The following is a 288,358-nucleotide window of genomic DNA, read 5'->3' as shown; positions in this document are numbered from 1 at the left end:
CCTTGAAAGCAAAGCTATTAGAAAAAAATAAAATTAAAAAGCATGATAAATCATGTTAAAAAAACCCCTAAAACAAGAGACACAGATTACATTTTGGATGCATTTGGAGAGATATTAAATGGAGTCAAGAATCCAAAACAGGAAAAATGGTGTGTGAGAAAGGTTTGGTAAGCAGAAATGATTGTACATGGAGGAATAGGATCAAATACCATCTAATTTAGGAGAATGAATAGAATGAAAAATTCACCATTTCTTCTTTGTTTCACCTTTGAAAGGACTGAAATTTGATTAGATGATTGGTTGAATTAGTAACTGGGAGATGAGTGTGAACAAGGTTAAATTCTCCGTATTTGAGTCAATGAAGTATTTGTGGTTTGCTGAAAAAAAACCAAAAACCAACCCTGATGATGTGCTTGACAAAGAAAAAATGTTGTGCCTGAGGACTGAAATTCGGAAATTCAAATATATTCTTAGTATTTGAAAATCTTTGTCCTACCTGGGGACATGAGACAGAGCGCGGGAGAGGATTTAGGGCAAGCAATGTTGGGTCCTTCAGATTTTACTGAGAGAAATGGCTCTGCAAGGAAACTGAGGCAGATACAAAGAAACCAAAACATGCTAAATGCCTCTACCAGCAAATAGGGAAATCAACAGTAACTCGTGCGCATACATGTATAATATTGGGTTGCTAAAGATCTGAATTCGCTTGGTTGAAGTACTCCAGACTAGAATAATCGTATCAAGGATCGTACAATTGCCAATATCAAAACCACACGTAGGGAAAACCTCTGACTCTGCAGTCACTATTAAGCTATATACATCGTATCAAAACAAAGACTAAAGTGCTAAGTACAATTTTATATATGCATATCCCAATTTTAATATTAATTTTATATCTGTATTTGGATATTACACTATATCAGCTTATGATTTAGAGAAAGGAAAGGGTGAGTGTTTTCTTCAAAATAATTTGTTTATATCCCTCATCATAAGGAGCTACAAAAGAGGATATTTGAAGTATTAATGTTTCAACAAGTTCTTTTTCTTATGAATAAAGTATAACTTCAACACATTCAAGTTTATGATGTAAATCTGGTATAATTGTGTGAGGAAACTACATTATATTTGTAAAAAGACTGTATATTATCACTTGCCTTCATAATATGGCTTTTCAACTGTATGAACAACAATGCTGAAAAATACTTTTTCTCTCCTGATTATTATGCATTTATGTCTGAATTAGCTTACTCTTTGTGTTTATCCCTTCAAAACTGATAGTCTGCCACTTTTTTCCACTTGCAGTAATTAGTTCCAAGCAGAGGAATTTATGGTATAGTAGGGGCTTTGACCTCTTTATTGTACTGAGATATATTATCAAACTTCAAAGTCAGTATGCTGCTACTATATTGATTTTGTTTCCTGTGAACAAAATCAATGAGCAAAATTAAAATAAAAAAATCAATTCTTTCATTTTTGAATTGATTCGGGTTTTCTACATGTAGGTTGTTTATTTAACCTTGATTGCTAATCTGGAACTCATTGAAAGGAGAACACATTGAAAACTTTAGTAATTCTGCATAAAAGAAAACTATAGAAATTAATAAAAATACAGAGAGAAAGAAAATTAAAGACAAGACATACAGGAATGAGAACGAAAAAACGCAAAAGAGATCAAGAAAACACTGTTCTCTATTGGAATGCATTATTTAGGAGTATCAGAGAACATACAAATATTGATACCAACAGCTTTGTCAAAAAACTCAGCATACAGATTATTTCTTTTGCATTTTCTAGCCCTTTTCTATAAATCAATAGGTGCTTAGAAAGAGCATATGAAATACTTGCAGTCCATTGACTGTCTTTCAGAGCAGTTGCAAAGCTTTCCTAAAGATGAGAAGAAAAAAAAAAAAACCAAAATATTTAACATTTAACATTTTGCAGAAATAAACGTGTTAGGTATATAAATATATTAGTGAAATTGTCAACCTTTTTCTGAATATAGATGTAATCTTAGTTAGAGCAAAGTTTAACCTGGAACATGTAAAGGAAATTTTAAGGACCTCTGGTCAGGTTCTTATCTCAAATACAGCAACTCTGTATTTCAATAAAATTATTCTTCAACCGGGAATGAAATCAAAAATGTGTCTTCTGTATTCATTGCAAATTCATTCTTCTGTATTTAATTTTTTGGTCAGAAGCAATTACGAAGAGAGGATCCTTAACAAAATTTTGTGCAACTACTGTAATTTTCAGATTTCAGAGAGTTTAGCAGTCAAGCAATTTGTATGGAATAAAAGCACTTTTATATTGCCTCCTGCTACAACACCAGTGGGGAAAGGGCAGCAAAACAGTGGGAGACCAAATGAAGAGTTTTTTTCTTCTGTGACATCAACTTGCAAGACACTGGGAGCTTCAGAATTACAAGTGGTAATATAGCTTTTTTGAACTGTTTCCTCTTTGCCTCCTACGGCTGCTTCATTGTTGGGTACTATCTTTTTTAAGTTAGAACAAGGCAGTGAAAGGTATTTGTGACAAATGACATTCTACTTTCCGTTTGCCGTTGTCCCGCGTGGATGAGTTAAAAAAAGTGCATCCATATGCCTCTCATTTTCCTACCATCTACAAGCATAAGTTTGAGCTTTTAAAGCCAAATCTGACTTGCTTACTAATATGAACGGGCCACATAAACCGAGAGATTTCTTGTATGAGTAAAGACCACTCTTCTTTTAGTATAATTTTGTTTAGTATATTTAGTATAATTTGTTTTTTACATGACCACTAAAGAACAAAATACATCAGTAGAAAACTATCAGGCAAATTGTGATACACAATTTTTTTAAGTTAGTTAGACACAAGTTAGGTAAGTTATTAGTAGGAATATTATGTCAACTGGAAACCAGTGGAAAATGGAGCTGTGTGGCACAAGATCTCTTTTCTCTTCTTAATGGTTCTACTTCTGGGGACTGTGTACTGTTGCAGTTGGAGAAGTAAATATGGTCTTCTCAGTAGTACTCAACTGCCTAACCTATCTGTCAAACCTAGGCTAAAGGATTAAATTAAGCAAACTTCCACTGCTCAGACTACATTTTAGTCTCAGGGTGAACAATAAAATTTAATTTAAATAAACAGTTTTTGCGAAGGTTCATAAACCATTTAGAATCTTCACTTGATGTTTCTCAGGCTTTTAAAAAACCTCTGTCCCTGCTCTTCCTGTGAGATTTATTTAGACCCATAAGCACAGAGGATTGGATTTGCCCATTCGTCATTTAAAAAGTCTGGTATGACAATCCATGCTTTAACCCATTACATATTTTACTGTTTGAGAGTCATTCAATTGACTGAATTTTGCTGAGCTAGTAAAGGATGGCTTTGTACTCTCAAATGCACTGGTGACATTTAAATTTCCAATATATACTTAATTATGCATTCTTAGAAATTCAGTATTATCTCCCTCTTCATTGAGGAAAAAATTAAACTATTGTGCTCGCAGACACTATATTTGACTTTTGACATTACATTTAGGGAAAACTACAATTATGTGAAATATTGTTCTATTTTCTATACTGTTCTCAATATTTTACAAGAATCTACATTAATAGTGCAATATGTGAAGAATGCCTTAAATAATCCTTTCTAACACCATAAACAGTTTCCTTGTTTAAAATAAAACCATTTGTTTTCATTAGAATGTGTTCCTGAAATATCAAGAAACCACAATCAAATTACTATTCTTCACTATTTCAGCAATGAGTTTTCCTTTGATCTTTAGTTCCTAGAAAGGGCATCATAGCTATCTATCACAGGAAAAAGTTTGTTGCCCTTTCTAATGAGAAAAAAAAAAAAAGGTTTGTTATGTTCCCTAGTGTTACCACAGAGTCCTCAGTAGTCTTTAGTTGTGGAATTCAAGAAAGGCATTTCCAAAGTTAGGTTCAAATTAATTTTCTTCCAAATCAGTTTATTTATCACATTTAAACAGTCTCGGTTTAGCCCAATAACATGATTTTGAATAGTAAGTGCCAACCAGGCCAATTTAAAAAAATATTATATCCTTTATTATTTATGCATATTAATAGTATATTTATTTATATATTATCTTTGAGAAATATAACAGAGAAAAATGTTCTGAAGGACTTCAGTAAACCTGATTATGCTCTGTGGTCTATCTTATCAAGCTTAATTATTTGCTTGATATATTTTGCTTGATATATTTGCAGAGTTCCTATTCAGGAAAGTAGCAAGATTTTCAATTGGCTTTTACAAAAAAATAGCCTTTCTCTAAACTGTGAAACTGCACACAGACAATTGTTCTTTCTAGATAAAAAGTATCATTTCTTGAATATTGTCCAGAGCAATTTTTTTTTAGAAAATATGAGCAAAAGAGTGGCTTATAGACTAAGTAAGTTGTGTGGGCATATTTCTACATCATAAATGTCCACCTGCTTTTCCTTTTTACTGCTAGAAGAATGATGATTTACTTGTGTTATTCACCCCTGTATTCAGAGAATGGTAGAAGTATAGAGGGAGTAAAGATAGCTCTACCTTAAGTTGCCCCAGTCTCAGCTTTCACCTTTAAGAAGGAAGTTAGCATGTAACCATTTAAACATGCATGATTTTAACAGGTGAATTATGATTATTGCAAAGTTTGGCACCTCACCTAAGCTAGCTGCACAGTGTCAGAATGGAGAGACTTTATGAGAAGTGGGCAGCCTTTCATTCAGCCTAAGTTGGTTTTCCAATGTTTAGGATGAAACCTTTTTGGTGTCTCTCTTCCCGAATCTACAGAGAGACTTGATCTCAGAAGAATTTTAAATGTGTTCAAGTTCCAAACATGTCTGAATTTAACTTTAATGTCAGTTTATATGAAACACATTTTGGTAGAAATATCTCACTTGATTTGCTTTAGCATACATCTAATGGTAGAAAACCGTTCGTGTATTTTTTTACTAACCTCACAATACGATTCTGTCAAGGGGCAGAAAGCCAGGTTTGTATTAGCTATTGAAGGGCTAGAAACCAGGAGATTCAGTCTTCATTTCTAGGTCTGCCACTGGCACCCACTTTTTGGGGGCTACACCTGTGAAAAGAGATAATCATTTTCATTATCTCAATCAGAGAAAATTGTTTGATCCATTATGTTTTGTGAACTGTTTTCAAGGTATGGTGATGAGATCCATAGAAAGGTCTGTAAAGAGTTGTATGATATAGTACAAGTATTTCAATGTCTTCTGTTTTACTGAAGTTGGGAGAACTGTTTTTCAGAGCAAATCCTTTTTTGCTTAACGTCTATAAACTGCCTCCTGGCCAAATTTTTTGAAACAAATTTTAATTTTCATCATTATGTATATGGGACAGTTCTATATATATACTTCAGTGCACTTTTGTTAAAGAATGCTTTAGATTTAATCATGCTGCATTTAAGAAAAAAAATATTTTATAGGTTACCCTTTATTTCCCTAAAATAACATGCTAGGCAAGTAAATGGAACTTAATATTTTATGTTGATTTTGAATACAGCCTATCTGTTTTTTTGCAAGCATTTCATGACTGTGAAGTGTGAATATATTGACATTTTTAGTGGGTAAAGACTCTCAACAAATTGGAGAAAAGACAGTATGGAAGCAACTAATTCAATAGTATTGTGAAACCATTGATTATGTACTCAGGGTTGGCAGTGACACAGTGATACATGAGCTTTGGCCTGAGAAGCCTACATTATAAAGAGAAAACTAGACAAGCTGTGGGAGACTCAGTGTTTTTCTTGTTTGCCTTCATCCTGCTTCCATCCCTCATTTTGAAATACTCCCTGTGGAGGGCATTAGAAAGTTGTGAATTAAAGCTCCAGGGAGCCTGAATGAAGCAGCTATAGGCAGTGTTGTGGAATAAAAAGGGTAGACTTCCTGGTGCAATTAGTCAGGTGTTTCCTATGTGTGATGGAGTTTATAGTGCAAAGAGGATGGTGACAAGAGGATGCAAATAGTACAGTTACATGTATATTTAAAATTCATGTCATGTCATGACATTATGCCATGCTCACCTTGTGTTTCAGGTTCCTAAAAGTATGTGAAGTTGGTCTGAGCATCTTGCAGTGATAAGGAGTTGATTACCTGGTTACCTGTTACATTGGTTACCTGTTGAGTTCAGTTTTTAGCTTTCATGGATGATCTGTTTGAATATTTTGGTGAATCCGACCATAGCTCTTGAACAAAGCTTGTGTCTGTATCAGGTGCAGGCATCAGAACATTCCCAAAGAACTTGAAGTGTATGCAGGGAGTTAAAACTAATAAAAACTCTTTGAGCAGTCTCTACTTTTCCTTTATTTTTCTAATTATGATGGTGTAAATTTCTGGCATTAATATTAAAGAATAAAAGGGCAAAGATGTAGGTGCAAAACTAATATAATGTATTTTAATTTTTAACTTCTCATTTGAAAAGTAACTTTAATTTCCAAATATAGCATTAAATTTTAAATATAACGCAGTTTCATTTTGTGTTGTGGAGCACTTCCATGCAGCCTTCTGCACTTTGCTTTGTATCATTCTCACTGAAATTAGAACTGTCAGTGAGCAGATTTTGATTTTACTCAAAAAGTTATTTTGAATAGGATAATTTTTGACAAATACATACTGGTTTCATACATGTTGTTAGGGTGATTTTATACTAATTTGTTTGTAGTGCCTTTGATTGAATTCGTGACTTATTGCAATACATTCCAAAGTAAAAAAGTGTTTCAAAAATAGAGTTTACAACTATGGGATGTCAGACAGTAATGTCAAGACCTCTGCATTACAGAAGTCATTACTGTAAGTGTTGATAGAAGATGATCCATAGCAAGTCTTGGAACATTTTTGAACTGCCACTTAGTCCATTAACTTTCTAGAACCCCCTTGATATTTTTTTTTTAGATTTCTACTTATATATAAAACATGCATACAATAGGGCGTCTTTCTATCTTATTGCCTACTTGAGTAAAGGCATTTATGCCATGAGGTACATTAATTTCAAATGAATAATCTGTTTGCTACATAGAACTGGAAGTGGGAATTGGGAATCTTGCATTGCCTTCTTGCTGATGACACTGTCCTGCTATTCTGGGGTGAAAGAAATCACCTTAGATTTCTGTGCCTTGACTGTCTGGTGTATTAAATATGTATTAGACAGCTTACATTACAGGACATAAGGATCGCTTAAGTAAATAATATTCATGATTTGTGAGTGTCACTGGGAATTTGCTGATTGATGTCCTAATACAAAGTTTAGGGCCACTCTTCATCTGCACAGCTTTTATATGTTGAAGTTAAAAAGTTAGAATCTTGAGGTCTGGCATAATCATTTCAGCTTTGCCATTTTCAGAATACTGATTTTTTCCCCCCTATTAATATGATGAAAAAAAAAAAAAGGCAGAGAGTTGTTCTTTAAAATGTAACAATTTCAGTTTTTTTGTATAATTTATTGTAACTATACTAAAATTTGTCTGTTACAGTGCACTGACTGTGCTGAATTTCTTTTATTCTGTCCATGTTGAACTGCACCTGGAGCGACTTATAATAACTATTAGAGTGTATGTAGGAAATAGGGTTGAATTTTCAAAAATGCTCACTATTACTTACTCCAGTGATTAACTCTTTAAGAAAATGTGACCCTTAAGTGTCACTACCAAGATATACAGATTATCACATCTTGCAATAACCAGTGTGAATTCAGTCAGGCATCAGGTGGGAAGATCTGGACATCATCTCTATGGCTTTTGCATCTGTCTCTCAGATCCTGTACAGCTACATCATCTGCTTTCCTACATGCTATAACCAGGAAAGAAAAGGTAATTGGAATTCTTGTCTCCAGACATGTATATCAATGGCTGGAACCTGATACAGAGTTTGTAACTCACTGTGTACACTTCGTGGTTTTTGCACATCAACAGACTTTATGTTGCACATATCTAATACCTCAGTGTACATATTCAAATTTTTATAATACTTCTGGCAAATCTTTCCTTTTTTTTTTTTAAGGTAAAAATATAGTGACTAATGTTACCTGAAGAAGTACTACTGTATCAAAAAATAGAAGATCAAATTATCACTAGATCTTTTGATACTCAGTTCTGCAATCTATTGAAATTCTGCTGAAGGGATTTGTACTTTGTGTAGCTGGAATGGCTGCCAATCATTCTTCCCTCATTTGTTATCTTATTCAAATTAATACCAGTAAGTTTGAAAAATCATAAGTAGCTTTAGCCCTTCTGTAATCTACTTTTAATAGGAGGAATGGAATACAGTCCATATGGTAACCTGGATGATCTATCTTGAATTATTTCTGGGATAATATCAAATACATACCTGAGTTTTGGTTACATACCCAATCCCAAATTATTTTCATTAAAAATTAAAATCTCCTTTAAATACACTTACCCTGAGGCCATCTGTTGATTTCATAAATCCTAGAGCCTCAGTTCTTATATGGGATAAACCTCTCCTACACTGCCTTGGAGGTCATAACGTCGGAGGAGGCAGTTGTGAGATGAGCTTGGAGTGTTGCATGCTGGAGTGAGAGAGTGAACAGCATTTGACTTTTAAAAGCCTTCTGACTCGAGAAAGTAAAAGGGAAATGTGTGTCAGTGACTTCAGTCGGATTTGAATCAGGTCTCAGTGTGGTAAATTGTCAAATTGTCTGATGTTAAGCATGCCTAGATGAGGATAAACAGTGTGCTACTTCTTATTAAAGAGTTTTCTAAGTAATGGTATCAATCTGTAATGGAATAATAAAGTACTTTGTATTTTTACTAAGTGATGTGTTTCTACTAATTGAAAGAGTAGGTTTCACAGAGACAGAAAAATGGTGATTTTTTTAATGTAATATTAATTTAGACCTCTAGGGATTTCAGACTTGTGTTTGAAACAATAGTCCTATGTTCCTTTTTCTGAACTAGTCATTAAGAAGAATATGCAGTAGAGAAATCATAATGTTGACTTCCCTTTATAATTACGGATCCATATCTGTATTACACTGTCAAGAGACTGCTATAGCTGCTTAAAAAGAAGCCTTGATTCAGCAATGAAAAAGCAGCATGTCATTCATTAAAGCTAACAGCAAGCATGCAATCCTAAAATGATTTATCACCAGGGTGGTGGTGGGGCACTTCTAAAACACAGGGTTCCAATCAAGCTGTATGCAGTCTACAGTGATACAAGGGAGCACTTTTCTGATTGTCAGAGGGCGTCAGAGAGTAGTTTGCTTCTGCATTTCAATGGCAATATGAAGTGTTGTGAAAATACTGTCTTAATATACATAAAAGTTCCTCATATTTATTTTTTTCCACGTAGACTCCAGGCAGCTTACAATAAAAGAAGAAATTACATTTCCTTAAACTGTTTTATTAAAGTTGATGGATTTCCCAAAGATATTGTAACCTGTTACTATAAGCTGTTGCTGTGACTGTTGTTTGTTGTGATGTAACAATAGCATCACATTCCTTAGAGTAATATGTGAGATTTGGAGAGCATAATGGACTTCCAGGGCCTTTGAGAAACACTATTATTTTTTTGCTGATTTTGTATTAAATAAGTACCAGCCTGTGTTTGTGTGTTAATATATGCATACCATTTGGAACTCAGTTAGTGACATTATGTAATTCACAGATGTTTTATTATTCGTAGTACTGTGCATTCATAGCTCTCTGTAGTCACTGTTGTGCAAAATATAACGAGGGGGAGTCTGTGTTCTTTTGCTGGTCCTTTAGTCTTGTCAAACTCTCATTCACCCAGTTCACAAACAGAGGGATGTGGTGCCCTTTACTGGTTTTTGACTGATGGAGTGGAAAGGAGTAAAAATATTGATTTCTCATAATTTCTCCATGTTTATTTCCTGTTGTAAAAATACAGACTAGGACATAAGAAAAAATGGGATCTTATCATTCCACTGTATTTGGACTGTGCTGTAATTTATCCCTTTGAGAGAGGATGGTTAGTCCAAGGATTAGATAAGGATTTTATGCACACTTTTAATAGGCGTAAATGAAATCACACTGTTGCATATAGAAATGAACTAAAGAAAAATGAAAAAGCTCCTCTGTTTCTGTTGTTGTTTTAAATCATACTAGAAATGCTTTCTCCAGCTGGTTTCACAGTACACTCTCCTTGATTTCATCATCTGATCAGCACCAGACCACTAGCTGATGAAAGAGAAAGTCTGTATTACTGATTGCGGTGGCATTTATCATTTACTATTAATATAAAAACCACAGTGTCTCAGTGCTGTAGTTCTATTGAGGAAGTAATAAATCATAGGAATTAAATAATGTACAAAAATCCTCATTGGAATCAGAATTTTTATTCAGAATTCTGATACCCTTTTTAAAAAAAATTCTGTTCTTTTTTTCTTTGTTTTCTTCTGAGTTATCTTTCTGTGACTGCTGCATTCTTCATCACATATTTTTGAACCTGCTTTTATCTTCATCCCTACTTGGTTCGACTTTTTGGACTATATAACTATAAACTTTTTAATCTTTTTTTCCCCCTCTCACCGTGTTTATAATTATTTTATTATGTTATTTTAATTATTGCCATGAAATGTAATAATTCACTTGGCAAAAAGTTTCTTCTCACTTAAAATTCAGTTCTTTAGATTTAACCTGTGGGTTTTTTACATACCTTGCTTCTTGGGATAGCAGTTTTTCCTTTGTTTTCCTCTGTCTCCATGAAGAAGTATTTTTCCTGGAAAAGTTTGAATGTGTCTGAGTTTAAGTTCCCTATTTCTCTGTCATTTCTGACTACCTGACTGTGGAAAAGAAAGACATAGTCCTGTGTAGCTTAACCTATCCCTGACTAATGTCTTGCAGGAAAAACAAAGCAGTTTGCAATGTTCTACCTTTCTTTCTTGGCCTAGTGCCTTTGCAGAGTTTGGGATCAGGATTAGGAAAGTAAAAACATTGAATAACGAATTTGACAGTTTTATAAATGCAGTACTTTTCCACTTTAAGTGTTTTGAAACTGTGCTTTTGATTTATTTAATATTCAGTCATTTACTTTGAAGTTCTGTTCATATATATATCGTTGCAGTAAATATACATGTAAAGTCCGTTAGAGGAAATCATAAATTCCAGTCAAAATGCTGAGAAGAGAGTGCTGACAAACCCAAGGAACACAAAGACTAATCTAAAATCTGAGGCAGATATGGAAAAGTTGAGCTTTCTGTCACACTTAAGGGGAGTTAGTGTAAGAAGCCATTAGGAAAGTGTTTTGGGGTTTGTTTGTTTTTTTTTTTTGTTTGGTTGGTTGATTTTTTTTTTCCTTGCCTATATCCAGTGAATTTTATTAATGTGAAATATACTCCTGAGAACAACCTCTGTGCTATCATTCGGACTTCCCATGCATGTGTCAGTGACTGACAAGCTGCAATGCTGGATGAGGCTGTAATATTCCAACTTGCTTTTCAGAGCTGTGTCATCTTCGTAATATTTTCTAGTATGACTTTGATTGTTGGGTGGTCCAACAACTTGCTTTGAAGTCTAGCAGTGTCCATGCTTAAAATTTTTAGGAAGAACCTGCTTTCTTGCTGAACAGAAGGGCAGAAAACATAAACTATGCACCATTTGTTTCACTTCAACTTGAAAAATTTATGGAATGTTGAACAAATGATATTTTGGAAAAATAGCTTACATAAAGTCCCTAAAATGGTGAAAAAGACTTCCTTTGGAGCCCCAGTGGATGTCTCAGAACTTTTCCTGCAAGCAGACAATGCAATTCATTCTAATTATGTGCTCTGCTTCAGTTGGTTTATTCTGTGATGATTAATGGATAAAGGTTTTTAATGGTTTGATATATAAATTTGAGGAGCAGCAGCAAATATTTGGTTAACTCCTATTGTACACCAGGAAGTATTTCAAAAGAGGTATCTGTTCTTTGAGGACAGTGGTATTTTCTAGCCTTTTAGTTCATTCTCTCTCATGTCTGAGTAGGAAACTGAATGGATGTTGCTAATCTCACTCAGGCAGATTGATACCGTCTTCACACTGTACAAGGGCATCAAGAAGATTTCCAGCCATGGAGATCACATTATCATACACAGCAGCAACACAGGAGTTAGATTCTGTCTCTGGTTGTCTGCATGATAGCAGTTTCCAGATTTAGGTCTGATGAATATAAATGGACAAGAATATGTATTCTACACAATGTCTAAAGAAAAATGCCCAGGGCAAACTAGCTTCTATTTGGTTTTATGTGAAAGAAAATGTAAAAAGCAGTAGTTAGTTTCTCCCTGTGTTGTCCCCCTAGAGTTTATTCTTCATTCACTAAGCTCGCCTATTAGAGACAGTTTGGGATTTTTCTATTTCAGATTTTTGCCTTTATGTATGTAGAGAACACTACAATGAAGGAATACAAAGAAGATGGATGAGGCAGCTGATATCTTGAAACAGGGCTGCTCACTGTAATGTCAGAGGAAGATAGGTGGAGAAAAATACAAATAATGAACAAAGCCCAACACATAGTTCTCTAAAAGAGATAATTTTTTTCTTCTTGTAAATAGCTTCCAATTACAGAATCACAGAATCACAGAATAGTTAAGGTTGGAAGGGACCTCTAGGGCCACCTAGAGCAGCTAACACAGGAATGTGTACAGGTGTATTTTGAATGTCTCTACTGAGGGAGACTCCACAACCACCCTGGGTAGCCTGTTCTAATGCTCAGCCACCTTCAATGGCAATTGCTTCTCATCCTGTCACTGGGCACCACTGAATAAAGTCTATCACCATCCTCTTGACACTTGCCTTTGAGATACATTTATATATTGATGAGGTCCCCTCTCAGTCTTCTCTCTTGTAGACTAAACAGGCCCAGCTTCTGGACTCCCTCCTCATAAGAAAGATGCTCCAGATGATATGACCTCACTAGAGCTGAGTAGAAGGGGAAGATCACTTCCCTTGACCTGCTGGCAATGCTCTTCCTAATGCACCCTACGATACCATCGGCCCTCCTGGCCACAAGGTCACACTGCTGGCTCATGGTCAACTTGTCATCCACCGAGACTCCTAGGTCCTTCTCTACAAAGCTGCTCTCTAGTAGGTCAGCCACCAACCTGTACTGGTATGTGGGGTTATTCCTCCCCAGGTGCAGTACTCTATACTTGCCTTTGTTGAATTGCATTAGGTTTCTCTCTGCCCGATTGCTCAGCCTATCCAGGTCCTGCTGAACAGCAGCACAGTCTTTAAGTGTATCAACCACTCCCTGCCAAACTTGCTTAGGGTGCACTCTGTCCTTTTGTCCAGGTCCTTGGTAAACAAGTTGAATAAGACTGGAGCCAATATTGATCCTTGGAGAACACCGCTTATTATGGACCTCCAACTGGATTCTACTACACTGATCATGACCCTCTGAGCTCTGCCGTTCAGCCAATTGTCAGGCTTGAATTCAGCACAAAATAATAATAATAATAATAAATCTTAAGTGGAGGATGCTGAAAGAAATTTAGCTGATTTGAAATAAAAAATTAAATCCTTTACATAAGTATACCATTTACCTCCATGCTTGAGAGAAGAACCTGGAAAGACCCTCTTCTCTGGCAAAAAAACCCCAATCAGAACAAAATGAAGACTTAAAACTAAACATGAAAAACAAGGTTAGAAAAAGCGACTGTTTTATGTCACCCCAGAAACTTGGTGCAGTTTCATATAACACCATTTTTAATATATGTTAAATCAAAAATCTAAGACAATAAATGTCCTAAAGTGAGCGCAAAGCTGGAATTCATTGACTGCTGCTGATTGCTGTTGATGCTGCACTTTGCAGAACAGTTTTGTTGTACTTTTAATTAAGGTGCTAGGAAGAAACAACAAGACTTAAGTAAAATGATTATGAGATTGTTACATTTTGGTATAATTCATTTATCCTGACATAGAAACTTTAAGCAATTTCTTTATTTAGAGAGATGCTTGGGGAGATAAAAATCGGTGTGAACTTAGATGTGGGTATAGGGAAAGAGCAGAAAGGAACTAAGGAGGACTTGGTTTACATAAACTAGGTGCAGAAAATTAAAACTCATGGATGCATAATCTGCAAATGTTTCAGACTTAATTCTGTCAATGTTATGTTTTTCTGTGATTTCCACCCAGAAGACAAAGTAGCTGTTCTAATTGTTATGTATAACTTACCTTTTTGTTTTGAAAGCACTGATATTTGTACTTTAGGGGGGGAAAAAGTTCTTTAAAAGAAATAGTAAGCAGAATACTTTCTTAGCCCTTACAATGAAACATTCCCTGTTCATTGCCTATATGACAGCTCTGGTAACATTATAAATCTTTCTAACCTTCTTATTTCAATTTTGCTATACTTGTGAGGATATATGTTGAGGGTGTCTTAAACATAAAGAAAACAAAGATTCTAAGCTATAAAACAAATATAACAACTAGCATTTTTAATCTGTATGGATTTGGAAAGGATTTATACTTTAAATCAAAGGGTAATTCTTTTGTACCTCTCTGTTGTTTAAGAAATTCACCTATGTTTTTTTCTCAGTGCCAGGATTGTTCTATTCTGTTTCTTAACTTTAATATTCTAGAAAGTTGCATGGTTTAGTTGGAAGTTTAAGAAATTCAGGGTATTGTCTGTGTTGGCGTATATAGACTCTCAAAGTATTTGACAATTAGATTTATGTGCTCATGAAGAGCAGAAGGATTTCAGTCTCATCACTTTCATTATGGACCAGCAGGGAAAACTATGGAAATAGCATATAAGCTCTTGGCAGCCAGGAGTAGACAGTTCTGCCACCCTTTCTTTGTATTTAACTGCAGACATACTAGTTAGCTTGTAAGGATGCTTAAGTCATCCTTATGCTCATCCTTAATCACTTGTTTCTGGACTTGAAGAAATAAGAAGTTTTTTGGGATGTTGGAGGCAAAGAAGTCTTAAAATAGGTACAGCAGGAACGAAGTGAAACAGAAGTTGAAGGGAAGAAGGAAATTCTTCTCCACTCCCCATCATGAGGCAAAGAAATAAATGGATAAATAAATAAGTTAATAAATGTGTATAATGTCACAAAAAAATAAGAGGTATTTTCCTTGTATGGCATTTAAATGACTTTGCAAAAGAAAAAAAGTCTCATTAACATCTAAACTGGTGATGAAATGGGGCAAGTGCAGTCCTGCTGTCACAGCAAAATATCCTCCCCTCTCAGTTTTTAGTTTATTGATTGCTGTTCAGGATTTGTTTACTCTGAATTTTAAAATTAAATTAATGACTGACAGTAAGAAATTAGGTATTATTTTTGGTCAGAAGGATGAAAGTAAAGTTTGAAACAGCTCCCATATGGTGATGCAAGCATAAACAAAGGAGCAGAAAAAGGCTTCAAAGACTGTAACTCATGGAGCAAAGGAAGTAGTTGACGCTTCTCTGTAGCCCACAGAAACTCTTCTGTATATATACCTCATAATTAGGGCTTCCTTTGCCTGCGGGGAGGGTACACAGCCGGGGAGCAGCCTTTATGCACAGCATGCTACCCTAGCAACCTGATAGATTTCCAGCAGAAATGTGTGTGGGAGTTAATGCTGATCTTTGCAGAGTTAACCCGTTTTCAGAGAGAGAAGTATGCACAGCTGTTGTGGACTTGTCAGCAGAGTATGGTTTCTGAAATCCACAGGAAATCATATTCAGTATATGTACCTCAAATTTCTTCCCTCATCCACCAAATCCCTTTGTGGAGAGTAATATGGCATCAGCCACATGAGATGATGCTCACTAACTGTGCTTTTGACCTCTTGTAGGTTTGCCTTTGATTTGTCACCTAAGCACGATACGAGCTTTGAGTGTGTATTTTGCTCAGTTATAACAGAATAATGTTTTTGAAAGAGAAATTGCCATCTGCAGCTGATGTTTGCCAGTCCTAGCCAGACCCCCAGGACTAATTTGAGTATGAGAAAAGGTAAATGAATACAGAAGTTATTGAGAAAAATTATTCATACCTCCTTTCATTTCACACTTTCCTCAGGTCAGAGCAAGAAAAACATTACTACTACAGAGTGAATAGCATATATGTGTCTCGTGGCTGTGTTAATCTCATTCAGTATTTCAAGAGCATAGAGTAGAATATCCCTCATGGGTGTGCGGAGAGTGGGAAATTACTTAATGGTCAAGTGTGAAAGAGCAAGACTGTGGAGGAGACAGTTTTCTGATTCTCTGACAGGCTGTAGGGACTATTTGCAGCTTGTATAATTAAATTTTGAACCATCAGAGGAAGAATTTATGTGCACAATTTCTGCTGTTTTCCATCCCCAAAGGAAAACATCACTGCATCACAGAACTACCCAATCATCTGATATCCTCATTAATCAGAAGAATAAAAGATCTGTGTGATAGGAAGCCTATGTTTGCATGAAGTCTCAATAACATAAAGCTGTAAAAATTCTGATTTTAGCTGTCAATTTTTTGGTAGAGTAGTGAAAAGATTTTCACCAAGATACTGGAGTGCAAAACCATGAGATTCATATACAGCAGGGAATTAAGATTCTAGCTTTACTAAACTTCAGTGGGTTTATCAGAAAGAAAGGTTGAAAGCATGTCTCTGAATGTTTCATCTTTCCTTCTATTAGCACATAAAACCTTGAAATTCTGTCAGAGCATTCCTGTTAGGCCCCCCGAATGGTTTCCTTGGATTTACTAATCTAATCTAAGTGATTATTTTTGAAGGAAGCTATATGGCCTATATCCTCTGCTATTTTCACTGGGAAAATTTTAAATTGGTTTATATGTTAAGTTTGTTTGGAGTTATAAACCCTTTTTGTCTGCTAATTGACTTCCTACTATTAGTTAAAATAGTAGGGCAGAATATTAAAACCTGAATGGGTTGAAAGGAAGTTGACTAGTCTGTGAGAAGTTTTTTGTACATCTTCCTCATGTTTCTGGGATGTCCAACTCTTCTTCTCATATAAGAATTACACAAGTGACCATATAACTGATGTGTAAAGTACTGCTCATTTGGCCAAAACCAAAATGAAACAGAGGATGAAGAGTCCTTGTGATGTACCAGTCTGCCACAATACATCTCTGTTATGCTTAGAGAAGTCTAAAGTATCTCTGTTGCTGCACTGGAAAAGAGATAGTTCTGTATCACTTTAAGCCAAGAATGCTGTAAGCAGCACAGTATAATTTCAGTTGTTTTATAGTATATTAACCACAATTTTATTTTACCCATATGGAGGTGTGAGATTGGTTTGAACTATTATAATCAACTTTATAGATAAATACATCTTTCTCCGTTACCTGGTTCCCTATTAGTCTTTCTACCTACTTTGAAATTTTATATTGATACCCTTCAACACTACCATGTATTTTATCATCTTCCATGACAAAATCAATAGCTTTACTGAAACTCCTGCTAGAATTGGAGGACCATTCACCTGGAATAGCAAGAAGAAAGACTTTGCAAGATTTTCTGAAGATGTCTTTCTGGATTTTCTGGATCTACAGTGGAATATTATTGGTAGAATTAATAAAAAAATCCTATCACTTTGACAGCACTACAGTAGAACTATAATATTAATTTTTTATTTTGCATGTTAAATACCTAAAATTAACATTCAAAGTTACATTTTTGTCTTCTAAGTTTGAAAGTTCCATTAGTAGGTTCTAAATAAATTTTATACTAGTGAAGGGAGGCCTTTCGTGTGGTATTCATCAGTTGCTATTCTTGTTCAAAACACTACTGAATAAGAACATTGCTATTTAGACTAGTTCTGTCCCCTCGAAGACAACACATTAAAATAAGAAACTATTCATCTCACACCTGGGTAAGTTCAGGCAATTAAAGTCGGAAGATACAATTAATCTTTTTCCTCTTCATCATGATTACATAACAGTGGAAATTAATTTCCTTGTTTTCAAAATTAGGAAAGCTATCTTAATAATAAAAAGTTAATTCTATGTGTGTCTGAACTGGATACTTGTATGTTTATTCACATTAAGCTTAAAGACTTCCATTCCTGCAGTAATGAATATACACAAAAAAAAGTTGTTTATATTTGGCAAGAGGGTCTTAACAGTCCTACATCCCTTCTGATTCAACATTTGTGCTGATTTGATACCAGAGTATCAGTGTTTATATTGACCCTGAGCTGAATTATTCCTCATATATTCTGTCATTGTAGTCAAATTTTCACCAGAGCTGTTGTTCCATTTCTCATATATACCCTTAGGACTGAGATTTCTTTGCCTCTTTTTCAGTCCATACTGTCTTAAAAAACTGATATATGAGTCTAGACTTTGTCAAAAGCTTTCTATATTTCACAAACACGAGTAATTACCACTAAAATTCATTAATTACCACTATGGCAATGGCAGCCTGACGGTAGTGCTTTTCCACTGACTCCCATTCAAATTCCAAATATTTTAAAAGCTTTTCAAACATTCATCTGTCTTCATTTGCTTTGCTTCTCATCCAGTTCCTCTAACACCTGCCCCATCCTTCCTACAGAGCCATGCCTGCTGGTGTGAAAATATGTTCTTTTGCATAGTTCTGTGAAACAGCCTACTTGCATTTTTCCTTCTGATCAAGCCTAATTGCCTTTCTAAACTTAAAAAACCCACTTTTTAAAAAAATTGGTTTTTATTTATTTCATTGGCCTTTTCTTTATACACATTTGTTTTCTCTAACACTGTTATGGGAGTACGTTACAATGCACATATTTCTGTCTGTTTTGCTATTCTAATACATGTATTTTTAATGGTGCTGGAAATGCATGCGGTACAAATTGGGTTGCCATTGGTTTGGCTCTGTCTGGGTATTCTAGGATCGCTGAATTTATTAAAGTCTATACTTACAATGGTTCTATTCTGCACAAATACAGAAAGAGTTTGCATGACACAACAAGTACCATCTTTTGGCATGAGTGTGTCCTCTGTGGCAGCAGTGCTACAGTACTTTTTCCTTTGTTCATGTCTTTTCAAACTTACGTTTCATAAGTCAATATTGCAACAGAAGAGATAAAGGCATAGAATTTGAGAGCAATTTAGGACTAAATAAATCACTGAAGCACTTCAGCCAAGACTGCTGATACAGTCTAACAAAAATAATGATTTTAACCTCCTACTCTGCTCTGGTGAGACCCCACCTGGAGTGCTGCATCCAGCTCTGGGGTCCTCAGCACATCTACCTGTTGGAGGAAGTATAGAGGAGGACCACGAAGTTGATCAGAGGGCTGGAGCACCTCTTCTATGAAGACAGGCTGAGAGATTTGGGGTTGTTAAGCCTGCAAAAGAGTAGGCTCTGAGGAGACCTTACAGCACATTCCATTACCTAAAGGGGGACTACGAGAAATCCGGAGAGGGACTTTTTACAAGGGCATATAATGACAGGACAAGGAGAAATGGCTTTAAACTGAAAAAGGATAGATTTAGACTAGAGATAAGGAAGAAGTGGAGAAACACTGGAACAAGTTGCCCTGAGAAGTTGTGGATGCCCCATCCCTGAAATTGTTCAAGGACAGGGTAGGTGGGGCTTCAAACAACCTGGTCTTGTGGAAGTGGTACCTGCCCATGGCAGGGGTGTTGGAACAAGATGATCTTTAAAGGTCCCTTACAACCCAAACCATTTAATGATTATATGAATATGGGATTACCAAATTACAGTGAATGTGCTCACAGTACTTTTACTAAAGCAAACAAGTAGGAAAGGGTTTGAGGGTCTATTTCAAACAGAGTTTGAATTGAAACACAAACTGTGTATCCTCTAAGTATTAGGAAGATCTTACTGGGCCTTTTACTTATGTTTGACATTTCTAAAGGGTCAAAAGCAAAAATAAGATATCACATGCAGATTTAGAATAAAGTAACTTTACCTAGTGCATGATTCTGTGGACAGAAAAAGACGCAAAAGCATTTAAGATGGATCCAATTTACATTCTCAGTTGAATTCAGCTAGTAGAATTTTGGTCATGCATATTCAGCAACTGTGAAATAATCACAAATACCTTTTTGGTACTTTCTTGACAGGCATTTGCAGCAAACTTGTCAGGTTTCCTGTAGGATCTGTTTTCTCCAAAATCGGTGTGTTGCTTCACTGTATTGCAGAGACTTTTTCTGAGTGACAACATCCTTCTCCTTGCCCATACTTCAGTTCAAATGATGTACTAAACATGTCTCCTTTTACATAGAATAGAGATCAGGGTATCCTTGTCATAAGACATTTGGAATTTTTCATGCAATCTGCACTACGAAGCAACATGCTGTGAACTGGAGAGATCACCCTGTTGTGCATCTTTCAGCTGGTGACATAATTCCCTGTTGTTAGGAAGGCTGACAGTTCTTGCCTCATATCAAGATTTGTTCTGCTGCTGAATAACGACAATGTGCAGTACTTTGGATGTGTGGCTCCCTTAGAACTGAGGTAATCCTTTCTGTGACAGGTTATGTAAATGCAGTTGGCTTATGTTGCTTTTTCAGAAGGTACAGAAACCACAGTGTTATTTTGAAAGTTAAAATAGTTTGCAATTAATTCTTATTTTCTGTTTTTCCCCCTCAATTGTGTTCCAAGGTTACTGTCTGAGCTTTTCTTAAAAATGTAGATCTTATTGTGAGGTGTAGTTTGAATCCTCCACACCATCAATACCAAAATCACTGGTTTTCAGTGTGTTGTGGGATTTTCAGGATAGAAGTAGAAATGTAAAGTGGTATTAGTTTCATATCAAAGTACTCTTATGATGTCCTTAATTATTATAAAATGTTTTCATAAAATATTTATTCATATTTAATTTTATATTATTGAATGCATAATTAATATGTTCTTTAAAAATAATTTCTGGGTGATGTTTTCTATAATGTTTTAAAGTATTATAAGTCTCTCATATTTATTTTAAGGCTTTCGTATATGTTTGAGACTTTTAAGTATTGTATGGCTGAGAATATATGTGCATCCAGTTGCTTATTCATAGTTCTGCTGGCACCAAAATGAAATGCAGAATATTTTCTTTAAGAGTCTGTAAAGAGAGTGCGCAGGCAGCTGTTGCTGGATAATGTGGTCTTCATTGAGTGTAAGCAGACATTTAGGTCCACCTAGAGAGGAACAGGCCTGTAAGATGAGTTGTGTTCAGGAAAACGAAATTGTCATTTATGTTTCTTCTACCTTTTTATAATTTCCACTATGCTTACTCTGAGGCAATCACTGCCCTTCTCACTTATGAGTAACTGAAAGAAAAATTTATTTTTTCCCTATCTTTTTGAAAGCTGAAAGAAGTAGTTATGATACTTAATTGGGGGTTGAGATAATCCAAGAAATAAAAAGATTAAATAGCTACATTAACAAAAAAAAGGAAAATAAGCCTTTTTTTTTTTTCTCTTTCAATCAGAGCAATAAAGTATAGCCGTGTCAGCCAACAGTTCCTGCTTCGCCTGTTGGATTTATGTGTTTGCCATTGACTTGACTTCCACAGTATGAGACCCATTTGCTTCCTTAAGGAAAATGGTGTTAAAGCCAATTTTCTACTTTCTCAGACTCTTATCTTTATGGGTATTGCATTACATGTTTAAATCAATGTATAACTCAGTTGGCTTCCATGTGGTTGTTTACTTGCTAAGAATTTAGTACACACATAATGTTGGGTCCCTGTTACTTGCTTTCATAAACTCTCCAGGGATTTGGAACATGACTTACCTGATTTCTCGAATTTAATAAACATTCCCATACTAAATTATCTGAAGTGCTATAAATTTAATCATACATTTGTTAGAAAAAGATGCTAATAAATAATAAATCAATAATGCAATGTTCATAAAAGCTAGGAAAATAGTGAAAACTAATTGCAGTGTTGTGAAAACAAAAAACGTGCTTTGTGTTGATTAGTACATCCTACAATGTGAATAATTTTGCATTTTAAGCATTAAGTAGATGTTGGATGAGGAATTTTTTTTCCATTGGAATGACATTAAAATGTGAGCTCATTTAAAATACTGCTTAGTCTAAAATGCAATTGGTTTTTTTCATCAAATGACAGATGGAAATCTTGCCATATCTGTCTGAAGAATAAAACCTGCAGACTGATCTGGAAGACTAACAGTGTACATGTCAATACTAGTTTGAGGTGTATAGTCCTATAGTAATAGATATGCAGATTTTATATAAAGGTATAAACTGTGATGCTTAATGAGGTACTAAGGCACATCTTGTTTTCAAGGAAATCGTGAGTCATTGAAATGTCACTCAGGATTCAACAAAGGCAAAATCGATTCTTTATTTTATGTATACGGAGAACATGTTTTGTTGAATCTACATTAATCTTATTGCAGCTTTCCCTTTCTCTGTAACCCGAAGAAAGAAAAATCTTCTTATAGTACCAGTTCCTGCTTCCTGCTCATTAAATGTCTTTTAATTTATTTTATACTTCACTGAACTTTTTACGTTTGAAATGCAGTTGAAGTTTCATCTAGTCTGTTCCTTCTTCTCTGATAATAATAATGATACTTCATTTTTAGTTCTTCTACATTATCTTTTGCTCAGCTAAGATTTTCTCTTTTCCATTATTGGGCTTTGATTTGAAATCAAGCACCTTGCAGTTGATTATGTTTATCATAGTAGAAATGTTGTTTGTTTATTTGGTTTTTCTTTTAATGTGACGGTGAAGCATGTTTTCAATATATTAAAGTTGTTTTCAAAATGCATGTTTTTACTAAAAATGTTGCAATTTTCCTTATTTGAATGTATACTCTTTATGAAGAGCCTCTGTAAAATATATAATTTCAGTAAGTTTAAAAGTTTTTTAGTCATGGACTCCTATTTTCTTAGTAATTTTGTTTTTATATTCTTTCCAGATGATTTAAAAAATTCAAAAAAGAATGCTTTTAAAGTATAAGAAATGAAACTAAAAAAAGTTACAGTCTAAATTAATTAAAATAATTATTTCTGATTACATTTTTATATATTTTTACATATAAATATGCATATTTATTTATAGAACTAAACACCTGTGCAATAATTGGAGTTAAAAATCACAAGAATAAATAAAAATTATGAACATATTCAAGAGCTGCTTTCTAGTTATTCACATCTTCTTTCCCCACTATATTTTTAATTATTTTTTAATCTTTCTTTCTTTATCTTGTATTTTACATTTTTGATTTCTTCATGGCATGTAATATTTATTTGACATTCAAGGAAAAGTTTCAACAAGCTCTTTTGACATCTTTTAATAGAATTTTAGCAAAATTGATTCACTTGTGAAGATAGAGGGTGTTTTGGGGTGTGAAAGGTATTTTTAATAAATAATTACATAGATTTAATTTTCATCTTCTTAAGTGGGTGAGATGACATTAATATGCAGTTTTCTAGCTGTCAGGATTCTTCTAAGAAAACAGACAAGCAAACATGAATTTTGAGTAACATTATTCCACTCATTTGTGCAAATAGAACTATGATAAAGCTATGTAGATTTATATAAGAAAACATAAGATTTAATAGAAGTTGATATAAGATGTATATAGATTTAAATAATAAAATTATTAGCCTGTTTTCAATGTTAATAAATCACATATGCAGTGTAGTACTCTTTCTGCATGGGAGCAGACGTAGCCAAAATAGTTGAAACAATAAAGATCTTTTATTTACCGATGAATGAGGAACACCTGTAAACAGCTGAAGAGAGTGTTTTATAAAGGATGCTATTCCAAGGGCACATTAGTTTATTTTTTACAGACACATACAGGATAGGAATTTTAACAGGACAACTTGTCAGTTTACATACTCATATACACCTTTAGAACACATTTTAAAACCTGTGTTTTAATCCCTGTTACTTTCCTCTGCTGGCTAATTCTTGCATTCAGTGTAAAATTCAATGAGCTCACTTCTATTGTTTTTCTTGATTCAGAAATATTCAGTTGTAGACCAGTGCCTATTATTCTAAGCACATTAAAACCAAGTGTCTTGTGGGTAACGAAGGCATTTAAGACTGAGAAATGAGGATCATAAGCTAATAATTCTACTAATAAAGTTGTCATTAAAACTTGACATGGATTAGAAAATCAAAAGATCCAAAACATTAAACAAACATTTTAAGACAAACTGTACTACTTTACTAATAGTTGGGGTTCTTTTTCCCAATCTTTCTGGAAACTTTAAACCAGATATTCTTTATCCTCCATAAATGTCTATAGAGGCTATTCCTGAAGAAGTTATTGAACTAAAATAGTTATTATTATTATTATTATTATTATTATTATTATTATTACTATGCTGTATGTGTAGACTTCTATTCAGTTTTAAAAGTCTAAATTGCTTTTGGGTCATTACAAAAAGGTATTAGAGAGTATGGTTTGGTTTACCATATATATAAATCACAGTTGTGTATGAACAAGAATGAATAAATTCTAACAACACTTAAAGTCCAGAACTGAATTAAGTTAATTCAATAGCTTAAGAAGTCTACTGAAAATTATTCATTCCCCCACCACAGCCAAGGGATATCCTATGATAGAGAGAATAATACAGATTTTTATATTAATGGTAAATAAATTGGCCTCTGTTTTGCAATATAATATAGAAGTATACACATTTTGGCTGGAAGACTTGTAATAAACCTTTAAATATAAAAACTCATCAATATCGATTGCAAATTAGTTTGAATTGGAAAGATGACACTTAGCAGGGAAAATACCTTCTATTACTATTTTATTGGAGGTTGGAAAGCTGACTGAATTGCCTTCTTGTAAAAATAATTAGGAATACAGAGGAATAATTCATGATAGCAATTAAACTAACTTTTAGTCTTTCATATTTTAATATTTTTTCTCTGTATTTATGATTTATTTTTTTAAATGGTGATACATTTTACCCTCACAACTAACTTTTCTAAAAGAGAAGTATTTTTATTTCCCATGCTTTTGGAGTGGCTTATCCCTAAGAATTCCGTAAGGGAGTCAAGTATAACATCAGGGAGAGCCTTTAATTGTAGAATTAAAGCCTTCACCATAAGCATTATTTCAAACTCTGTACAGCCAAATCCTACAACTTAGCTTAGCAGATCTGAGCCTGACCTTAACATTTTTATCTGTAAAGAATCCTTCATGGTTAAGTGCAATTTCCTTCAGCAATATATACCCATTAGTGTAGCATTTTGCCATGTGTTACTGATTTCCATGGAGTGATACATCAAGTTCTTTTGTCAGGATATTGATTCAGTGGTATAGATTTGGAATTGTCTTGACCTGATGATGATGTGGGAATGGAGTACATGAGGAATTAAATGCGTATGTTTGATGCTAATATGAGAGTTTCCCGTAGTTAAGGTGTAATTTAAGTATACATAAATAGAATCCTATTCCTTTTTTAACAAGGACAAATGAAATGATTCATCTGCAAACTGTATGTCCCCAGAGTAAGTGAAGGAAGAAGTTATGTTGTATGAATAAACAGGTTCAATGGGGGTTACAAAGTCTTTCTTTTCAAAGGCAAATTGTTAAAATTTGAGAAATTTTTCACTGATAAATTACATGATAATCAAATACAGAATTGTATTTTGTGAAATACTGCATATTTTTTTTTGTAAAGTTATTTATATAAACTCTGATAATTTTCATTTCAGCTTCACTTGTCACTATCACTATGTCAGAGTTTTCCTGGCTAGCTTTGGTCACTGGATGATTTTTCAGGTGCACATTCCCTGTGAGATACTGTCACCTGCAGTGGTTTGTGCAGCTCAAATTTCACTTGATATACCCTAGGTAGTGCTGTAGAGCAATGTGCAGGAGTTGTCCACACTGGTGTAGTGTTCCACTATACAGTTTTAAAGATTACGTGCTGGTCAGCAATCCTGTGATATTAGTTACCTCCTCCTTCATTCATCACTGTTATAGGAAAAATGAAGTATTCATAGGCAACACAGTGACAAGGACATACGAAGACATATTTACACGGAAGTACGACACTAAGCGTGCCTGTGTATGCCTTGTGTTTTTATTATTTCCCAAGGTCACTTGGCTGAAGATTGAGTTCTTGTGCCTTCTTATGCCTTCAATGTCAAATCTTCATTTCACTTTCACAGATTGCAAACTCACACTTCCTTTTGTACCTCAGCTCCATCTTTGATGATTAATCAGTTATCCCTATCATTCTCTCTTTTCCATACCTCTCTTGAAAACACGACAATAATAGGACCAGATTTGCATGAATACTCAGGTTTAATTTTGGAGAATATTATGCCTATATCAATAAAGGCAATCAAGGGGTTTAAGCCATTTTTTATCAGTTAACTTTGAATTAATCATCATGTAAACAGTGAGTAGGAAAAGCAGGAATATAATCAAAATGTGTTTATCTAAACTATTTAGTATTTTTTCTGCTACCAGTTCCAAGAATAGGAAAGATAAATATTCTGATAGATTAGTGAGTTTATTGTTATTTTTACTGTATATAATGAGAGAAGGATGGCAACTATTTTTAACTAATTCAGTTAAGACCTATTTACTACTTCATAATGGTGAGAGAGAGTATTTCCCTCATGACATTTATTCTCGTAGCCCTTGCTCTGAAGTGCTTTTGTTCTTTCGTGTACATACTGAGGTAAGCAGCTGTTTGCAACTCTTTAGCAACAGTGATTGAAACATTATTTTACAGGAAAGCAGGAGAGATACTCTTCCCATGGAATGAAAAATGAAGTTTCTGCATTTTAACTGTCTTGAGGGACTATTTCCAGTTCTCTCTCATCTGTCTCATTGTAGTAACGATTTAATGTTATAATACCACAATACAATACGACAACCGTAAAGTCTTAACAACAGTCTTAGCCTTCTCTATGGCTGCAAAGTTGGAAAATGAAGATAACATTGTGATGACTTCCAGTCTTCGTGGAGGCTGGATATTTACTGATTTTTATACAGATTTTATGTCAGTTAATTTTTTTTTTATATAGGAACAATTATTGCTTTGGTGATTCACATCAAACGATACTGTCCCTTTTCTTACAGCTGTAAGGAAACCTGAACTAGATCTGGTTTTTAGTACTAGTATATCTGCATCTACACTTCAGTTAAGTATACAGATATTATTAAAGGGTTTGAGCTTTGTGCATAAAAAAATCCAGAGACTTTTTTCAGGAAGGAGAACTTTAGCCCATAACTGTTCCACACCACCTTGCTGCCAGAAGAGCTCACTCCATGAAGGTGCACTTCAGAAACAGCCAATACATCCTCAGAAAGAGAGAAGTTATGCTCTCTGCAGTACATAGACATCTTTTTGATTTCTGATAATGTTATATACTTTTTCACACTCCTCTGACCTGATCTAAAGGCTCAGCCAAAATGGAGCCCTGAACATAGTTTTTCAGCGACTAGTATAAAATGATGATAAAGTACTTCATCCTGATTCAATTCATTCAGAGATTAATAATATGCTAGCTCTTATTTTAATTAAAACCACTTCCTCCCCTCCCCCAAAATTAAGAAAAAAAAGAAAGACAGAATTTCTGTTGTGAACTGCATGCATTAATATATTTAAGAAAATCTCTTTTAAACTTTTCTCATTGCTCCTAAGCAACCTAGATAGCTTTACAGCCTATCTCCTAAATAATCCTCTGACCTGGACAGAACAGCACAAGTGTATTAGTAAAAGAGTGCATGAGATCTTTTCACATTTGCCTGTCTTTAGATAAAGCATATATTTGTAGAAGGCAGTATCATACTGAAGTGCCAGTTAAATCTCAGTGAAGGACTTTGGCTTTTTACAGTGGGTGAGGCTTGTTCCCTGTACACAACTGTTGGTATTGCAGAAGTGGCAGTAAATTGTCAGAGCTGTTTTTATAGTCTGACAATATTTTCCAGAGGAGGCAAAATCTCCTCCACAGTCTTGCTATGTAACCTACATGCAGAGAATGACAAAAAGAAGCAGATGGCAACTTCTCCTGCATTCTTCCAGGAGCCACAAGCTGGAGTACCACAGGCGTGCTGTCTTTATGCTACACCTTTTGGCAGATGGCAGCAACAATGTTTAGCCTGTATATGTGACAGAGTTACAATGGAAATCTATCCAGTTAAGAGAATATTTTATGTGGTAGTGATGGGGAGTGCAGTATCTTTCTAATGTTCTCTGGCATATGTATTTTCTGTTTAGCTGATACAAACTGGGTAAAAAAAACCCCAACAACCAAATCTGAACTATTCAATAAACCTTCTTTTTCTCTGAGCACTGCTGAGTCAGAAACTTGCTGAAAAAGTGAGCAGATCAGTCTGTGTAGATGTGAGAATTATTGCGACAACAATATTGGTTAACAAAACCTTAGTGAAGCTTTATTTCAATGAACAATCCAACAGGAAACTTCAAAGAAAGAAGTATACCTGTACAGTGTCTGTTAATTACTGTGGTATTACAATCATGTCTGGAATGAAAAGCACCTACTGTTCTAATATTACTTAACAGATTTAGGGATAAAGTTTGAGTGAGAGTGTAGCATACCATAGTGTTTTTAATGGGAAATAATGTGAATAATGAAAAAAGGGCATAATATTTCACATAGTACTCCTCATGCACTCTTCCTTGCTTATCCATACAAATGAAAGAACATAGAAAAGAGTGCATTCTCAGCATCAGTGGTTTTTGACATGAGTCTCTGTTCACATGAGTAGCCCCATTGACTTAATGGGTCTATTCATGTCAAAAAAGATTTCTCATGTGACCATGGTTTGCAGGGTTCCTCCCAGATTCTAAAAGAGACCTTTATAGCAATGCAAATCACGAAGTAAGTGAATTATAGGTTGTTTTTTTACTACACAAGCCTTTGATTTCAATGATTTGGTAATCTGAGCCAGGTTGAAACTAATTACTTGAGGCTTACTTAGTACAAAAATGACTAAGTGGTAAAGAATGCCCATGAATACGAGTGACCGAGCTCTTTAAAATGTACTTGCCCTCATCTTCCTTGTAAATGAGATTCAGATGTAATTATTGTTTCCTAACACAATAAATCTTTATGATGAATGACACACATTAATGTACGGAGAATAATATGTAATTAACTTATTTCTCATAGTGGTTGTGTTTTTGACAGGTTGAAGAGGGGCAGGAAGTGCAAAAAGTTACAGTATTCAGGGATATTCCACAGAAATACTTGATGAATAAGTGTGAAAAGAAAAGAAAGAATGGGGATTATAAACTGCATGTTCCAGAGGACTATTTATGAGGTTTCTGAGCTGTCTTCTGATGTTCAGCTTGTCTTAAGTAGCAAATTAAGAGAACAGTATAATGGCAAATTATACAAAAATTTACTTTGAAATATTCCTTCACTTAATGATAAAGCTGTCATCTTTTTGGTAAGTTTGAAGGACATAAAACTTCAGAAACACACTGCAACTCTTAATTTCTGTGGCTTGTTCTTATAGATCTAATTTATCAAATTAACACTGTTGATCTGAAAATCAGCATCAATAGAAGCCAATGGAAAGACTCCATAGATTTAGTAAGCTTTTTATTAGACACTTATTTCACTAACAATCCCAGCTAATGAAACCCTTTGGTAGTAAAACAAAGATCCCATTAGCAGCATTGCAATTTCAAAGAGTGCAAAGTTAGATAGTTACTCTTGTGTCTGGCATTTGTTAGCTTGCTTTTTTATTAAGTAGTGACAAAGCTGAGAGTCAAACTCATATTCACAAACTGAAATGAGATAGAAAGACCACAAATAAAAAATGTGGTTTTTTTCCTTGAAACCGATAAATACGCAAGTAATATTCTCTCTGATATTTTAGGACATACTTTATGTTTTTGTGGAAAATTAAGAGCAACACTTTGTTTGAAAAATAATGTTAGAAAAATGTCCATTAGGATTTATTTCCCAGAAATTAGGAAAATTTTATTTTCCTGATTTCCGGGAAATTTTCTGTTTCCTTTTCACTATAAAATCCAGGATTTTATAATCCGGTAGATTGTGTTGTGTGTCTGAATACCTATACATACATCATTGGTTATATTCAGTATTTTCCTCCTGTCTGGAATTAGTGGTAAAATTTTAGTGAGCATGATTTTAGACTGCAAATGCTATGTCAGATGGAGACATATTTTTGTGCATAATGTGACTGGCTAGAGTGCTTCTTGCTGTAACACAAGCATGCTATGAAGATTTCATAATCTTAGTGTTTCTGGAAATTTCATAGTCTTAGTGGTTCGGGACAGACTCCCAGTTTTAAAAGGAGAGAAGATGACCAGCACTGTGCCAGTGGTGGTAACAAAAGCCTTTAATCAGAGTCTGGAAAATTAATTCTCTGTAAAAGCATATGGATGCTTTCATGCCTTGTAGTCATCTTCTTTTGCAATGCTTTATGTTTTACTTGTGGACTCTATCATAAACTGAAGTTAAAAAAAGAAAAGCAAAAGCAAACCTGCTGCCATCAGCAGAAGAAAACAAATACCTTGGTGGGAAATGAGTTTCAAACTGAAAATTAATACAATGAATGGTACAGCTACAACATGTGGAATATAGAGTGAATTAAAAAGGGGGAAATTGCTCTTTCTACTGAGCAAGCTTTTTGGCATATTTTTATTCATGCATTTGATAACACTGTTATCCTAACATTGTTCTGCCTGTAAAGCTTTTCCAACAATATACAAGAGCTTTGTTTTTAACTTCACTGTGATGACTCTGTCCTTTGGTATTTTTCATAGCTTGACATGAGGCAGTAATGGTTCTATTAGCTGCACTGTATCTGCTGAGCTTGCTGTTTTCAGGGAGCATGTCATCACCAGTGCCTTTCTGCCGTTTCCTTATTAGCATGTGCCCTTTACTGACTCTGCAGGAGCTATCACCTAGAATTAAATATTTTCTGCTAGACCTGTCCTTACTCTGTGCAAAATGATTACAATCCATTACGCCATCCTTTTGCTGACAGGCAGATACCACTGAGATTGCAATAAAATTGCTCCACATTTAAATACGCTACTAGCTTGCTGCATTGAGCATTTTGATAAAAGGAAATGCTGGAAAAAATACTTTCAGTTCACTAACTGGTGATGAACTTTTAGGAAGAAAAATGTGAATACTTATTAAAATTATCATATCAGCTATTTTGTATACTTGCGGTAAACATAATAATGGAAAATGTAAATCTTTTTATTTCATTAAGATTGCTAATAAGTTGGAGAATAACATAGACATTTAGAAGGGTACAAAAAATTCTAATGGAAAACAAAAGCTTTGAAATTATTCATATTTAATTTTACCTTTATTACAACAGACATCATCACGGCTAGGCTTCTCAAACGAAGATTTGGGAAGGGCTCTACCCACATTTGTTGCAATACAAAAGACAAATGAAGCATTATTCAGCATTTCCTAGAGCAAATTCTTTGCATGTCAAAAAAGTCCTATGTGCAGACTATTCTTAAGCTTTTTCATTGGAGAAAAGTGAAACACGGTAGTTGTCATTGCTGATTTGAATGTAAAAATCTTTGGGGTTTTTTTGACATATTTGTCTTTCTTTCAAACCCTTATTCCAACAGAATCTCCAAGGTGCCATTGTACAGTTACCTTTATTTTTACCCAGACCCCACCTCCAGCATTGTAAAAGATGTTGATGTGAGTTGCTCCCAGTGGGTGTAACACACTTGCTGCAGCTTCTTTGGAGCTGGTAGGAATTGTTGCTGTGAACATAAGAGAAGGTGGCTAAGCTCCCACCAAGTGGATATTTTCTGTTTGGCTCTATTATTTCTAAAAATGTTGTTCTGTAACTAAAAAACTACTTGAAATTAAAGCCTCCTGCATCACTATGGGGCCTTATAGGCAGGGCTGTGCTTACATGACACAGTAAAGTCCATTTTGTATGTGAAAGCCTAAGGACCCATTTTGTAATTCTAATACTTTTTGCTTTTATGAGCATATTGCTTTGCCTTATCTCCATCTCCCACTAGCCTTAACAATCTTAACTCTTATCAGACTCAGTTCTACTGTTTCTGAAGAATGGCACTTTATTGGTACAACTCCCTGCCATGAAGAATTTACCATGTAAATATATCAGTATATTCCAACCTATATTTTGTAAAATATTTTACATTTTTAGCCTTGAGGGCTGCCTTTGTTTAGCATTCAGCTATATTTTTCATGTTTTACACATGAACCTGTATGTACCACAAAGAAGCATAGATCACTGTCACATTGAAATTTGTATGCCTGTCTCATAAAAGTCATATGCTTCAGTTACATGGAATGATCAGCTAGAAAGTTAATATATTGTATAATACATAACTTCAAAATTAATATCCATTTTGGAGAACATGTGCCTTACTATGACATTGCAGCTTATGTCTGAAGTGCCTTAAGCCAAGAAGGGTACCATTTTGAATAGGTCTTCATAGGATATGGCAATATTTAAAGACATTTTCACCACTGCATTTTTATATCTAAAAATAAACAAAGTGTTAGTTCAGAGATTTGCTGAATTATGAAAGATAATTAAATGCATGTGTTTTCTGCCAGCTCCCTTTGCACGTGAAGATTGTCTGATGAATCACTGTATATTTCTTTAGACTGTGCTTTTGATTTCAGGGGCTTAACGAATTTTTCTTGAAAGTTGATTAGTTTCTTGTTGGAACCAAAGAACTAGAACTATTAGCTTGTTTACATTACCCTTACAATTAAAATAAAAACCTCAAACCTCAACCTTCCCATTATTGTGTCTATCCTTCTGGATACACAGTATTTTTCAAAGTTAGACCCTGAATCCTATATTCACATTTAAATCATGTTGAAATTAGGTGAGAACAAGCTAGACATACGTAACATGATTGGGTTGTAAAATTAAGCAAGACTACATGAACTGCATGTAGTGCAGTGGCATATCCAGCTTAAACTAGTTCAAATATGGCTTCCTCATAGGACTCATGTCAGTGGTAGGAGACGTGTACTGGATTAGGGTGGTCTGAATCAGTCAAAGAGAGCTTTAATGACAAACAGCCTGTCATTAAATCAAAATTAACAACTTTTCTTGGACCACCCTGATTCTCAGAAAGCTCCATTCTGCGCAGGAGCCCAAGGCACTGTTGTTACCACCAGCCTGTTAAATAGAAGCCTCCTTCTTGACCGCTGAATACGTCTCATGGGTCTCTTGGTCATATGAGCACACTGGTATGCAGTCTGCAAGGTCCTGCATCCATGGCATAGCATGAGATCTTGAATCTGTTAGTGCTGAATTTCATGAAAAAAGGCCATTAAACTAATAAATTGTATATGCAAACACTGTGTGTAATATATTTGGAAACCTTTTTTGTGTAAGCTAGGATTTCATACCCTTTATACCAAAAAATCCTGTAAGTCTAGGGTCTGTATGAGCAAGTCTCTTTGTACGTGTATTGATGTGAAGGCACACTGCACTGGAGCTGACTGCCTGCAGGGAGGCACCAACAGAAGTTGGGAGCTACTCTCCCGTTATACTTTCTGGCAGCTACCAACTCATGTCTTCCAAGTATGTGGCAAGATATTGGTCTGTATTTATTTATTTATTTTTAACTGTGATTGTTTTCTAGATTGTTTGTTGCTATCTGAACTAGCAGCTATCTGTAGACCAGAGATGAAGTAAGATTGCATTACTGGACCCTGGTGTAAGCACAGAAAGTGGGCATGTATCATATGTTAGGTCTCAAATTATTTCTTTTGTTGGATAAAGCAGTGAAATATGCTCACCATATTGAACTACTAGAGAGAAATACTTTATTGAGGTATTCTAGGAACGAACACGGGTCCTAAGGGTGCAAATTCAGTGGGGCTTCAAGTTCTACCTTCACTGAAGTGAAAGCAGGGACAAAATCTATAGTAACGACAACAAAAAAGCTGTCTGAGACTAGGACAAGGAATAGTATTTGTAGCCAGCTTACACATAGGGAATATATAAGCATATGGGTCCATCATTTTGTAATTCAAGCACAGATGACTGTCCAAGTCAGGGAACTCCAACAGAGTGCCCCCAGTTATTTCTATAAGGCTCACAGTACCCAGTATATTTCCTTGCAAAAGAATAGATTTACCTGAATCAGAAAAGGTTGTCAAGTCTTGTCTTAAATACGAATTAAATTTTTAGCCCCAAATTTATATTACTGTTCACAGATCCATTTTCTTACATATAGTCTTTTAAGGTTCCTAAAGCACAGCCTTCCTTGAGAAGGAAGGATGCATAGGATATTCTCAAACATAATTACTAAGTGGCAATAGCTTCATTCACTCATTTGCTAAATTTCTCTAGCCCTGATAAAAACCTCAAAAGTTTGCCCACAGTAAAACACTTCCTAAAGTGTTATCACTGCTGCTTAAATGTGCACATTCAAAGATAAAACCTTGTTTATTATTTATATTTTCTCCTTCTTTTTTTTAATTCAAAACACAATAAAACCTGAAAAATACAATTGATTTTCTGTACTTCATTGTGGTCTATATGTCACATACTTTGTGTTGCTCCACCACTGATGATAAGTAATTTACAAGGGCTTTTTTTATGTGTGTGTGTGTGTATATATATATATGTATACACATACAGATATATACACACACAGGCTAATAGATAGTTTTTGTATGTCTACCCAGTCTGATGACATGATAATGGATGGAAGGTTCTGCCTTTTTTTGTTTAAATTGTATACATAATATTATAGGGAAACAAAGACCAGGATATGGAAGGTAGAATTTAGGAACAAGGAATGACAAATCCAGTACAATTTCAGATGTTTAAGTAATTTTATTAAAACTAAGAATTAAAGAACCTGTTGTTGACTTAAATATGAGTTTTATCTCAAACTCCTGTTATGTATGAAAAAATAGAATGAGAATTGTATCAAATTTTTCTACGCAAGATAAACTACTTTGCTTTCTAGTATACTCAGTTGTTTTAGTATTCTTATAGTAATATCAGTAGTAGTGACATTCAACTACACAGAATTTTCCCATACAGATGCATCCCTAACCAAAGGTGTACAAAAACCCATCAGTTACAAGCAAAATTTTCAGATGATAGGCTTCTACTGCCATGTTTAGAATTGGTAATATCATTTTCCATTTAAATTTTCTGAATGCTAGGGAGGTTCAGCTCATCAATCCACTACTTCCTGTTTGTATTCAGCCACATTGATCTTACAGCGCAGAAAATGTACCATTCTGCCCAAGAAGTGGGGAGCAGAAATTGTGATTGTCTTCATATTTTAAGGAAACTTATAACAATAAGGTCTAATCAGAAGGTATTTTTGTACATTACCCTAAATATTGCAGCATTTACATAATAGATTAACAGTCCATTTCACACCTTGCATTTCTCTGCATAATTTCCATTTGTATCTTTGGAATTTTAAGTAGCTCATGACTTGAAATTAGATATTACTGCATTCCAGACGTCTAAACAGTGTGTAAATTGTCTATAGTTTCCAAAGAGAAGGCCTGCTTTTGGAAGTATTTCCTTTAATTTTCTACATTGTGTGTGGATAGTTTCTAGTAAGAATTTTTCACCTTTTACAGGTTCTTTTCTGCTGAGCTATATCTTTCATTAAGAGTAAATAAATTGAACGGCACTTAAATAGGAATAGAAATGAGGTATGTTCTGATGACTGACATCTAACCCAGAAAATGATTTTTTTTAAGAGATATTGTTTGTAAATAGTTGTAATCCTAAATATTTGGGTTGTTATTGCACATGAGTTCCAAACCGTATAACAAGAAGCATCTTTATTGTTTCAATGATGAAGATGTTATTATTTTGAAACCATTAATTATTTCTAGCCCTAAAAATAAGGAATTTCTCTCTTTAGAGAACGCATTTTTAAAAATGAAAAAAAAGCACTATGTATGTGTGCATAATCTGCATACTCACATGAATTTGAATTTAAAGTATGCCATTTGCTTTATGTTACTTAAACAAACAGCTTATACATTTCAATTTGCAGTTTTATTTAATTAGTAAGCTCCAAGGAACAAACATAGGACTTTTTAGCAATCTAGATATTTTTAATACTCTTTTTCTGTACAAAACCAATTCCTCATCTTTTACCACTTTTCAACATCAAGTTTTATGAAAGAAAACACAAAGGAAAGGGAGTGCTAGTAATGTTGAGTTATTCACAGAAGAGAGAGGGAGAGAGGGAGAGCAGAGTAAAACTACTTTGCCTCTTGCAAGATGTTCAGCAGCAAGGAATATGTTTGTGGCTACCGTGACTGCCAGTATTGGCCCTAGTTGAAAGCACTCTAACATAGGAGTAAGCAAAGCAAAAAAGACAGTTTATTAATGTGTTTTTCACATTAATAAAGTCAAGTCGTTCAACATGTGAGGGAGTCAATAGCTCTTATTTCTTTTGCTTAAAACAAGTCAAAGGGAAACATTAAAACCAAGCACTATAAAATACGGGGTGTCATGCAAAAGATGATTTGTCATTGCTGCAATCAGCTTTGCATTTTCTGTTTTGCTTATATGTCTCTCTCCTCAATAAAACCTGCTCTGTAAATTCTTTTAATTTATAAATGTAGGTCTTGTTTCAGCTATTCTCTGTACTATTATCTTTGGGTTTGTTTAATTTGGTGTGAGGATCAGGGTTATTTTAATACATTTATATAGATGTATAGTTTTTCAGCTGATCCATGAGCTAATGAAAAAAACATATCATTCCAAAACAGTGATTTTAAAAGACTGACCTTGAACTTGATGCCAGACCACATTTTCTTATCTCAGTGTTACCTCAGCTGGAATATACTATTATTGTGTATGTGCAGCTCTTGCTTGTGCACTGATAGCGTGAATGATGGACAGATGGAACTGCAGTGGAAGTGTGGGCATTTTTGTAGTGAAGCCTGGCTTAATTCATAGATAGACAACAGATACAGCTGTCTTTCCACTGTATGAATTAGAACTAAAATTCTCAATGTCCTGTGAGAATTGTACCTTGTTTCTGCAGGTGACAAGTGTGGGGGGTAAATTGTGGTATTCGTGTGTTGTCATGGGATTATATTACCTGTCTACTTACACCACTGATAATAATGCCAACCTGATTAATGTGTCTGGTTTTATGACTGTTTTTGAATAAGCTTCAAAAGGTCTTGATGTTTTACTTCAGTGCTTCTTGAAGCTGATTGTATCTGACGTACTTTAGGCACAGTGGGTTCATCTGCCTCAGCACACTGGAATGTTCTTGGCTACTTGACATAAATATAAAATGTTTAAGGTGTAGAAACTAGAATTCAGTGCAACCTATGTAGCAGAGGCAGGGAATCAAAGAGGAAAGCCTTCTGTAGCTTTCAAATCTGTAAATTTTCAGGAGTATATAACATTCATTGAGTAGAATGGACAATTTTGTGGTAAAGAAAGATGAGCAGAAAAAAAAGGTATAAAAGGAGAAAACAAAAATCCTAGAGGAGACTCTACATTCATCTTGATTAGGTGGATTTAGACATAATTGAAGTGCTGTTGTTACTGGTGGCTGCCTGCAATGAAAGGTTATGCTCTTACAGCTTCCTACAAGGGCACAAGAGTCATTGTGGGGCTGTCTGGTTTGACATTAGACAGTACCAAGAAGAGACAGGAATGTGGAGAAAGAGAGGGTACTTGTAGTGAGCTTGTTCTTTGTCAAGAAAATTTTTTGAAGACTGATGGTCAATTTATTTAATAGAATGAACAACTGGATAACTTGAAAAAAAAAATGCTAATTTGTGTTTTCGTTTGTTCCACCCCTACATGCTTTGTTGGGTTTTTCTATAAGTTTTGAAAGAATATGCATTTAATATTTAGAAGGCCAGAATGCTTAAACATGCTGAGACAGGCCAGCAGCAAATATAGATGCAGAAAATTTCAAGGGAATTAAAAAAGTAATAAAAATATTTATTTTATTAAGAAATTTTAGAATTTCCTCTGAGATAATATTTTACTGTGAAACTTTCAGCTATTTCTATTTTCTTTAGAATCTATTTCCAAATTTTTTTTTTGTTTATTTGTTTATGTGACTGTTAGATGTGACCTGATATACTAAGATATTATTGATATATCACTGTTATCTGAAATTAGTAATTTGCAGTGTTCTTTGCAGTGAATAGCTGAATAAGGCAAGTCTAAATAAAACTAAAATTAAACATCTATCTAAAAATTTCTCTTGGCTTGATCCATCAAATAATGTTTCCTTAAACTTGACCCATTTTCTTCTTATTTCTAGTTTAACTCATTAAAATAAAAAAAATTTTTTTAAACAAAATTTCAGTCAATTACATCAAATAAGTAGAAGAAATTATGGGCACTTAAGAGTTGACAAACCCAAATTTTATTTAATTCCTCATTAAAAAAAAAAAATTGCAGAACTGAGAAATTTATCAAAAGATGGAAAAAAAGAGAAAAAGTAATAAACTCACATACTTTCTTTCATATCTTGTGGAACTTTTAATACTTTTAACAAATCACAGTATTGATGACAAGCAAATCTTCTACCTTCTCATGAACTCTGTAGTGAAAAACTTACATAGTCTCTCAAATAGCTATGAATAAAGGGTCAATTCTTATAAGTACAAGTTTATTCTTATAAAGATGCAGTAAGAAACCAATATTTTTTAAATATTGGTTACCTGCAACTTTTTTCACTACTGAGTGAAATTGAGCTGAATTGAGCTTGAATGTAGGACTTTGGCTAATGTTCAAAACAAATGCTAGAGTAGAATATCTCTATATAGGCTGCTTAAAATAAAGATCAGTGGTTAAAATGGCAAGTATTTTGGATTTTATTCTTAGTGTTTAATACAGAAAAACGTGAATGTTGTTAAAATTGAAATCAACAGGGTTTTTTTGTATTTTCCTTGCTATAGAGGGGCTACTGTTATCAAAATATCCTTATAGATATTTTAATTTAATTAATCCATGAGATTTGTTTATTTCTTTGCTTATTTATTTGTGCTTTTATCCACTTCCATTACTTGTGGGTTTTTTTTCCCCTTGGCAACAAACCAGTGCTACCATTGTAATACATTTTGATTAACATGGGCGCTTTAACAAAAAAAGTTGCTGTAAAACATCATGCTCTAACTTGTCAAAATCATTTGGGTTGATTCTTGCATTCTTGCTCACTTTGCATAGTATCTTAGTCTTTAAAAAGTCATACTAGTTTCATTGTGGAAGGATTTTGAAAAATAGCAGTCTGCTGCTCAGATTTTAATTTATGAAAAGTCTCTGACAATCTGGAAAACAAAATGAATCATTAACACTAGGAATAAAATTATCATTCATTTAGATTTTAATCCAAAATAAGCACTCCAGAGGACACCTAAGACTTTAAGCAACCTTGGCATGTATTTTAAAACATAATGTAGAGACTGCAATAAATAAAACTTCCAAAAAAAGCAGCACTCTTCTGTCCTCCCACTCTCTAACACCCCATTTAATTCCTAGTCATAAGACCTGTGCACCTCCATCACACCTTCCCACAAGATATCCCACCCGTTACTGCAGCAGTCAGCTCACACAGATGGACTTTCTAGCATACCCAGAATGTCAACAGTTTATGGCTATTTTAGACCTTGGCAAGGAAGAGCATTCCAGAGTCTCTTTGCAAAAGTCTCTTTGCAAAAGAATGCTTTACCAGCAGCTCTGCAGTCTTCTACAGAGAGGAATCAAGTTTGAGGGTATCTGCAGGTGTCAACAATGGCAATGTAAATTGTACAGACAAGTGCTGACCACAACTCAGATCAGCATTTTTGCAAAAAATCTGTCTACTGTATCATTAAGTCAAGATTTCAGTTTGTTATATATTGAGAAAAATGGTCTCATTTTTTATAATGACCTTTCTGTACCTATGCTTTGATTACTACCAGCTGCTTTTGATTACATTTAATGGATCATTCAGTTTTCCCTAATATTATTTAATAATATTTTCACATCTGATGATGTTAAGCACAAATTTATAATTGATTAAAATAATAAACTATTCTAGTCATTTGCATTTTCCTCTACATTGCAATTAGGCCCATTGATTAGTTTCCTATTGTTTTTCCCCCTCAAATTACAATTTGTGTTTGTCATAAAATTCTCCTAAATCATACTGTGAAATTTACTAATATTTGTTAATTTGTAATTAAGTCCAAAATGATATGATAGAATGAGGCTGTGTTCCTTCAGATATATATATAAGATTTGCTATTAATCCCTTAGAATGCAGTGCTTAAACAGGGAATTTTTTCTTCGTGTTCACAAGTCTTTGTAGGATTTTATGTCAGTCTCATGCATGTTAAGATTAATCATTCTGGTAGTGAAGTGCTGTGGAAGATATCATAGACCAATATATGTGTATTGTGTTGGTCTGTGTGCATTTTATGTTTGATCATAAGACAGAGACACTCAAGGTTCTAATTGGTGGTTAAGCTGGAATTTTCTCAAAGGGGAGCAGTAGCAAGAAAAGCGACGAGCCTCACAAGCTGCAAGAAGAGGAATTCTAATTAGCTATTGGGAACCAAAAATTTCCTCACAAATTTTGTCGAACAGTACAACAGGTTGCCCAGAGAAGTTGTGGAACCTCCATTCTGGGAAACAACGGGGCAAGGCCTCCTGCTTTTAAGATGCTCCAGTCTGAGGAAAAAGGATGAACTAAGGGGCCTTCCTATCCAAACCATGCTGTGATTTACTGTGCAATACACTTCATATCCCACCTAAGGCAGTGATTGGAAATTAGCGTTCACTATAACAGATACACAAGATTCCTGGAAAAGTAGAGTTTATGGATAAGATTTTCATTTGATGCAAATTGGCATTCAAAATCATTGAAACATAACTAATTTAGTGTAGGTGAGGCTCTGGTCTCATATTCTTTAAAATATAAATTGTGGGTCATATTTAGTTTGATCTCTTTTTTTTTGGAAGTGTTTAATCGGAGGGTTTAGGACATACTGTGCTCCCATGTTCCACATCTGCCTTTTAACTATAAAAGGTGGGATTTACCCATGAACGGGTGTGCTAACTTATGCTTTGTCCCTAAGAAGTCTGGAATTTTTGAAAGATCTAGGTATTCAGATCTCATTGACATTCTGCTTTGACATTTCCAGGCTAAATTCTCTCCTGACCTATAACCTATTAATTTAATTGGAAGAGTTTGGCCTGAGTTTCTCAGCATCAGATGATTAAATTAATGATCCCCCTTGCTTTTCTTTTTGTTTTCTTTTCACCTCTGCCTTGATCTCAAAAAAAGTTTTGTTTATTGTCCTTAATCCAGTAGCACACTCAGATAAATGGTGAATCACATTCTGAATCTTTTATTGTTTAACAGAGGAATCATTTCTCTGTTCCTCTCTTATCAGGAAACTGTCCATTTAGGAAGCAAGAACAATAACATAATTATTTGAAATATAATGTTTCTGCATTAGGTGTTTTTTTTTTTTTTTTTTTTTTTTTTTTTTTTTTTTTTTTTTTTTTTTTTTTTTTTTTTTTTTTTTTTTTTTTTTTTTTTTTTTTTTTTTTTTGGATTGTCAGTGACATGCAATGAGATATGTATGCAATCTGCATTGTCTGGGCAAAGGAATACCTAAAGAGTTAAAATATTATAGCTCAGAATTTATTGTGGACCCTGGAAATAATTTAAGCACCCAAACAATTGACAGTTAAATTATTTTAATTCACTCACTCAGATTTTTATTACATGATATCAGAGATCCATGTACAATTTGGGATCCTATTTTTGTGCAGACCATTACCACTCTGTTGTCAGACATTTGTGCACATAACTGGATATATTGTACTAATTAGTTCAGACAGTTTTACAAATGTATGGCTTGCCATTGAGCATAGAAAAGTGCTTGTGGAGTTCAACTCTTACAGTATGAAAAGTTGATCATTAAATTATCAAGCATTAGGATTCCCCCAACATAAAAGCAGAAGTACAATTCTCATTATTTTTATACTAATAGTTCCAGTCTGTCTACATAAAAAGTCATATCATAAGAAATTCAGCATAAGAAATATCTCTATTCTCAAAACCTAATTAAAAATTAATAATAAACTGTGCAGAAAGTGATGATAACAGAAAAAATGCTGGTTCCATTTCACTCCAGTCCCTGATCTGGAATGACAAGAATCTCTGGGGTGATGGTATCTTTTAGCTTCCTTCCTGACACAGAAGAATATCCTTGAGGATGTCTGTAGAGGGTCCAAAGTATAAAAGGAAACCAAAGCTTTCAAACAGAGTTTTTCTGCTTACTTAAGAGTAGGGGGATTTGTTATGACAATTCCTAGTTGTAAAAGGCAATTCAGTTCACATACATAAGAAATGGAACTGGAAAAAATGTATTGTGTCATCAAATCCAGTTCCCTTTTTTGAAGCCCAGCATACAATCCTATTTATCAAAGTCACCTAAGAACATCTTAAAACTATTGTTTTCCCTGACTGTTCTTGGTTGAAATAAGCTAATTTATCTGAAGATTTGGAAATCTTTCTGATTTCTAAATGTTCTTCATGGTTAGGTTGCAACCATTTGGGATTATTTTTTTTGCAAATAGATGGGTTTTTAAAAATCTTTTCTTATTTGCTATTTCCCCTGATATTTACAGAACAGTCAGTAGCAGTTTATGTCTGATCAGGTGATATATGGAGCAAGTTTTCCTGTCTGAGACACATTTACAATGAAAGGATTTTTTTTAATGATCCAGCAGGGTACTTTTTATGCCTAATTTTGAATTAGTGTAACTTTTGCCTGCTCTGGAAGTGGAACATGATTATTGGATTTCATACCGTTTAAGGAAATACGACTATATGAATTCAGGAGATAACCATGGTTAATCCAAGGATTTTGCTTTGTTTTAGTTGATTCAGAGTTTTGCACATTGTCCATGTAGTTTCACTTTAAGAAAAATGTCAGTCTTCTCAGTACCTGCAGAAATACTGAAAGAACAATTAACATTAACAAAGGCTATAGCATTCAACCATGGGAATGCTAAGGAAAATGATAAAAAAATCAGTATAATATAGCCTATGAATATTAAAGTCCAAAGCTACTCTTTGTCAGTTCGTGCATTTTTATCCGTTGTAGAGAAGTGTGTGAGTACAAAAAAATATACGTAACAGCTTTCTTCTTAGTACTGAGAATAGGAGGTGTCTCTACATTTAAAAATAATTATCAGTTTTCTGGTTTAAACACATTAGATACTCCAGATTCTTTCAATTATGGTCACTTTAAGAGCAACCTATTAGTTTAAAAATCATCTTTTTTGATGTGATTCCTGCTTTTCAGAAGTCAATATATGTCCCCTTGAGGTCAGAGTAAAACCTTTCAAAAGTAAGAATCAGAACAAGTGGCTCTTTCTTCTTGCAGAGCTCTGACAAAGAGAAATGTATTTCCATAATTAAGAGTAAGATAAGTCAGGAAATCATAAAACATATCTAGAAGATTACTACAAGAGAAACTGTCAACCAATACTTATGTTAACTGATTTATGGAAATTTTACCTGAGGAGTAACTAAAATTTCCGTGTTTTACAGAAAAACACGGAAAGTATTCGGATTTACTTTTGTGTTCCTCTTGAGGAAGGAAATGATGTATTTTTCCATATCCTGAAGCCTTTCCATAGGTAGATAGCATGGTGAAATAATTCTTAAGCACCTAAACCGCTCATTTAGTTTATGAGACCAAAGATACCACTTTAGGGAACAGGTCCCCGTTGTTTCAAATTCCTTCTTCAGTAACCTTTAGAGACAATACTGGACCTTTCCTACTGAGATACCACACAGGTTTAAGATGTGGTTAATGCTGGTTAACAACTGTAGGCATCAGGGAAACAAGACACAAGAAAAAAATACCAAAACTAAAAATCAAACCAGAAAGCTACCCAGCTATCTGATCTCTTCTTATTACTCAATTTAGCCATTAGCCTGAGGAAATAGTTTGCAATCTATGCAAGGCTTAATTTTTCAGTTGGTTACAGCAGTTTCATATGCTGTATCTCCACTGAAAACCAAAACAGCACAATTAGTCCACAAAAGTAATATAAAGAGTTGTATAAATCTAGGATTAAATGGATATGCTAATCAAGAAGCACTGATAAATTTTATCAAGTCATTACGATGTTCATTAATTGTTATACCGTCCAGGAGAGTAATTCAGTTGTTACCAGGAGTGTTTATGGATCACCTGAAAATAGTGGGTAATTTGTCCGACTGACTTCTGTAGTTGTTAGGATAACTTCTCATATAATTGCTTATATTAATGGCACCTTTAATTCTGTTGTATATTTATATACAACACTTCAGAACTTACATTTCCAACCTCTAATTAATATGATCAAGAGTTCAGTTGAACCTTAAGGGAAAATTGATTAAAAACCCCCTACATTTAGAGCAAACCTGTATTCAATGATCTAAATTTTCAATATTTTTTCTAGTAGTTCAATTTTTAAATTATATTATTTATATATTCTATACAGTCTCTTTTTGTCATTATTAATTAAAAGTATTGTTTATTCATGTTCATAGGCTTCTTACTGACATATTAGATTCTGTGTCACTGATTTTACTATTTTGCTTATCTTTTGCTATTTAGTTTCTTTCAGTGGGAAGTTTCTAAATGTCAGACTCTGCATGATTCTTCTCTTAATTCAGCTGTATAGTAACATTTAGTACATTTTTATATATATATATATATATGCACACACATAAAAAAATATAAGAAATGTCTCCTAGCAAATTCAGTGGAGATTTTACAGATAATTTTATAAAGATTTATTCTCCAATTTTTTTTCCCAAGAAAAATTCAGAAATGTAGACTTAGAAAGTTCTTCCAGTGGTTAATCCTCCCTTGCTACATGGTCATGCACACACAGGGCTTTTTTCTCTTTGTCATTTTACTGTAGAAAGAAAGAAAAACATACAGAAAATTATTGAAAATAAAAGGCAATCTTTTTGAATGTGCCTGGAATACAAATTATCTTTTTGTATTTCAGCTCTTCCTAGAAGAGTTGAAATAGGAATTTTAGGTTTTTTTTCAGAGCTGTGTTAAAGCATAACCAAGAGACATTCAAGACACTAGAGATAAGGTCTGTCAGCAGTTCCATTTATAACCCCTCTCTGTCTCTCCACACGGTTTTAAAAGCTTTTTTGAATTGATTTTTAGATGCTTTGGCAGCACCAAGCTTATCACTAGTTACGTACAACATATAAAAATAAAATTAAAACTTAATGAGGTAGGTGATAAGTGAACAAGTCCATTGAACTTCACAGAACAGTGTCTATCCTTACAGGGTATTAATAGTAGCTTCTCTTTAAGCAGCTATGCATTAAAGCCATCAACAAAAAGTTTATCTGAGGTCAAAACTGATTCAAATATTTTAGTTTTTATTTCAGAGATACATATATATGTTTATATTTACCGTAGATATCCCAGTCCTTTCTCATAAAAGTAAGGCTAAATTTTGTATAAGGAATGTTTTGCTCTCAAATAGCTTAGTGTAGTCCCTGGTAAATATAGATGTTTATGGATCATACCTTACTGTATTATGGTAGGGTCTCACATGACTAACTTTTCAAATCTGTCTAGGAAGACAGACAGGTTTTATGCATTTTTCTGCTTAGCTCAGAGGCACAACAAAAGGCATGTTCCTGGATATGCCTGTGTCTTCAGATTCCTGTGGAGTTTTGGGATAAAATCATAATGCATCCAGCATGGTACTTCCAATTAAGGCATTCAATGCTTTGTATTGATTTTGGACACTGCCAGAAAGTAGGCAACGCTACCGAGTAAGCGGACTGGATCTGTATATGAGATACAGTGATCTGAAGTCTATCCAAGGTTCCAGTTTTTTTGCAGAAAAGCTAAAATGTGATCATTCTCATTCTGGTATCCCTACGAATAAAGGGATACCAGAATACAAAGGCAGAATTAATTTGACATAAAAAACCCATGCGATGATTTTAGCTGGTTTTACATGGATTGTAAATGCATTAGTCGTTTGTGCCTGATCCAAAAGAATTTTTTTCCCTCAGTTTTTGTTTTCAAGGCACTAACAGTGAATCACTTCCATATCAAAATGCTTTAATGCATTTAATGCAGTAAGTCAGAACTGAACATAAACCAGTAAATTTCTTGTTTAAAGAACTAATTAGAAAAAACCTCCAAGTCAGATATTCATTTTACATTTCTCCTATCTTTGTAATTGAGACTGCTTTATTTTTTTGCAACAATGATGATTAATATATTGTGTCTACAGAGAATAAGTAGATTGCCTTTTTCCTTTGACTTTTCTAAAATTTGGGGTTTTTTTCAGATGATACTGCCAGTAGTAACTCATACTTTATCCCAAGTATTAGTTCATTGCATTTTTCAGCAAAGCTGAGTGCAAGATTTTTCAACAGTTCTTGAGAAGGTAAATGTTTAGATGGAAATAATTTGCATAAAACGTGAGAAAGTAGTTACTCCAGATGTGGGGAGAGATTCCAAAAGATTAGTCAGCCGCAGAACTGTGTTAGAGGAAAATATGTTTTCCTGTGTCACTGTTTTCTCTAATCAGCTCCAATTCTGACACATCTCTGAGTGTACTTGAAACGCAGCAAACTTTTTGTGAGTACCCCAGATGCAGAATACACTGAAATAGTATCCCATCAAAAGAACAACAGATGATGAGCCAGATAAAAATGAGAACCCTAAGGAAAGTCAAAAGAACCGATAAATTTTTATGACAAAATAAATTAGATATTTTCTGTCTAATATTATAATAAGAATATTTTTGTTATATAATTAGGAAAATTCTGGTTTGCATTAGCTGGAACCATTTCTAAGTCTGCTTCAAAAAGCTTTTTTTAACATACATTTGAGAATATTGAAATGTCTACCTTTTCAGCTTAGAAAATGAGAGTTAAATGCTTGATTTCAATGACTTTTCATTCTGGAAATGTGTTAATCAGAGTGGTGCAGCATAGATTACAATTGACACACTTTGAATATGTAAGCAAGAAGTGTTGATTAATTTATTTCTATTTCCCCCTCTAATTATTATTTTGTAGGAAACATCTAAACTATCGGTTTTTCAGTCCAACTTATAATGGGAAAATTATATTAAAAAACTTTTAAAAAGAATAACTAATGGCCTACATGTCTCTGGAGAAGTATATCAGTTTTACCACCTTAAATTATATATTCAAAATACATACACTAAACAATATTTTTACTATATTGTCACAGAGAAAATCCTAATAAAGATAAGGTAAGTATAAATTAAAATAGTCCATGAATTTTTAACTTAATATTTCATGATAAAATATATAATAGATTTAAGTAACAATTCCATAAAAATTTTCATGTTACATTTTAATTTAGAATTCTTTTACATAATATACTTTTATTAAAGTGTACTAACATTCTCAAGGCCCCTTTGTACAAAAAATGCATTTTACACCTCTCAGTGGTTTATGATAAAACTTGTAATGTGATCAGCCATTTTTTCCTTTCAATAAATGCTGATAAGATAAAATGCATTTGGACACCCTCTGTACTTATGCAGCAGTGCTGTAGGATAATGTAAACTTTGACTGAGTCAGGCTATCATAACAAAAATACAACACAAATCAAAATATATTTTAACTGATAGTGCTTCATAAAGGCTTTTGAATTATCTTGGTCCTTCAAATGCTTTGTTTCCCTATGTAAACCATTGTTTGCACTGATTCCTTTTACAATTTCTCTTATTTCTTGTGTGAGTGCAAAGAGAAATTTGATTAAAGTTCTCTCACCTTAATCTGTAGGATGCTTCTGATTGCAGAGGTAGCACCTGACAAAATGAAAACTTTAATTCTGCAATGGCTTTAGTTACCTGTGGAATAAACCCTCCCAGGAAGTTGGTTCAATTGTGACTTGCAGTTAATGCACCTTTATAAAGAAACCAAATGGGACTATATATTAATACACTTTTAATTGCTTTTAATCCTCTAAATAAGACAAGGTTTAACTTCACAGTCATTGGATTATATTGGTAAACTTGTTTATGTGTCAAAATGAACTGCAAATATGGCTCCTTTAGAGCCCAATCTCACTCCTTTTCTTCTTAAAGCAATGGAAAAGTAATTCGTTATTTGCTCTTAATAGCTCAGAAGCAAGAAAGTTCTGAATCTTTGATTTAAAAGTATGAAGATATGAGATTAAATCTACATTGACTTGGGGTCTATTAGATAGACATTGTCATCAGTAAAATATGTCGACATTATTAATGTTAGAGACATGAATCAGGTAATCAGCATCTGAAAGCAATTACTTGTAATTTTACCTCAGTGTAAACATAAAACTTAATATGTGTATTTGGGGTGTTTTAAAAATATTTTTATTCTCCTCCTTTACTTCCTGTTTGGCAAAACTGATTCTGTTATTTGTCAAATATGTATTGCTGATTGTTGGAATTTATGGAACCATCAGGGTACAGGTAGATTCCCGAGAGATATAATACTGGTCATCTTGAAATATCACTTAGGTCCCTCATCATAAATCCTTTTTTATTCTTTTTTATTCTTTTTCTTTTTGCGATTTTGAACTGCTTTTACTGACTGTTCTGTTGGGAGCTATTAGAAGTTAAGCAGCCTTTAAGTGCAGACAGACAATATGAAATAGTCTGAGATCAGCAAGACTATACAGTGGAGTGAGAGCACAGAGTACAGTTGAACAACTTCATCTCAGAATGGTTGCCATCAAACATTCATTTTAGTAACGATTTCTCTTTAAAAAAAAAGAGTATTTCTGAAGTTCCAGCAATTATCTATGTCTATAAATCAGGCAAATTAATGTCAAGTATACCTGACGAGGCTTCTATAATTTATGTTTCCATTAAAGTAAGTAGAAAAACTGTTCTAACTGACCTGGTAAAGTCAGCATTGTACCCACAAATTATTTTTTAAATTATTTTTTAAAAAGCACCTTTAAAAAAAGAAATATTTTTTAGTTCTGACATCAGCCTTTGATCTCATCTTGATATTCTTTATGTTCCGCAATTGTAGTGGAGAATTACTGTGTGTGTAATTGTTACGATCTTGTTATTAAAATTATTAGAAATACCTCTACCCGAATGAAGGTGTAAATGAGACCAGATGCCAAAGTCAATAGTATGGGTTTTATTTAATGGTAAAGTGACACAGAGAAAGAGAGATAGAAAGAAATATGAAAAAGGAGATGGGGGGCAGAAGAAAGAGAGAGATTAAAATAGAAAATGCATCACAACTCCGTGTAACCCAGTGGCATCCCGTTGGTCCAACTCTTCTGGTCTTATTGATGGTGAGAGTTTCCCAAAATACATGGAGTCCAATGGATTAATATACATTCAGGAGATGCCTGGCATCTCCCATTGTGGGGGGAAACTTTTCAGTCTCTTGTAACAGATTTGTTGTCTCACTTGGATCATGTGCAATCTTCTGGTGGTGGAAGGCCTTAGGAATGAATTGGGGCGGTGCTTTGGTGGTTTATGACCCCTTCTCAGCTGCCTCTCACATGAATGTCCCGTATGCACGTGATCTTCTCGGGGGTGCAGGGGGTTACTCCTTTGGTGTGGAGAGATTTCACCATCACACCCAAAACCCTTCTCCCCCACCACCCCCTGAGCCCAGCTAGGACTGATTCTTAACACAGATTCATTCTTCTTTTCTGAGCCTTGTTTACTTCTCCTCAGACTTGAGATGGTTAGACAGTAGTCTTGTCTCAAGTTCCCAGCCACAGTCCAAACTCCACCTGGGAGGCGTTGGGAGGAGAGGGGTGCTTCAGTGGCCTCAGGCAGACTGTTGCTTCCTTGCAGTTTGACAAAAGTCCTTCTATGATTTTGACAATATTTAAGACATTAATGACATTCAATCCATCACAGTAATTTAGAAATTTATGTGGAATGTATGCCTTTTTAAGCACTAAATTTTACCTTTTTTTCCCTCCAATATTAACTTTAATCATAGAGACCTTTTCAGGAAAAAAAATAGGTCATTTGCTATTCAAACTTACAAATGTGAATATCAACATATAGGCAATATTGCTGAATTATCTGTAGAAACTGTTAAGATCTGTCCATGAGAACCTAGAATGGCAAGGAAAGGCAAGACTGCATGAAAGAACAAAATGGGCTGGTACTTAGAGTAACTAAATCTCAGGTGTGTTGGTTAATTCTGACTTAGATGTGAGATACAAAACAAGAAACGTTGAACATAATGGTTCAGTTGCTTCCTTGAAAATTATAACACGCAGCAGGGTGTGTGATTCTTGATTAATAAACAGGCACGTAAAGTGCACGATGAGTCACAGGCTAAAGCCAAATGTTTTCAGACACCCTGCTAAGCGGTTGCACATACGGGTGCCAGGATACTGAGGAGAGTGTAATCGAAATTGTTCCACAAGTAGTTAAGAAATACAAAGCACTCACAAACCTTTAAGTATGTCTGTGCAGAACATATTAGGTGAACCTTCAACTTGTGGTAGATGATGCTTTTTTTTAAGTAGTGATGTTTGCTGACAATATTCATAATGTTTGTGAGTCTTCATGCTGCTTTTTGAGGGCACTCATGACATTCCCCTTTCTCTGTTACCCTTTGCTGCCCCATGCCAGTCAGAGTAAACTAAAGGGTGTACAGTCTGCTACGTTTCATTGTACTTTGAGATAGCAGAAGACCTCTTGTGCTCTGCCTGTGCACCGAGTCTTTTCTTGCTGGCTATTTCAGGTGAAATATTGTGGCAGACATAGTAGTGGTGTGTTTGGGTTTTTTCCATTGAAAGAATTTGCCTTGGTAGCTAGAGCCTTTATATTTGGAAAAGATACATCTCCTAATATATAGTTTGGAAGTTTTTTTTTCTGAGGTCACGAAAGTTTAAAGGACATCTGTTTCAGAATTTGCACAGGGGATTGTTGTTTCACACCCAGTCTGTGAAAAAACCATAGGTTTTATCCAATGAGAGATGGGGCAAGGTAATCAGTAGCACTAAATCCTGAGCATTACAACAGCAATTGATCTGAAACTAGTGGGCCCAGGAGCTCTGCTTCAGCTCAGACCTGACTGTTCCTGGATTTTTGGGGTTTTCTGGGTCAATCTTGAACCTAGCTTGTTAGCTGGCGTTAGCCCGATGCTCACTATGCTGTTGATAGAACCTGTCGGTGTCATCACCCATCTCCCCTTGCCTGGCTAGTGTTCAGTGTGGCTGCTCCCTCTCGGTGCAGTCATTGCCTGGCCTGTGTCATAGTCACCCTGTGTTCTTGGCTCACTTTCCTGCACAGATCAGCCCAGATCTTGCTCCTCCCGGATATTAAACATCTCTTCTGGCGTTGAACTGCGAGGCTTCCTTTCTAGTTGACTTCAGAGACACTCTGAAGTACCTTCTGGGCAGAGTTGGATAGCGTGGTGTTATTTAACCTTAATTACTATACATTTCCTAATGGGATTTGGCAAGCTCTGGAGGAGTGGGAGGGATGGCAGTATTTCACTCTGAAGTACTTAGTCAGCATAGGAGTAAATCGCAATAGCTGACTAGCCAGAATTATGGTGGTATGCATGTCACTTTATCCGTATTGATCCCACAGAGGACACTTACTCTATTTATCTTCTTCGTATTTTTATTCTCTCTGTTAAGCAGAAGAAGACCAGACTTCTTCATTAGTAATTATATCATTGACATAGAACTTGAGGCACATAACCAATGGTAACGATAGTAATGTCAACTAAAAAAATACTATTATTGTGTGCTAGTGCAGCCCAGTGAAAATTTGTTTTCCGCACTGAAATGCAACCTACAGTTTCTAATTCTGCATTTTCTGGAGTAAGATAATACTGATGGTCTTATCTATGTCACTCTAGAAATCAATAGTACTCTAGAAATTTCTGTAAGCAGCGTATCCAACCACAAATGCTCATCTCAGTTGTGGAAATTGAAGAGTTTGGGGTTGGTTTGTTTGTTCAGGAGTAACTCCAGATTTCAAATCCTTCATTCTAGGGAGGCATGAAGTCAGTCTGGATGTTTTATCTCCACAGGAGGATAAGATCCTATACTATTTTCTTGTTTCTTCTGGTTTTGATATAATGATAATGGTTTAAAGAAAGAAAAGCATTGTCTTTAATGGCATAATGACCAATGAAATTTGTCTCAAAGACCAATTTCTGATATTTGATCATAAAATGATCCTGCTTGTAGTCATTAAGATTTTTGATAGTAACTGATTACATGAGTACTGAAACACTCAGAACAGAAAATGTAATTCCTCGGACTCGCTTATGAACCAGGAAGAGCTCTACCAGAATGAAAATATTTCAAGTGGAATAGGTTATTGATTTCTCCTGAAATCTGGGCAGTTTGCATAGGCCTTGGTACTTAAGTATGTTTTTTCATATTACATTTCTGATTGATCAATATCTCATTAGTTCAGAAGTTTATCACAAAGCAGCTCCAGTTCGTCACCTATTGGTGCAATGTTATATTGTTTATTCTTGTTGTGATACTAATGATAATTCTTAAATACATAATTTTTTATACATGCTAGTCAGACCACCTACTTTTGATAAAGTTTTACCACAATGTATAAAAAGCTACTTGATCTTTCTCAAAACTTTAACATTCTTCATTTGAAAACTTCTTCAACCAAAAAAATAAGGGAGCTTGAGGCATTTAAGACTAAATTCTACTTATATGATATTTTGCAAGGACAACATGTTGCTGAAACAAGATTTTATCCATACAATGGTTTTATACTTCCATTTGAAACAATCAATTTACCTTTCCTTACCATAACAAAAAAAAGAATTAATCACTAAAGTTCAGGTCTGTGTTTATATTATGCAGAGAACTTAGCCATTATGATTTTGCACCAATTTTTTTCCTTTCTAAATCTTGATGTACAAAATTTTTTAATAATTTAATATCAAAGAATGACAACAGGGATCATGTAATGCACATTTGTGGGTTATCAGCTACCTAGTATGTCTCCTGCATAACTGGCTTTCTTCACCAGAGTTCAGATGACAACTGCCTATGTCAGAAATCTGCCAGTATAATTCAGTAGCCCTTAACAAAGGCTTAGACTAATTTTCTGGATTCAATACTATGTGCAGAAGAACATATTAGAGCTTCTGTTTACCTGAAGAATCCTGTATTCATCACTGCCATCCCAAACGTGTTCACATTTCTGTTCACCTACAGTGTTCAACTCAGAAAAATACTCAGTCTGACATGCATTTAAAATACAGAATAATTTGTTTTAATGTTAAAACTGCTTTCTTTCATAGCACATGCTATTAATAGAAATCACATTATTAATACTGTGGTCTTAGAATGAACAAGTAATGGAGATTTTTAGATAGAGATTGCTACGGACGGTGTTCCTGTTTTCACCTGTCAACTATTTGCATTTTGTTGCAAGACTGTGTGGAAGTGCAAGTGTATGGTGGATCTGATGGGTAATTTTGTAATAATAAATAAAATAAAATGACTTTCAGTGCCCAGGTAGCGTACCTTTAGCATGACAAAGAATTACATCAAGTGGAGCATTTTCCAGAATTTTCCATGTGGAAAACTTTACTGTTAGAGACATAACTTGTCAAGTTTAAAATAGTTTGCGGAAGTCTGTTGATATTTGTATTTTTCAGGGAAGTAAAAGGCTTATTGTTATAGCTACTATTGAAATAGATTTTTTACTTTTAAGATTATAAAGAAGTATTATGTATTATAATATTATCAATATTATATTAATATTGTAAATAAACATTATATATAAATATTATTATAGCTAAATAAGAAGCATCTAAGCCAGTTGATTTATTTAAACAGCATGCTTTAATTGATCTGAAACAAAAGATGTCAGAATTTTCCATGGAAAATTTATTCTGAAAGGAAAACATGGTATCCAAATCAATGCAAATCTCTGCTATAGTTAGGATTGGGTCAATATACATTTAGCAGAGATCTTGCATTATTACATTGAAAGAAGACAGTGAGACTGGAAGCAATACTTTTGTGCCAAATACTTGTAAAAATTTGCAAAATATTTATTGTAACTTCTAGATTTGTAATTTTCCCTTTTAATGTTTCTAATGAAGACCATAAAAATCACTTATTTCCATAATTCAACTTTATAAAATATTTTTGGGTCTTTTGTTGGCCTTGTGTGATGGTTCAAGGCCAATAACTCTAATGATGCCAGGACTTCCTCATGCTCTCTTTGCATCCTCTGTGCAGCCCTGCTTGCTACTCTTTCAGTTATATTTTTGATACTGCTTTACCCACAAATGTTTTACTGCAGCTCTGAGAAAGAATGTGCATGCTAATTTCTACAAAGAATAGTACAAGAAATCAATGTTACCATAAAATGTGCATGAAGAGGAAAATAGAACTGAGTATGGAAAAACCTACAGGAACAAGACCCTGTAAAATTGCAGCAGTTTGAAACAAATAACTTGGTGCTGTTCTTACTCATTCTTTTCAAAAATAACAGCAAAAAAGATAATTTCTGGAGAAAAATTATTAACTACTCTTTCCACTGCACATTTTTAAATGCCTCTCCTTTACTACTACTTATCTTTGAAGGTAAAGTAGTTTTTCTTCGGACTAGCACTCACTACCTCATCAACTGTGTGTATTTCTCAGCACTGTTTGTCTTCCTCTCCCCTTGAGAGCCTACTCAGACACCCACCCACACAGAGATATTTTCTGACCTTGTGAATTTTGAAACATGCATTCTAAATAGCAGAGAATTGCAGTAGCTGAGGTTAATAATTAACCATGCCCCTCAAGCCCCTAGGAGGCACTTACTTGCTCGCTTACTGGAGACCCATTATCCCCAAGAGACACCTGTTACTGTGCTTGCTTGCTTCAAATGTAAGTGTTCCTATTTCTGTCTCAAACGTTGGAGAATAGGTTAGTGCAGACTTGAGGCATATTGCTGCCAAGGGTTTACTTCCAATTTACAATGGCTTGAAGAGAGAGTGATTTGGAAAGAACGAGTAATATACCAGCTTGCTACTGCAAATGCATTTCAGGAATTTAAAATTCAGTTGCTTATTTGGTTTTTTTTCTCTCCTTTTTTAAAAAATATTATTTATAGTAATATTAATAGGCAGAGTTAATGGTATCTATGTCAAACCCCAATAAATCCCTCTACTTGAAAAATAGCTAGAGAGGCTTAAGCACATGTAGGCTGGTAGACAGATCAAAATTTCTTTTGATCCCAACCTGTTTCTGTGTAAACAAGAAGGTAAAGATTGTATTATTAATTGTTAGTTATTAAAATGAGTATGACCTCTACAAAGACACCTCAATTCTAATAACCCTCTGTGGTTGTATCTCTTAGAAATATTCTCATATCTCTGGTGAGGCGTGAGTCTAATTCACTGTTGGTTTTAACCAATGTGCTTGTCATTTATAGCCTACAGAGGAAACCTGCCTCCTTTAGCTGTTGTTCCTTTCCTGAGAATATATATGGATGTTGATCCATCTCTTTTGCACTCTAGATTGTTCTCTCGTGCCTTTGGGATGAACTGGTTGTACAGCTCCTAGCTCTATCCTGGCACTCCACAGAGTTGGTTAAAGAGAACCCTTGTAAATACCCTTTGCCATGTTTACACTGAACAGAACATATTAGGAAGCCCATTATTGTAGATAAGGGAGATCAAAAAAAGTAGAGATTCTTTGCAATTTGAAAGGCTGATTTTGACCTCACTTGTGCCCTTGTAACATGATTGTAACTTCTGTGAAGTCACCCTCTGATTTAAATTGTACTGAATACCAGAATCCCTTTCTGAAACTGTCTCTATGACCCATTTCTGTCAAAGATCCTTATCTAGGATCACAAAGGGATAATTTTGGTATTTACCTTAAGTAGTGATGCCTAGTAACAGGAAAAGAGATGTTATTGACCCTCTGTGAAAGGCCACGATCAGGGCTAAAGCTTGACTATTGATCAGCTGACCTGGAGAGAGGAATGCACTGTGATACCCTTTTTATGACATGTAAAATAAAGTTAATTAAAACATCCTCTACTGCTCTTCTGAAGGTTCAGACATCTTGTGTTTTGCTTACTTGGTATGATTACTTACAAACAACAAGCAGAACTTAGTGCTACTCATTCATATTCTGAATTACTTGTAAATTACATCATAACCTAGTCTAAAATTATGACTTGTTCAGAAACCTGTTGTTCAGAAAAGTGAAGCATTGACAAATATCTTAATATCTTTGAAGTACAAGTATTTATTTACTGCAAAAGAGCTATGTCCAAGAGTTATCTTTTTGCTGGAACATTGAACTATAAAAATGTTACATAAATTTTAAGAGGAAACTATCCATGATTCTGCTATTGCTGAGTAGACAGGTAACAACTTCAGACAGTTGACAAAATGTCTGGAAGTATACAAGTGACTTACGAGTGTATATTTCAGGACTATGAAAAGCATCAGAATGATAATTTTTTCTGAGCTTGGTTCCTACAAATATTTCTGCTCTGATTGCATGTCATTGTAGCATTTTTCGGTATTTTGATGGCAAACATGGCCATCTGTGTTGTTAACTTATGTGTCTGTAATACCATTTTTCTGTCACCACAGTACTTTCTAACCATTTTTTCAAGTCATAAAGTGATTGAATCTGCTACTTCCTTGTCAAGTATGGTTCCTCTTAAGTAGAAAGAAGTCTAATTTTGTGTTTGATTGTGAAATATCAGTTTAGGAGCATCCAAAATGGAGATTAATATAAATGAATAGAGGTCATTGTCTTAGCTAACAATTCAAATTTAGAATAATATTCTGAGCTGCATATTTCTCCTGTTCTGATAAGGTGACTTGGAAATAGGTCCATATGAAAGAAATCTTAAGTACTAGAAAATGCTTTGCATAACCTGTTTTAACTGATGACTGCCTTAGGATCTTGCTGCATTTCTTTCTCTTTAAAATCGGCAGAAAAAAATAGTGGCAAAAAACTCCTACTCCCTCAGATTAGAACCCTTCAGAACTTGTTTTTCATTTGTTCATTACATCTTATCTAAACTGTTGAAATAAATGGTACTGCGCTAGCCATGAGAGATCACCTTTGGGAGTGAGCTGGTGTAGAAGGTAATTCCTTGTGTTTAGTTGTAGAATGTGGTTTCTCGTCTTTGTGTTTTGGATTAGATATGTTCTCTCTAGTTTGCAGGGAATACAGGCTGATTTCCAGTTTTTCATTGTGAATTGTGAAGTCTAAGCATTATATTAGAAATAATTTTCTTGAAATACTGTCATGAACTTTGGAATCAGCAATGCCAGTTCAGTTATTATTTTCCAGATTCATATATGCCATGTTCTTAGCAATCAGTTTAGAAGTTCTGGAGTATGTTCTTGACAGCGTGAGTTGAACCTGATCTTTTGGTACACTTCTGGTATTGTAATTCCCTTACCAACAGATATCATGACCGATTACTCCTCTGAATCTGTTTTTTGGTTAAATATACAGGGTAAGGAAGATAAACTTGGAGAAGTATAATTTTAAAATAGTTCAGTATAATTTTCATTATGTGAATTATAGTCAGATATTATGTGACCTTATAAACACAGTAATCACTGCAAGGTTTTTAATATTCCTGAAAGTTCTCTCCACTGTTATTGACTTTTTGTTTGCTCTAAAGAGTGAAATGAGCAGGTGAAAAGAGTAATTTGTCCATTTGATCAGCAATGGCTTTAACCTACTTACTTAGTATCTTGACTTAGTGGATAGATCAACATTAAACATATCACATGTATAGCGAATTGAATTTTTCTGTATTTGTATGAATTATTACATGATAGGTCATTCTTCACACATGGAAAGGTTCCATATGTCCATTAATTGTGATACTTATCATACCTCAATGACCTATGCACACCACTCAAATGCAATAAGTCAAATGTACCTGGATTTTTCAGAGAGAAAAATGTGAACCTTTTAGTTGGGGAAATCGCTTTACTTTTCTCAGCCTGTGTTTATTCCTTGACGAAGTAATCTGTAACGATTAATTTATAAATATTGTTGTATACTTAAAATAATGTGTACTTTTGAAGTACTCCAACCTTCTCAAGTCAAAACATAACCATAAAATCACATTATTCCTAGCAAATATATGAACTTGTTCACATTAAGCACTTTTTATGTCAGTATAGTTGTGTGTTTAATATTGTTTAGGATTTTGTGATAAATCCCATAAGAGTTTTACTTCAGTCCAAAATACACATAGCCCATGAGTTGTTTTATCAACAAAACACTGTTTGGCAAGAAATAAGTATGTGGGTAGTCAGATATCTGATTTGCTCTTTTACTGCTCTTTTTTTCTTCGTATTTTTGTCTTTTATGTTACTCCAGAATGGGACCCGGCACTTCAGGTGAGGCCTCACCGGTGCTGAGTAGAGGGGAAGGATCACAAACTGAAACATAAGAGATTCTCTGTAAACATCAGGAAGCACTCTTACTGTGAGGTTGACTGAGCACTGGCACAGGTTACCCAGAGAGACTGTGCAGTCTCTATTCTTGGAGGTATTTAAAAGCTGTCTGGACATGGTCCTGGAAAATTGTCTCTTAGATGACCTTACTTGAGCAAGAGGATTGGACAAGGTGGCCCCCAGAGGTCTTTTCCAACCTCAAACATTCTGTGGTTCTGTGATTACTTACACAGACCCAAGGTAGTAAAAGCAGATAAAGCTAAAGGAACTCAGCCTTCTCGTATTTCTAACTTGATATTAAGATACAAACTAATCTTAGATTGTGTCTGACAGATACATCCATCTGTCAATAGGGAATGGGGTGCTGGATTACGGCTTTTGTAACCGCTATGACTGTCCTATCAGTTTACCCAAAGACCAGCCTGTCAGACACACACAGAAGGTTTCATATAAAAGAAAGGAGATGAGAAGCATGAGAACAATGAATGTGGAAAAAGAGATCGCACAAATGATTCTTTGTGTAAATACACTCGTGCCCAGGGTGAGTGTGCAAATTTATGACACTTCATAAAGGTCATATGTGTATATTTTAAATAAAGTTGTGTGAATGATTGTCTCAGTAAGATTAAGTAGAGAGAGATTTTCTATCCAAAAAATCTCAGTCCATTAGATCTGTTGCATGTGGGTTGTGTGCAGGGATCACTGAACTGTAGTGGTTCTAACACCTTATAAAACCAATAGAGTCTTTCCACTTGAGATGAGTAGGGAGAAGAAAAATACAAAAATATAGATAATGGGAAAAACATTGGATTTATCTGAAAACATCTTTCTTATCAAAATTAAAATTTGTGGCTGGAAGAATGGAATTAAGAAAACAGTTTTCAAAAACATTTATCTTTTATAAAAATGTATTCAAAAATGTGTTACTCAATTCTGCTTAAAATCCAGTTATATTCTGAAAGAAGAAATAAAAATTCTTTCAAAATCCTTTTATTAATTTTTTTCACAAAAACCTGAATTAAGTTTGCCCTGAAATGACACTTTTGGTGTCAAAACCACTTGCAGAGGAAACCACTTGCAGCTCAGCTGTAATTTAATTAAACATTTGAGTGTTATAAAAAACTATGTTCTTAAAAAGAGACATATTTTAAAATGTTTCAGGGAAATACAGATTTAGGGAAAAACTGTAAGTATTTTTATATTTGCATACCAAAAAAGAGAATTTCTTCTTGTATACATTAAAATGGGATAGAAAATAAGTGAAAATAAATAAAATCTCTTACCATTTTCTTAGGCTTTTAGAATTTTTTTAAAGGATAATCTTTCAACACTTTAAATCTAATTTTCTTTCCTTGTGACTTACAAGGTATTTTTGCATATGTGTCAAAAAATGTCTACTCATGCATGTTGTTAGATGCTTGTTAAGGACAGTGATTCAAGCTTGATCTTAAAATTGGAATTTGAAATATTAACATAATTGGGCATCTACAAAACTGCATTTTTAACCTGTTTTGTAGTTCAGTGAAGTTGAACTTTTTTGGAAACACATATATCTATTACAAATTCCATCAAGGCAGAGTAGCCTCAGAATACATTCTTGAAGTTTGAACAGTCAGTTTTTGTAATGTCCTATGGTGTGCCCCTTGCTCTAAGTTATTTTTGCTGTATTTATTTGCAGAGGCTTACAATTTGGAAACAATTGAAGAACATCTGCATAATAATATGTAGTATTGGAAAGAGTATGTCAGGGATATGTTTGCATATTTATAGTAGTGTTATTGGCCAGAAATTCACATTTTGTTGCAATTTCCAAGAAGATACATAGCAAATAAAAAAATTCAGTAGTATCCTCTGTGTTCTGGATTCTTAGGGTTGTGTTTGCTCCCCACAATGTCTTTAGTTGTTTGAAATACTGTTACATTAGTTTGTGCAGTTTTTCCCATCTGTGCTCCCAACAGTCTCTACTATAGTCTTACAAAGTCTACTTACAAAGTCAGGGTAACCATTATATGAAGGTAAAGGGTAATCCTTTTTTTGAATCTACAAATGGGTGAAAGACATTGCCAAAGAAAAACATTACACTCGTGCTAAGCCAGGAATTAAATCCAGACTTTTCAACATCCTTTTCCTTTCCTTTCTACTTCCTTCCTTCTAGCTGAAGAGTCCTGTGATAAATGTAGTTACATGAGCATCGCTTAATTATTTTACAATTAGAAAGTTGTGTATTTTCTGATACTTTTTACATAATGCTTTAAAAAGGTACAATTTCATCTTTGAGGGCATGAAATAATTAAAAAAAGTTAATTGATCTTCGTTTTGTTCACAGTTCTGAATAAGAGCTGTATATTCTATTCTACACAAACTGCAGCTTTACACCTGTTTTGGTCCAATAACCTATAATCATATGGAACAATTTGAAAAAACAATGCCATTTTAAGATGAAGACATCAGCATAAAATCAATTGTGATCAATTTATTCAAATCCGCCTAGAAGTAGCACAAGTATTGAATTTCTTTTTCTCTGTAAAGTTTTTGAATTAAATTTCTTTCCCTTACATCTGCCCAGACTTTCTGCTTTGTTTGTCCCGAACTGGAAAGAGAGACAGCTTTTTCTACCGCTTATCTAAGAGACTTTTTGGACAAAACTCAAATATAAATATTTGTGCTTTAAAAGTTACAGACATAAAGCTGATAGAGTGCTAAACAATTTTTGACCAGATGGCATAGTGGCAGCGATGAAGCAGCCAAATGGGAGAGCTACATTCAATTCTGGACTTTGCAATAGGGGTCTGCTCTTGATGAGGTTGATACTTTTTTATTTTTAGAGGGCATTGACCAGAAAGTGTTCTTGCTAATGCCAGCTGGCTTTATGCAGTGCATGCTGCCTCATCCAGTCAAGATCCATGACTGTCTTCAGCCATGACAATATTGTTGCCCGTTATGTTGCTTTGTTTGGAAAAAGCAAAACATCTTGTTATAACTAGGGAAAGAACAGATGTCTGGAGTCAGACAACAAGAATACATTGATTTATATCAGCCAAGGATTTGACCTTTCTAATCTTATTCATTTACATGAATTAAATGAAGAATAAATAGTGAAATTAATCCTGAAAGTTGCAACATTCAAAGTGGAAATTGCACACATTCAGCTATATGGTAATGTATGAATAGAGATGCAGATCGCTCAAGAAGCTCACAAACAGCCTTGCAGTGAGATTCATTTAGAGCTGGCTCAACTAACTTCACATGGCAACTCAATTTGAGATGTAGATATAAAGTTCAGACTTCAGCCCAGATTCCTGTGCCAGAAAGTCTCTTTCTGTTATATTCAGACAGAAAACTGAAGAATTGTTGATTCCCTAGTAAATCATAAGGATGACCATATCCTGTGAGGATCCCAGTACTTGCTAACCATGCAGCTCATCAGAACCTACAGGCCAAACTTGACTCTTTGGAGTATGTGATTCTTTTCTACATTACATAATCTTTTTAAGATATGATCTTAATTTCTTTCTGAATGACAATGTTGCAAAAACTAGGTTTTAAAATGAAAAATTCTGATATTTTATTTGAATTATATTTTTGCTTTAGTCAAATGTTACTCTTCTTCTGAGACACCAAATAATCCCAAACCCTTCATTTCATGTTCTTCATGACACTGTACCAGGAAATAATAGAATTACCTTGAGTGTCCGAAGAAGTTTTTTGCTTTTAGTTCTTCTCATACTTTGCTACTGGAGAGAAAGAAAGGTGGTTAGGCAAAAACATTGCTTCTCTATGTGACACTTCTTAACGGTAGAACAGGCAAGGATTTATTTAGCCTTGTCACTTTTTTTAATAACATCTTAATATTTAAAACTTCTTTGGAGCTGATAACAAGTATCAGACTGTCTTGAAGCACAGTCACAGTATTAAACACATTTCTAGACGAATATTTGAGAGAGTGCATAATAAGAACGAATTTAGCTGTCTGAAAAGGCAATGCAGTCTATTTTAATCTTCTTGCAATCGCAGTACGCTTCTCTGAGCCTGTAGTTTCTTCCAGGAAATCCACCAGGCTTTCTTCCTCGTGACAATGAAAGTTACCCATCTGGTCTCTAGCTGTAGAATGAAAGAACTCCAGTTTGTGAACTCTGTAGAACTTCCTTGAGTCTCAAACAATGTATTTATGAGCAATCTTGATAATGCAGTGACTACTGAAATATAGGGTTTAGTGAACCATAATTTGAACTCATCCTTCATCTGCCACATAAAAAGATGTGAGACACGCAATTAAAAATAGTCATTTATTAAGCCTAGAGTATTTTTATTGTCTCGTTTTCAGAGTACCTTAAAGAGACAAAGGGAACGAGCTCTAGCAAATACATTTTCCTGTTAATAAAAATCAGTACATCTTTCTCACAAACAAATGAAAAATCACTCTGAAGAAATATCCATGAATATTTGCCACGCTTGGGCTGTGCAGAAAAGGTCTTGGAAGGGACTAGAGCAAATGACCTGAATCTTTTAAAAGGGAATCTTCACACCAATGTGTGGTTCACATTACTGAAGTACATGCTGCATTCTTCAACATAAGAAAACATTTTTCTCTAACATATTGTTGTATAATGATGTGACAGCACACTTAAAGTTTTACACTTGAACTTTGTTAAATTGGTGATGAAATATGTAGCCACGTTTTTAGTTGAGGAGGTGTTCTTTTTTTTATGCTAACCAGTTCAAGAATATTTAAAAAAGATCTATAAAATCTTACCTATGAATAATTTCAGCTTAAATATTTTTAATATAAGTCAAGCTTTTCTGTTTCTATTTTACAATATTTTATATATGTATAATAATTTGATTTTCCTTCAGATGCATAATTTCTTTCATGATTTTTTAGAGTGTATGATGAAAATCTTTTGAGAGATTAGCAGATATCTTTTAGTTTTGGGTCCAAACCTGAAGTGAAAGATTGGAAAAATAAAAATCAAGTCCTAGGATAATAAAAGTATTTATATTGAAGGAGTTAGTCCATGCCGTTGTTTTTCAGACAGTCATCTCATTACTTCCTTCAAAAGTCATGGTTTTAATATTAATTGGCTGAAGCATGTTTCGACAAACACATGCCAGGAAAATTCTTATTAGAGAACACAAGTTAGTTAACATTTGTTTTCACAGAATTTCATGACTAGACTTTTGAAGAAAGAAAAATAAAATCAAACCACAAACAAACATTTTTTTCTATGACATTACACTGTTTTCTCACAGTAATAATTGTGTAATAAGTTGATAGTTGTAATCCATTCCACAGGTAAATATTTCAGTACTTCTCATAAGGCTGTACATTTAAAGCACCTTTAATGTGTTAAAACTACATTCTCAAATAGTTACTAACATTTTGAGTCAAGTGTAAATAGCTTCACATTTCAATGGCTTTAAGCAATTTGCTTCAAATAACATCACTGACAATTACAAAGTAACTTTTAACCTACAGCAACAGGCATGGTGTTACAGGTGGCCATAACAGGAAATAGGCAGCGATTGCTACGTATCAATAGTTTTCTAACTTACATAACTATTTCTTTGAAAATACATAATTTCCTTTTTTGTATTTTGAATATTTTTCCAACAATTTGTTTATTATTACCTAAATGTCCTCTTTTAATTAGTTTTTTAAAATACTCATTGTACTTCAAACATTTTCCTACAATGGAAGAAAATGTATATTCTATTTTTATAGTAATACAATATTTTTGAAGTGTTTTTTCTGTGTGATATATGGAAAAAAAAGTAAATTAGCAAATACCCCCACATCTTTTGCAGGTATTTTAATTATAGAAGGTGGCTGTATAGATAAATAGACTTGGAGCATAGTTCTGGACATGGACCTCATCTGTTATTTTGTCTGAGCTACCTTTTTATCAGTTTCCTCTTCAATTACCTCATTCAAATATATTTTTTCTAACGGTTTATTTGTCACAATAAAAGTGTATGTAACCCTGATTAAAATGAAATAATGGAACAAATTGTATTTTTATATTCATTCAAGTCTCCCTTTTTTCCCCATCAAATCTACAGTGCTTTTTCAAATATGCAATTTATGAATAAAATTAATCATTTCAAGACCTTGTATTTTGAGCCTGTGGCATGTTTATTATTAAAACTTCCATAGCTACAGTGTTTCATCTGACTTGAGTGATCTAAAATTATGTAGCTAATTTAAGTTTCTCAATATTTAGTGAAAAATATTTCCATTCTATTAAATATCTTCCTAGATGAGATACACATCTATAGTTCTGTCCTTTCACTTCCTGTAGAAGAATGCAGTTGACTATCTGAGATTTTGTGCCTGAGTTTATATTGTCCAATTTATAGAAAATGTTTTGACCCTTTAAAAATCACTATGCTTTTAAATTTAAGACATTTAAGTTTAAAGAATAATTCGGACAACTTAGATGAATAAACAGTAAACAAACAATAAGGACTACATTATACATAAGAAAAATATAAAATATTGAGTCAATTACCTAATTTTGGAAAACATTTCAACTGCAGGTTTTGGAAAATATGTCATCAACAACACCTTTTGATGACCAGTGCAAAAATCCTTATTCCTATTCACTCACAAAAAGTTAATTTGTATATCTGTATTTACTGTATTTGTATATCTGCCCTATTAAAGTGACTTGTTTATGTATTCATATACATTTAGAATTTGATCTTATTCTTCCAGGAGTTATTGCTGAATTTTCCTAAAATTTGAAGCTGTGACTCTCCTTGTTCATATTGGGCTTTTCTTGTGAACAATAGCTAAAAAGAAAATATTCTCAATACTATTAATAATTAACCTTTTTAACAATGACAGAAGGTAGGTAAGACTTAGGACCCAAAGAGTTCCACTCTGATGCAACATATATATTAATAATTAAAAATCTTCTTGAGAGTTATTTTTTCCCTTTTTATCTAGTAAGTTCTATACAGAACACTGTGGTCTATTTTCAATTTGTTCAAAATGTTTCATCTAATATTAGCACCACGAATATTTTACATTTCTTGGAAGAAAACATTACTTTTGCATCAGTGCTTTGTTAATACTAAAGCTTCATATTTTGAAAGGTTCATATACGCTTTAGCTACCTGGGTCTGTGATTTCAATGGCATTCTGACAAAGATCCCTTTGCAGACACAAGCCTGTCTTTGTGCAGGGAAAAAAAAATGTAGAGAGAGCAATTTTTATAAATTGTCTCTGTCTACATTAGCAAATAGAATGGCCCAAGAGATATTGATCTGTATGGTGAAACAGTGGGTTCTGACACCGATTTTCATACTATATGCATTCTGTGAAGATTTACTGTGGACTAGTTCTAGTCTGATCCTGTGAACTGAGCTGCTTTTTGTTCAAGCTGTCTAGGGAGGCTTTTGGATCACATCCTGTGTTGGAATTGAATTCAAAAGGGTCCAATATGTTTGCTTCAAGTTCTTCCAAAGATAACAAAGTACAAAAATTGAGGATAATAAGGAAATTAATTTATGTAGTCTATATCTTATGTGAACTAAAATATTATTGTAGATTCATACAGAATGCTGTGTAGAACATGACAATTTGTATCTTTTGTGTACAATTCTGTAGTTCTGAAATATTTTTCTTTTCATGTCTATCTGCATATTCATTTATATATATATATAAATTTTATGTATATATATATGTGTGTGTGTGAAATAGAATGTGTGCTAGAACCTCAAGTGATATATGTAAATATATGAGTATTGCTTAATTGGATGAATTGTTTCTATCACATCACTTTTTGACCCATTTGAACTTGAGACAACTGAAGGATCATCATTTTATAGCCTATAAAAAAAAAATATATGTAGACAGACTTTCTGGTTTCATCATTTCTCAATGGGCAGTTTTGTTTAAATGACTTTTGAAATGGGTTTATAAATGTATATCTCCCTCGTTAGGGTGTTTTAGTGCCTGATAACTAGGGTAAAAGGTTATATTCTTTTTTCCTTCAACACAGATTCAAGAGAAGTTGCAGATGATCTCAACCCAAATATTTGGTGGATTGAGCTGGTGGAATGGAAATGAGGATTTTGCTTGTTTGTTTTCAGAGAAGCATATTTGAGCCAAAGAAAAACTTTAATGAAACAGCATAGAAAACAGACAAAGATGAAAATTTCTCATGTTGAAAGACAGGAGCTGACAGACATAACAACCTCAGTAAACTAATATCCCTGGACTAGTTTTGGGCAGCATATTCTCTGGTGAAAAACAAAGAAATCAAAAGAAACTCCTCCAGGAAAGATAGACTCTCCAAATACTTCAGCAAAAGATATGATCACAGAAAAGTCTGAGAGAATGTTAGCCATTTTGAAGGTAAAAGTAGTGAGTAATATAAGATACTGGACACTTAGCTAAATGAATTCTGTTACAGTGCCTTAATAATAGATTTTTGTCAAAGAAGTGTTCAGAGGATTTCAATGAAAATTATTAGAAAGAATTAGAGTAGAAGACTGGAATCTAATGCAATGAGTTCAGAAAAAGAAATACTAGATGCGCTGAAGTTGTGTTTAATCTTCATGAAAGATATAGGACAAGCTTTTGTTTTAAGAAAATAAAACTATGATAAAAATCTTAATTCATGTTGTAATTGTTCTTGGTAAGACAAAGTGCTACTTATCCATTTCATTCTTGCACTAGAATAATAAGAGCATTTCAGGGTCATAGATGATTTGTTTTTACAATTGTCAAACAATAGGATACTGAAGTGATAACAAAAACATATTTTTATGAGCAGGCAAACAAGTATGCTAAAATTCTTTTGACCATGTCTGATAGAGATTCCCATTTATTCTTTGTTGCTTTATGCTCACCTTTCAATAGCTAGCAAGAAGAGCTCTTGTGAAATGCTAAGAACATTGGCTTCACTTTAAAGCCTTGTAAGATCTGGTTTAATTTTTGTAAACAATCTTGTGTGTTATATTTTGATATGAGTGTTCTATCACAAAAGAGTATTGTGTCTTTGAGAAAGGAAGGTTCTTCATATTATTGGTTCTTCTCTGATGATATTCACAGAAATAAAAGGCATGCCTTTTATTTGTTTACTTGTAACAGAGACAAGAATTATTAGAAATCTACTTAATGTAGCCAGGTCAATAAAAAAAAATTTTGGCTCCTCAAAAGTCCTTGTTGTGAATCAGAAAGGCAAGTTTGAAAAACAGGAAAGAGAGGATATTTGAGAAAAGCACTAAACTTAAAAGGAAAAAAGTATGTTTGAATGTTATACACTAAGATGCCCATAATGCAAAATACATTATGGAATATTATCCCTGAATAGCAAATCTTAACATGTAGCCCTGGGCTTAAACAAATAGATATTAATGGATGTGTATTTCATATTTATACAGAACAAACAAAATATGCTTCTGATTTATGACCAGATTACTACTGCAACTAAAATTAATAAAAATAGAATTAAAAAAATTGAAAATAATGATGAAGAGTCTTTCTCTTGTGTTTAGAATTCTTACCTGATAGCTGAGCCAATCACAGTTCATCACAGATGATGATTGCTGCAGAGCTGCAATATCAGAATATTTTTTTTTATTTTATTCAAGTCCTGTTTAAAATTACAGTTGTCACTACATTTTGCTAAATTTAAAAGAAAAAGAAATCATTATTTTTATCAGTGTGTTTCTCCTCCTTTACCCTGCTGCTGTAATACTAATCTCAGATATTTCAATTTTTCATTGAAAAAATAATGCCTGCTTAATTTAATTTCCTGACAATTTTATATTAACCACAATGACAGAAGTTTAGAACAATAGAAATATGTGATTTGAATGGGGAAACGAGTTGTGTGGGTTGAAACTATTCATGTAGAAGAGGAATCATTCATTAATATTTTGTTTGTCTTCCAACAAGTTTCCAGCAATTAAGAATGAATGGAAAAAAAAGGATAATGACATGTTTTATCAAAATTCAAATGCTAAAGAAGCATTTTGAATTTATGTGATCAATTGCTGTCTCTCATCTGTCTATTTTCAGATCTACCCTATATACATCTAAAAGTCACTGTATTAGTCTTACAAGCAGTTTGACGCTGATTGACTTTCTGAAGCTAACAGGAATTATTCAGGTTTGACTCATCAGCAGTACTTTTTATGCTTTGGTGTAAACTGAAATGCAGAAATTCCATTCAAACATAAAAGAAACCTATAAGAGTAGCAAAACTGTGGAACTTGCTTGCTCAGAGAGGCTGTGGAGTCTCCATTCTTGAAGATACTAAACCCCTGATTGATTACATCCCTGGGGAAAGTGCTCTGCTTTAACCAGGGGAATTGGACTAGGTAATATCTAGAGCTGGCTCTTAGGCCAACTTAAATCCTAGCAAATAGCCCAGGATATCATACCTTTTTAAAGTGGGAAGTCATCTGATATGAGAGTTAGGGAAAAATAAAAACCTTAGTTTCTAATGTTCCAGGGGTTGGATAATGTCCAAGCTAATGTTGAACAAACTATTTTTGTCTCACTAGTTTTGTCCAAGTTCTAAGTAATTAAGAGAGAAATTTGCTAACTCTTCCTTGTTACACTTCGGTGCATCCACTTTATCCAGAATCAGTTGTGAGGTAACTGGCTGAGAAAGGGTTGATGGTTGCAAGCTTAGCTCTGAAAATGATTACACGGAAAAGATTCACTCTTCCACACAACTATTATAGTCCAAATGCACCAGGATTTGAACAGACAATATTAACAATGCTGATAGCAGTTGATATACAGAAATCATGAGAGAATGTAATCCATGAGCACTGTGAAGTAACAAGAAATATAATACCAAACTAGAAACGTTAAGATATGAAAGAAAAATGTCTCTCATAATGGTGAAAAAGTGTCACAATTAAGTCTTGTGGAGCTATATGGATATATTGTATTTCCCCAAGTCTATCCAAACTCTATCCCTCATGTCAAGCTCCAAAATTAGGGTTCTTCATGAACTAAAAATATAATTTTAGTTTCTAGCTTTGATAGGGATGAATTATTTAATACAGGCTAAGATAAACACTCTACCATAGAATAAGTTAATAGGGATCAATTATTACAGATAGCAGGAAGCATATGTCTTTGGCATTGCAGTGATTTTTGTTCTGCGGATGAGGGGAGAAGAAGATACCTTGTTTATGAAATAGAGATGAAACAAGGAAGAAATGGTGATTTACCATTGGGGCATAATGCAAGGGTGTATCTTTTCTCTGTGATCTACTCATCTCCAGGATCAGATAAAATAATTCTATATGCTGTTCTCAGAAAATATGTTGTCAGTTTTCAGAGGGGAAAATTATTAAACCTATTGTCTTCTTACTAAACATGAGTACAATAAGGACTATCCCTACTAAGGGACCAGTAAAGGCTTAGGGTTGCTGTTTTGCTGGGAAGGACAAATTAAACAGCTAATGGACTTATTTGGGTAAAAGCAGCTGTACGATGTTGACTCACAGTGCTGGCAGATGGACCTGTGTTAATGTTGTACACTGAAAATCAATAAAGCTAAACATAACCCTCTTCTCTCATGGGTAGGTGTCTTAATTTGTGAGCACTTGGAAATTTCTCATGTCCATTTTCCTGTGAGAAATTACTGATGTAATATTATAAATGGAAACACAAAATTAAGGATGTAGTCTAGTTTTGCTTGTTAAAGTGCAGCTTATATCCCTCTTTTTGATATTTAAATGAATGCATGAGATAACCGGCATTTTACTAATAACTTGTTAGAAATATTAATGCTAATATCATCCTCTTAATTGTCTCCTTAATATGCAGTTTTATTTGAAATCTCAACTGTTTTACAGATTAGAATATAAACAAAGAGTATGTGAATAAAGTTCTTGTTTGTGGAGGGGGTTTATTGCATTCATAGTAACTGATGCATTAGTAGCATTTATTATGTATCAATATCCTAGTGTTTGTAACTCTCTTCATAGGGATTTAAACTCATTTAACTTAAATGTTAGTGACAATTAACAGACTTCTATGAGTTGCATGAACAAACTTACATGCATATACATATACATAGGGTTTTTTCAGAGGCGTTTTATAGCAATCCCATACTTCTGTGTTTTCATCAACTTTATCTCTAAGATATCCTAGTTTATTTGGTGTAAAAATCAGGTGCCATAATTAGTTTAGCCTCAATATTCAAAGGAAATATTAAAACTCCGTATCTTTTATAACTGATAGTTCTGTTATGACAATTGGTAAATTTATCCAGATTATATTGTCTTAAGTATATGGTGATTTGCATATCAGAAACAATGACATGTTGGAAAGGAGACAGTAAACCATAGTATGGATATTCAGGTTTTTTTGTTTTTAAAATTCATTATAGTAATCAGACAGAGTGTTCACTAACTATGCAGGTAACAAACATATATTGTGATCAAAGTCTATTTCTTTTTATCAGAAAAGCACAGGCCATGATGTTATTCTAGGAGACATGATACATTCAAAATTTGCTATACATTTGCCTGAGAGGATCTGGTTCTCAGAAGTATTGCAATAGAGGTCAGAATTCTGACATTTGTACTGAAAGTAGAAGTGTAATAAATGCTACAGAATAACAATTAATATATTTACATGCACATCATTCTTTCCAAAAGGATTTTATCATCATCATGCCATCCTCATTGATATTCTGTGGAACGGGCTGAATTGGGTCTACTGAACTGTATTTTAGTTTTATAATCAGATAATTCCTACTCAGTACAGCACTTAAGAAAAAAGCAAGATGAACACCCAGATCTGTTTAAAAACTATTATTAACTTAGCAAAGGTACATCAAATTTCTTTTAGTTTAGAGGATATATAGTGATCTTAGGAATTTTTAGCCTAAGCTATAAAACAGCTCAACTTTGCATCTACCACATGTATTCTTCCATAAATGTAGTCTAGATAAGGCATTTATCTTTAAAAGAATATGTGAAGATGACCAGAATGGTCCTAAAGCCTTTATAGCTCTTTCCAAAACTTAATTTAAATAACATTGCTACGATTCTTGTGGTAAACAGGTGTTCTGTACTTGTGATCTAGTTAGGACTGATTTCCAAAAAATCAGTGGAAAATGGAAAAGGGAACATAAAATTCCAAATACTTTTTTTTTTTTAATTCATTTTCATTTTAGGGAACATCACTCTGTTCTTGCAATAACTGTAGACAATGAGAAGTGTTTATGGTGTTGATTAATACATTCAGTGCCGGTAGCTCGGTGAGCAGCTGCAGCGCCAGCTGCAGGCTGAGCTCTGGGCGGCTGAAGCCCTAGGAAAGAAGCCTGGGTTGCCGACCCTTTGCATAACAAAGGGCACGGGGACCTGTGGCCCAGCCAGGTGAATGGACACTCAGAGACACAGCTGGAGCTGAGGACACCCAGACTTTAGGGCACTTAGACTGTGAGTGTATAAAAGCCCAGGGTTTCCTTTGTTAGGGTTCTGTCCTCGGAGGCACCCAGCTGGAGATGCTTTTTTGTTAGTTATTGCACCAAGATTAAAGTATTTTAAGGATCGGGACGTCTGAGACTCTGCTATGGGGAATCTGGGGTCGAGCCGGTAAGGAAATCTGATCTGACTGTGTGAGTGTGGGACGTGTAGCTGCAAAGGGGCCACGGTCCCAGCTCAGCTGGTGTAAAAGTGACTGCCAGAGTGGCTCCTAGATGGTCAGATAGGAAAGTTTCTTTAGCAGTGGTGCACCATATCTTTGCCACAAAGTGACCTCAGGCAGCAGTTGATTATATCTAGAAAAGTAGATGGAATTGAGTCATCGTAATCATTGAATAAAATTTCAAAAACCTTTAGGGAAGGGGTGGTAGTATTTGTCTCTTCAGGTTAAATCTCTAACAAGAATTTTCAAAGATATTATGCCACAATGGTCTTTAGTAGATTTGTAAGTAGGACCAATGTGTAGGTGTGTGGTAACTGTGAATGATAAGCTTTGCTTTCCACACTTGAATTCTGTGGGTTCTCCGTCTCCAAGTGCCATATTCTCCAGTTATCCACTGTCAGAACTGTTCTTTTTCCAAGGAGAAAATGGAATATGGTTCACAGTTGTAATATTTTAAGGGTAGAGTCCATAGAGCTTAGCTCTGGTTTACAGGGCATTAGTTTTACTACTTCACAGGCATCCAAATGTCACAGAATCACAGAATATTCTGAGTTGGAAGGGACCCACAAGAATCATCAAGTCCAACTCTTAACCCTGCACAGGACATCCCCAAAAATCATGCCATGTGCCTGCGAGTGTTGTCCAAACGCTTCTTGAACTCTGTCAGGCTTTGTGCTTTGACCAGTTCCCTGGGGAGCCTGTTTCAATGCCCAGCCACCCTCTGGGTGAAGAACCTTTTTCTAATATCTAACCTAAACCTCCCCAGACACAACTTGAGGCCATTCTCTCGGCTCCTCTCACTGATCACCACAGAGAAGAGATCAGTGCCTGCCCCTCTTCTTCCCCTCACGAGGAAGTTGTAACTGCAATGAGGTCTCCCTTCAGTCTCCTTTTCTCCAGGCTGAACAGACCAAGTGACCTCAGCCCCACCTCATATGACTTCCCCTCAAGGCCCTTCACCATCTTTGTTGCCCTCCACTGAACACTCTCTAATGGCTTAATATCTTTCTTATATTTTGTTGCCCCAAACTGCACACAATATCCAAGGTAAGGCCACACCGGTGCAGAGCAGAGCAGGACAATCCCCTCCCTTGACCAGCTGGTGATGCTTTGCCTGATGCCCCCCAGGATATGACTGGACCTCCTGGCTGCCAGGGCACTGCTGACTCATAATCAACTTGCTGTGAATCAGGAGCCCCAAGTCCCTTTCTGTAGCACTTCTTTCCAGTGTTTCGTTCCCCACTCTGTACATACATCCAGTGTTGCCCGTCCCCAGTGCAGAACCTGGCACTTACCCTTATTAAACTTGGTATGGCTGGTGACTGCTTGGTCCTCTAATTTTTTGAAGTCTTTCTGCAGGGCTTCCCTGCCTTCAAGGGAGTCAACAGCTCCTCCCAGTTTTGTGTCATCTGCAGACTTGCTAAGTATCCCTTCCAGTCCTGCATCCAATTTGTTTATGAAGATGTTGAAGAGCACAGGGTCTAAGATGGAGCACTGTGGAACCCCACTAATGACAGGTCTCCAGTCTGATGTTACCCTATTCACTATTACTCATGAGCCAATTGCTAACCCACTGCATGGTGTGTTTATTCAGCTGTGGGCTAGACATTTTGAGACAGTATCAAAAGCTCTATTGAAATCCAAAAAGATTACATCCACTGGCTTCCTTTGATTAACTAGGTGGGTTACCTTGTCATAAAATAAAATTAGGTTTGACAAGCAAGACTTTCCTCTCATGAAGCCATGCTGGCTGTGGCCAAGGTCCTCATCATCTCTTAAAAAGCTTGTGGGTCTTTGGATGTCTGAGAGTTGTCAGATTATCGTGTGGATATCAGGTCCATAGGGCCTCTCAAATGTAGATGATAATGTTTCCTTTGTGAAGTTTGATAACAGGCAAATATAGCAGTTTGTGGGAAAATTTGGGAATTGCTTCCTCAATTTGCACATTTTCTCAACATGTCACAGTATCTAGTAGCTAATTCATTTCTTGAGAGAGAGTATGATATTCAGGAATAGCCTACAGGACAGTCTAAGTCAGTTCAAATCTGGGAGATTCACAGTTTGCATCATTGGTCCAGAACTAAGTAGTAATTGATGTATAGTTACAGATTACAGAACTAAGTAGTAATCGAAGTATGGTTACAGGTTACAGCATCTCATTGTATGAAGTTCTATCCATCAAACAGTTCACAGTAAAGTAATACTAGCAATTGACATGTTTATAAACTTTTGATCTACTTTTGCCAGGAAGACTTAGCTTTATATTTGTAGTCCAACCTATTTATCATCTGCACTGAATATCTTTATATGTTCAAAACTTTGTATCCTCAAAAGAATTGTAAAATTCTTTTGACCTCTCTGCTTGCAAACCTGATGTGGACTTCTGTTCTTCAAGACTTGTGTAAGTGGTTGTAGTTGCTGTTTTCTCCCTTCTGGCCTGCACATACATTTCCATCTTATAGTGACTAGAGGTGCCAGTGTGGGTGATATATACCTATGTCTCGTTCAAACATAGGGCTTGAAACACATCTGAATCCAAAGGCAGGATTCAACATCACTGTCTGCATAGTGTCTTATAAAATGGATAGATCTATTGGTGTTTGTTTCAGAAGGTGCTTTCTAGAACATCAGACATTTTTCTGTTTTTATAGCCTCGTGAACAGTAAGTTACTCCAAATGTATCATTAAATTATTTTAAATGTATCATTGCTGCTTCAGTGTAGTTCAAATTGCAGGAGAACCCCCAGCTTCTTACTGAAAATCCCGCTGCCCTCAGTGTCCTCTGAAATGTGAAGGATCCACTCTCCCATTTCCTGGGATGCTCACTGGTGCCAGGGTTCAGCATGTAGGCTTCCAGAGCAACAGTAATATCTGTCATTTTGAATGAATACAAATCTGTAACAATCTATGTTTGTACAGTCCCAGTGGAAACATGTGGTGTCAGCTGTGCTCACAGTACTTTAAAGGTTTTATTAAGTCAGCTGGCAACACACCCCGTCTCCAGGCACTGACTTTTATGGCAAAGGACCTAAGAGACTTTTTTTCTTCCTTCTTTTTTTTTCTTTTTTTTTTCATTTTTTCCCCCTTTCCCATGTCAACTAGCTTTCAGAACCACAGGAATTGGTTTTATAGAAGTCTTATGGGTGTGCTGTTATGTTCGTAATACCCACAATATAGTTTACAGGTGAGCATTTTTACCCACCCACACAGTCTTACACATACACATGCACATACTGTCAAGTACCTTTATGCAGTCTGATATTAATTCTGTTCAACTTATTACTATTGATTGAAAGAGAAACTGCACAGAATTTATAAATATTTAAACCAGCTTTCTTAGCCCATGAATGTAGCCATTTGAAAGGAGGCTGTGACAAACTGCTTGAAGGTTCTGGACCATATATCACAGTAAAATTCCACAGATGCTCTGTCCGGTGGCTTTTTATTTAAGAACTGTGCTTTCTGTTTGCTTTAATGTAGACAAAATTGTTTAATTAGTAAATGTTAAAATATTGGTTTGCTTAAGTCATGTTTTGAGAATCAGTTGTTCAAAGACTGAACTTTCCAGTGACATTCAGAATCTTTTCTCTTGCAGCCATTTCGTAGAGTGACGTTTTCTGTTGTGAGTCAGCCTCAGGACCCGCATCAAGGGTCATTGCAGAGTTGCTATGACAGCGGTCTGGAGGAGTCAGAAACACCAAGCAGTAAGAGTTCATCAGGGCCAAGACTGGGTGCCCTTCCACTCCCAGAGGACAACTACGAAAGGACTACGCCGGATGGCAGTGTTGGTGAGGCAGAGCATATGGAAAATGGTAGGGGCAAACACAACATTCACACACCTAATCTCACTAGCAAGTGATACTAAGTAGACTTTTGAAAGGTCAGTCCAAAAATATAAAAAAAATAAATTAAATAGTTAACACTGTAATAATTTTATTTTAAAGCTTGATAAAATGCAGGTATACAAAATAATGGAACATAACACCACTAAAAAAACCAGCACTTTCGTTTCTTTACATGATTTAAAATCTGTACTGCAGAAGCAGTTAAAACAGTGAAAAAAAAAATACTAGTAAAGGGCGGGGGAGATGGTAATTGAATTAAATTCCATATTTTTCATTCTAGATAAAAGACCATAAAGGACATGTATTCTTGTTTCCTTCCATATTTTTTTCAAAAACTACTTAGGAAATTTCCCAGAAAGTAATATGTACAGTACCAGGAAAAGAAAATAGGATTTAAAAACCCCACTCTACAGAATTCTATATAAACGTTATATAGACTGTTTTCAATATAGTGCCAAATGACAAGCCCATTCTTCATTATTTAGAAAAGAAGAACATTACTTTCCTTTTCTTCACTTTTTATTTTATACAGTACTTTTACAACATCTCATTTAAATTCAGGGTCCATTTATGTAAAAGGGGAAAATGCTGCATACTTATTTATTCCATAGTAATTCTCCTACTATTAAAAAACCCAGATATGTTAATATAAATCTTAAGTTAGGTTCTGTTTTTCTTTCTATCTAAAATTATTCAGGATTAAAAAAATAAGACCCATTCAATTTGAAATGTATTTTATAAAACACGAATATTTCACTCTTCTCCACTTACTGGTCTTGATCTAAAATTTTATGAAGTCAGACACTCACTTCATTGTATTTTTATTTGCCCATAAATAATGGAATAAATTAGTAAATGTCAAAGGGTACAGATTTTTGATAACCAAAGAAATAATGGGTTTTCTAATCCAATTGTAATTGGTGGGTAAATGTAAGAAGGGTGGTGTATTTTTATTATAGAATGAATTAATTAGTTTGGCTAAGTGCATGTTTTAGTTTTTCAGGGATAACAACACTGGATAACTGTTCCTTGGGTTTTGTCTTTTCTGAGATAGACATGTCAACCCAGTAAAACTATGTTATTCTTCATGGTAAGATATTGTCAAATCTAGTATGTATGACTAAAGAACGGCTACAGCAGTCTACATATGCTTCAAATGTATATCCCAATAGCAAATAACTAAGTGACCAAAAAGAAAGATGGTATTATCCATCTAAAGATGTATTAGTTATGTATGTTTATAAGTGTGTGTCTATATATTTTTCTTGGTTGTCTATATGAATATATTTATTTACATTTCATTTTTCTGGAGATGAGGGGAGGAGGGAAGTGACAATGGTGTTACTGGAAGAATGTCAGAAAAAAAGTACTTTGTACCTAAATTGGGCTGATTATTTTATTATCTGTTTTGTAGTGAGATTTTGTGGTTAGGATAATAAAATTAAACAATTTATTAATTCCCTTGCATACAGCAACATAGAGGATTTGTAGACATGAAATTCTGAGTTCAAAGTAGCTAACATGGGGTAAACCTGAGCCACACTGGAGGAACAGTAGAGCCAAAAGTGAATATAATTTTTAACATATTTGGTAACCAATATGAAATAATAATGAAAGTATTAAGGAAATAATAATGAAAAAAATCACAACCACAGAAGTGTAATTGAAAATGAATAGTGTTTGAGCAGTGTCATAAGTTAAAGCAAACCAGTTTACTTAGGATTTTGTGTTGATACAAAAACTGGCATTGCATTATAATAACTAAAATATTTCAGATGTAAATTGGATTTTTTTGAAAAATGATATTTTGTATGTGGTAGGATGAATTTGTTGGATTCAGTTTTAAAAATAACGTTCTATAGTTAGTAGATAGAAACATATAGGTAGATAAATACATTAATTCATGGATAAGTGAATGAAAAAAAATCTCCAGAAAAAAATTCTGCATGGTAGGACATGCATATAGCAACCAGAAAATCCTTCTCCTTTATAAAACCTTGAACTGAAACCTTTGAGAGATGGGTGATATTGTGATGAAAATTATGCTCTACAGACTTTTGGATTTCAACAGTGGCATGTCACCTGCCTCCAGAAATTTCTGTTAACATTAATCTATAAATAATGACAGAACAGGATGAAATCTACTTTTATTCCTTCATATATGTAATATCTGACATTTGAGTGAGAGTTTTCTGTGATATGATTCTTTAGTCCATTTGTATTTTAACTATTTTAAGCACAATTGTATTGTTCAAATTCTGATAATGTAGTCTTCAATATTAATGGATCATTCTGACAGAAACAGAATTGAAATTGAAATCTGTCAAGCGTTCATTTGTCACATTTAATTGGAATCTAGGTAATCTGCAGTGTTTAGCTTGGTTAGGTTTTAATCAGGATTTATACTGGATTTTCATGGAGATTTTCCATGGAAACAGCACTTTGGAAGTGATCTTGGTTATTAATTTTTACTTCAAATATTTACCATTTAATTTCAGTTGGTGAAACAATGCAGTTATAACTAATTGCTTTGTACTTCCTTTCATTTTAGAATTTGAAAGGATAATTTCCAGCTCAATACATGAAACCTTCTGATACATTTCGTACTTTTTTTTCAAGCTAAGATGACTAAGGAAAATAAGAAATCTTTATAGTTAAGGCAAATTTAAGAAGGTTGAGTTCACAGGCAGAGTAAATAGGAAAGTTCTGTTTTCTGTTAAGAGCATCTTTCCATTTGCTCAGCCGAGGATAAAATGCTCAAAAATTAAAAAAAAGGATAAGAGGGTTGATTTTCTTAGAATATGCTGTACATTGCCTACCAGCCTACATGACTGTCAGATGTAGATTGAAGTTTTGTTCTGATGATTAGCTGTGGTGTCAGATGCGGGAGGGAAAAAAAAAAAAAGAAAGAAAAAAGAAATGTTAGCAGATTGACTGTGAAAATTCAGTATGCAAAGATCTTGTTAATTAGTAAAATCTGCAGAACCAAAAGTAACTTCTGAGTTAATTTATCCCCTGCCCTTGGAGCTTTCCTTACAAGGAAATTCTGCTCATATGTGCATCCTTCTTCTCTAATTTTGCTGTTAGAATGGCACAGCCTTAATGTAAATTGCACAATAATTTCTTGAGAACATTTTCATTGCATTTGTATTTGTATATCAAGGGTAAAGCCATTACCATGGCAAATTAGTTTCCTGGTCTTTAGTCATAGCCTTCTGGTTTTGACAATGCCTAATATCACATCTCAGAGGAAAATTTAGAAAAAATCCCAGTGACAGAAACTTCCACTATTACCTCTCTTCCTGACTCTAACAGTTAATAGTCAGCATATGTTTTAAATTATGATTTTCTAAATACTACTAATAATAGTAGTACTAAAAAAACCCCTCTAATTTATCACAAGTCAAGTTACTGGCCTGAAGGATATCTTTCAACAAGGAAATTCTCTGAAGGCTATCAAAATTGTTATGGGTTTATTTTCTTTTTTCTTTTGTATAACTGTTTTAGTGACTATTCCTTTTTACCGTTATGAGAAAGAACATGGAAGCATTCCATTTTATGTTTCCTTAGAACTTGCCTGTCCTCTGAATTATAAATATTCCTAGGTTCTTCTAGTGAAGGTAAGAGTAGCTGGAGATGTATTCTCACAATTTGAGGAATGGACAATATGGCTTTTTCATACTAATTCATGTTATTAAGTACACATATGATCTCTAAGCAGAGACACTCATTCTTCAGTTTCATGTCCATTCACCTGGTTGTTAGGTCTCTCATGTTTCTTGCAGCCCTCTTAGAAACATTTCATTATATTCCTTCCCCTCACCCCCTGATTTCTGTATACTTAGTATTTATTTATTCATGTAGTGGCCTAATCAGTTTTATTTTTTTGTTTAATTTAGCTAGAGTACTTATAGCAGTGAAATAGCAGTATTTCAGATCTCCAGGTCTTCCCTGGAGATTTATTTCCATGCAGTCCTAATTAGATTGTTTGCCACACCTGAGATACCTGGCTTAAAGCTAGCTCAGGTATTTCTGCATGAACATGTCTTTGATCTACAGCACAGTATTTTAAGTTAGCCCATGTTTCAGTATCAAATAAATAAGGGTTGGGGAAGAGCAGCCATCTCTGTGAAAGAAGGAAAATAAGGGAATGGTTTGCAGCTTTCATTTTTAAAGGGGGAAATGGAGTAAAGAAAGATTAAGTGACACGTATGAAGTCAGACGAAGTAAGGAGCTGAGCTTCAAAAGGAGCTCAGAATTTTTGTGATTCAGTTACTTGACTCCCACAAATAAATCAGTGTATAAATTACACTCTGGCTGACACATGAAGAACTAAAAGGCAGGGAAGAGAAGTGTGTTACCTTGGTTCATATAGTCTGATAATATGCCCTGTTCTCAATGACAATTTCAGATTTAGACTGCAAGTGTCAAAGTTGCACCATCAAAGTAGAGAAGGGGTTCATGATGTGCAAAATGGTGACTTGAAAATGTGAAAGGAATTTTGACAATTAATAAATGCAATTATTTTTATTTATAAGAGCATTCTCTTACTTTTACTTATAAGGTAGATTATTAATCTGTTTTCTGAACCAAAGTGTGAAGAAAAGAATCCATTAGTTTAGAGAACCCATGTTTACAGAATCTGTAGCTTTTGCTAGTGCAAATAACAGAGGTTAATGTTCTTGAAGACTTAACTGTCCTTGTTGTAAACACGACAGACCAGACATTCATTGACTTATTTCATAGAATAACTGTATTTTTGCAGTTCCCATCATTTTCAGATCCTAAAATTATATGAAAATAATTTTCTTTTTAAAATTATGTTCTCAAAATGTGAATGTAAGTAGTCCGAGAGGTTGAGTCAGTAAAGGTTTTCAATGTAGTGATTACATGCTAATAATTCTTTTTGCTTTTTTTTATGGTTTTTTTTGGTTGATTTGATTTGGTTTGGTTTTTTGGTTTGTTTTGGTTTTTTGTTTGTTTTTTTTTTTGTTCTGTCAGGGCTGCTACATCTACTTTTTCTTAAATGTCATTCTGCATGCATGAACCCAAAATACAAGAAAGTGCTGCAAAAATTATTATATAATACAAAAGAATTCTTATTCTTGTTTCTGATAAATCTTAACCTATAATTAGGCACACAATGAACTCTGGATTCAGTAAAACTAGCAACATATATGGGTAATGCTTTGGAACATACATATTCAGTGATGGATAATGTCTTGAACCAGTTTTTTTGAGAATTCAGCATTCTGCTAAGATCTGTGAAAAGACATTTTATAAGAGGGAAAAAAAAAAGACCAGCCCCTAAGACAGAAGACACACTGTGGAGGGATCCCTGTTATACTAGTGTAGCCTTATGTAAGGAAGTGAACCTGGCTGGGAAGAACGTTGGCTGCTTTCCTCCTTGATTTTTTTCCTTTTTAGTCTTCTACCATGTTCCTTTAGATGACCTTATCCCATATGTTTGTGGATTTCTTCAGCAGAGGAATATGTGGTTTGGTAACCTATATGCACAGTAATACTTAAAGTTTCAAAACGGTATGATGTCTGTTTCAAGTTACTTGCATTTTGAAGTGTTACCTTTTCATATTTACAATAGAAATGAGGGAAGTATATTTTGATTGTGTTAAATTCCTAGTGCTGGTATATATTTTTACATATGCATTTCCTGTATTAGGTTAATAACTTGCCACAAAAGGATGTGATTATTTTAGGCTGTGGCTTACTTTATATTAACTTCTACTCTATGTTTACATTGTACTTCAAATGCATAATGCAAAATAAAGGCCCAAATATAGGCCAACTGCGATCAGAAATGGGTCTCGCTGAAGACACCAGAATAGTAGATTTTTTTTACATCAACTCTATTTTACATGACTGTCCAGATAAATATCAACAACTTCTGTGTGGCATCTATTCATGAAGTGTACCTGAGTATTGCTTTGAATTGTTTTTGGCTTGATCAGGATTTTTACTGCTCAGAGAATGTATGCTTGGATCTGCTGGAATCAAAGAAGGAATGCATATTTGCGTGTTGGAAATCCACCCCTACACCTTGGTAGCAAAACAAATTATTCAGCATTTTTCTGATTTTCTGAATAGTATTGTAAGTCTCTTGCTGTTCTCTCTGTTGCTTTCCCATTGTATTTGATCTAGTTCCTCTTGTGCTGCATAGTGAATAATAGCATATGCCCCTTTCTTTTTAAATCATATTACTAGATTTCTTCCTCCACTCCTGATTTCAGTATCCTGCTCTAAAAAAGAAAATATATATAAGCAATAACTGTTCTCCACTCTTAAAAGCGGTCTATTGATACTAGATAACTTGAAATGCCATTTACTAAAGCTTAGATTTCTTTCACTACCCTTTAAAAAAGGAAATCCGCATTTATATTCCATCAATTTTTAACTAAAAATTTGAAAATTGAGAAAGACTTTGGATTTTTAAAGAACCATACTTGCAGTTATATCTGTTAGGATGAAGCAGTGAGGGAGGGGTTTGTATGTGCATGTGGGTGTGCACACATGTACACATCTCAGTGAGTCAGTTCTTACTGCAAATACTCATGAGATCTAGAGAGTTGCAGTTACATAACCTGCCTCATATCAATTCACTGAGGTGGATATGAAAGGACATACTAAACTGAGAAGCAGAGAACTAAAGGATCAGAAAGTGAAGCGGTATGTCTGCTGTCACGATGTGAATTCATCTTTCATCTTGTAATTGATCCAAACATTGTGTACCCCTCAAAAAGTAATAATTTGGACACCAACTTCCAATCTGATGAGGGTTTTGCGACTGACTTAGTGAAGTTAGGCTTTTGTCCAAGTCCTCCGTGCCAGCTGCTAGCTCAGGCTGCCTCCCACTGATGCAGATTGCAGAACTCCCTTTGATACTGTCGCAGTCCTGAATGTAGATGGAAGGCAAAATGTATTCTAAAATTTACAGACTCAAGGAAGAACAGACATCTGGTTTATGAATGGAATATTTAGCAACCTTTGCATCGATGGCAGGCTCTTTCCTGAAAAAAATCTAATGCAAAGAGTCAACGGAAATTTATTTTTCCTCTGTTCAGAGGAGTCCTTTCATCGCCCTGTATTTTTGCAGCGTCTGTATTTAATGACAGTTTCTTTAGTTTCCTGGACAACATTAGATCTTTCTGTCCCTTCAGATAAATCTTCAAGTATAATGAAGATCCAAAACAAGTCCTTTATTTCTTCTCAATTTCAGTGAAAAATATTTTTTTCTCTATTAGTGATTCCCAACTACTCTTCTATTTATTTTTTATTAAATATGTATCATAGGAAATGACAGTATCTTATATACTACCTGTATAAAATAGATAATCTTAGTACCTTTGTCTTTGTCACAAAGCTTAATGCTTTGGGTTTGATGTTTTAAAATTGGTAGTTTCTCCTATAAGCAAAAAACTCCCCAAAACCAACAGATGAAATTAAGAGAATAAACCGTGTCTTTTCCTTGAGTCCATTCTTAAAACCATGAAGCATGAATTGCTGATTCAGAAAAAAAAATCTGACTGTATTTTCAAAATGGTTCACTTGGATGGAAGGAACAAGAGCATGTCTAATTGACCACATAGTTGAACCTAAATGAATCATATAATTCACAAAGGTCTGATTTTAAAAATCTGGAAACAAATTCAAATCTCAAGTTTATTAAACTGGCATGTGCCAACTTATGTCATAAGCAAAAATTTATATGTTAACTACTCTTGTTATATGAAGAGTTTGAGCAAAAGTGGAGTGCAAGTCTACAAAACAGATAGGCCCCCAGTTATTGATATATACTCTAGTTTAATAAGTTGTTACATTTTCACTTATAAGTAGAGTCACTTCTCACAATATGGTCTTTTGTTTCTTTTTAAAATAATGTGATTTTTAATAAAGATTTGCAAAATGTAAAGCTCACTGTGACAAAACATAGAAAAACATATAAAAAAAATCAATCTTGAATTTCTTTTTACATCCAAGACTTCAAGTTTACATGTTTTCAGCCTGCTTATCTAAGCAACTCAAAAAGGTTTCCTGAAGGCAGTATTTTATTTTTTTTTAATATGCTGATGTGTGAATTCAGAGTTATAACAGCAAGTGTACTTACCTAGTTGCTACATAACTTAATTCTTCGAGTCTGATGACAATCAGGAAAGGTTCATGGTCCTGACTCTATTCCTTCTTGCCAGCCTTCCACTGAACTAACAATGTATCCCACGTATGTGGGAAATCCCACTAATATATAGGGTCAGACCAGAGATCATCTGGTGGACAAAATAGGGTGCCTGGGGAAGAGTATAGAAGGGCAGATAAATTGATTTGTTTTTCAAGTAGCCTATTTATCAACAGTTGGGAACTCAAATCCCCTTAGCCACATAATGTGGATTTAGTAATCTTTATGGATTTATATACACAAAATTGTCCAGTTTCTGTAAGACTGCATGGAACTATTAATATCTCTTTTTCCTAATGAAGGTTTTTAAAGTGATTGTGTGTCTCATTAGTCCTGGGTTGAACAAAGGAAAAATAAACTTGTTAGCCTGTTAGGGACCAGTAGATATGAATTTTTTTAATGAGGATGTGTTGCTTTGCACCCGTAATGAACTTCGCTGTTGTATCTTGAAGTACTTTTTTCAGTTATTATTTCAAAAGGTCTAAAAATCAAAGATTGAAAGGAAGTGTGTATAGCTCCTATGTATTTTAGCAAATACTAATGTCAGGTTAGTATGCTGAAATCTACGGAATGATATTTAAAGGAATTAGAAGCCCCAGTATAATATGTGTCATCTGTAGTTCTGAAAGTTCTACTTTATATTTATACTCTCTGTTTTTCAGAGAAATGTAACAATTTCTATAAGGACCATAGGATTTAAAGGCAAGCATAATATAAATTCAGACATTTAAGCGTTTCTGAATATTACTACAGTATCACTTATACGTGCTTTTTTTACCTCAACAGCAACATAGCATTTGAGGTGAATACCAGCTTGTTGAATAAATAGAAAAACAATCATGGCGTATGCTAGAACAAGACAAATATTAGAATTTTTAAAGAAATTGGTTCGATTTATTGGTACAGTAATTTAAAATAATATTCCAGGCCTTGTTGACTTGTTTTGGGGAAGAAACGCTAATAAAAACAAAACCCTCACCATAAAAAAAAAAAAAAGGAGATTTTATGCTCCAAAATAACTTTGTGCACAGATAAAAGCAAAAGAAAAATCAACACTTATTAAGTAAGAAAATGTATTTTAGTAATCAGAATTTTATAAGGTTAGGGTTTTTTTTACTGTACTGGAAAAATAAATTCTAATAATACTAACTTCAAATCTTTTATTGTAGGTACCTTACCATTCACAATTAAAAGAGCTGTCCATTCTCATACTGTTTTTAAGAGTTAAAGAAAGGTCAAACATATCTCTCAGTAAATAATAAAAAAAAAAGATTGTTTTGATAGATGATTCAAATCTGTAATTTTTTAACATTTAAAATAACCGAAATTAAGACATGCATGCAAATTGCTGTTTGGATAATAGAAAAAGTAAAATATAAAGACAATGAAGGAAAAACAGTATTGATAGAGTTAATTTATTTTGATGTTTGTGTGCTCTCTTACAACCAAACATTCCCATACCAGCTTTCCCAACTTGCTTGTCTTAACCTGTTTTTTTGCTATATCTAAGGAACAAATCAACCCTAAAGATCCCTGCAGAGGAACTTGTTCTTTTACTAAGCAATCTGCATTATTTCATCAGAAAACGAAGAAAAATCAAAGTGTATCTTATCTAAAACTACATATAAACAAGCTGAAGGACATCTTCCACCAAAGTGTTGGTGTTTTCTCATATGGTTTTATGGCAGATTTGTTTTCTTGATCCAAGGATTTTTCTGTCTTTTTCTGAAATTGTAATAGTGCCATAAAGACCAGTAGTGTCCATAGAGAGAATCTTGGGAAAAGGCTCTAAATTAAATCTCATGAATTCAAGAAGTGTGTGGTGTTTGTATCCTACTGTCCTACTATCTTTAGATTATTTCAGGTGCACAGTCAATGGTTTTCTTATGTAGAGTTGTTTTACTCACAATGAATTCATATTGTCTTTGAGGAGGAGAATCTGTGTGCCTTTTTGGGGCAGTGCAATGACATTTACAATATCATGATATGTTAAAGTAACATTTTATCAGTGGAATATGACATTGCAAGCTTTTATTATGAAGAGAAGGCAAAGAGATCTGATGTAATTTTGCCTTCCAGTGGTGTTAGCTAATAACAGAAACTTCTCTTCCCTAAGTGGAGAATAGAAACTTAATTGTTTTCTTTAAAAAAGCATTTGAGAGATAAGTATGCATGTATGTTATTTTATTAACATCTCTCAATGTTTAATTCCATTAACAGTGGCCATCGTTGCCTGCTACTGAATTATATAATTTGTGCCAGCATTCTTTTCATATTTTGCCATGTATTGCAATAATAATACTGGATTAATGTGATATATCAGTAGATTTGACAGCTCTGGAAATGCATTTGTTTTAACTGTCTCATACACAGCCATTATTCAAGTACATAAGAGAGTAATAAAATAGGTAATTTCAGTTGTTTTCTAGGCTTCTAGTGGTTTTAGGGGTGGGGGTTTAAATGGACAAAAAAGGAGTGACATTATTACATACACTGACTTTTAAAATGCAAGAAATTTAAGTATTTTGGTTGTGTTTGAGGATGTCTGATTCAATGCCCCACAGCACGATTAAGACATTGTTTTTAATACCGTTTCATATTCAGTTAAAGTAGTTTGGGGAAAAAAAAGGTGACAAAGGTAGTTAAAATGAGACCTTCTGCTTAATAATATGTACAAAAATTTTTCATGCATTTGGAAAATCTGTAATAGAGTGATGATAGAAATTTTTTAATGACATGTAAAGCATATAAGAAAATAGTTAAGCTATCCTGGAGGACTAAAAACTGGTGATTGACCCATTTGACAATTTTCAAGGAACCTGCAGAGAATGAGTCAAAAGTCATATGGAATCTGCTGGTATGACACACATCCTTTCTGAAGTCCCCTTTCCAACATGTCATTGTACAGAGGAACAATGAACTGGCTGAGTAGAGAAACAGCATGGACTTTGGTTCTACTCCTAGCATGCTCTAACCAGCCCTCTCAGATTTTAGCAATAAACATAGCCCTGAAAAACCTCTGAAGAAAACAGGATTTTATAATTTTGACACCATATGTTATCCTTTTGCTTTTGGAAGCAAGTGTAAAATGATAGATTCTGCCTTTATTTCTCTGCCTGAATTACACCAAGATTGAAGGGAAAAGAGTGGTAGGAAAAAAACATCAAATGTAAATTGCACACAAATTCTTTGTGTCTTTTTTTTATTTTTGTTTTTTTTGAGGGACTCAACAGCAGCGTGCAAAGGGCATGAGTAGAATTGATTTTTCCTACCCATTGTTCCCTCCTATACTGGAAATGGTTTTATCTGCAGAATTAAACTTTGGGAAATAACAGTGGCATAAGAAGCTGTCTCATGGACAGACCATGATGAAGCAAAATAGTTGTGAGTCAAAGTCAAAATACATTTTAGATTTTATAAATAGCAATACAGAGAACAGGCTCTACACTGCCACAGTGCACGGTTCCTAACAAAGCATGTTCCTTAGAGGCATAACTCACTTGCCAGGAGCATAGATACAGAAACTTGAGACACAGTCAGATCTAATTTCACAAGAAGTAATAGGAGAATGCAGAAAAAGCCCAAGATGCCCCCAAAGGTTCAGATAAGTGAATATTTTTCTCTTGCTTTTCTCCTCAAAAGGAAACAATTGCCTTTAGCTTTTACCAGGTAGAGTCCCACATGCTGTTGTTCATGCTATGAATTTTAAGTGGAAAAACTTTTCCAAAACATAAAGCCCATATCCTGAAGTTTCTTCATAAATGCTATATTAACTGAGGAATTAAGGAAGTTATAAAACTAAGATATTTTCTCTACTACTGTTCTTTTCTGACTACTACTGTTGTTTTTCCCACTATATGTAACTGAATTTTAGAAGGTGCTTTTTCAGAAGGGCCTAAACAAACAAATTGTACTGACAAGACAAATTTGTTTATTACTGTGAAGATAAATAGTAAAAGAATTCAATCAAGCCCAGTTCAGTAGTGATAGAAAGTCATTACTCTAAGGTGACAGTTAAGTGCCTTATATAAAATGAGTTAGTACTTTGAGAATATTACCTACTGGAGAGGTGCTCGTGCCTCCACAGGCATTAACTAGCATCCTGGTTGAGACTGTCAGCTAAGAAAAGACGATAGCGAAGAACAACTAAGGAAAAGGGATCTGATACAAAGTCCATTAGTCTTTGAATGGCCATCACTGCCAAATGCTACTGCTTTGGATGGCTTTGTATCATGGACAGGGTGTTCTGTCTACTCACAACCTGGCACTTCCCATCAGCACTAGGTTTATGTGGAAAGAGAAAATCCACATAGGGCTGAATTTCAGTAATGGCTTAAAATAATTTCACTATTGTAGTGAATATTAGTAATTGTACAAACATAATACAAACATAATTGCAGTGAAGGACACTAGTCAGGGCATAAGCTTCAAAGCAGAATTGGTTCCTATTCACCTCAATACAAAGAGGATTTTTAATACTACTACAATGTTAAATGTTAACTGTTGCCTACTGGAAAGTAATAGTACCTTATAGTAGCGCTCAGGAGTGCTTGCACTCTGTTAGCTGAAAATAATGTCAGTTGTTCTCTGCCAAGAAAGGGTGGAAAACAATTAAATGAACAAATTGTTTTTTCTACTCTCAAGATTTTCAACCAATTCTGATCTCCTGCAGAAAGGAACTTTTTTCCTAAATTTTACCATACTGATTCACTATTTTGTCTCACAAACTTTTCTTGAAACCATCCTGTGCTGTGATTTTTCCTAGTGCCTTGACTACCTCTTTGAAAAATAATCTCATCTTACTCCAATTGAGGAAATAACATATATATGCATAAGTGTTTATGGTATAGTTTCCAAACAGGTCTTGAGAGAGAAATCAAATATGAAGAAACTCCATTAAAAGTGCCTTTTAAAATGTTGATTTTTTTTTCCTGTGTTCACTTTGAGACCGTTGAGTCTCTGTGTTATGCCTCATACTCTGGTCTTGAAATCTCCAATGTATTGAGCACTGAGAGGACTTTCTGAGACTTTCTTGCGTCACCTTGTTCACTAGTAATCCCAAAGGGATTATTAATTTACAACAATTAAACAAAAACTCATTTAGACTAAATCTGAGTTATTCTTGCCTTTCCACATCTCACATGGGACTAAAATTTCTTCAACACAATGCTACAATAATCATTTCTTCTTTCACAGGAACTATAGTGTGCATAAGGGATAAAATATTTAAGTGTACAGTATTTCAGAGATTCGGCTATAAGGAAATAGATTAAAACTTCATTCACACTACTGTAACAACTATGTAAAGAAGGGAATTACAATTATTAGAAACAGCTAAATATAGTTCCATCCTTAAGGCCCTATATTTTGCAAATGTTCTTCACTTAACTAGCGCTTTATACTGAGACATAGTGAAAACACTGCAAATAGGATCTATTCAGCCAGGCAAAACATTATTTATGGTTTGCGAATGACTAGATTGTAACTAATGATATCAGTAGGGAATGTAGGATTGTAGTAAATACGTGTTATATTTTATGCTCATGGGATTACAGACACTTTGGAACATTTGTTCTAACACAATGTGTTCTAACACAATGTTCAAACACAACATATTGTCTAAATCCTACAAGTCTCAAGCTGCACACATTAATAGACTAGTACTGTCAGAATTCATGGAAAGCCCCCATAAAAAAAACAGACAATATATTGACCTTAAAACATATACAAATTTCTGACAGTTTTTATGTAACTTCGTATATTTTCATATCTATTTTCCATATTTCTTTGCTTCATTCCTAACCCCTGAAGTTTAGATTTTTGTGTATGGTTTTCTCATAGCTTCCAGAGATGTGACTTTAGCAAAAATAACAAAATTGTGCAAGCTGGCAATTCTGTGTGTGCAACAAGACACTTCTCTGGGAAGCCAGAAGAAAAATCTCTAGTTTGTTGAGATGATCAATAAAGATAATTATATTTAGAAATTTTCTTACTATAATGTCATGTATCTGCTGAAAAAGACTCCTTACATTTTTAAATTCTATCACTCTTAGCAATGTATACAGCTAGTTATGAAATAGTATGACTTTTTGTCTTTTAGTATTCTATAAAATGCTGCTGACCTTAGTGAGAGATGTGATGTTTTGCAACATAGGAAAATCTGGCAAAATAAGCAAATGTCTGTGCCTTACAAGCCTCTGATCCCTGGGAAACTTTTAAAATTATTTTTAAGTAAAGCACAGAGAGAACTATTTATTTTGGTTTTCCTCAGTTTTCTGGCAAGTAAGAGTTTTTATGAAAGTTTTAGTGTAATCTTTGAGATTTGAACTTGGACAGCCTTTGAAATCTTTGCAGTTACTACTGTAGCTAAATAGAGAAAACTATTTTTATCACTTTAGCAGAACTGTCTTGCAAAGCCCCTTTGGTGAATGAGAGAATAAAACCAGAAATGCTTCTGAAGTCATAGTTTGAAATAATAGGTTTTAAAAAATAAAAAGCTGGACAACTATTTACAAGTAAATAAAATGGCACCTATGTTCAGATGGTGAGCAAACCATTAATCAGTGATTAATCAGCAACTCAGGTAGCCAAATAGTAATCTTTGCAGGAGATGCAGTTGCATCATGCTGCATCAGCAAGAAATAAAGTGTTTCCACTTTTGAGTCCAGCTTAAGAATTCATTTCACAGCATGACTGAGAATAGATACTGGGAGCTGAAGAGCCTAGGTTCTGCTTTCAGCTCTGCCACAACCAGTGTGAAACAATGAAAAAAGTTTTCTTTATAAAGCAGATGCAAAATTAATAGGAAGTTCTTTGTAAAAATCTGTGAGTTTTTTAAAGGGAAAGCTGCTGATAACGGCAAATTTCAGGTATGTTACTTCCAAGTTTTAGCTTGATTAAGCTCAACCTTTACAGACTATTCTCATAATCTCAAGAATCTCTATATTCGTGGTGATTTGCAAGCTCTCAATTTGTCAACAAAGTAAAATAAATATTAAAACTTAAGGAAAAGGAGCTATAGTGGTTTGATATGACCCAATACATTCATTTTCATACATTCATAGTAAGTAAATATTTTCCTTCCCAGTTGAGATAATTGTATTAAATGAACTAAGCTTTACATGCACATCCCCTTGATTTTAGAAGTCAATTGACAACACTTAATTCTAACAGAGTCGTTCTGACCCTTTCCAAGCCTTGCTGTTGCTTCCCCCCCACCCTACTGCAAGAGGTCCTTTAGTGTTAACAATACATCTGGTATGTAGGGCAGGGGGGAAGAAGTTTAAAAAGCCTCCACTACTCCAGCAGCATTCCTGAAAGGCCTTTTCTTTCTTAAGTTTCCCTGAATTGTCATGGAATGGAGCAGCTTCCAGCATTTGGAAAAGTACTTGTACTTTAGGTACTTGGAAAAAAAAAACCTGTTGAATAATAACTTATCTTTAATGTAATATATAGGAGTGCTATTGCTAGTAATCTAGTAATGAAATGCAGGTTTATTTTGCTGAATGTTTGAGTAGACTTAAGGAATAATCACCCTTTCCTTATGCATGAAGAAATAGCTAACACCGTAATTAAGATGATGTTAAACTATCCCCGTAGATGCTTCAAAAATACTTTTTTAAGCTTTCTGATAAAGCTGTAGACTATTCACGACTAAAGTTGGAGTTCAAAGCAAGAAACAGTGCCATTAGTAAAAATGTGTATTAGTGAAGATGTCTCTTTGTGTTTCAGAACAGGAGATTTAGGTTTTAGTTTGGATTTTTAATAAGTTTACGGATACCGTGTCTTCTACATACCATCCAGAAACATATTAGCCAATATATCTGTATCACTTTAATTTTCATAATTGTCATAAGAAATTAAAAAACTTGTAGGACATAATTATATGACATCAGTATAACCACTAACGTGAGAAGGACTTCAACAAAAGTAACTTTCCAACATTAATTATAATAAGTAAGATTCTTTAGCTGGAAAGAATGAAAAGGACATTTTATATTTATGCTAGAATTATACTTAACTTTTTTTCTACATTCTAAAGTGTCATAAATCCAGCATTTTAAATTATTTATTTTACATTCATTTAAAGGTTAAGTTCAGCTATCTAAGAATAATCATAATCTAAAGAAAAAAAAATCCATTAAATGCTTCCTATGCAGTTTTTAAAAGAAAATGGATTTTAATAATTTCAAGCACTTAAATACTTTGGTGTGCACTGCAATGCTTTTCTATTCCATCTATTCTGTTGAATTAGAATAGTCTGTTTTCCTTGAGTGATAGATAGTGCTCTGAGTCCAGTAGATCATCCCTTCCAAGTGCATCTTTACCATAAATGTCTCTATCATTATATAGTTATTTATGGAAGTGCTTATCACATCCTCAGTGTAAGAATTGCAACTGTTTTCATTTAGATGAAATCTCACTTGCTTTTCTACATTTTTATTTATATAAAATACTACCTTACCAGATTTTCCTATGCTCAAGGTGCATTTTTTAATCTTTCAGTAGAGGTGGTCAAAAAAACCCAACATCCCAAACCCCCCCCAAAAAACCCCCAAAAAACAGGAAAGAAGAAAAAAAAAATTTCCTTACAAGAAGCCTGAATTCCTAGGAGAGATCAGCATTCTAAAACTTTGGTTTAGATTGTTTTGTTTAGCTGTTTGGGGTTATTTCCTGAAAAAAATTACAGAAATTTTATTTTAGTCAAACATGATTTAAATGATTCATTTCTTCAGAACTGAACTCTATGTATGAAAAAATATTCCTTCTTCATGTATCAGACAATAACGGCATACGATATATATCTTTTATAACAGCTTGCTTCAGTATGCGTACTGTTGAGGTCTTAAGACATTCCAATGCATTGGTTTTTTCCTCTCTTACAGCATTTCACTGCTAAATGTGGATTACTTTTTTGACAAATGACATAATTATTGGAGTTAACTTTACATTGCATAATTACTTTTAAATATTTGCATTGTTTTCCTTTTTTTTTTTAATATTATGTGAAAAGAAAAGGTCTGAAGTGAAAAATCCCATTCATTTATAATATATCTTTCTTCTCTGAAAACCAATGTTTCTTTTAATTTCTAGTTACCTCTGATAGCTTTGTAGGTTTGGAAATCCTTTGGGATTTTTTTTCCTTGTTCAATAAAGATTTTGTAGTCCATATTTGATTATACTAATGGTAAAGGAAATTACTTGGCTTTGAGTATAATAAATGGTAAAATACTTTGGTCTCTTGTGAGTGTTACCATCACCTCATGATGATAATATATCATGTAGCTTATTAGCCTTGCAGGGGTACAGAAATAAAACAGCAGGACATGCTGCAGGAGAAATATTTATATCACTGCATGGTGGTTTCCTGGCTTATGGTAAAATGTCATGCAAACCACTAATGTCAAATGGAGACATCTATAAAAAATAATTTCTAAGTTTTTCTTCCCAATTGGTTTAGAGCACTGAAAATCAAAACTTCAGAGCAAAAACTAACAGAAAGATAATAGATTTTCTTTTCTAACTGTCTTAACGAAATCTACCATGAAAAAGTACTATTAAACATAGGATCTAGTAGATCACCTGATACTTTGCTGGATCAGTCCATAATGTTTATTTTTAGGAGAAAAGGAGGCTGACAGGTGAACTCATTGTTCTCTGCAGCTTCCTGAGGAAGGGAGGGGGTGCTGAGCTCTTCTCTCTCGGATCCAGTGTCAGGAGGCATGGAAATGATTAAAAGCTACACCAGGAGAGGTTTAAATTGGACATTAGGAAGCATTTCTTTACTGAGTGCATTGTCAAACACTGGATCAGGCTTCCTAGAGAGGTGGTTGATGCCCCAGGCCTGTCAGTGTTTAAGAGGCATTTGGACAATGCCCTTAAAAATATGCTTTAATTTTTGGTTGGACTAGATAATTATATGTCAATCCATTCCTACTAGAGCTATTCTATTCTGCTCTAATTAGAAGAAATTTAATGTAACACAATGGAATAATATGCATAAGGAGGAGGGAAAAAAAAAAGAAAAAAAGAGCAAAGGAAACCAGATTTATAGTCTAAATTATTTTTCTAGGCTTTTTTTTTAATAGTATGTTTTTCAATCTCTTTCTAAAGGATAGCAGGTTCAAAATATATCTTTAAAGCTCAGATTTTTGTAAATTTCTCATCAATGAAGCTTACTCTAACATGACTAGTTTTTAATTTCAATATAATACACAAGTCAAGTCAAGTTGGAGTAAGAACATTCTCAGAAATTATAGAAAACATTTATTTTATGTTGCATATTCCTGCTTTACTGCAGGAAACTACAACAATAAAAAATGCCTTAGAGGCAAATAACTTTTAAAAAAAATTATATTTGACATTTATTTTTTTCAGAGGGGTCTTCCACTGAGCAGTCCCATTCTCTCATAGACAACTTTGTTGTATATTTCATGTTGTAAATTTGTTAAGTTACAACTTAAAGCCCATTATCATAAAAGAAAAGCCAATTTCTACACCTCTCTTGTAAGATAGATAGCAACTACGCGTTTGAAGATGAAAAAGATCATCCAGTTCATTCCTTTTTGTCCTTATGTCTTTACTTTCTTTTCATCCTGGGGTTATTAGATAATCCAAATTTCTAAGTACAAAATGTTTTGTGGTTCAAATTTTCCACCAGCCTGGAACTGGCCAAGCCAATGCTCTAATGCCTTATCCTTTCAGGTATCTATGAGATGTGAGATCAAGCTTTCATCCTTCCCCCTGCCCCCTCCCCGCCATGTTTTGCTTTTGCCAGCTAATGTAAGAATCCAGGCTTGGAAGATGGTTCAGAAGATTGTAGATGAAGACTTACACGTGCAGTCTGCTGAGTTGTTCGTAATACAGATGAGTCCACAAGTAACCTTTATGTGTGTGTATTTAGATATATATTTATACAGAGAGAAAGCATGTATACAGAAGAAAAAATGTTTATATCAAATAAATTAACAAATTAGAAATACTTTTTTGATCTGGACTGCGAGACAACAGCAATCACCAACTTGTAGCTGAGATTACTGCATGTGTAAGTGACTAATCCTATTTTGCTCTACAAATGGTTTAAGGTAAACTGTAGCATTGTGGTTGCCAGTTTCTAAAATCAAGCAATTTAGGAGAGACTATTAGCAGAACTAAACAGGTTTATTAACTCAGGAAAGCACATAACTTCACTGACAGATACTAATTGCATCTGGTTTCTGCCAACAAATGAGTTCGAGGCGTGTTATTTTCCAGCTAAAACTTTCACCTGACCACGGAATCAACAATAATAGGCTGGGCTGAGCCGAAACCTATGCTGTGAGGAAGCCAGATTCAACCATACAACCTAGGCAGAGCCATCATTCCTTTCTTTTGATTGCTTATAGTTGCTTACTTTAACATACTCCTTACCATTGTTTACAGAAAAGCAGGGCCCCTTCACATCCCTGAACAAAAGCCATGCTCATTGCCATTGTTCTTGGCTCTGACAAGGCAGAGACAAATATTGCCATACAAGAATTTTAGCTCAAGCCTTTTCCCTTGCTTTCAGGACTAGCTTTTTTAATTCATTCCCTCAGTAGCTATACCCAGACCTCTGGGGCTTGCAGGAGAATATTGTTCCTATTACTCCTATCATCCAATGTTGAGTGTAATCAGCCACAGCTGTCCCAGTGATTCATCAATAATTAACCTGAAACTCCCTACAGGGCTCTACCATCTACTAGTAGGATAATAATTTTGTTACCTTGCACCTTCATGTTTCCTCCCTTACTGAAATAGGTGAGGAGTAATAGTGACATTTCTCATTTCAGTCAAGGAGTATTAGAAGACCTAGAAGTCAAGCAAGTTTTTCTGTTGAAATGATAGTCATACTTAATATACATAAGGGGAAAAGTACCAAAGTGAGCCTGGTCTTTCTGCAAATGGTATTGATACTAAGTTTATTACAAGTAATGTTATGGAAAATACTTAAATAAAAATACATACATCCAAAAGAAGTAGCACAAACTAGGCCAGTGGCATGGGAGCTAAAGCTAGAAGGAGAGTCAGGAAGAAGAGATACTTGTATCTACCATCAAGAGTAGACTTCCAAAGCTTTGTGTTTTGTGGAAGTAACCTTAAACAGATAAATGAACTAACTAGGGAAAACAAAAACAAATGCATGAACTAAGCGAGCTCTCCAGAACTAGCGAATATAAAACTTTGGACACACCTACAGCACCTCAGTTTTTTTAAGGTTATATAAGTAAGGATAACTCTGTAAAGCACCTCTTACTTCAAAGTAGGAAGTGAAATACAGTTCTGTTACATAATCTACTTTTAATCTACTGTTTTACTTCATGAGTGTTAGCTCTTTAATATGACTCATGAAGAGGGAGCACACTATAGGTGTTTTTATATATTTAAAAGATTTACTTTATCCTTCGAACAGCATATTCAAACATTTTCAGTGAGTTAGGCTCTTTGAGTAGAAAGTTAATTTTTTTATCATGAAAATAGCTGAAAAGACTTAATACACTTAAAAAATGGTAGAGAAACCTTCCAGTCACTCTTAGTGTTTAAAATCTTTGCATTCAGATCAAACAGCATATGTGGTGGTCTGCCTTTAGATGACATTTACCAAAGGTCATCCCAGTTTGGTATCAGAAGTAGTTTAAGGCAATCCTGGTGTATGCTGACTTTTGAAATTGTTTCCAGTGTATATACATAGGCACATATATAATTCAATGCGTACTTCAAAATATATACCAGTATGTTGTTTAAATTGGAAATTCAACTATCAAAGTTTGAAAAACAAGAACTTAAATTCATCCTTGATAAAAATCCAAGTACAAATGCACTCTTTTAGTTTTTTGATCATTTTGTGGAATAGTATTTCCATGGCATAAGCTTTGTGAATTAACTTTTAACTTAATTAATTTTATAATATCATTAAAACAAAATGCTTACATAAAACTGCCCATGGAAGAACAATTGCACTGGTGCTTATGATACTTAAAAAATTGAGCTCTCTACTGGTAGTAGAGATGACAGCAAAAGATGCTGCAGGTCCCATTAGCATCTCCCAGTTGTAGGGGATATGACCAGGGTGATAGATAGAATGCCTACAGTATCTTTCACAAGGCAGGTCCTCCTCACTGTACAATACAAATTATTCACCTACACCCAATTTTTGTGGATAGTAAGCTACGAACACCGTATAGTCTTTATACTTGAGGAGTATAATTTAAAAATAAATCCTAGTATTGCTTCAAAGTATAAAATGGTTATGAAGCTTTGAGATAATTTCATATTAGCAGCTTGTTTTCGACTCACAGAAATTATTGTCAAGCATAATTTCATCTTTATTGTGCTCTCAAGCTGACCCAATCTACTTAATATGCTTTTGTGCAAGTTTCTGTGTTTGCGCGCTCACTAGATTCTTGTCTGAGGAATTTCTACTGTCAATGATACATTTAGTATGTGCCATTTGTCTGCTGAAAAATATTTAAAGCCTTAACAGGCAAGAATTCTGCAAATTGCAAGACAACTACCGATGGACTGTAACATAAATGTTTATTCAGATACAACGTTTTGTCTTATGTTAGAGAAATAGACTATTAAGTTACTGCTATTCCACATGTAACTTGAACTGTTCAGGTCTCCTAATAGCCTAAATAAGATTCTAATTATGTAGCTTTTAATTTCTATAGTTTTTAATTTACCCAGATACTCTCAGATTCAAACTGAAACCTTTATGAAAGAAAAATAAAGACTTAGATACGCAGAAGGCTTTCTCTTACGTAATTGCTTTAGTTTTGACTGTTGGTTGCTTTGTAAGAGGAAATAACATGGATGAGAACTACGGGTTAAGGAGAAAATTGCCCTAAAATAAGTTTGAAAAACTCATAGTCATACTAGTAATCTGATTGCATTTTGTTGTTGTTGTTCTTGTTTTACTACCAGCAACGTTTAGATCTCCTTTAGGGAAGTTGCTATTTTAATTATATCAAGCAATTGTCCAGGAATATATACCTGTTCTCTCTCAAAGAATTTATTGTTGTGGGTATTCACAGTGTTTTTTTCAAAAGACTTCAATAAATTCCACAGTAGTCCTGTTAGTCTAGGAGAATTTTCAAAGGGAAAAGAAAAGGAAAATAAAATTATGCCAACATTTTCTCACTAGAAATTAATACTATTCTTTCCAGGAGAGCTCTTTTCACTTAAGTATCATCTCATTTAACATCTAGAGCTACCTTTAACATATACCATTAGCTATTTAATATACACAGTTACAACCACTTAAAGGTTATCCAAAATATGACTGTGCTAACAATGGAAATGTCAATTTAGTTCCATGCTTTTTAGGTGGCTTAAAACAAACAGCTTCTCTCTTCCCCCAACTTCTGATGTACCAATATCAGATGGATGGGATGCAGAGTGATTCATCACTTATTTTGGCTTCATGCCTAAATTTAGTCAGTCAAGACTAAGACTTCCAAGTGTAGAATATCATGCCATATATTGACTAAACTTTTGTTGTAAGACTAAAAGTCATTAGAGATTTCATGTCCTCCATTAACATAGCCATTTTTTATTTTCTTTTGGAGAGAAACATGCAGATAGATTGCTTTCCATGCTTTTGTCTCCATTTACTGAAATGACCATTTATTTACTATTGAAGATATCTATGTAATTAATATGATTTTCTGACCTTACGATTGATAAACAACTTAATTGATTGCATGGTGTTTATAGGTTACATACTGCGGTTGGCTTTTTTTTATTCTTCTTTTTCCTATAGTTTGTGATAAATAAGAGGTAGAAGTTTGCTTTATGCAAACATGGTTGTACCAGTGTATCCTCTGTTCTAACAGTTCTACAAAACCTGGCAGATATGAGACCAGGGAAGAAAATGTGCTTGTCTTTTTGTGTGTTGGGGGGTGGGTGTGGTGGTTTTTTGTTTTGTTTTGGTTTTTGTTTGTTTTGGTTTTGTTTATTTGTTTTTTTTCTGATTTTTATCCTAGAAAAATAATTGCGTCAATTGGGCTCCAAGCAGCTCTAACTTGTGTGACCCGCAGTTACTCAGCAGATTGTTCAAGGTCTCACTGCCCTTGGCTTCAAAAAGCCAACCACTTTTACATGGATTAATTTTTTTGGTAAACTTATCTAGCACATGCTGTATCTAACATATACTTTTCTTTAGAAAGAGACATGAATGTCTTTCTACCTAACTGCTTCTTCAGCAGTTACATTTATTTTGGCTACTGAATGGAAAATGAGATTTTTCACTGAATGTTTGATTTTGCTTGCATAGTAGCTCATGTTACTCTTCCATGTAAGTGATCTTAGTCTGCATTTCTCTTGACTTTCTCCCAACTCTGTTTTTAAACTTTATTATTCAAAATTTTAGAACTGATCATTGGTGGACTGCAGTATTCCTTCAGTGAGTGTGCCGATACCAGGATACTGAGTTTCATTGTTTACAACTTTGCAAGTGTAGAAACAACCTACAAACTGTACTGTTTCCACAGAGAATTTCAAATAATTATTCAGGTTGACCTCTTTCTCTCCACCCCTCCCTCCCCCCCAAAAAATACCAACAAAAAAGTTCAAATAATCCCAACAAACCCACAAACACCTATTTTGAAGCATGAAGATGTCACCATTGGAGACATTGTTCTAGAAAACTGTTAAATTCCTCTACCAAGTCTATTTTATTCTTTCTTAACTTTTATGTGATATATTTCATGTGTGTGAACACACACATATATATATTTTGTCAAATCATCAAATACATATTAGAGAACAATTTTTATGCTACACGAATACACAGTGATCTAAAAGACACATTCTTTTCATTTCTCCCACTCACATAATTTTGTCTGACAAGATTGTCAGAGAAAGATGCAATTTTTTTTATGCTTTTATTTTCCTGAACTATATTTAATACTCCAAAGCATAATGAAACTTTGCTATCCATTTCTTTGCACAGTGTATAGTAAGAAGTCTTAAACTGTACTTCCTAAAAGAAATATTCCTATCATAATATTTCTCTGCTTTAACAGAGGTGTATATAAAGCAATGTAAAGTCCCTATATTTTGGGATGGAGACAGGCATTTTTTTATCTGCAATGATTAAAAATTTGCTACTGAAAATAAGGAAAAGAGTTTTGCAAAGTGCTGTCAAGGCATCATTCTTGCTTTGGAGTTTTTGCAGTTAATAATAAGAGTAGAAAACTTTTCAGTTGTACACGAAGTTCTCAACCTTTGTTAACTCTACAACAAAGCTTCCTAACAAAATGAGAGGGGGAATTACAGTGCAGAACTTAGTAACTCTTCATCTAATCCTTCAGACCATTGCACAGATGTCACTAAAATTTATTTTTAAGATTGTTTTTATCTTTCAGTTTTGGAGAGTAAAATACATTATCTCCCCAAGTTGTTATAAAATTGGCAGGAAGAAACTTCTCTGTATTAACACCAACTTCTGCAAATCTTTATTCAGGAACTTTATTGTTGTAGCAACTACAAGAAGAATGCCCTTTCACTTTATGAAGCCTGTAGTTATTTTAATGATGATTCATCTGATGGTTTGGGGGTTTTTTAAATTGTCTTTTTTAAACATAACTAACTCCAGTGGTTTATTTGAAGATGTCTTCTAGGGTTTTTGTTTGCAGCATGTGGCCATAGTGTGGAAAATCATTGCAATGCTACACAAGGTTAAAGCTCACTTTAAATAAAAATATAAGATTTATAAACCAAGTTGGTGGTAGCTATAAAGCTTCAAAATGAGATTTCAATGTAGTGTGATGCAATCTAATAATAAGTGGGCAGAAAAGTCTTTATCTGCAAAACAGCTTTCAAGTTCTATTTTAAATGCTTTCCTGTGTGCCCAGTGTTAGAGACACATTAGTTGAGCCCCAGACAGGAAAAGGAACTTCAAGTTAGTCTTTTCTGTTAACTTTTATTGAATGAGTATAATATATTGCAATATCATATATTATTCAGAGGAGAACTATTCTACTTAAGATGGATGCTAAGGAAATGCAAGATAAACTTCAATAAATTCCTTAAAAAAAAAAAATTCAACAGTGGGTGTATCTGTAAAAGATAAAAAAATAGTGTGAATTTCCCTTTAGGTTTATTAACATTAAATCTGATCTTAACTGTAGAAATAGCTTCAATTACTTCTTAGTTTGATTGTATATGGAAGCAAATCAAAGATGGTTTCTTACTTTACATCTCATTATTTTTACATATATGTCAGTTAATTGTCCTGTTATAAATCTGCTGATAATTATGCTAAATCTGATTGCAAGATATAAGTTCCAGTCATGATGAACAATAGACAGTTCATGAAAATAGGGTGCTTATAAAAGGTTTTTCAGTTGGAACATCTGTTATATTAAACCTGTTTCCTCTCATATTCCCACCATGCGGCACCATGAAATACTTGAGTATCTTTATCATAATAGACATAATATGTTATGTGTGAGCAAGGACTTCCTCAAAATGATGATCAAATATCATAGTATAAAGCAATTTTTAAATAACTATATTTGAAAAGAAAAAGGTAACAACATCAGTTGTATCCTCAAAAAAATAAGACAAACAAGGAAAAAACCCACCTCTCTAATTCAGGAGAGATAGAGTTACACAATTTTAAAGCACTTGTTAATCAAGCAAATCACAGAACTGAATTTTGTTTTAAAAAAGGTAATAAAAAAGATTCTATGAAAATGACCAGGTTTGCAAGACAATGTTTAGAACATTCATGAGGTTCTTTCAACTTTTTGAGACTGTATGATAAAAGTAGCTTATTTTAATATCTTGCAAATAATCATTCATGTTTGAAGGATTTTGTTGGTTTTTTTGTGTTTGTTGTTCTGTTTTTTGTTTTTTCTTTCTGGAAAACTGATTAACGTTTTCCATTTTACAGAATCCTTTGTTTCAAATATAACATACCAGCAAGTGGTGTATTAAAAAGCTTGCAGTGATGGCAGGTATGTGAAAAAAAATGGATCTTTTAGAACACTCATAGGTGTTGGAGGGATAATAGTAAGGTTTTGATTTATAATTGTCATCATTTTATTACATTTAGACATTTTTAATAAATTTAGCAATATGGAACCAGAAGTGCCTGAGAAATCAGGATTTGCCTTAAACATTATATAATTATTTTTAAGTGCCCTTAGAACTGAAAAAACGTTAATGCAATCATTTTTTGCAGGCAGATATTAACTTGTTGTCCATGGAAAAAGACAAACACATTCCCAGAATCTGGAAAAAAGACTACAGTGAGATATTGAGCGAAAAATCTTGCTAATGCTACAAATTTAGTCCTGTAAGATTTAAATCCTACAGCTTTGTTAAAATTATGCTTTTTTTAATTAAGAATTTTATATGTAAAACTTTGTGCTTACTGTATAACTATTAATCAACAATGTAAAAATCATCCTGCCCCTTTCTGATTTACTGTTTGTTATCTGAATGTTCTGGGTTTAAACCTGAATTATAGGTAAGTGTTTCTTGATATTCCATAACAGCACAGAGCTTGAAGTTGTTTGCCTGAAGGCATATCATCATGTAAAACTTTTCATGCCTGAAATAGTCTCTGGAGGAATCTGCCTTTCTCTGTTTGCAATAGAGGACAAAAAAATTATTTAATCTGTCATATAGGTGCTAGATAACCCCTATAGAGCTTATGTTTCCTTGTTCCTTTTAAAAAAATCTAAATTTACACCTCTACTTGTAGATTATATATCTATAAAATAATATTTGAAAAAAATTGAAGTCTGTGGTTATCATTCCCCTCTCCATAGAATCAGTTCACAATGGAAGAGAATTTGTGAAATTCAGCTTCATAGTGTGATCAACCCCGAATTCAGACTGAGGCCTGATCAGGACTGTGTTCAAGTTGATTTCGAAAATCTCTAAGGACAGTCTCCAGAACTTCTCTGGGATACTTGCCCCAATCTTTTATATCTTCACAGTTATGTACTTTTTCCTTTTATGTCATCAGAACTTCCCTTATATAACCTACTCTGCATTTCATTTGAGAGCCTCACACCTCTCAGTAACCTTGTCTCCTAAGGTGTCCTCCAGCAAATGAACTTCTGTTTTTAGTAGCACTGTAATTCACTTAGTTGTTTATTATTTGCAAGTAAAGGTTTAATTCTGAAGTTCAGGAGAGGAAGAAAAGAGTTGTTTTATGGACTAAACCATCTTTAACTTCTTCAGTCAAATAACTTGCTGATTTTTCAGTAATGTGGATTGAAGCTCAAATGAACAGCTTTTCTTTCCTGTCTGTTCCTAGCTTCTTGTGGTTGTTAAAGTATCATCTGTAGCATATTAAGCAGCAGGTGGTCAATAGGCTATGCACCGAAACACATCATCAGGTTGCTGCAGTGCAGATTATTCTTGGTCATCAGAGAGAACGCAGATATCGAAGTTGCTTATCAAAAACCCACACAGTTAATGAACCATGTTTCAATTTTCACGGCCTTCGCTGCATTGATACCAGTTAATGGGTTGCAGCAAATTGCAGTCAAGTTATTTGTTTAGCCAGACCTGATCCTCATTCAATATAGTTCATGTTGGTTTTCCAGTAAGGTCGGAAGGACACTTTCTGAAATGTCCTTATTATATTAGTATCCATTGTGGTAAATTTTACTATTTAATAGTTCTAGAAAAAACATTTCATGATACTTTCTACAGATCGATATAGCTGCCATGAAGTAGGCAGCCTTTGGTCTAACACTTGCTCTCTGCAGAAAAAAAAAGGAAGATAAGTAACTTCTTTTTTTGTTAAATTGTAGCACATCCTAATTTTCCAGAGATATCAGAAGTCACTTTGAAATACTGTCCAAGACCTTTGGACAACTATCTCAGGCACGTGGTGTGATTCTTGGAGTTGTCCTGTGCAGGGCCAGGAGTTGGGCTCAATGTTCCTTGTGGGTCCCTTCCAATTCAGGATATTCTGTGATTCTGTGGTTTTCTGGATGAACATTTTCAGCTCACATGCGTGAGAAGATAAACCTTACAGGACCATACAATGTTGACCCAAGCTTTATCCTGTTAAAGTCATGTTTCACTTTTTTTGTAATGTGAGTTAGTGTGTTAATAAAAATTCAGCCATCTCCTGTTTCGTTTTTTTGATTAGTTGACAGTTAAAAGGCTTGAAATTAGGTGTGGCAGATGCAAAATAAGTTCTTATTAAAATGAGAAAGAAAATTAACTGCCAAGATCTTTTGCTTACAGATAAAAAGTAGAATATTCTTGTGAAAGAAGAGATAGAGGCCTCATATGAACATTTGTAATTGTAGAGCATGGAACATCTTTTGCTCGAAGGCTACTTTGTTAACCCAGTAGGAATATTATTTTATGATAAATAGTTATATCTACCAGCTACTGCTAAGATTTTTCAAAGATATGTAGTTGTTTATCTCCTTTCTTTAAGTACTCATCTATCATTTAAGTGTCACTGATAGCCTCAAAACAACTCAGCTGAATCTAATCTTTCAAGCATTTGCACTCTTATTGGAGGATATATACAAAGGCATTTAACAGTTGCTACCTTCCTACACTCTTAAGCTCTGGTGCTAGACAAAATTCTAAAACTGTGAACAAGGATTCTCAGAATATGTACTTTCCTTCCCCCTTTTTTTTTAAATCAATGATTTAGCTTGCCTTAAGATCTTCTAAGACATTTGTTTGGGCTTCTCTTATGCCAGCATAGATCAGTAATGAAAGAATTTAGTTGTACGACATACTGGGATTCAACCCTTCAAATTCATGCTCCCACCAACCCTGTGAGTGCCTAAACCATAAAGGGTTATCCAGTGACTGTCTTGTGTAAAATGAATTAAGACCCCCTGGGCTGGGGTATAAGATTCTCCATCTTTGACTGCTGTAATCATAGGAAAATTGTAGTTTCTTTTCCCAGGACTGGATAAGTAATATGTGCTCAATAATGGTGAGATGAAGAATACAGAATTTCCAGAGATTAAGAGTTCTGCCCACCCAGCTAAGAGTCTAGCATAGGACATGGATTTCTGCTTTCTCAGGCTTGTGGTTTTTCTTTACCCCTGTGAGATTTTATTTTTGCTATAGAACAAGGGTACCTAATGTGCAATTCTTTACAGTTTCTTCAGCTTAGCTAGTAACTTTGTGGTTAGCACAACCTTCTGTGGTTGTGACAAAACTTTACAAAAGTAAAACGCTAAATACTAGTAGATTGACTTTTACTTTCATAAAAAGGGTCAATGGGAATTTTCCCTTTAACATATTTCATTTAATCTATTAATACTATAATTCCTGAAAAATGCCTACTTCCTTTACAACACCTTTGAAAGGATTTCCTTATCTTAAAATCATAGAAAGGTTTGGGTTGGAAGGAACCTTAAAGATCACCTAGTAAATCCTCCTTATGAAAGGATTTCCATCATAAACAGCTGGAAAATCTGCCTTACAGAAGTGTTTTGCTGCAAAATAGATGCTTAATTTTCCTATCAGAACTTATAGCCTATGGAATAAACCATGTTTGTATTTGCTGATATCTTCAGATATGATGTTTTCTATGAAAAAAAAAAAAAGGTGTCATATTTGGAATAAGAATGAATGAAAAAAGTTGACTCTGAGAAGGCAAGAAATTAAAGGGATGGAAAGCAGTCATCTTTGGTTCACATCATTCCAGATGTGGCATAAACCTGAAGACATCATACTTCTTGGGTCATTCTTCTTTAGTTTTTATTTTGTATCTCTCCTTTTCATTTTAATTTCCGAGAACAATTTATCTAAAAATAAATTCCTATGTGTTAATTACTTTTTTTTTTCCAATAGTAACATATAAAATGTATTTTCCAAATTCAACATTGGATTTTTATCTTATGGACATAACAGATGTTCAGCTTCTCATCAGGCTTAGCAATATGACTCTTTTTCAGTTAAATAAATCTTTCAGCTTTTTTTTAATTTTTTTTTAAGAACATGTTGTTAATGAAAGTACTAGCTGACCTGAGTATATTTTTGGTAACTGAAGTGTTCCTAATGTAAAGAGAATACCTATGTGTTTGCTCTTAATGAATATAGTTTTGCATTAAATTAAAGTCTATTTGAAGATTACCTTTCCTCATTATTTTCTAAACAAGATAAGAGTTATGGAGTTGGAACTGACCTTAACCTTTTAAGTAGTAGAAATTGGCTAAACAAATTATCAGCGTACACTCTGAAATGGTTTATGTTGAATGCACCTTAAAATTAAAAATAAAGGTCTAAAATTCTTAAGTATTAACTTGCTAAGCTCTGAAGTATAACTTGCTGATTTCAAAGAAGAGAGCAAGAACTTGAAGATAACAGATTACCACTCTTGGTGTTAAAAAAAAATAATAAAACTGCCAATCAGAAAGATCAACATAAAAGACCCCAATCAAATCAAGAGAGCATTCCCTTGCTGACCATTGCTGTTGTAGCATCCAGTAAAACCTTAGTCCTTGTGAGCTACTTTTTATTAATTGCACTGCTTTATCAGGCCATCTGGTCTATCTGCCAGAAGAGCAGCATTGCTTTGGTGGTCATTATTAACAGATTTTACACTTTGTAGTTTATTTGTGCTGCCTACTGTTGTCTACCAATCTTTCATCCTCAAAAGAAAAGCGGAAGAAACAAAAATGGGTGGAAATTCCTCTTTGACAAATTTTTTCTCTCATGGGGAGCCTCATTGCACTTGAACCCCAAAGGATAAAACTAAGCTAAGTATATCAATATTCCATGTTAGTCTTCAGTGCAATTCCTTAGACTTCTGTGAAAATTAAGTGTGAAGGAATTTGGCTTTTTACTTTCAGGCACTGTTACAGGTTCCTTTAAACCACAGCCAAAGTACAAGCATAATCATCAGAACAGCTTTCTGGCTTTTGTATTTGTTATATTACTTCACTGCCATTTTCTTGATTTTGGGAAAAAAATTTGATTTTAGTAAATGGAACATAAGTATGTGAAACATTAACTCTTGTCATGTGTTTCATTTGTCTAATGTGTCTTCCTTCCTAACTCAGTGTAGGTTAGGCAACTGGGATGTGATATATGCAGGAAAAGAATCTTTCATGGCATTCATACAGCTGTGCTGTAGTTTCAGCAGACAGTGGTTTGTACTTGCCAGCTGGATAGCTAGCAGACAGATTTTAGGGGCAGACCACCCAGCATGGTTAAGTGGATAGAGCAAACAGAATAATTTACTAATCCTGTTTTACAATTCAACTGTTTTGTTCTCATCCTTTGAGGGCGTAAAAAAAAAAATAAAAAGAATGTTTTACAGATTAATTATTTTTAAACTGTGTACTTAAGTTTGGATAAACTAGCTAAGATCCCTGATCACTTCCTAAGGTCTCTGCAGCACCTTTAGATGCACATTCAGAATTCATGTTGTGCATAACAAACAGGGATGAAAAATTTGTTTGGTCTTTCTCTGAGTTGGTGACATAATTTCTCCTCTAATTCACTAATATATTAAAGATTCTTCCCTGATAAAATGCATTAAACGTGCTAGTCCTCAAGATATTACTAGTATAAAGAAAAAACTAGGTCATTGAATTTGATCTGATTACATTAGTTATTAAGCTTATTTAATTTACTACTATAAATTGTTTTGAAGTGGAGGATGGGCTTGGATTAGCCTTCAGATAAATGACATCCACATTTAGCTCACTGAGTTTGCCAAGTTATTTCTTCATGCTAAAGTTATTATGAAACACCAAAGTAATAATATTTATGAGCAGCTCTGTACTTGCATGTGGGAAAGGAACATTTCAGATTAGGATTCCTGTTCCCATGTCCATTTTTATTTGTGTATCCTACAGTTGTTGGATAAAATACTAAGATTATATGAACAAGACCCCCTTTCTCTTCCATTCTCATCTCTGTGTTATAGTCAGATCTTCTAATGACTCATATGGAATCATGTTTTGTGTGTTTGCTCTTTCTCTTGCCCAAATAGGCTTGACCTCCTACAATGTCCAAACTTTAGCAAGAGACAAAGATTGTAGAGGGAGACATAGTGTTTGTGTGTCATCAGTGGGGAACAAACAAAGACATATGGTGTTTAAAACCCTCTGACCAAGAACTGAATCTTTCTCACACATTTGGAGTGAATGCTTTGAGAAGACCTCCCTTTTCCTTGTAGACAGAACAACACCTGATTTCCAGAAACTATTAGGGTGGAGCTAGACACTTAGCTCCCACATACCCAGTCCTGTCAAAACCAATGTGGTTCTGAGCATACCTGGAGGTGCGTTTTAAAACTTTGAGGCTAAAAGGTAAAGTTCCTCAAAAGCCCAAATCAACTGAGCTTTTTGCTCTCACTGTTCTGGATTTTAGGTATATCTATGTAAGCATCTTACTTTATGCAAAAGCATTCTCTTAAACTGCTGAGTACCATGACTTAAAGAGCTTTGCTGCCTATTGCAGAGCAATATTGCAGCATGAGGATTGAATTCCTTTTGAATAAAGCTAGACAAGAAGGTATGTTCTAGAAAAAAGCATAACATTTTCCAATTGGTAGTAGGTATTTAGGTCATAGGGCCAGCATATGTAGAAGTAAAATTCCCCAGATGCGTTTTGTGTCATTGTAGAGTTCTCTTCAGTTATGATTTATTCTTTTGCATGGCAATACTTAAAAATGTTGACTGTACTTGTGTTAATACTGGTCTGGACCACAATTTGATGACCTCTATTTCTGTGCATTTTTTTTCCTGGATTTTGATTAAATATTTAGTCAATAAAAGTCTCCATGGTGTTAGCATTATAGAAATATCATCTGAATATGGGTGACGTTCAGTATTTTTAAGCCATGTCTATAAAACATACAGTCATATATGAAGTGATACTTCACTGTTATTGTTCCAGTCATTTTAGTGCACTTAAATAAATGCAGATTTTATGTGTACTAATTTATTAGTCGTATATAAAATTAAGTGATCCTGTTTCTTTTATAAGGAGATGATTTTATGTGTTCGGCTGCAAATCCCACTGGGCTTTTGTTTCATGGCATACATTTCTTTTGGTATTATGTATTTTCCAATATTTTTATTTCTATATAATTTTCCTTTCTGAGTATTTTTTCTTTCTTTTGCATTTTCATGCTGAATCTTATTTTGCAATTTTCTATCTATGAATAGTTGTTTCTTAATCCCTATAAGGGATTATTACTATCTAGCTGATTTAAAATAAATAAATAGATCTAATCCCATCAACTGACAATTCATTTAAAATATTTTAACTAAGAATATTTTGTACAATGAAAAATTATAATCCCTTTGTATCTCAGTAAGAAAATGAAACATAGATGGAAAGACTGGCTTTGAGATTTTTTTCAAATTTTAAGAGAACTGCATCCTCTTGTTTAGATAAAGACAGGCTCTTGAATACAGATTAGTGAATTGAATCAAAAAATTTAGAGTTTATGTTTTGACTGCATTATCAAGTGTACACTGTGTGTGTCTGTCTGCTGCGTATTTTGTTTTTGTTTTGACAATAAAAATATTACTTAAAAATGTAGCTATACCAGAAGCAGAATTTAACCAATATCCATTTTGTGCTATAGTACTTCTTCCTAATACAGAGTTAAGAGCTTATTGTAAATGTTGGCAATCAGTGGATAACTCCCTACAACTGCAATAAACAATGAATACCCGAGTATCAGTAGACTAACCTCATCAACTCATTGCTTGTCCAATAATGGATTACTTGAGGTGAGCATCAGAGGGTCCAGTTTACTTTAATTTTTTAGTTTTTAGTGCTGCATGCATTTGACAGTAGGCATGATAACAGATTAACACAATGACGATAAACCAGGTTTAACACTGAAATGTTAAGAAACACCTATATTTTGCCTTTAAGCAGCACATGGTAACTCAAGGGGTATAATCACTCTGAATAAAAAAGTGACTATGAGCTTAGTCACTCTCCTTCCTGAAAGGGAAGAGTCAGGCAATAATGGAGTATTGCATACTAGCTTCTCATTTAGCTTCCTTGATCTTTTGATTTTCATTTAGATCAAGATATTTTGCATATGCTGTTATCTGTCATCTGTAGTTTTTCATTAGAAAAGAGAACAGCTGCCAGTCACATACCAAGAGTTGATTCTGCATCTGCTCACCCTTCAAGTACACTGTGGCAGCAGGTAAAAGGAGTAAAAGTATACTTATGAACAATAAGTGTATTTAAATCCATCTATGCAACAAATTTCACTCAACTGTACAGAGACATGTGAATATGTTGTAAAAAAAACTAGTAACATATGCTGGCTTAATGAATTGTCAACAGTGATTTAAATGATAAGACCTTTGTTCTTTTTAAACAAATTTATTGAAGATCACTAAAATAAATAAAAGAAGAAAGGATAAACTATGAGATAACTTTGCAAGATCCAAAGAGGAGTGTGTCACCATTTTATTTAATTATAGGATATTATATGCCTGCTTCTGACCAGATCATAACAGCAACAATGTCATAGTGGTTTGAATTTGGAAGGAGATAGCCAACATACAGTAAAACAGGGTCTTGGTCTTGGTCTTCTAGTCTTGGTATTAACAAATATGAAAAATAAGGCCTAGAACTTAGATATGCGTGCTATATTTTACATTTTGTTTGTTCAGGTGCATTAATGGTACAAATGCATGTTTACAGCAGCAGTCTCATTCCTTTCATAAAACTACACATAAATATGAAGATTTTTTTTTATGAGCAAGCATCAACATGAATCAGGTGTAGTTTAAGCTTATCTTCAGTAAGACAGTGAGCATTGGTTGGTAGGAGTTCTGTGAGTCACTGTGAACTGGTAGACTGTGGATGTCACAGTTCTGTGAACAGTCTAGCAAGGCCAGATGGAAACAAAATAGTTGACTGGTCATTTTTAATGTCTACCACATGACAAAATACACGGATGATCATATTAAACTCATCAGTGTTACAAGTTTCAGTACTGGCAAAGGTACTGATGAAATTGAAAACAGTGTGGGTTTACTGATCTGAGTTCAGGCTAAGGATCTGATAAGTAGCAAAGACTCACCTTAAAAAGTCAAACCACAAGTCTTTTGTCACTCTTTGAAATCTTTACACAATCTGCATATGAAGAGAAGTAAATAAAGATGCAGTATTTCAGCAACTGAGTGATAAGACCACACCATATGCTTTTGCATTAAAGCCTCTTGATAAGAATTACATGATGTTATAGTGTATGATAGGTTTTTTCTTTCACATAAGATGAAACTGTCATGAACTCTAATGGAAATATTATAACACAAAAATATTTTTCCTGTTCATCCCCTAGGCTGTATTGACACCTGAGTGTTCCCCAGACCCAGTTGTAGCATCTTGCACTTGGTCTTATTAAACCTCATGAAATTCCCATGGGCCAACTTTAAGAGCTTGTGCAGGTCCCTCTGGTTGGCTTCCTGTCCTTCAGGTGTGTCAACTGCACTGCTGAGCTTGGTGTCACCTGTAAATTTGCTGAGGGTGCACTCGATCCCTTCATCTATGTCATTAATGAAAGTATTAAATAACACTAGTACCAGTATGGGCCTCTGAGGGACACTGCTTGTCAAAGATGGCCATCAGCACTCTGAGCCAGTGACCACTACCCTCTGGATGTGACTGTCCAACGAATTCCTTATCTACCTAACAGTCCACCCATCTCTCTCCAATTTAGAAAGAAAGATGTTGTGAGGGACCATGTCAAATGTTTTACAGAAGTCCAGATCTGGACTTCCCTTCCCTTCCTTCCCTTCCCTTGTTCACTGATGTAGTCATTCCTTCATAGAATGACACTAGGTTGGTTAGGCAGGACTTTTCCTTGGTAAACCTGAAATGGTTGTCTCGAATCACCTCCCTGTTCTCCATGTACCTTAGCGTAGCTTCTAGGAGGGTCAGTTCCATGATCTTCCCAGGCACAGAGGTGAGGTTGACAAGTTGGTAGATTCCAGGATCAATCCTTTTTTTTAAAGATGGGTACAATGTTTCCCTTTTTCCAGTCACCTGGGACTTCACCTGACTGCCATGACTTTTCAAATATCATGGAGAGTGGCTTGGCAACTACATCAGCCAATTTTCTTGGGACTCTGGGATGCATCTCATCAGGTCTCACAGGCTTATGTACATTCAGGTTCCTCAGGTGGTCAGGAACCTGATCTTCTCTTCCAGTGGGAAGTGTTTTGCTCTCCCAGTCCCCAGCTGCTGTCCATCCACTTGAGAGGTGTGGGAAGAGAGATTGTCATTGAAAACTAAGACAAGAAAGTTGTTGAGTACCTCAGCTTTCTCTTCATCCCTTGTTACCAGTTTACCATTTTTAGCTTATTGGGGAGGGGATGACACATACCTTCTTTGATCTTCCTCTTTTGGTTTACATGCATATAGAAGCCATTCTTGTCATTCTTTGCATTCCTTTCCAAATTCAGTTCCAGCTCTTCCTTGGCCTTTCTCCCTCCGTCCCTACACAACCAAACTTCATCTCTATACTCTTCTCAGGTTACTTGTCCTTTTTTCCACTGTCTATGCTTCTTTCCCTTTAATTTGATCAGCAGATCCCTACTCAGGCATGCCAGTTTCTTGCCTTCCTTCCCCTCATTCTTGCCACTGGGCATTGGTAGCTCTTGTGCTCTATGGAAGACTTCCTTAAAGATCTGCCAGCTCTGTTCCACTCCCTTGTGCCTGAGCGCAGTCTTGCAGGAGATCCTATTGACTATTTCCTTGAAGAGTTGGAAGGTTACTTTCCTATATTTCGAGGCCTGACTTACCCCTTAACTGACCCATGTCCCTCAGGACTGCAAACTCCATCAGTGCCTCATCACTTTCAGCCCAGGCTGCCTGTAACCTTGACATCCTTAATTTGCTCTCTTAATGGGGTGACCATCAGACTCAGTATTGTATCCCCTCTTGTTGAGTTGTCTATTACCTGGCTGAAGAAGCTTTCCTCCATGCATTCCAGGAGTCTCCTGGATTGCCTACAGCTTGCTATGCCACTTTCCCAGTAAATGTTGGGCTGGTTGAAGTCCCCTAGCAGGACATGACCCTGATGGTGCCATGCCTCCTGTAGCTGAAGCAAGAAGGTTCTGTCAATAGGTTCCCCTTGATCAGGTGACTGGTAGTAGACACCAAACATTAGGTTCCCTTTGTTGCCTTGATCTCTAATTCTTACCTACAGGCTTTCGACTTGCTCATGGCTGTTCTTCAGAGACAGCTCTTCACAATCAATCCACCTCTTGTTGTATAGGGCAACCCCTAAACTTCTCCTTCCTCCCCTGTCTCTTCTGAACAGCCTGTAGCATTGAGAGTTGCACTCCAGAAATGAGATTCATCCCGCTGAATTTCAAATTCAACCCCATTAATCTTAGTCCAGAATTTACACCAGTCAAGACTATTCAAAATACTGATGATTGTTTTCTTTTTCCTCTTAATTTTTTTTCATTGACCATTTTCATAGAATTGGAATAAAGGCCATTCAGTAAAAATCAGACCAAGCTGTATGTTAATAACTCAGGACTGGTTTACTTTCATAAACAAATGGTAGTGGTGTGAAAAAAGTACTGAGGCTTTGGGGAAAAAAGACCTTTGATTTTTATACACAGTCTTATAAAATAAGAGTAAAGAAGTTTTAACTATATATTTCTTTTGGTTTCATTTTTAATCTAGATATCATAATTAGTAATACTAATAGTTTGTCTTTTTTCTTTCCAAGATATGCACCAATGGATACAGTGAAAGGCAAGACTGAGATCTTAAATATTTGATTTCAGAAAAATCTATCCCCACAGATATCACTAAAAATAAACCTAGTTTTACTTCTAGACTTGAGAATAAAAAGACTTAATAGGTCTCAGTCATATAACTACTGAAATCTTCCACTTGATTAGAAATTTTTTTCTCATTCTTCATACAGAAAAATTAATAGGTTACTAATTTTTATGCTATAAGTTTATCCTTTTATTTATTTATTTTTATTGCACTTTGACAAAATCTATAACATCCAGTATTTTAATGTGACTATTTTGATTTTATTAGGCCACCTATATTTATAAAGTAGCAATAATCTGTATGCATTCCATGAGGAACTGTAACAAATTTGACATTTTGAAATATGCAATTTCATATTCAAAAGTGTTGCTGGGTATGCCATAGCCAGAATAAGATTCTGAAACCAATTACTGTGACTTCATTTATCAAATATAGCATAGTTGTTATAAATACTTCTAATAGAGTAGATTTGCATTTGTCTGTAGATATACAGCATTACAGAGTTGTGCTATGCTGCTAATGTAATGAAACTGTTCCTTCTTGTCGTGATTTGAACATAATCACAGCTGTTTTCCATGTTGAGGAAGCTTTTGAGAGCTGTAACACCTTCTGAATATTGTTAAGACAATGAAAGTCAAAAAATCCCCAATACATAATGTAAATATACTCTGGCACATAGTTATTTTTTTGTGGGTTTTTTTTTCCCTACAAGCAAAATGAAATGTTACAAAATAGGGTAGGTTTAAGTGGTCATGCTAAAGTTATAAATAAATAAATAATATTTAATACTAGAGATCATTCATAAAACAGAAAGGGAATAACAGAGATGCATAAGTTCTTATTTCATAGGCAAATAGATCACTTTATTTTTTCAGATAGCTCTTCTATGAAGTCCTTGAATCGCATTAAAAAGAAAAGAGATTGTGGAAGTCTACCAAAGAAATCATAGAATCATAGAAAATCTTGAGTCGGAAGGAACCCATAAATATCATCTAGTCCAACTCCTTGTTCCTTACAGGGACACCTAACAGTAAACCATATGACTAAGAGCTGTACAGATGCTCTGTAAACTCTGGCAGGCTTGGTGCCATGACGAGTTCCCCGGGCAGCCTATTCCAGTGCCCACTTGCTCTGTGTGAAGAGCCTTTTCCTAATGTCCAATCTGACCTCTGATGCAGCTTCATTCCATTTCCTCCTCTACTGATGCTGGTCACCAGAGAGAGATCAGTATCATCCCCTCCACTACTCTCCCCTTGAGGAAGTTGAAGACTGCGATGAAGTCACTACTCAGTCTTCTCTTAGACAAATTTGATCAGAGTTTGCCAAATAGTGTTTTCAATGTCTGCAAAGATCCTGCATCTTAATTATTGCTACTTTATTATGCAGATATTGCCCCAAAATCTCTTAAGTTTTAAAAATTCTGTAAAGAGATTAATGCATCCTTTCTATTTTGATATTCAGAAATGCGAAGGGCAGAGACCAGTGTGTCAAAAGCCCACGTGCCTCTCTATTGAGTGGATTTTTGCACTGAAGAGGACTTCTTGATTTTAAAAGAATATTGCATATTATTCCTGAAAGAACAAGGTAGAATACAGGATTTTAACTCATTTTTATGATTTACCACTCAGCACATAAACCCTAGTGTATTGCAGCAGAGAGATTTAAGAGAAGCCTCTAATTTTCATTTCTTCAATTGATGATAAGGTTTTGGTGTGATACTTTTTCTCTTTTTTTTTTTTTTTAACTTTTGGTTTTGTTTTGTTTTGGAGTGGTTTTTTGTTGTTGTTGTTGGGGTTTTTACTCCCTCTTTTAACCTGTTTAAGACTTTCTGGGAATGTTTTTTAGAACTCAGGCATTCCCAAATATTCACGGAGTTAATGAGGGTTAAGAAAACCTGTGAAATCAAGCTGAGCTCCCAAATTAATAAAAATGGGCTTCCCTCAAATTGAAAGCCCTTAAAATCAGAAACTGTTTAATATAATTTTGTTTTATATGTATAAGACTATAAAGTTGCAAATTGCCAAATGTTTTAAGGAATAGCAAATCGCTTTAAAGCTGTTAGACATTTTAAAAGAGCTTCCTGTAGACAAAATTGAAGAATTGCTAATAGAAGCATTTAATTAAAAAAAACCCCTGACACATAAATCAAATTCTGTGCACACCATTGTACAATTAAAATAAAAGCATAAACAGCAGTGAAATTGTTTGAACTATATAACAGATTACTTCTGACACTCAGTATATAAAGACTGTCACTTTTCTAGCTGTTCAGCTCTAACCCTTTAAAACACTCTAGTCAGAATTAAGTTGAAACAAAGTTCAGATAGAAAAGGAAACCTAATATTTTCCATATGCACTGTCATATTCCATCCCTTTTCTAATATTCATATTCCATTAACATTCAGTATTGGATGAATTTAGGCTTGAAGATACAAAAGATAAAACAAACTAAAGTATTTCTCACTTGTTTTGATATTTGCTATCCATACAGTATTTGCTCAGCCTAAGTCATCTTGTTTTATGAAAAGACAGTACAAATTCTAAGGCAAATAATCAAAATCTTGATTTCTTATACTAATTGATATAGAACTGCCACAGAAGCATACTACGTTGACAAGACTGAGATTTGCAACACTAAACACTGCTACAGCTTTGATCATTTCAATGCTAGAACTTAGTGTTGGAAAATCCTACCCTCGGCGTTCAGAGTTAAAGATATCAAATGAGACTGGGAATGGAAGACCTCAGTTTACCTGCAGGCTATCTACAGCAATGGTAGTGTTAATGCATGTTTTTCTGTGCTACCCCTAAACTAGCTCAGTCAAATCACTGTCTTTGCCAGAGAAAGTAAATGTGCAAGGTGTCTTGTGAAATCAATCATTGTTCTTTATATGTCTCTGTACACAAAAGTGAGTTATACTAGACAGTTATTTTTATTTTTCTATTTTAAAATGAACATAAACCACTTGGAGTCAAGTGATAAGTTCATTATCTGAAACATATTTTGTAATATTTCGTAGATGTAATTTTCGCAAATGGCTTTCTATACCTGTATTTCATAAAATTTTGGATTATTTGGACAAAGATAACACAGAAAAATCAAGCAATTGCAGTTTAAAGATGGCTAACATTTTGGTACATTAGAAATACTGAGCCATAAATTCTTCATATTTCTCAACTACAGAAAGCCATAGATACTTGGCAGTAAACAGCAAATTTAATAGCCATTCAATAGGGTAGCTTATTTTTCTCCACCGTTGGGAATTTTGGTTCATTAGAATATTTAATTAGAAATGGATCAATTTATTATTTACATGATAAGCATAAACTATAGCTGCAATACCTACCACCTGTAGTGTGCCTGCAGCAGTGCATGTTGTCTGTTTTATATGCAAATATTATATGTCTGTAGTGTGTCTACAAGTTTCTGTAATATACCTGTATGTGCTAACTGACCTTTCACAGGTACTGCAACCAGGCTTACCAACTCTCCAGATTTTATCATGAATCTCACAATATTTGGTGTGTGTATGTGCTTCATTTGATTTAAGTTGGATTTTCAATCGAGTCTCGTAACTATTGGTAGAGAACATATATACTTGTTCTAATTCCTTTTGAATCTGTCTTTCATTACTTTCCTTTGGGCTGAAGTCATCAAGATAACTGCTATTCACTGTGCTATCTGCATTATAAGAATTGGGGTCACCCTGCCCCTGACCCAACATACTCACCATAATCCATTGTTCTCAGACCCACCTTTATTTAGAACATTAAATATTCAGGGAAACAGGGGCTGGAAACTGAATCTTTCACAATGAAGGTGAGTGCTCTAGGCATTTGAGTTGAAAAGTTAACACCCTTCTGCTCTATAAGCCCAATGAAACGTTTGCCATTATAAAAAACAATGGAAGGGCAGAGGCATTTAAGTAAAGCCCTCCCTTGCTCCTGTGACTGCTGGGCCACTAAGCAAGATTCTTCTCTGGTCTTCCCTTCAAAAAGGGTTATCCCACTGGACACCTAAGATGTCCAAGCAAGAAAAGCTAAAAGTTCTCCTATGAAGAAACGTTGAGAGATGGGACTGTTCAACCTGGAGAAAAGAAAACCTAGGAGCCTTCCAATAGCTAAAAGGGGCCTGCAATAAAGCTGCAGAGGGACTTTTTACAAGGTCGTCTAGTGATAGAACAAGGAGGAATTGCTTTAAAATGAGAGTATAATTTTATTAGATATTAGGAGGAAATACAGTGAGGGTGGTAAGAAACTGGAGCAATTTGCCCAGAAAAGTTGTGGATGCCACATCCCTGGACGTGTTCAAGGCTTTGAGCACCCTGGTCTAGTTAGAGGTGTCCCAGCAGGTATGGCAGGAGGATTATAACTGGATGATCTTTAAGGTCCCTTCCAACCCAAACCATTCTATAAGATTCAATGTGGACACCCTGCATACAACTTGAATTTGGTGTTAAAGCCCAGCGTCTTACTGACATTTGCTTCTGACTTGCTTTGGCACATTCCTTCTCAACTTTGTGTCCTCTTTAAATAATGCTCATAATTACCTAAATCAGTACACACTCTATGGGGAAAAATAGTACCACTCTAATTTACAGAGCTCATTAAGTTAACTCATATTCTGCAAGTCTTCAAAGGCCTTTCAAAGAAAGAAATTATTTAAGAAAAAGAAGTTCTTTTATGACTGGCTGAGCTTATGAAGATGAACTTTAGGGAGCCTGTAGACTTTAGTGTCAAATATAACTGATTCACACTGCAGCCTTGCTTCATATGAGGAATTCTTGGGTCTCTCTCATCTTGTTTGCATGTAAATGAGGGGAACATATAATCTGTGGGATAACTACCGTGTTTTCAGATTAGATGTAGATTGACCCCAGAATCATTAAACATTAGAACTTAAAGAGTGAGAACATAAAATCAAGCTTTTCAGGATATGTTTTCAGCTATTTTTTGTGTATCAACAACTGTTAGCATATTCCTTAATTAATTTTAATGATTCATATGTAAACATTTAGCCAGGAACATAATATCATCAGTAAGTAATGGAAAACAGACCTTATTTAGACGTTTGAGTAGTTTATTTTTTGCCTAAAACTGGCAAGACAAGAGCAATAAAATAGATTTTTTTAATTACAGAGAAATCTGCATTAGTAATATGCTGAAATATATTCTAGACATTTTAAAAACATAGATGATTAGAAATGACATTTGAGCACAAAAGCTGGTTTATATCGTGTAAGAAATTTATGTGAATCAGTGAAATATGTTAAAATGCTTGGCTTTGAACATTTTTGAGAGCCTGTCATAATGATAAATCAAATGTGTTTTGTATTTCTAGATAAAAGTAACACCTAAACTTTCTGATCCCTCCACTAAATTTTATTTTAGTCTTCTATTGATTTAAAGCATTTAAAACCAAAAAAAATATGAGATCCCTGGAGAGGAGTATAAGGAAGTTCACAGGTATACAAATGAGATGTGACAATAGAGCAACTATTCTGCAGGTACCTGAGTTTTATTGCTGAAGTCATTTCTACGGATCCAAAAAATAATTCTGAAATTTATTTTTCTTTGGGGAACAGTGAAAGTCTGAGAAATATTATAGCCTGTTCTTGCAGAAGCAACTTTATTTCTGCTATTTTGTTGAAGAAGAAATGAAATCTCCAAGTTGATGAGTATTATCATTATATATACAATTTTATGATTACATGTGCTGTCACAAGAGGTGTTTGTAGTCATAGCTGTGTTAGTCATGTTAAGAGCAGAAAGTGTTATTTGAAAAGGATGGCTATATTGACAAAAGTTTATTGTGATTTTAATAGTCTGATACAACAAACACTTTCATGACATAGCATCTTTTCCCTGGATGTGTTTTCCTGGTATTCTGAAATATGTGGATATAATGAAAAAGAAAAAAAGAAATGTAACAAAACAAACAAACAACAAAAACCATACCCTACCCAAAACACTATGCAAAGGATAAAAACTGAGGTTACCCTGCGTTCTTAGCTTAACTTTTCAAGTAAATTGAAAGCTGAGATTTTTGTTCAGATCCATATTCAGTTCCTTTTCTATTTCAGTTAGATATTTAACTAATACATGTATATGTCTTTTGATGGAGAAGTGTTTGCTTTTTGTTTCTCTGAAGTAAAAAGTGGGTTTTGTTGTCTGCTTGTGAGGAATTTCACAAACTATTTAAAAATTTTCAAAATATTTGGAACTTACTGAGTGTGCATTCTTTTGAAAGACAGCTGCTTAAGCATATTCCAGATTTGAGGCTTAAAATGCACAAGAAAGCATTTCTGAAAAATGGATTCTGTATTGACAGAGTAGTTGATACAGTAGAAGAGAACATTTTTGATAGTTTTAGACTATAAGCAGTTTCATGTTTAAAAAAGTAACAGGGGGTAAAGAGAATCAAGACTCAAATGAAGGAATTTAAAAGTAGAGCTTCCCTCCTCTTCATAAATTATAAATTATGAATGTTAACCCATAGGACTTTTGCAGTTGCCAGATATTGCATATGCCAGCATTACTAAGGGCATTATTATACAGATGATAGAGTGATGACATGTACCAAAGCTAAATACCGTATAGTTACTTAGGTCCTTGAAAATGTAATATGACTATACAAAATATGCAAGGATATGCTAGTAAAAAAATTATTAGTATGTACTTTTTGACTTTTGTGCATGAACATCTATTCCTAAAATTACAAGTGTAGAAGTCAGTAAGGTGTCGATACACTCAATGAAAATACAGTGCTCTTTATCTTGAAAAATTAATATCAATGTATTTAATAAATATTGACTGAGTTAAAAGATGGAAAAAGAAAGATGTTAAAACCAAAACAAAAGCAAAAGTGCTTTTTACTGCTTAGGATTTGTGCTGGTCCCCAGTCCTGCTGGTGGGTGAGTGAGTGGCTGCATGGTCCTTGGTTGCTGGGCTGGGGTGAAACCACGAGAGGCCTGCATAAGATTTCAGATATGCAACCAATTAAAGAAAAATAAATGTCAAGTAACTGAATTATTTCTTTTATGGACACAATTTAACAGTGATGTCATCTGAGTGTTCCCACTAATGCAAAGCAAGATCTTGCTTCATACAGCATATAGGAGACAACCCAAAGTGATTTCACAGAATTAAATGAATTACGTGTTCAGTGGAACAGCTTCTCTTACCCTGTGAAAGCTGAAACAATTCTAGAACTAAATGCATGTCTTGATGCTCTCTCCTAGTCGATCTGAAACCACCAGTGTTATTCTTGTTCCTTATAATCAGAAAATAAAAATCAAGGATGATGGATAAGAATTCTGTTTTCAAACAGGTGGTATTTGATTTTAGCGAACTGGATGTCAGGTATTACAAAGTAAGTTCTTAGTACTGCACTAAGATACTTTAAAATTTCCTCTCAAAATAAAGTTAACTCTTTGATGTTGGTTTAGTTTTCTTAGATGATGAAGTGGTAATTAATTGTGATATTTAACCTTTCCATTTTCCACATGTAAAGTAGTCTACACCATAAGACCACAAAATAATTAACTTACATGGATGTGCGTAACAGATTTCCTTAAGTAAACAATTTTGAATTATACTTTTAGAGTAATTCCCTCCCCCTGGTTACCTATAAAGTCTTTCTTAAATCTTTATTCTAGGGACTCTTTTGTTATCACACAAGGCAGATTTGTGTGTGTGTGTCTGTAGTTCCTTAGGTGATAAAGACATGAAGCAAATAAGATAATGTCAGGCAGGGGGAATTTCTAAACCACATCTAGAATGATTGATTTATCTCTTCTTTGTCTCTTTTCTAGTTCCTGTCTTTATCAATGCTGTAGGTTGATTTCTTCCATTTTTCTTTCTCTTTTATAGGACTTTTATTCATGGACATAAGAGTGAGGGGGGTTGTGGAGGTGCATTTCTGTTTTAAACTCTGTTAGAAGATTCCTCTGACCAGGGAAATAGTTTAAAGTTTGAGAGAGTTCTCGACACTTGGTGTAGTTTTAATTTCTACTAATTTTTATAGGATGATTTTATAACACAAATATTTATCTAAATAAATTGGAGACCTCTTCACAATGTATTTATATGCAAGTTAATTCAGCATTGCTTGAATTATTTTCTTTCTTCTTGCAGTGAAAATGATTTAAACCAGAGCAGGGAAAACAGTTCAATTATTTCATAATCTGGCCATAACTATCTGAGTTCTTAATTGCCAGAGAGAACTAAAGTAATAAAATTAGTGATCCCTAAATGGACTGCTATAAACACTGGCAGAGTACTTCTTTATTTCACTGTGAACACTTATTCAATTAAAAGTAGTTTCATTTTTTCCTAATCATTCTTTATAATTTTCTTGCTGTTCAGTCAATATTTCAAAGGAATGCTGTAGAGTTTAGAGTTACATTCACTTAAGTAAAATATATCTGTAAATATGAGATTTGGAAAAGACTGTATTTTTAGAATACAACCTAAACTACCTGATATTAGGGAAAACATTTTTTTCCTAAATATTGAAATAATTCTCTGTTGGAGCACTGAGGTTTAGGCCAAGGGGCATGAAGTGTTATAATTTACTTTAGCATTAGGAAAACACAGCTCGGGAATTCCACTGATACAGTCTTAATTCCACATTAGGTTTGGGAATGTGTTTGTACTGAATGTGTTTGTACTGTATTGTTCAGTACAAATTGCCCAAATAATTGACACTATTCAAAATTTAAAAGCATACTAGCTGAACCCAAATAAATAATGGTCTTATTTATTCCACAGTGGAAAAGACATAAGGAAATAGTTCAGTGTTTTTAAAGAAAAATGGAAGGTGCAAGTGTGAAAAAAAGATTAGTTCTCAATGTTGTAGAATTAAGACTGTAAGCATCTTTTTGTCCTTGCACAGTTAGATACAGGAAGGTGCACAGATACTCACGTGCAGCACACTGCACTTCCATAGATACCCATTTAAGTTCTGAGTGTAGGTATTAGGTAAATGTACACTGAACACTCTGCCAAAGTAGGTATTCATCAGGATGAGTGGACATAATGCAATATATGTTTTAACTGGAGCGTACTATACACACAAATAAGTAAAATTACTTCCAACGATTACTTTTTATCACAAACAGAAAGAATCTGCGGGAACAGTTAGCTATCATAGAGAAGACAGGCTGCAGAGTAGAACCTTTTCTGTACAAAGGAATATTAGTGATGTACAACTTGCTGGGGCATAAAATAAATATTATTTTTTTCCACAAATAGCATCATGTTTTGCATGGTACAGAGTATTTTGGGGTTTGGTTTGTTTAGTTGCTTTTAGGAGGGCTCTTTGCTTTCTTTACTTTCTTCTTAAACAACGATCCCTCTGTGGAAGCTACTTTTATGCAAAGCACTGAAGGCAGAACCTGAGATGGATTTTGCATCTTAATGTATAATAATATACTGAATAAATATTTTATTCCTAATGATAATTAGACAATGGTAATTGAAAGGAAATTTAGGCGGTGATTATACTTTCTCAGCATTGTTTGGAAAGATTTATTCTTTTAAATATATTACCTTGCTAGGTAAGGTGCTGGTGATATATTGACACATTCTGAACTATACAGTTTAAATTCTAATTGTAAAAACAACTCTGAAAATACTGACTAAGATGAAGAAGAAGTTTATTTTGGAGAAGAATCATGAACAGAATGCTAGACAACCCCATCTGTCATTAAAGATATAAATGGTTTATTAATAAGGTTCATGCCTAATGAATTCCTAGAAATGTCAGTATGGAATGATCAGGAGAATAGATATTAATTTTTATCTATCAGTGATATAGATTTATTAAATATGTTGCATGAATTTTGTCCCTGTTAATTCATGTTGATTGCAGTTTTAACATTCTGTGCAGTAGCCGGTAACTAAAGTTAGAGATGCCATTTTATGTGGTCAAAAAAGTCCTTTATGACTCAGATTGTTTTCCCTCAGATTGGATTTTTTATGTAATACTTTCATCATATAATAGTTGTAGCCCCAAAAAACTAAGTAAATGATACGTCTGAGTGTATCAACTTTAAATAAAAATAGCTTCAAGTTACTATACAATTTTTTTTAGTAGCTTGCTAGATAACTGATGAGTAGCCTCAATTTTCTGTGAAACTTATGAAATTTATCTGAACCTTGCTACTAGCTACCATCAAAACTTGCTACTAGCAAACAGTAGTTTTATACTAAGTGCAAAGTGGAAAGTCAATGAGAAATGAAAAGGGAATCAACATGCAGTACAGAGCAAATTCAGAAATACTATGGGGTTTTTGTAGCTCTTCTTCTATGTGTCATCTAGCCTACTGTAATACTTCTGCTTTCTGCCTCATCCCTGGAAGTGTTCAAGGCAAGGTTGGATGGGGCTTTGAGCAGCATGATCTAGTGGTAAGTGTCCCTGCCTATGAAAGGGGGATCAGAACTAAATGATCTTTAAGATCTCTTCCAACCCAAGCTATTCTATAATTCATTTGATACATTCTAACTTGATTTCTCTGATTGCAGCAATTATACCTTTGGCCCAGGCAAAAATGACTGTTACTGAATAAGTATTGTATGAATTGTCATGTTTCCTCAGTCAGAGTAAACTGAACTGGAATACTGCAACAGAAATGCCACAAAGAAACCAGACATATAGAGAAAGGGGTCAGCAAATATTCATGAGTTATGAGTGTTTGATTTCTTTTTTTCATGGATATCTTTTTAACACAACAAAGTGCTACTTAGAGATCAAGGACTAGTGCAGTAAAAATATTTTGTTTAACTGGGAGGAATTGTTTTCTTTCCTGTGTATATGAACAGTACCCTCTTGCAAGCTAAGTACATCCAGGATAGTTTTGGGCTTCACTGTACACTTAGAACATGCTGAATTTAACAAGGTGGTTATAGCTTTATAAATATTTTTAGTGTAAAGCTTATACATAAAACTGATATGCCTAGTCTCAGGGTAGAATCTGATAAGAGTTGAGTTTTGGGGTATTTTAGTATTGTATTTTTTCCCTTAGGTGCTTTCTTATAGGAAAAAAATATTTTCTTTACAAAAATAAAGTTACAATTCAGAGCAGTGATATAATGCATACACAAGTTGCCTTAAAAAAAAAGTTTCTACTAAAAACAGGTTCAACTAGATGTGCAAAACTACCCTGAGAGGGAAAGGTGGTGTTCTTTTTGGGACGCAATGTGAATCATTCTGACTCACTTTTCAGAAAGCACTGTAGGAATGGAGAAATGTGCAAGAGGCATCATGTTTCAATGAGACGCCTCTTAAGCTCTGTGAAGTTTCTTAAAGATCTTAAAGACTTAAAGATATATGCTATCTTTAAAGAAGGCAGGTAATTGGAGAGTGATGTAAACAACTACAAAGACAGAGCATGCCTGGGCAAAGTCCCATTAACACTACGTGTGTTGTGGGGTTCCCAGGGTGTAGCAGATGAGCTTTAAAGCTTAGTAGTAAAATAATTAAACTGCCAGCTACAAGGAAGTGAATTATGAGGAAGAGATAGGATTTAATTGTCCCATGAGGAATGTAAGAAAGTTGCTAAATCATCCAAGATATTTTAGCAGCTTGGCAGATGACTTGCCCAAAGGCAGAGGCCATTGCTGTGTAGTAGGCCTGATGCAAGATAAAAGAACATGCAAACGTGCTGTCTGGAGGCAGAGTGAAAAGAAGGAGGTTTGCTGAAAAGTTAAAACCAGGACTTGGTCTGGCTAGACTCTGTCTGATTAATGTCTGCGTAAGCTGGCCCAGGAACAGTAAAGAATTTTATCTCCCGAAGTGAAGTGTATAGAAACTGCATGTATTTTTATGATTTTTGGTTTATCTTTGTTGACATGACTTTTTTTCTTATATTTGTGTTTTAGAATATTTCTTTCATAGATAGATATATTTTTATTTATACAATTCTAGTTTAGTATCAGTGCAGTGCAAGACAGCATTTTATCAATTGTGTCTAAGCACTGAGAACACTCTCCTGATCCTGTTAACATGTTCTGGCCTTAGACAGGAGTATAAAGAGTGCAAAAATTATCAAAGGGGGTGGATCCATCACCGTTGCCTTTCAGACCCTGTATTTTCAATGTAAAGAGGTGCTTCAAATTCAGGTGCTCAGAAATCAAGGGTAAAATTGAAATGTAGTGTTTCTTATCAGACTGTCTTCTGATATTAGATGCTTGTGTGACAAAAAAGGCAGATAGAATTCAGCAGGATTTATTTATTTACTTTGATGAACAGTGAAGTTTCCATACCCCACTGTAGCTAGCTGTGTTATAGCACTGTGTGAAACAAGTAATTCATTTGGTATTAAAATATTTCTAAGTTCAACAGAATTAAACGTAAAATTTTGAATTTTATTAGAGAGGCTTAAAAAATTAATAAAACAATTGGCATAATTGTACACAATGGATCTAGAAGAACCACATTGTGATGTACATTTCAGAGTATACAAACCTGTTGTCTTAAGGTCTCGATAGGATTCCTTTCGCTTTTACTTTTATCATTAAATTAGAAAGGCTTTTTTTTCCTTAAAGCCCTGTTTCATTATGAAACATCTGACAGTTGTTTGAAATAAAATTTCCCACCATAATAGCACCAAAATAGTTACTATACTAATAGATCAGATTCAAAGAAGCAGGGAATTTCTGTTTCTGGAAGATTCTTTTTACAGGTTAGTGCTAATTTAATCAGGAGGTCTGTATATAAATTACTTTTGAGTTTCCTAGAGGTCTAGAGTATTGTTTGTGTAGCAACTTTGTCTGTAACATTAATCCAAATTATTATTTTATAGTTGGTCCTACAGTTTATGAAGTAGGTTTTTTTTTTACAACTCTGTTCCCTTCAGCAATTGTATTTTCTTCCTCTATTTTTTCCCTTTAAACTTAAGCTCCAGATGATCTAAATAGTTCTTGTTGTACTGATTATCACATTTATGTCCTTACACTGAAAACACAGTTTGAGCTTCGGTGAAAACATGAACACTTTCATATTTCTCTCTTGAATCATAGAATATATGCAGAGTTATAGTTTGGCTTTTGATTGCACTGATGTGCCAGCAATGTCATGACATGCAACAAGCAGAACAAAATCTATTGGTGTGAAGAAAAGATAGATGGGGGGGAAAGTGGTCTTGTTTATGTTGAGGAGTACTTTGGCTTTTTCTTTATGTCCTATCATCTAGAAAACTTGGACTTCTCTTTTGATGTATTACTTCTTGGGCTATCTCTTTGACAGGTTTCTCCAAGAATGAAATTTAGCTTCTAGTGCCAGGTGTTGAATGTACTATGATTCAAGAGAAGTACTGAGTATTGTTTGGGTTTTGTCTTCAGGCAACTTCATCTCCCTTTTCCACAGGCTTTCTAAACCTTACGCTTGCTATCTGAGACATTCCTTGGTCCTTTAAAGGAAATTTCTGTGCAAGTACAATAGTAGTCAGTTATCTTACTGGAAGGGTCTTTTTTATTTGTGGTCTTTTTTTTTTTTTTTTTTTTTTTTTTAAGATCTGCCACGATCAAGAAAGCAGCAAAAGTATTTTAAACTATAATTAAACCAACTTTAATTCCAGTAGAATTATAGTGCTTGGTGAGTTTAGCTGGTTTATGCAGCCCTGGAACTGGTGAGGAATGTTACAAGCAAAATCTGTATTTAACACCCAAATGTTACTTACTTTCTCCAGGAATGCCTTTTGAAGTTATAGGCAATGGTGTTTTCAGTGCAGTTGTTTCAACTGTGCCTACTTCCTTTGCCTTCGACTGACTAGAGTTGTTAGAGATATCAGTCGAAAGAAAGCCTTTTACTACTGAGAACTGATGGATGCCAATTGCATTTGTATTTTGCACCATCTAACAAAGTGAGGAAATTATTCTTTTTTTATTGCCTTGTTTTCATTTCTTCAGGCTAAGCTCTAATTGTAAGTATTTAAATTTGCATTGAGTTTTCTGCTTAGCTAATTGATCTTATGTGGGTCTCACTTCTGGCTGCTGCTATCCATTGGTCAAACTTATTCAGATATGATTCTATCTCTGGAACATAAAATAAAATATTTGTATAGTGTACAAAAGTATTCCTGTGTGAGATCTTCAGTGGGGTAATGTTCTTTTGTTACCCTGTCCTTTATTTTCCTTTACTTCCTTCAAGTTCTGTGTGTAAACTGTGCAATATTATTATTATTTAATTTCTAGCTTCATCTTGTGTTGACTTGAGATTCCACTCTGACTGGGAAAATTATTTATTTTGTAAGTTGGGAAGTAAAAAGAAAGACTGGTGGCATTCTCTATTGTATCAGCTATCTAAATGGTTAGAACTCTGGACTTGCTTACCAGAGTTCCTTTTGTTCACAGCAGTGTTTAGAAAGGCAGACAAATGTGGTATAAATACAGTCAACAAAGAATTTTGGAAAAATGGTTGGAGGAGCTGAGAAGGGAAAAAAACATTAAAAAAATAGGGAAAAAAAGGAGTATACTATATATATATATAAATAAGCTTAAGGAGTTTAAATTCTATATAAACATAAGTTGTAAAAACAGTTACCTACCTTTTTCCATATTATGTACTTATAAAAAGCTATTTCTTATTGTTCCCTAAACCTTTTATGTGACGCATTGCCATCAGGATTAATTTCAGATATAAAATGTAGCATAGTGCTATTTATAGAAGTTTTCCAGCAACTGAACTTTGCATGTGATCAATCTAGGGACAAAGGCCCAGTGCTGTTTTTATACTGATCTTGCTTCACTGCCATATAATTGATGGAGGTGCTTGTGTTTCTAGATATTAATATAAAGACTTGTACCTTACTTTAAAAAAAAAAAAGGAAAAAAAGTTGATTTGTCTTGCCTTTCTCCATTCTAATTTCTTTTTCCACTCTCTCATGGTCTCTCTGGCACTGCTACACTGTCTTTGACCTTATTCACTGCTTGGATTTAAAACTGTGTGGTAATTCTTAGTAAATAAACTGGCTCAATTTTTTAATCTTGCCTGCACAGTCTGGCAGGGCTTTTGCCTCCTGATCTGTCCAGTTACCTTCTGTTGTATCTTTATATACACACCAGGGGAAAAAAAATTTTTTAATCCCTGTCTTCTCACAAGTCTTTCCCCCTCTCTCTTCTCCTCCCCACCTCCTACCCCCTCCCCCAATTATATTCAGTTATTTTATCTCAGTTTTATTCAGTCTTGAATCCTCCAGAGTCTAATACTGGAATATGTTTCTGACATGCAGATGGTCTAATGCATAATTCTCCTATTATCAGCCTGTGCAAAACTTTTGAGTTCCCTGGCATTCATTTAGAAAACTAAAACTAATGAGAAAAAATTAATAATGAAATTATTAAATATTATCAGTGAAAGGATTTACACACAGAAAATATCTGTTTCTACTGCATAAGATAATAAACATGTTTTGATAGGCCCTCTCTCTTTCTTCAAGTGATTCCTGGAAGAGCATCATAATAGCATAATTTTCATGGAGTTGAGAACCTCAGTCATTCCACCATTTTTGTATGTACAGTTACACTGGTAGATATTAAATACACAGGAGCACTTTTTTAATGTTTGTGCAGATACATGAAGACCTTTACTTTCATGCTGTGAAAATGAAACCCAAAAATATCTGTATTGTGGTATTAACTGTAACAGTTTTATAATCCAAATGACATTCTGTCTGGTCTAGCACACTTCCTACCCTCTGATGAAACTTTCAGCCATTCAGAAATAATCTTCTCTCATAGCATAGGTAGTGCTTCTGTCTCATGTGTTGCTATTCAATTCTCAAAAAATATCTTAAAGCTGCAGACTGAAGCAGGCAAATGCATATGAATATAGCAATGGAAGGAGAAAGACATGATAAACACATTCAACTTATATTCTAGTCAATAATTCATTTATGATGAACATCACTCCAAACTGCATCTAATATAGGTCGCTTAAAAAAGCCTCTCTTGAGAACTACTTCTGAATATTTCAGTGATGATGACTAAGCTATATTTATAACAAAGGAGAGTTTAAACCTGAAATTTTAAACAGTTCAGGATCAAGCGAATACAGGCTGTATGTGATTTAGAAATTACATGTTTGGAAAGTGCCCATGAATTAATGCCAGGTGACACATCTGCCAAACTCTATCCTGATGGATAAAATATGTCTTCTCTCTAGTATTGTGTGCACTTGTAGAAGCCTATGTAGGCCAATACTTGTTTTACTTTGAAGATAATAATAGACTTTAGAAATCATTGTGGTCACACTAATGAGAAAACAATACAGCCATAACTATCTGTATTAACATCTATAATATTATGGAGATGTGCAAGTAAAGAAGGAACCCTTGGGAGTAGAGAGGAAGCATCTGAAAAATACTTTGTGGTTCAAGCAAACCTTAAAGTAACTTTCAACTCTGAAGCAAGCCATGTTAATGGAACTATAAGACAAATGAAATGACAGTTTTCCATTATTGAGCTCAATTACCACATTATATACCAGTATGTCTAAAAATACATTGACAAATGTTCAGCGTGAGAAATTAATCAGCAGTACAACAGAAGAAATATTTTCTTGAAAGATAGTGTAATTTTTAACTAGTACTCTATGATTTAACATGCCATTTCAAACTTTCTCTTGGAATCTTTTTCCTTACATTGCTCTTTCTCTTCCTTTTCCTTCTTTTTTTTTTCCCCCACTTTGGAAAGTATGTTGGAACTCTTCAGTACTGGGCAGAGAGGATACAAAAATGTGATGTGTGCTCTTCCTTGTGTGTTTTAACTGGAGGCAGACATGTTTCCTGACTCTTAATTGAATTTAATATGCAAATTAGGACACACCTGCACTGGATAAAGATAAAAAGAATTAAGGAAGTACTGGTGAAATGCTCTTCTTCACAGATTTTTTGCAGAGCATCATCTGTAATCAAGTCTCATAATTTCTTGCTAGGTAGGATGTAGCCCTAATTAGATAGTTCTATATCTAGCTGTGCCATGTGAGATGAGTAAATGGGACAATCAAAGAGATATCTTGTAGACTAAGTCATTCCTAAACCATTAGAAAAGTGAGTAGAGGCTCTCCTTTTTAAGCAAAGAGACTCGGATAAAATTCGTGTGCTATGGGGGAAGTGATGCTGGATAATGATGGAAGTTGTATGGAAAAGGAGCTGGTCAATGCAAGTATGTAACACATATTCTGCAGTTCATCTATTTATCATTAATCCTCCACTTCTAGTCGGCTGAGTTGCTTCAGATGGAGTGATGGTGGCAGAATGGGCTAAGGTTAATGTTTTACCTTCTTATGGATAGTTTGGTTTCTTCTGTTTGCTACTGAATAAAGTAAGTCCCTCAAAAGACTGAGCAAAGTGTTTTTCTCCCCCGCCTTACTCTTACTCTTACTAGGGTGAGAGGAAAATATGTGGGGCATTGATCAGAGCTACATTAGACTATAGTTTCAGATGTGTTTACTTGTACTTTGGAACTGTGATAGTTAAAGAGAGCTAGAGCATCCATCAGATTATGTGGAAATGGACTGGATGTTTTAGGAACTGTTGTATCTATCAGCAGTGCCCATGTGATTTTGGTTCTGTATTTCCACTTTGTTGCTTCCGAGAAAACAGAAGTGGGAATAAAGCAAAGAGAAAAGGTAGACAGAACTGATACTTTTAGTAGGGAAAGCTTGAATATATGTTTAAATTTCTTTTTGTTGTAGCTGCTCTGAAATAAAGAGAGAAATAATACTTCAAGGATTTTCTGCAGATTACATTAACATCTGCAGTTTGTGTTAAGTTTTTTAGAGCAGCCAAATTAAGAGCCTTAGTTCACCCAGGGAACAGAATCATTTCTCCACCCCTGTACTTGAACTAGAGATGGAAGGGAAGCTTTCTATTACTTTTTTATACCTTTGTTTTAGGTTAATTCTATTCATGGTGTAACCTAATTTGCATGAAGAACAGTTTTCCCTGAATCTATCTGTTGCATGGGAAAATGGATATTATTCATTCGAGTGCAGCTTAAATCTCCTGAGACTGAAAAATGTTTCTATGCAACAAATAATACTTAACATGAGCACTTGAAGTCAATGGGAATTGGGAGTACTATGCTCCATTTAGAATGTGAATAGTGTTTCACAGGACTAGCACCTCATTTCATTCGTATCCACCAGAAGAAAGAAAAATAGTTTGTATAACTCCATCTGTCATAGTCTGGCAGAGCTCAGTTGAGCTTTTGAAATTTTTCACTGCTTCATTATGAGGGCAGGTGGAGTTATTAAAAATGAAACTCTTTTGTAATTAGAAAATATCTTCTCCCCTCCAAATCTATGTTTGTATTTTGCTTAGTTGTTTAGAATGGAAACTCAGATTACCATCGCTCCTCGGCATCCAGTTGAAAGTGTTTCAGATTTGAAGAAATGTTAGGCCATGGCTTTTTTCCCCCCGTCAATTTAGTCAGATGAATAGTGCAAAGAGACTTTTTAAAAAAAAAGGAGAAAATTTGGGTTTTCTTGTGTTTTTTTTTTTTTTTTTTTTTTTTTTTAGAGTTCTGCTTCTCACTACCTGCTTGAGATTTCTTTGGATAAATAAATCAATTTATCTCAGGCTTTAGAATGTAAATTATTCCTGTACCAAATAGAGTAAGCTTTGACTAAAATAAAAATAATTCTTTAACAGCAATAATAATTGTTACTGCTGCTCAACTAACTGGAGTGAGAAGTTTGCCTTTATACATTTCCTGAAGTATTAGATTCTATGAATATTAGTGGAAATATTTTTATTTTCCCAATTGTACTTAAAGACAATTCGTAATCAGATCTGCATTTTATTATAGAAATCAATGGAAATACTAATCAGTAGTATTCCTTATGACATGGTACATAGTCCTGGCTCACGATTTATTATGTCTCTTGGTAATATATCAATCAGTGAAGCTGTTTGTGGCTGTAACTATCCAAATCTGAGTTAAAGTGAAATTGTGATGAGAGGAGAGGGTGTAATATCCCAAGCTTTAGTCACATGATGTGTTGTATGGTTGGCTTGCTCACAGGTATGCAGACTGAGGGAGACAGTAGCTATGACACACACTCTACTTTTCTCTTGGCTTTGGAGTATTTAGAGGAAAAAGTCAAAGTACAAAGCACCAGCCAGAAACTACATGAATTTTCAGCATTGTTATAAGGAGAAGGGAAGGTACAGCCTTCTTAGTGTCCATCCTTATTCTGTATTGTCCTTTTACTCCATGCACATATAAACTAGAGTTGCAATATCTTAATCTGACAATTTCTTAAATCTGTATCAAAAACTGGGGAAACCCCCCCCCGAACATTAGTTGTATGTGTATACAAAGTTTTTTCTGTAAGTTAATGTTGTCTTTTCCATAATGTGTAATAATGTGGTATTAGAAGTCTGTATGTGCACCTGAAGCCTCTTTTTCAATGAAAGAGCCTATAATACTATGATTGGATATTCTGTGCTCATTCTGTATATGGCTGTTGAGGTATGTTTGTGTCAGATTACACCAGTTGCACACAGGCTTTATTCAGAACAGTATGCTGCTCAGAGGGAGTAACTTTTTTTCTGCTTTCTGGCTGTGTGTCTTGCTTTTAGCAAATTTTAATATAGTATCTCTCCAGAAATATTTTTTATTTTTTTATAATAAATGAGAATGCATAAAAGCTAGGTTTTATTCACATACATGTTATGATCATAGACAGTTCTTAGGAAAGACTTTGTTTTGTTAATATTGCTCAGCTAAAATGGCAAAAACTGATCTTAAAACCCATTTAAGGAGCTATTATATTTTTACATCATTCTTTAAGAAAACAAAAAAATTAAAAAACAAAAGACCATTTTTTAAATTATAAACTTCCCTATGTCTTTTGATTTAAAAGTGATGATATAATGAATAAGCATTTTTGTCAAGGGGATACATGACAATAGAAAGACCAGCTTTTCTTCAAATCTGCTAATTTTAAATCCTACTAAAAGGTGTGTGAAGACCTTTAGTAAGAATATATTATTCTACAAGCACAACAACTATGATAAAGTGTCATGGATTAGGTATATTTTTTAAGAATTACAGTATATATAGTACAAGAAACATCTTGATGCAGTCTCTGCAAATGTAGTCCTGACATAAAGGTTAAATCTAACTAAATATAGTGAGGTACTTGCCTGTTTATAGTAGTGTACAGTTACACTGCAATGTTCACAAAATGTTTTTTTTTCCCAAATCTGCTCTGAGCACTAGCAATAAACAAATATATTTTACCAAGACTTTTGCAAGAATTCTAAATCAGGCTTGTTTTGAGGTTTGGAATGAGAACAATCTGAAAATCTCTGAAAGAAAATATTTATGGCTGTGATATATGTAAAGGGTTGTAAAGCAATAAAAAGTTTTAGCAATAAGCACTGAAACAAGAAACAGATGGCTTTAGCCTTTCTTAAGAGAAAGAAATAAAACATATTCAAACCTGCGAAATTTCTCATTTATGCTTTTCAAAATGAAATATGGGTGAATTTATCTAACAATTCTAAAAAACTGCAATAAGTATTTATTACTACTTCTGTTATGTAAGATTTTCTTAATCATTAACTTCTGTATCTTATAGTTTGTTGATAATATTCCTAGTCTGTACTATATCATACAGCAATATGATATGATGTACTTTCCCAGGCATCCCAGAAAAGGGCCTGAATTTAGTGAAAGGTCCTTTTCTGATCCATATGTAGACTGATGCAGTGGCAGAGGTGAGTTGGAACAAGTTGGGTGATAGTGTGCAATGTTATAGGCTGCAGAATATCCAAGACAGAATGTAGTACTTCACATGTATTTCAAGTCGAATTTGCCTAAAAATATCCTTGCTTGAATATGTTGAATCACTTAGGAAGCTGATGACTTTTAAAGCTTGTTTCATGTTTATGAACCTTGTTGAACTAGGTCCATTGCCATTAACATTAAAAAATAGCGTATAGATGTTGTTAATACCACCCAGTAGAACGGAATGGAGAGTCTTCTGTGAACTTCAGTAGATGTTGAATTTGAACCTATTATCATCAATCATTACAGAAATAAAAACAAAGTAAACAAAAAAATATATTCCTATGAGTCAGGGAGTTTATTATTATCCTCATTAACAAAAAAGGACAACAACTTGGCAGTGGTATTTGCTATGTTCAGTACAGTAAACCACCCACAGTTCCTAGTGAAGTCAATGAAGATAAGGTCAGAGTAAATTAGCCTAAGGATTTGTAAGTCTTAGCTAGCATTGATATAACTGGTGACTTGTTGCCATTTCTGTAAAACAAAAAATGCTCAGTTAACAAGCATAGCAACTATGCTGCAGTATTTAAATAATCTTTGAGAAATGCTGTGAAAGATCATTTCTTAAAATAGATCATACAAAAGGGAAGAAATCATGCATTTTATTTGTAGTGTTTGGGTGAACTGCAGTTTGCTGGGACTAGCAGCATCTTCACAGTTAATCTGCATAATCTTCATATTTATCACATTGATTTATTTGGGAACATTATTGTTTCAGAGAGAAATACTAATGCTTTTGGCTAGGAGACCTGGATCCCAGCCCCTCTTTCAATGAACACTTGATTTAAAATTTATTAAAAACCATATATATATATATATGTATGTATGTATGTATGTATATATTTGATCTTTATGTCCTCAAAGAGAGTCTAGACAGGTCTTAAAACTAGGGCATGGCTAAATTCCCCTGTTTTCCTTAATGATTTTGTGTTTCTGGGAAAGCAGATAGGTTTGAGCAGAGAGATTACGTTTCAGACTTTGTAACACAGTGAGAGCACACTTCAAGTTTAGAAGTGTGGATATGTGTCTCCTTGGGCAGGAAAGGATTGTGGTAATCCAGAGCCCTGTATGTCTAGCAATTTAATAGACAGATGAAAAGGATGGTGTTTGTGTGACACTTCATGCTTAATCCCAAATCCTAAAGGCAGAACACAGGAAGAGTTTAGATATCTTCATGCTCAAAATTATCTGTGTTCAGGCTGTGGCTAGAGATAGTCATTGAAGTCACTATAAAACACTATATCAATTTAGGTCACAAATATCAAATTGTATTTTAAACATTAGATTTACTTTCCAAGTGAGTAAGCAAAGTCCACTTAGTCCTTTTGTGTCTTTTATTCTCTCTTGGAAGAACCTGAATTATTTTAGGTACAAAATAATGAATTATACAAACTAAGTGAACATTATCTTAAGGAATATGATAAAATCAATGGGAATGATGACTCAAAAAACTACCTGAGCATACAGATGAGTCTGTTTAATCTGCCTTTTTAATTTCAGTAGATTATAACAGTGATAGAGACTCTTCCCCTAATTGAATTATTTTTAAAGTTTTTTTTCATGAGTCCTTTTGGTTATTGTTTAAACCATTAAATGGTCCAGTCTCTCACACAGGCCATATGATGTCATGGTGAACAGTAAAACTGGGGGAATTTGGCTAGTTGCTCAGGACTTGGCTGGGCATCAGTCAGTGGTTGGTGAGCAACTGCATTGTGCATCACTTGTTTTGTATATTCTTTTATCATTATTATTATTTTCCCTTCCTTTTCTGTCCTATTAAGCTCTTCATATCTTAACCTACAAGTTTCATTTTTTTTTTCTGATCCTCTTGCCCATCCCACTGGTGGACTACGAGTGAGTGGCTGTGTGATGTTTAGCTGCCTGATGGGTTAAAGCACAATAGTATTGTTCCGAAGTATGTTAAGGTACATTTCTGTAATCCCTTATGGAATGAGGAAAAACTGTGGGAAAAGGATCATAACCTTAGCTTTGACACTTACTGTTTTTTTACTATCTTTTGCAGGAGTAGAGGGGGAAACTCTTCTCATTCTAGTGCAGGATCATAAATTTCTTTTCTTGTCAAGAAGCATTGCAAAATAAAGTCTAAACAATAAAAGATATAGTCCTCTGTGATGGTTAAACAAATGAGAAATACTGAAGTAGAAAAAGTTGCTTATTACTTTTTAAGATTTCATTCTGCTGCAATATCAGAAATATTTGGAGACTGCTTCTCAGGAAAACATGCTTTTTGCAGATTTAAGGAATGCTTTTTTACCCTGGTAGCAGCTGCTCTTCTGTTTCTATCAAGTTCTACTGGAGGACTAGCTGTAGTCAGCTTGTGATCCATTGGGGCATAAACAATCTTCATAGCAGATTAGCTATTGTAGTTCACTGACCACAACTGTCACCCAGAGGAAATTGTTTAACACAGTGTAAATATTTGGTGTGCTCTTCATATAGCTGGGTGATTTTTTATTTCTGTAAATAAGCTTGGTTTTTAGGAAGAGTAAAGTTTTCATGCAGTGGTGATAGTGGTTAGAGTCTTGTCAAACATGTTTGGGGCTGTACTTTAGTTGAATTCTGGTAATTGTGAATTTGCAACATTGCAAATATACTATATGTATGTATTTGAATAACTTTCATACCATGTCCTTAGGGTTACCTTTTATTCTCTTTCCTGAGATTTGAGAAGTTTTATTCAGACACAGGGACACTGTATCAGCCACATCTGCTCAACATATTTAGATGTTTTCACCTCCCATAGAATCTGAAGAAACCTCACTGACTTCATTCCATATGTCTATTGTTACTCTAATGCTTCCTGGGTAACCACAGGAATTGAATAAAGAGAATCAGAGGAACTCAAGAATAGTTACAGCAATTCTGATCTCATTTTAAAATGATTTTGCAATTACTGTTGAAGAATAAGTCATTCAGCACTATTGGTTTTCTACTTCTGTGAGGCACTCTGATGCTGTTGTTTTGATGTGTCTTTGGATTGTTCATGCCATGCTGGAGTGCTCAGAGGAGTGACTGAAGATGTGACAGAGAGAGAGAGCCCTGAAGTATTGGCATGGCTAACATCATAGCACCCTTTCTTGATCACGCTATTTAAGATAATTGCAAGCCGCAGTCACTTTGGAGTTGATGGTGCTGGTCTAAAGCTATTCATCCCTCATCATCATTCTTGTTTCTTCGAGGAGAGCTGACATGTGTCGTACACTGTTTCTTTAAAGCAGCAGACTCCAAGTGGGGAATTACAGTCTGAGTGAAAGGTTTGCACAGTGCTGTACCTAACAGCACGTGGGCTGAAAGCCTCAGGTACCTCTGCTAGGCATAGGTGAGAGAATTTTGGCTCCTGTAAAAACAAACAAACAAAGCCACCTGAGCAATTATATCATTTTGGAAATAACAGCCCTGTGCTCAAAAGACAACCTGAACTGCTTGGGTTTGTAGCCCCACACACCGATCCTGCACGTGTTACGACCAGGAAAATAGACTTTGATTTCTGTTGGCCTGTCATATATAGAGATTCATATTTAAAACTAAATTAGTTTTTGGTTTGTTTGTTTCCCTCCCACTTCTAATTAACAGGTTAGAGCTAGAAGAGGAGATAAATGAGAATATTTCAGATATTATCGAATGGTCCTTTGTGCATCCAACTCAAACTAATTTTAAACCCCAGAAGTTGATTCCCTGAAAGTCATTAAAGGAGGAAGCAAAGACTTTAAATTAATTGTTTCTTTAGGGAAAGGAAAAAAAAAATTAAAAAAAAACAACGAACAACCCACCCTTGAGGTATATAAATCATTATGAAACAGGCAAGGCCAAGGACCTGGTTCGTATAGACTTCATATAATCTGACCTTCTCAGCTTTTGTGAAAAGCATCAGACACTTCTGTTGCACAATTAAACTTTTTGTTGTTTTTTTCCTGTTCTAAGAAACTGTGGTCTACCCCTGTGTTCCTGTGTAAACTGTGGAACAGTTTACAACCCTCCCACTCTTCCTAGCCCCCCGTCCCCTTGGAAACAGTTTGTTAGGAACCCAAACAAATTTCTGTTCATTCATTATCCTTTGCTTCTGTTTGAAACAGTTCTTATTTATTATCTTCATGTTGTTTCAGGGGGAAATTCCATGTTACAATTGTGATAGTCTAATACTTTCTGCTTCCAGATGGTTTAATTTCACTGCCAGTCATACTTGAAAAGTACTGTTCTCCTCCCTTTCCCTGGAGCTGGTATTTGTGTGGTTTTCTGTAGGGATGACTCGATGAGTCAAGCAGCGAGCCTCATAGTAGGAGAAAGAATAAATCCCTGGCAAGTACACCTCCCTGATTTATAGAAGCAAACTATTAAGTTCCTTCTGGACATATTGTGTGGTTCTGTTTTCAGATTATCTCACTTTGTCAAGTGTTTCATTACCAGAATGTGAACATGTGAGCTAAAAGAAATTAGTGTTGCCATTAATTTAGTTGCTACTTAAAAATAGAAGTGAGAATTGTATTAAATTCTTGATGCAGCCTCCTTTTTGATGAACTACTGAGTTTGGAAATGTCTTTGTAATTCAAAAAAAGGAACACTAACAAGAACTATCAGCCTATATTTTATAAGCTATGGTTTTCCTGATCCTTGGAAAACTACCACAGCAATAGTGTTCTGTTAATGTGTAACTTTTACTCTCTTCTGGTAAAAATAGATATAATAGACTGTTTAGAAAGAATATATGAAGGCATATAAAATATTTATTTTTAAAGTCTTAATAAAAATTACAATATTAAAATTATAGTATATTTTGATGTATTTTCACACATTGAGATGTCTTAGAAAATAGCACATGGGAAAATATAAGACCTGAAAGGATAAAACAGTGGGACAGAATGAAAGAAGTGATTTTTTTTTAAAAATTTTTTCAAAGCTATCAAAATTCATATTTATTTAACACAGAAAATATGACTAATTTGTGCATCTGGTAACTTTAAGGTTTTTTTAAAAATCATTTCCTGATGAATTATCATTTAAAGTACAGGTAGAGGCCAAATGACCTGATTTCACATATGTTGCATTGCTGTTATGTTGCTCTTCAGAGTTCAGGGAATTCAATTCCACCTGGAGGTAAACAATGCCAGTGGCAGATACCGTGGACCACATCCATCCTGTATGTAATTCTTTTGAAGTGTATGAATTATACCACAAGGAACCCAATGCCTTGAAGGTATTTCTTAGTAAAATATATTTTAGGGGCAGCTTTGATGGCACAACAAAAATGCTATGAAGTAAAATATGTATTACATACACATATTAATCCTCATGGAGATATTATAGGAATATTCTGTTTTCTTTGAACGGAAAGTACTAAATTTTTCCTTTACTCAGAACTATAGCTTTTTTCCATTTTAAGTCATTGCTGATCTGGTAGAAAGGTAACATTCAGATATTAGAATATGATAAGTGAAGCGATGTCAAACTAGAAATACTTATGACAGCATTGGTGACTGAATAGGGTGGATGTACTTGTGGTTTTGCCCACTGTCTCAGAACAGCAGTTCAACTAGATACTTTCCTGTCTGAGAAATCCTTCATTCAGGTACCTTTGTATATATAAATATGGCTGTAAAAACAACAATATATTGCTTGTAACCATTTTTGCTATCAGAGCCACTTAGTATAAAGGTACCATGCTGTGTAGATTGTGCTTACACACCTGTTGGCTAAGGCTGCAGCAGATACTAACTTCAAAAAATCCTTAAGTGCAAACTGCTTTCTTTTTCAGATTTTGTGGTATGTCAGTGTGATAGCAGACTTTAATATCTTTGTAGACAGACAAGTGTAATGTGTCAGTCTCAAACATCTTGGGAAAGCAGAAGCTGGCCTAACCTTCGTGATGCCTCAAGCGTGCAATCCTCCCGTCTGGTTAGGAAAAGTTTGCTGGGAGACATTGTTTATGTTATTGCTCAGAGATCGTGTTAAAAATACAGTTTTCCTTAAGGTTGACATTGAGTGTGCTCTCTTATATAAGGATCTTGTTTACTACTAGAGGAAGCCATTTTCTTTCAGAAACCAAATTTGATCAATAAAAATGGATTTGCATGATTGAAAATCCCATTCTGACTTAATAGGAGTGCGGATGCATTATAACATGTCATAAATCAATCTGTTAAAATTAACTAGAGCCACCAGTTGTTTCAAGCTACAGTGTGCCTATTTTAACACAAGGCTGAAGAGACTGAGTCTGGCTTTAAGCTCCTTGTGAAACCAAGGCCTATAAAACTTTAACATTGTACACTTAATAGCTTGTTTAGCTAGTTGTAAATGGAAATGTCACGGTAGATTACCGTGCCTAAAACAAGTTTCTGCTGTTTGTAAAGGAAGTTGGAAGCCGAAACTTGAGCTTCCCATCCTAATCACCTCATTCCCTTTGAAAAATTATTTCAGAAGGAAATGAGCAGCAATTAATGCAGAGAAAGTGATTACCTGGTTCGGAAAAAGTATTGACACCAGCAGATGGTTTTGTTTACAGCTTTTCACTGATCAGTTACTGGTGAAGTAGACACCAAAAAACAGAGGCTGTGCATACAATATGGTTCTGTAAACAGATATGCTTCCTTCTAAGTGATGCTAGACTGTGAGACTTAAAAACTATTGTATTGACTCACCTAGCCCAGTAAGGCAGGTGCAAAACTGTGAATGGTGAGGATGCCATTCAAATACTATTCCTCACTTTGTAATTCTTTATTTGCTCTTAATTCTTAATTCTATTTGCTCTTAATTAAGTTATGTGGTGGTATAGACAAAGACTGATATATGGCAACCTCAGCATTTCATTCCTGAATGTTCAGCTTAAAACTCTAGTCAATCACTTCCATATAAAAGTTAATAATATTTTATCCTGTGCTTTTCCCTTATCTGATTTGGTTTTCCTGGGAATCTGCTGGAAGAAAAGGGTAAAGGGCACATATCTGCCTTCATGTCTGTTCCATGAAGCCACCTGCATTCATAGTAGTTACTTTTAATGGATGTATGTATGTATTTATATGTGTACACATACTATATATGTATGCATATATGAAAAAAATATTATATAAATATTTATGTGTTTAGTGAAGGATTTTGAAGTCATTCCAAAGTACAGGAAAACCATGGCAACATGCTTATTTAATTTCATTTTGTATAAAGTTGTAAATAGATTTGATGTTTATTGTTAGATTAGCCTAACATGACTTCTTCCTGACAGTGTATTAAAAAAAAAATGAAAAGAATATAAAGACATCACTATACTGTTCTTGTCTTCTTGAATATGAGAGACTTAATAAACTAACTCATCTTTTTGTATTTGACTGCTCACTAGAGAGGTTTTTTTCTGCTATTAAATAAAACAAATGCTACTAAGAGCTTTATAATGTACTTCTTTCTTAATATAATGTGGTTTGAAACAGATTTGAGAAAAAAAAGGAAGAAAAGAGGAATTTAATTTTTTTAAATTGTTTTCAAATGCTTGGCATCCTGTCAGATGATAATCTTTTTTTTTTTCATTGTTTCTTGGCTCTCAGAAACTTGCAAAATGGACTTAAATCAATGGACTTCTGTGTATTACAATCTGAAAGGAGATAAAAGAATTCAGAAGAGTTTGATCACTGTAGGAGAAAAATCAGCTGCTTTTTTTTTTTTACTTACAACGTATGCAACAGATGGCAAGATTTGAAAAATAAAACCATGATGTATATGTCGTCTGTTTATGAATTAGTTATGCTTGATTATTGCTCAATTTCCATGTAATTGGGCTTTAGTTAAGGTCCTTCTAATGTCTGTGAAAGTTCAATTTATCAACAGAGGTGGCTTAATATGGACAGGGACATTTACCTAGTGTGCATCTTCTGGGCCATTCTCATTGTGCAATGATACTTGCACAGCAGGCAACTTATGCTTTCATTGACCTTGGCAGTATTGCAGGGATAATTCTTCTTCCACAAGAGTGAAGTTGGTACTAAACAATGTCTTGAATCTATTAGGAATAAGTATGCTTCCCTTAGCCATCTGGAATGTGTGTTTGTTTGAACATGTTTTACTGCCCTAGTGCAACAAAACAAAAATTAAAGCAGAACCCTCTGCGTTATAGGCTACCTTTTGACTCTTCCCACACACAAAATTTTCATATACTGATGAGTTCTATTACTTGTCTGTGATATTTGTTCTGAAATTCCAGTTATGCTTGTTTTGGGTTTTTTTACTGGCTTTTAAAAGCTTCAGCCAACTTTGTTTAAGGTCATATCTTCAGCTGCATTCTATTTCTTGGTCTGCATCTGTGCAAATCACCTCTAACTTTCTGGTTCAGGAAGACAATTAAAAAAATCTAGGTGTAGTCTGAACTAACATTTTTTGAGTAGGGCAGCTGCCCCCAGTGTGAGGGGTGGCATTTGCTCAGTCAGTATGCTTCACATCTGCTCCCCTCTCATCTACCTGGGGAGTGTGGAAACCTCTTTCTCTGAAACTGACTCTACCACAGGGTATCAGCTCCAGAGAGTAAAGGGGATTCTTAGACCTGGTTATTCCTTCGTATTGACTATGTTGAAATGCTTTGAAGTAGGAACCGTGGTATGCATTTTAAAATTGAGAAGAAATATTTTTTTTTTAACCTGCCATTCTGTGATTTTGTTTTTCTTTGGGAATTTTGTGTGTGTTTTAAAGTCACTTGAGACCTAATTATATGAAACTGCTTCAGCTTATCTGAGTATAATTTTCCATGTGATGGGGGAAACAATAACCTTTATTACTCCTTTTGAACTGTATGATGTAAGGCAGTGGGAAAACATGAAGGTATTCATTACAATGTTTCAGAAGAGCAAGGTAAATATTTAATGCCAATATAGTCAACTAATATTAAGTTTGTTTTCTTGAGAAAAATACTCAGTAAAATAAATCCACTTTCAATACATTTAAGTAAAAGAATAAAAATAGAAGCCTATCTTGAAAGTTACATATGCTAATAGTCTTAAGGCAGAAGAATGATTCATGCTTTATTGCCTAAGTGGCTAGATTCAAAGCTGAAGAACAGCATGTGGATTTAATTTGTTTTGGATCACATTTTACCAGAACAACAATTGGAAGAAGTCTATTTCATCTTCACCTGACTTCTACAGTGTAGTTATAGCCCATTAAAGTACCTTTCTTCATCACTGTTGTGACTGAAGTGAGATGTAACAATTCTAGGGCATTAGCAATTATTTAGAAAATATTTTGTATTTTACACAATATTTACGTGATTTCCAGTTGTGGATAGCCTTTGATCCTCAGTGTATTCCTGCACTTTATAGGCAGAATGGGGTGAGATACATAACACGTGTAGGTTATAAAGCCTGTATTCTGTTTCCAGAATGGAGAGGGTATTGTACCTCTGAAAGTATTGAGAAAATTTGTATAGATAGCAAAAGAAATAGTAGTCTTTACTGCTTCCTTCTAAACTTATGCACAGTACAAAACAGTGGGAGGTTCAGAGAAATGACAGTCGTTGCAATGTAAAATTCCAGAAGCAGATGGCAAATAGTTAATAAGAATGAAGTAAGAAAATGGGATCGATGTCATCAGATAGCTACTAAATTTTAATTTAGTTTATTGTGAAAACTCAGTTTCTTAGCTATTTTGCAGTGAAAGTGTAGCAGAGGTTAAAAAGCATTTAGTAGTTATAAAAAAAATTAGGACTGGTTTAGAATGTAGATTTTAGCAGCTTTTGTAGGTTTTATCAGGAGTGTATTTGATTTTGGCACTGGAGATTATACAAGTAGTCGCACAAACTTTTCTTCTTACAGCAATTTAAAAAGTGTTGTAACTTTTAAAATTTTTTTACTTCTTCCCTCCCAAGCTTAATCTACTCACCATGGCTTATTGGCTCCTTTCCTACATCCTCACCCTAACTCCAGCTCAACTGAGGACCTGCTCCACTGGGTATAACAGCATTTGTTAGCTGGGACAGTAGTTCCAGAGGAATCTGCATTGACACTGTGTATAAAGCTTCTAGATCAGCAGAGCATTTATGAATTTATTAGGAGGCGGGAGTTCTTACCTGATTAGAGAAAAACAGCTCTTGTGCCAGTGAAGTCCCTGATTTGCACTGCTGTATTGGGAGTTCATGCCACCTATGAAGGCAAGATACTATCCTTTTTCTGTTTGTAGTTCTAAACAAGGTACCATTGCTGTTTGTTGATTTGGGGTTATTTTGGTTTGTTTTGGAGTTTTTTTGTTGTTTGTTTGTTTTATTTTTTTAATGAATTAAAACTATGCACCTTATTCTGGTGTGTTACCATTTTTAATTTAACTGCAGCATGTCCTGAACCTGCCTAGAGTGTCATTATGCTGTTTGTTCAAAATAATGGTGTTAGTAGAACTACTAGATTCATAAAATGTGAGTTGTCATCAGAAACTTTTTGAGATGCTAAAGAAAGTTATGCCTTCTCAGTATCATTTACAAGATCAACCTGATATTATATAGCTTGCAGTAAATGAGATAGAAACACATAGATATGGTAGAAAAATGTTTCCTGAAATATATAATTTTTACCCATTCCAAGCAGTTGCCATATGTAAAAGCACAGCAGAAAAATGCTTAGGAACACTTCTGCTGGTTTCAGTTATTTATGGCTCAGCATCAATAACTTAGAAACTAATTTGTCCAATAATGAACTCTCTCTATTGCTGAGGTAAATAACAAATTGTTTTGTAATATTCAACACCAGCTACTTGTTTCAGTCTTTGAGGAAGTTGCTGTGAATAGTGTTTGTCTCCAACATTATTTAAACTGATGAATATTACATATGGCTTGATCTTAGAGCAGTGGAACACAAGATCTGACAGGTTAAAATGCATTCCATACAGCTGAAGACTAATAGAGGTTAAGAGGGTTTGTGTGTTGCAATTTTCTTCACACAACTGTAATGTGGTAGTCAAGCTACAAATAGTACATCTCTTAAAACAAATTGCTTGTGTGAGCAGTATTAGAATAGCACACAAATAAAAAGCCTAGAAAACACCCTTTTTTCTTTCCTCTATGTAGCAATGCAGAAGCACAAAAGATTGCAGACAGACCATGTAAGTCCTTAATTAAATACTGTCTAAAAAGATAAAATCTATTTTTTTCTATATTGTTAAATAGGAAAATTTTTCCCTCAGAAAAGAAAATCATCTGTGCTTTTGTCTTTGCCAAGATCTCGGTAGTAAACTTAAAACATCTGTAATTTCACACTTTAACCTATTTTCTACTGTATCTTTCACTAAATATAACGTGCAGATGTAGTTTACCAAAAGAATATAACACTTCAGTTCCAGTTATAAAAGGTCAACATACAGCTTTTTTATCTGTTCCTTCAACAATCGATTCTTTGTGAATTTTGTGTGGATTAACTGGTTTGTAGAGAACCATGCTGCAGATGCAATGACATCAAGCTGATGTCCTGTTACCAGGATGATTAGGTCAGATTCAGCATTGTGCAAATGTGACCATGATGCCTTCAAGATCAAATTAAGTCTATTTACCATGGCATGAGAACTGAACTACTAAAACCTGCAAATTTGCTTGCTTACACCTAGGCATTTCTACTGAGTAGCATATTTTACGTCTATTTTGGTGGAGTACACAAATGCTTTTTATAATATCCTAATTTTTAGAATTTTTTATAATTTTTACCAGTAAGTCACTAGGTATTGATAATATTTGAACTACAGTAGTTTCGTGTATGTTTTTTTTTTGTTTATGCGAACTCCGTAATTTTTGCATTTAATATGTTTTGCATATATCTGAGCATTCCTTGCAACTGCCAGTCTTGAGATCACCATGTGCTTTAAACTCATCGATCTTTTAATCTGTAAAAGTGCAGTTACCAGAAAGAAGCACAAGTAAAAATTTCTGTAGATTTTAATCACTGCAACTTTAGTCTCTGTCCCGAAAACACATATTATACTTTAGGAATCATAAAGGCAGAGAGGAAAGAGGAGAAAGAGAAAGAGGAAACAGGAGTACTTGGGAAGATTTTGGGCAACTTGAACTGAAACTAGAAAACGACTGTGTTGTGAAAATCTTTAGAGAATTTGTGACTGAATTCAGTCCCATATTAAACATCTCAGCCCCTATGCAATGCACAACAGATGAATAAGAATGAATTCTTGAACAATTAGCAGACAACAACAGTCAGTCAGCTACTGAATTAGCTGATAAGAAATTCCAAGGATATTACTGAGACTTTAATCTCAGACTTCTTTAAGAGCCTGAATGCCTGAGCTGAAAGAAGTAAATGCTGCTTTTAAAGACCTACGGGTTTTAACCCTTTGCAAGGGTTGGGCTCTGTCAATATTAGGATTCCCTTCCACTGATTAAAGAATATTATATTTTTTTCACTAGCTTAAGTGTTGCACTGTAGCTTTGTGAGTTTCTAGGTATTGGCTGTGTAGACTTCTGTGTGCAAGGTATCTAATGTCTCTGTTTCTGCGATATACTTTCCTGTACTGAGATCTACACACACGCAGAAACATTTTTAGGGTAGTGAAAATATTTCTGAAAATACCAATGAAAATAGAAATTTCCAATACACTTCAGACATTGTATGCAAGAATATAAGCAATTGTTGTGGTAAATATGGTTGTACATGGTATGTTATCTATATTCATGTGTATAGGAAAATGGTGGACATGGAAATACCAAGGATTATCTATTTCTCTTCCTCCTCTTAAATTTCTTTTAAATTTATAAAAATCTAGAAACCTTCAGCATTTTATTCCTTAGAGTCTAAAGAAATATGTGTACTCTCTATGTGATAAAATCAGCAAATCTTTCACAATGCTTTTCCCTTTCCTTCTCAACTAACTGACTTAGCTTTATCAGCTGACATTTTGGGTGTGCCACAAAGTGTGATTTGAAGAATTGTACCAGTTGTGATATTAAATAAGGGAGTGGCAATGTTTTTCAATGAAGGACTTATGAACCTTTGTTCTCCTTTCTGTATTGCTTTAGAATGGAACTTAAAAGCTGTGAAAATAGGAAGTGCTGAGCAAGCATTATTTTTTTTTTTTTTTCAGAATTTGTTCTTTTCCAGAGGCCAATTAACAGAAATAGTTTTGAATTCAAAACTATCTATACTCACAGAAAATAAATTTTTGGGTTGAAAACAGAGTTAGATCTTTGTTGAACTGTTTCCAGAAATGAAGCTTGTAAATGTCAAATTTTAACTACAAGATTTTTGCCTACTAACAGAAGATCACAATCAAATTTTTTAGGAACGCCTAATGGCTTGGGACCTTCTACTTTTGAGGTAGCTGGTTTGGGATGTTGCTGGTAAACATAGTTTCTTTAGAGAGTATTAAATATTCGCTCTTTGAAAATTCCTTCCCTTGTAAAATGTAATACAAATCTTTCTTTGGATAAAACTTTCATACTGGTCTACTCTCTGTTTTAATGGTGCAAGGGTATAATTCCTTCCTGCACAGCAAAAAGAACGACAGCAAAAAAAAAAAAAAAAAGAAACCACCTTTAAAAATTGTGACTGGGATTAACATTTCTTTCCAGAGAGCTCCTACATATTGACACTGTTATATAAAAGATATTCCAAAGTACCTGTAGGCCAATGTGTTCAAAGATACTGAAGCAATTTTATTAGGCAGGAAAGAAGTATTACAAAAATATTGAGCAACAGTGCCTCTAAGAGGATTCATATGCAATAGATTTCACCAAAATGTATAGGTTCTGTGAGCAAATGCACTATTTGTTGCACAAGGTTACTCTGTCCTACTCAGGCATGTCAAAAGTACATGAAAATTTTTGACTAATGAATCTGCCAATTTATCTCCTCCAGCGGTAGCTGTGATATATACTATACACAAAACAGCATTTCCAATTTGTTTGAGAGGTGTTCTTTGAGAATGATCAATGAATCTATCACAAATTAGGCCTTTGAATCATGGTAGAAGTTGTAGTGACCAGATTACAATACTGTGAATCCCTTTGCCACAGCATAGCAGTGTACCGAAACGAGAAAAATTCTTGGAAATTCTTTTCCTCCCTCCAGGTTTCTGTTTCAGTATTTTTAAGAAGAATGATCATGCTTAGCATGTCAAAATACAGTCACTACTAATAACTACGGCCACAAACTCTAACTTGACAGGTGGATAGAAAACAACATTCCTTGGTGTACTGTAGGCTATGCAAAAATCCCTTCTTGTAGGGAATCCTCAGAATGATAATAAGAGAATTATACTGACTAAAGTCACTGTTTACCTGGCACCAACTGTGTTTTAAAATGCAAGTAACAGCCTGAAAGCATAATTTAGGTTTTTCTAATGTAATAGTTTGCTTATGTACTATTATTTGCATGTAAGTACTGCAAATAAAAATCGAAACACCTACTGAGAGAAGATTTTGCAAATGTTACATGGTACATATGCTTATATAATTTGAGACTTAATACCTTTAAGGTATGTGCAATCTCAACTTGCACATAGTTTTACAATTCTGTAACTGAACAAAACCACAGCATTTAAGAATGTGCTTAAGACAAAAAGCCACCAAGAAAATAATTATACAAATTTACATATTCCCCCCCCCCCCATTTAAAATGTTTTTGATAAATGAATTAATGAATATTTAACATGGGGAGCAACTGTACTGCTGTTTGTGAAACCAGGTTTGGTTATCTGTGGTAGTGTGTGTGCCTCATCAAGATATAAAAAATTAACAAAAAAAATACAAAGCTAATTTAAAGGGTCATCGTGTGTTACTTTTGCAAAACCACCAGTTTTCCTGATCATCAGAACTCTTTGCATGTGGGATACTGGATCTGTCAGCTTTATAAATATTCGTACTTTGGGATATTGGGGGAAATATCTGAGCCTTGGCTTGTAGAGTTGTTGTCCTATTAACATTTTTCTCTTGTGTGGTTTCCATCTAATTTATGGAATGCAAGACCAGAAAGCTTGATAATGATAATGGTATTTCTCTGTTAATTGCAACACGATTGATTATTTGTCTGCTTTTGGCATGACAAAGAAGGATTGTATCTCTACTGTTCTGCTGTAAGCATGATAACACCATTGCTAGTTTTAATAAAAAAGTTGTCTAGAAAAGAACAAGTCCATCTTTAGTAAAGAATGTTCAATGGATAGTAAGAGCAAACAATAAGCACATTTCATGGAAGGGTAATCAGTATATTTTTGTGCTGAGAGTTTAGTAAGACATTTCTCCTCTCCCTTGAAAGTGGAACCTATGGAAAGCATGGATTTGATGTGACCTGCTTTTTTTTTCCCCTATGCTTCTGAAAAGGGATAACAGACATGCTAGAACTATACCTGTACAGCTTCTAGAAAAGAGATTTTCATTTCAAATATGTGCTGCTTATGTATCTAAAGGGTCTATGTGTTGACTTCAGTTGTGTTGGAATGGGATAATGAGATGGGACTATTTTGTTCATATTATCATTTACAGAGTCCATGAATTACGTCCAGATGTAGAGTACCAGTTACTAACCTTGACATTAAGTTCCCTTTTTAAAACATAAGAACTTCATGATCTCATGTACAATAGTAATACCAATCAAAAATTCTCTGTAACGCCAATTCCCAGTATGCTTTATAGAAGGTAACTATTGGGTAGAAGATGCATTATGGATGAGAACATAAATAAACCAATACCTGTAATAGTGTAGTTTGCTGTTCTACAGACTACATTAGATGGTTCCACTCCCCAAAGACTAGCCATTCTCACCTCTTGATTCTAAAACTGTCCATATTAGTCACATTTTTGCACACTCATCTCCGTTTTTTTCTTGTGTTTGTAATGAAGGAAAAAAGCCATCTGTGTTTTACCTTTTCCAATCCTATTTAACTACTGTTGTATTTCCTGTGTCTTTCTATAGTGTTGATGAAACTTTTTATCTTTCTTACTGCTTTCACCGCTGTTCTCCTAAGTCTTGTATTTCTGCAGGAAGTCTTTGACACTCTATTGACATGCTGGCCTTTAGTTTTCAAAGTAGTTTCAGTGATGAAATCCAGCTGATGAAAAATGTTGAGTGTTCAGTGCTTTTATCTCTTGCTCTTATCAGTTTGACATTGAAGACACCTTATGAATGACCTTATCTTGATCTGGTTTTATCAAGCTATAATTTTCAGAGATATTTGGGTTGTCAATATGAATGAGCATCCAGGAATAGATCTACAAAAGTGTATCATACCACTCAAAAGCTTGTTTGGGAGCCTGATGTCTGTGGAGCATACCTTTTATTGTGTCTGAGCTTTTTATGCCTGTCTCCATGCAGTTATCTGCTGAACCATGCAGTTATCTGCTGAAGAGAAAAAACTCACAGATGGCAGCATTCTGAGTTAAACTGCCCTGATTTTGTTGGTAGGAAATAACTGAAATGTCACAGACTTGTTCACCTACTAGAGGATTCACCACCTTGAATTAAGCACTTTAGCCCCATCTTTCATTACATGGGTAGAGAAGAAGATGCATTCTTCTCTTTTTTTTTCAGTAGTCAGATTGTCAGAGCATGTGAATTCCTTTTGGGGAGTTCCATTTTCCTCTGTCAAGCTCTGTTGTCCATATGTTGGTGATTGGAATACTTATTTGGAGGAGGAAGATGAGGAGGAAGATGAGGGTTTCAGTGGCTGCTTTAAATCACAGAATTGTAGATTAGGTTAGATTAGATAAACTGATCTAGGTCTTGGGCAGTTGCAAAAACTGTATGGAGTACATATCTACATAGATAAGTGATTAAGTATTTTCCAGAATTTAGAGCTGCGTAAGGCATGGCAGGATCTCTTATCTGGTTATCCTTTGAAGTTTCTGATATTCTATATTTTTATGATGGTGATATATGCAACTTGTTTTGGAAAGCATATATGTATATGTAGTTTGGCAAGATTTTTCTTTATTTTTTTTCAGAATATATTTGGTCATGGAAATGAGATTTTCCTCTACAAATCTGTTGCTATTCTTCAGGAAATTAGAGTAAATGTAGATGGGAAATCTTTAATTTTGAGGTAATTCACCGAATTTTACAATTTATGGACAGCATAATAAAAATCTTAAGTCAATGTAATACCAACATCAATTATTATCATTATCAAATATATCATCAAAGAATAGTGGTAACTCAAGACATGGTCATATTTCATATTGATCAAGGACATGTTGGGTTTTAGTTGTTTTGGAGGAGACTGAAGCCCAAAGTGTTGAAGTTTGCCACATGTAATTGACAACTTAAGAAGTAGGAAACTCCATCCAATTTTCATGTACTTGAACTCACTGAGGTACATTCTTCAAAGAATTGATCATTTTGTTCCAAAACTTCAGCTGCATGAGATACAACTGATATGCCAGGTAGCTGTTTATATTCAGATGTAAATAAACAGGCTGGAGAAATGAGCCTATGAGGAAACTCATGAAGTCCAATGATTTTCAATACAACTCCTGCAGCTGGGGAAGATGGACCCCATGCACCAGGAGAGGCTCTGTACTGACCATCTGGAAAGCGACTCTGCAGAGAAAAACTTGGGAGTCCTGGCAGACAAGCTGAACATGAACCAGCAACATACCCTTGTGATAAAGGTGACCAAAAGCCTGCTGTTCTTCAGGCACAACATTGTCAGTGGGTTGAGGGAGATGATCCTTCCTTCTGCTCAGCACTGGTGAGGCACATCTGGAGTGCTGCGTCCAGGTCTGTGGTTCCCAGTACAGGGAGATATGTACGCACTGAAGTCAGAGCAGAAAAGTACGGCAGAGATGATAAGCAGGTTGGGAGCATCTATCACATGAGGAGAGGCTGAGAGAGCTCGAATGGTTTAGCCTGGAGAAAAGGTGGCTCAGGAGTACCTTAGCAAACTGTGTGAATACCTGATAAGAGGAATTGAAGATGACAGACCCAGACTCTTCTCAGTGTTATCCTGTGAAAGGAAAGAGACAGTGGGAATTGATTGAAAGACAGGAAATCCTACTGAAACACAAGAAACTTTTATTATGAGAGTGGTTAAACACTGGAACCATGTAATCAAAGACTGTGGAGTCTTCATCCTTGGAGATATTCAAAACCGGACTGGACATGACCCTGAACAACCTGCAGTAGGTGACTATGCTCTGAGTAGGTGGGTTAGACTATATGACCTGCAGAGGCATCTTCCTACTTAAGCAATTCTGTGATTCTGTGAATATATGCACTGCAGTTGCTGCCTGGACTGACAGTTCTTTAAACTTTGCATCTTTAAAAATTTGCGTGCTGGCTGAGAGAAAACTTAATCAAGTAGGAACGAGCTCAAGCCTGTTTTACAGGTCCCTCTGACTCAAAGTTTCAAACTGAGAACTAAAGAGTAACAGTTAACTTCAGACTGTGAGAGGATTGAGGTACAACCCATATGGGTGTGGGTATTTTTATGATGTTAATTGCGTGCATACTATCTCAGTGTTTAATCCTGGATGGTATTAACTTCCATTCTGTGTCTACATTTTGTTGACTGTTCTATCTTAACTGTAAGTTTTGCAAGGCAAAAAATGTTTCCTGTTGTATAATGCCTTGCATTTTCAGACCTGAGTCTTTTTGTTCTGTCTGTTTTCTCATCTGATGCAGATGATCATCAACATGTTTAGGCTTCTTCTTTTCTATATAATTATGAGGTTATTTATGTAGCAGGTGTGTAAACTCCTATACGTGTCCAGCAATTTGGATGTGCTTTGTGTGTATAAGAATTTTAAATACTAGGTTTGGTTTCCAAGTGACTCCTGCCGATATAATAATTAGTAGTACCTGTAAGATTATAACTACCAGTATGTTTCTTTGAAAAACCAGAAAATACTAAGACCCCCCAGAAAACAAGCAACACCCGCCACCTCACAAACCAAACTGACCAATCAAAAAAATCCCAAACCCATGTCATGACAAAGTTTGTTTTATTGCAGCTAATAGTTGAAAATGTCTACAATTTACAGAGACTTCAAATCCTGCATTTACAGAACGTAGACAGGAATGTCGTGCTTCTGTAATAATGCATGACTCGCCATGATGGGTTTTTTCTATTGCTCTTCTGTGTCTCGGGTCTCACACATATGCAGACATATACACAAAGATTCAGACCAGGAGTACTAACACAACTACTAAACATGCTGCAACATGCACACAGTTACAAGACTAACTTGGTGTGCCTGTCTTGCAATTATCTGATTGTGCTTCTTCAGCAGTTAATTCATCAGCATCAGTCCCTTGTGTGAGATTGACAGCTTCAGGATCCATGTGTAAAACTGAAACGTTTGCTTCTACTAACAAGGATTGGTGCTTTTGATCTGTTTCCCCCACATCAGACTTTTAGGCTTCTCTCAGCAGAAATTATGTCTAGGGGGCAACATTTTGATTTCATGTAATTGTGAGAAGTTATATCTTTAAAAATAAATTTTTTTAGCTTTACAATTGGTAGATGTGAATTTGTCCCTTTCCACACACAGGTTCCAAAGCAAGATGTGGAATATGTATTCAAAATTTGACTAATATTCATATATCCTGTGTACATGCACACATAATTTTTGACAAACAGTGTTTCTAAACCAGAATAAAAATAGAAAGAAAAAGACAAAAAGAAAAAGGGAACTTCTCCTTAGTTAAGATTTTCCAATTAATATTACTATTTTACGATAAGGGATTATACCTACACCTCAGGCTTGATGCCAGTAAGAATATTTCCATGTCAGTGGACTTCAGGACTAATTTGCTGTGATTATCAGGGAATTACTTTGTCAGCCTTCCTGTTCACTTTTACAAGGACAGACCTGTTAATTCCAACTCATTTACTTTATGTGGAATGAAAGGTGAATTCAACAAAAGTGGTCATAAGCCTCAAGCTTTTACTAGTAACAGTTGATGTTAATTCTACATACTGTACTCGTAGGATAAAACATCAAACTGTGTTTTAAAAATGTCAGGATGCTTAATTCATCAAACAGGGGGACTATTGCGCTGCAGAAAAGGAAATGCTTATAGCCAAGTGCACACTGGGTTTTTCAGCCAAGAGATACAGCAGAAACATTAAATCAGAAGATTGTCCCACCAAAACATCAACAGACATCAACACAGTAAGACAGAGAGCTCCCTTAGAATTTTGAAGGCAGTGGTACACAGGCAGAGCAACCAACTACATGATGTGTGTTTCAGATTAAAAACAGAGGTTATGAAGCAGAGAAAACATTTAAGAGCACAAATTAGTTTCTGCCATGTTTAGTATTACATGTGACACAGGAGAAATTCAGGCTGAAATGGAGATGAATTATTTTTGAGTTGTCAGCTCTTTTTAAATTGACTGTAATTATTCATCTAAGTAGCCCTTTTCTTTAAAATGATGATACTTTGCAATACTGATATTCTCTATATTCTGATTATCACTTTCCGATGTTTTATAATTAATCTTTTTTAATGAGAAAACCCCTACTTTTCATGTTTAAACAATTTACAGCTTAGTTATATATATACTATGCAGATGTTAGTGGAATGTATTTTATATAATTAATGTATTATTTGTGTGATCTGGAATATATGTTTTGAACTTGACTTAGAATTTCAGTGTTCATTTGCTTACTTTAAGTACTGAGACACAGACTTGAAAACAGAGAGAAAAGTGTATTCAGTTTAATGCTTAGCTTTTGAAAGTGGTTACTATCAGTGGTATATTTCCCCCATACTAAAATGCATAAAAAGAGATGCATGTTTTATAATTGCAATAGTGATCACTTGAATTGAAAAATTAATCACATATTTGAGCTTTAACACATAAATCATGGAAGCTCTTATTCTGAAAGTTTAATTTTAGTACTGATTGATGACTGTGAAGAAAAAATTGGAATGTAAAATTAGACTAAAATATTGGTTATGTGCCATATTTTTATTTTTATGATTATTGCAGCCTTCAAAAAGGCTGTGTATAATCATGAAAACAATCCAATTTTTTATAGAAATCTAATTTGCAGCAGAATAAATTCATCTGTGTTTTGTTTAGCTGAGGTTAAATCTATCTGCAGTTTGTGTTATGAAGGAACATATTTCAGTAAAAAAAAAAATCATCCTTGTGTAGGTTTGGGGGTTTTAGTTTTGTTTGTTTAGGCAAGAAAAAATTGCTGTATGTCTGAAATGATTTTATTTTGTTTTCTTCAAAGTTGTCATATGATCATAGAAATATAGAATAGTTTGAGCTGAAAGAGACAATTAAAGGTCATCAAGGTCAACTGCCCTTCAATGACTAGAGACATCTTCAACTAGATCAGGTTGCTCAGAGCCCCATCCAACCTGACCTTGAATGTTTTCAGGGATGGGGTATCTACCACCTCTCTGGCCAACTTTTTTCAGTGTATCACCACACTCATAATGAAAAACATCTTCCTTTGTCCTGGTTTCAGCTGGGATAGAGTTAATTTTCTTCTTAGTAGCTGATACAGTGCTGTTTTGGATTTAGTGTGAGAATAATGTTGATAACACACTGATGGTTTAGTTGCTGCTAACCAGTGCTTACTCTGAGTCAAGGACTTTCCAGTTTCTCATGCTCTACCAGTGAGCAGGTGCACAAGAAGCTGGGAGGGAATGTGGCCAGGACACTTGACACAAACTGGCCAAAGGAATATTCCATACCATAGAATGTCATGCTCAGTATATAAACTGGTAAAGTTGTCCAGGAGGAGCTGTTTGCTGCCCAGGGATGGTCTGGATATTGGTCAATAGGTGGTGAGCGACAGTATTGTTTGTCACTTGTTTTTCTTGGGTTTTATTCCTCTTTCTCTCTCATTATTATTATTAATATTGGTAGTAGTATTGGTAGTGGTATTTCGGTTATTAAGCTGTTCTTATCTCAGCCCATGAGTTCTACTTTTTTTCTGATTGTCCTACCCATCCCACCAGGGAGAGAACGGGGAAAGGGGGAGTGAGCAAGTGGCTGAAGGGTACTTAGTTATCAACAGAGGTTAAACCACAGTTTAAACTAGTCTATCTAGTCTAAATACAAGATGCACGTGGAGGGAAAAAAAATAAATAAGAATCTTAATTCTGAAGCAAGTGGTGCTGAGCTATACTAACAGAAAAACTGGGCAAAGATTTTGTGTATATTTGAGTTGTTATGCTAGGTATAAATTGAGAGAATATAGCAAGAAGTTCAGAAGGGTAATGACAATAGTTTTTTCCATATGAAATCCTTGATGGATGGTTTAAAACAGCCTATTAAAATGGCAAGCAACCCATTCCATGAGGTAACTAAAAGCCTTCCTGAAAGCATGGCCAACCTAAAGCAACTTTGTTCATAGTGTTGTCCCGTCATACCTCAAGCATATCCAATGATTTCACAACCGGTACATTAACGTGCTCCAATATTTGACTCCCCTCACTGTGATTTGTTTTTTCTAATATCCAATTGAAATTTCCCCTTCTGCGTGTTCTGTCCTTTGCTTCTTGTCTTTCTTTTATGTGCATCTTCTAAAGGAATCTGTCTCTATTTTCTCCATATTCCCTGTTGCATAGTTGCGGCATTCCACCCTTAAGGGGAAGGGAGCACCCAAGATTCATAGATGCTTATGGTCAAAAAGAACAACAGAGTTAGAGGGTCTGCAAAAGCTTGCCCCCCACACCTTCCAGGCTTTTATAGTAGTTGAAGGGTGCAACAAGACCTGCTCCTGATCTTCATTTTTAAGGCTAGATTAACCAAACTCTTTAAGTCTCTCCTCTTTTATCACATGCTTTGGTCCCCTAATCATCTTGGCACCTCTTCTGAGACAAAACAGTAAATGAGTGTCTGTCTTGTACTAAGGAACCAGAAATCAGGCTTTTCTGTTTGTTGCTGAGTAGCAGAAATGATTACTTTTCTCAACCTGCTATTGATGCTTTTAGTGGCAAAGACAGGTACATGGCTGGCCCTCCTTGCTGCAAGGTGTACGGATGCTCTGGCTCATCTTGTCCAGCAAGACCCAACCCTCTTGATCCTTTACTACAGAATTGAGTGAATACATCTTAAAAATAAAATGAAAGGTAAATATTACATTTTAAGTAGAAATGGAATTTTATAGCTGAAAGCAACTGCTTGCTTAACTGTGTGAGGACAGAAAATTTTTATCCTGTTAAACACAGGATATGACCTTATCTGTAGTAATGTGTGCTTGACTAATAACCTATGATTGGGAAATGTAACTGAAGTAGTAAAAATGACAGAAAAAATAGAAGTATGAACAAAGGAGTACAAAACATTTCTAAGAGCAGGAGAAATAAGAGACCTGTAAAAAACAGAGAAAAGAATGCTGCTAGTTGCAAGTGTTTAAATTGCAGGGGGTGTTGGGGCATCTTTATGTAATTGTGTGCTATATTAATTATCTTTTACCATTAGGTGGTAGTATAATAGCAGATATACTAAAAATAATTAAAATAAATGTGTTTACTTTATAAATTTAAGTTACATAAAATACAAATTATGTTGTTAGTGTTTTTACTTTCATATGTTGATATTTTATTTACAATGCTATTAGTAATACCACCTATATTGGTGCTTCACTATTCTCTTAAAATCCTTTATAATAAAAACATATTTTAGCAAATGATAGATGAGAGGGAAGATTACAGAATTTTAATAATTCCAAAGTGATCTGAATAGGGATCTTATAATACCCTGGGCATAAGTGTGTGTGTACTGGCTCTACTGTGAGCAGTGTTAGCATATGCAATTCATGAAGATCAGAAGAAAGTACTGGAGTAAGAAAGCCTCAACAGGAGCTGGATGAACACATTTTCAATAAAGGATTCTCATATCACATGAAAGTCTCTAGAAAACTAGTTATAAATCCCAAGCTTATATCTTACCTCCACTATCTGTTTATATCAATCTTTGTGAAAGACATAGCCTACTAATGTTTTCTTTATAGTGTGATTTGAATTACATAAAGTCTGAATAAAGTGTTTCAAGTTTTGCTTTGGCCCCAGGAGCTGGTAAAGAATACTCATTTTCTTTATTACTGAATGGAAATAATATAATGATATTGAATTTGTCTTACTCTAGTACTGTATTTAGCATTCACCTACAATAGAGCCACTTATTAGCTTGGATTTAATCTTTTGTGCTACTTTTGACTTCAAACTGGATATATCTCTTCATTGTAGTACTTTTTTTGCAAGCTCCCCACTCTCCCTCATGCCCATAAAATGTAGATTTGGAATGAGTTATTTATTTTTGCTTCTCTCTCTTTTATTGTCCAAGAAAAAGGTGCATTTAAAATGTTAAATCTGTGGCTCAGTTTTGTTATAATCTTGGTTATTTATAATCTCAGGTCTGTACACAGGTCACCTATTTTTAACTTCAGAAACCCTTTTTCTGATTAGTTATAATGTAGTTTTTGATTCTCTTCACATGCTTTTTATATCATTCCAGGCTTCCAGTGGTGTTTTATATCTGAGTACAATTAGTGGATGTTCTGGAACATAGGAGTATGGTTTTGACTTGATTATTAGGGCTTAGGTGATGAATCACATTTTCTGTAGCAATGTACCCATCTTGTCTGTTTACTAAACAGACTATACTGTCTTGTTTGTTTTGCCCTGTTTTTCTAATGTACACACACACATACACCCTCCTTCCCCCTTAAACAGTTTATGCTCTTTGCTCATTTGTTTGCTTTATTTTAGTCGCTTGTGAAGTGCAGGAGCATATCGTACACATGCTCATTCTTATGAAGGTTTTGGGAGTCCTTACTTGGCTCAGATTATTGCTTTCTGATCCACAGTTTGAATCTGAGATGTGAAGCTGAACTGATTATTTTTACTCTGTAACAAAGACAAATCAATGTCTTAAGATATGCCTGTCATGGGAAGCTCAGCTGCATCATGTTCACTGTGTGTCTTGGAATACATTGAAAAGAGCAAGGCTTTCTACATCCATAAGAGAAGATTCAGGGATCAGCAAGCTTCTCCAGCATATACTAACGTTATGGATTAAGTGCATAATGTTTAGCTCCACAAAAAATGTTCCATAAAAATAGAACTACCAGATTGGGTTCAGAACTCTAGCTGAAAATCTTTCTGTCATGTTGCCTATTTGAAGAGAATAAACAAATTAAGAAAAAACACAGCAGTTGTTATTATTAGAGGTATACTACTAAATATTTTTCTGAATAAATGGAAAATGGATGCCATGGAAAAAGAAAAAATCAAAGAATTTCTCAAAAACTATAAAACCCCTGTAGTTCTTGTTGAACAGCCAGAGACCCTTTGCTTGATATAGTACAGTAATAGACTGATAAAGATGGAAATGTGTGAAAAATGATGGCACAGTCATAGAGGCAAGATCATGTCGTGTAGCATCTTTTTTTTCATACATGAGTTTACATAGTTATATTAGCATAATTTTTACACCTATCCATGCTAAAATGCATTATTTAACTTCGCTGAGGTGCTCTGTTGTTTTTTTTCTTTTTCTAATGTAGTTGCCAATTATCTATCTATACTGTTGCTAATCTAACTATTTTTGAGTATACTTTAAGTTTTTAAGTGGAATGATGCAATCTTTATTACAAGATAAAATCAGCTATTTTTGAAATTAAGGAGTTATGTTATTCCAGAATATGTTCAGAAATAACTTATGCACCCACTTTCGTTTCTGTTCTGTGTAAACTGATCTGTTGCCAGAATTTGACATGGCTGATCTAGTATTTCTTATCAGCTTGTCTAATCTCATCTAGTGTGTTTCCTACCTTGAAAAGCTTGAACTAGTTGCGATTCCTCAATCACTTCTAACATCAGTATCTGATACCATTTCATCAACATTCATAAAAGTTTTGCTGCTTCCTGATTTAGGCTTTTATTCTTTATGCTTTCTAAAAAGTAGAGCCATGCTTGGTAGAATCTACAAAAATATGTAAAAATATTTTCTGAGTGAAGTTTGCTGAATTCCTGTGTTTTTTTTCAGAATATTCAAAAACTTTCTCCCACTCCACCCTTAATCTGAATCTATATACTCAGAAGTTGGAAGTACCTGTATGAAAACATTTTGCAAGCCATTAAATGTTTTTCTTATTCAAACTCTACTGTATGAGTACTGCTTCACAGCATAGATTTCACTAATACACTCTTAAAGGATCATTTTCATGAGGCCACATGACAGAATTAAAATCTGTTTAAATCCAATTTGCTTAACCATATAACAAACTTTCATACATATTCTTATTTAATTGATCTGACCTGTTATCTCTTCTTTAATAAATTCACCTGTATAACAATCAGTTAAGGATTTTATATGTTGCTTTGCAGTGTTTGCCCTGCCCGACATAGTAAATTGTTTTCATGCAACAATTATAGACTTTCCCTGCTGGAATTCTGTTGTAAACTGTGTCCTTTGGAAGATGCTTATACTTGGATGTTTTAGAAATTAGTATTTCGCTTGCTGCAGGCTGATTTAAAGTTTAGCTTATTGGTAGAGTGTGTGTAACAAACTTCTTACTCTCAGATTTCTTCCTGCTTTGTGACTGTTCAATTTGTCTTTAAGGGTAAAGCAATCATGATTTATATACTCTTTTTTACCTCCATTACCATATTTAAGCTAGTCAAAATGTAGGGGTTTTTTCTCCTCCTCAAATGAAAATGAACTTTTTATAAAGACAGAATCCTGAGGATGATATATGCAAGATGAACTGAGATAAAATTTCCAAAATTAATTCAGAGTGGAACAAACGATACTGTGCAATTTTATTGTACAGTATTTTGCTCAGAGAGGTTGTGGAGTATCTCTCCTTGGAGATATTCAAAAGCCATGTGGACATCTTTCTGGACAACCAGCTCTAGGTGGCCCTGCTTGAGCAGGGGGATAAGACAAGATGAACTCCAGAGGTCCTTCCAGCCTTAGCCAACCTCTGATTCTGTGATTTTGGCAGTTCTTTGATCATTAGTAGGTGGGAGAGTATCAGGTTGTTTCTTCATATCATCCATCTGTCTTACTGAATAGTGAAAGAATCTTATTATTATCAGTTTCATACTGAGTTTGTATTGATATATTTGTGTTGTGATACTTTGTATAATTTAATGCAAAGGGGTCATGTAAACAGGGGAAAGACAGTAGATTCCTAAATCCAAAATGCTAAAAAGATATCTTAAATTTTCTTATTATTTTATATTTGTGACAACACTCAATATTTTTGGAAACAATTAATCACTTTTACAATATAGCACAGCACATAATCATCAACCTGGCTGTAACAGCTAGGTCAGTACCCAACAGTAGTTGCTTTGGCCTTAAACTATATCATTTGTAAAGCAAAGAGATCACTTACCCAAAAGGACTTTAAAACACATCTGCCTCTGCTCCCTTTTCACTGTTTTAAATACAAGCATTTGGCATATCCTTGGTCTTTAATTTCACTTCTGGACACCTATATCTTGAAATCTTCCAGTTCATCTTAGGTCACACCACTACAGAGCAGAAAGGGACAATCCCCTTCCTTGAGCAGCTGGTGATGCTTTGCCTGATGCCCCCCAGGATATGATTGGCCCTCCTGGCTGCCAGGGCACTGCTGACTCATATTCAACTTGCTGTTGACCAGGACCCCCAGGTCCCTTTCTGTGGCACTGCTTTCCAGCGTCTCATTCCCCAATCTGTACGTACATCTGGGGTTGCCCCATCCCAGGTGCTGAATCCAGCACTTTTTCTTGTTAAACTTCATCTGGTTGGTGATTGCTCAGTATCCCTTCCAATCCTGCATCTGAGTAATTTATGAAGATGTTGAAGACTACGGGGCCTAAGATGGAGCCCTGCAGAACCCCACTAGTGACAGGTCACCACTTTAAGCATTTTCTGAATTTTTAATACTTATGTGGGACAGGTTGCAACACTTGTCTTCATTCTCTCTTTATTCACTATAGTGGCCATTGATGTTCAAGGGTATCCATACAAAGAACTGAGAGACAGATTAGCTGTTACATAGAATCATATACTATTAATTTCTCCTGATAATGTTGATCATTAGGGAAAACTGTGTTAAAACTAAAAATTGCTTCAGTTTCAGGTAAATTTTATCTGAAGTCATCTAATATTCCAGTTGCTTCTGGGGAGAATACATCCAGCTATCTTGTTAAAGATAAGACCCTACATAATTTTCAGTTCAGTGTTTTGGAAGTGTTACAGATAGTGTATAATGTAATGTTTCTAAATTGATGTCTAAACTATCTTTTTCTATGTCTTGTGTTTAAAACTGAAATTTAAATTTTGGATAAACAGAAATAAATGTTATCTTTTCCCCCCCACCCTTTAATATCCTATTGTTTTGCATCCTGTTGTTAAGAAAGATAGTAAAACTTCAGCCATTTAGTAATAAATAGAAAGGGAATAGAAATAGAAAGAAATAAGGAATCCAGGAGTCAAGAAACAGCCCTGAAAAAAACCCACTGCTTTGTAACAAAATAAATTACACAGTGTGTTATTATTGCACATTATTAATTGTTCCAATCTGAAATGCTTTCTTGTGGATGAAGCAATTCATTACACAAAACCCATGAATTTATGTCTCACTTCATGAGCCACTTTACACCAATTTTACCTCACAAAGTTTCAACTGGCCTTTATGGAATTATTCTCAGTGTACATAAATGTAAATGAGGATCAATCAGGCCTTGTGACTGAGTCTTGGTCTTGCAGAGTGAAGCTATCTGCAAACTCAAGAATTCAAGGAGAATCGTAATTATCTACTGTAGCTGCAGTTCTTTAATGTCTCAGGTTTCAATAGGAAAAGATCAAAGAGTCATTGCACTATAGTCTGGTAAACCTGCAGGTACAGCAGTTATTGCAATCTATCAGCATGATCCCACTCAAACTGTTCTAGAAGGTTAAATAGTGATTCTTCTGTCCAGTCCTGTGAAGACTTTCATACAAAAAAAAATGGTTATAGGAAAAACTATTACCTAGTTTACTTGCTGAAAAACAATGCACATGAAGGCTTTTTGCTGTATTCTTTGTGTAACACTTAAACCAGCGGGATTCTAATTCTACCTGAAAACAAAGTAATACACTAGTATTAGTACTGCATATTATAAAGGGACAGCACTGGTTCTGTATACTATTCACACTACATGTGATTTTGTATCCCTAGTCTTAAGAGTTTTTTTTTCCCAGTTCCTTTAATATGGATGTTTGTTGTGATTAGTATTATTTTTAAAAATTTCTTCTACCTTTTCTTTTGCTGTAAGGATACACACTAGGACAATGCTAATAATTAGAACATGAGAAACAAACTTTGCCTGGACAGATTGAGAGACTCTTGACAAATCAGAACCTGCTTTTTATAAATATAATCCTTGTGTTATGAGCTCCTTTGCTAGTGAAAATCAGTTGAAACAATTTCCATCTCCATTCATGATCCACTCTTCACTGGTTTATCCTTCTTATTTTCTGGATCTGCTTTCTAAAAGTACCACAGGGCTCAGATAAAATGAAACAATTTTTTTATTAATTTTTCTCCTCTGACTGAATTTCTGGTACCCGATTTCTAGTTTTCATTTTAAATGTCTTTGTGTCACTTTGAGCATGCAACATAAATAAACAAATATATATATTCTTTCATGGGCTGAGAAATTCGGAATCTCAACAGCTGTTGCTCATCTTTTCAGTATAGATTTCAAGCTTTTGTACTCTGGGTCATAGGAGTCAACAAAACGAGGTTAAGTCAGTCCCTGCATACTTATGAGGTTTAGAGAGTACATTTGTGTGACTCTGAAGGGAGATAAGTGCTATTATGAGAAATAGATGCAAGAAGCTGCATTAGTTGCAGATGTTTATGAGCTAACCGAACAGAAGAAACTTGAAAACACATTGACAGACCTCGACTGTACAAAAATTCATGAAGTCCCACTCAGTATTTTGCATGGTTTAAAATGTTTTTGTATTTATTATTAATAACAAACTTCTGGGTGCCTGATCTAGAAATCTTTTTTTTTTTTTTTCTGACTAGGCTTTTGGAAATCAATATATTTATTACAAAAATCAGTGGAAAAACACCTTGAGGGAACAAGAAGTGTGTGTATGCATGTGTTTATATATATGCAATACTTGTATGTATATGTAGATATTTCACAGTAAAAAAAGGCTGCTCGTGTGATGAATCTGTCAACTGGGAGCTTTCTACGAAGCAATTGGGATGTGAGGAAGGCTTGGAATATTATCATTTTCAGTTGTATTCTGTTTAAACACTAAAATGGCTGTGTTCTCGTCTCCATTTTTTTATTTATAGAAGTTCCAACTGACTTTTTTTGATGAGTCATCATGCTACCCAGGAAAGATATGCTCTGGAGTGGAATTAACCTTAGTGATATGACTATGGTGAATATCTGGAAGAATATAGCCTTTGACACTAATGGAAAAGAATCATGTTCAAGCATGTAATTCCTGATCTCCATTGGAGGAAATGTGTTTTCTGTAGACAAGAAGAAATCAAAATAAGATGCTTGTATCAAAAGTAGAGGTTTTGGAGAACATACCTGTAGAGTAACTAAGGTGGTGATATTTTCTGTAAAGTAAATTTAAATGAGAGTAAGGTACCATGACTTTGGGTAAAAAAATCTGTTTTTATTAGATAGTTGACTGTCCATTATAGAATCAAATTCATGAGATTAAAAAAATAATACCAGTAAAAAACCATAAAACAACATTTTAAAGATACACCAATAAAACCAGAACAAAAACAATCCCCAAACAAACCAGTAGCTGAAATTGGTTTCATTAATATCAAGAAGAAACAACTCCATAGTTAAGGCTTTTGTTTGCAGTGTATTTTCTCTGTTTATTTCAGTGTACTTCAAAATGAAAAGTTCTGTCCGTAATCAACCAGTTAAACGTACAAAGAAAATAATTGCCTCAGATTATGAGAGCTACAGTTTCTAGTTATAGAAAGAATGCTAAATAACAGTTCGCATCCTCTGTCAGTGTTCTGTGGGACAATAAGTCACAAGCAGATTTCACTGGCATCTCAGTGAGAAACATTGCATAGGCTATGAAGTTTCCCAGATTTCTGTGGGGATTCTTTACAGTAAGTGTTGACTTTTTATTGACAGTCACATCAAATGTATAATGGAAATGTAAACCCGCAGAGGGAAAAATGAGACTGTTTTTGAAACTTGGTGTTACATAGTCTGGATAAGAAATGAGTATTGGAATTCAGATCTAAGAAAAGAAAATTTTCTTCCTTTTCATGGTGATTTTGTATGTTTATCATTAGTATAATTTGTGCCACTGCTGATTACCATCAAGTGGTGTTTCCCCTCCAGCTTTTCCTGACAACATACCCTTTTCTTTCCTGGTCCCATTTGGAAAAAAACCCAACAAAAACTAAACAACAAAAAACAAACAACAAAAAGGTATTGGCTCATAAATTCACATGTTAACAATTTGAGACCAGTGTTGTTCAAGTTCAGAGCAGAAGAGTAATACCCTTCAAATGGAAGGGACGTGCTGCGCAGGAGAGGTAGCATTTGTTAACAAGTTGAGGTAACATCTACTGGCTGATGTGTAATGACATGTTAGATGAAAAAACTTCCTATTTCCTTTACCTCTTTCCTTCACCACCCTCTTTCTCCCTGGAGACCCTGGGTGAACAAACATGGCACAACATGGTGTTGTTCCTGCTGTGTACATGGTTTACCTCCTGCCCTGGAGTCTATTAACTCCCGATAATGACAAGCACAAGTGGAAGCTGGTGATTGACGATACTCAGCACCTGCCCCATCTGCTAGGCAGATGGTTGCACATATGAATTTATTACTGCATTGATAAAGGACCTGCTCTGTAGACAGGGAGTTGCAGATGACAAGGTGGGGAAAAGGTGAAGGGACAACATCTGCACCATGACATACCATTGTGGTTTTTACGTTTTTTTCCTGCTCCCACAATCCCTCTGGTGCTCCATTCATGTGGTATATTGTGTCTATTTTTTAGCGTTATGGGGTTTTTACTTTTCTTCTCTTTTTCCTTTTTAATTTTATCTTCATGCCCAATAATGTGCTTCAGCTCCTTAATAGGCTGTTTAAAGTTGAAAAAGCAGTCTCTTCTGCTTTTTTTTACTTTATATCCTGCCTTTTCATTTGAGAAATGGAGAAAAGTCTGATTATTGAAAGTTGCTGGCACCTTTTTACATTTTATGTTACTTTTGAGATATGTAGATATTGTTTACAGAGAAGGGAAGGAAGAAAACTTGGCAGAATGGCTCAGGTCATACCATAGAGAGTAAATGAAGCATTGTTTTTACTCCATGGGACAATCGTTGAGCTGCTAGATCTGCATCTTAGTGGAACATTGCAAAACAGACACAGTAGGGGGCAAGAAACTAAGCTTTATACAACTCTAAATGATTTACTGACATGCAAAACTGTAGATGCTATGCCCATTAATGAGATGTTTGCTATTTAAAATTCTTTCCTTTCATGAAGTTATGCCTTTATGCATAGTCATCTATGTTTTGTCCTCTTATTTACAATTTGTCTGCTGAACTTAATTGAGAAACCCATATATATAGTTCCCATGAAGTTTCTAAAGCATAATTACTGTATTACAAAGCAAAATACTAAGAATGCAGTTTTCATATAGGTTGGTTTTATGGCTAAGATTTTTCATAAAATTTATTTATCATTTTCTCATTTCTAAAATGATCCAGACACTGGGGTTAGTCTTTTATTTTTGTGCTACCTATTTTAAAATGTTTATGGATTATCATAATATGGCTTACCAGACAACAGAACGTTGTCAAAATACAAAAATCAGATAAAATGAGAAACAAACTTGCTAAATAGATAGTAATGGTTATTCAGTAACAACTCTTTGCCTGTGACATTATTCAGTGGTAATATAGCAGTATGTTGTTTTTTCCTGGTATATAAATGTTGACTACTGGACAGAGTAAAAAGCAACATTTATGCTCAAAGAAGATGAATGTGCCCAACAAAGGTAACATCTCATGTCTGAAGAGCAGAGTGTTGTGTACTGTGTTGTATGTTTCTTTAAAAGGAAAAATTAGTCTTGCTGCTACTGATGTTATTACATGCTGCTGATGGCAGCTTGCAAATTTGCTAGATTCTTGGTCAATTGTGACCCTCCTTCAAGTAAGCATAACTCCACTGGTCAGCAAACCTCTGTGCATGTCAGATTGTGTGAGAAAGAGGTAACTGCCAGCTCCAGGCTTGCTACTTACTTCATTTATGAGCAGCATTGTGCATCTGTAGCATTTTGGTTTTCCTGTTCCCCTGTTCTGATCTCTGCAAATCCCTCCCCAGCCTGGCATTTCTGTGTATTAAAAAAAAGAAGGAATTTGCTGATTGTAAATTTGCTTTAAAATATATACACACACACAGACATACAGACACACACACATATATATTCATTTATAAAGTATCACTGGAAAAGTGCAGAGTTTGAGATGTATCATATTTAATGACTCAGATGTAAAATCTGAAATTCTATAGGATTACAATATAGTTTATGAAGGTAACAAAGATATTATGGCCCTATGAAAGACAAAGGCTGTTTTATTTATATTTATTTTACTGTTTCCTGGTAAATTAACCATGGTGTAGTCAAAGTTTTTCTTTTAATTACGGAACAAATGTACTGAAGCTCTATCAAAGGTCCAGTATGCTCCTCTGGTTCTAGATATGCTTCAGCATTTATTCACCTGGCAGGGTGAGCTATTGATCTATCACACTAAAAAATCAGCCAGCAACATAATATCTGTGCTGTTTCATTAAAGTGATATTGCCCTAAGTATTTAGACATACATATGGCAATTAATGCTTTTCAAATTGGTTGGGGAATGTTCATCACATTCAGTGATCTTATATGATACAATACTTCCTTGTTTAAATGAGGAGTCACTGTAGGATATGCTACTCTATTAGCACAAGGGAATTTTTAGTGTTTTGGATTGATCTTTCCAAGGACATCATGCACCTAGAAATACTTATAGAAATGTACATAATGTAACTGTGATAGCTATTGTATGGAAATAGATTCTTCCATAAGTTAAGATATAAATGGACAAATTAGTTACAGATATTAATACAGAAACTATTTTTGTTTGTTCTTAATCATAGTGATATTCACATTTTAATATAAGTATTCCATGTAGAAATGAAAAGTACTGCAAAAATATGCAAAAATATTTCACATTTCTGTGTCTTGAAACTGGAATTGCTCTAAGTGCTAGTTTAGTAGATGGAAAAAACCTCAAATCAATAATCCTAAACTAAGTTCCCATTATTGCAAGCTCAAAATGAAAGAAATAGAAGCTTAAACAAAGCAAATTATGCAGCATTTATCTGAGCTTTTATTAAGTGCTATAGATGTGTTCAATTTCACCTTTTGTCTGAGAGAAAAAACCAGTTCTATCGAAGTGAGTTCAGAAGCCTTTCTTCTCTGTGTTTGCTTTTAGAGACATGGTCTGTGGGGATGGTAAATGGATTTGACAGAAGAGAAGTGTTTCAAAGCCTGTTCACAGGTAGAATTGTTTTAGAGTCTTATGAGGAGAAAACATCCCTCCATTTTCTTTATAGAAAAGCATTAAGAAACGTTAGCATTAATCTATTTGGAGCAAGTTATCCATCCAGCTGTAAGAAGACTGCCAGTTCTCGCTGAAAATGCATTTCATGGCATTAAGTAGGTGCTAGAGAGTTTTGCTTCTTTACAAGCAGGATGATATATCGATTATTTGAAAAGAAATTTGCATAGAGGTGAAGGAAAATCATTATTACTTGGTGTGGTAAGTGACAGGCTTTATGGAAAAAGCTATTGCACAGTATTAGTTGGCAATCATTGATTAGTTATAAAGCTGGTCACATCCATGACAATATCACTCTATAATTACTTTTGTAGACACAGAAAATAGCCCAGGCGTTCCAGGAATATCCAGACAAATCTTGGTACTTTGTACTCTGCAGCTGATGGACTACTAATCAGTTTATTATAAATTAAAGGATATTATAGACCTTATGTGGCAATATGATTTTTTACAGCTGACAAAATACATAGTTCATTCAAGATCAAAGTTAATCCATGTTTCAGTCTATATTGTCCGCATTAACTTTATATTTAAAATTCTTTGAGGTTTTTGGACATTTTCAGTGTTCATTGAGGGTTGCAGCATGATGCTTTAGTTTTCACATTTGTGGAGTTATGCTTGTGTGTTTTAAGTGTTATTTTTTGCCATTTTTTTATTACTAAAGAATACCATCGTAGGTTCAATCACAGTTTGATTGTCATGATTTCTAAAACAGAGGCTTTGAGACTGATTTCTTTTGATCATGGCTGACTGGACAAGCTATTTCAGATGCTACCATATCTTTAAAATTCCTGACTTAGAATAGTAGACCCTCATCTACACAATGTCAAACATGATGAGAGATCTTTATAGGAATAATGGACTGAACTGTATTCCAGACCGTAAATCTGCTTCCGGGAATAAGTATAACAGAATCTCTCTTTTAATAAATAAAGGAGAAACATACCTTTTCTATGAATTTATATTTAGAGTTCTGAAACTCAAACATCAAGAGAAGTAAACAAATTTTAAATTTGCTGCTACTTAAAAATATTTCTATAGTCTCTCATGAGAATATACAGGATTGGACATAGTAAATGGTGTGCAAGAATTATTTTGAGAAACATAGTAAACAACCTGTAGCTGATGAAAAGTACACTTTTTTGAGTTCTAGTTATAACTGGAATTGCAATTCAATTAATTTAATTTTGTCTTGCAGAAGAATAATTTGTTGGGGTTTTTTTGTGGCTGATCATGAAACTTGCAATTTCTTCTTGAAATTAAAAAAAAAAGTTCTGAGTAAATAAGTGGTAAAGCACACTTATGAACTTATTTAAAAGATAAGTCTATTACTGAAAACTTTAATCAGATATGAAAATTTCACAGAAATCTACTGAGACTATTCTGTGCTCTATAGCTAATTTTCCTTAGTATATACCATTTTCTTATGTTAACAAAGCACCTGTAAACAAAATGAATAAGTGTATCCAGTAAATGGACAAATGTCCAGATACTGTGGAAAAGGATCTCTATTTTGTAATGGATTTTAACGTGAAATCTTTGGAACTACCAAGCTGTTCATCGGATTACACTCCTCAATAACTGAGTAGCGTGAAAGTTAAATCATTTTCATTGACCCAGTTTCATTGAAGGTCTTATTATGATTAGTGGACTCATATTTATTGAGTGGAATTTGTATATCTAATGTGGAATTTTAGAAAATCTTGGCAAAGTGCAGATACTTTAAACTTTGTTTCACATACACTTTTAATGATAAAATATACAGCTGTAAATTGCATTTATTAAAAGGAAAATAAAATAAAAATAAGTATGATAAACATATGCCTTTTCCAACTGCAATTTATTGATTATTTTTATAAATTACCTATATCTTTTTTTAAAAAAAAAATAACAAAACAATAGAAGCCCTCAATAATGATAAAGCATAACAAGATCCAGCAGCTAGAAACTAAATTTGGCAGAGTTGTTCCTTATAATAATTAGCCATTGAAATATATATGTTTAAGGAGTTTTATTTTAATGACCAACAGTAATTTTGAAACAAAACTGCATCTTGCTTTTAAATTATATGTACTGAAACACTACAATGTTATTAGGTATTAATAGAGAAATTTTGCTATCATTGCTGATACATTGATATTTGTGAAGTACATTTTATCTAACAAAACTGTAGGTCAAAAATGTATTTAATTATGTATTACCCCATCTGGATGTATTTGGCTAGTAAAAGAATGAGAAAGATTTATTTTTATGAAAAAAGTATGAAGTACTTTTTTAAGTTGCATTACTGTGTAATGCTTAAAAAAAAAAAAAAGATTCATCTGGTTTTGGAGGGGAGGATGGGGGAGGGTTTGGGGAATGTTGTTGACTTGTGACTTGTGCTTTAGGATTTCTTTACTGAGGGGAAAATAATAGAGGAGAAAGAAAAGTTTTAGTTCCGAATGGTTTCTTTTCAGACTCCTTGTCCTCCCATTACTGCCACGGAGGCCTTGTTTGCAAAGGGTTATTTGAACAGCATAATAAGAATATGAAACTGGAATGATTGTGGAAGGATTCTTATTTTGTGCCAGGATCTGATTCATCTCAAGAATATACACATTGATTTAGTTCAAATAAGAAAATAAAGAAGTATTATTTTGAAATCAAATTTAAATCTGAAACTTTCTTGAAGTTAAGGGAAACATATTGCTTTAATTCTGTCTTTTTCTTCTTTTCCTGACTTGTATTGCAACAAGAAATTGAAAGAGTTGGCTTACAAAAACATATTCTAATGTTATTTTACAAACAAAACCTTTTCAGACTGAAAGTCAGTGGCATAGAATGGTCCTAATTCAGATGAAATTGAAGAGCTTCTTCACTATCTTCTTTGAAGAGGCTTGATCTTGTGGCCTCATTGCAGGAAAATTCAAACCACTTTGAATTGTTCTAAATATTTGTCATGCATTTAATTGGGAATGACTGTGCCTTACTCTCCAGCTCCCCAGTCAGTAGAAGGGCCTAAAAGGACTCTCTGTTCCAGCTACAGAACTCATTGTTCATTTTTACTCCAAAATTAATAATGATCTATAATGTCAGTCTGAGTTAGTCATCTGCTTTTTTCTTCCATTCCTATTTTCCAGCTAGTGCAAGTTGTATGAACTTAACTGTTTTAGATAAGCTTTTACTGATGTTGCTTTAAATTTTCTTCTTTTCTGCACTCCCAAATGAACAGAAAGAATACTCTTTATATCTGTATGCACTAAATATGTAAGAAGGCCACACATTTTCATGAAATGTCCTGGTGCCCCATTAATTAAAACATGGGGTTACAAAGAGATATTTAGGCAACTTTTATGTAGCTTGTTGCAGAGGAAACTTACTGTACATTAAATAGGTAGTTTCTCGAAAGGGGGTCATTACAATCCAATTCTAGTAGCAGAAATTGTGCTTGAATTACTGAGGTTAGGGAGACATGGGATTGAGATGCATTTCTCCAGTAACTGTTCACTGGCTTGAGTGCCTTTTACTAGTTCATTGTTCAAGAGACAACTGTCGTGCATTTTTTATCATTTTAAAATACAGTGAAAGGATGAGATGCTTCTTTCTCCTATTAGCACATTTATATTAGTACTGATGGCATGACTTGACTTTCTTTTTCTGTCTTTGTGGCTTTGAATTAGTCCTCTTGTGCTTGGGGGCATCGGTGACAGGCTGGTTACAGAGTTAATCTGTATGGAACAGTGCAATTTCTTCTGCTGCAACTTCGCTATATGGCTGAGAATAATTCATGTGAATGAGAACTAGAGTTATACCACATGTTGCTGAAGCCCAGAATTCTTACTGTGAGGGCAAAAAAAGAGGGCTTGTGTTTCAAGCCCAATTTCAATATACGCATATATTTCATTAATTTTCATAAGAACAAGAATATCTTCACTACTAAGGTATAGAGCCATACATTTATTTCCCATGAGGGCCAGGGGAAGGAAAGCAATGAATATTTTTTTATGTGATACAGAACATTTATCAGGTAGGAGTATGAGTAAGTGCACAAACACTAAGTTCAGAATAGCTAAAGACTGAAAAAAAATTATATTTTGAGCAGAGGATGTAAGCGAATGTGGTTTTCTGGTGTTATTAATAACCATTGAAAACACTGAATTGTACAGGGAAATGTGCTTCACCATCACTTTTTTTAGCTGGAGATGTAATCCAAAAATGCCTTGATCCTGCACTCTTACTGCTATAGGTAATGCATAATAGAAAATGTCCCAGTAATTGTGTGATTATGTAGTGTGCATGTACAAATGCTAATAAAGCAGATGGGAGAATTTAAAGTGGAAACCAAAATTTTCAGCATGGATACATAAAAGTTGCACCAATTCCAACTTTGTGCCTGTTTAGTTTTCTTTTTAGCTGCATAAAATGTTATTTTAAACCTTGTGATACTTCTTTGATGAACCCAGCCTGTCAAAAAATTTAGTCAGAAAAAAAATCCATCAGCAGATATTAATACATTTACTGTGTAATTAATGATACCTAGTTGGAAAATAGTCATGAAAGATACCAGTTTTCTGACAACCTAAGATATCTTTCTAGTATCTCTCTGTTGTAAGTTCTCTCAAAGTGTTAAAATACAATAATTAACCTTGCATCTGGAATATGGAATACTCACCTCTTGTGTGAAAATTATTTCCCTAGAGAGTTTATTTTTGTATTTTGTTTAACTAGCTTTTTTGCTTGTCAGTATAAGAAAAGGAAACAGATGAATAGAGAATATATTATGCTTTGATAAATAGGAAAATTTATTTTGTGAGTAAAAGAAAATTAAAATGTATCCAGTTACTGTGCTATCAGGGCATGCCAGATCAAAGTTCAGTTCATCGTAGATACAAAAGCCAAACAAGGGTCTCTAGGCTTAATGTTTGCTGCCTAACAGAAAGATGAAAACAAGATTTTTTTAATATATATAATTAACAGAAATTATATCTGTATTTTCTGCTATTATTCACTGTGCCATGAGTCTCTATAGTGTAGAAAGTTTTAATACAAGTAATCATTTAGGCTAATGTTGTGTAGGGAACCAAATATAATAAAACAGTGCACTATCTCAGCAAGTTTCTAGACACTAGTTTCTAGAATTAGTCTAATCTTCCCTTTGTTAAAATAACCCAAATTACCTAAGTAATTCTAAGGATAGAGGGAAATAGCAAAAAGTAATGGAAAGGGAAATTATCTTCTTCTTCATTATACAGGGGCTTTATATGTACACTAATTTCTTTGAATGCATTAATATTCCCAAATGCAATGATACTGCAAACTACCTAATGAATCTATAAAAAGGATCACTATTCAGACAATTATTTCTGTCTCCTCAATCAAGGGAGATGGTTGTTCAACAGCTGAAGGTCATGCATGTGTATCAGCATGGTTTATCCTTTATCATGAGATCATACAAAAAATCAAATTGGAAGGAACCTCAGGAGATCTCTAGTGCAACCTCCTGCTCAAAGCAGTCAACTGTGAGGTCAGATAATTTAATTAGGGCTTTATGGCTAAGACCAAGTCTGGTCATGAAAACCCTCAAGGACAGAGACTGCACAGCCTCTCTGCACACCCTGCCCCACTTCTTGACTGTCCTTGGGGTCAAAAAGTTTTTGCTTATATCCAGGTGAATTCTGTTTTGTTCCAAATTCTGGCCATTATCTCTTACTCTCCATTCATGCTTGTGAGCTGTCTCACTGCTCTTTTCATGACCTCCTCATTAGTACTTGGGGGCTGCTGTTAGGCCCCTCTAAAGTTGTCCTTTTTCTAGCTCCCTCAGCCTCTCCTCAGGCCAAGACAAGTTTGAACTCACTTCAGTTTGTCAGTGTCTCTTGTATTGAGCAAGAGGTCCAAAACTAGACCCTTGTCTCTCAAATGCCGAGGAGAGGTGACAATCACTCCTATGGATCTTCTGGCTGTGCTTCTGTCAGTACACCCCAGGATGCTCCTGCTCTTGCTGTCAGGACACATCACTGGCTCCTGCCCACCTGGTCATCTACAAGCACCTGCACATCCTTCTCAGCAGAGGTGCTCCAAAGCTGCTCCACCACAGCCAATCAAGTCCCAGCTTAGGGTCTCCTCCTTGCCAGCTGTCATAGTTGGCATTTCTTTGTCTTGAATTTTGGATAGTTCCTGCTGGCCCCTTCCTCCAGTCTGCCTGTATCCCTCTGAATGGCCATCCTGCCCTCAAAGCATATGAATTGGTCGGTTGATTTCATCTGCAAACTTGATGACAGTGCAATCCATTCACCTCCTACAGGTTATGAAAAATCAGAGTTATTTGAAGTCAAACCTCTAGACTTTGTTAGATAAAACTGATCACAGAAGTCCTATTTCATTATTTTTGTTTATCCATTATGCCAGTTTATTGAATGGGGAAATGCCAAAATATCTTGCTAATAATGAAAACCACAGTAGATAACAAGAGCACTGAGTTTAAAGGCCACTATTTAGGCAAGAATGTAAATGAAAAGATTTCAGGTTTCTAGTTGAAATGTCTAAAAATAATAAATCCACAAACTGTGTTCTGAAATATTCACTAAACAGGAACTGAAACTCAGATGCCATGAATTCTAATTGAAGCTGGCAAGCTTCACGGTTTGAAAAGTTCTGTATTTTTTCATACCTGAATAATGATGTAAAATGCCTTAGGGATGATGATGATGATGATGCTTTCCATCTATTCTGAATTATATGATATGCAAAACAATAAGAAAATAGATTCTTAAACCTTAAATTAGGCTTGTGAATTTTCTCCCATGTTGAATACAAGTTGAAATTAAAACTATTGAGTAAGAAATTTTTTCCTGAAGTAATCAATATTTCAAACTGTCAGTGGGAAAGCTAAAAGGAATTAAGTGATTAATATAGAAACTTTGTCTTATCTAGATGCTAATAGATATAAGCAGTGGCTTCTGTAGAGCCTAGAAAGATAGTGCTTCTTATTTCAGATTTTCAAGATCTGCAATATGTATTGATATGGTTTATTAAAAAAACCAAAACCAGTAGCTTCAAAGTCCCTAAATTTGCTCTGTTTGGGTCTTCAATCAGACTATAATAATATCTTTATTGATGATTTAGATGAGGGGATTGAGTCCATCATCAGCAAATTTGCTGATGACACCAAATTGGGAGGGAGTGTCGACCTGCTGGAAGGCAGGAGGGCTCTGCAGAGGGATCTGGATAGACTTGAGAGATGGGCTGATTCCAATGGGATGAAGTTCAATAAAGCCAAGTGCCGGGTCCTGCACTTTGGCCACAACAACCCCCTGCAGCGCTACAGGCTGGGCACAGAGTGGCTGGAAAGCAGCCAGGCAGAAAGGGACCTGGGGGTACTAATTGACAGGAAGCTCAACATGAGCCAACAGTGTGCCCAGGTGGCCAAGAAGGCCAATGGGATCTTGTCCTGTATCAAAAATAGCGTGGCCAGCAGGAGCAGGGAAGTGATCCTTCCCCTGTACTCTGCGTTGGTGAGGCCACACCTTGAGTATTGTGTTCAGTTCTGGGCCCCTCAGTTCAGAAAGGATATTGAGGTGCTGGAGCGGGTCCAGAGAAGAGCAACAAGGCTGGTGAAGGGACTGGAGCATAAGTCCTATGGGGAGAGGCTGAGGGAGCTGGGGTTGTTTAGCCTGGAGAAGAGGAGGCTCAGAGGTGACCTCATCACCGTCTATAACTACCTGAAGGGAAGTTCTAGCCAGGTGGGGGTTGGTCTCTTCTCTCAGGCACTCAGCAATAGGACAAGGGGGCACGGGCTTAAGCTCCGCCAGGGGAGATTTAAGTTGGATATCAGGAGAAAATTCTTTACAGAGAGAGTAATCAGGCATTGGAATGGGCTGCCCAGAGAGGTGGTGGATTCACCATCCCTGGAGATTTTTAAACGCAGATTGGACGTGGCACTGAGTGCCATGATCTAGTAAATGGACTGGATTTGGACCAAGGGTTGGACTCGATGATCTCGGAGGTCTTTTCCAACCCAATCGATTCTATGATTCTATGATTCTATAAACACAATGCAGACTACATTTGTTTCACACAATTCTCAGAAAGCAAATTCATTACTACAATTCTGAAAACCGAAGGCTAGGTACTGGTAGTTGTGCATGACACAATGTTAATTAATGATGACAGTAATGTTTGTTATATTGAAATGTAGATTTAAGTACTAGGGTACTTGATCTTAGTAGAAGGATATGCAGCACCAAACATTGCACGAAATGAAAATTAATTCCTACTCTTTAAACTAAGTGTTCAATATTTTCATAGCTCCAATCTGTAATCCAGTATTGTGATCAGAATTTGTTAGTTCACTGGATTCCTGTTTTTACAAAATAAAAGTAAATTCAGCCTGTTTAGTCAGTAAGGAAGAAAACAAGAATCCAGATAGGTATCCCAATATTATTATTATTATTATTATTATTATTATTATTGTTGTTGTTAATTATTTTATCAATAATATGACTAACAATTATATAATTGCAGTTGTTCAAATATGCAAGTAATCATAAAATTATTTTTCGTATTTCATGCTATTATACAAACAATCTGGAAAAATGGTTTATGACATCAGGAGGCCGTGCCTGGATTAAGTATCTTCTCAAATTATATCTCTCACATATATTTATATTCATTAAGGCATTTCTCCCTGTAAACAGATGTTTCCTTGTGGATTTTTTGAGATGTCCTTCCATTATTGATCAACTACAAGCATGTGTATGAGTTGCCTTTAACCATATATATAGTTTTGGAAATGTAAACCAAACAGATTTGTTTCTTCCGTACAGGCTAGTGTTTTTGTCTTTGCTATCTTTCAGTTTTCTGGATTGATTCTACTACTTGCATGAATTAAAAAAAAAAATACCAAAAAACAAATAAATAAGAAAGCAACTCACAAACCCACAAAAAGAAACAAACAAATCCCAGAACAGCAACAAGAAAAAAAGGCCACCTTGATGTAGTTACCAGTGTCAGTGGATAATGCTTTGCCTCACCACTTCCTGTATAAAAAAAGAAAAAAAGAATGGATTATGACCGTTAGTGTCATTCCCACTTTATTTAAAAATAATTTCTCTCAAGGATCTAAAAGAAAAAGCAAGCATCAATACAAACAAAAAATTACAAACTGTCACATAAGAGTAAAGCTTGCAGTTAAAGAAATCTTTCTGGATAATCCAGTTTAGAGCAGTACTGTTTGTGTTGTTAAAAAATGTATAATTACATCTTTTCATTCTCCGACCATGTAGTAGTTGGTTGAATAAGAAGTAAAAAGAGTTAAAAAAAAAAAAAGACAAAAAAAACCATCAGAATTTGAAATATTGTTACAGGAAGCCCGTAGCTTCATTCCACTGTGTTCCTCAGATTTGGAAAATGAAGGAAAAACTCACCTGTACAATATGATTTGGTCTTTGGGTCAGCTGGTTGAAGGGTCAGCTTTTCAATCTGTAGAAGAACAGATTTGTTGAACATGTTCTGATGAAGAATTAAATATTAATTCTATAGAAACTTCAACCTCTATTCTTCCCTACCTGTACTCAGGATTAAAGAACAGAGTAACAGGCTTTCTCCTTCACCTGGCAGATCAAAAGTACACATCTCAGTAATATGTCTGAAGGTGTCAGTATTCACTAAAGGTGAGAGAGAACATTAGGAAGTGTAAATGTCTGATCAGATTTCTTTTGCTAGTTAGGAAGTGATTGGCAGAGAAAGAGGTATTAAGCACTCAGGCTCAGAGAAACCAGAATGAATGTACAGCCAAGATTACCATCTGTTGAATATGAAAGCTTGGATCAAGACATTATAGATACATTTCCCCAAACAACCAGGACAGCAGTCTTTTTTGGAAATACTATCACAACAGAGTAGGGAAGCATTAAGATAGCAGCAAAAAGCTGTTCACTAAATTTTGGAGAGCAAATTATTTTATTGGTGCAATTGAACTGGATTTAAATTATGCTGGATCTGTGAAGGATTTTTTTGACCCACCTTAAATTCATGCGTTGGATTTCTGACGCTTATTATACAAGTTGCTGTTGTTGTTAATGCTAATACTACTAATACTATGTTTTGGAGGATCCCTTCCCAAGTGGCCTCTAAGCTGTGATATATGATCTTTTAGCCTGAATAAAGCCAGATATTTTTATCATTTTCAAACCTCCATTTCCTGAACTATCTGACCTTTGACAAACACTAAAGCAGTGAAAATTATTCTACTTCCGTATTTGAAGAATTGTTGAAGAAGGCAAAGGGCAGATCTAACTCATGAGGGTAATGATGATTGTTTGTCTATATAATTACTCTTTTCTACCTTGTTTCTTTAGTCGTATATCAGAATGTGCAAACTAGGTCTAGATCTTCATCATCCAAGATTAATCACATCTGTGCAATCAGCATCTCAAATAGTTTCAGGAGCATTTGGACTCACAGAGAGCTTAAATGATCTATTTTGTCCCTTTCAGTTCTTCCTGCCCTCTAGTTTGATTTTTAGTCAGAAAAATAAATTATTCGGAGTCCTCTGCCTTTAGCATTGCTGAAAGCACCAACAAATAACCAGAGAAATGTAAAACTGTATGGATGAGAGTAATAGGTGTGATATATTTTTACTTCTTCAAAGATTTGAATATTGAGTGATATTCTTCCAAGAAAGCTAGGGAGTTATTACCCTTGAAGCTGGCATGAAGCAGGCTACACCTGGTTGGAAAACTATTTTCAGAACAGTTGCTGAAGTTTAATTTGTCCCAAATTTTAACTTGCTAAGCATTTTCATTAAAGAGTGGGATGAAAGAATAGTGTACTATTATTAAATGTCAAATAATACCATTCTGAAAGATACTTGGAATATTTAGAAGATAGGAGTAGAAACCAAAATGATCTGGGGAACAAAGAAATCCAAACCAAACAATAAGCAATTTCATTAAGGTATATGCAAGAATATTGGCTATAGGATGTGTGATATAATCCTTCCACTCTACTTGCATTAATGAGGATCAAGTATGGTGTTATCATTTGTGTACCACTTTTTAAGAAAGCTGTTAGGTAAATGGAGAGAATTCAGGGAAGAACAGCAAACTCAGAACACTAAGAAATATGATATAAGAGCAGAAAGAGAAAATAAGTCAGTTTATTCTATCTAGAGAAGAGAGATCACTAAGAGACAAAAAAATAGCTTTCAACCATGCAAAACCATGACAGGAAAAAAGCTGTTATTGGAACCATGAGGCATTTACTGTTTATGTTAGAAAAAATATTCCAATTATAAAAAGTGAAGCTAGAACTAGATGGCCTAAGAAAGTCAGGTAAGCTTCACATTGAAGGTTCTAGAAATTAAACCAAAAAAACCAGATAGATCATTTCTGTTTTAGGACAAGAAGATTAGATGCTCTTCACCCAATTTGGAGATTACAAAATATATACATATTGATTGAAAAGTACATTTCTTCAAAATTCAAAGTAAACAAAGGTTTTTTTTTGTACAAAGTATTAAGGTACTTTTTATCTCAGTGTTGCCAAACACAGTTGATATAAAATTGTCCGCAGACACACTGAAAATTAGTCTAGTAGGAAGTGAGTATAAAACCTTTCTTGCTAGTTTCAGGAATATTAATAATCCAGGATACTGAGCTGAAATAAAACACAAGTTGTTTTTTTTCCTAAGTCTCCTTTCTTACTTTTTTTTCTTTTGTACACAAACCACATCATTCCCACATTCCAACTTAAAATTTTTTATACTTGAGGGGAGGAGTAAATTACTGTAAAAATATCTTACTGATTCTATATGGCTTCTTTTTTCTGGAATCTACTCATGCATTAATAGAGAATGCTTCCAATGAAAGTGTTTCACCAGTAAAGCTGAAAATTTTGATCAGCAGTACAATCTAGAAGAGCAGCAGAGCACAAACTACAGAAAACACTATTTTTAGGCAAAAGCTCTACAGCAGAGTTGTCAAGAGGAAATTTGTCTTTATGGTAAAATTATTTGTGGGAAATATTCTTCATTATGCAAAGATCTGTTGCTTGATACTGTAATTAAGCAGCCAAAACTGTGGCTAAAAGGCAATGTTTTTCATGTTTTGGGACAAAAGCGCTGTAAAAAGAAGTTTTTACTTTTATACTGCTTTCTCCAAAATTCAAAATCATGTTGTCACCAGAAGGTTGTTTATTTTCATTAAAGATACCAAAAGATTGTAATGCTTTCTCTTTGTAGGATAGATGCTAAACTAATAGACTGTAGCATATCAAGGTTTCTTGGTGGGAAAGTTTTCAAAATCGGGATCTATAGGAGTTGTAACTGGTGAAAGAAAGAAATCATTAAATGTCGATTCCAGATGATACTGGCAGTATATTTGGCAGGAGTTTGTCTGGGAGGCTGCTGGTGGGAAAGCTTGAGCTTGCTCAGAATGGGCAGAGTGCAGTTCTGCTCTGATGCAGTCTCAGTATCTTCATCAGTGTGGAGCCAGCTCCAAGCTAACTAACTTGCTCCTCAGTATGGCTTCTTAGTATGGCTCAGTGTTACTTTAGTGCTGCTGTTCAGCTTCCAGTGAATTCAGAAGTGTTGGCAAAGGGAAGTCAACTTTTTCTGTGATACAGAATACAGACACGTTTGAAGACAGAAGGTTTGTTTCACTTAGGTCATCAAATTGTTGTGAAAGTCTTCAGATTTTCAAAATGCAAAATTTTGCTGCCATAATTACTAGTAAATCAACCACTCAACTGATAATGTTGTGAAATATGTTGTGATTTTTATCCGTGTGTACATAAGTTATAATATTGTGACAGCAAGTTTTTGGGTTTTGATAGATTGTTGATATACTTGCCCCTGTTCAGTGTATGTACTATTTGTTTAATTTTGATTATTCACCACCTTTAATGTTTAAAGTAGTTTTACTTTACTATTGAAAGAGCAGACAGTTGAGTGGACACAGAATATTTCCTTCAGCCAAAGGAGATGTGTATTTGCTTGGTAGCTTTCCCTATGATGAGGATTTGCCATTACCATTACCATTAATGTCGCATTGTTAAAGAGGATGAAGAGTGAAGTTAAAAGCCTGGAGCAAAAACTGCATGGTGGCATTTCTAAACAATAACATTCTAAGCTAGCAGGTCATGGGGAAGAACACTTAGGCTCACCAACTTCATAGCACTAAACATTTTGCTTACTATTGGTATTGTCTCTGAGCATTACACTTTGGAATTCAATTTACAGTCTGGTCTCGATCCAGATCTTTATCTGGTATGAAGAAAAAAATGGTTTACACTAATGGAACAGAGGCCTCATTATGCCAAAAGTGGTTCCTGATAACTATTTGTTGCAGCTATACTTAAGCATTTCCTGATTTTATTTTTGTCTGTGTAAAGTTAAAAATAGGCCATTTAAGTCAACAGTGTTGGAATTCATGCCAATATAAAGGGAAGAAAATTATATCATGAATGCCAGCCCTCCCACCAAAAATGATTACTTAATGTTTTTTGTTTTCTAAGTATATTTGTTAACCACATGAGGTATATGTACAAATTTCACATTACAGTATGTTACCTTCTGTATGTGGTGTCAAGAAAAGTGAACATATGTTATTTTGTAAGAAGGAAAAAGATTATACTCTTGAGAGAAGCTTATCAAATGTGATTTGATCTATCGTTTTTCACAGAGATCCCCTAGTGTCAAAAAGAAAAAAGTTGACTCATTTATTGTATTCATTTTACACACAGTAGTCAAACAGCTTCTCATACTTTCCTCCCCTTTTTAAAATCAGCAGGAAAAAAGTAAAAACCCTTTGCATGGGATATGTATATCTATCTATTACTCATCTCAGAATTTAAAACAACTCCAGTTCTCAAGTCTGTGGTAGTCTGGTGCTGTCAAAATGTTGAAACTATACAACTGTATTGCTTGGGCACAGTAAATATTTTAGATGAAATTCCAAAAGAAAATAAATAATCCTATTTGTTAGATGTTATACAGGTGTCGTGTAAAGTAATGTATTTTACTGACTTACTTTTGTATTTTATTAACCTATTCTGCAAGTAGTATAACCTGAGAGTTTTTTCTCTTTTTAATTTCAATATGCCATGCCATATTGAGGAAAAAGCACCAGTAAAGGAGGCACTTTAAGTGATCAGAACAAAGTTAACCATCTGTTATCTTGAGTGTGATGAAAGGGGTGCTCTAGAAGTTAAATATAAGCTGTCATTCCAGCCCTGTCCTGTGCTACAAAGAAGGTAGAAATGTAAGAGGGTGTTATGTGGTCCCTCTTCAACATTTCTCTGCCATTGCAGAGCCCAGGATAGTGGAGGATTAGAATAATGAAATGTTAGAGCTACATGATGATAATCTATGTGCTGGTCTCCCTCTCCTAACAAAAGTCTGCATCTTTGAAAGCAGAACGAGCAGACCTGGGAAGAGTCTGCAAACTTGAGCTGGAAATAAGACAGTTGCAACAAAGGACCAGGAATGCTCTCTGAGTTAATAATATGGAAAAGTAACCATTTTTGTACAGAACTTCAACTTGGAGATGAGAGTTCTTGGAAGGTCAATTCAGAATCTAAGAGCAACGAGCAGAGGAACTGCTTTTCATGCAAGTCATTATTTATCCTTCCTGCTCTGCTTTTAACAATAGCAGTATCAATGACTTGACAAGTCAACTGTGCTGGCAAGAGGCTGTTTAATCAGGCATTTATGAGTCACGTTCTCAAACACTGGGAATCAAAAAGCTTCATTGATTTAAAAAAAAAGCAAAACCAGATGCAGATCTGAACCCATTAATTTAAGCATATGTAGATAACTAGGAAATTAATTCCCCCCGATAGATCAGGAATGTGGCTTGGCCAGTGTTATCTCACCTGCTTATATATTCATTCTAAGTCCTCTTCATTATTTCAGGGTGCTGTTCTTCTAGAGCTTGTCTGTACATGTCCTCATTACATCACACTGCCGAGGTCTGTAGGCATTCATCCAAACTGCAGATGGATTCTGTCTACTAACTGCCACCCCTGTGGATGGTTGTATATCTGGCATATGTATGAGACAAACCATCTGAGCACGTATAATATTTATTTTGTATATTTTCAGCATATAAATTCTTTTACTGAAGCAAATATTTTAACTCATCATTTCAGATCTATTAAGACATCCCCCTCAAATATATTTTTTTAAAAAAAGGCGAGATAATGTATTTCAAAATTGTTTGTACAGATTTTGGCTTAGAGCCCTGATCTTACTGATAGATGTCACTAGATCATTTGCTACAAAGACTAGAAAAGGGAGAGTAAAAGTCATGTGAATAAAAGCTAATAGGATTTAAAATAAAAAACAAGTGAGTGTGACAAAAGAATAATCTGGTATTCGGTCTTATGATGTATGCAGTCAGCATTTTGATGAATCAACTTTTTTTTTGTGACTGAGCAGAAATCACTATTTAAGTCGTGCTGCATTTATAGCACGAGAATATTTGTTCCATCTGATGTTTTTCTCTCCATCCTGCTCCACTTTACTGAAATCTTATTGCTGTGTTATGCATAAGTATTTCCAAGTGGTCTCCTATGGAAGACACAGTAGGAATAAGCTTCAAAAGTCACTGTGCAGTACAAATTCTAGTTCAGCAGCTTGTAGTAAAGCGAGTATGATACATAACATCCTATTACATATACTTTCAACTCCTTGCAGACAATTGCTGTTGATAAAATTCAGTACATTATTCTCAAGATTTGTCATCTTAAGGCAGAGATATAAAATTCACAGTATAAAGGCTTTGTAAATATAGATCACAAGATGATTTTTAGTATGCTGTAGGGAATGAAGAATTCTTCACGGTGATAAAAATGTAAAAGAATAACCTGCACCTGTGTGTAGTGGTGATCTTTGCATTTTAACATTTGAAGTTCTGAGTTGCAGTTTTCTGATTGGCTCATCATTTGCACCTTTGATTACTTCACCACTTTGCACCTTTGGTTCTTTTATTGCAATCAATAAAAAGAAAAAAAATGCTTGATTAGCAAGACAGCATACAAAGATCTGGTGCAGAGTGTGTGAGCTTGGATTAGAGTCTCATGGATGGTCTCTGAACTCTACATACTCCCATTGTCTGTTTCAAGTATCTGGGAAATTGGGGTTTCATTTTTAGTTTGTATATTGTCTCAGATTGCAGTTTTCAAAATAGCTCATGGCCCAAAGTTAAAACAAAATCAGTAACCAAGTGCCAAGACAACAGAACTATAGGTGTAATCTGGAGTGGACTTTAGTTCTGTTCCTTGAAAACTGATATGATGGAAAAGTAAAATTAAATGTGGCACTGAAGTAAATTTCCCAAGGTAAATCTAAAATTCATTTGAATTAATGCCTTGATTCTTCTGTACAGTTAAGGAAGATGTAACAAACAAGTTTGATCTGCCCAGCTAGCACAGTGACATGGTGGCATCACTGCAGTCTCAGTGCCAAGACCTCAAAGGGTGTATACACTCATCACCAGAGCATTTGAACTCAGACCATATAACTGTGCATTACATTTCAGTTTCGAAATGCACTATTTAAGTTTCACAGGTACTTGATCATTTATATTCATGTTTTCCATCTGAATTCCTATTGCCTTACTGCTCATAGTATTCTAAAGGGAAGAAACTCCAAGATGGTCATCTCTTCGCTTCTCGCTTTTTCCCTGCTACTTCAGGCTATAATGCTAGAAAAATAAATGAAAATCAGAGATAAGCTTCAGAAATGAAGGTGGCATGATGTGCTATGAGGATGTGGGCAGTTCTCCCTTTTCCTTTGCTTTATTAATACATGCTGATATCTGAAAGGTTCGGCATTTGCATAGGACAGTTAGGTTGGGAATCTGGCATGAAGAATTCTTAATGAAGCACAGATAGTAGCATGTACCTTTTCTTTATGATGTAATAATATTCATACTATTGCTCAAACCTAACATTTTTTCAAGCACACTCCCTATTCACTGCAGAGTGAAGAGTGCCAAGCTGGTTTCCTCACGGTGTCATTTGAGTTTTTAAAGGTACAGGAATGAGATATAGCTATTGTTGGGCTTGGTGGTTTGTTTTTTTTGTTTGTTTGTTTGTTTGTTTTTTTCCACTTGTTCTGTTTTGGTTTTAACTTGTCTTTTCCCCTAAGTGAATACTTTCTGCTACCACTGTAAAAGCTCTTCCATGAGACGTGCCTGGAGTTCTCACACCTGTTTTCCCCTCTGCCGCCTGAGTATGAAGCATTTTCTTTTCAGCATGTTTAATGCTCAAAGATATTACTGAACCACAGGGAGGCAAATCTGCTTTCTTATGTAACAAAAACATATTACAGGAGTTAAGACTGAGCAAATACAAATAAACAAACAGTAATCCTATAGCTTGTTTAGAAAGATACTTTTAAAATACATATATTAAATTTAAAAAAAAAAAAAAACAAACTTCCATATTGCTAACTTAACAGTGACAGATACAGAAATAAGAGAAAATTCTGAATGCAGTGCTAACAGTTCCCAATTCCCAATAAGAAATTCAGATGGTGACACTCAAAGTCCACCTGATCAACTTGAATAAACTTTCTACTTTTAGGATGTAATGTTACTTCTTTTCCTTGCACAGGAAAAAGAAGGTTCCATTTTGAGAAAGAGGTGATTGAATGCTAAAAGATTTATTATCAAAAGAGAAAAGAAAAACTACAGGATAGACTAATCTGTAAATAATTTAAGAGACAAAGTAAAGTAAAACTCAGCATGTCTGAGAAACCTGCATGTTCCACTGATAAGACAGGAATGACTGACTTTTCTCTGAAGAGGGTTTGGGAGCAATTCAGTTCATTCTAGAGTGTAAAGTAAAAAATGAACTTGAGAAAAACAAGTTGGAACAGGCAGATTCCGTTATTTGAGAAAACAGAAGATAACACCTTAAAAACAATTAAATATAGAACCTGGGAAGGAATTATTGCAGTGTATATGATAAAATTTTCCTGTGGAATGATATGATTGTTTTCATTATTTTGTTTGATTTGTTGGTTAAATGCTTGGGGGTTTTGATACATATCAGGACAATTAATTAATGTTATTTCTTCAGAAAATTCATATTAAATTAAATAGCAAGAAAATGTTTTCAGTATTATTTAAATTTACAACCCAAAATGGCATGTGAAGGTTGTATATGTGACTTTGTTTACAGGATCGTCACATAAAATTTATCTTTTCTCAACTTTTGTTGTGGTTTAACCCAGCTGGCAACTAGGCCCCACACAGCTGTTCCCTCACTTCTCCCGGTGGGAAGGGAAGAGGATCAGAAGAGTATATGTAAGAAAACTCATGGGTTGAGATAAAGATGGTTTAATAGGTAAAGGAAAGCAAAGTACATATCTGTGCTGCTGTGTTGGTTTTAGCTGGCTAGAGATAATTTTCTTCACAGTAGCTAGTATGGGGCTGTTTAGGATTTCTGTGGGAAACAGTGTTGATAATGAAGAGATGTTTCCAGAACAAATCGAAAACATAGCCCTAGTGAAAAGCAGCACAACTTTCTATGGAGTTCTTTTAAAAATTTTCAGTATTCGTGTTTTTCACTGTTGTTATTTATTTTTATTTTTTTACTTATAGTATGTGCATTTTTTTTTAATTTTCTGAAATAAGTGTCTGGAAGTTGATGGGTTTGCCCCTTATATTACATAAATATATGTACTATAACCCTAATAATTTGAACATTCACTTATATGAAGTAATTTATTCATAAGTAGTCAAAGTGCTAGACAAATTCTCAAATCATTAAAAAAAAGAAAATTAATTTTGAATTCTGGACTATATTTTTAGTTGACGTGAGCAGCAGAAAGAGGTATGGAAATCTGAAAAGTCACTCAATTTCAATGGAACTAACTATTGATTCAAGTCAGGAAAACAGAGAATGAGAAGTTATATTTGAAGACAATGTCTTTCTCTTTCCTGGTTTGTTCTACTGTCAGAAGAATTCATTTTCTCTTAATTAAATGACATGTAGAAAATTAATGTTTAATAGACCTAAAATATATAATTCTTAACACAGCAAATTATGGACTGTGATCCTAGTGGCATAGTGTCAGAATTGATCAGAATAATTTTACTAGAAATTATTGTCCTGAAATTAACAGATCATTCTTTTAGGTCATCAATTATTTACACATATGGCTGCAACTGAAACATTAGGGGAAGAAAAAGCAAACCAAAAGCCCAGTCTTCCCCAGATGTTTCAGTGTTGGCTATCAGAAATGAAAGTAATGTATTAGCTGCACTGAAGAAAATGTTAAGTCAATTATACTCCTGCAAGATTTATAAGAACTAAAGTGAGTTTAAATTTGAATTGTCAAAGGAAATTTTACATGCATTAACCACTCAGCTACATCCATCCCACGTATTTAATTATGTACTGTGTTTTGAACTACTATCTCCAGAGCAGCGTAAAAAAAGAGTTTTCCTAGACTACTGTTCATAGACATTGCTCTGAATTACACATGTAAAAACTTGGCATTTTAAAGCTGAGATCTCGCCAAAAAAAGGAACCTAATGTTTATATACTTTTATTCCTCTCCTGGCGATGTGTATTACGGTAAATAGACTTTACCTCATTCCCTTGAATTTTCAACTAGTCAAGTGTTTCAAATAATTTAAAGTTAAGATTGCTTATGCACATCCCAGCATATTCAATATTATTTTACTCACAAGGATATGCAGAAAAACATCATTTGGTAAAGAAGGTTGGAACGCTGGCATGCTCTGACAGGATGAAAATAATTTCAATCAGCAATTAATACCTCCAATATTAAGGCAATATTTTTGCAATACTATCAGTTATGAATCATTAATATTACAAAAGTATTATCCATTACTAATGCAAAACAGCTTAAAGCACAGTGGAACTAAAATTTTTAGCAAAAGAAAATTTAGAAATTTAAAGATTTGTTGCATTTGTCTTCAAGGGTCAAAATTTTTGCTTCTTTATTCAACCTTCTCATTTGCTGTTCCAAGAACATTTTAATTTTCAGTGAATTAATTTGCAGCCTAAGCCAGTTTTCAAATTCAGCCTGTAAGATCTTCTCTTTTGCTTTCATTTGTGAACTGTATTCGCTAAGAGCATAGTGAAATAGTAACTCTGTTAATAGCATTCTGCTCTGAATAAAATGGCATTGATGCAAAATATTTATTGGATTCAGGAGGCTGTTGGAGTGTTGCATTTGCAGGATGTGCACTTTTGTCTGTTTTAAAGGAATATTCTGCAATACTGGACAATAAAGTCAGAGTGGGGAGATAGCTGCAATATAAATATGAAATAAGAAATTTATATTTTCCTAAAGCTTATATTATTGGCACAGATGAATAGACTGAAGAGAGAATATAAACTCTTAAAAGATGAGTTCAGCACACTCAAACTGTGAGCAAGCACACTGTAAATTCAATTCACCTTAATAAGAACATTTTGTAGGAACATCAAAGTTTTTTATGTAATATTGTCAATGAGTTCCGAGTCGGTTTGTCTGGAATTCTTGGGACAGAAATTAAAAATTAGTAGTAGAAATGTGTGGTACCCTTGCAATATATGTTTCTTGGAGATTTAGCTAAGGAAATTGCATTCATATTTTTATTTGTTCTGTATGTTACAATTACCTATATGGGATGAAATTGATGAAATTAAGACACAAATTATTTGGTTGTTTCCTACTGTTGGCAAATGGTGTAGCAATAAAACTCCTGTGTCCAGTACATCTCACTGATTGCATTTGCTATTCCATTTTTCTTTTTTTCTATAGAAGGGCACTATTTGTGTATAAAAATATATTACTCTGGATTCTGTCTTCCAAATCATTCTAAGTAGCTACTTATTATAATTTAATTTGAGAGACTCCTGTGCCTAATAAGCTTTCCATTTAAAATCTGAGCTCTGAGTCTTATAAAAGCTACGTGGTCTACATGTAAACACTATGTAAATAGCATTTGAATAAAAGGCAGGGGCACACATTAGGAGCTGCCAGAATTGTGTCTGTTGTGGCTGCCCTGCTAGCTGCTGCTTGAGCAGCTGAAGAAGAAAAGTACTGATTGACTGGTGCCAACTCAAGCGAAAAATATGCTGGTCTAGAGAAAAGTTAGAAACAAACACAAAATTCACTTATAGGAAGTGTGCATATCTGTAGGTAGAGGGACAAGACAGGACCATTTAAAATGTAGTTGTGAAACATGTTTGCCTGTGATTTAATTTGGTACAGAAACAGAGAATCCTGTTCTTAGATTTTGTGACTGTCAGATGATACTACCCCACATGGTTTTACAGAATCTGATACAGCATTCTGACTGCAATGTTGTTTGAAAAGAGGTTCTTTATGTTTATACAATCTCTTATGTTGCTAAAACATTGTGACTGAAATGTGAGTGTGGCAGAGGTGTTGTCTAGAAACTGTGATACAGATGAACGTGGGACTACAGTGTTCACAATACTATCTGGAGAACCTGTATTTAAGTGAAAAAAATAGTGATTAATTGCTAGTTATGGATTGGAAGCTTTTAATGGCTTCTACCTTACTGTCTAGTTTTGTTATTTGCTGGGAAACTGCATGTTTGTATTTATTTGCTCTAAGCAGCAGGTTTGTTTTACTCAGAGAAATTGAAAATAATCAAATATATGTTAATATCCACAGATAAAGATCAGTGTGTTTTTTAAAACAGAAAAGTCTGAAGAAAATTAGAAATAATAATAAAAAAGATTGCTGGTTTTTTTTAATGAGATATGTATGCCTCAATTTGTAGGTATACTAAAGTGTTCAGACACCATGCCTTTCGTAAATTAACATCTGTAACAAATCCATTCTTCTATGAGTATAGTAACAGTGTAATAAGGCTTTCAAGCTAACCAGTGATCTGCCGCCTTTCCTTTCATTATTTGGTTGTTCTTGGGTTTTTTTGGTTTTGTTTTTTTAAACTGAGTAGTAAAGAACAATGGTAGAGATATATATATATGCATATACACACAGTTAATTGTCTGTCATATAAACTGCTATAATTCAGAAGGATGGTTTAGCACAGAGGCAACAAAGGAGTAAGAAAAATAGGAAGAAAAATCTGTGCAAAAATAAGTTGAAAAAAGTACTTCAAGAAGATACCTTTGGATGAGTATGATAAAATGGACTGTTGAGATGAAGATTTTTTCCTTAAATAGGGGGAAGGCTTTGGTTTTAATAGAAAAAATAATTCTAGAAATTTTGAGTTCTTTTGGAAATGAAAATGCAGCTAGTAATTTAATCCATGTCTGTTTACAAATACTTTTCAAAGCCTCGAAAAATGCCCCAAGGTCCTAAAAGAATTTACCAGGTTAGATCTTTCTATTAATCCAGGGAAATATATTAGATTTAGTTCTTTTCAGTTATGATCATTTTTTAGAAGACAGGAGCTTCTTCACTAAGTAAGAAAGTATAGAGGAAAAGGGAGGGATACTGTAATATGTATACTTATATGATAAGACAGATTTTCCAGTTTTGTAAGTTTGTGCCCAGGTGGCCAAGAAGGCCAATGGGATCTTGTCCTGTATCAAAAAGGGCGTGGCCAGCAGTTCACTGGGGGAATAGAATAAACTCAACATTTCTTGGAGTCTAAACAATGTCATTTTCTAGAAGATGTACTTTTATCTTACTTCTGGGAGGGGGAAAATCTTCAATTTATGCATTCAAGGAATTGTCTGGAAGATCATAATGGTACCTTTTGACTAGAGAAATTGAGTCTGAGTATTTTTTCCAAATATGTTTTGTTTTGTTGCTGTGGACTTTTTGGGTGTTGAGTTTCTGTTTGGGGTTTTTTTGGGGTATTAAATAAATGCTGACGTTACAGTGCCTGCAAGTAATGGAATTAGTGATAGTTATGGAGGCTTAAGTGCACATCCTGACTGAGGGCATGAAGAATTTGAAGCTTTAAAGTCATGAAACTCTAAATATAGTTTGTCTAGCAGATTGATGAGAAATATTAAATGAATATCAGCTTAATCAGACTTCTTGTAATGCTCCTGCAACTCATGTTCAAGGTTAGTTAGATTTTGACTGGTGTTGAGAAACTACTGATGAGCTGAAGAAAGTAGATGATGAGTGGAACAGAGGAACGATTGCTTTTTGTGAGTCATCATGACATATAGATCACTCAAAGCCTTTCAAAATCTCTAGCAAGCTGTGGGTTATTGGTTCACAAAAGGAAAAGTTGGTCAAATGGTTTGCATTCATTGAGTTACTTTTAGATCGCGTTAACAAGTGAATGACAGCCCTTATTTGCTCATAGCTTTCACATCGTGGAAAAATATGCAAGGGTTTCATTTGAGCAATTATGGAAACTAACAGACTTGAAATTCAGCTAGAAACAAAGTGTCAAGTCTTCCTGCTCAAGCTGACAGATCTCTAATCAGTTGTCATCTTATATTTACTTTAAAAGACTTTATTGCAGAATATTGAATATTTTGCAAGGAGACCTGATAGCTATGGACTTCACACTATTAATCTGTTGAGAACAAGGTGGTAATAAGCTAAGTTCCAGTCTTTTCAGAGGCAAAGACTTTATTAATGAACTCAGCTAAATTTTAACCATCTCTTTTCTTGAAATGTTATTGAAAGTGTCATACCTAGAAACAAAGTGCAGTCCTTCCTGCTCAAGCTGACAGATCTATAATCAGTTGTCATCCTTTGACTTTAGCTATGAGACCTGATAGCACACGCTATTAATCTGTTGAGAACAAGGTGGTAATAAGCTAAGTTCCAGTCTTTTCAGAGGCAAAGACTTTATTAATGAACTCAGCTAAATTTTAACCATCTCTTTTCTTGAAATGTTATTGAAAGTGTCATACCAGTTAATTAATTGAATTAAGTACTTAATATTGAGCCTAGGAAAAAATGCTGGTAATTATTGCAGCTCAAAATTTAGTGTTTGCTTTAGAGTTTAATTAACAGAATTATGATTTGTGTCATAGAGCAGCTCTAGACCTTGCCATTTTCAAATTAAAAACTTTAACATTGTTTTGACAGTTTTGGTGTCAGATAAAACCTTTTTGACTGGTTTGTAAAGGCAAATGGGAAAGATCAAGAGCACCTATTTTGGCTCTAGTAGTGGGTTTAAGGCACATGGGCCTAAGAAACAGTTTCAGAAAACTAATCTCTAGTATCTACCTTATTCTGGGACTGTGTTTTGAATCACAAAGTTATCTGGCAACCTAAGATGAGATTCACAGTTACAAAACTATATCATGTGGTAATTCATGCTCTAGTGACATCCAGATATAAGGCAAAAAACCCAGCAGTTAAGTTCTGAATGCTCCTAAACCACATGAACTCAGCACATAAAGTCATTTAAGCATGACTATTGGAAGTTGTAGGTACTATATTTAGTTTAAGGGGACTCAGATCCAGAGCTTCCAACTTTTCTTGGTGGGAGCCATCACCATCCTGTAGCTGTGTGCTTCACAGCCACTATTAGGAGTTATTGCAAGAGGGGGAAGCAAAGTGACCATCACTCTGTAGCCTGTTAAACATTCAACCAGGGACAGACATCTGCTTTCTAAAATGTGACCACCTCCCCTCCTAGCCGAATGCTTATCATTCAGCTGGAGCCCTTCCTGATCTCTCCCATAATCAATAAGAGAAGAGAATGCTGGCATGGCATTACTTGTGAAGGAGTGGGGTTATGTATGACACACTCAAGTTTGAATACAGGCATGATGACTTGAGCTATCAGTTGCATAAAATAAAAAATAAAGTAAAAAATTCAACAAGTTTCTCTATTCTGGGATACAAATTCTGTGTCTGGATTACGCTAAGCCACCATGTTTTGTTGGTGTAACTTTAATCTTTGTAACTCTTACTGACCACATGTAAACCAGAATATTTTCACCATTTCAATTTGTTTTGAATCTGGGTTGATAACATCAAAATCTTGCAGCAGATCAGTACTGAAGGTCATGACAGACAGTACATTAATGAAATGTAATAATGCAAACCGTCATAAATATTTTTGTTTCCTGAAATATGCTGATAAAGCTTTATGGAAATAAAAGGTTCTTTCTAACTTTGGTGAGTGTAGCAGAGCTCAGAAGACATGTACTTTCAGATCAAGTTAAATGCTTCTAATAGTGAGTCACTATGACTTTTTATAGACAAGCAAGTTTGAAAATGTCTGTTTTGCTTGACACTCTTTTCTCCACATCTTAACATTTCCACACAAGTACTTTTCTGCATATGGTAAAAAAAAATACATAGTTCCTTTTACTTCTGCTTACAACATTATTTATTTGTCAGTATTTACAATAGGGAAATTCAAAATATGTCTCTTAGGCAGGTATTAGAGAATTATACCTTTTCAAATCAAATTGCATTTGGTCAATAAAAGAATATTTTCCTTTTTAATGTAAGACTGTGCAGTTACTAATAAGTGAGCAATTCATTTGGGAAGTTATTTTGAAAAACTGTGTTTTGAAAAAAGACTACCTAGAAAAGGGTTGTGTATGTGTCTGTTGCAAGCTGTGAGGTGTTAAGATATTCTGCATTTCAGAATGTCTGACACAGAATTTGGATGTTTATAGCCTTTAAAATGAATTGTTTCAGAACTCTTTTAGAATTGCTTCCTGCAGAGAATAATTTCACAATTAAAACCAGAGTAGGATAGAATTGTAGTGCAAGTCCTTTGATGCATTGGATACCGGACAGATTTCTTGAGATGAGATGAACTATAGCTATTGATAATACTTTTCTTTCTAAGCCAGATTTGCAGAACTACCTAGAGGTAGCTTGGTTTTAATTTCATTTGATGAAGAACAGAATATTAAACATAAAGGAGGTCATTATAATATGCAGAATAAGTTAGATTTACTGACCGGGATGGCTAATCAAAACACTACATAAATTTCATTATAATTGCTTATGTCCTGTTTGGGTTGATTTCCTTTAAAATGTAATGATTTATTTTCTTTTTTTTTCTCTCTTTTTTTTTTTATAAGCAGGCATACTTTATAAGTATGAATGTCTCTTGCATGTTCCTTTTAACCTGCTTTTGCTGTCCTTTAAAAAAATCTCAACAAACAAACTTCACCAATCCAAAAATTATCTGAAAATACACTGGAAGACCAAGAGAAAGTTCAAAGTAGAACAGTATGTGCAGTACACAGTTTGTATTTCAGTTTCATAGCAGACAGAGAAAATTGGTGAAAATGTCCTAATTACTTAAAAGTCTTCCATCCTGTGCACTTTAGTTTTGCTCTTTTTCACTCTGTAATCTCATATGATACAGTGCCCTTCTAAAGCCTCTCATATATAACTTGCCATTTGTATGTTTAATAGGGTGAAACATAATATTTGCAAAATGATTATGATACATCATAACAGACATTTATCTTACCAGTTAATTTCTCCTAAAAATTATATACTGATTTATTTGCAATATTGCCAGATTAGGTCAAGTTTCTACTACAGTCGTCGTTTTGAATCTTATATTAGCACCAACAAATAAATCACTGCAGTTTTAAAGGAAAATCTGTATTTAATAAGGACAGAATTTATTTTCTTTCATCAGACTAAATTTCTGGGTTATTGAACTTCTGGTGTATAAACCTTAAGTAAAGCAAAGCTGGTGTGGTTCCATAGGTAGCTTCAGTTCCATTTTCTGTGCTCTGTCTTTATAAATTAGTACTTTTTGAGTTCATAATATTCCTTTGTTCATATCTTTGTTTGATGGCCTGTTTGGTTGAGTCTTTTGGTGTAAGTAACACAGCAAGAGATGTCAAAAGTATAATATTTCCAAAGCCTTATTTTATTAGACCACCAAGTATTAAGCTAATGACCTTTTTTTGGGTTTAATAGTGAAAACAAAGACCTTCATATTCTCAGCTAGACAGAATATGAAGGTCTGAAAAACGAATTTTATCACTTCTCTTTAATATCCTTTCCTTCCAGATTATGTGTCAAACAATTTTCAGTGGATTCCTGTATGAAATAAACTCTACAGTCTCCTAGAAGTCTCTTTCTGTCACCAATAAATTTAGAGTTTTGGAGGCAGGGGCACAGGTCCCCCTCTGAGCTATAGAAACTCCTCTCAGTTAAACAAGTTTAGTTACTCTTGAGAATGGAGGAATCTTCCTTAACCTAAAACTCATCAGTCAGAAAAACACACGCTGAAGCTGAACAGATTTAATTAGCAGCTTTAAACTTTTGAGCTGAAAAATACATTATACAGTATTTATATGACAGAGTACAAACAAATTCATCTTTAATTCGTACTTTCTAAAATGGATTTTTATTATCTCTGTCCTTGTAACCTTAACAGTAGAGATGCAGTGAAATACAGTAAAAATTTTGGTACCATCTTTAATGTACCTCTTTTATCTATTATCTTTTTTGAGACAAATTATCTATGATTTGGATATGCTACTGGTGTCAGAGTCTTAGTAGAGTTTAAAGTTGCATAAATTGTCATCTGCTTTATAATAGTTAACATGTAAAACATATAATCTTGAGAGACCTTATCTTCCTTTTCTGTTCAACTGAAATTGTCAGTTGATATCCTTGGAACTGATCTGGATCACACTTTACATTAATTTCAGATTTGTGGCATGCCACTAGCTTTAGTTGTTTATTTTGAATTGAACTTCTCATTGATGACAGAAATATCTGATCAAAGGATGTCAGATCAGCATGAGATTAGTCTCGGAATATGCAAAATATTTGTGCCTTTTAGAAATTTAAGTGAAGTTGGATTGACCAGACTTCTAAATGCTATGTGCTAGTGATGTAGTGCATCTTGTGAAAGCTATGCCTTAGATGTAGAATACCTTTCCCTGAAAGACAAATTAGGTAAACTCAACCAGAGAGAAATTCTCCCAGATGTTTATAATTAAAGCCTTTGCTCACTCCCCTGGTAATTTATGTAGCTGAAGTCTTAACAATAATTTTAAAATTTCTTAGAAAGTTTTCAAAATATAGATTATTGTAGAAAATTGCATAAGCTTTGTTTTGCAGAACAAGAGATGCCTGCAGCTAGACAAATTTTCATAGACTGTAATTTAATAAATGAGAGAATCTAACAACAGAGAAATTAAATGATACTTTCTTTTTGTGACTTTAACAAGGAAATTTAATTCCCAGTCAGCTCTTTCTTCCTTTTCCATCAGTTCTACCTCTTGAAATTTAAAATCTAAGATATGTCTGTAAATTTTGATTCAGATTAAGACCTCCCTATGAATGAAAATTTTGTAAGTTAACCCAAAGAATTGCTCTCTTATAGCATGATGACATTCATAAGTATTGTAACAAATTGCTGTTTTGTTATTCCAGAAGAAAATATAATTATTTTCAAATAGTTTCAATGAGAGGCAAGATATTTCTCTGCAGAGTTTCAAACAGATGGTGGTGTAAAATACATTAGGTACATAAAATCACTCAATGACAGACAAAAATCTTATAATGTCTTGGAATTAAATTGATATGGCACCTCTTCAATGACTTTTAAATTTGTGGGCTTAGAGGATGCTATCAGTCATAAAAGCAAAGCAACTTGCATCTTTGATCTTTCTTTGGATACAGTATCCGGTGTTTTGTATGGAAAAAAATCATATATATACAGCTATTGCATTAAATTACTTTGATGCAGAGTTACACATTTACTTACGGATTTACTTTTAAACAGAGAAAAAAATTGGACAAATCTTTATCATCTATTAAGAATTATTTGAGTAGTACTTGTAGTCTGCTAATGTTATCTGTAGAGAGATAGAAATATGTGTGCTTGAGACAATAAATCCAGGGAGGAAAAAAAGCATTCATATTAAGTATTGTAGTATGTCAAAGCTGTGATAACAGATTTTATCTGGGAATGAGTGACATGAGAAATAAAAGTGTAGAAAATACAAGCGAAATTCAAGCTATTAAGTCTGATTCTTTAAAGGAAAATAAGGAAGACCTGTCTCTCACAGACATTTCTTGAAGCATGAAAATTGTTTAAAGGGCATCCTAATTTATCCAGTTCACAAAGCTATCTGTGATGGCAGGAAAAGATTTTTTCTTGAAATGGATGCCTTATTCTCTTTCTCCCGGTAGCTGTTCAGACCCTCTTGTCTATTTATATTCATTATTGTTGCTGTAAGAACAGTGCTGGTTTTCATTATTTCATTGGCATGAGAAGCCCTGATTCAATTTTGCTGTCAATTCTGACCTCTTTTTGTACCTCCTCTACTTTCAGTGACTAAAAGCATCAGTAAATAGAAACAGAGAAACCCCCATAAAATACTTTTGCATCAGAACAGAATAACAGCACTCAAGATTACATGTAATTGCAGTTCATGTCTGTGGTAGGGTAAAGCATGCACTGGGAGTTTGTTCAGTTCTTTACTGTACTGCTACATGTTTAGCGAGTTTTCACATACCTGGTGGAAAAGAGATCTGAGAGTATACATAAATAGTTTAATAAAAAATAAGAGTCTCAAAATATCTATGCAGAAAAAGCAGAATAAAATCAATGTTAATTTTAATCCTGATAAGTATTTTTGGTCAAAATATTTTGAGAACACATTAATTTTTCCATTTACTTTCTATTTATCATTCAAAAGTAAACAGTATTTTCTACATTATCTAGTCAGACACTCATCTCTGATTTAAAATAGAATATATCTATATATGGCCATACTTTTCCAGTCCAATTAAGTTAATTTTCTTGAAGTGTAAGTTTCATAAACTAATCACTGGTGTCCACCACTTCAGACTGTTGGTTTATCTACTGTGCTTAGTCTAGACCTAATTTAATGGATCACTATCAGAGATGCTTTGTTTACAGCCCTCTCTGCTGCTCATTCTTATACAAGATCCATGAAATATCTAAGTGTGATGTGCAGTTTCTGGTAGGACTTCATTCAGCTCTGGTAGGAGCGTGCCATTCTCTTTCAACAACTCTGGAATAATTCCATTATCTGACAATTAATGTGGCTCAGGTTACTGATTTTTCAGCACACAATTTTTTTTTGCCTGAAGTTGTAGCTTCAGAGTAGACCCAAGTAGAAACCAATTGTACCAGCCAATAGGAAATCTATTATACGAATAAGTTAGTTATACTCCAGTGCACAGCTCTTTCACAAGAACCACAATCCCAAATGACATCTCTATTATGATCTCAGAAAGGAGCCAGAGACTAAAACACTGCAAAGAGAACAATTTTCTACTGAATATTTTTCTTTCATGAAACCATATTCAGAATGGCCTGAAAGGAAAATGCCTGTACAAAGTACAAAGTATGCACCATATGGCCTAGCCATGATGTGTCATGGGGGCAATGGTGGGCAATAACTACTTAATTAAAAAAAAAAAAAAAAAAAGTTTATTGAAAATTTGTCTGAAATCATAATTGCCAAAATACCAAATTACTCTATTCACTTTAACAATAGTTGTCTTTCAAGTCAGATAAAATCTGCAGATTTTGTATTCTTCTGTCTGATAAGCTTGTTTTAATCTTTTACTTTGTGTTCTGTCCAACTCCTATATTTGATCCCTTAACCGCTGTATTTTCATGTCTTCAGCTTTTCAAAACAGTCCAGTAGCCACTAAGTGATTATGACCACTGCAACTAATATTGGGTAGATTAGCAATGACTCTGTGGCTTTACACTGGGAATAATCAAGAGGTTTATTTTATTTTCCTCTACTTTAGTCAATACATCTAAAACACTAATATCTTAATTTTTTTCAGTAGTATATTTACTCTTAAAAAAAAAAAAGTTTAACCTCCCTGTTAATATATTTTGCTTGGCTGGGTTTTATGCTATCCTAGCAAGTATGATTAAGTTTTTTTCCTACCTATTTTAAGAATTTACTCATGCATTGCAAGTGAAGCGAGCTTAACACTGTTCCATTTCAAATCTTTTGTCATTTCTACTAGAGTCTTAGTGAAAGCATAAACTAATAATTTAAGAAACTTCTTGATATTCAAATGAATTAAACAAACTGGAGGTTATCTGATTCATTCTTGAAAAAGTAGATGTTGGCTATGAAACAGTAACCCAAAGTATATATACTGTACTTCTTAAGAAATCTGGAAATGTCACAAACCAAGGAACAATAGAATATTTTCTGAGATTTAAAATTTTATGAGTAAGGGTATATGCTTTGGCAACCAAGTTAAGCAAAAGTATACTGACTAATATTTAATATTGTGCTGCAAAACACAAAAAGATACAAAAAGCAATATTAAACATTCTTAGACCAAGAGAACTGACTCATTAAAAAAGTACTTCTACTGCAGTTACTTCTGACAAAGATTACTCCATTTTTACTTTGAGGCTAGGAAATATTTCACATATTTTGGAGGAATATCTCAAGACATCTGTAAAGGGGTATGCTCAACTCAACTAAATGGTTTCAGAAATGTGAGGAAAATGTTACAGAGTAGCTGGTCAACCAAAACCCCGGTATCTTCATCATAGAGATGAGAGAGAACTTCTGACTAATATGCTTAGATACCTCTGGTCAAGTCCAGTCTTGCCTTTAACTTTCATCAGGACACAGTTCTATTTGTAAAGTAAAAACTCTACCACCTATAACTGTTGAGTGAATGAAGCACTGTAGGATATTTAGGGTCAAAGGCAGGGGTCAAAAACTATGATAAACAGGACTGGCTCCGGTAGATTCCACCTCTCACAAGAAGGATTTAGACTACTATTTCTGACAGTCTTAGATTTTGCAAGTAACACTTGATTTTTTCTTTCCTCTGTTTCATTCAAACTTCTTCTATACTTTCCATTAGTATAAAAAATTATCATTACGCTTTTCCATTCTACAGTGAGATAAATACTGATATTCTAACCTCTTTTTGTATAACATCCCTATGATTCATGTGTAGGATTACAGTCTATTGACTGTATGTGCACAAGGGGAATTAGCGCTCTGCTTAATACTTAATTACTAATGGACCATAACCCAGATGAATCTGTCATAAGTATGGAACAATTCCGAGCTGATGTTTGCAGTTAATTCACTAGCTGTAATCTGCAGACACAGCTGAAAAAATCAATTAAAAAATTAATAAAAAAAATCCCTTTGAGCAGGACATAAATCACACTGATAGATTTATTATCTTTCTATATTTGTCTCTCCATTTTTTGAGGTGTGAAGACTTTTCCTCATAACTTACTATAAAAATGACATAAGCAGCAAAAAAAAAAAAAAAAAACAAACAAATGCCCAACACACCCTCTTCCCTGCGAAAGCATCATTACTTATAACAGAAGTTATAAGTGATTAGTTATAAGTGAACTTAGGTGAATTAATTGTGTGAAGTATTGAAAAACACCTGATGGACAAGGCAATCATTGGTCACATCCAGCATGTCTTCATGAGAGGAAAGTCCTACTTGTCAAACTTAATTTCCTTTAACAACAATGTTACCCACCTAGCTGATCTGTGGAAGTCACTTAATATAATCTTTCTGCATTTCAGTAAAACTTTTGATACTGTCTCTCACAAGACCCTCTGGCCAAAATATCCAGCACACAGCTGGACCATCATCATGTGGTGGGTGAGCAACTGGCTCACAAGTCAAGCACAGAGGGTAATAGTGAATGGAGTAACATCAGACTGCTGACCTGTCACTAGTGGGGTTCCACAGGGCTTCATCTTAGGCCCAGTGCTCTTCAACATCTTCATAAATGACTTGGATGTAAGACTCAGAGATATGATAAGTATGTTTGCATACATGACAGGGAGGACCTGTCAACTCCCTTGAAGTCAGAGAGGCCCTGCAGAGAGACCTTGGCAAATTAGAGGACTGAGCAATCACTAACTATATGAACTGCAACAAGGGGAAGTACTGGATTCTGCACCTGGGATGGGGCAACCCCAGATGTTTGTACAAACTGGAGAATGAGATGCTGGAAAGCAGTGCCACAGAAAGGGACCTGGGGGTCCTCGTTGACAGCAAGTTGAATATAAGTCAACAGTGCCCTGGCAACCAGGAGGGCCAATCATATCCTGGGGGGCATCAGGCAAAGCATCACCAGCTGCTCAAGGGAGGGGATTGTCCCTTTCTGCTCTGCACTGGTGCGGTCTCACCTTGAATATTGTGTGCAGTTTTGGGCACCACAGTATAAGAAAGATATTAAGCCATTAGAGAGTGTCCAGAGGAGGCTAGCAAAGATGGTGAAGGATCCAGAGGTCTAGATGGTGAAGAGGCCATTCAAGTTGCAGCTGAGGTCACTTGGCTTGCTCAGCTTAGAGAAGATGAGACTGAGAGGAAACGTCATTGCAGTCCACAGCTTCCTCACAAGGGAAAGTAGAGGGACAGGAACTGATCTCTTCTCTCTGGTGATCAGTGACAGGACCCCAGGCAATGGCATGAAGGTGTGTCAGTGAAGTTTAGGTTGGATATTAGGAAAAGGTTCTTCACCCAGAGAGTGCTTAGGCACTGGAACAGACCCCCCAGAGAAGTTGTCATGGCACCAAGCCTCTGAGCTCAAGAAATGTTTGGTCAACACTCTCAGGCACATGGTGTGATTCTTAGGGCTGTCCTGTGCAGGAACAGGAGTTGGAATTCTATAATTCCAAGGTAGATTTTACTTCGTCGTAGGAAAAGCTGAAGGTCCCAAAATAATAGTTCTAGACACTGGAATGACAGTGGTCCATGCCACTGACATAGAATAAGATTCTGTAACTACTTAATCAGTGAATCATTTCCTTTCCAAGTGAAAAGTATTATCATTTACTGCGGAGTTGTCTGATTTTATACTTCTGTTATGCTTCATGATTAATGGGAATGAGCACTACATTTTATAAAATGTAACCCATTTCTTATGAAGTATACTTATACAGGAAAAATGTGCATTAATACAATAATGTTTTTTATTTCCATTTTTAATATTCATTTCAGGCTTGTGTTATGTAGAACTTCTGTTAAAGGCATGAAAATGTATACTTTGTACTTTTCAATTCACTACATCGAATTAAATTTGGTTCTGTATCCCAGATCTTGCTAATATTATTAAGTAAAATTACAAATTTATATAAGTATTTGTGAGAGAAACAAGTATGACATGAACATGTAAGTGAATATTTTTTCCCATTTTGTGGGATAAGGTTCCCTTCAAGTGACATAAAACATTAAATGACTGCTATATTTCTTCTTACAACACAACTTTCTCTTGACAGCCACTAAAAAGACAAGTAGTCACAAGTTACTTGTTTCTGCTTCATGCTTAGCTCTACATTATTTAGGTGATCATTTGCATGCAGAGCATGGAGAACTTTCTTCTTCCTCCCATTTGAAAATAGCATAATATAAATTAACAGAACTCGAGCACATTTTATACTTTTTGTTCAAGTTTAACCTTTGAGAGTTTATGACTTGTAATAAAATAAACATTATATGAGTGACAGAGAAAACCTCTTGGAAACACAAATAATTCCCTTTTTATGAAAGCAATACGACTATTTAATATGTGTTATTTTATAATATTTCATTCTATATATACAGGAATAAAATAAGATCCAGCGATGTGTTGCTGTGAAAAGTAGAACTATATGAAGCATTTCATTTTCAGGAATGCAGTGGTACTATCAACATAACCAGTTCAAGCTACTGTCTCATGTGGCAGAGTAATTCTGTAAGTAAAAGTAAGTCACTAAAAGATATTTCTTTACTGAACGAAAGAAATCAATATTCTCCCTTAAAGCCAATTCTTAAACAGAATTCTTAAACAGAAGCATTCAACCAGAACATTATTGATTTCTTGTCGATAATCACAAATGATTCAGTTTTTCTGTTTGTTTCTTGGTTTTTTCCCCTGCCATTACAATTAAGTGGTTATGTGTATACAGGGGGGTTATCTTTTCAGTCACCATTTGAACCTAAATGTTAGTCATATATAATGCATTTTTATATCACTTCAACAAATATCTGTCTTACAAAAGAGCTTGCAACTCTGTCAAGTCACTGACTTTTTCTATGTATTCAACTTTCATTATGTATTCTGGATATCCTTGGAGAGATTTGTGAGATATCCATGGGACCTAATGATGGAATGACAATCACTGAATATACTGAGTTGGAAGGGACTCACAGGGATCATCTAATCTAGCCCTTAGCCCTTCACAGGACCATCCCCAAGAGTCACACCATGTACCTGAGAGTATCATCCAAATGCTTCTTGAACTCTGTCAGGCTTGGTGCTGTGACCACTTCCCTGGGGAGCATGTTCCAGGCTGGTCACCACAGAGAAGAGATTAGTGGCTGCCCCTCCTCTTTCCATTACGAGGGATTTGTGTACGGACACTGGACATCTTTTGGGATTGTGTTTTTAGTTTCTCAGTAAAAGCAATGCTGCAATCATTAATATCCCTTAGAATACGTTACTTGGAGTATCTCCAAAAATAAGTTGTCTTGTGAATGGGATGGGCATAAATTGGAACTCATGTTGTTTTCATCTTTTGTGGCAAGAGCACTAGTCTTCCTACCTGGTGTCCATTTCTGAGTTGAAAATATATTATTAAATCCTTATCACCAAGAAATAAAATAAAAAGGCGGTACAGCTGACATGATCTAATAATGGCTGCTAGCTACCCTATTTTCTTATAGCTCCTGCAGTCCCATCACTTTGGTAGGAGTACCAAGAAAATTATGTTGAATTTTGAGCCTTGATTCAGATTTTCTTAAGTCATCTTTAGGACAGCTGACATCCTAATTGCTCAATGAATTGTTTCAGCTCAGAGTTTGTTAAGCACTGACACATTTTACTGGAAAAATAAAGGTATGTAATTTGACACAGTGACAGATTAATACCTTAGCATTAGATTGGCAGAACAATTAAACAGCTTAAATGTTTCCTACATCTTAATGTCTGTGCTACTTCAGGAAGCCATAGTAAGTCCTGCTTTTCTGAAGGATATGTTGCCATTTCAGTGATAGAAGTAAATCAGGCTATCAAAGGATTTAACAGGATTACAAGAAGTCTTGCAGCAATTACATTTAAATCTGGAAAATTAAAATCTAGGGAATTTAGGTTCAGCATGATGTATTTAGTATGGTACAACTGGTATCACATAAGCTGATACTTCTTAGTTCTCATTATATACATGCAATTGGTCTTGTGAACAAAAATGAAATAATACAGTCTGAATGATAGGATAAATACAACTTAAACAAGAGAAAACTTTATGTTTCTAATGGGCTTCTGTCCTAGTTAGAGCAGTCAGAACCAGTTCATCACTGTGTGGCTGTGGTGGGAAACCAAACTGTGTATTCTACACCCTCTATGTCACTTCCCAGGAACTGTTAACAATAGACCCTTTGCAGCAGCTGCCCAGAGTGCACCTGGCCCCTCAGGCTATAGGCTTGGTGTTGGGAAGCCTGTGAGACAGAAGGATGTTCCTATCCTCACACCAATGACTCAGGTGTGATAACTCCCCTCCAGGGAGTCATTATCACCTCCACACCCAGCCTGAGGGGTCATGTCTGCTAATGGGCCACCAAGGATTCCAAAAATATCTCAGACTCACAATCACCCATTGTGGAACTCCCCGCCCCGAGGGAGGTACTGGGCATTCCCACTCCAACTTGAGTTTGTATAATCTTGGGACCCACTTGTTGGATCCAGAGAAGGATCAGAACCTTGATCAGACTGTGACCAGCACTCTCACCAACAGGTTTTCCCTCTCCTTTTACGTTGAGTTCAGGGGGACCATATGGGGCTCAGCACAGGGGCCAACAAACACCATTCTGTTCTTGTCCCACGGTGCTGGGTTATACATCTGGGTTTTGTGAGTTAAAACCAATTGTTTGTCCATATAATTGTATTTATTGTATTATTTCTATTAAATTGTAACTCTGATTTATAATCTCTTTTTGAGTTGGGTTCATTTCTCCTGCTGGTTTACCTTTAAACCAGCACAGCTTCCCTTTGTTTTACAATGTAATCAGGGGTTAAAATTAGTATTTGTCTTGAATTAAGTCTGTTGAATTTGATTTCACTTAAACATAACATTATATGCCACTTATATTATTGTTCTCCACTGACAACCAACAGATCATCATGATTTCAATCCAGAAGAGTACAACTAGGGTCTTTATTTTAGTAAAAAAAAAAAAAAAGAAAAAAATAAAAAGGAGAGGAAAAAAGCAGCCATAGATCTGTTTTTAATATAAACAGTCTTTAAGTTAGTTGTGAAATACTGATGATTCCTTGAAGAACACAGATGCAATATTACTGAGCTGGTACAATCACTAATTTAGGTAAGAAATTTTTTTATCAAGTTATTCCATAATTAGGGGAATAATTCTTAGTTAAAGAATATTTTACCTTAACTTGCCTGAAGACATTTGTAATAGAAATAACTGGAATCTAAGCCAGGAATATTATTGCTTAGGTAATATTTCTTTGGTTACATGACTAAGTCATGTTAAATATCTATCTAGTCATGTGTAGTCTGTTTAATAAACAAAAAAACCCTCATCAAAATCTTATACAGTCATTCTCTTATTTGACTCTGTTCCTCCCTAAAGCAGAGGCGTATATTATTCAAGGGTAAACAAAACCAAAATGTCATATAAGAAGTAAAATAAACACTTGAAATTTTTCTTCTTACAACAGTTTCAGATTTAAAGGACTTCAGAGGCATGATATGATTTGCACCACTACAGGTAGAAGTAATATTAAGTCTTTAACTTTGTGGCAACACTGTAGAATGGGATGGATAGTCTCAGGCAAGATGATTTTATAAATATTAAGTTATCATGTTGGAACCTGAGAATGAGTTACATTCTTTACAGTCTTTATGTTTCTTTATTCCTCTGATTAACACCTGTCTTAAATGGTCCAACTATTTTTTGGTTAGTAGTTTTATTACTGTAAAATTTTAAGCAGGATTCTAAAGTGGATTTTTAGTTGAACTGAAGCCCACCTTCTAAGGTTGATTTATTACTGAATAAGTTAAGAATCTTAACCCAGAAACAGTTAATTGGATTGAGGCCAAAGTACATGAGTGCTAAGCAATCACATTAACAGAATTGCAGAGCTGAAGGGAAACTTTAGAGGTCATTTAGTGCATCCTCGGTTTCCCGAGGTATCATTAGCTACATTTATGTTATCCTTGGGGAACTTTTTTCTAGACATTCATAAAACTCATTCCAGACTCTGTACCGTCTATCACTACTACATTTATCCTCAAAGTTTTTTTCTGATTTCTGAACTGATTTGTTCTTGTTGCAATCAAGCCATTACTTTTGCTCCTTTCCACTATGGGCACACAAACCAGATTGCTTTCACTCTTTTTTTTTTTTTTCCTTTCCTTTTAGTTACATGAGCAATGTTGCTTTTTCCCGTAGCTGCTTGCTCTTCTCACTAATTCACTTTCATTCATCTATCATGAACTTTTTTTAAAAGTTAAAGAATCAGTTAACTGTTTCTATTTTCCTATGGTATTGCTTTATTTGTTTGTTTTATTTTTGTTAGCTTTAGTAGTAGAGGACTATCTAGCAACTCATGTTTGTTTTGAAAATTTCACTCTGGTGTCTTGAAATTGCTAAGTATTTTGACTTCTGACATGATACAGCAGTGAGTCTGGCTGGTTTTAGGGATTAAGAGAGACTTTTATTTCACCAGTTTTCAAGTAAAGTATTAAAAATTCTCACTTTTATTCTGTATTCCTTTTTCTTTGCAGAAGAAAAGAATACTAAGTTTCAGAAATCATTATTTTATATTATTCTATCATACCTTGTCTCACACTATTAGTCATTCCATCAACGTACATATAAACCTTTATGTATTCTGAAGTACTTTCTTAAGCACTGAAAAGAATTTAAGAATTGGGCATGATATACATGAAACTATTCTAGTCCAAAAGCAATTAATATATTCATTACTTCAGTGCAGTTGGCATATCTCAGGTAGTGGATTTGTGTTTGACTTTATTCAGTAGGACTGTTTTAGAGATGGCATGCACTATCTCTGCAGTACACGATAATGCCACATTCAGAATGACAGCAGTCCAAGCCTTGGGGCACTAAATGCTTCTTGAGATATGTTCAATTGCTGTTTAACTGCATTTAGCCTAAGGTGCAGAGAAAGAAATTGCTGATGCCTTCAAACATGTTTAAGTATTTTAATAGTGTCTTGGCATGTCAGAATATGCCACAGCATGAACTGGGGTGCAGTTCCTGAATTATTGCAACTAGGAGGCAGGAATTTCAACAACAATACTGCTCTGGTTGTGTTTTACTTTAATGTAGCTTTCTTTTTCCTCTCTTAAACAGTGATTTTTGACAATATGTACCCTCCCAGCAGTTTTCTGCTTTTTCGTTTTCTGATCATGTAGTCAATACTTGTTGTGCTTTAAGAGCCTTACTGTGTCCCCGACCTCACAGCTTGTAAAACAGAAAACCTTTTAATGTAAAAGCTATGTAAATGGACTCCTGTTTAATCACATAGTCTTAATGGCATTTCACTTGAATTTTGGATGGTCCTCTGAATATAGCATATTAGTGTAAAGGGTTCAGACAAAGGTGGGATGATAAGTGGCTCATCGAAATCACAGTCTCTTTCATTACTATATGACCACTCCTATTCCTTTTTCTTTTCTCACAGTAGTCTGGAACTGCTGCACATGCAGTTTTTACAGGTTCTAACTAAATGGAACCATACAGGGATATTATGGTATGGGCCTGTCAATGGAAAAAGTAAAATCTGCATGTAGTCATTGATTTGTCATAAATATTATTTAGATCTCATCTGCCAATGACTCCTCAGATCCTGTGGACCGGCTTTATGGTTTACAGAAGTACTGTTCCACTGCTGTAGTACTATATGGCTACTGTGGTCTTGTACTCCTCCAAGAAAAGGGTCTACAGCTAGAAGTATTTTCTCAGAATGTTCAAGTTACTGTGTCTAGATAGGGTGTCAATATTGCTTTGGAAGGTTTTCCATCTCCAGGGATAAGTGGAACAGAATTTTTGCCAACTTATCTAAAGTGTATTATTACTACAGTATTTGTGTGTGGTTTAGAAAAGATAAAAAAGTGAAAAGCTCCTTGTATTTTTCTCAAAAAAAGTGCCAGGACCACATCATGACTAGATGATAATGCTGGGTTTCTATAAAATATATTGTGCAAGAATGGTTGCTGAAAAATGTACAAAGTGGAGCCAGAGTGAGTGTGCATTCTTGACTATATTTCTGCAATGTGTGTGTACAGAAGAGCCTATAACTTGTAACATGTAGAATCATAAAATAGTTAGGGTTGGAAGGGACCTTAAAGATCATCTAGCTTCAACCCCCACGTGCACTTGTTGACTACTGAGTTTGTAATACTTTCTCTGTACTTGATGAAATATATTAAACTTCTTTGATAAGGAATTGGAGCAGAGAAAATAGTGGAAAACTGCTTGAGTGGAATATTTGAACTGTTGGTTTCTTTGACATTAAACTGGATATAGACTATCATCTTTCCCCTCTCCACAGTGCAGTGGTAGGTGCCTTCCTTTTTTGATGATAAGCAATCCTACTAGCCCTAAAGCAACAGTCAGCTAAAATTACAGAAACATGAGCATAATCTCCATTCATTTGCATGCTTTTTATATTTTATGGAAAATATAAAACAAATCAATGTCTCAGAAATTAGCCATAAATGTTTAAACATTTCTTGGATGAATTGTTTCTACTGTTTCAAAAAATATGAACTTTTATCAGCTAACTTTTTAAAATTTGTGGTGGAAGCTTATATCAGGTACAGTGAAAAAGTAGATTGTAAGACCCCGTAAATTAGTGTACTCCAGTATTTTCATAGCAGAAGTCTGAGCAGTGGCAGGTTAAATCTGCTTTAAAATATTCATTTTTGAAGTCTCCATTTACATGTTTACCTAAAAACTTTTCTAAATATCTGCATTTTAGGGAGGGGGTTTACAATGGCTTTGTAGATAGTCAAGCAATACCTGCTTCTGATCTAGAGACACCGTAAGAAGATATGTTTGAAAATAACTAAGATGACATCTTCCATTGTATCTCTGATGATCTTTTTGTGCAGATAAAGTCTTGAATTTGACTAGTCTATGTATAAACTCTTAGAACCTAATCCCACATCTACAAATTTCTGTATAACAAGAAATATCATACATCTTTCTCACTAATTAGCATTGTGATGAATTTTTTTTGTTAATAAGTGGCATTTTAAGAACTTATTTGATTTGTTTTCCAGATATGTAACTGTAGTAGAAATCTGTTTTACTATTCCTTGATGATTTGCCAATTGTGCTGACAAATTCTTTTCTGTGTTGTATTCCATTAGGCTTATCAGCTAGCAGCAGGATCACTACTAAAGTGTTTAGCTTTTAAACTGAGAAACACTTAGAGATACTTATGCTTGAATGTAAATTATTCTAGAGCACAAGGGTAATTTTATTTTTTATTTTCAAATTCAGGGATTGTTCAAAACTCCACGGGCTAGATCATTTAAAATGAGGAACATAAAGTCCCTACTTTGCAAAAGAGGGTTGATCTGTTCAGTGAATATAGTTAATCACTTTGTAGCTAAAGGGGTGTGGCAGTTTATCCAAAATTAAGGTTAAATCTCTGTTATCTACTGGAGTGTATAATATCATCATGGCTAGGCTTCGTGAATGAAGATTTAGGAGGGCTCTACCCACGTTTGTTACAAGCGCGCTGGTGGTTTATAAGGCCAATATGAGGCAGGCATATCCGATTGCAAAAGGCACAGCAGAAAGACTCCTTAGATGATATATTCTGCAAGACACGATTCTTTCTGTGTTGTCTTTTCTCCTCGAGAGTGATCCTGCGTGCTTTCTCAAAGGAAACAGCAGCGTTATAGATGGTGTATCTCCAGGCCTCCCGATTGGAGGCCAGAGTAGACCAGTTATGGTGATCAATATGGCCGAGGCTGAGATGTTGTTTCAGGGAGTCCTATCAACATGAATGTATAAAAGCACACAATTTTTCCTTAACTGACTAGTTTGGGTACAGGTAATAGTTTAGTCCTGACATCACTGGATGTTTTACCCATCTTCTTATATAATGCACACACAAAATATTCCCTCCTTCCCCTTCCCTGTCACCCCAAATGCTGAAGTTATATCCATCTTTTAAGAAAAGAGCAATTCAAATGCAACATGTTTAACACTGTGTTAGATTAAATCAATGCTTAGATACTCTACTGATTCAAGCTCTTAGAACAGATGCAAGAAAGCAATGGAGTAGAAGGCTACATTAACTGTAAGGGCCAAACATTATTTGAAGGGTGTTTTAGAGAAAAATATATGACACCAGATCTGACAGTCTGAGGGAGGTAAAGCTGCTGCCGCTGCTCCATGTCCCTGGGTCCAACCAGTAGCAAAGTTGAAGATGTATTCCCAGTAGACACATACACAGAGCACACACATACACCAAACATGTACACAGCTGTCCATACAGATCACAGATGCTCAGAGAACTCACACGAACACAGACAGTACCACTGTCCTCATTCTGTCCTCTTCTCTGGTTGCACAGGATGGAAGTCCTGTAGTGAGAGTGGACAAGCCCATGTGTATACACTCATATGCAGCCCATAACCCAGGAAAGAGTTAGAAAGGAATTTAGTAGGAAGACAGGATAGGTGGTGCTCATCAGGCACAGAACACGACCGGAAATCTTATTAGCCAGTAAACTATGTACGTGACTGGCCCTTTTATCCACTCTATTTTCCCACTCTTGTTCCTTCACAAATGTCCTAAAACCCTCACTTGTCTTCCCTTTGGATTCTCCCTTAAACATCATGTAAGTCCTGTGCTATCCCAAACTCTTTTCCCCCTATATCCTATAACATGTTCTACATACCTAGAGAGCAATCCACATTAGACAGAAAGATGATTGTTCATCCCGAGTCCTTATTTTGAGTTCCTATCTGCCACTATACACCCCTGTGTTCCTCTGGGCCTGAGCAGATGGACCTTTGAGGGGCTGATGGTCCTATGATGGACCTGGGGGTAGTCTCTCAGGGTGTTATTTTGGCTTGTATTATCCCTTCTGTGTCTCTCTGGTCTCTTCTGTGGGTGTGAGAATGAAGTTTATCACATAACACGACAGGGTGACTCAGCCACACACTGACTTGGAGGTTATTGCTTCATAGAACAGCACTATAAGGCTGAATTGTACAGTAAGTCATCATGCTTTACAATAAGGAATTTTTATTAAGCATTTGTTCAGAAGTGAGTAGGGGAAGCACTACAATGAAAAATGGTACATTTTGAAGTGCATGATTCAAGGACCACTATCAAAGAAAGTATTTTTATGAACGCATGTAGTGCTGGCTCAAGATTTTTTTAAGCTAAAAAGAAACCATCAGATGTAATGAGATATTAATTCTTTCAATCTGAAAAAAAACACCAAAACCCAAAACCAAACCCAAACAGCAACAAAAGAAACCCCTTTCAATAAACACATGCTCCTATGTCTTAAAAAAAGATCAGACATATTGTCTAGATAAGCATTTGATAATATTCTGCAGAGTAATAATTGAAATACTTGTAGCAAGCATAATGTTTAGTGGCCATTGTTTGGAAATAAGGTGCTGTTTGAAGAGTTTATGGGGACTTAAAGGGATTGGCCCTTTGTAAAAATATGCAAAATCCTGTTTAAAAATCAAAGCACATTAGGGGCAGCTGGACAGTTAATTATGCTTCTTACCTTTAGGGAGTGCCAGAATAATACTGATTTAGCTGATAATTAGAGGATTTTCTTGATACCATCACCCTCTTCTGTGTATGTCTCCAGAACACGGTCATCTGAAAACTGATAGGCTGATAACTGTTCATAGTCTTTGCATTCTTCATCAAAAAAAAAAAAAAAAAAAGTGGGCGAGTCTAAGTGCAAAAGCCTTAAAAAGTACAATTGGGGGAAAAAAAAATTAAAAAATTAAAAATCACTCAGTTCCCTTCTCCCAGCCTTATACATCTCAGCTATAGTGTTACTCAGTTATCTAGACACCAGTGGTGTTTCTTCATTAAAATCAGTGACATATTGACCTATGAAATATTATACTGTATTCAGAATACAAACAGTAGATTCTATAAAATGTTGACATCTGTCAATAGCAAATAATATGCATATTTTTTAAAATACTGCAAAAATTACTAATTAAATTAATGTTTAAATGAATGAAAAAATTGGGATAGGATGAGCATAAATCTGACTTAAAAGAGCTTTTGCAATTCTATCAGGATTAAATCCACAGATGTTGGAATGAAGTATGTTTTCTCTACAAGCACCTGTTGTAAATATTTTACATTAAAATTGTTCATTCTGGAAGAAGCAAAGGATTTTTGGCTGGAGTGGTTTTTTTGTTTTATATTTTTTGGTTGGTTTTATATTTTTTTTTAAACTTCTTCAGCGGTCTATTTTATCAATTTATAAAAAATTCACAGTTTGAATTGTCACTGTTTGAGAAGGTCATCTGGCAACCAAAATCAAAGAAAAATAGGCAAAATAGAAGTAAGGAAAATGAAGGCTGAATAGACCTTTGAAAGACATTTGATAAGGCATGTGTTATTACTGGAAAAAATTATTGTTCAGATGAATCTGGGTGTTGTAGTTGGAAGGCAGAAAGATGTCACAGTCCATATGAAGTAACTGACTGTTTTTCCATGTGGAAGCTCTTTTCTCCCTTTTAAGTTAATCAATTTTTTATAAAACAAACCTAAATGTTTCATCCAGTGTATCATATCATATGAAAGTCTTATCAAACACACTGAAGAAGATTTATTGATTTATGTTCTTTGTCAACTTTGTTTGAAGATCATGTTAGGCAGCTTCAGTTATTCCTTGCAGGCCATAAAATACAGTACAACTGAATAAAAGTAAGGTTTCAGAATATTACCCAATCCTTAAAATAGTTAAGGTAGCTTTTAAATTCAGTTGTAATGCAAGTATCGAAATACAAATATTAAAAACCTCCTGTGTTTCCAAAAGGTAGGAGTCAATCCTGCAGGCCACTGAACTTTGCTGGTTTTCAGTGACAGCTCTTACAAGTACAGTAGCTAGAAAACTTAGACATGGTGACCTGGAAGAGGACACCTTCTAACATAGCAAGTAACATAAAAAATTTTAGTGTTTCTCTTTAGGCAGCACTCAGATTCTGCCTGTCCCCCAACATACATATCCACATACACACACCACAGAACAGCTTTATCTGTACATTTTTTATTAAGATTATAAGCCATAGCAGAGGTTTTATATGCTCCCGCAATTACTGATTGTACAACTCATATAATATTGTGGAGTAACAACAAATGTCCAATCCTCATAAATACAAGCAGAGGTTTACATTATGTGCAAATTGAGTTCTGTTGTCACTAGCAGATCTGCTCACTTGCAGTGCATTAAGTATGCCCATAAGTATTTGCAGGATTCAGGGTCTTAGGATCCTTTCATATAAATTCAAAGCATTCTCTACAAGAAATTCAAAGAAAGGTATTTTTAATAATTTCAAGAAAACTGACAGTGTGGAAATAAATCCTCATTTGACTCTTTCAAACATCAAAATTCATTCAATACCTAATACCAAATGCTTCTGGAGCAGATTTAGAAGCACAGGAAATGAATTGATAGTCTTTTTTTCAATTATTGATGTAGAGGATAACTGTACAGATCTGCTTCTTGCCTGTGGGCACATGCAACGTGAAAAAATTATTACTGAGGAACTTACTACAACATTCCTGCAAAGACCTTTAAAAATACCTTTTGTGAATTTAAGGATTCTCAGTTTCAATTGAAATCATTGTAATATTAATTTGTAAAGACAATTCTCTTTTATTTTCAGATTCACGGCCTCTACCAGATGTAGCTCTGACAGGGAAGTGTACCCGAGAGTGTGATGAGTACGGCCACTCGGACTCCTGCTGGATGCCGGTCCGCACTTCTCCGGAGAGAAAGCAGAAGAGCCAGCCAAAACTCTCTACTTTCATGCCTGTTGATGAACGGGGCAGTCAGGAAAAGCTGGCCAATGGGGAAGCCTCCCTCATGGGTGATCGCAACAGAAACCTCCTTAACAAAAAGTTGACCTCATCCTATGAGACCTTCAGCGCGGCTAGTTTCAGCAAAAATGAAGAAGGCAATCCAGAGGATATCCCCCTTACACAGACAGGGGAATACAAGCCATCTCCTGTCAATACTCTAACTAGAAGAGAAGTTTACCTGTAGGCTAAAAAGCAGCAACAAAGTTCTTTCATATTATAAGAAAGAAATGGGGAAAAAGTCTTAAAATCGCAACAATTTTAAGAAAAAAAATAAACAAAAAAGAGGGGGCCACCAAAGAGACAAAAGATCTGCCTGCCACTTCTGCCTCCATAGCAGGCATGTAATTATACTGTCTGCCTGACTATACTGTACAATGTAGAAAACGTTGTTTCTTGCATGTCTAATTCCCCCTTCTGCTGATTTTTATTTTTCCTAAATCTATGGTTGCAAATTCCTCCCATAGTAGCGAGCTTGATTAAAAAGAACACAACATACTGTTGTTTCCCCTCTGCAGAAGCATGAGTTAAGCCACTCATTTTGTTTGTTTGTCATCTGGCTTGTTGAGGATAACATGTCAGGGAAAATGTACTCAAAACATATCAACTGAATATGGCTGATCCCCACCAGGGACAATCCTTCAGAAACCATACAGATATAGAGATAAATATAAAGGAATAATCATTAATAGGCACTTTGTGAAGACCACAGCTTTAATATTCTCACCTCTCATCTGAGGCTGGAAGCAACAGAAATATGTTCAGCCTGAGACTGCAGTCAAAAACATGGCATTCTTTCCTGTGATTCATGGACTCTGGTTCTGTTTTATCCATCAAACAAACGTATCTTGCTGTGTCTCTTTCTCTCCTTCTCTCTCATTCTCTGTGACGATTACTTCAATGTAAACACAATTACTAACACATGTACCATAGGATAGTAATGATAAACTGTTGAAATCATTATTTTGGGCAAGACTAACATCTAGGTGGGAAGATTGTAATAACAAAAAGGCCAAAGATCACACAATGGATCAGGGGAACTGCTAAGTATTGGGGCTTGGCTTAGAAAATTAATGTATTCACAAATAAACACATGTACTCATAACACACCTTCTGTTACATTTTGCACAGCAGCACAGTTCACAAGCCCAGATGACAATTTTTTTTTCTGATGTGGTTCAATTGAATGCCCAAAGGAATAGGCGTGTGTTTTTTTTGTAATGATGTGATATGTTGCAGCGGAAGCTGCATATGATATGCTGCATATGCCAGGGAGTTTTTAAGATCAAAATTAAAAAAAAATAGTAGTAATAGAAGGCTGTGTTAATAAGAATGCTTGATGGGAGGGAAAAGGTGGACAATGGGATGGTGCACTAGCAAGAGGATGTTACATGTTGAATACAGAAGCTTCTTTTCAGATTGCGAGGAGTGGTTGCTAAGTCTTTGGTCATCAGTGTTGCAGATTACCAATTGCTTCAAATATGTCAAAGATATATGAAAGCTTTCTTGAAACCAAGTGCATTAAAACCAAGAGAAGTGCAATACTAAATGATGTCAAGACTCATTACATTTAGCATAAAGAGAAATTGGTCTGATAAACGGTGGTATGGTACTCACCTAGCAGGTCAAGATGAGTCAAAAGGAGTCCAAGCTACTGTGATATGCAAAAGCTGTAACAATTCTCATGATGAGTGATTCTTGAAAGAAAGAGGAAATGAAACAGGTTTTTGTGCAATAAAAGCAACGAAACATGCAGAATGACGAACAATTGCTTTGTACTTGATGCTGTAGAAATAATGGCAGACTGAGCTCAGACATTCAGATGAAAGCGACAATCGAACAACACAGCAAGGACAGCTCAAGGAGGGGGAAAGCATTCAGATCCCTGGCTGTTTAACCTGGCGTGAAGGCATGGCTAGATGGCTCTCTAGTATACTGTAGTCACAATGTAGCTTTGGGTAGTTTCTTGCTTTGAAGAATTGCATAGAAATAACCTTAAACAGCCTAAGGTAGAGGTTGGTAAATCAAAACAACTCATCACACTTATCTTTTGAAGTCACTTCTCCATATAGTGGGATGTGCCATTATTGGCCTTTTCATTCTCCTCTCTTGAGTTTACTTTCTTCAAGTAACATTAGTTTGTGTATAACAGTTATGATGAATGGGCACATTTTAGAAAGAAAATATTAAAATCAAAGATTAATAATGATTGAACATTTTTATGTTTAATTATTTAAGTAATATGGAGAGATGCAAGCTAGTACTTTGTTATGAGACTGCGTATAGCAGTTACTACTTTGTATAATCTGTAAGTACCTGTTTAAAAATGCTTCTAAAATGCTTATGTAATGTATACACATTTTTCTTGCACGTTTCAACAGAATACACAATTGCATAACACAAATGTTCAACAAAATTTCCTTTAATAAAATTTTATTTAATATTACACACAAGAAAATAAATTAGGTAGCTGGGTTCCATATATTCTTAGACACTTTTTCTACAAGGCTAATAATACAGGTCATAGTAGACCTTCAGATTAAATGGATCAGCAGTCACTCACCAACTTTTGCACCACATAAGACAGTCATGAAATAATTTACTTGTGTGCATCTCCTTAGATCTAAAATGCGTGTAAAAGAATTTTTAAAAAATTCTGTCTACTGTAAGTATTCACAGTAATTCTAGTGGAACTAGCCACTATTAATATGCTGATTACTCTTCTGACCTGGCATGACATACAAATATATTTTGTGTTTGTATATTTCCTCTTTATTTGAAATAGGTTAAATCTGGTGCCACTCCATAAATAGAGTGCTTTTGTATAAAAATAAACAAATAAAGCTATAAAAAATAATTAGGGTGAATGCAAAATATGCAACTGTGCCTTTTATACCTATTAATATGGTAAAGTGGTAGTTGGGTTTGGACACTGAGGGATAAGGGGCTATTCCCAACTTTTTTGAACCTGTATATTTACCTGTGTTTATTTTCTGAGAAATTATAAATAATATATTTAAAAAAAAGCCTTTTGCCAAACTCAGTTAATGGACCAGTCTTAAGCATTATTAACACAAACCTGTGGTTTAAGTAGGTCTTGAGGATTTTTTTATTACTATTTGTCTGGGATTTGGGGTGGTTTTAATTTGTTTTTAATTCTGCTGCCTGAAAAATTACGATCAGTCTATATGATAGTTATTTAGCAGGGTGTCACCAATTCATGTTGCCAGGAAAATTGACAATTTTTTTTTAATTGCTTTTAGCCATCATCACATTTTGGTTGTACAGTATAGAAATCATCTTTTTTATTTCCTTCCATGGGAAACTCAGATGAGCTTTGCATGTATTTTACATTAGGGCACCTTTATAGATTGATGCGTTAATATATAACTTTATACGTATTAGAAAATTCAATAGCTTTGGTCTAAAATCTAATGCTCATTCTGGATCTCAGACCCACTATGTTTATCCAATATGGTTTCTGACTGGCCTACTGCCTGAGTTTCAGGAAAAAAAAAGTTAAACATTATTTTTATGTGGGGGAAGAACTTAAATGGGATTGAAATGATTGCTGAAAGGCTACCCTAGGAAGTTGTCAAGCAGGAAAATAAGGAATATGGATAAAGACCTTACCATAAATCCAGCCATCACCAAACACTTGTAAGGAAGTTGAACAACGAAATATTTTTCCTTTTGTTTCGTTGATGATAAATATACAGTGTTTTCATCAGGAACAAAGCAGATGAAATAGCAATAGAAATTAAAGTCCATCAATTAAGTTTTATTACTGACTGAATGAGCATAAACACTAGGAAGAAGACAACATTCACCAGCTACCTGGGGTATGCTTTCAGACAACTTTTTCCTAAATTTTAAAGCACTTGCATTCAGTGTGGTACGATCTGTTTGTAATATTAATCATTGACTATTGTTCTGCAACTTGGATGTTGATAGTGAAGCAGAGAACAATTTATCATTGTTTATTATGAGTCACTATGCACGCAACTATGCTAAACATGGCAAAATGTATTAAACGCTAGTCCACCTCTATTTATGAAATATTTACATAATTTAATTTGCTTTTGTACAGTTTTATGTAAATAAATTGCTTGTCATTTTTGTCTCTGCAAATTAAAATATAACATGTTCAAATGGTTGCCTGTTTGCCAGCTTACTTTCTCTGACAGTCTATTCCACTTTTACTGGATTAAGTCACATGCTAGTTTCAGTATCTAACCTGCATTTTGAATGTCAAAGATGATACTGCCTTAGTAACTGGCCACATATTCAGCTGCAGATGTAGCTGAGGTTTTACCTCTCTACAAAGTGAAATTCAACAGAGGCTATTATCACTCAAAACAGCATGCATCTATTTTCATAGCAGAAATATAGTACTTGTAACGATAGCAGTTGTTTCTGATTACTATTCAGAAGGACTTTCTCTTAAAATGTGTTTAAAACTTTCATATTAAGGGGAACAACAAGTCCTAAGTAAAAGCTCAGGGATTTCCATTATGGAAGAGCAATTTTCTTATTATCAGCAAAGGTGGTTAATTTTCCAAAAAGTTTAGAATTAGTGACAGATCCTAAAATGTCAGTGAAGCACCTATACTGAGGAGAACAACACAATTAATGCAATATTTCAAAGCAAAATATGAAACAAAATTTTCCAGTTATTTCTAGCTGTGGATCAAATTATCCATCTCAGCAGATCCATAACTGCAGATCAAGAACAAACCATCCCCATGAAGGAAGATCTAAGAAGGAGAAAAAGTTTGTTCCTTAGATGTCTGGAGGAGTTTTTTTTCTTTGTTTATTTTTGCTTGTTTTAACAGAGCAGACCTCAAACAAGCCATCAAGTTGGGTTTTGCATCAGTTGTAATATGTGAAAAATGTGTTTATGGAGAGAGGGATCCAAAGCTGAAACTACCCTGCCTTCGTTTTATACAAAATACAGTATTGCTAAAGAGACCTTGCAAATGATTGCATACAATTTCCCAGTGAACATCACAGAAAGTGCCATTTCTATCTTTTTACCTTAGTTGCACATTAGGCTTTGATTTTTGTGAATGCATGCTGGTCAGAACTTCTTTTTTTAACTAAACTTTACATTGCAAATTTCTGACTGTGCTTCCAGTTAACATGTCCTAGTCTTCTCTAAAGAATGTGTCAAGGAAGATCCTTCCATAAGCAGAGGTCTGAATCTACATGCCTGTGGAGAGAATTCAGTGCACTGGATTCTGACACTGGATCTCCCACATTGCACTTGAATGAGCTACCCCTCCATCTCTTTCAGTAGTAGCAGTATTTTAATGAGTAACTTCAATCAAGCTTTCAAGTTTATTTTATACTAGTTGTAGTGTGCAAGCCATGACCTTATGTTTGTTTATTTTGACTTTTATCTGCATTTTTCTTGTTTACCCACTGCATCCAGGAAGGTGATTACAGGAAGATAAAATAAATTTCCTGAACCACAGAGAGTGGTAAAAGAGGGTAATATAAACTGGCAAAAGCTAACAATTTATGTTCCCCTTTAACCCTGGCTTCATTTCTCCCTCCTGAGCTACAGTAAAATGTAAATCTTATGCAGAGACTGAAATTAATAAATGTGACCTAGGCAGAAATAATTTCATGACTTTATTGAGCCTAAGGGGAGTGTATAGAGGATGCTTAATAGTTCATAAATGTGCAAATCATCTAGCCTATGCAAAAGAAGAAAGAAACACCAGAGTTAGACAAGAATATTTAGTGTATTGCTCAGCAAAATGGTAGGATTCTAGTCAGGCAGTTTATAGAGCTCTTTCCTCTAAAGCAAGTACAGCTGGTTTAGATAAACTTACCAAGAAACCAGGGGGGAAAAAGATGTGAAATACCTATTCTCTAATATTGTAGAATAGCCTCTGGGGAAGAAAAGGGAGCATAGAACTGCAAATAGGTATAATACAATTGGTACAGAATTGATAGATATAAATCCCTTTAGGACTTTTAAATCGATTTAAGGATCTGAAAATAGGGAGCTATTAATACATAATTTGTATGGCACTGTAATTTCTGAGAAAGGATTCCTGCATGTGATTCTATTTAAAGTGGTGTTTTTGAAGACTCAGTTAACAGTTAAAAAATATTTGCATCTTTGCATTCCTGTTTTGTAAGCTTACTAAAGCAAATTTCATCAGGCTTCTACAGCATTCACTGTAGGAGAAGGAAGGTTTGCAAAGACCGAGATAGTCAGATATAGTTTTCATACTTTTCTTTGCAACCAACTTTTTCATGTTTAGACTATAATAATGAATTTAAAAAACCTACCTTTCAACTGTGTTTTCCAGAAAAATACAGAGGGAACAAAGTAGTAAAAGTAATATAAAAATAGGTTTATACCATGTTTACTCCTCCTTTGATAAATTTACACTCACCAAACTGCACTGTCATGGAGGGAGCAACTTAAATAAGAATGAATCACTTAAGATTTTTCCAGTCCTGTGGGGAATCAGAGAAGGAAGGAAAGACCAGCACAAGAGCAAAAAAATTGCTTTCTTTTTATTACCTACCTCTCATGGATCTCCAGCACCTACAGAGCTCCCTGAATGGGAATACTAAATTCTATCTTTTCCCCACAAAAGTGTACGCTTTTGTTTCTTCCAAAGGAACTTGCAGGTTTTACAACTTGCAGTAAATCTAATTGGGGTAAATCATCTTCTTGGCTCTTTTTCTTCTTATGTGGTATCTGTGTTACATGATTCCAGAAAATGAAACTGATTCTAACTCTGGTGAGATTATGGTGTTCATAGTCTGCTTTAAGTTAAATGAATATATATTTGATAAGACAAGTAGAAGTGAAGAAATCAGAATAAGAAGAAAGGGATCCTGGTAGTCAGAAAAGAACCACAAACTGATGTACACACTGTAATGGTTTATTATTTAGGTTTGATTAAAACAGAATAGGCTGACAAATTCACAAGCAAAACGTGAAAGAAGGATAAAAAGTTACAGATGGACAACTCATATTAGTTAAGTGTGTTTTTATGTGTATATATACACACAAGTCTCATCTCTTGCTTTTGAAGTAGATTTTAACATTCACGAAAATTGTTTACTTCTGGCATTAGTCATTTTCAGAGACAAAATATTGGACAACAGGGACCTTCAGTATGAGGTCCTAAGTCTATTCTAAGGTTTAGTAAGACAGAACAAAATACACTTAATGTGGCAGGGAATGGTGACCACAGAGTTAGAAAACTGAATAACTACCAAACATGCTTCAGTTTCTCTCTAGTCTCCTATCTCACATTAGCTGCTAGAACAAAAGTCAGAGCATTTTTTTTAATCTTTGTCTCCTTTTACTGACAGTTCCTGGAATCAGCTTGGCACCTACTTAGCTTTTACCCACCTTGCTCTGAACTAGAAGACAGCCCTGGAACAATAGGTGATTTCATATTCTTTTTCAGACTGACCTCTGAGCATCTGGCAGGCATCATGTTTCCACCCTTATCTTTAAGAGCATGAAGTCATGGTAGACTCACACATAACTTCAAGTGTGAATATTAAAAGGGTCCTCATAGGTGGTAGAACAAGAAGTATGCCTTGAATTTAGAATAATCTGGTGCTATGCTGATAAAGAAAAATTATCCTGAATTCCAGAGAGGATTGAAAAGCTGCTATGTGTGATAAAGAACAAACCATATGGTAGGCCTAACCCTACAGTAACAAGCAGTGCATTTCTACTTGCTCTAATTTGTGCCTTATGTACAGATGAAAGGAAAATGCACAAATACCCCAGGTCCCACTGAAGTACAGTTAACCGTGTTTTATATATGAAAGAAAGAGGCAATCATCTTTTTCCCAACCATAGTAAGTCAAGCCTCTTTCCAATCAGTTTGGATGTCCCTGCTGAATATTCTGATTGTTTTTATGTGTCATCAGTGAAATGATAATGGCTAATTAATGGCACATCTAGTGTGACATGCTCATTTAGGAGGGCATAGAATTAATTGGGGGAAAATGTAAAAGTGCCGGCTGGAGAACAAAGCTCTCATATTATAACTTCTATGAGGTGCTATACTGTATCAGCTACATATATTATTACATATTAATATAGAAGTTAAATATTGTTTTTCAGTTCCAAAGAAAATTCAGCTAATCAAAATGAGCATTCAGAAAGAATTAAAGGTGAGAGTTGGTTTGTCATGGAGTGAGGTCACATCTGAGAGTTACAGAATATTTTTTCTGTACTGACTGACTGCAGATAAAATAAATTTAGCAACACTTAATAGTACATTTGTCTTTCTTTACATCGTGATGGGATCTGAAGCTTCCAGAATTTTACTTTTCAGCAGCACTCAGAAGCAAAAAAACCAAAACAACAGAGAATGAAAGCTTAGAATTAAGAAAGGATTATCAAACAAAATAGATTCTGCTGCTTAAATCAAGATGCAGGTGCATCATTAATATTTTGTACAGTTCTGACCTTCCCACTCTATATTAAAAAGAATATAAATTCTAGAAGATATACTGATTAGGATGCTCAAAATTATAGAATACATAAAGTAGGTTTCTTCAGCCTAGAGAAGAAAACGGAGAGGTTTGCCAGTGGTCCATATGAAGTCATGAATGACATTAAAAGAAGTGGTGAAAACTATCAGGTTTCCTTGATAAATGGGCTATGAATCATCATATTAAATTATTAAGCACTAGGCTCAAGATATATGGAAGTGTGTTTTCTCAGAGTGCATCAAACTGCTCAACTTTTTGTCAGAGGAGGTCAGTTTTTGGGATGCACCCCGCGAATCTGATTCACATAAATAATAAAATAAATCCCAAAGATTTCTAGATGTATCCTTTTTATGAATTATATAAGTTAAGAATAACATAATAATAACATATCTCTTTGTTTCTCCTGCTCTCTTACCTGAACAGACACACTACCAACTACTGGAAGCAGAATACTGTGTTGAAAGTCTTTCTCTCTCTCTAAAAACACCAAGCCAAACGCACACACACAAACAAACAGAAATTTAAAAAACAAAACAAAACAAAACAAAAAACCAACTCAGCCCTCAACACCATTCTTTTGTTAGCCAAAACAGTAAAAAACTTTGCTTCAGGAAGTTCATACTGATAGTCAATGCTTTTGATGCCATTTGCCCAAGAGAGTGATGAAAAATAATCTATGCATAATCACAATTGCTTCTTGGAAATTTTCCACTGCAAGTCTTCTGCTGAGAAAACTTTCAATGGGAAAAAGGTAGAAAAAGCAGCAACAAAAAAATTAGATTTCTTTTTCTTCAGATTGCAATAAACTTACCACTAAAATTCCAAAACTCTGTGCCTCAGGAAACCCATAATTAGACTCACAGAATTCTGAAGGTTATAAGCACTAGCACAGGCTGTTATGGGGCTTATTTGGACATGTGAACAGCCCTGGCTTTTAAGGGTAGTCGTGTATTTAACTCCTGCTGAAAACAGTGACAGGTGTTTATCTTGTACATTCCTGATTTTGGAGATTCATACAGAAAAAAATGGATAGTAAAGCAAACCAAAGGTATTTTCAAACAAGTTTCCAAGGATTTCTGTTATTTAAAACTTTATACTTCTGAAAACAAGTACAAAAGAGAAGATGGCAGAAAATAGTTAAGCATATAGTAATATGTGAGGTATCACCAGATGATGTTTGTGTTCTTTGGAGTGTCTGAAGATGTGTTTTATCAAATCTTACAACTAAAATATTGCATCAGTGATGTAATAAGAACTTCTGTTATATCTTCTGATAATAATGAGAAGACAACTTTTTTTTCTCCCAAAGACATTAAAAATAATATTTCTTCATTTTTACATTCAATTGGAGAAAGAAACTGTGTATTATTAGGACTTTATTTTGGAGTCATTAGGATCAGTGTAGGTTAATCTGCAATTATTTGAGATTAAATAAACTAATAATATCATTTCACACTTTTAAATTTAATTTAAAACCTAGACTGTTACTCATGAAGCTAATACACTTAACACATATTTCACTGAATACAAGCTAGTATTATTTTAAAGAACTTAGAGCCAAGCAGCAGTTTTCAAAAATCACGCTGTAACATGGCAGGAAAATGGAAGATTAAAATGTGAAGATACATTAGTTTCATTTACACTAATATTCTTTTAAGAATTATTCATAATAGCAGAGGTGTTTCTTATCTGTGTAAAAATCTTCGTTTGACAGCAATTGTACTGCAACCTCTTCAAACTCCAGGTCTGGCTTACAGAACAAATTACTCTCTACACTCCATGCAGCAGCACGATAAAGACCTAGTGAGCCTATTCTTTTAAACTTTAAATAAATAAATAAATAAAAATAGTTAACATTTACACAGAATCACATAACTTTTAAGCAAAGTACGTTCTGGACAAAGTTGAGAAACTGGACATTTTGATTAAGCTTAATTAACTACATAGCTAGAAAGTGATAAAGAAAGAAATGCAGTTAAGTGACCAAAGTGAATTAATACTTAAATCTCGAAAGGAGAGAAAGAGGACTTTATTCCTGTTCTTTATTTTTTTTCCAAAACATAGTTACCACTAGTGCTAAAAGAAAGCTACTACTGAAGTTTATTTTACATAAGCATGAAAAGAAATTATTTTTTCCCCCCAAACCATTTCCCCAAATTTCTCTGTGTTTAAAGTTTCTTGCACTATCATCAGTAATGTCATTAAGTGCAAAATCTGCAATATCTTTTGAGAGAAAAATTCAGGTATTTTTCTCAGCATGGAAATGAGCACACTACTATCTTCCTCTAAGGATATGGCTATTGTAAACAAAGCACTGCACAGAGATGGTAACCAAGTTATCTTACTGCTACATTACTCAAATAATTCAGAACTAGTTCCTGTATTTTCATATAGCTTAATTAAAGGGTTGTTTGCAATGCATGATGCAGAGCTCTGGCCTGTAGTACACTCTACAGAAGATTAGACTGGAGAACCTAACTCCTTTAACTCTTAAAACCTAAGGAACTTAAACCATGCAGTCTGACATGGAGGAGACATACTCCAACTCCAAAGATGTATTACCACCTTTGTGAAAATATTGATTTTCTGTAGAAGTAGCTAGGATTAGATATCATGCCTTAATGACAGATCTCTGCCTCTGAGCAACAGAAATATAGCAGTCTTTGCAGGCTCTTACAGCTTCTATCCTTTGTTTTCACGCTAGAACCATGGAAAGGAAAAGGAATCAGGTATGGCTAAAGACATTTAGTTTTAATCCTTGAATCTAGTTGCTACTTATTTTTGAATAAATAAATTCTTACTAAAGTCTTACTAAATTCTGTTAATATAAGATGTGACAAGTTATAAAAGTTTTGTTGCCCTACTCCTGAGAAAGCTACACTATCTCTCAGTCATAGACAAGAAATCTTGCCTCTGGATCCCTACAGCAGAACGTACATACTGAAGAATAAATACTGAAATTCTGTTTCAGTTTACCCATGCAAGCGGAATTAATCTGCATAAGGAAAATCTGAATAGAGCTCGTCCCAGAATACTTCCCAGTTACTAGGAAGTGGAAAAATGAGCCAGTCTTCTTTGTATAGACATACTGGATTCTAGTACACTCCAATATAGACTTGGTTGGAATGCTAAAAATTTAAAATGTCTCAAACCTTTCTTGAAAAATAAATCTCTTGAAACTGGATTGTGATGATTTAAGAGCTGGAAAGGATCTACCCAAATGAATGATTTTATTGCAATTGTAACCCATAGGTGTGTATTATTTACTGGTTATTAATATAAAAAATATTACCCTAGTTACACTGGCAAAACATACCTTTGTCCAATAGGCAAATGAAAGGAATCTTCCTTTGATAGATTTTTGTTAGTTTTGTGCTCTCAAACTTTTTCAAAAACTTCTGTTTTTTCTTGCTGACCTGAAAGTCATTACAGAACATTTACCCTCCTGCTCTCAGTAGTACTTAAAGACTTTAAAAAGTTCTTCCTGGGGAGAAAAAGTAGCCGTCAGTATTGGATTAAGCCAGCAAGGGTTGAACATACATGACAGCAGTATCTCAAGTCTCCCCTTGCTCCGCCTTCCCAATCCACAAGAAAGAAATACGGTGACCCAATAGCAGCAGCAATTTAGTTCAAAGAGAAAGTACAGTGAGATTTAAAACCTGTCCTGAAAAATTATAATACCTTCCAGTGCCTATTGCATCTAAAAATGCATATAGAGATGCTACTTGGAGATTTTAAAAGCATATATTTTTAATCAAACAGGATTTGTTGACCAAATCCTCAAATAGAATAAATCAGCACCTAATCTATAGGTGAGAAATTCATGCTCCTTAGTGTTTTTTCTGGTTTGGATGATGATGTTGCCGCAGCTTGTATTCAATGGCTGGTTCCTGAGAAAAAATATGCAAACTGCTGTGCCTGTGGTTACACATCTACAACATCATTCCAGTTACTCAGCTGTGGTGGGACAACTCACACAAACAGATTATTGAAATGGGTGGATACACACTCCTCAGAGAAGACATGACAAGAAGAGGACAGAGGAGGTAAGAGGGAGGTGAAGGAGGAGTTCAGAAGTATACAAGTCCTACTGTGAGACAGACAACAATTTGGCTGAGAGTTCATAGCTCAGAATCAAAGGAAATGCCAGTAAGGGAAACCCAGTGGTGAAAGTTTGCTACAGTTCATCTGATCAGGGTAAGGGTGTGAATTTGGGATCACAGGCCCCAATTGTCATGGAAGAACACTGGCATCTTCTGGTAGGGCACCATGATAGGAGAGATTTTTGGAGGGTGTCAGGGATAACTTCTTGATGCAAATACTGGTACCATCTAGGAGTTATGCACAGATGGATCAACTGTTCACAGACAAGGAAGAACCAGTTGAGGATGTGATAATCAACGGTAACTTTGTCTGGAATAACCATGATTTAGTGGAGTTCAAGATCCTGAGGAGAATGAGGGAGATAAGAAGCAGTCTATATTCTGTACTTTAGGAGAGCGGGTTTCAGTTTATTCAGGGAACAGGTATATAGGATCACATGGGAAGAGGCAGTTCTGAAGGGCTCAAGAAGGCTGTGAAGGACACCAACCAAACACAATAATGATCCATCCTCGTTCCCAGGAAAACAAGCAGATGTCTCGGGAGACCAACTTGACTAAACAGAAGACTCATGGCAGAATTAAAATGGAAAAAAAAAAGGGCAATATACAAGAAATTTAATCTAGGAAAGACTACTAAGGAGAAATTGAGAAGCATTGTTCAGCCATGCAGGGATGTTGTTAGAAGAGCTGCAGCTCTCTTTGAAATCTGTTAGGGATGACAAGGGCAAGAAGATTTGCTTCTAACACTACAGTAGTATGCAGGGGTTTGTGATTTAGTGATAAGAGGTGTGTAAGGTTGAGGTACTCAACAGAAAGAAGAACAGTCAATATTGGATGAGGATAGAGATAGGCCAATGTGATGCCCATCCACAAAAAGGGTCAGAAGAAGGATCTGGGGAACTACAGACCTGTCAGCCTGACCTCCATGCCCAGCAAGGTTCTGGAATAGATCATTTTGGCACCTACAGGATGGCTGGTGGATCAGACCCAGCCAGTATGGATTTAGGAGGGGCAGGTCCTGCATGACCAGCCTGATCTCCTTTTATGACCAGGTGACCCACCTGGTGGATGAGGGGAAGGCTGTGGATGTGGTCTATCTGGACTCCAGCAAAGCCTTTGACACCGTCTCCCACAGCATACTCCTGAAAAAGCTGGCAGCCCACGGCTTGGACAGGGGCACTCTCTGCTGGGTTAGGAACTGGCTGAATGTCTGGGCCCAGGGAGTGGTGGTGAACGGTGCTGCATCCATTTGGGAACCAGTCACTAGTGGTGTCCCCCAGGGATCAGTGTTGGGCCCAGTTCTGTTTGATATCTTTATTGATGATCTGGATGAGGGCATTGAGTGTACCACTAGCAAAGTTGCAGATGACATCAAGCTGAGGGGGAGTGTTGATCAGCTGGAAGGCAGGAAGCCTCTGCAGAGGGACCTGGACAGACTGAAGAGTTGGGCTGATTCCAGCAGGATAAGGTTCAACAAGGCCAAGTGCTGGGTCTTGTACTTTGGCCACAACAACCCCATGCAGTGCTATAGGTTGGGGATAGAGTGGCTAGAGAGCAGCCAGACAGACCTGGGAGATCAGATTGACAGGAAGCTGAACATGAGCCAGCAGTGTGCCCAGGTGGCCAAGAAGACCAATGGCACCCTGGCCTGTATCAGGAACAGTGTGGCCAGCAGGACCAGGGAAGTGATTCTTCCCCTGTACTTGGCACTGATGAGGCCACACTTTGTGTATTGTGCCCAGTTTTGGGGCCCTCAATTTAAGAAGGATGTTGGGGTGCTGGAGCATGTCCAGAGAAGGACAACAAGGCTGTTGAAGGGTCTGGAGCACAAGTCCTATGAAGAATGACTGAGGGAGCTGTGGTTGTTCAGCCTGGAGAAGAGGAGACTCAGGGGAGACTTCATGACTGTCTACAACTCCCTGAAAAGAGGTTGTAGCCAGGTGGGGGTTGGTCTCTTCTCCCAGGCAACTAGCAATAGGACAGGAGGACAGAGTCTTAAGCTGCATCAGGGGAGGTTTAGGTTGGACAGGAGGAAGTTCTTCACAGAAAGGGTGATTGGGCATCGGAATGGGCTGTCCAGGGAGGTGGTGAAGTCACCATCCCTAGAGGTGTTTAAGAAGACTGGATGTGGCACTTAGTACCATGGTCTGGTTGACAACATGGTGTTTGATCACAGGTTGGACTCGACGATCTCAGAGGTCTTTTCTAACCTTGTTCATTCTGTGATTGTGTTTCCTTCAGGTAACTCAAAACATGCAAATCCAAGTGACCAGATGAGCTGCATCCAAGTGTGCCAAGAGAAATGGCTGATGTCCTTCAACAGGTGATGTCAGTCATCTTTGACAGGTCATGGAAATTTGAGAACTGGAGAAAGGCAAATATTGCAATCGTCTTCAAAAAGGCCAGTATGTCAGCTTTGGAAAATTACAGATCAATGAGTTTCACTTTGTTGCCTGGGAAAATTCAAAGACTGCTCCTGAAACATAATTCTGGACACATGAAGGGCAAAGTGCTTGGGAAGAGTTAGCATCTCCCAAGTGTAAACCATTCTTGAGAAGCCTGTTTTACTCCTGTGATAAAGCAAATGGTTTTATTAACGAGGTTAGACTAGTGGATGTAATTTGCCTTGATTTTAAACAAAGCTTTAAACACTGTTTCCTGCATTATTCTTATATCCCAGTTAGACTATTACAGTCTGGATGGATGAATAAAATAAATAAATCTAACTGGGTAAATAAACCTCCATATCTGATAGAAAGAAGAAGGTAGTATTTATGGTGTCTTCCCCTACCTAGAGGCCAGTGACAAGTGGAGGAATTTATCCTGTGACCTGTCCATTAAAAATTTTTATCAATGACCAAGAGGAATGAAGTGCACTCACATTAAGTTTGCAGTTGACCTCAAATGGCTGTATCAGTTGATAGACTAGAAGGCAGGATATCCACCCAGAGTAGACAGGATGAAGGATCGGGCAACCAGAACCTCAGTAAGGTTCTTCAGATAGAACAAATGACAAGTCTGGCGCTTGAAAAGGAAGAGCCCCCTTCAATGATATGGGCTGGAACCTGTCTCTCAGAGGAGTAGCTCTGCTGAAAATATTCTGGCAGTGTAGGTGGATGCAGGCTGAGCACGAGCCAATAGTGCGTCCTGGCAGCAAAGAAAGCTGAGAGCATCCTGGGCTGTACTAACAGAATTGTGACCGGGAGATCCACAGGAGTGATTATTTCCCTCTCAGCACCATACCTAGAGTCCCATGTCCAGTTTTTGGCTCCTCTATAGACGGCAGTTGTTGATAAGTGGGCTGATTTTGGCACACCTGCTCCAGAGCTGGAGTACTTGTTCTGTGAGGAAATCATGAAGGAGCTGGAAAAAGGATAGCTTTGGGGCAACTTAACAGGAGTCCCCAAGTATTTGTGAGAATATCACCAAGGCAATGGAGCCAGGTCGTTCAGAGATGCATTGAAAGTATATGAGGGACAGCGGACACAAGTTGAAATGCAAGATGTTCAGACTTACAAATTTTTGCCCCGTGAAGACAGTCAAGCACTGGAACAGGCTAACTGAAGAGGTTATGCAGGTTCCCTCCTTGTTTTTTTTTAAGAACCAACTGGACTAAACTCTGTCCAACTTGGTCTGACCTCATAGCTGACCCTACTTTGACCAGGAGGTTGGACTTCAGCTCTCCTGAGGTCCCTTCCAACAGGAATCATCTTATGATGCTAATATTTTCAAGTTATTTTTTATATGCTTAACCAGCTTGATTAAACTCTCACAGACCTGAGTGACATAATTTAGAATCATAAATGTTTAAACAATTATTTAAAAAGATATTTATCTCATGTCCCTTTATAGATGTGTGAATATGCATATTCACTTATAAACAACATAAGAAAGTTTACTAAATTACTTACGCTAATAGGATCCCATCTTCAGAGACCATCAGTGATGCAGCTCAGTTGGTACATGCCTAGTTTTCAAAAGTAGATTTGTGATTACCTAGTCCTGCAAATTCTACTGTTTTAAGACATATCATTAAACATTCTAATCTAGTTTGTGTCATACTAGCTTGGGGACTATCTATTTCTACCCAAGACACTCCATAAAAGAAGAATTATATAGGATATGTTAAAATAAATGCACCAGCCTGAAAGCCTTGGCAGAGACTGACTGCATTGTATTCATGGATAACTTGGTATGTACAGGATCTGTAGGCAACAGAGTAATAAAGTGTACTACACCTTAGGCCTCACACTCAGAGGAGGCTGGACTTGATGAACATATATAAATGAGATATGAAGCACATTTGCAGAAGGTCTGATGTGTTCCCAGATGAAACTATTGCTGATATTGATACACTTTGTCTGAAAGCAGTTCTAGGATGTCAAGAAAATCTCCAAATTACGTATGGAGTTATACGTTATTTTCCAGCCACCATAATACCTTGGTCATCTTCTTCCCTTGTACTGCAAACCAGCCTTCAGCCTCTATCTCTCTCCTCCCTATTTTGTTTCTTGTAAACGTGAAATAAGATCACACTGTTTGGCCTTAATATTACCTTTGCTGAAATGAAGGGGAATAATTTGCGTCCAAACTATACAATGCTGTTCTGAGCTGAGGTACAAATAAGCAAAGTAGAGCTGCTTGACTGCTATTCTCTCACACTGAACGCTTAAATATATGGTACATACATCCTTAGCATTACTGTGGCATACATAGGTGCCACAGTGTATCAAGTGGTGATACAGTGTATCAAGTAGCTTTGAAAATAAGCTGAATTTTCATTCATCGATTAACATTGTGATAAGCTATTTGCATGCATGCAGACATGGAGCACATGTGTAAATATCTCTATATTCAGTAAGCAGGTATATATACAAATACATAGCCAGGGAATGATAGAACAAAATCAAGTTCCTAAAAGCTATAATGGTGAACTACTCTAGGAACATTGACTTTCAGTTCCAATTAGGTTGCACAGCCCTTGAAGTGCTGAGTCATAGACTCTTAATCATATTCTATGTTTACACACTGTATTCAAGGCTTCAAATCCTCTTGTGCTGGGTTTGCTTTTTAAGTAGTCTTACTGTTTGTCTTGGGAATTTTTTTATCAAAATTATTGATTTTTTTGTTTTTGCTCATTTTCAGCATTTTGTGCAGTATATTTTGTATTCCTCAGTAGGTCATGTATTAGAATCTTTGTCCCTCGGACCATCAATGGTGCATTTATGGATAGTCCAGGTCATCCATATAACAAATATAACCACAAATTCATTACTACACTAATGTAAGTTAAAATTTAATTCAAGAAAGGTGTTTTCCTAACCTGGCCTGGATTTATTTTTAAAGGTTAAATTTACATTTCTCAAGAATTACCAGTTTTTATACACCCCTCCCATACCATTTTTCCAGCCAAACATTTTTAGTTTACAAATTTAAATCAAGTGAGACTGTCTTATTCTGAGACGTATCAAAATATAATTATACATTCTGGTAAGTCAGCTGAACTTTGTCCCTAATTTGCATCCTATCTTGAGTAATTTATTTTCCACTTGTCATGAAACATACGAATGGAGTTGATCTTTTATAGACCACTTGGCAAAAGTGAATAATTAGAAATATACTTGCATCTGCATTAGAATAGTTTTTGTCCAAATTTTGGATGCAGGTCCCTCTATAAGCCTCCTAAAACTCCCCAATAGTAGTGTAAGAGATAAAACATTAAGGTGAATACAATGAACTAACGTTTTGGAAATTAGTAAATCTTATCCTTTCTAAAGTATTATTAAGCTATTTTATTCTCATTTAAGACTGATTTTACCGATCAGCATCACTGGAAGGATATGAACTTTTTCTAGTTCTAAGGAAATATCATTTGTTTCCATCATGACATATGAAACATGATATTCTTTGAGGAGAGGGTCTAGGGTTTTGGTTTTATGTAAAACTGTGTTTAATAAAACAGGTTTGAGAAAATAAATCACTTAACTTGTCAAGCATAGCAAACCTGCTGTTTTGAAGTAATATTAACAAACCACTTACTGTACTCAGTAAAACAGACATTAGAACTTCATATATGCAGCTATGCTTGTCCTTAATTCCAGCAGCACAGCAGTATTAAGGATATTCCAAGAGTTTCAAAATGTGACCAATTATGTAACTAGATATGCCAAAAGACTTTGTAACTAAAAATCAGTGCAGATCTTCAACAACAAAACTTTAAATATTCTCAGTAAAATGTACAAAAATTGAAATATGGAAGACCATAGGTTACCAAAGACTCAATCTTCTTGTGTATATAATGAGAAGGGAATATACTTTTGCTCAGATCAGTCTATGCAACAAGTGACAATTGATCACCTTTCTCAAAACAAATTACCTTCCTACGATTTCTCCAGATCATAGTAGGGCATGATCAACACTTCAGGGTGGCACAGGGAAAGGCTGCAAAGTATGAAGTTCCTAAAAATAAAATTATCTTAAGAATATTGAGTGCCACTCACTCCACATCCTTTGAATTTGATTATGAAGTTAGAATAACTCAGAGCAGGCTTTCAGCTGCAAATGGTGGAGATTGTTTCCCTGATGATAAAAGATTACGTAGGTGATGTTGACTGTCCTAACCCAGTCCTGTTGGGTTATCTCTGTGGTATATCTACCACTGATGCCTTAATATGCCTCAAACCTACTCTTCCTCACAGCTTGTTTTTTGATGTTTCTACTAGACTACAGCATCTTTCCTACTTGGAAGGCTGAGAACAGAGTGGCCTAGTACAATTTGATTAATGAATGCAGAAGAGACCAGATTCTGAATTCTTTTGTTATTCACAGAGATTTATGTCCCTCCTCCCACCCCCATAAATCCTATAGCTTTATGTTTATAGTTCTTTGATAAGAATGAAAAGATGGAAAAGATGTTGTTACAATTGTACCTCAAGAATCAAGAAGGGAAATTGGTTTTCCCTTAATGCAATGTTGGATTAGAAATAGTGATACCAAGCAGATGAGAACATAAGATTTGAACAGGTCTGAGATGGGGGCACACTAAGACTGTTTGAACTGCATGAGAACTTGTTGACAGATATCTGTCATTACCATTAGCAATGGTAATGGACCTCACATTTACTCCTGATGACCACCACTTGTAATGGACCAATACTTTGACTTTGTAGTGCTGCTTACAACCCTCTGAGCTCAATGATCCAGCCATGCATCTTATTACCCATTTATGCAGTACACAGCTAACTAACTTGGACACCAGAATACTATGAGAAATTAAGTAAAAAGCCTTACTAAAGATAAGTATACAGCATCTCCTGTGTTCTCCTTTTCCATTTAGCCAGTCATTTCATCACAGAAGGCTATCATGGTCAGACATAATTTGTTCTCAGTAAACTCATGCTGGCTTTCCCAATAATCATCATGTCCTTCAGGTGGCTGCAAATGGCTTCTGGGCAAATTGCTTCATAATCTACCCAGACATTCAGGTCAAGCTGCCCAGACTGTAGCTTTTCAAGTCCTCCTTTACAATCTTCAAACTTCCTCATGACTATCAACATGGTCTTTATAAAAATTTATAAAAAGTATAATCTTTTATTATGAAAGAGAATTAAAAATGATCTCTAACAATGTTACCCAGCTTCCTCTGCACCTTTGGAAGCATGTCATCCAGTCTTGTGTACTTGTGTATATACAGTAGCATTAGGTTTTCCTTATCTTCCTCCACAATACAGAAATAGCTTCTGGTCATCTTCTACTAGAAGTGTAAGGGCCCCAAAAGATCTGGGGTCATACCTTTTTAATGTGAGCTGGAGGATAGGAAGAGGAAGAAGGGGAGAGGAGAGGGAAATCAAGTGGTGGAAGGGCTTTCAGATCCTCTCAGTCTTTTCCTTGTCCTTCATCACCAACAATTTCACCTGCCCCACTGAATAGCAATACCTCATTTTCCCTGCACTTCCTTTTGCTGCTGAGCTAGTTACAGAAACTCTTAATACCTTTCGCATTGCTCCTTAGTTTCAAGTCCTGCTAAGGTTTGACTTTCCTAGATCTATTCCTGTGTGCTCAGGCAAAATCGTTACATTCTTTGTAGGTAGCCCGTTACCACTTTCACTTTCTATGCACTTCCCTTTCATGACTAAACTCAGTGATCATGACTGATCACATCACTCTTGATCCCTCAGTGAGTGCATAACAGCATTAGAATGCCAGTGCTTCTTACACTTGTACATGCACAACAGTAAACTGAGTAATAAAGTAGTGAGATCACACTGAAAGAAAAGAATACACCTCACTTTTATTGCAGCTTAATTATTGATCAAATGTCTGTCTTTGAAATTTCACATTCTCACATACATAAAGATTACTCTGTTTTTTTTGCTTACTAAAATCAAGTTATAAGAATGAAATATTTATGTAGATACAGAAACTATTTGAACATGAATTTGAAATAAGAAAGTATAAGGATAGAGTAAAAAGAAGGCAAAAGATTTCCAAGTGATATATAATGAAGAAAATCGTCTCATGGCAGATTCATTTCTAAAGTAAAATAATGAAAGATGTTGTTTCTGTTTTCTGTTATTATGGCTGTAATTATTTATTATGATAAAGCCCAGAGGCACATGATAGCAACTATTGTGCAAAAGCACAGTTCTGTAAAATGAATCCCATATCATGGAAGTACATTAGTGGAAAGGGATGTTGAGGGGCACATTCCATGATGGGTTATTTTTCCTTTGTTTATATTCTTGTTTTCTAGTGGTTGGTAATATAAAATGTTTATAGCTCACACAGTTTTCTTACGTCAGAGGTTGGAGTCCTCAGTTCAGGATTGAGACTTTATTGCTGAGGGTTCTGTATGGACTATCGAATCTAGATTTCTCTCACAGAACATAAGGTAAAGTTGATATCTCTTACAGTTTTAAATCTATTTGCCAGAATTGCAGTCCCATGCACTTCCTCCTTCCCTTTCCATTAGCATTAACTTGACCCTTTCAGTTGTACCAGATAAGTTAAATCATATACACACAAAACACAACAACAAAACCCAAAAAACAAACCAAACCCCCACAAACAACCCACTCCAAACAAATGAGCAAAGAACCTTCAGAAAAACCCCATATCACACAGAAAAAAAAGACAGCAACAAAAAAAGAACTTACAAAAAAAAAACCAAACCAAAAAAACCAAAACCCAAAACCCCAAAGCTAAGCAAACACAAAACGAACCAAAACCACCAAAAACAAAAAATCAGAGTTTTACAACAGATTGGCAAAACTGAATTGACTTACTTCAGAGAAAGACAAACAGAGCCAGTCGAAAAAATAGGAATAAAATCTTTCTTCTTTCAACATATTTGGGGCACAAGTTCAGATCAAACTATATCACATAATGGCATTCTTTGGCTGGATTTTAGAAAGTGTGTAGGCAACTGAAATAAGAGATATCTTTGCAAAGCCTTAGGCCTGTGTTGGAGGTTAGTGTGCATGATCGCCTATGTTCTGCTGGCCAGATATATTAAAACTCAAAAAGTAACCTTAATACACTCCCACCAGACCTCTTACATGCACACACACTTGCACTACTTGCTGGCCATAGAACACAAGATTATATTGTCTCTTGACAATATAAAAACCCACATACCTTGAATTATACTGCAGGTTTGTTTTTCACAGAGTATCTGTCAAGAAGATTTATAAGCAGAGTGAGAGATGCTACATTCACAAGTTTTCCACAGACCACTCTTTGAGAATAACCTAAGCCTCTTCATTATGTCTACTTCACATTACTCTGGTAAAAAGAATTCAGATATTTTGAATAAACACAGCTGAAATTAAGGCTACATAGGCTCACAATTATAACTGCCATAAAGCACAGGAAAAAATAGAATGTGTGTACTACTGGTTCTGAGAAAAAAAAAAAAATTAAAAAAACACATGCATGAACTTAACTGCAGAAAACAAATCCCCAAGCATCTACCCTTTCAACAGCTGAAGACATAGCTGCTTCTAGTGTTATTTTCCCTGCTTCTAACACATCTGGAAGATGACCTTAAAAATTAGCTGTGCATATCTGATATCAACCTGTGGGAAAAACTATGCAGTAAACCTCATCTCATGCTGTGTTGATGCAAGACACAGGCAATTGTTATTTAGAGTGCCTGGAAGAACAGAATTTGAAACTGGTTAACTACACAAAAAGAACCCTACATGTACAGCTTGAATATAGGATATATAGTGTCATTCTGTCATTTAAGCTGTCTGCAGAGATCTGGAGGGTCCTTTGTCACTAAACCTCAATATTTCACTAAGACAGATGGGATCTCTGTGCAGCCCGAGTTCAAGCTCCTCTTGTAACAACATGCTGGCATATAAACTAGAAGCACTATATCTTCGTGGAGGTACACTAATGGCTTTCTCTTGGTAAAACAGCCTGGGTAACAATATATGATAAGGTAGGAATGTGAATGTAAACAGTGTATATGAGTGGAATATTCAAAGCTGTTTGACACTTGCCAAAAAAAAATACAAACCAACCAGAAAACCTAAACCACCCAACCAATTAAAACCGACACTGAAAACACAAAAGATGATTAATATCAGTTGGAATAAATGATAATCCAGGAATGACCATGAAAATTTTGGGTAAGAAAACCAACCAAACAAAAAAGATGAGTCATCTTGAAGGGATGATATGAAAGAATCATGAAAATTTATTTAGGTGAGAAGAGAGAAGTACACTTAAAATATTTTGATACTGCCAGAAATCTCCCTGAGTCATAATGGCCTTTGCCAGGCTGGACAGAGCAGCTCCTAGTTTAACAGTATGGGGTACAGTATGTAGGCACCCACGCCTTTGGGGGCTGTGTGGCCCTTGGCCTTCTGGGGGTCTTCATCACCTGTGTGTGCACTAGCAAGTTGAAGGGAGTGGACTGCATGGGTATACAAAAAGCTGGAGCACCCACACCTACAACACAGGTGTGTGCAAGTAGGGTACCCCACAGTGCCCCATGAGAGGTAGCTTCAGGTCTAGTTGTAACTGTGTGAATGTGTCCATGTCATAAAGACAAGGGATTTGTCAAGGAAGTATGTGCAAAAATTTGTGGTCATTTATTAACATTTTGTAAGTGTCTAGCTATCAGTATTTCTGCTATATTGCTGACATCCATCCCCAATGCACAGTTCCCTGAATGTTTGTTAAAACACAACCAATAAATGTTTCTTATCTTAATTTCACCTCACATGTTATTATTTCTTGGAGTTAACTAATTTATCTGAACAAGCTCGCTTCAAAGAAGCAATGGAAAACATATATATTTGATTGCAATTTATTTTTTAAGTTTTCTAAAGGTACTAGAATTGTGACCTTGCCATTAATATAAGATCCTGACAAATGAGTATTACACCTGCTTACATCTCTTCAGTTGGACTAATATCACTAAGGTTATATCAGTGAGCAGAAAGAAAAACAAAACACAACTGACCCTTCATTATTTAGAATATATATTTAATGTAATTTGCCTGGATAATAAAGAAAAGCTATCTAAAGTAAACTATTTAAAGTAAGCTAGCTAAAGAAGCTGTCAGCATACTTACTACCACTAAGCTAGCTGCAATTTCTGCAGTGATCTCAAAGCTAATTAATCTTAAGTATTCATTACCAAGAATAAGTAACAATTGGCTAATCTAGACCCCAGTGAATTAAGACATTTGTATGAAGCTATAAGACACCATTGCTAAGTCATCCGTAGAGGCACATATCTGCCTACACTTGAACAGCATCTTCCTAGGTTGTGATGAGGAGTAATTATCTTTCAGGAGATTAATCTCAATTTATTAGCTGAGTAATTCTCAATCATGTCCTCTTCTTATATCTGCACTTTTGTAACACAGTTATGCACTTATTGTTGCCACTCATACCTTTAACAAATCTGTTTTGCAAACCTGTCAGAATTCAACATTATGCAGTTTACTCACAACATAATTGGCTAACTTGATAATGTGATTTTGGTCATCTGAGTTCACTAAACTAAAACCTTCCACACTAAAGTCAAGGTCTCATGCTGTGTACTTTTAGAGAACTTAAATATAAATACATATACACAGACACATATAAACACACACTTTCCTACATATTTATATATACATATGTATAACTACATATGTATTTATATGTATATATATGTATGTACGTATGTATAAATACATATGTACATACATATCTACATACAAGCAAGAAGGGGGAAATCAAACTAGCACTGTGAAAAAAAACCTACAGTCACACACAGAAAGACACTGCATTACTATTGAGAAATCTTTTACTGTGTAAATTATTTTAAGAAGCTTAAAAACCTTCTGAAATAGTAAAGATATGCTTCTACTAGTAATACAACTTTAGGAAAGTTAAGCAATTTTAAGGGAAGTCTTCTTAGTCATAAAATAAATGCTTAAGTACCTCAGTTAATTTGAGAAAGTAGTCTGATTAAAACCGGTCTTGCTATACTAAAAAAAATCAGCAGTAATAGTAAAAATCCAAGTGAAAGAAGTATCTTGAGCAAAACTAGAAGGCTTTGTTTGACAACTTTAAGCTTTTGAGCAACTATGATGAACATGCTCCCAGAAACTCATGTAAAATGTTTAAGAATGCTGACACTGCTGAAAAAATTTTACAGTAAAAATCAGTTTTCCGTTATGCAGTTTAAATATGACAGAGTCAATAGAAGCATTTAGCTCACCATACACAAGTTGAATTTTAATAAGGAAAGAGAAATTCTTTGGAACAGATTTTCCATATCTCAAATAGGATCATTATAGTAGCTTTTATTTGCTTCAAGGCAAGTGCAAAGGCATACTCCCATCTATTAGAGCAGACATCCAATAAGCAGCACCTGTTCTGCATTTTAAACACTATTTTTCTTCACACCTATCCAGTCACAAACGGTTCTTCAGTAAGATGCTCTGACTTACTCCATTGAAACTTGCAGAATTGAATATTCATCAGGAGAGATAACAGTCTTTTTCTCTTTACTTAACTGTCCTACCCAATAGAATAGTATTAACTTCCTGTCTCCTTTTACATAAAGGACAAGGGAGAAAATTAATTTCCTTTCAGAAAAAAAAAAAGAAAATACATTCCGTAGTCTCTTATAGCTTGATGAGTGTATTCTTTTACAAATTAACAAATGTCTATTAAAATCCTGTCACCTGGGATCACATAGATTTACAGTTACTAGTTCCTGTGGAAGTGTTCAGATTAGTAATTCTTTGAATACTTCCCTCCAAATCTGGCTTCCCAGCATCCTGGAATTAGGTGGAACAGAACCAATCTACTCAGAACATACCAGAGAAAAAACAGTAAACTACTTAAGAGCTTTCAGGTTAGCCCAGAAAACTGGATTTTTTAAATTTATTTTTTTGGGGTGGGGGCAAGGTATAGAGGCAGGAAGAAGAAAAATCAGTTTTGAACGGTTAGATGCCAGCTTTTTCCTTGCTTGACTAAACAGGAGGCGTGCAATTGTGAAAACAAATAGGCTATCAAAACCACCACATAATTACCTTTTGAGCTGTTATGCCAATGCAGTAAGCATAATAATGCAGAAGGAGTCCTTTGTAGGTATATAATAATAACAGTACAATTCAGTTTCATTACCAGACTTACTTTACTCCATGTGAATTGTGTCTCACCCTTGCCTCCTTCCTTTAGGCTAAATAAGCCTACTGTCAGGTAGCCCAGCTGCTTTACCATCAAACACTTTAATAAGCCTGAGGAGATTTGTCCTCTAGATAAAGAGAAAACACACCAGTAATCTCATTTTTCTATCTCTAAAAAGAAAATAGAACACCTAACTCCTTCGGAAACAACTGATTTAGAAACAACCATCTTGAAGGAAAACACCTTTTGCAGTCTATGAAGTCTTCCAGGTGGTAGAAAGGGCACATAAATGAGTCCCTTCCTTTTTTTTTTTCCCTCAGAATGGAACCAGCAGCTCTTCAGAGGGTTTAAAGGGCCCCTATGCATCTTATATTCATTCTACATATAAATTTTAAAGTAAATTTTGGTTCAGCAAACACTGAAGGCATAGATTATCAAAAAAAAACCCCAAACAAAACCAAACCAGAACAGAACTGACCGAAAACCAGACCTAGAAGTGAGATAAGTATCTGGAATGGGATTACCACGAAAACAACTCTCTTTTCAGAATGGCCTGCAGCCACTAAAATTAACAAGCTAGACTGTTATAGCAATTACAGTTTTGTGCAGTGTTGGAAAGCTAGTTTCTCCAGCTTCTCAGAGAATTCTTAGGTTGCAGATAAAAAACATGTTAGCTAAAAACATGTTAGTTAGAAACCTACTAGAGTATCTTGAATGTTTAAAATTGTCTGAAATAAGGAAGCAGAATATTGAGAGATGATGAAAGCGTACAGGAAGTATTTAAGATAACTTAAGGAAAAATTAGATAAAAATCTCTTATTTTCTCTAAATTAAAGCAAAAACTTTAGTCTATTTTCAACAACAGTTAGACTCCTAAGCTATTTAGGTATTTTTATTTAGGAAATCCTGTACAGGTGACTAAGTGGCATAATTGAATATATTTGAAAATATGACACAAAATTATGTATGTATCCTATAGGATCATGATTTTACATTTCGGTCATTTGGCTCCACCATTTAAATGTCCCTTGATGTGTTATAACTGAAATACCTCTTAACAGAAATAACAAAGAAGATTTACCTGATTTAGTATGAACACACAGAGTAGAGGAAAAATTAAAATTAAAAAGTGATTTAATTATACAGACCTTTCAGAATGAAATAATTTATTTTAATTAACTACAATTGTTAGAGATTTGCACTATATATTCTGGCAATTATTTTCAAATTCTAATACTGTTTAGTAGAACATTTGAACAGCATCATCATTTGACATTTACTGAGCTGTTTTTTTTAGCTCTGTAATAGCAAAGCAGAAGGGTAGGTTGCAAGAACCAGGAAACAATGAAAAGAACTTGATGTCATTTTTGATGGCATGAGACATACTATCTTCAAAGATGCTCATTATTCAGGAAAAAATTTGACATCACTATCAATGATAGGAAAGAATCTAAATGATTGGGCTCACAGTACAAAATTGGAAAGAGACAGTAAAAAAGCCTACATAGCTCATAATCTGATGATTATAATCCTGCAGAGATCTCATAATCTCCCAGCAAAGACACTGAGCTGAATTCATCACAAATGAGAGCAAGGCTGGATCCTGGTTCCCCTTTTACTTTATCCTCCTGCTTGACTTGACTCTGGCGGGCAGTCGAACACCACACGGTCGCTTGATCACTTCTCCCACTCTGCCAGGGGAATGAGGGAAGAGGAATGGAAGAATTAAAAAAAAGAAGATTTATGTATCAAGAAAATAATAATAATTGCTTAATAAGTTAGGAGTAAGTGGAAGAGAAAACAAAGCAAAGTGATGCAAAGGCAATCGCTCCCCACCTTGCACAGGGAATATTGTCCAGATAGTTTCTGGTCTAAAGATGACTAACCCTCATAAACCCCTCTCTTTTCCCTTTTATTGGCAAGCATGATGTTACAGGGTATGGAATATCTCTTTGTTTAGGTCAGGTCAGCTGCCTGGTTGTGTCTCCTCCCAGAGAAACCCTCCCCACGCTCTAAATCTATTCACTTTGGGGACAGAGAGAGAAAAAAAGAAGTCCTTGATGCTGCATGAACACTGCTCAGCAAAAGCTAAAACATTAGTGTGTTATCAGGTTTGTTTTGGTCAAAAATCTAAAGCACAGCCTCATATGATCTGCTATAAAGAAAATCAACTCTATCCAAACCCAAACTAGTGCATGTCCAAAATGTTTCATAAAAAGTAGGTGGCATCAAGCTTACTTTTGTCCTCACTGAAGTTTAAAAGTAAGGGCGCGGTCAAATCCTTTGAGTAACTGGATGTAAGCACCAAAGATCTCTCCTCTTGATAAAATCCAGTTTACAAAACTGGGTGGAAAAAAGGGTGAAATCTTCCTTGTTGTCCTTATTCAGTTGCGTAAGAGTATTCCTAATCCATGTTTTTAATTACCTCTCCTTGATAATAAGTTCAGCTATGGCACAGTCGTTTACAATTCAAATTGGAATCCTTGGCTGATGGGTGTTTGTGCTCACTAGGCCTATCTCTGATGTAAGAGTTGGCAATTACAGCCTAAAATACAGTGAAAAAGGAGCAGTTTCTTTGACTAACTGAGCTGTACCTAACAACGTACTACTTCTATTCCCTTTTCGGGCAAAGTTCAATGCATTAGTTTATGTCGTCTTTGGTGATTTCAACTAATATGGCAGAGTTCACACTCAAATAGAACAGAAACTCAACCATAGCCAATTACTCAGTCTCAAATGAGATCTGTGACTGCAGCTGACATAAGTAAGGACAGATTTTCTAAGCTGCCTTTGCTCTGTCAGCAACAGGAATAGATTCTTCACCTAATTTATTTGCACCCATGTGACAAATATTTGCCAAAATTCCTAGGAAATCTTCATTTTGGTAATACTTTGAGCTATCTTGAATTAGTGCATTTATTGTCTAGCTAGTTAGCTTGTAGTGCTGACATCACTGTACTGAATGATTAGGGCATACCATGAGAGCTGAGGAGAGGTGTAATTTCAAAGTGTTTTGCAGTATGACCCACTCTAAGTAAACTTTTGGCAAGCAAATAATTACTATTTGGGTAGTTGTTATCATTTTGAAGGTAATAATTTTGAGGTATCTTGCTTTTATTTCACTGAGGAACCTAAGCACAGGATTTTATGCAAGGCAATGTCTAAAAGGTAAATATTATGAAATCTGACCTGTAAATGCCTACGTACTCTATTGAATCTAACCTTTTCTATTATTTTTACAGCAGTGTTAAAAAGGTATTCATATTTGAAAAAAAAGCCCCATATATAATGATGCATTGATGTTAAATCATGACTGAATTTCCTTGCCATGACCTCACATGAATATCATGCTTGTGATGACCTTAACATGAAAAGAAAAAGACTGTACTTCTTTAGCATGCTTGGGTAAATTCTCTAATATTGTTTCTCTTCCCTTTTCATTGGCAAAATCTAATTGCTAAATTCAGGATAGAAAGGCAGTAATTTGTTTCAGTGTTGAGAGAACAATTTCCTTGCAGTCTTTTTAATTATATAGTAGTCATTACTGTTTTGCTTAAAAGCTTTCATAACCAAGATTAATGTGAAAAGGAGCACATTATTACTAAGACTTCTTACGTAGTGATTGTTTGAAGAGAGCTCATGTAACATCATGGAATATCTTCAATACTTCTAATACAGTTCATAGGAATGTCTGTGTATTTGCTTCCTTTTACAACTAAATTATTTCTTTATTTAAATAATCTTCTTGATATACGTCATAGATGACACTGAGGATTTCTTTTTTTTACTGTGGGCAATTTTTTATTTATTTTATTTTGTAATTTTTTTTGAAAGCATGAGGCTTTACACAAAGTACATAAAAGTGCCCACCTTATTTAGAAGCCAATCTTGCAGCAGCTATAGTTTTGTTGATATTCGTCTTCTGTACAATGAGAAAATAAGTTGGGAAGGATTAGAAGGAAAGTAGAAATTGTAAGGAGCTGCCAAGTCTGATAACCCAATAGAGTTGAGGTTGCTGAAGCTCCATGTTCCCAGGTCCAGCCACTGAGCTGAGTCCACGGCAGGCCCACACTTACGTGTACACACGGTACATACACACATACACACACAACAGGTCACAAGGACCAAACAAACAGAAAGTAGAGCACTGCCACCAACAGCTTCAGTGGCCTCACCCTGTTCCCCAGTCTGGTTGTTCAGGCCAGTTTAGTGTGGAGGGTTGGAAGTTTATGTGTACATAAAGACACTATGGATCCCTCTAGAAGCTGGTCTTGGATACTCATTCTATCCAACAGCCAGATGGACAAGTTGCTGAGGCCACCTTTATCCTCCTACACATCTACTTTCCCATGCTTATTCCTTCTCAACATGACTTGACCTATTCCTTTCCCTGCCTTTGGTTCCTCCTCTAAACACCAACATAATAAGTTTTGTTCAGTCCCAAAATGTTCTTCCCTTCATTCCATAAGGATTCCCATAGCCCTGTAGGCAGTAACCTCACCAGTGATCCATAATGACCTTCCATTGACTCATTGTGAAGAACTTCACACCAGGGTCATGGGGTTGATGCCTCCCCTCTGATAAGGGGCGTGGCCTCCATTTACCCTGAATTGTTGTTTCTTTTATCTGTCATTGCTGTTCTGAGTTGCTTCATGTATTTGAAAAAGAATCCTTAGTCACACATCCAAACAGAACTAACAAGGTATACAGTGGGCATGAAAGACCATGGAGGGAGGTAACAAAACATTATAATATTTGTAGTATGTATGTGACAAATGAAGACAGAGCTGCCTATATTTACTTAAATCTGACCTTAATGTTTAAATATGCAGTTGATAATAGCCATTTGAACAGTATGAAATGATGAACGAAAGAAAGCTGTACCCCTATCTTCCTTCAGCTTTATTGGTGTCTGTACTGAGGCATAAGTATTAGGAGGTCAAAAACCATTTTGATCCAATAACTGATCCCATGGTCTCTATGTTTTTGTGGTTTGTTTTAGTTTTTTTTCTCACTTATCTTCCTGCCAATTAATTTTTCATTTCTAAATGCTCACAAGAGTATTTGTTCCTATGTAAATGAGTTAAGATAATTCTAGTTATTTTAGCATGCGGAAAACTTTTACCTGATAAATAAATTTACTCTATATATTCTTCATGATTGAAGGACTTAATACCTAAGCATGTGAATATCCTGTTCCAGAAAGTTCACAACTGAAGAAGACTTTGCACTTATAATATGAAATGGGGGTTAAAAAAGTGTCTGTGCTTGCTAGAAGAGGAAGTAGGGAAATAAACCACTGAAAAGACTATCAATGACAAGTGAAGTTTTCATATGGAAGTATTTTAAATACCTATATTGATGCCAGAATCATTGGGAAAGCAATAGTAATTTCTGTAACGTTTCCACTAAGTTATCTGGAAATGATTGAACCAAAACATTAGCATCTCACCTTTTATATCTTCAACCAGTTCAAGAAGTACTGATTCACTGTTCAAAGATGCTTCTAGCTGGGCAAAGTTTGTAATTCCCAGTATGACTTGTTTCTGTCATTTACAAATGAAAAGCCTTTTCAAACCTGCCTTGCCTCTGTCATGCTGAATAGTCTGGCTGTCAATCTTGAACTGGATTACATTGTTGAAAGCAAATCTGTGTCACTGACCTTACCAGTAAGGTTGAGGATGCCATGGAATGTCATCCCAGGAGACACCATTTAGAAGTTCTCTGTGAGACTTGTTGTCACTGACACACTAACTATGAGCTAGAGATGATAAAATTGTCAGAATTAACGAGCGTTGAAATACATTCCAAGAGACGTTTTGTACTGAGGGCTGCAAAGAGGGTTAACAGGTAATCAATCCAATTAATGCTATTGCATGTATATAATACACAAAATATAGTTTCAGAAAGGAGATGACTTTGAGATGAAAAAGGAGATGAAAGTTTCTGGGCTTTTATTTGGAAATCTCCTTTCCAGCATCTAGCAACTTCAGTGAAAGACTCTGAACACCCAGTTGCTATGAAAAGTAGGCCATTAATGTACATAGCTAAAGAAAGTTCTAGGAATATAGCCTGAAATACCTTTTTTTTTGTTTTATAAGTTTCTATTTCATATTAAATCAGAAAATCATTTTGAAAAATAGGGACTTTCTTGAGAGTTTTCCAAGAGTAAGACAGCTAGGAGTAGGCTTAGTCTTATCAATTATTATTAATTATCAATATTTATTATCAGTGAATGTTTTAGCTGTACAAACAGGGACAATCCTGTGTTCTCAGTGGGAGAAACTTAAATAATAGTAACTTGGACCTTTACCACTCTGCTCTTTATTCTCCCCTGTTCTCTTATTGTTATAATTATTAATAACTTTACAGAAGAATTTAATATTTTTAAAATTTTGAATCAGACAAATTTGGAATAGGGAGTATACTCCATGCAAATGAATCAGCATTAAAATCTGAAGTAGAACTTGGAGATAGAACAGAACATTAAGACCTTGATCCATGGTGAGAAGAGATAAAGAGGTATCATAAAACAAAATTAGGTCTAAATTGTATAATATCTTCAAGAAGATGAAGATCTTATATCTAATGCACTATGGAAGAGGGTATCAGTGCCTGGACTCTTCATCGATGTGTTATAGAAGACGTGAAAGATGAGGAAGATAAATATAGCAGCTGTGATTTGAATAGACTAAAGAGCTCTAAAAGCTTACCATCAGAGAGACTACAGGAGTTGCAGTAATCAAGGTAAAAGTTAATCTGACACTCATATAACTAGCAATGGTATATGGAACTAAATATTTCAGTAAATATTTCAGCGTTTAGGATTGAAGTTTTTACTGTAGCTTATCTTTAAGGATATTTATTCACTGCCATTACTTCACTTATGGTTCTTGGGTCTATTGGAGAAAGGCAATCAGCATATAATTGATTTACTTTATATTGTAAAGGGGAGCACCACTAAAAGTGGAATTTGCCAGTTAATGCCGCTGCAGGTCAAACTTAAAAAATTAGAGTATTTCCATATGACAAAATGACTGCATGATCACAGTGCGTGTTAATCTACAAGTACCAGCTTGATTTCACTCATGTAAGCACCATAACTATCAATGAAAATATCATCTTAAATTCCTGATAACAGCCCTAGCACAAAGTTGCCCGTGTCAAAAAGGCCTTCCTGCTGTATTCATGTTGCCTCTTTATTAGCTCACTTAAGGTCATGCAACTATATTACTTTTTATTTTTGAAATCATGCTAAAGTAGTATTCAGTACATGTAACATATTCCTTTCTGTCAAAGAATCACTGTCTGGAATCACATCCTCTTTCTATCACTGACACATGCAGAAAGTGCACTGTGATAAGACACCTCCGGTGCTGAAAGATACTGGCAAAAGGGACCACACTTCCAGCACGTGGGCTTGGCAGCTGAGCTCTGTGCCTCTATCCAGCCCCTCCTTACTGTCTGGCTGGAAGAGGCCTGAGTAAAAGGTCTGTTTTGCTAAACTCCTTCAGACCAAGGTAATGCTGCTGCCTAGCAGCAGCTTTAACACAGTTAAAAAATAAACATATTTATAGCTAATGCATTTATAATACACTCAGTTCTAACAAAATATTTCTTTTCGTTCAGTGTGTCACAAATACTTAGAATTTCACAATATGTATCACAAATATAGTTTTCCCTTAATAAGTTGTTTGTTTTTTGGTTTGGGTTTCATATTTTTTTGTATTTAATAAAATGGAGGTTAGATTTATCCACAAAATTGTTTTTCTCTGTTTAAAAGTACATCAAGCTAATGGCTGTTTCCTACATTCTGAAAAGTCTAGATTTTATTAGGAGGCATGTTCAGTAATACTTGCAGTTCGCTTCCTAAAATCCTCACATTTAAATGAACTAAATTAGATAATGCTCTGGTTTGACAGCAACTAATAGTATGTAATCAAAAATGGCTCCTCATATAAGGCTTTCACTGCAGTTTTCTTTTTCTTAGGACATTTGTTTAGGTAGTACATTTGGAATCTGAGATCTGATGCAACATCAAATGTTTCACTGGCAGCATGATGCTAACACGGGTGAAAAGGCACGCTTTGTATGATTCTAGAAAGTCTTTTTAACATTCAGCTCAAACAGAACTAAAGAAGCTTTATAATGGCATCTATAAAGCCTCTTCACTTGTGAGCAAAATTATGACAATCAGGGATCACATCTCTTGACCCTCTTAACTGCCTGAAGGTATAAACAGACATCTCTGCAGGTGCTGACAGAAGAATCAATCTGTCCTGTTTTTCACTGGCTATAGCTTACCCCTTTCTACATCTCAGCTGGTAAAGTGTTTCTGGCAAATTCTGTCTGATCCACATTGAGAGCAAAGCCAGTCAAGTTTTCAAATGATACAGAAAAACACATCAGGCTGCTTATAATAGAGATTAACACAGAATCTGCTACCAACAGGTTAACAAGGGGGCTTAAACAGATCTCAGCTTGCCTGTCTTAGAAGTAGTCCTGAGACATCTACAGCATAGTTGGACATTCTGAGTGGCATAGATTCCAACAGAGAAAGGAACAGAAACACAGCTAAATGTGAAAGAGGATATCTGTCCTGAGCCTCAAGCCAACCATTTAGATTGCTTGTGCTTACCTGGGTGATTTTGCCTGAAGAGCATGAGGGATCAATCACAGGAACCACTCTGCTGGGGGTTACTGCCCTCTCAGTTCTGCTGGCAAAAGGCTAATAATGAGCAGCTGGAGGGCATAACTGTAACAAGGATCTTCCACCTGCATGCCAACCGTAGCATGATGGTTGTCTACAATCTGTTTGACTGATCTAACATCCTAGCTTTAGTGTGTAATATAGACCTAGGTTAATTAAAGTTGCTTTCTAAGTTGCTCTGTATATAAATCCTTAAATTTCTGTGATTGAATCTGTATTATTTACCTGTATTTTCTATGGGAATGTTTCTTTATATTAGTTTATATTATTCATAAATAATATAGTATGGTTTCTCTTTTTTCAGCAAAAACTCCCTTTAGATAAAAGCATGTAGTATTCTGACTTTTTTTCCTAAGGTTAATGCTTCTCCATTGCTTCTGGTTCACCTTTTGGACTAAAGGGGGGTTGCTGCTTACAGAGGTGTGTGATTTGTGATTGGATACAGGAGAAGGACCTTTGGGAATTGTACAAGAGAATGAGATGTTTAGAGAAGGACCGAAGGAGAGGAAGGGGTTTTTGAGGTGTTTTGCGGTGTAGCAAGCATGGAAAATTAGAATCAGAGATTTAGAGAATCATTTAGGTTGGAAAAGACCTTAAGAACATTGAGCCCAGCCATTAACCTAACACTCCCAAGTCCACCGCTAAGTGATATCCCTAACCATAACATCTATATGTCTTTTAAAACACCTACAGGGACAGCAACTCAACCACTTCCCTGGGAAGTTTGTTCTAATGTTGGATAACCCTTTCAGTACAGAACTTTTTTATTATGTCCAACCTGAACTTTCCCTGTCACAACTTTATGCTGTTTCATCTTGTCCTGTCATTTTTTATTTAGGAAAAAAAAGACTGACCTCCACCTCACTACAACCTCCTTTCGGGTGGCTGTACAGAGTGATCAGTTCTCTCCTGAGGCTTCTTTTCTCCAGGTTGACCAACCCTAGCTACCTCAGCTGCTCTTTATAAGGCTTGTTCCCTAGACGTAAAGGGGACAGGAGAGGATGGTTGGGTGCACAATGCTGCTCAGTGTACTTGCCTGACCATGTCCTACATTCCATTGCCACAGTCTGTCTTGTTTTCTCGTTAAATTCCATTTCAAACTATTGTCTTGGGTGAAGGGCTCTTTTGTGTGTGCATGTATGTGTGTGGGAAGTCTAAGTGCCAGTGACTGGAGTGCCTGAGGGTCTGTGTGTCTGGGTCACCAGCAAGAATGATGAGCGTGTGTACATAAGTCAGTGTATGATCACAAGCTAATATCAAGTCAGACTAGTTGGTGAGTAGGTGGGACCAGAGAAAGACTGTGTGACCTCTGTGTATGTGAATATCTATGTTAAGAGCAATGGGAGAGGAGAATCCAGGACTAGTGTATGTAATACCCTTTACTTGAAGGCTTACATACTCATATGTGTGTGAGTGTAAGTCTGAATACCAGCACCTGGAGTGGGATTGTGGCCTTGGAGGTGGCATGGCCAGACGCTACCAAGTGAGAAGCCTGGGATCCATGGGCAGCAACCAGGCAAACCAAGTGTCTGGAGGTGTGAACATTATATACTTTTATCTGTTCTCACTACTGGGTCTTTATCCTGATCATCCAGAGAAGGGAACGGCATGAGGCTGTTGGTGGTGTTCGTGCTCATGCAAGTGCTGCATGTGCCTGCATATATTGATAAGTGGGGCTGGCTATGTATACAAGTGAGCATGTATCGTATACGTAGGTTTATGTGTACACCTACTGAGAATGCTACTGATTGTACCCAGTGGCAATGTTACTCTGTTGTTAGATCTGGCAATTCCCTATCAATATATGTACAAAATGGCATATAAAGTCATGGCTAGGCTTCACAAATGAAGATTTGGGAAGGGCTCTACCCACGTTTGTTGCAAGCGCGTTGGTGGCTGAAGAGGCCAATACGAGACAGACATGTCCGGTTGCAAAAGGCACAACAGAAAGACTCCTTAGATGGTGTATTCTGCAAGGCATGATTCTTTCTGCATTGCCTTTTCTCCTCAAGGGTGATCCTGTGTGCTTTCTCAAAAGCATCAGCAGCGTTATAGATGATGTGTCTCCAGGTCTTCCGATTGGAGGCCAGAGTAGACCAGTTATGATGATCAATATGCCCAAGGCTGAGATGTTGTTTCAGGGAGTCCTTGTATCTTTTCTTCGGGGCTCCTCTCTTGCGGCAGCTGGTGGCAAGTTCACCATAAAGGCATATAAAGTATTTCAGCTTTAAATATGCTAATAGTGACTTATCTACTTAAGCTGTATGTATGATATGTTGAATGTATATATTAATTTTTGAGGATGATATATAAGTTCTTTTTTAGATAGAATTATTTTATTCTGTATTTTTTATAACGTATTTCTTGCATGGAGTGTTCTTAAGTACCTGGTTAAGCTACATAAGTTCTTAGAGCAGTATGTATCACTATTCTGAAGACATAGGCCCAGACATGAGATATTTTACTGGCAGTAATAAGGTGCTCCCAGCAAATGTCATAAAGATGGATAATGGAGAAAGGACTGACAGCCAAGATAGGGATTGATTCACCTGAAATACTATCAGCTTTACTGTCACAAGAAGACCCCCATGATATGAAGTGGCAGCAGCCCATGGAAGAATCCCTGTCTTCAGAATCATCATCACCACAGATGACAATGCTACAGGAAATTAAGGTACACCTGAAATCATGCAAGGAATTTAAATAGTTTTCCTGGATTCTTGACCCAAATCCAAGTCCTTCTGGCCTGTAACCAGTCAAGATGAAATCTAATTAGCTGCTGTGCATATGTGGCTGAGAGAGCATAGTAATATCTCTATTAAGATGAAATATTAAATTATAAATATAAATTTATTAAGGAATGTAATTTGCCCTTGAATGGGGGGTAATTATATTCTTTTCAATAAACATTGTAATTCTTCTATCACTCTTAAAATAATCAAATAACTGGCTGCAGCTTCTTAATCATGGATATAATTATATTAAGTTCAATTATAATGTTAAAACATTTCAACTTTGCTTAGAAATAGGTATGTAACTACGAGTTTATTATTGGGGTTTTTATGTTGGCTGTTTAAGAACCAGCTTTGTACAGAAGAACAAACCATGAAATATTTAAATGTGATTAAATTGATTTAATATATGATAGTCCCATCTGTATGTCATTTCTGATGTGTGGCTGCCACACACAAAATTAAAAGATAAGTAATGTGATTACAATCAGATTAGTGAGTCTGCGCAAGTAAATGAAATTGCAAATCTATATGAGTGAAAACTGCACTTCCTAGCGAGACCACTTTGCATATCATTAGCTTAAAATGAATTTCCAACATTCATATAAAATACTGACTGGAAAATCCAACCTTTTTAATAATACTGTATAAGTCCAGAAAACCTTCCATCTGTTGGGGCATGGATTACTACCTATTTCCTGCTGGAACTTTTCACCTCATATTTAGTTAAAAACAGAATAATTAATGTAGATCGATCATTGGTCAAATTGAAGGAAGCAGACTTTTAAGGGACAGAAAATTTTTGTTTTCACTGTGTTTGGGCACCAGGAGTAAACAGGAGGATCATCATTTTACTGAAGAAATACCACGTATATAGTCAAATAGTTCAAAACAGTATGCAACTGCATGGTAGTGTCGCAAAATAAAGGATGGTTATATATATACATATATTAAAAACAATGCTTCTCCATTAAACAACTCCATAAACCAAAGGAGTGCATTAAATTTGTAGTCTTTGGGAAGAGACTGCTTTGAACCTCAGAGAACTCGCTTTTCAAGTATGGAATTACTATTGGTATCAGTTTTAACTCCAAAACTTTCATGAATCTGTACCTGAAAGAGTTTTAGACATCACAGTTCAATTTAGTTTAAATTCTGTGTAAAATGAGTCTAGTTGTGCTCCAATGCCACAGAATATTGACATTAGTAACAAAAAAAACATAGCTAGACAGAGTGTGAAACTCTGACAAAGAAATTTCTGGGGATTTCAAACTGGAGTTAAGCTGAATTGTATTCTGTCAAAGAGCAGCAAAAAGTGAATCATATTTAAGTTTGGTATTTAACATTCACTCTTTTGATCTCAATGAAATCACCTGACATTTCACTTGATAAAGGTTATTCCAGGCTAATTTGCTTTCTATAGGCTCTATTATTGTTGTAAGGAAAAAATGTTAAAAATTATGGCATTTAAACAATGGATTGTTCATCATTCCAAATCTTTATATCGGTATTCATTTCTTTGGAAAGACATAGTCTAGGTCACCAAATATTACAGGTTTGACAGAGAAATTATTATGGAAGATATTTTTCCTGAATATCTTCAGTAAATCATTCTACTTTAAGTTATAAATTCCAGAAGATATGTTAAATTTCCTCGGAGTGAGCAAAACATCAAATCTCCAGAATGTTTTTGTCTACCGAATATAAATATATTCTTCAAAAAAAAAAATGTACTTATTTGATGGAGACACATTATATTCATTACATTCCATGATAGCTTTACAAATTTCACATAGCTTGAGCATTTTAAAGCCATTAAACACATAAGTGGACTAGAAGTGACCACCGTTACAGGCTTGAATGGATTTATTTATTATTATGTTTATGTCTTTCTTAGTTCAAAAGAATTCTTGTTTTTAGAGTTGAATGAGTGTCACAATATTAGCAGCCATTTTATTATTACTTTCATATTATATTGTTATTTTCTCCAAAAGCATTCAAAGTTATTCAAAAGTGAGGACAAACAATATCATAAAGCTGTTTCAAAAGCAAATTTTTTCACACAAAATGGATTTTTTTTTTAGTTTATTAATATGTAGGGAAAGTATAGAGAGTAGCTTTGCTTTTTATATATTCCCATATGACTAGACAAACAGGAGAAATATTAATCAAAATATGTTCTGTTACTTTTAGAAATCTCATTGTAAGGATCTCTGTCATTAAGGTTACTGATCATAACAGAGTTCAAATATTTTATGGGAAAAATCAGTTTTATGAAGAGGGGATGAAAGAGAAGGCCTGCAAAGAACAGTGCTTACCAACATCAAGAAAGAATGTTAAATCTCATAGCTATTAAAGTCAGACTATATGTCTTCAAAGATTATTTTTATGTAGATATGACAAAGTTATAACAAGTTAGATGGTCATATACTTTTATTTATTTAGATTTTTATAAGTAAATTCTGTATCTATTCAAGTATTACATTAAGTTTTTGGCAGAGAATATATAGAAACATATCAATGTCTCTAAAATCAATATCATCCCAAAACAGCTTAGAAATTAGGCTTTCTAAAGGGTTCTTCTAATGGGGAAAAAAAAGTTTACTTGTCATATCTAGTTCAGCAACAATGTCTCTCAAGTGCTTTACCAGCAGGATTACACACTTGGAAATGTACACCAGGACACTCAGAGTGATTTATTTTACTGAGTTCCAAGGTCCAAATCTTCAAACCACTTAATTGTACTTCATAATGGCAAGAGAATAATAATTTTAATAAATAAATTAAATAAATTGTAACAGCAGCCAACTTCTGTATTAGCAGAAAGCTCAGCATAGGAGTCTCACTTCAGGGTCATATAAGCATGAATTACTTGCAGCAAATATTTTAGATTTAAGAATTATAATTAATAGGGTCAAAAAAAGTGAGTCAAGCTGGGCTAAGAACCACTTATTGTTTGCTTTTGATATATAATAACTGACAAGATTCTGCTTGTCACCAAGAGTGGAATATAATACAAAGAATCTTTTTTGTGAATCAGTGACAATTTTTAATAAGAGATCAGGAAATATTTACAGTAAAATCAGAAGGTGAGATAATAGCAAAAAAAAATTCTGAGACAACTTTACAGATGACATCTTCACCTTCAGATGTGGAAATCACGAGAAAAAGTTAGAAAGCATTACAAGACTGGCTGATAAAGGAAAAACAAAGGGAGGAATGATAGGCATGCTGGGAAAAGTTATAATAACTTCAAAAGCTTAAGTGAATTATATTTCTTGAAAGAGATCACTACTACCTTCCTACATTGTGTATGTCAGTGACAAACTCCTTTTGTGTTTTCAGTCTCGTAGGATTTTATTCAGAATTTCTTAGCTGCTAGGACATAGGAATTAAGGGCAAGTCTTCTAGATATCCTGTCACATCTAATAGTTCTGCATCATAACTTACAGAGTTTAAGGACTTATAAACAATCTCAGACTACATTATTAGAAAATTTATGATGATATTATAAGAATCACTCACTTTAATTATATGCAACAGGATATGGGTCAAGGTTAAATGAGAAAATATCACTTGTGCAGGTGTGAAAGCTTATAGCAGTTCCAATAGGGAAAGCCCCTCGGGAAGTGGAATTTAAATTGGACACAGACACCTACTTGAAAAAAAAACATTGAAGTTACTGGGCTGCAACATGATGTACAAGTACTGGAATACAGAGTGTCAAACAGAGTTCATCACTTGATGATAAATTGCCTGGAGCATCTCAGAAAGAAAGAAAGTAAAGTTTAAAGGAAGTTTTTCAGAGTTTGTAGGAAAGAACAGTAGGATACTGTGAACTGTTAAGATTAAGTGGCATTAAAGGATAGGAAATAAGGCACTAAGAGTAGTATGACTTTCGGAAGTCACAGAAAATATTGGAAGATAATAATATTTGGGAAACTGCAGCAAGAAAGGATAGCTTCAGAGCCTTGGTGAAGTTCTTCAGTTTAGCAGTGAATATCTTAGCTCTTTTCCTAACCATGTTGGATCACATATTCAGACCTTTTGAGTTTCAGTTGACAGCTATCTTTGTGGTTTTCACTGCATATTGTACATAAGGAATCACATTAGGCTGTTGTGTTTCAAGGAATTTATTCTAAATAGTTTCCTTTTAAGATTGTAAGAGCTTGTGTGAGAGAGACTAGAGAAATTGATTACTGGTTCAAAACAACTGAAGGAGCAGGTGGCAGGCACGGCAGGTTCTGCCAAGGTGGGATGGTGCACCGCTCTACACCTTCCACTTCTGGAGCCTCTAGTCCAGCCCAGAATAGCTATTAGTTACTGGTACACCACAGGCCCCACCTGTGGGGGAGGGCCCCTAGAGACCAGAGCAGATAAAAGCAGTTGCACAAAAGTACATGTGACTGTGACCCACCATTTGGATTTTGTAGCAGCTGAAGTTGTGATGGATTCAAGCAGTGACTATTAATTTTTCTCTGTCCCTTGCTTTTCTCTCTCTCTCTCTCTCTCTCTTTGTCTCTCTCTCTTTTCCTACCTTTCTCTTCTCAAAATCTGGATAACTTAAAGTTGGGTATGTTAGAGTTTGCTAAGTCAATGCTTTGTGAAATGCTTTATTTTGATTGAATGTTGCTTTAAAATTTGTCAAGTACCTTATTCTAACTAAATGCTCTAAAGTTTTGCAAGTAAAGGTGTGTTGTTCAAACTCCTGAGAACTTTGTTGGGTTCTCCCTTGCACCTTCCCAGGAAACTGAAGTACATTAAGCCCCTTTTAAAATACTCACCAAATGAGTCTGGGGCTTTACACTATGCAAAACCAGAATTAGCACAAAAAGATGTCCATATCTTTTCTGAGGCTCACTAAATAAAGAGCAATATGATAGATGTGAGGCGTGAGTCATTTTTAAAAAATAGAAGTTCCCTCCCATCAAAAAAGTAAAACCCAGATCACAAAAAATAATTCTGAAGTGAACATTGATGAAGGATTAGACTAAAATCTCTGTGACTGTAATAGGTGGAAAAACTCTTGACCTGTCTGAAGGTAAACCTCTGCTACTGATGGTCTGTGTTAGAGCCACTGGGGCTGTGCAGCCATGGTTCACCAAAATAGGATTCCCACGAGGTCTCACCATCATGAAGCAGGCATTTTCCATGTCTGTACCCATCCATCATCATATTTGTTATCTGTAACAACCTTATTTGCAGAGTTTATACGGAAAACATAAGCCATAGGTGTCCTGGGCCACTAAATCCAGTTCTATCATAATTGTACTATACTTGCTGTTTTTTAGTTGGTTTGTTTTTGTTTTTTTTTTCAAGTTTGATCTAGATTTGTCTTAAAACTGACTTCTTTTGGGGCTTCTTTCAGTCTTTATATGACTGATGTAGAGCAAGAAGGGTTTTTTTTTATTTTCTATGTTTTAATTTCTGAAGATCACCTTCTTCACAGGCTCTTGTGATTCTGTAGTTTGCCTCTTATGAGCCCAGTTGCATTACTCACCCTGCTTTTGGTAAAGTTTCTTAAAAAGTTTTGTCTGCTTACAGATCACTTCTCCTTTTGTTCTGTCTAGAGTATGATTCATCAGAAAAAAAAGATTTAAAGAATGAATTTCTTATGTGAATGGTATGCCTGACAAGTTTGTATACAGCTAGCTGAAGTAATTCTTAACTCGACTTTTATTTGGTCTTTGCCTTGTACTACTGTTCTCCTAATATCCTCATCATTTATGAGCTTAAATAATTAAATATTGTATTATACTGCTTTGCAGAAGTTAGATTCCTGTTTCTAAGGAAAAATACTGTGTTCATTTTTAATTGAAACATTCAGTTCAGTTAATGAAGTTGATTTGATGCTTAAGATAATAAAATCTGTTATTCAATTAGTACTTAAAATAAGTCAGTTTTGAACTTCATTTTGAGTTATAGTTCATTGGACCCCAATGTCTATGCCATTAGCAATAACAAGGTTCTTATACCCAGTCAGGACTCAGACATTTCTCCTTGTGACTTTTTTGTGGGTCTCATTCTTTATCTCATACACTTTTCTTGCAGCATGTTTACTTAGCATGGGGCTTCTGAGAACTGCAGGTATAGCTACTGTTTGCTCTATCAGTAGGGAAATTATGGCCCTGTCTTTATCTCTACTTTTACATTTACAATGCTTTTTTCACCAAATAAGACCTAGAGCCAAAATCAACTTCTTCCCATTCACACCAGTCATGTTAAAATGTGTTACTCTGTAGAAAAGAATGAAAAAAACTTTGTGTTAGAAAAGGAAGCAGTGGTGCAGTAGCAATGAAGATAAATAAATTCAACTTTTTGGTTTAATGGAAAAAAACTTTGTGTTAGAAAAGGAAGCAGTGGTGCAGTAGCAATGAAGATAAATAAATTCAACTTTTTGGTTTAATGTAAGGAGTACATGAATTCTATATTCATTATCTCTTTCTACTAAACTATAAAGTGTAGTAGGAAAGAGAAGAACCAAATCTAATCAGGTAGCCTGACTCTGAAAGTAGACTGATGTTTGCTAATTGATACTTAAAAAGTGCAAAAACCAAAGGCAATCTTATATGATGCTTCCTCAATAGTGTCCTAGCCTCTAAGAACTTGAAGCTCAGGGATTTCGTACTTCAGACAAGAACTTAGTTTACATAAGATTTTATACCACTTGTACTCTGAGAATTCTGCTATAGTAACCACTGTAAGAATAATATATAACGTGATTTATTTTGAGACCAAATCTAAACTTCATAAGACTGTCCACAAATTTATATGAGACAACTATTGCATAAAACATAGAACAGTTAATTAGACAGGGAGAAAAATGAAGGTCTTTATTCTTCCTGATGAGTGTGAAGACAACAAGAAAAAAATTATTTCATCTACATTTTTTTCCTGGCACAAATAAACTCTAGCAGATGACCTTTCATAACAGAATACAGAGGCAGCATAGCTTTATGTGGAAGGGTAAAGCATGTTCCTCTAACCTCAGAGTATTCTACAGCCAGGCATCTAGAATGTGGCAAGATACTGAGCTGAATGCCAGCAGACATTTCCTGGGTGAGGTTTTCAACAGTAAGTATAATGGGACACATGAAGCCATTTGCTAGAAGCATCAGTCCTTTTCCTTTAAGAAAATGGTTAAGGTTGTAGTTAAACAGAAGGCTGAAGTGTACTTTCAAGTAAAATATCTGTATGGTAAGATTCAAAGCTTGTCTCTGTTAGTTTTTTCATACAAGTTAGCTATGTGCAGCTATGGACTGAGATCTCTCAGATTCTCCTCAGCCTTCACTGATTACTTCAATCACTTCATTGGTCAGTAGAGAAAGAGCAGGACTCCCATAACATCTCATTTCTTATTTTTAGATATGTCTCTAAAACATGTGGGATTAAAACCTTCTTAGTGGTGCTTATTTCTCTACTATGCCTCTTGGAAAAAAACTTTGTGTTTGATATACCTTGATATTAGATGAAATTAATTCGCCTCAAGAGTGCAAGATCTAAGTGTCTTGTTACTTAGTGAGATAATTTTGGATCCAGTTTTAAGGCTTTTAACATTTCACCTGGAATATTTAAACCTAAACATTAGTCAGAGAGTTGACTTCCATTCTGTGGAACAAACTCCTAGAATTTAGGAGTTTGGGATATATATCCTTTATGATTTTTGCTTTAAGCTACAGCAACAGTCTCTGATAAGAGACAGTAAGTTTTCCTAACTTTGAATGTTAATCTCAGCCATTTCCAATCTATTAATAAGTCAATATTAAACTTACCTTCATTAAAAAGCTAATTTTGTGCTTCTCTTCTTTCTCTTTCCCTTGTCAAAAGTCTATCTTAGGTCATTAACACTTTACTGGTTTAGTTTTGATTGGTTTTGTTTTTCATAAATTTTCCCATTATTTCAATATATTTTAAGGCAATTGCGACCTATTACAGTACTTCATCTTCCTTCCAGTATAACATGGAATGAACTAATCGTTTATGGATTTTACTCATATCATGGGGTTGAGCCAAAACACACTTGTATTTTCCAAATGATTTGGTCAAAATAACTGAGATAATAGAAACAAATGGCTTGATATGAACATTAAATTCTGGTTGTTGTCTTTCAGGTCTATTTTAAAAAGCACTTTTGACTGTCTCCAAGGTATATCTGGTATATCTGAAATACCAATATCTGGTATTTCAGAAAATTAAAAATTCAGGATATATCCCACACTTGCAATAATTCTAGTTTCAGACAATTTAAGTTTAAATAAGGATTTGTTCTGCTTGTACTTCCAGATCTATATTCAATCCTTTCACAGGGTACGTTGTATAACTTAAGACAGTACATGAATTATTTTTGTTGCATTCTTACATAGAAAAGAATGGAGGAGGTGGATTTTCTATTCCTTAAATAATTATTTTCTCTTAATTTAGGATTAATTTGGGTATCCTTGCTTGCAAAAAACACCAATTGTAAATGTATCGCTTCTGAATTACTCCTCTGAAGTCAGAGATTAGTCATTGGGTTATACTGCATGCATAAAAATACAAGAATTTGGCTCTCAGATTCTAACTGATGATATTAGATTTACTAGAGGAGGTTACTGTCAATCAAATCAAGCCATTAAAATGTAACAAGTAGCACTGGACAGAACATGATCTCTTAGTCTAGCTTGTCTTTTTCTAACCCAGATGTTATATAAGAACAGACATAATCCTCACCAAGTCTGCATTATGTGCACAATTTTCTTCCTGACTGTTAGGAGAGTGGTAGCATTAAGGATATAGCTCTCCAACCAGAACTGTGAGTTAATAATCCCCTTTCAAGTGTAATGAACTAAAAGGATATTATGAATTCCAGAATTCATATTTGATTTGTTTTTCTTTATGTTCATAAATTAGGAAATTAATAAACTCTAGTAAAGTGGTAAATGTGAGCAAAACAAATTTTCTTATCAATGTCCTGTTTGTTTTACAGCTAACAAGAAAGAGAATAGGTGAAATCTGCTAAATACCAGAAATTATGTCATTGCTACAAATCCTCAGACCACAGCTCTTCTGCATTTCTCTATGAACCCTCATGTCAACAAGCTGTGTTTTTTCTCAGCTCTCAACTACTACAGCCCAAATAATTTCCAAGTAGGCTGTGTATGTGTACATGTGAATAAAACTTGTGTTTTAGAGCTTCAGCTGCCAAGGAAGCATCTTCATAGTCATTTTTATTTTATATTTTGTCAAGTGTACATTTATGAAGGAGGACAGAATCTCTTTGTGCATGCACAATTTATATATAGCTTTGTTCTTTCAGCTAGACTGGTCAAAACTAGTCACTGAACATTCAAAGAAAGCCTTGTAATATATAAAATAACCCTGGGGGGAGGGAATAAATGCTGTTTAAGATATTGAATTGTTGGAACAGAGCCAGTAACGTAATTCTTATGTAGTTAGATTTTCAGATGACTCATCAGATCTTCTGCTAGTCTATACTTTGAGGCTTGAAGAATATGGTCTTTAAAATCTCCCAAACATAAGTAATTTTTAAAAACACAACTTAATAATATTGAGGAATCCACCATTTAGATCTATTTCTAAATGTGATACAGTAGCTTGTACCCAAGATAAATCTAGAAAGATGAGTAAACACTGTAATCCTGTTTCTTAATTTACTATGAAAAATGAAATGGAAACACAAAAACTCGTGCTCATCTGTAAGCATGATAAAGAAAATTGCCCTTCAAACTAATTTAAATCATCTAGATTTTGAAAATGAAAGCTTAGATACAAAAATATACCTTTATTTTGTGCAAAGCTTGTGCTTTTCTTTGTGACTTTTCCATTTCTTCTAACTGCTGATCCATGGTAATGTCTTCTACTTTTTTTTGTGCTCATCTATTGTCTTTAAATTCATAGCTGCAAATCAAATATCATCTTCTTAAACACTAAGCTAAAGAGAACTGTCTTTGCCAAAGTCATTGTCAGCAACATTGTCACTTTTCTGCCAGTGAATTTACGCATTCATGACATAAATGAGAAAATTGGTCTTTTCTTATTCTTTTTTTTCCTTCACCTTTCATTTATTTATTTATTTACTTATGTATTTTTAATGCAACCAGTGGTATTAACAATCTATTGCACAGTATTAGACTTAACTTGGGAAGAAATCAGCCTAATACAGCAGTGTTGTACATTTTACAGTAAAATTAAAAAGAAAGGAAATGGCCTCATTAGTATAAAAAGAGATAAAAAAGCACAGTAGTGAAAAACACTAATGGCCTCCAAGGAAAGAATGTGGATATTATTTTTTAAATTACTTAGATTTCCACCTTAGCAACAACAACCTACAATGTCAAAAGTAATGTGAGCCTTAGAATGCATGATGGCAAAGGCCAAGATGGAAAATATCCCTAGGGAAGGTTTCCATTATTTTTGACATATTAAATTCTTTCTGCTTTTATTCATGAATAGCAGAGTAAAAGGAAAGGCTTGCCTGCTGAATTTAACTACTGATTCTTCTCTGTAAAATGAAAATTTTTGGTTCTTTCTCTTCTAAGCTGGTGGGTTGTGGGGAGAGGAGAAAACCCTGGTTCATAAGCACAGATGTTACAGTAAAATTCCTTATAGTGCTATGCAGACTCTTATCAGTAAACTGACCTTTAATTCACCTGTTCAGTTTGACAGTGAAGTAATTAAGACATTGGCTTTTCGGTTATTAACATATACCTCCACTTACTCCCTTCATAAAGCTAGAACAGATCCCATAATACTGGTGAATTCATAAAATTATAGATTTGTAGAATGATTTGGGTTGGAAGGGACTTTTATGGATCATTTAGTTTCAACACCCCTGTATTTGACAGGGGTACCTTCCACTACATAGATTGCTCAAAGCCTTATCCAATCTGAACTTCAACATTTCTAGGGATGAGGCACCACAGTTCCTCAGGGCAACCTTTCAAGTGCCTCACACTCTCTGAGTAAGGAATTTCTTCCTTATATCTAGTCTCAATCTACCATCTTTCAGTTTAAATCCATTCCTCCTTGTCCTCTCAGCTCTCTTGTAGGCCCCCATTAGGTACTGGAAGGCTGCTGTAAGCTGTCCCTGGAGCCTTTTCTCCAGGCTGAACAACCACAGATCTCCCAGCCTGTCTTCATAGGAAAGGTGCTTCACCCTATTGATCTCTTCATGGCCCTCATCTGGCCCTCCAGCAGTTCCTGTCCTTCTTTGTGTTGAGGGCCCTAGGAATGGATACTGTACTCCAGGTGGAGTCTCATGAGGGCAGAGTAGAGGGCAAGAATCAGCTCCCCTGGCCTGCTGATCACACTTCTTTTGTTGAAGCATAGGATATATTTGGCTTTCTGGACTACATGTCTAATTTTTCATCTACCAATATCCCCAAGACCTTCTCTACAGGGCTGCTCTCAGTTCATCCCCCAGTTTGTGCTGCTGCTGGGGATTGCCATGACCCAGTTGGAGGACCTTGCACTTTTCATTGTTGTACTTCACGAAGTTCACTTTGCTCTACTTCTCCAGTATGTCAAGATCCCTCTGGATGACATACCTTTCCTCTAGCTTATCAACTGCATCACTCAGCTTGGTGTCACCTCCAAACTTGCTGAGACTTTACTCCATCCCCCTGTTTACATCATTAATAAAAATATTGACAGCACCATTTCCCATACAGATCCCCCATACCATTTGTTACTGATCTCCATTTGGGCACTGAGACCTTAACTGAAACTCTCAGCCAATTGCTTACCCATCAAAAAACGCACCCATCAAACCCACATCTCTCCAATTTAAAGTCAAGAATGTTGTGTGGAACCATGCCAAAGTCCTTACAGAAGTCAAGGTAGATAATATCAGCTGTTATTCCCTTACCCACCAGTGCAGTTACTCCATGTAGATTAGCCAGGTGTAATTTGCTGTTTTTGAAGCTGTGTTGGCTGTCTCTAATCACCTCCCTGTCATCCACATACCATGAAATAACTCTCAGTGCCAATTGTGTTAATTCAGATTAATTGTTCTTTTTCTAATCTCTGCCATCATTCATAGCAGAAGTGTCTTGCAACAAAGATTCTACATTGTCAATTACAATATATATTGATAAGATTTTTCTCCAAATCATATCTTTACAAGTGTATTCTTTTTCCATACTTGAAAAAGGTAGGGATCTGCTGTTATTCCAGTTTTTCAGTGAGAAGTCATAGCTAATTGTATATTCTATCGAAGATTACTTCATTTTCCAGCGCGGTCATTTGTTTCTTTTACAAGATAGGCGTATTGGCCTTTTTAGCCACCAATGCGCTTGCAACAAATGTGGGTTGAGTCATTCCCAAATCTTTGTTTGCAAAGCCTAGCCATGATGATGATGACATTTGTTTTTTATACTGATCAATGTCTGTCTGCACATAAAAAATAACAAAAAATAATTATAACATTGGGTTGAGAACTCATAATTTACTAATCTGTTCCTAATGTCACCCATGAATCATATGTTCACAACAGAATGATGGTTTAAGTTTATAGACAGAGGAAGCAAATCAATGTGGAAACAATGTTTTTTTCCCAACATACAATGATTTTAAAATAACTATTTCCAAAAAAGTATTTAGGCACACATCCTACATAGAATGAATACATTCTGCTAATTAATAATTGACAATAGCAAATAACATTTCAGTTATAAACACACAAACTAAGCCGCCAAATTATGTAGACTTGTTACAAGCTGCATTGCTTATCTTCTCTATTTTCTCCGTTTCCAACCACTTCAAAATTCATGTGCTTCTATTTATATAAAACCTGCACACTCAGCTTCTGTGCATATACCAATATTTCCACTAGAATACTTCATAAAGTATGAGGCAAGCTGAAATTCTTCTTGAAGAGATTCTTTTAGTTCTAATTTCAGTAGTTTAATTGTCGTTGTAGGCAACTTTTGTTTATAATGTACCCTGTGGTGCAGAAAGCACTAGTGGCCAGAGTCCCTGAAGAGAAATTAAAAAAAAAAGTATAAAAAATTATAAACAAACCATGAACAGCTGCTGAAGATATTATTGTTCAGATTGCAGAGATACTTTTATATAAGGCTAGAAAAAATAATCAACAAAAACATATAGTCCTTTCAGAATATGGCTGTGGTGGGAATGACATCACTATGCTTAGAAGCAGAGCAGAAAAGGGCACAACTTCTAGCGCTCATCAGATCTGTTCTGTAAAGTTATAATCTAGGTTTTTAAAAAGAATCTTTTGGACCAGTTTGTACGAGCTGTGTGATACCCCCAGTTGATTTCTGGCAAGTTGAAGTCACCCATAAGGACAAGGGCAGTTGACTTGGAAATGTCCCTTAGTTCCCCAAAGGATTATTTGTTGGCATCATCATCCTGGAGATGAGGTCTATAGTAGACTCCCACAACATCCACATTTTTTGTTTTCCTCTTGTTTCTTACCCAGAGGCTCTCAACTCTGCCATTGCCAACTGTGAGCTCCGTACATTTTATCACTTCCATTACATCCAATGCCACTCTCCTGCCTCTTCTGCCCTGCCTATCCTTTCTAAGGACACTGTAATCGTCCAACAGGGCACTCCAGTTATCGGACTTATCCCACCAGACTTCACTTATATCAATGATATCAAATCTCTGGGACTGGGCCAAAGCTGCAACCTTGTTTTGTTTGTTCCTCATGCTGAATGCATTAGTGTAGAAATGTTTTAGGTGTGGTACAACACATCACGAAGCAGATTGAGGGATCCCATTAGTGCTCAAGTTTTGGCACATGCCATTGTTCGTCACTGGCAAGTCTAGTATTTTCCCTTTCCCTTTTTTCAAGCTAGTTTAAACCTCTATCAACGAGCCCCGCTAGCTCCTGCACTAGAACTCTTTTTCCCCTCTGAGATAGGCACATCCTCAGCAGGTGTCAGTGGACCAGGTGTTGAGTAGATCATTCCTTGGTCAAAACACTCAACATTTTTCCACTTATACCAACTTCAGAGCCACACATTGACCTGATGGATCTGCCTATTCCTATCAGTATTATTCCCTGTTGCTGGAAGGGTTGGGGATATCAGAACCTGTGCTCCTGATCCTTCAACCAATCATTCCAAGGCCCCGAAGTCTCTTTTGATTGCCCTAGGACTTCTCTTTGTCACTGTCAGCTTGAACAACCAATAACTGATACTAATCAGAGGGCCTTACAAGACTGGAGAGTTTTCCAGTAATGTCCCTTACCTGAGCCCCTGGGAGACAGCAGACTTTCCTTTGTGCTGGATCTGGTATGCATATCAGGCCCTCCCTTTCCATTATAAGGGAGTCTCCTATTACAATTACCCTTCTTTTCCTCTTGACAGAGGAGGTCACGATGCGAGGTACAAACATTGCTGTTTCAGGAGGTCCTTCTGTCCCAGAAGGACATTTGTTTTATTTCTGTAGCACAAACCACTGTAATGAGATGCCAGTGCATACCAGGCATTTATGAGCATTTCAGGTTTAAAAAGAGGCTTAAATTTGAAGGTCAATTTAACTGTTCAATGGAAATGTAGGTTATGAGGGGATATAAGCTTCTTCCAGCTTTGTAAGCAAAAATTAATTTAAATCAAAGTAATCTCATTGAGTCAAATGGACGTTATCAAGGCCAATTTTGACATCCAATTTCCTTATGCTCAAATTTAGAAAGGAAAAACAGTCATGTTCTTTACTCCCTTTGGTAAAACTTACAACATAAAATGCTTATCTACTCATACAGAATCAGATGTTTCTATAGCCTAGAGTTTAGAGTGCTTAGCTGGAGAGGCAAATCCTGAATTCTCACACTAGAAATTGTAAAGTTGTTCAGAGCACATATACAGGCTCCAATCCTACACATGTGTTAGGAAAATGAACAGTTTTTTCTGTGAATGGTGCTGGTATGTACAATGCTTTTCGACATTGAACTGCTTGGTATTTTTGAGAGTTGAGAAATTCTGTATGCTCCCACTGGCTGTAAAGTCAGTGTTCATGGCGGTATTTTTAGATTCCTTGGGAATTTAGGCTTCCCCATGGATGTTTTACATGTTTGTGGGTCTAACTTTGCATTTAGATCTTGTCTTATTTCTCAATTGAATACTTCATCTTTATTTTCCATTTCATTGACCTTATCACATATTCAAAATAAAAGATTTAAGATTTAATAGTAATTCCTGCAAACATGTAGTAACCAGACTTTATAATAGAACTGTTACACAGTGCATCATTTTAATATCTCCTCTCTTATTAAGTGGTATTTAGTCATGCAGAAATAAGTTTTAATTGGTAAGTCAGTACTGCAGGAATTGTGTCCTCCTCCTAGTGATATTTAGTACTTTTTAGTACTTTTCCTGCAGGCTAATAAAGAGGTCACAAAGGCTGATGGACATCTTCACTACCTGTGAGTTATGTTATTGAGATGACTGAGAACTCTGAGACAAAATAAAATTTAATAATTTCTGAATACTGAGTATAGTTTTTCAAATTTGCTGTAAATTTTGGGGCGAAAGGAGGTTCAAATGATCTCCTTGGTCAACCCTCTGGAAGTGGAACTTACATCAACACAAGATTAAGAAATTTACTGGAGGCCATGCCTGGGCTAATCTAACCAAAGAGAGTGAGCTCCCAAAAGGAGATAGCTGAGGCAAGTCATCAGAGACACCTTTGTAAGTGCACAAGAAAAGATACTACTACTCAAACTCATTCAAAATCTTTTTCAGATATTGATGCCTATGGAAAGCAATGCTACATCTTCATAAGGAGTTTACTCTAACTGATGAAAATTTTTTTCTGCATAACTTAACTTTGAACAGAACTAGAGTATGTAGGTATTAGAAAATGTCTGTTAGGTTTCCTGTTGTGCAAAGAGCCAAATTAATGCATAATACTCTATTTATCACCTTAAATTTAATGATCTATTAGGTTCTTTACACTTTTTCACATTAGATCAAATAATTTCCAGTAGTATGATGAAACATGTTAAGACATCCCTGCGTGTCACACATCTGTGCGGAGATAGCAGAGAAAAAGGTAGTGTTTTACATAAACATAGATGCAAATTCCTCAAGATACTTTCAGAAATGGTGCTTAGAAAGTATAGGATTGAAGTTTAATTTGAAATAAAATTTTGTTTCTTTTGGCCTGTTCAAAACATGTCATTTTTTCTTCAATAAAATTGCTCTAGGTCTTCAATTATTTCATCTAACCTTTACCAGAAAGAAAATGGTATTAAGCACAGTACAAGGTAAGAGACTCAAGACAGTCTTTAAATTTCCTCTTAGATAGGAATAAAAATGAAATCCCTATATACCCACGGTGATCTCTGCTTCATGCTGACTGCCATGGATTAAGATACAGGCATAATCTGTAAATCCTTAAGTGGAAGTACTTTATATACTCTATTATGAAAAATTATGAAGAAATATTCTAATTTGCTGCTGCATGCCAGGCTAGATTTCCATTCTGATCTATTTATGTCCAGATCTCAACCTTGCTAGCAAACAGGCTAGAGAAACAGAAAGCATTAATGATCTATTTGGTCAAAAATATCTGTTTGTTGCCATTATTCCCTTGCTCCTCTGCTGTGTTACTTTGTTGCTGAACAAAGATGGCCTATATTTTTGAAGCGTAGCATGCCATCCTAACTTTGTACATAAAAGCATAATGGTGAAAGCACTACAAATATCTGAACAATATTATTTATCTACTCATATTTTACTGGACAACAGAATTTGAAAAACCTCTCTCTGGTCTAAGAGAAGATATAAGTATAAATAGTGTACTAACTATGAGAGTTTTGTTTTTTTCAAATAGCAGAATTTTTTTTTTCTTTTGGCCCGTATATTTTTCAGTTTTCAATTCACCATTATCTTTAATGAGTCCCTCCTGAGGCTTGTAACCTCGCTGAAGTCCTAAATCTAGTGATTTAATTCAAACGCCTTTTGAATTATCGTTAGTTTCTTGGCCAGATTCTAAATCTACTGCTGTTTGTCAACTTGGCATTGACTGAAGAGGGAAGCTTTAGACAAAGATGGCATCTTCATGTGTAGGGTCAACCTGACATCTAGTAATCCTGAGAGCTGTGAGACAGCTGTTTTGTTCCCTTGGAAAATGAATTTACTTAACGTGGTAAAAGTAGACTCATCAAAATATTTTGATAAAATACAACTTTAGTACTTATGGAACTCAAATTGCCATTTAGCTATGCAATGTTTACATTATAATCATTAGTAAAAGGAGATAGACCAGCACAAAACAAAAGTAAATAGAGAATTATGCCCTATATCTTACTGATTTCATAGAATCACAGAATCACAGAATATGCTGAGTTGCAAGGGACCCACAATGATCATCGAGTCCAACTCCTGCCCCTGCACAGGAGTATCCCCAAGAGTCACACCACGTGCCTGAGAATATGGTCCAAACACTTCATGACTGCTGTCAGGCTTGGTACTGTGACCACTTCCCTGGGAAGCCTGTTCTAGTGTCCAAACATCCTCTGGATGAAGAACCTTTTTTCTAATAGCCAATCTAAACCTCCTCTGACACAACTTCAGGCCGTTCCCTCAGGTTCTCTCATTATTTAAAAAATCTCCCCATATCCTTTTAACTTGACTGTTAAGACTAGTAAAATAGAATGGGGGAATAATTGGTGAAGAGAACAGAATTGTTCTGGATTTTAAAATTAATTTCCTGACATATCATTGCTCAGGATTAAAAAACATGTTTATTTTTATGTGGCTTTTTCTTTGCAGGTTCTTATGTACACATGCCTGTATTGGTTCCTGGCATTCAGCAGAAATGACCTTTAATGTACAGCTCTGGTTACTGAAAACTAAATCCAGAGAGGAACAACGGCAGAAAAAATATCTCAGTAGGAGACTATTGTATAACTGCAGCAAAAAACCCTTAGTGATAGTAAATTTAATAAAAGTCCTACGAAAATTCTAGTTCAGTGACAGCTCCCAAGGTAAGGTGCTACAGTAACTTTATTTAACTATTCACACATTAAAAAAAAAATTATCGAGTTACAATAAATAAAACATTAATTTGTACACACAACATGATGAAGTTTAAGACGGTTGGTAAAACCTGAGCAATTACCAATGAAGTAATCAAATAATAAACCGAGACAACTAAAGGTAAGGTATCCTTTGACTACCAAGCAACTACAAGAACTTCTATACACAATAGAAAATATAAGTACTTCCAGAGTATTAACACAGATGAAGATGGGGTTTTTTGTTTGTTTGTTTTTTGTGTTTTTTTGGTTTGGTTTGGTTTGTTTGGTTGGTTTTTAATTCCTGCTGCTATGATTACTTCATGTTTCGAGGACTATTTCCTGACAAATTATCTCCCTCACCGGTTGTCCCAGTAGAGTACAACAGTGGCTCGAGTTAATGGGCAGAATTACAGTAGCTGTGGGTTGCTTTTTTTTTTTTTCCCAAGAAGACAGAAAGCATTATTTCCCGTGAGTTACAGAAACTTTGATATTCTGGCTACATGGTGCTATTTTCTTAGTGGAAGAATTTGCTGACTAATCTACATGAACAAACTAAAGCCCTGAACCCAGTGTTTATATGGTTTTGAAATCTGAATTTGAAAGTGCAGAATTACAAAAAAATTCTAAAAATCTCTTACTTTAATAAAGTCACTACATTTACAGGGAGAAGCTTTCTACATAATACTTGGTAGTTTGCATTTACCTTCAACATAATTCTACATACAATAGTGTAAGATGTAGTGGGAGGAGAAAAAATATAGAAAACATTAAAAACATCACCAAAAATTATTAAAATTACTGGGATAGTAATAAATCTTAAGATTGGAGAAACCAAAGCTATAGTATGTCTGTGAAAAATCTGTCTGCATGAGATTGTTCCATGAAAAATTTACCAGGTTTACTTAGGAAATCTTGTCACTGCTTTATTCTAGTGAAATTTTCTGCTTACTCATTCTGCTGTCAGTCTATTGTTGACACTGATAAACATATTGTTTTCCAAGTGCTGAATCACTCATTAATATCAACTCCTTTTCCAGGAGAAACTGTTTTATAGGTTTCAGTATTTTTATTGCTATTATTACTGCCAGATATAATGCAATCTTAACAAGAAAATATAAATCCTTAATACAAGACAGCTTAAATCAAGTGTTAGAAATTGTGAATAGCTTATTTCCACACTGCCTGATGTTAAACTTTCAATGCTCACTTTTAAAACTATTCCCTTAGGATGTATTGAATTGCAAAATCCATGAACTGTTAAGTTGCTTGCAGTTTACTTCAGTAGCTTTCTTAGTAGCACTTTCATTTGTAACTTCATTGCTATCCTTACATCCATTGTTTCCAAATCCCAGGAACGGCACAGTAAATGCACAGATAGTGCACTGACTTTTGCAAGGTTCTTATGATCCCAGTCATCTCAGCAGAGCATTTTTTCCTCTTCCTACATCGTCACCTTCATTTTTTTTTTACCAACATCTTAAGCTTTAGATTTTACTTAGATTTTCAATCACAAAAGCAAAACTTCCTTCACAAAAGCACAGTTGCACTGTAATTCATTTCTTTACACCACTAGGGAACACTTTCACTATAGTCAAAGCAAAATTAATTTTGAATGTAAAAGCACACATTAAAAGAACCCAATTATTTTTTTATCTCTTCACTCTTACTCTCTGCTTCAATGTAACTAGAGTTATGAAAAAAATTATAAATTGGATTACAAAATATTCCCAAACATTTTTGTTTTTCCTAAAATGATGCTAAATTGTCATGTTACGGGGTATTTTCTATTGAAGCCTTGGGGAAATTCGAAAAGCCACTCTTGCTCAAAACGCCAACTGGAAAGCCATCCCCTACTAAACTTCTGAGTTGTCTAGAGAGTCCTGTTCCTAGTTACAGACTTTTATATTTGACAAGTGCACTGAGTGATTTTCCACCCTTGTTTTACACCTATACTGACTTAGAATAGCATAGCATAACACAGCATAACATAGACTAGGCTAGAGTAGATTAGACTAGACTAGACTAGAAATTTCATTTGGAAAGAGCCTACAATGATCATCTAGTCCAACTACCTGACCATTTAGTATTACTGTCCTCCAATCCAGTGGTGTAGTCTGCTGTAACTGAGAAACATACACTAAACACTTCCTCTATATTAATTTGGAATCTTACTTTTCTGTTCAAGTGTAGGAGGTATGTCATTAAGCCATGAAAGAACTCTAGACAAACCCAGATGTAGGGTCAAAAAAAACCCTCTGTGTGTAGTGTCACATAATACAAGAATGTCCTTTTGTCAAAGAACTGTCATGTCTCTATAAAAAAATGTCTTAGTGAGTTATAATAAGGGGGGCTTAGTCCAAATATCTATAATAACTGCAAATAATGTCCTTTACTATGCAACTAATGAGAATAAATAGGACAAATGGAATAGTGGAGTAAGTGGAAATATAAAATACTAGTAAAAATATTTCAGGAAGTGTAAAATGGTTGAGTTACTTAGCAGCCAAAATAGGCTCTGACATCACAATTGAGGTGGGTCATTTTGGTTGGTTTTTGGATTGGGTTTCTTTTGAAAGACAGTTAACAGCCTGTTTTCTAGTTTATTATTTTGATGTCTGTCTTGTTAGTTTGAATAAAAACATAAACCTGAGTTGACAAAATAGAATTACTAAGTAACATCTAGAAAGAGTGTAAGACTAGTTTGTGTACTTATTTCTATCTCATTTTAATTTTCCTTGTGTTTCTTACATCACTCCTAGTCACATTAAAATTTTACTATTAAAAGAGGCGTTAAAGCACTTAGTCACAGTCCCCACTTCTTCAGACAACTGGCATGAGTCATTCATATAACTTCTCTCATAACCAGTCAGTATGTCTGCTGCTGCTGAGCAATTAGGTTGTTCTCTCTGACCCGTTCTCACTCACAACAGAGGAATCCCACTAGAATTCAGTGAACGTGCCCATTAAGCACAAGGCCTCTGGTGTCAGCTGGTGAGTTGCTACCACATTAATGAGTTAAAACTCAGCTACATTCTCAGTAATAGCCAAAGGGCATGCAGTGCCAGCTGAAAGGTGGAGAAGTAAGTGATTGCACACAGGAGACATAAAGCTCAACTTTGTCATTGCCTAATTCTAGGATACTGGGATATCTTCCAAGGGCTTAAAATGACTTTTTGAATTAATCCACATAATGGCCTCTCAGTTGTCTTTGCTTCTCCTTTGGCTGTGCCTACCAAGCTGTCCATTTCGTGAAAATGTTTGAGAAGTCTTTAACCTGTTGTGTCCTAGGAAAACTTTCATGTATCAAGAAAACAGATATGACAGCTATATTCCTCTATGAAGAGTAGGAGTCTTTGTGGATCTTACCAGAGAAATATGTGGAATCGAATAAACCACATTGCTTGAAAGCATTACTGGGTTAGCATTTTGACCCCTGCTACAATTCTTTTTCTTAAACTAGAAACTTTCAGAACTACCGAGGGACATATGCCTTAATTTGAATTGTATACTTATACACAATTCCAAAGATTAGAAACTCAAAAAAAATATGTATTTTTCTCTTAGGTAACTAAGATAACTTTTTTTTTTTCTGAGAAAATTACTCAGAACAGCTCCTGTTAAAAACATTACTTAAACTCAGAAAAAAACACAGAAGGAATACTTCACATGCATGAAATTCACCATACCTTGAAATTATGGTACACAAAGATGACATTTTTAAGTAAAACATAAACTTCAGGAATAGATGTATTTTTAAAAATATTTAGTAAGTGAAAACACAATTTTCCTGAAAAATAGTTGTGATGTGAAAATGGAGCACTTGATGTTACAGTGTGAAGTAATTAAGAAAATAGAAAATACATCCAAAACTAAAAGAGAAATACATACAAACTCTAAAACAGAAAATCCATGCAAAAAGTACATTTAGCAACATATCTAATGGCTTTGGTTATTAGATATGAGAAAACCAAGTACATATCAAAATTTGATCCTTAAAACATAGGCAGTAAGATTTCTATAATAAATATATTTAATACCAACATTTGTATGGTATAATATCACACATTTGTCTTTCCAGCTTTTGTACAATTGCAGGATACTGAATGACTTCATAAGAGGGAAGAAGAGATACATATCTTCATAGAAATTATTAGTCAAAATATCTTGAAGAATATGGAAACATACTGAAAATTATCAAATTGTGCCTCTATTGAGGTGATACTAAAAGAGAATAGGCAGTTAAGTTGTATATACAGAAGGTAAATTTGTTGATTACCTTAATTATGAAAATAAAAAGAGTCTTTGAGTCCTGTGTTCTAAAGAGAGTCTAGAACTATTCATATATGTAGCATACAACTGTTGAAACAATGCCACATTTCGTCAGAGGGATGATGGTTAAATAGATGCACTGGCTATTACTCTGTTATTCTGAATAGTTCAGAATTTTGTGAGTGTTTTAGAAAATGCATCTGTGAAACAACTTTCTCCTTTGCTCCTTCAACTGCTTTTAGGATCAGTGCACTTTTCTGATGTTAATGAGGCTCTACAGTCAAACAAGATATTGGAAAACAGAGTATACTAGAACTGTACTACGGTAGTAAAAAAGGAAGCATTATTTAATATTTCCATCAAATGATTGGACATTTAATGATTCAATATATAATGGATAGAAAAAAGCTAGAAAAAGTAATATTTCTTGTATTCGACAGTTATATTAATTGTTGCAATTTTTCTTGCTTATCACTATGATCATAACTATTCTTTCTGTGTTTGATACTGGGAACAAAAGGGGTTGTGAAGTCAAACACTAAAATATTGCACAACTTATGAAAATTCCTAGCCACACACAGAGCATAATGCAGTGCCAGAATAATACTTACTCATTCAAGTAGAGAAGTTTGCAGCATCTGAACAAAATGGTGTTACTGTCAGCTTTTACTGACAACAGAAACTGATTGCTCTATACAGTTTCACATTACATACTTCATCATATGAACTACACGCAGAGAAGTAGGGTACTGCTTACCATAACTGACCACAAACTGTGTATAACAGGTGAATGCTTATCAACTGGAAATTAATAAATAGCTCCAGTCAAAAGCACTATTCATATAGTAGCAATTAAGCTCACCATAGGAATAATAACCAAGTAGAAAACAATCAGAAATTTTAATTAATCACTTGAATAAAGCTTAACCTAAAGGTGGAGTTCTCAAAACACTGGTCAAATTCTCTTCCCGTTACATGTAATAAAAATTTACTTCTGTCTTCATTGAATATATAATTAGGTCTTTATTACTTTTGGGAGATTCACCTCTAAATCACTACCATTACTTTTACTAATACATTAGATATCATTGCAGTTAAAAGAAAAAAAATATTTGATGCACGATTTTAATTCTGTTTAGATTAAACTATAACATTCTGCATTGTATGACTCCCACTACAGACTATTCTTTTGTCAAATCTTCAGTATTTGCAGTACATCAAATTGTGACTGATCAATCCAAATACCAAAGTATCTGAAGGATAAAACTGTCCAGACGATAGAGATGTTAAATATAGAGCTGTTATATATGTAATGTGAAACTCAGGATCCACTGCCAGAATTTCTGTTTCATGATCAGTCTGGAAATGGAGGCCTGTGTTGCTGTTGTTTGTTGTCGTTGCTGTTTACTGTTGCTGTCATTGTCATCTCAGGAACAGGTTATTTATCAGGTATTTTTTAAATACCAGGTTATGAAAACACTCAAGATTTTTGGGGAAAACTGGTATATCTGTGGAACTCTACTAATCCTCTTGTCAGTGGGCAAATAATATCACTATGAAGACATTCCTGTTTCTTCATATGATAAATATTATTCACCAACGTAAGATATAATAAAGATATACTAATTATTTGTTTAGTAGTAATCTCTGATAAAATCTTATATATAAGCACCCCCAAAGGAAAATGAACAGAACACTTTTCAAAGACCAGTTTGTGGCTTTGCTATTAATATATACTCAGAATGTTTCTTACAGGACAGCTGCTACTCTGACACGTAAAAAAGTAACCAGAATTTTCTGTATTTATCAGTTGTCCACTGAAACTTGTTACAAAAGACCTCTTTCAGAAAGACCACTAATATTATTTCTTAATCTGAGAAAAGCTTCCTCTCTACTTGCCTACTTTCACAGCAATTAGCACTTAGAAACAGTACATATGAGGGATGGATTCTGTTTGAGGTATCAAAAATAAGGCATTACTTAGATATTGGATATTCAGTGAAGATGAAGGATGTTATAAAAATGCAAGCTGTTACCATCATTTATTTGAATTATTTTGTCCAACGATTTGTGTATGATAACCCCCAAAAGAAATTATCTGAAAAGTTAGAAGCTATGAGTTGAGAACACATCTTCAAGAAATTCATCTAGAGAATAAAACCTGACATAATACTAAAACATAATGTTTGTACAGCTATAGTATAAATTATTGATTCATAATTGATAAATAACCATTTTCCAAAACCCAGGTAATATAGTCTGTTTGATTTTAGAGAGATAATAATGATGACAGATTAACTGATCAAGGTAATCCCCTTTAATAACTGTTTAGGTTCCAGTAAAACCTTTATATTCTCCAAACGACCACCATCAACAATTATAAATTCCATTCATTATGCTAAACTGAAAAAAATTCAATTCCTAAACTGAAAAAAGTGATACAATAGTAAAAAGTTAAAAAGTTTGCCCCTCTAAAGCCTACTAATATATACATAAATACTAAAAAATCACTATTGTTTTCATGATGTTTCCAAAGCTGACTCTTCCAACTCCCAAAATCAACATAAATAACTCAGAAGCCCTAATTTTCTTGAGAGTTCTTAAGCCCCCAAACTGTCTGCACTAAAGTCTGATGCTTTTAGATTTCTGTGAAGAAACATGTATGTATAGAATTCAGGATTTATGAGGTTGTTCATCCTGGAGAAGGCTCTGGGGGGACCTTACAGCAGACTTCCAGTACCTAAAGGTGGTTGACAATAAAGTTGTGAAGGGACTTTTTACAAGGGCGTGTAGTGATAGGACAAGGGGGAATGGATTCAAACTGAGAGAGGGTTAGGTGTAGATGAGATAATAGAAAGAAATTCTTCACTGTGAAAGTGGTGAGACACTAAAACTGGTTCCTCAGAGAAGCTGGGGATGCCCCATCCACAGACTGTTTAAGGTTGGGGTAGATGGGGCTTTGAGCAACATGGTCTAGTGGAAGGTGTCCCTGTCCACAGCAGGAGGTTTGAAACTAGATGATCATTAAGATTCCTTCCAATCCAAAGTGTTCTATTATTGTGTGATAACAAAGGGCAAAAGAATTTTAGGTATCTTCCCTCACCAACTTTATCATATTGTTTGCTGGTTTTTCTATTGCTCAAAGCCTCTATCCTTGGAAAAAATGTACTTCTATGAAACACCAAGAATCATGGTTCTTCTTTGGAAATGGCCATCCAGATGACTGCTTTTTGGTCCTGTTTCATGCTATGCCTCTATGTAACTGCAAAGTGGGGCTTATTTTTATTAGAGGGAGAAAACAATGCTTAGAATAGGCATCAATGTGTACCTACAATGTGGTACACAAAGCACTTCTTCAATCATTACAAACATAATTTGTAGTTAACATACTAGATTCATATATATACGAAAATTAATGTCAATTCTCATGATAACTATGACTGTTTATGAATCAGTGGGAGCTTCTGGGTGTTTGGTTGTTTGGGGTTTTTTTGTTTTGTTTTTGGGCTTTTTTGTGGGTTTTTTATTTATTTATTTATTTTGTATTTTTTTGTATTTTTTCTTTTAATTATTTAACTGCTTTTTGAGGAGATTATTAGAAAGTAATAGCCTTCACAGAGTGAAGGTAGTGAAACTACCTGAATGAGTGCACAAAAGCTCTACATGTAACAAAAAAAGACCTTTTTTATATCCACCTCTAAAAAAGTCCCAAATAGTAATATTCTTTTTCTATCACAGTAAAATTAAAACAAAACAAACTAACAACCCCCAAACCAAACAAATAAACAAACAAAACTAAAACCAAAATCCCGAACCAAACCAAACCAAACCAAAAACCTAGTCCCCCCCCCCCCCTCATATTCTAATAACCCACAAATTAGGCTTTCTCTTCCCAAACACTTAATATTCAGGAGCTCATTCTTTCTTTTGAACCTGTTACTATTAGGATAATTGTACTAGGTTTGCATGGCAAAGTTTTGATAGCTATGAGGAAGAGGGGATTGTTTTCTGTGAGAAGCTGCCAGAAGTTTCTCCTCTATCTGACGTGTCCAGTGCTCCAAGATGGACCCATCTGGAATAACAGATTTAAGAAGGGAGAGAAAAAGCCCTGTGCAATTGCAGCTGGAGTGAACATGTCTAAGAAACAGCTCTGCAGACACCAAGGGCAGTGAAGAAGGAAGAGGAGGAGGTGCTTCAGGTGCCAGATCAGAGATTGCCCAGCAACCTGTGGTGAAGACCATGGCTGTCCACAATGGAGCAGAGATCCACCTGCAGTCAGTGGAGGACCCCACACCAGAGCAGGTGAATGCACAAAGGAGGCTGTGACTCTGCAGGAAGCCCATAATGGAGCAGGTTCCTGGTAGGACCTGGAGCCCTGTGGAGAGAGTAGACCACACTGGAGCAGATTTGCTGGCAGGACTTGTGACACTGTGGTGGACCCATGCTGAAGCAGTCTGTTCCTGAAGGACTACACCCTGTGAAAGGGCCCCTGGCTGGAGCAGTTAATAAAGAACTGCAGCTTGTGGAAAGGACTCATACTGGAGAAGTTCATGTGGGACTGCCTTCTGTGGGAGAGACTCCATGATGGAGCTGTGGAAAAGTGTGAGGAGTCTTCTCCCTTAGGAGGAAGGAGGAGCAGAGACAATACATAATGAACTGACCATGCCCCCATCCCATTGTTAGAGAAAATCAGTAGTGAAGGGCACTCAGGAAGAAGCAAGGCAATCAGGTAGAAGGGCAGGAGTTTATTTTGCATTATCCTACTCTGATTTGATTGATCATAAATTAAATCAATTTCCCCAAGTTGAGTCTGTTTTGCCTATAACATTAATTGGTGAGTGATCTCTCCTTGTCCTTATCTTGACCCATGAACCTTCCATTATATTTCCTCTCTTCTGTCTAGCTTAGTAAGGCAGTGACTGGGAGGACCTTGGGCCTTGGAAAACCCCCTTGGGCCCTGGGCTTCCTTGAAACTTTTGCCTGGATCTTCAGGGTCTTTTCTGTGTCTGAGATGTTTTACCTGCACATGCCTCTAAGCTCTGTCCTAGCTCTGCATGTGCTTGGCTATGAACCTTGTTTATCCAAGCCTTGACCTGACTTTCTGGCCTGGCCTCAGTCTTGTTCCATCACTATAGACATGCCTGGCAGTCACTGGGATGTTTCTGCCACCAGTTACCACTGCTGGACTTGACCCTGATCTGTGGACTGAGTTCATGGCTTGACATGGACCTGAATCATCACCACAAATACGTAAGGTGATCTTGAGTCCGGGCTGACTCCATTTGGCACCCCTGGATCTGCCCAGCTTGCCTAGCCCAGGTACAGTAGGACATGGTCCTTGTGGTTCGTCTCATGCCCCCTCTGGCCCTGCTCCTATGCTCTGCTCCTAGTCTGCTTCCTAAAATGGAAGCACTGCCAGTAGCTAGAGAGGAGTCATTATTCCTTTCAACTCACCCCTCAGAAGATCATATTTAAGCCATGGCTACCAGATCACCAAAGAAACCTCAGCAAAAGACTGAGCAGACAAAGGAGATTCTCTGCCTCCCCAGATTGTTATTCTGTACTCTGGCACATTTTAGGTGTTTCTGCTTATAACAAACACCCCTTATGAGAACATAAACTTACCAAATAAATAATGAGACTGCTCTCTTGTTCTTCATAACATGACACCCACAGTGAAGGCTGCATGCATTTCAACCATTTTGTGTGGAAACATACCGTGATATGACATGATATATGCCAGAATAACATTGAAGGATTGTTGTGAGCAAAGAGAATGAAACCTTATCCATCCTTAAGATGTGGCAGATTTACAGGGAGAAAATTTTGAAACCAACTTTCATTTATTTCCTTGAAAGAAGTTATTTCATTTGATTCAGATGGGACCTTAGGATCCAAGCAAAATATAGACAGTGTGGATACACCTGGAGGAAAATAGGGAATGAGCCAAACTATTAGTGTGAAAAAAAACCTGAAACATTTTTGTAAAATGTAACATTTATGTAGAACCAAAAGAAACTATAAATTGAAAAACAAAGGGCAAAGTGCCACTCATTTTGAGCCAGGTGGCAGATGTATGAATGACAGGTCTACATCTTTAGTATAGTATGATGAGTCAGATGGATTACTTATAACAATACATGTTAACACATAATAACATTTTCATTTTAGAATAGTGTGGTTTATGTAGTGGGATTTAAAAAAATTAAAAAGGAAAAACATTGTACCTTGCTGGCCTTACTTTCTCTGCACCTGTTTCTTATCCTCTGTACTAGCTACAAGAGTAAGGATTTTTTTCTATTTTGCCTAAATAAGTTTGCCTACTTCCTATCCTCACACTACATGTCCAAATCACCCCAAATTTATGTAGCAATATACCAATATTTCTTATGCTTGTCAAATTTAACAGGGACAGTCTTTTCACTTGTACATGGCTAAAAGAAAAGATTCAAGAGCTGACATATGACAAGGTTTGTTGCAAGTATTAAGCAGCATCTTGACAATAACTGTAATTAAAGTTGCCACAGCTTTGACCTGATTAAACAGTGAACAATACAGCTGCCACTCTTTGACTACCTTAGGCCGGTGAAGCATCTGATGATATATAATATCTTTTGGCAGCCAAGTTAATTATAACATAGTTCAATGCATTTCTTTAGAGGGAAAATATTTAAAGAAATTAATGGAAGACTAACTGCAATGAAAGCTGTCAGAGTAATTCTAAATATTGCTAACAAGAATACCTGATATGTCTGAAGTATGTTAACTTTTTTGCATATTATTATGTATTTTTAACTTTTTTTTCAGACTATATAAGAACTTTAAATCCCAAGTATGAACATTTAAACATACTGAAATTTGCAGTGTCAAAGCTCATGCTGTTTCCTGAAAGATTCATCGGAGATGAAAGCTGAGATAGTCAGGCATTCAGGGGGCTTGGATGTTAATTAATGGGAACTGAACATTCAAATCTCTTAGATGGCATGGAGAATCATAACAAATGTGTTTGTTTCAGCCCTCTGTATCAAGATGCTGACACTGGTGTTTCAAACCTATTTCTAACACTGATCTGTGAACAGCTGCATGGATGAGGTATATACAAAGCAATTATACGCAAGTATCACTAATGACTATCATTGTAATCTGTGTGACACTTCTGTTGAAACACTGAAAACTTGGGAAAAATACATCATATCTAAGTATGAAAATGATTTTTGATATGTGCTGATGAGCGACAGATTAGGAAGGTTCTCCTCCTTGTCACTGAGTCTACAAGAGACAAATAGATGCAGAACTTTGTGAAATATAAAATATCTTCCATGCAGCTCTCATAAACAAGAGCTTTGACTACAGCTTCAAATGTACTTAATGGAAAGTCCCTTGTAGCATAGTCTCAGTCACTTTGTCACTTAAATTATTATTACAGGGAACTTTAGTGAGGTATGTGTAATATTTATCAACATGCTTTAATTTGTATTTCTGTACCTGATTAAATATTTAGACTGTCTCAGACTGGGAATGAAAAACATTAGAACAAATATTTCTACCATCTGTCTTGAAAACCAAGAAAACATTTTAGAAGTGATTTATAATTTGTCTCAACATTCCCTCACAATTAATTCAAATCTTTTCTAGAATCATATTTTTGTGCATAATAAGACCAAAAAATGCTATTTTGTACTTGGAATAGGTGAGCCTTTTGATGGAATTGCACTCTTATACTTTCTTTGTAAAGATATAAATGACAGTCCAGAGAGACAGTCAATGGAGGTTCAAGATTTTCTTAGACAATGCTCATTTCCTTGTAAAGAGCTGATGCACATTTTTTATTATCTTTGCATTTTGTAGCTCTAAGCTTGTTGAACCTAGGTGGAACTGGTAAAAGTAGTTATTTTTGTCTTTTCTTTCTTGGACACATGAATTGTAGAAAAATAAATAATGTTTTTCTTTATGAAAAAAATATATGCAATGAAAAGACTTAGAGGAATGTTTCATAAACTGCACTTTTGGGCTGTATGACGTGATCAACAAGTTCCACAGAGCTCTTTGACCTTTATAGGATCTTTAGTTCAAAGATGATGTGAACTCTGTAGAATTGTTTGGATGCCATGTAAAATTTGCCTGTGACTGATGCTCTAAAAATTTGGAAATTGTTATTATCCTTGTAGGATGAAATGACTGACTTAGTTGATTAGGGGAAAGCAAGGGACAGTTTACCTTGATTTCAGTAAGGTTTTCAACACTGTCTCTCATAAAAGCATTTCTCCCAGGTTCTAGGCATGAGACCTGTATGATTCACATTTTATAAAGATATAAATATTCTTTTATTACAGCAGACTGAAGAATTATTGCACTGTCACTGCCCTAGGCAGCTATGGTTTGCACAGAGGAGCTGTGCCACAACTTGCTGGCTAGCAGAACTAGAGCAGGCCACCAGTTTCCTACCTAGCAGATCTAAATAGAAATTAATAGAGTTTTATAAAATTATCCAGCAGATTTTATTAACATTTGACTGAGGAGTTTTTTTTTCTTTCAAGACTAAAAATTGGTTGAAAAATCATAAGTAGCTATTTTTAAGGAAGACATCTCAACTAGGGTCACCTGGGTAGTGCAGTCCGACTGAAAGGAAAAAGAGATGCCAGACATTTGTAAAACAAAATTTTATTGCACTTTCTTGGTAGGGTACTATTGTGTGTCTGGCTCTACTAACGATGATACTCTGAAAGATACAATACATATTGGTGTCCAGTATAAGAGTAGAATTTCTGGTAGGATAGTCTGTGAATCAAAGTTATGCTTTCAGTACATGAATTCCTGTGAATTTACGGTGGCTGGCAATAGTAGTAAAACACATTTACTTCTGATATCTAATAGTTACAGCAGAAACCACAACAATTACAGAATAATTAATAATCTGAATGTAGTATCTAGGGGATACTGTCACTTCTGGAGTGAACCCCCAAGTTGCTGTGGATTCTATTGGTTTTCGGTTACTTCTGGCAAGAAGGAACCATCTGCTAGTGTGATATAAAAGAAAATAGGGAATCACATAATAGAATTTTTGTTTACTTTCAAATATATTTATAGCCATTTTTGTGACATTACTTTTCACAGTGGATTTCTTCCAAATCTAAATCAAATTAATTCTCTTATTGAAATTAATAAATGCTATTTACCAAAAGCACAGCATTCTTCCATTGCCAAGTCTTAGGAAATTGAAATGCTCTTCTACTATAAAAACTAAATTACTTATAGAACTTTTACAACTTCATTTCAAATGTAAAGGGACAATATGTAAAAAAAATGTACAAAGTAAGAGTAGGAATTTTCTCCCTTGCCATTATTTCTTCCAAATTTTGTGAAAGAAAAAGTTAGTTGCTTACTTGTCTTTATGAGAAACTATTTGCTTTTGCTTGAAAAGAAAAACTATTTAAGTTCCTCCAAAAGTAATTTTTATATACTGAGCTTCCAAAACTACTTCCTCAGCCAGTGAACCAAGGCTGCAACAGTAAAGTCTGTAACAAGGTCAATTTGTCGTTTTTGCAGAGGAAAAGGATATTGAAAGATACTTAGATTTAGCATTATGTGAATTTGCATTCGTTTATTTTCTAAAATTAATAACTTTTTTCAGCCATACTAGGTGGTGTTTCTTGATACTGTTTTGCACACACATCTTGGCTATTATACTGCAAAGAGTGACATTGAAAAGAGGACTAATCATAAAAATAATCTACAGATAGAAAGCGAGAGGGATTTTGTCTTTAACAGTTGCAGAAAGAGGATCAGAATTGCTGGCTGTATACAACACTTTTCTAGATTAAATTTTTGCCTGCAATAGCTTTTGTAACATGACCGTTACAGTTAGTATTTCCTTTATTACTACTCTAATCGTGGTGTTATCAAGATAATTTCCTTTTTTCAAATTATAATGGAAATCAAAATAAATAACTCAAACGTAGATTAAAAAAAATATATTTTTTTTTAATTTTCTACAAAAAACACAAAGAACTCTGGACATTTATTTGCTGTTAAAAATATATGGGTCATAGTTTCAGAGAGATATGCAGTCTAGTATCTCTTTTCAAGTGCAAAAGATCCAGGTCCAATAAAGATAGATCTCAAATAAGTAGGAAAAGTAGAATCAAAGAATCATAGACTCATAGAATCAGCTGACTTGGAAGGGACCTCTGAGATCATCAAGTCTAACTCTTGATCCTACACCACTGTTGCTACTAGACCATGGCACTAAGTGCCACATCCAGTCTCATCTTAAAAACCTCCAGGGATGGAGAATCCACCACTTCCCTGGGCACCCCATTCCAATGTCTGATTACCCTCTTGTAAAGAATTTCTTCCTAATATTCAACCTAAACCTCCTCTGGCACAGTTTAAGACCATGTCCTCTTGTCTTACTGATAGCTGCCTGAGAGAAGAGACCAACACCCACCTGGCTACAACCTCCTTTCAGGGAGTTGTAGAGAGTGATGAGGTCTCCCCTGAGCATCCTGTTCTCCAGGCTGAACAACCCCAGCTCCCTCAGCCTCTCCTCATAGGACTTGTGCTCAAGTCCCTTCACCAGCTTTGTTGTTCTTCTCTGGACCTACTCCAGCACCTCAATATCCTTCCTGAACTGAGGGAGCCAGAACTGGACACAGTACTCCAGGTGTGGCCTCACCAGTGCTGAATACAGGGCAAGAATCACTTCCCTGGGCCTGCTGACCACACTGTTCCTGATACAGACCAGGACCCATTGGCCTTCTTGGCCACCTGGGCACACTGCTGGCTCATGTTCAGCTTCCTGTCAATCCAAACTCCCAGGTCCGTTTCTGCCTGGCTGCTCTCCAGCCACTCTGTCCCCAGCCTGTAGCACTGCATGGGGTTGTTGTGGCCAAAGTGCAGGACCAGGCACTTGGTCTTGTTGAACCTCATCCTGCTGGAATCAGTCCAACTCTCCAGCTTGTCTGGGTCCCTCTGCAGAGGCCTCCTGCCTTCCAGCTGATCAACACTCCCCCCCAACTTGGTGTTATCTGCAAGTTTGCTGATGGTGGACTCAATCTCCTCATCTAAATAATCAATAAAGATATTAAACAGAACTGGACCCAACACTGATCCCTGGGGGACACTACTAGTGACCAGCTGCCAACTGGATGCAGCACCGTTCACCACCGCTCTCTGGGCCCAGCTATGCAGTCAGTTCCTAACCCAGCAGAGAGTGCCTCTGCCCAAACCAGCTGTGCTGGAGTGCCCCTGCCCAAGCCAGGAGTGTGCTGTGGGAGACGGTGTCAAAGGCTTTGCTGGAGTCCAGATATTCCACATCCACAGCCTTCCCCTCATCCGCCAGGTGGGTCACCTGATCATAAAAGGAGATCAGGTTGGTCAGACAGGACCTGCCCCTCCTAAACACATGTTGGCTGGGTCTGATCCTTTGTCCATCCTGTAGGTGCTGTGTGACTGCCTACTGACATGTGTCATTGAAACATATATTTGGAAACACATTATTTGTGAATAAGGTTTATTCCTCAAAGTTTCTGCTAAATTCTTAGAAATTAAATAACTCTAAAAAATATATAATTTAAATCTTAATTTAATAAAAATTATCAGTTCAACAGTATTCCATAGTAGTTTTCTCTATAGGTTGAGAAAAGAAACATTAGTAAATAATAAAGCTACATAAATGGAACAAGTCCAGAATTATATCTGTAGATTTTAAACAACAACCAAAAATAAAAATTACCAAGAGTTCTTTTGTTGGGGTATTTTACAGTATGACATCAATCTATTAAGTGTCCCTCGCTGCCACTTATGTGTATGAATATGTAGGCTTTTGTCTTTCCTACATTCAAACTGATTATGGAATTAATTTCAACTATTCATCATTTCAGAGTTTTAAGAGTCCTGGATTTTGGCAGAAAATGATAATTTCATACAAATCATTCCTTCTCAGAGGAAAGTTATAAAATACAGTACATTTATAGATGCATTCTCACATTTATTTGGTAGCATTCAGAATGAAAAAAGCAAACTTTTAAAAAGTCATTTCTCTCTTGCATAATCTTGAGATGAGGACCATCTATGATAACATTTAAGTGTTCAAATTAGCCCAAGAAAGATGTCTAAGGAAGGAAAAAGCATGTGTAAGAAAGCAACTTTAGAGCTTTATTACTTGAAAAAGTTACAATTATTGTGGATACTCGGAGGAATAATAATTGTTGTTGCCATTCTGATTTGGTCTCATGTCCCTCTTTCCCCAACCATATGAGCAGGTACTTCATCAAAACAACTTATGGGGTAAATGAAAGTAGAAGAAACTAGTGTGCTGTATGTGGGAGTAACCCATCATGTTGACGTGTCGTAATATGTTCGCCCTACAACAATTTGTTTTGTAAGATTTGCGGTCTCCTTTACTCACAGATACTGCATTTCATTCAGTATTACACAATAATTCAATATTTTTTATTATTTTTTGTATTTGCTCTCTTTCGATGCAAATTAAACCTTGAGTGATTGTGGGATATTTGAATTTCTTTACTGTCCTGGCTAGCAATAACACCAGAAGAGGTCAACTTCATTAACAAGAGAGTAATTTAGTTTATCATGACATTAATGCATTCAAAAAACATTGCTCCTGTACAGCCATATTGCCATGGGCTCTGATTGTCAGGTCCTATAAATTAAGATTGGATTGCCAGTAGCTGGATTCAAGAATTCATAGAAAATAAAAGAAAAAAAAAAGAAGTGACAGATTATTTTGTGTGTGTTTTAAACTTTATATTCTTAAAATTATAATTTTTCAGGCTCTTCTTTATTGCATTCTACTGTCTTTCTAACTAAAACCACCTATATTATTTTTATTTAATAAAAATAAATAAAAAATTTATTAATGTTTATTCTAATAATTTCCTTTTATAGAAGAAAGAACATTTGAAAATAGTCTTTGAATAATTAAAATCTTCCCGAAGGTTAGAAAAATTCTTGACATAGAAGAATGTACCGTTTTTAAGTAAAATTATGATTAAAATGAGAATCTAGGAAAACAGTTAGATTAAATACCTTTGGAAAGAAGTTAAACTAGATCCCGTTTTGTTCATTTTTTGTCTAGTTTATATTTAGTACCTTTTCAAGAAATAAAAACAGATAGCTATAGGGAAGATGAAATAAGCTGACTATATACAAACGATGTAGCTCCTGTTAAAGTCCATTTCCTTAATTTTGAAGCTGACACTCCTTCAAGGCACTAGCTGAAAAGTACACATCTTGTACTGGTGGAATAGACAGGTGGCCAATATGTGCAAGCTGGAGTGAAGGAGCTGAAGAAATTAGTTCATAAACCCAGTCATGTCTTTTATATCTTATCTGGGTG

The 288,358-nt window shown here is 35.1% G+C and overlaps 1 protein-coding gene across 1 annotated transcript; it reads left to right on the top strand.

Moving 5' to 3' along the window:
- The first annotated feature begins 74,061 nt into the window (after positions 1 to 74,061).
- Positions 74,062 to 219,214, top strand: LOC120322460 (protocadherin-9-like). The gene is made up of 3 exons (XM_039385012.1): positions 74,062 to 74,118; positions 75,522 to 75,738; positions 214,866 to 219,214. Exons 1-3 carry the CDS (start codon positions 74,062 to 74,064, stop codon positions 215,243 to 215,245), a joined length of 654 nt encoding a protein of 217 aa, XP_039240946.1. The 3' UTR covers positions 215,246 to 219,214.
- Positions 219,215 to 288,358: the final 69,144 nt, after the last annotated feature.

Source organism: Pipra filicauda, unplaced genomic scaffold (assembly GCF_003945595.2).
Source record: "Pipra filicauda isolate LSUMZ 115617 unplaced genomic scaffold, ASM394559v2 scaffold38_size3968069_pilon, whole genome shotgun sequence".
NCBI lineage: Eukaryota > Metazoa > Chordata > Aves > Passeriformes > Pipridae > Pipra > Pipra filicauda.
The sequence above is the reverse complement of the archived record's forward strand: the minus strand, read 5'-3'. Positions and strand labels throughout refer to the sequence as shown.

Bases quoted from the DNA above. Each gene is read 5' to 3' on its own strand.
- LOC120322460 (XM_039385012.1), top strand. From the start codon at position 74,062: ATGGTTACAGGTTACAGCATCTCATTGTATGAAGTTCTATCCATCAAA. The intron at 74,119-75,521 runs GTAAAGTAATAC...TTTCTCTTGCAG, and splicing joins TATCCATCAAACAGTTCACA to CCATTTCGTAGAGTGACGTT. The intron at 75,739-214,865 runs GTAGGGGCAAAC...TTTTATTTTCAG, and splicing joins GGCAGAGCATATGGAAAATG to ATTCACGGCCTCTACCAGAT.